At 38.9% G+C, this 288,358-nt stretch overlaps 7 protein-coding genes and 1 pseudogene across 12 annotated transcripts in view; all 8 read left to right on the forward strand.

Moving 5' to 3' along the window:
* Positions 1 to 7,758: 7,758 nt before the first annotated feature.
* LOC117292936 (voltage-dependent calcium channel gamma-5 subunit-like) lies at positions 7,759 to 18,187 on the forward strand. 2 transcript variants are annotated; one of them, XR_004519335.1, is made up of 7 exons: positions 7,759 to 8,398; positions 14,198 to 14,275; positions 14,805 to 14,885; positions 15,372 to 15,512; positions 16,294 to 16,379; positions 17,488 to 17,791; positions 17,909 to 18,187. XR_004519335.1 is itself a non-coding variant. In XM_033775111.1 (7 exons), exons 1-6 carry the CDS (start codon positions 8,200 to 8,202, stop codon positions 17,728 to 17,730), a joined length of 828 nt encoding a protein of 275 aa, XP_033631002.1. In that variant the 5' UTR covers positions 7,759 to 8,199; the 3' UTR covers positions 17,731 to 17,771; positions 17,909 to 18,187. The 2 variants fall into 2 exon arrangements, 1 of the variants encoding a protein (XP_033631002.1); XM_033775111.1 differs by having other exon boundaries at positions 17,488 to 17,771.
* A 7,473-nt stretch (positions 18,188 to 25,660) lies between these two features.
* On the forward strand, positions 25,661 to 41,154 carry LOC117293122 (annotated as a pseudogene).
* Positions 41,155 to 73,807: 32,653 nt separating this feature from the next.
* Positions 73,808 to 190,908, forward strand: LOC117292309 (fibrillin-2-like). Of its 2 annotated transcripts, XM_033774330.1 has the most exons (80): positions 73,808 to 74,056; positions 79,122 to 79,244; positions 80,570 to 80,917; positions 82,123 to 82,236; positions 83,236 to 83,349; positions 84,151 to 84,264; positions 84,707 to 84,820; positions 85,322 to 85,435; positions 86,360 to 86,473; positions 87,393 to 87,506; positions 88,622 to 88,735; positions 97,551 to 97,664; positions 98,769 to 98,882; positions 99,879 to 99,992; positions 101,858 to 101,971; positions 103,547 to 103,660; positions 104,825 to 104,938; positions 106,071 to 106,184; positions 108,065 to 108,178; positions 109,601 to 109,714; positions 110,882 to 110,995; positions 111,656 to 111,769; positions 126,296 to 126,409; positions 127,012 to 127,125; positions 127,814 to 127,927; positions 128,315 to 128,428; positions 129,388 to 129,501; positions 130,264 to 130,377; positions 131,376 to 131,489; positions 132,413 to 132,526; positions 133,678 to 133,791; positions 134,647 to 134,760; positions 135,013 to 135,126; positions 136,178 to 136,291; positions 137,800 to 137,913; positions 140,350 to 140,463; positions 143,952 to 144,065; positions 144,707 to 144,820; positions 145,231 to 145,344; positions 146,672 to 146,785; positions 147,667 to 147,777; positions 148,536 to 148,649; positions 149,746 to 149,859; positions 150,865 to 150,978; positions 151,512 to 151,581; positions 151,724 to 151,767; positions 152,488 to 152,601; positions 158,059 to 158,172; positions 159,220 to 159,333; positions 160,378 to 160,488; positions 160,783 to 160,896; positions 161,700 to 161,813; positions 162,590 to 162,703; positions 163,070 to 163,183; positions 164,007 to 164,120; positions 164,601 to 164,714; positions 165,606 to 165,719; positions 166,536 to 166,649; positions 167,397 to 167,510; positions 168,222 to 168,335; positions 169,531 to 169,644; positions 170,003 to 170,113; positions 170,683 to 170,796; positions 171,400 to 171,513; positions 172,676 to 172,789; positions 174,122 to 174,235; positions 175,598 to 175,711; positions 176,449 to 176,562; positions 177,863 to 177,973; positions 178,957 to 179,070; positions 180,194 to 180,307; positions 181,038 to 181,151; positions 181,941 to 182,054; positions 183,124 to 183,237; positions 184,715 to 184,828; positions 185,876 to 185,989; positions 187,727 to 187,840; positions 188,635 to 188,763; positions 189,484 to 189,682; positions 190,765 to 190,908. In XM_033774330.1, exons 1-80 carry the CDS (start codon positions 73,990 to 73,992, stop codon positions 190,823 to 190,825), a joined length of 9,237 nt encoding a protein of 3,078 aa, XP_033630221.1. In that variant the 5' UTR covers positions 73,808 to 73,989; the 3' UTR covers positions 190,826 to 190,908. The 2 variants fall into 2 exon arrangements, with proteins under 2 accessions (XP_033630221.1, XP_033630220.1); XM_033774329.1 differs by lacking the exon at positions 151,512 to 151,581 and having other exon boundaries at positions 151,654 to 151,767.
* Positions 190,909 to 209,940: 19,032 nt separating this feature from the next.
* LOC117292310 (cytochrome P450 1A1-like) lies at positions 209,941 to 212,171 on the forward strand. Its single transcript, XM_033774331.1, has one exon. It carries the CDS (start codon positions 210,213 to 210,215, stop codon positions 211,821 to 211,823), a length of 1,611 nt encoding a protein of 536 aa, XP_033630222.1. The 5' UTR covers positions 209,941 to 210,212; the 3' UTR covers positions 211,824 to 212,171.
* Positions 212,172 to 230,584: 18,413 nt separating this feature from the next.
* Positions 230,585 to 232,781, forward strand: LOC117292791 (cytochrome P450 1A1-like). Its single transcript, XM_033774950.1, has one exon. The coding sequence runs from the start codon at positions 231,037 to 231,039 to the stop codon at positions 232,498 to 232,500; it is 1,464 nt and encodes a 487-aa protein (XP_033630841.1). The 5' UTR covers positions 230,585 to 231,036; the 3' UTR covers positions 232,501 to 232,781.
* Positions 232,782 to 262,354: 29,573 nt separating this feature from the next.
* On the forward strand, positions 262,355 to 273,646 carry LOC117293079 (enoyl-CoA delta isomerase 1, mitochondrial-like). 2 transcript variants are annotated; one of them, XM_033775294.1, is made up of 8 exons: positions 262,355 to 262,680; positions 264,807 to 264,956; positions 267,705 to 267,832; positions 268,529 to 268,685; positions 269,649 to 269,747; positions 271,099 to 271,180; positions 272,080 to 272,196; positions 272,925 to 273,646. In XM_033775294.1, the coding sequence occupies exons 5-8, from the start codon at positions 269,703 to 269,705 to the stop codon at positions 273,095 to 273,097; spliced, it is 417 nt and encodes a 138-aa protein (XP_033631185.1). In that variant the 5' UTR covers positions 262,355 to 262,680; positions 264,807 to 264,956; positions 267,705 to 267,832; positions 268,529 to 268,685; positions 269,649 to 269,702; the 3' UTR covers positions 273,098 to 273,646. The 2 variants fall into 2 exon arrangements, with proteins under 2 accessions (XP_033631185.1, XP_033631183.1); XM_033775292.1 differs by having other exon boundaries at positions 268,529 to 268,675.
* A 1,784-nt stretch (positions 273,647 to 275,430) lies between these two features.
* LOC117292567 (enoyl-CoA delta isomerase 1, mitochondrial-like) lies at positions 275,431 to 284,322 on the forward strand. 2 transcript variants are annotated; one of them, XM_033774670.1, is made up of 8 exons: positions 275,431 to 275,522; positions 276,962 to 277,102; positions 277,537 to 277,664; positions 278,596 to 278,742; positions 279,848 to 279,946; positions 281,204 to 281,285; positions 282,021 to 282,137; positions 284,018 to 284,322. In XM_033774670.1, exons 1-8 carry the CDS (start codon positions 275,489 to 275,491, stop codon positions 284,182 to 284,184), a joined length of 915 nt encoding a protein of 304 aa, XP_033630561.1. In that variant the 5' UTR covers positions 275,431 to 275,488; the 3' UTR covers positions 284,185 to 284,322. The 2 variants fall into 2 exon arrangements, with proteins under 2 accessions (XP_033630561.1, XP_033630563.1); XM_033774672.1 differs by lacking the exon at positions 282,021 to 282,137.
* A 2,818-nt stretch (positions 284,323 to 287,140) lies between these two features.
* Positions 287,141 to 288,358, forward strand: part of LOC117292504 (enoyl-CoA delta isomerase 1, mitochondrial-like) — a 10,411-nt gene continuing 9,193 nt past the window's right edge. The window contains exon 1 of one of the 2 annotated variants that reach the window (XM_033774572.1): positions 287,141 to 287,584. In XM_033774572.1, coding sequence (XP_033630463.1) covers positions 287,572 to 287,584 — 13 coding nt within the window. In that variant the 5' untranslated portion in view covers positions 287,141 to 287,571. The remainder of the gene's footprint in view (positions 287,585 to 288,358) is intronic. The other variant, XM_033774569.1, reaches the window with a different exon arrangement.

Here is a 288,358-nt window from a genome sequence, read left to right on the forward strand (position 1 = left end):
ACGCACAGTCCTGCCTACTGCTTTTATATTGGGCCAGACTGCGTAACAAATACAGCTATATATTGGCTGCCAAGTATTCTTGAGAAAGATAACAAGAAAGTGGACTTGCTTTGCCAAATTTAAGCTACTTGTAAACAGTTTCATCGAGGAAGGAAACGACGTTCAACTCATTTGCCATGTTTTATCCTAATGGAGGAAGTCATCGTATGGTTTTAATAAATTAAAACACGAAATAGTCCACAATTCCAAGCCACATTCGTATCCCCCCCCCCCCCCTGTCTGTCCCTCGAAATAAAGTTGAAAAACTTTTGATAATTTTTGAGACGCTATTATCATCAAGATTCTATTTTTTTTTTATATTAAAGACACTGGACACTATTGATAATTGTCAAAGACCAGTCTTCGCAGTAGGTGTATCTCAACATAAGCATAAAATGACAAACCTGTGAAAGAAAAAGAAGTTGTGCAAGTTCAGGTGCTTGATTTTGAGCCCTCAAAGTCTAAATCTGAGGTCTCGAAATCAAATTCGTGGAAATGACTTCTTTCTCGAAAACTACGTCACTTCAGAGGGAGCCGTTTCTCATAATGTCTTGCACTATCAACCTTTTCCCATTACTCGTAATCAAGAAAGGTTTTATGCTAATAATTATTTTGAGTAATTACCAATAGTGTCCACTGCCTTTAATTCTTTATTTTTGTTGTTGTAATTTTTGTTATTTTTTAATATTTTGGTGAGATCTGGGCCCAGTGTTATAGAGCTGCTAAGCACACAAATTTGCTTAGCATGAAATAAAATCGATAAGAACAGGATTGCTCTGATAAAAACAGGATTAGCCTACCAACCAAATTTCCACGTGATTTTCAGGATGAGCAAACAGCAGCTGAATACCAGTAACAGGCAATATGCAACAAATGGAAATTTGGTTGGTAATCCTGTTTTTAACAAGGAAGAAATTTCATGCTCAGCAAGTTTGTGTGCCTAGCAGCTCTATGACATTGGGCCCTGGTTTCAAATCACATGACGTATACACAAATGGCTCGGGCCCAGTTTAGCTGAGAGTGTTGGCAATCTAATCGCGAACAAACACCAAAACAATATGCTTCAGTTTCCGACCATTACGGATCTAGTTGTCATTTTTTTTAAAACAAAACTGTCTAGAAGGGAAAACGATCCAAACTTCCTCAAGAATGGCACGATGGCTGGAACGACGTGGCCAAGTCAAACTACTTTGTGTAACACTAATGCCAACACATATTACGAATTATTACAAATCACTTCCTCATTCACGAGGCAACATTTTGCAATATACACCAAAATGTAGATTTGAGATCTACAGGAAGCATGGGTGGAGGGCGAGGGAGCACTGCTTGTTACCAAGTATGCTAACAATTTTGAGTATAAATACCAATAGTGTCCACGGCCTTTAAAGGATTCGGGTACTTTTTCAAAATGTCCACAGATTTACATTAAACTTACTGGTTTGAAGATAAAGATAGTGGAAAGCTTCCCTTCGAATATTACTAACTAACTAGTTTTTGAGAAATGAGTAAAACAATCACAAAATCATTTTGGCCTCATGAGACCAAAATTACTTTAGCATGTAAAATCCCCTTAACAGTTATGATATTATACCATAGCATAACTGGTTAATACGTTTTTACATGCTAAAACTGAGACGAAAATTACTGCTTTTACTCATTTTGTTTTAAACTACAGCACCCTAGTAAGTAATATTTTAAGGGAAGCTTTCTACTATCATTACCTTCAAACTGTGTAAATTTAATGTAAGTCTGTGGACATTGTTTTTTTTTTGTTAGAAAAAAATTACATATACCCTTTAAAGCCATTGGACCCTTTCAGTACAGATTTACAAATAACTTACAGGGTTTACAGAAGGTAGTGGTGAACGGCTTCCCTTGAAATATTATTCCATGAAATGCTTTACTTTTTGAGAAAACAGTAAAACAATATCAATTCTCGTTAGCGAGAATTACGGATTTATGACACATGTCATGACACGGCGAAACGCGCGGATACACGGGTGGGTTTCTCCGTTATTTTCTCCCGACTCCGATGACCGATTGAGCCTAACTTTTCACAGGTTTGTTATTTGATATAGAAGTTGTGATACACGAATTGTGGGCCTTGGACAATAGTGTTTACCGAAAGGGTCAAATGGCTTTAAAGGGTATATGTACTTTTTCCTATGCAGGGACATGCCAGGAGGATTCGGGTACAAACTCCGTCTCTCTAGCATTTTTAGTTCCAGAATGAATCAAGAGTATAGCCGAAGGTTTTTATAAGTCCGTTTTTTTTCAATCAATATATATATTTTCTCCAATGTTCATCACATGCCGTGTGTATTATGCATTAAAAGCCCTAAATTTTCTGGGGTGTGTCGGTTCCACTCCCTGGCCTCTAGCCTCGCTTTTAAAATCACCACAGCACTAAGTGTATTTATAACAAACAGTCCATTACACATACCTATTTTTGCATTAATAATGGAAGTCCAAGCATTTCCAAAATTCGAAAAGGCCCAAATTCTACTGCTCAAATTTTGAAGGCTTATTGTTCCGTTTCGTTGGCCAGTAGCTCTCTGAGATTGCAACGCAGAGCATCTACAATGCAAAACTTTCCCGGGCCTTCGGCGGGCCTGGACAATATGCCGTAAAAAAGGTAAAAAGGGCTCAGCGCCCTGCTTTATCGCAGGCTCCATCTTTAATAGACTTGACACCCACCTCCACCAACCCCACCCCCTCCAACCCAATTAAATGTCTTGTCTTTATCCGCCCTAGACGATGCTGGTAATGATAGTGATGAAACGCCATCTGAGCATTATGGTGCAGAAACAATATTGAATATTACGAAGCTACATCGAGTTGTTTTTTAAATTTTAGGTACAATAACCATGATAGCAAACAAAAGTGCACCATAGCTTGAAATAGGCATTCCATTCCAACATCTGGGGGGGGGGGGGGGGACGTCACCCATCAGACTCCCTAGATTGCAACAGAGAGCATCTACGGCCTAAAAAAAAAAAAAAAAAATTATAATTGACGCCCCTGCAGCCAAGTATTTATTTCAAGAAGTAGGGCCCTAGGGATTGCCTTTGTTTGAAATGGAAATCGCACAGTAAGAAAAGAAAACAATGTTTAAGCATCTATTAACTGGTCCCTATTTCACAGAGCATGCAGGCACTACAAAAATGTAATCACATACAATTATTGCTTAGCAAAAACAAATTATTTGCAAAGGTTACATTAAGTTTGCATGTTGTGGCTAGTGCCCGATTTTGCTTAGAAAAGAAATGTTTCAAGCGTTGTTTTCTCCTTAAGATTTGCTATGCGATTGGGCCCAGATCGGATCTCAGGTTCCAGATCCACCAAAATCGGGTGCGACATGAGGATTTTTACCCATATACTCAGATGTGTGTAACAATTCCTTGTCAACTCGGTACTTATCCGAGTTTTATGAAGAAAAAAAACCGAGGCGTGTTTAATACTCGGGTGAGATTCGAACCCACGACCTTTGCAATTCTAGAACAGTGTCATACCAACTAGACCACATTGCCCGATGGCTATGCTGTATAGAGTCAATTCGAATCCCATGTTTTAGCAGCGGGTACTGCAAACGATTTATTATGTTTCATTTGCATCGGGGATAAAGAATACTAATCATTTGGTTTTTACCCATAGGCCTATACACCGATGTGTGTTAGCACTCAGTACTCATTACTCATATTTATTATATTATCCTTCCACCGTGGTTAATCTCAAAACGAATTGGTGCCTTGCCAACCTATCATTAAAGCTGTGTGACATCTTAAAGTTTGTCCCGTTTTTACACAGAGAATCTGCGGGTACCACAACATCAGGGTCCACTGATTCCAATAACAAGTCAAGGAAATAGTTGACATTCCTAGTTCAATAAAGCATAACCATGTACATGTATACAAGAGGCGCTAGAATAATTAGGTCAGGCCGATATACGCCAGAGGATATTCCTCAATACCTTATACATTAGTAAATCAGTACTATCGAGAAACGATGTATAATACATATGAGCCGACTTGCCATTCTACAAATTAATTATCAGCATTTTTTCGACCGAAAGTTCCAGTCGATCACTAATACAACAACAAATGTGGATGATGTAAGTAGCAAAGAGCTTCGAGCGGGAGAGGCACAACAGCTTACAAAAAAAGGAAAACAGCAACGTTCTCTTTCTGCGGACCGTTGGAAATTCGGTTGGGACAACTGACACAAGCAAATCTGGTTGGATAACCATCCAACTTCATGTTTGATGCCTTGGACCGGTCACCACTAGGTTGGAATATGTTAAGGAGGTTCCAAAATGTACACAATTATAATCCCTAGCCCTGTCATGGGGGTCACAGTATAAACTAATTAAATTTGTTAAATTAAGATTACGTGCGTACAATTACACGCCCCTAAAAATTATTGCAATATCGATTGCACCTTTAAGTTATGCTGGAAGCCTGGTACAACATATACTTGTGGACAAGTCGTTAAATCGTCCCCACGCGTTGAGATAGTGCTCTCGCGAGATCACTGCTCTCGCGCGACGACTTGTCCACAAGTCTAGGTACAACAAGATCACTAGATGTTTAGGGAGGTTGACAACCTATACCTTCTGGTGCCCAGTCCAAGGTGTCAAGCATGATTTAAAGGGGCAGTACAATATTTCAATAATTCATAGTGCACTATTATACGTACGAATCCGATTTAAACTAATTTCAGTAAAACATACTTGAATCCCCATGACAAAGCTAGAGATAATAATTTGGTGAAGTTTGGAACCCCTCTGTAACATCTTCCGTTCTAGTGGTGACCGGTCCAAGGCGATACACATCATTTTAAACACCTACCTGAGCGGAATGTTTTCAACGGAAATGGTATTTTAACTTGTTTATAATGCACTTGTTCGGACGTCTTTTTGAGCACCACGGACTTGTTGGGGGCTCCCCGGAAGTTAATCATCGGTCTCAGCAATATCCAAGCCACACACAGGTACCAACATTTTTTCTCCAGCGTGCCAAGTGTAGGAGTTATGGTGCACAGCGAACTTTATATGCCGACCATTTCCGCCACATTTTTCCCTGCCATGAGGACAACCTTGCCCAAACTTGACCGAAAATAGCTCCCTCTATTGTCGGCTTGCATCGGCTAGGTCTAGGCCACAAAAATCAAACAAAGACATGAAGCCCTTGATTAGGGCTCTCCAGGGTGTATAGTATGTGCCAATCTAAAATGGTCTTAAGTATGAAAAGGGCCTCCGTGTGTTGTCATTTCCAAAGAAACTTACACTTTGGGCATCGTTGTCCCTTGGGGTGAGGGGTAGCTCTTTCGCCGCCCTCGTCGCGCAGACTTGTGCCACATACACAAAACAAACATGAAATGTAGCCCTCGAGTGGGGCTCTCCTTTAGTGTATAGTATGTGTGGATCGGGTGATTTCTTGAGGGTGATACATTTTTCATAAAGACACCGGGGAGGAATGCGATGCAAAACAAAATGGAATTGACAAAAAAAAACAAAAAAAAACGACACAACCATAAATTAATAAAATAAAGTAAATAAATAAACGAATAAAAATGCGGAGTAAAAAAAAACCTGGGAAAGGAATGTCTTGAAATGAAACACCATACCATTACTTGTCTTTGGGCATGTATTTTACTTGGCCAGGACAAACACAATTTATGTTTCTCTTCAAAAAAATAGTTGCCAATAAAATTATAGTCAAATTCTAAACAACAGAACTCACGTTCCTTGTTCCTACCCTCTTATACAAATCGGTGTGTAATGGGATGAAATTGCAGCCCCCCTCAGCGGCAAGTGAGACAAGGGTGTTTTTTGTTTCATTATTATCTCCCAAATTTGCTGACCAATTGAGCTCAAATTTTCATAGGTTTGTTATTTTATGCATATTGTACGGATTCAAAAAGTGAGAAGACTGGTCTTTGACAATAACCAATAGTGTTCAGTGTTTTTAACACAAAGTAAAAAGTGTTTTGAAATCAACTACAATGCAAAAGATTTAGCTGTGCACATTTAAAAACATTGGGAAAAAAAATAGATGGGCCCACTTACAAAACAATGAAAAGCGACCGGTATAAAAGTCTAAAATAAAAATTGGCATCGAACACATATACAACTTAGCAATTGTAATAAAGAGACAATTGTACAGTGAGATCTCGAATACATGTAGCAGCAGGGACATTTTCTTTGGTTCAAAACTAAGTGCACATAAATTTGTTTTTGGCTAGCCATTCCAACATCCCATTAATCACATCTACTATCGCCACCTTCGTCGCTAATACCTACTAGCAACCTCATCAGCATCTTTAATTCTCCCATGACAGGTATACATCATTTACGCTTCTTCTTAACGCTCCACTTGCTCCTAAGATTTAAAGGGATGTAGGCTGTTTTTTTTAAGATGAGTCAAGCTTCTCCGACGATCATGAACCATCCTTAAAGACATGGACACTATTAGTAATTGTCAAAAACCTATCTTCTCATTTGGTGTATCTCAACATTATGTTTGAAATAAAAAAAACCTGTGAAAGTTTGAGCTCAATTGGTTGTCGAAGTTGCGAGATAATAATGAAAGAACAAAAACACCCTTGTCACACGTATAGTTGCGTGCTTTCAGATGAGGTTTCGAAATCAAATTCGTGGAAAATTACTTCTTTCTCGAAAACTACGTCACCTCAGAGGGAGCCGTTTTTCACAATGTTTTACACTTTCAACAGCTCTCCGTCACACGTTACCAAGTAAGGTTTTATGCAAATAATTATTTTGAGTAATTACCAAAAGTGTCCACCATCTTTAAAGGCACTGGACACTATTGGTAACTACTCAAAATATATATCAGTACAAAAGCTTGCTTCGCTTTTAAACGAGCCATGGAGAGCTGTTGATATTGTTACATTGTGAGAAACGCCTCCCTCTGAAGTAACGTAGTTTTCAAGAAAGAGGTAATTTCTCACTCGAATATTAAAAAACTTTCGGCCTGAAATCTTTTTTTGTTATCTGCGCACACTAATTTGTGCAACAAGGGTGGTTTTTCTTTCACTATTTTCTTGCAACCTCGATGACCAATTGAGTCAAAAACAAGTCTGTGAAATGTTAACAGACTTGTTATAAAGTGCATGATATATTGGAATACACCTAGTGCAAATACTGGTCTTTGACAAACACCGAAGGTGGTCAGTGCATTTTAAGGTTGGAAAAAACCTGGTAACTTAATGGAAACAATGACGAAACAAAAGAATCAAATTATAAAAAAAATTGTTGCCATTTCACAAAAACTTACAATAAAATGAGCTGATGTTGTCTTTACTTTATAGGTATTTTGCGTCGATGAAACAGAGAATGAATGTACTTTTGCTGAAGACTTGCTCCTTTAAGATGGAAACACGTCCTCAAGACACGTGAGATGATAACAAAGTCTCTCGAGACCAGCTACCATCCCCAGTGAGTTGCATCCAGCGTGGCGTTGCATTATGGACGCTCTTATAGTTTATGTCACGTTGACTAGACTTTCACCAGTCTTTCAAGAGCTCACCTGTTCGAAGGATGAATGATCAGTGTATGTTTCCTTCCTCTGTGATCAATGCAACAGTCCCACTGGATTTAGAACAACCAGTTGTTGTTTCACCATTCTTAACATCAATTATCGCATAGGACACTGCTAACTCATCAAATATTCCCTGATTGTGTGGCGCCTGAAGTTTCTCTTCAGAGAGTTTGTAAATATGGCTCCTAGTAATCTCGCGGGAGTCTTTGCATGTCTGCTCCTCCTATTAAAAACAACGCTCTGGAACAGGAAGAGCGTAACTGGATCGTTCTGGCGTCTCAAGTTCATCACACCTTCATTCTGACATTCATGGGTTGATTCCTAGTTGTCACACAGTATCTCCGCATACTTGATCGTCCTTGCATGGGACTATATTATGCTGCACGCCTCACGTGTTGTGCAAGTAAAATTATTTCAAACTTCTAACTGATCACTGGGACAGCACAATCTTCAGGACACCTTCCATGCTAGCCCTAGCGGCCTTACACTTTCGTATAATACTACAGTGTATACAGCACAGAGGTAGTGTCCTATACAGAGCTAACCAACCAGCTAACTTTGTCAGGCATCTTCAGGGCCCAAAACTATATCAACAGAGATGCAAAACACCAGTCTATTACTCCTGACTATCTGGTCCGTGTTCGGAGCCTATCTCGGATTGCTATTGACGAGTGTCGGGACGTTCACAAATCAGTGGGTGTTCACGTCCGAGGAGCGACATCTGGATTTCCACAACGGAACTCTCCGAATTACCATGAATATGTACTCCGGGCTGTTGGAATCCTGCCGGATACGAGGTAAGTTCCTGCGGATTTTGTTGGTACCGATGTACGTAGGGCAGTTTTTATCAAGATAGAATTAAAGGCAGTGGACACTATTGATAATTACTCAAAAGAGTTATTAGCATAATACCTTAATGGAGAGCTGTTGATAGTATAAAACATTGTGAGAAACGGCTCCCTCTGAAGTAACGTAGTTTTTGAGAACGACGTAATATTCCAAGACTTGATTTCGAGACTTCAGATTTAGAATTTGAGGTCTCGAAATCAAGGGTGTTTTTTCTTTGATTATTATCTCGCAACTTCGACGACCAACTGAGCTCAAATTTTCACAGGTTTGTTATTTCATGCAGAGATACACCAAGTGAGAACACTGGTCTTCGACAATTATCAATAGTGTCCAGTGACTTTAAGAAAATTTGACCTAATTTATAAGTGGCCCCATTATATACAAATAAGTCTGCTTCATGCTGTTGAAGTCCAGGGTTAAAATCCCAACCAGTAATTTGTTTTTCCTGCAGGGCCATGAAAGAATTGATTACAGACCCTGCAAAACAATTTTTAATAAATATATAGAATTATGCAGATTTTGCTATTTGAGCTAAATTTAAGTTGGCCGTAATCTAAATACAAATCAGTCTGCTTTATGCTGCGGATAGAAGTTCGTGGTTCGAATCCCACACTGTGGACTGTATCCCCTCGAGATCAGGAATTCACCGACCATACACCACTTTTTGTAATTTTGCGTGTTTCTATGAAATAATAGTTCAGTTCAATCATTCTGTATTAAGAAACCAATCCACGACTTCAGGTTAAAAGTCTGAATGCGCTAGCAAAAATTATGGATTTAGGAGTTTGTATTCCATAACATTTTAAAAATTAATGCCCCGAATCTATTTGCATTCAGGTCAGAATTTACATTACATCTTTACAAAAGAGCCACCGAGCCTGGACTTCCTGCAGGCACGATTTGTACACAGCCTAAAGGAAGAAAACTGTCCGTTTTGCACTGTCCAATTTGTATCAACTTTTGATAGTATGATGCAAAGGGGCACATCTCAAAAGTTGTCAAGCTTTTACTTCATAACTCTTGGAATTTTTGTTGAAATTGTGACACAAAATGTCAACTTCCCCATTAAATCAGTGCAGTATCTTGCCTGCCAGACTAGCCAGCGAATGTACAAGGTCACACTTATTGTTAAAGGCAGTGGACACTATTGGTAATTGTCAAAAACTAGTCTTCACAGTTGGTGTATCTCCACATATGCATAAAATAACAAACCTGTGGAAATTTGAGCTCAATCGGTCGTCGAATTTGCGAGATAATATTGAAAGAAAAAACACCCTTGTCACACGAAGTTGTGTGCTTTCTGATGCTAAACTTGAGGTCTCGAAATCAAATTCGTGGAAAATTACTTCTTTCTCGAAAACTACGTCATTTCAGAGGGAGCTGTTTCTCACAATGTTTTATACCATCAACTTCTCCCCATTACTTGTCATCAAGAAAGGTTTTATGATGATAATTATTTTGAGTAACTACCAATAGTGTCCACTGCCTTTAACACATTAATACACGAGCTATAGTACCCACGGTTCTCCAGGAAGCCCATCCCCAACCCCGAGTCTGCCTGATTCGAAGCACCACTGGTTCCAAGCCTCTTCACCATTAAACTTTTAACAACTATATACAGCCTTGTTGAATCAATACTTGAACATATTTATTTATTTTGAAATTGCAATGGTTAACCACAATTTATCTGGTGTCGTTTTAAATTCTACATTGGTATCTGACTAGTTTATTTCAAACCCATAGAGCCTCTTGTTATTTAAATCCTTTTCTGTATATGCAAAAAAACAATGTTTAAAGGCAGTGGACACTATTGGTAATTGTCAAAGACTAGCCTTCACAGTTGGCGTATCTCAACATATGCATAAAATAACAAACGTGTTAAAATTTGAGCTCAATCGGTCATCGAACTTGCGAGATAACAATGAAAGAAAAAAAAAAACCTTGTCACACGAAGATGTGTGCGTTTAGATAGTTGATTTCGAGACCTCAAATTCTAAACTTGAGGTCTCGAAATCAAATTTGTGGAAAATTACCTCTTTCTTGAAAACTACGTCACTTCAGAGGGAGCTGTTTCTCACAATGTTTTATACCATCCATCTCTCCCCATTACTCGTAATCAAGAAAGGTTTTATGATAATAAATATTTTGAGTAATTACCGAAAGTGTCCACTGCCTTTAATGAAAGAAGGCATCAAATGCGAGTCATCTTGTGTTTGATATTCAACACACGGTGTCTGGTTGACATCAGGGGAAATCTCATCAATCGCTCACCGTGGAGCCACATTTATTATTTATGACGGACTTCGCGCTCCATACATTATGAGGGGTAAAATTTGAATAATTATTGGCCAGTTAGGATCGGCTGAAAGACTCAAAACCGCCGGCAGAGTGTGAGATATGAATGTGTTTTATTTCAATGGCTTTGCTATGCTATATTTATTATTATTAAAAAAAAATGTATATGAACTGTTTAGTTTCCTGCAAGAACATTATACTTTCAAGACAATAAAAACGGAGGAGTGAAACTTAGTTAAAATGAGCGCTAAACTTTTCAAGAAAACATAATGAGGCTTTATGTCATCAACAACTGCCTTGCAAGAAATGACTTGTAATTTTGTTTTATATGAAACAGATTGTAATTTGTTGTTGTGGTGTTGTTCCTTGATTGAGATTGTGTACTATTATATAATCACTGCATTCGTTTTAAAATTATGGAAAACAACTTACAAATGATAATTGTATTGTATTGTATTGTATTGTATTGTATTGTATTGTATTGTATTGTATTGTATTGTATTGTATTGTATTGTATTGTATTGTATTGTATTGTATTGTATTGTATTGTATTGTATTGTATTGTATTGTATTATGTTTTATTCCAAACTGGAACACACCCAATAACCCTGGGGAGGGTAACAATATAATAAAAACAAAATATATTGAATGAATAAGTCACACGGAAATGAATTTAACTTTAGAACAAAAACAATTAATCACACAGTTTGAGTCAAATGGATGACAAATCTTTGGTTCATTAAAGGCAGTGGACACTATTGGTAATTACTACTGAGTAGAAAGATGTTGTAAAAGTAGAATACAATGATCCACACAAACATGCCTCGAAATTGCACGGTTTTCCTTTTACATCGTCGACTAACACAATCGGCCGTTTATGGCCGACCATGTTAGTTCGCAAAGTAAAAGGAAAACCACGCAATTTCGAGGCACGTTTGTGTGGATCATTGTATTCTTATATAGGATTTGAGGCAGTCTCCTGACGATGACTAGAGCAAGCTAGTCGAAACGTTGAGACCAATTTCAGAACTGACTCCGCGGCAGTACAGTTAACTACGATCCTATAAGCTTAAGTAGTAGTCCAGTCTAATTTCTATACCATCCGCCCTGGTAATAGTTAAAAAAACAGGACAGTTCTTTTCAGAACTGAGAAGTCTCCCGAACCTCCGATTATCTACTCCACGGCAGTAGAATAAAGCAAGACAGTTCCCTAAGAACAACTCTACCTGGCAAGTAGATACACACATGGTGTTACCGCAAACCAAATATACATTGTATTCTTCTTTTAAAACATCTTCCTAACCGTATGCATTTTATAACAAACGGTTACAAACGCTTTTTATAGACGAACTCGTCTGATCCCATGCAACGTGTTCCTATAATAGTGATTAACACTCTATTATGTACCTGCAATTTCGGCCACAATTTGTTTATACGATGATACGGTAATTATTATGTCCTTCGATAGTAATTATCAACAGGAAAGCAGGAATTTAATATCATGCAAGAGTGATCTACTTTTGCTTACTCAATTAGTTCACGCTAATACGGTTGTCCAGTCCACTACAGCATAATCACTCTTAACTTATTAAAAACAATCTAAAGTGTGGCTTGAATAGTAATAATTGTGTTTCCCCCTGAAGGGGGGAATTTTTATTCGAACTTCTTCAATACAAAACTACACAGACTATTTGTAAAACCAACTACTTTTAGACCTATTTGTAAAGAAAAACATCAAAGAGGAAAACATGAACTTTTATGAATGGCATTAATTTGTTGGTTAGTACATAGCAATAAAAACGGCTACCATCTGATGGTGAATTTGTCTATAATTTTTTTTTTTTTTTTTTTTACAAAGGATTATTTTTCCCATTAAAAAAATATTATTATTTCAGTACTTACTTACAAGCATCTTTGTTGATTTAGTTTTCAGTGATTGTGTCGTGTGTCATTTTGAAGCCACCCCTTTTGTGATTTTGTAGCAGATTGCATAAACTAATTACAACCCTTTGCATTATTAATTGGAGACGCGCGTGATTGCACACACCACCGACAAGACTAGCAGGGCGGATCCGTAGACTAGCCTCTAGTCGGTTTAACATACTATTTAAAAAATAAACATGACAGCATCTATGTATTTTTCTTCGGGAACTCTCTACCACTTAAAGACACTGGACACTAGTTGGTAATTGTCAAAGACCGGTCTTCTCACTTGGTGTATCTCAACACATGCATGAAATAACAAACCTGTGAAAACTCAAACTCAATTGATCGTCGAAGTTGCGAGATAATAATAAAAGAAAAGAAGTTGGGTGATTGCAGATGCTTGATTTCGAGACCTCAAGTTCTAAATCTGAGGTCTCGAAATCAAATTCGTGGAAAATTACTTCCTTCTCGAAAATTATTTAACTTCAAAGGGAGCCGTTTCTCACAATGTTTTATATTATCAACCTCTCCCCATTACTCGTTACCAAGTAAGGGTTTAATGCTAATCATTATTTTGAGTAGTTACCAATAGTGTCCACTGCCTGTATAATTTTAAAGTAAATATGACAGCATCTATGTGTTTTTCTCCAGGAACTCTCTACCACTTAATGTTAGATCTTGTCTCTGCACCACAAATCTCAAATGACATCTCAAAACTTATCTTATGTCACAGGTTTTCAAGGACTAACTTTGTTCTGTCTGTTTTGTTATGTTTCTCTTTTGGGTTTTGTCACTGCGCCTTGAACACCCAGCAGGGTGGATATGTGCGCGTTACAAGTCTTATTATTATTATTATAAGCTCTAGGTGATTGACATGCATATCTTGAGTAAGATCAAGTAAGCTGCTTTGATATCAACGCCTCCATTTGGTATCTGTAGTAATTACTTGTGTACATCTACGTTGTATCAAATTCCAAACGATGTACTATGTACTATTGTGCCTATATAATAATTATAGCCTCAATTTGATTTGTCATAATTTATTAATGCTGAGTCAGTAAGAGTTTGAAAACAAACAATGTTGCGACAATTGTATGGTTGAAATGAACCGAGTAGTTTTGGCGAGTATCCGTTGACTTGCTGGTCGGCTATTTAAGTATTGACTGTAAAACATTACATGGTGCTATCAGAATTAGGTCGCATAACTCAAACAGCAATAAAGCAATTTAAACAGCAAAAAAACAAACTTAATCCAAAATTAATCTAATATCATCTATAGAATTGTTGTCTGTTGATGGATCCATCGATATGGAGAATGGTTTTAAAACAAATTGGATTAATTAGTTTGATAATATGAAAAGATGAATTATGATAGTCGATGTGTTGACTTTTAGGCCGGCCTGCTACTACAGGTTGACTGATTTGCGGATCGATGTTTTTTATTTTATTTTATTTATTTTATTTTATTTTATTTTATGTATATTGGTTGCGTGCTCGATTTTTTTTTTTTTTTTTTTTGTTTACAGTCACTTATATTTGGGACTCCAAGGATGCGTGGAAACAAATGGAAAATAACGCCACTCAAGAAGTCACACCAAGACCTGGTAGGCTGAACTAAACCAACTTCATTACAATTTTTAAAATACTTGTAAAAATGGAATTTTAACAAAATTAGCCCAGCATCTGAAATGGGACGTATACCTTTATTTTATTTTATTCTTTTACAGATATAGATATATATAAATCATAAAACTGACCTGTGAACAATGTTTTTGAGATTATACCTTCGGAAATTTAGAGTGGTTTTGGTCCAATAATTTGTATTTGGAAAATACAGAATCTGAATTATGTTTCTGACATTACATTACTTCAAAGTGAAATATTTCTCAAAATATGTCATTTTCTTTGAATTACAGTTTATCCTTCAATGAAGGTTGTAATAGCTCTTTTAAAAAGACTTCCTCACTAATTACGAGAACTGAATAAGCTTTTAGCAACAACTAGGCCTACTTCATCCGATGCAAGCAGTAGTTGCTACGAAAGCTTATGTAGTGTTTTATATCGTTAGTTAGTCTGTAAGAGCTGGCACTCCTTGTTTTATCACGGTTTTATGTAATTCGAATTCTCCTCCAGGCAGTCCAACCTGTGTGAAAATAAGAAATGTCCTTCCTGCACCCGGCTCGCCACCTAAGGACATTACGTCAGCGGCACTCTGTGAGTAAATGTGTACATATTAGTTTTGTTTTTTCATTTTATTTTTGTTATATATATTTTTTCGACAGAAGGTATTCTTCTACATTGTATTGTTTTGAAAATTGACTTGTTTCAGAGTATCTAGAAATCCTCTGACAGTTTCGTCTTCTCACATAAACTTTCAAAAAAGCTTTCAAGTTATAGAACAGTAATTTGAGAATGTGCTCGAATTGGAAGTGATGTTATTTTTTGCTTTTATCAATTTTACATTCTTTTGTTGCAGCGGCAGTCAGCATGGCGGGCTGATTTTGAAGTAATACATAACACAACTATAACATGGCACAGTTACATGTTCAGTTACATGTTTTGGTGTCTATTTTCTCAACTTGATATTAACTGTATATTTCCCAAACTGCATTGAGGTATATATTTAAGACGGTGCCTGGGCATGGTCTATTTGGTAATTCTTAATGAGCTAATTCTTTTCTTTTATTCTACTTCATGCAGCTAAGATTAACTCCGTTTGGCCATTCCCTGTCATCAGTTTCCTGCTACTCATCGTGTCTTCTGTACTCAGCACGCTAGGATTATGCATTCCAACCAAGAGGGCGTTTATGTTCTTCGCTGGTGTCGTGAGCATCATTGCAGGTGAGTGCACACAGTGTGACGAAGTTCGCACTTTGAAACGGTGGTGATTAACCTTGTGACTGATTATATTAGGCAGCGTCCATATTGTAGACTTGGTTCCAAGTCTTTCATGGTGGCTTTTAGTCGTCCTGATAGTCGCTAAAAATAGACGCAGTATAGCTAATAATGTGGGGGCGTATTTCGCCAGTGGCTGAGATGCAGAAGAATAACCGCGATCTTCGACTTGAAATCAAGTCTACGTCCATTGCGGCTTCGACTGTGGATATGTACCTAGAACAATGTAGAATTGTACATGGTTTTCACCAACATTGATGATGCAGTCAACAGCCACATCCAAGTCCCTGAATTAGGACGCAGCGTTTTGGAGAGCATTGGTGACAGTACAATAATGCTGGCCCCCGAGCCATTGACTGCCTGAATACAACGCAGAAGTGGCGCATGTTTCAAGCATAAATCCCTTTCATTTTAACTACTTGTTTTCTTTTTAACAACCTGCCTTGCCCACCATGCCTATGCAGTGTAAATTGTCAGTTAGTAACCATTACTTCTAATCGGGTAGTGGCAGAATACCTCGGGACCTTTTTTTGTCAAACCCTGTCGTAGGCACCGAGTCCTACCCGGGCAGTTTTTCCAATATTCAGAGCCAGGAGCCAGATACTATAAGCTGAGGTTTGGAAACTGAACTTTCTCAGTCAGGGTGGTGTGATGACTATGAAGTCAATGATTGATTCTTCACCAAGGGTTTGATGTTGATTGTCAATTGACTCTTTTTTTTGCTCAGGTTTATTTGGTTTAACTGGTATCGTATGCTACATCATCGCTGTTGGAGACGCAGTCATTGAGAAGCATCCTATTCTACCTGACAAGGTGTGTTTGTTTGTTTGTTTGTTTAGATGATCTTCCCATTAGGGGGAACTCGGCAAACTCCCAAAAGGGGATATAAACACCAAGCTGGCAACAGCCAGTCTCTCTCGACAATATTTATTCTAGTCATTGTGAAATCAGCGGTTAGCTGAGGGATTCGAACCCACAAACTTGTTATTGCAAGTTCTGCAGTCCAACCACTTGACCACCGTGACTGTGAATGTACGCCCCCCCCCAAAAAAAAAAGCACTGCCGCTCCATCCCCTCCAGCCCAGTCTCCAGCCCAGTCTCCACCCCATACTCTTCACCTTACTCTTCACCTTCTAAAATTCGTCAACCCCCACTGCAACACAGACTCTCCACCCGCATTATCCAGCCGCCATCCCCACACTCTCTATTCCTTGCACACACTCCCCCCTCCCAATCCAACCCCTCCAACTTGCACTCTCCATCCCCTCCCCCTCCCTACCCCAACGCTCTCCAATCCCTCCACTCTTCTCTATCCACCCAACACTCTTCCCATCACCCCACACTCTTCCCTCCCCACACTATCAATCTCCCCACACTATCAAGTTAACACACACTCTCTCACCCATGGTCTCTACCCCCTCCACCCCACACTCTCCACATACCCTCCACCCCACACTATTCACCCTGCAACCCAACACACTTCATGCCCAGCACCCCACACTATCCCTCTCAACACTATCAATCTCCAATCCAAGATAACACACACCCTCATCCCCTCAACCCAACACTCTCCAACCCCTCCACTTCAGATCCAGCCCATGGTCTCTACCACCTACACCCCACTCCCCAGACTAACAATCCAGACACTTCACACCTCTCACTTTTCCATCCCCTCAATCCCACACGCTTATAACCCCTTCACCCTTGCACTATCCTTGATAACAGCATAAACGAAAATCTTAAGTCGTTGAAATGCACGAGGAATAAGCATCTGTGTAGGCCTAAAATTGACTGTGCGAAGTTATCCCTCAAACGAATTTATGTATGGTCACAGCTTAAGTTCAGTCCATTACTTTTTCCATGAAATTTTCGAGGAAACTAAACTCATATTATTGTTAATAATAATTCATTCTCATTTCAGATATTCCAACATACTTACGGCTACTCGTTCTGTTTCTGCGCTCTGTCCTTCGTCATATCGGAGACAACGGGTGTTGCCAGCCTCTACCTTTTCATCAAACAGGAGACGTACGCCTTACGGAGCGAGAAGGAGCGATTACGGCACCGTCTAATGGTCTCTGGTTCCGGTACCTCCGTGGCTACGGGAAGCACCCAGGTTATACCCCTCAAACTGTCTGTCGAGCCCGCTGTTATAGAGCTGTAACCACCACACAATAATCAAATCGTCACGTCAGTCGTGGACAGGTATGGCACAACATGTCAAAGTAAGATTTCATTGTGTGACTTCTCATACCCCCACCCCCTTTGAATAAGTCTGAGCTCGAAAGAGGTACTTCCATTTTATAATGTAAACCATGTTGCGGACATATTGTTTCTCATAGGTTCGTAACTACATGGCCTTTCTGATGCTGTGAGCTGGAAAATCGGCACACCTTAGTCCCACTATCGTCTGCAAGAAAACGGCTCGACGAAATCTTAATAAGTTCTTGAACAGATTTTTTTGTTAGGCTGCAATATAATTATTAATACATAAACAAATCGAAACGGATTTACTGAAAAAAAAAAAAATTCTTCAAGATATTGAACTATTTGAATAACTAAGGGAATCAATGTGTGGTGAAGAGGTTTTCAACTAGTGGTTTAATCCCAACGATGCCTGGTTCTTGGATCATTTTACCGAGACGAAGTTTAGGTAAATTATAAAATGGTTAGGCCCTCGGCCCGATCGGGTAAACAACTCCTTATGGGGAATGCTGTGCGTATCGCGTGATGTGGCACATCTGTTGCTCTCGACCAATAGGAATGAAGAAGCTGTCTTATAAGCACTGGTGCAAGCTCGTGTGTCACGCCCATGATTTTAACACTTTTTACTGGTCATAAACAAAGGTTTATACACACCCACGTGACGCGTTCTCCACCAATAGGAATAGCGAAACTGTCTGGGGTATTATTTTATGAATGTGAGTTAAAATGTGAATGGCAATAATTGTCCAACGTGTGTGGTAAATAAACATATGGCAACATTTGTATAGCGTGTTCATATCGATGTGGTAGTATAGGGTTTTCGGTAAATCCGAAAAATTTGAAAATGCATTCGTCCAATAAAAAATGTTTTATAGTCGGAACACTTTTTCACAATTTTATCAAACGTGTTGTCCGTGGCCTTTAGGGTGTTGTCATAGTTGTTTGCAGAGTAGCAGGAAAAATAATCGATTGAGCATTATATACAGTAGGATTTAAAACCTGGCGTTGTGTATGGAAAACAAGTGTTTCAAAAAATAAATAAAAAGAGTGTCAAAGTATCTGGAATTTGTTTGATCTTTAAATGAGTGTTAACAAGACGCGCAGATCCGGACAATTTTCTTGTCGACGTTTCGATAAATATACCGCGTAAAATTACTGATCTTCATGGCCTGTGTCATCCAAAACACCACAAGTCAATAGCTCCCAGGTCAAAATGAGGAAATAGTTTATACTAGAGAACCGTTGTTTTGTCGAAGTCGTTGTCATTGGTCGTCGAAGTTGCGAGATAAAAATGAAACAAAAAAGACCCTTGTCAAACGAAATTGTGTGCTTTCAGACGTGTGAGGGCTCGAAATCAATTCAAATATTTTACTGAGAAATGACTTCTTCTCAAAAACTAAGTAACTTCAGAAGGAGCCTTTTCTCACAATCAATAGCTCTCTGTTGCTTGTTACCAAGTAAGTTTTTATGCTAACAATTATTTGAGTAATTACCAGTAGTGTCCAGTACCTTAAGTATTGTTACCTAGTTTGGGTAGATAGATACAGATACTTTAAGGTGAATGGAGCACTGTTTTAGTCCGAGTTGAAGGCCTAGTCTTCAGCTAGTCTTCAGCTAGTCTTTTCCCAAGTAATAAAATAACGTTTAATGTGATTCACTTTACCGCTATGTTTTGACAGTTATACAAAAAATTTAAAAAAAAACCTGCGAGGCACTATCGTTTCCAAATGTACTAAAGGCATATGTTTTTTATTGAGATGGTACCCTAACATATGGAAAGGTTAACGGTAACACCATGTAATGACTATCTCTAAATGAGTCGGGATGGTTGTGAAAAGAACCGTTGGTTTCAACTCGAAGTTTCGATCGGTATGCTCTGAACGTCTTCTGGAGAACGAAACAAGAAGACGATCAGAGCATACTGATCGAAACGTCGAGTTGGAACCAACGGTTCTTTTCAGAACCACCCCAACTCATTTAGAGATTATCATTACACGGTGTTACCGCAAACCTTTCCTTATCGTATCTCCACCGTGCAAAGTTTCAAAACCCGATTTACAACATGCCTTTCATGCTGCCGAAGTATTCCTTTGCATACAGTTGACTCAAAGTTGCCTGAAATAATGTCACCTAACACTTATGATTTATTATCCAGATTTGTTACAGGTAGCCCTCGTAAAAAATATAGATAGTCAACAACAAACATATGTTTTAATCATTCCTTGCACACATGGCGTTGTTTACTGTTGTTCAACTGGATAACGCTTTATGAGTCATAAACCTTTCAATATTAATATTTGATTATCGTAAAATATCGACCTGTACACTCAGCAGTGTTTCTTTTACGGGGAAGATGGGGTGTGGTTTCTACTAATCGCCCTTTAACCCGCCCCCTCCCTTAACCTAACCCACCCAGCCCAACCCATCCTTTATCGTCGGGAACCTGATTGGTTGCCACGCCCATGTGGCTCATTGTCATCACATTTTGCAATATCTAGCTGTGGTATTTATATGTTCAAGTAATTTAAGTTTATTTTTGTTGCTTCAATGCATTGTACCACTTGGTAATTGGCAAGTCTTCTCACGTAGTGTATCTCAACATATTGGCCTACATAAAATAACAAACCTGTACTCAAAATAATTGTTAGCATAAAAACTTTCTTGGTAACGAGCAATGGAGAGCTGTTGATAAAACATTGTGAGATATGGCTCCCTCTAAAGTATCGTAATTTTAGACAAAGAACTGAAGCCTTTTATTGTGCATCTGAAGAAAAAAATTCTTTCATTAATTTTTGGAAACTTCGATGACCAATTAAATTCAAATTTTCGCAGGTTTGTTATTTTATGCATTATGTTAGGATACACCAACTGTGAAGGCTAGTCTTTGGCAATAACCAAAGGCAGTGGACACTATTGGTAATTACTCAAAATAATTATTAGCACAAAACCTTACTTGGTAACGAGTAATGTGGAGAGGTTGATAGTATGAAACAATGTGGGAAACGGCTCCCTCTGAAGTGGAGTAGTTTTCGAGAAAGAAGTAATTTTCCACGAATTTGATTTCGAGACCTCAGATTTAGAACTTGAGGTCTCGAAATCAAGCATCTGAAAGCACACAGCTCTGTTTGACAAGGGTGTTTTTCCTTTCATTATTATCTCGGAACTTCGATGACCAATTTAGCTCAATGTTTCACAGGTTTAATATTGTATGCATATGTTGGTCTACAGCAAGTCATAGACTGGTCGTTGACAATTGCCAAACGTGTCCAATGCCTTCAAACACTTTTTTGCAAATTATGGTAAATAAAAGGTTATAAAATGAGGACTATACGAATGTGGGCATTATAACCTGCCCTTGATTTCTATTCTAAAGTTATATCATGTGTGCATCACCCGAGTCATTTCCAATCACCCTCTAATCAATGTAAACAACTATTAGCATATTGGTTTTAATCTGTCGATAACGGGCAATACAGCGGTCGGTGCATGGCCTCTCTATCGGAACGTTCGATATCAGCCAGGCAAAGGACGACGGACGAGAGGGTTCGCATCTCAATATGGCCAGATTAAAAATATATTGTGGTTTGTGTCGGTCAGTAGTTAGTTTATAGTAATCTGTATTATTCTTTGTATTACTTGTTTTCCACTTGATGTGGGGTTATGCTACTCCGTTTATTCAACAACAATAGCAGCAACAACAAAAACACACTACTCAGAGACTCCAATAAATACTGCTATTACTATTATTATTGGTTTATTAAAAACATTCAAACTTCGCAGCCAAAGGCTGAATTGAGTTTAAAATACAGAGTTTCATAAACAATAGATTGGCTTGTGCCAGTGACTAGAATGTATATAACACGCACAGTGAGTTATACAGGAAGATACAGAAATACACAAAATAATAACAAATATAGACGGTTTTATCGTCTTGTAGAACACCAATATAACGACGTAACTATGTTATTTTATGGCTATGATTTCAAACTAAACATATTATCCCTTTGCATAATTTCTTTTAATAGGATTCACCTTTTTTTTGCAGTCCTGACGAGCTGCATTCTTTGTGAAATATCGCGAACTATTAAACAAAAATATGATTATTATTATTCATCTTAAGTTTCTTGAGAACTAAGGCGGGATATAAATTATTTCACTTTTACCCGAAATAGTATAGTGTCATTAACTTATAAAAAAATACTTGAATCGATGTTATTTTAACTTCATTTTGTTTTATTTCAACTATTTGTTTGAATCATCGGTAACCGATAACAGTTAATTATGATATATAGGAAGTACAAACAATTGATCATTATGTATTAGGCCGATTAATTGTAATAATATCCACATTGTCAAATATGATGCACATTGCCTTGTGGTAGTATTATAACCCCATTCAGCGGGCCCCAATATATACAAAACTACCCCAACTCCTTACTAGGAGAATGTAGCACAGATTGTTTTAAATTTATCCTAATCAGTTTGTTAACTCAAGCACGCAAGTGTTCCGATCGAGATTCGAACCCACACTCCTGGTGACTTAGCCCCAAGATTTAAAAAAAGATCAAATTAATCAACATTTATTTCCATTCAAACACAATATACAAATACAAACAATAGAATTGTACAAGACTGACAACTGTATGGATGCATGGCCCGTTAGAGCAAAAGCTTGGAGGCTGGGACGCCAGATCAAATGACCTGCCGAACCGCTCGGCCACGAAACGCAAATATGAATTTTGAAAGCGTCCTTTTGTCAACAAACTTGACATCATCAGTAAAAGAACAAGTGGTGACAACTGTTTCTCGTAGCAAAGGGTTGAAAAAGCTGGCCCCAAAATCCATTTAAAATAAGCACACGAATGTGCACATAAGCCATGCCAAAGCAATCAGCCACTGGGCATCGTGACCGACGCATGCTTAAAAATCCTTAGGATTGTGCACCATCAGCAGGCAAAGGAGCACACGGTTTCTACTTTTTTGTTAAACAATGACAAAGCGTCACTCGTTTATTTTAGTGTTTTCTCAAGAAAAAAACTCCCACCTTACTATTGTTAATAATCTCCCACGGTGGATTTATAATAAATATTTAAAAAATGAATCTTCCAGAAAAACAGTCCATTATGGTAAATCAATCAACTTGAACAAAAAAAAGGGAAAAAAATGTATGAATTCTCAGAAAAAAATAGCCCCTAACTAATTGATTTTTTTACGGTGGCCTTATTGAAGGTTTAAAGTCCATCTCGGGCCCTGTTTGTGATAAACCCGAGTATCTGTTTTTTAAAGGGCAGATATTATATCGTCATCAGCACCATTATCACTAGCAGGACTTTGCTCTTGCCCTTCGCTAATAGCTTTAGCTCCGTGGTTATAATACACGCTGATATCCTGAAGGCGTTAAGCGTGTTAAATGCACCATTGTTTTTTGGAGAGTCGAGTTGCCGATGTGTGAACACCTAACACTATAACGGATCGTCTTTGCATCAAGTTAATACACACTCGACCTGGCGAATCATCTTGAAATTGTGTGGAACTTGGGTCATTCGAAGCAGGAAGCAGGTAATGATGAGTTTGAGTTCTAATATTCTGTATATGTAACACTATAATCTTGTATCTGGCATTCTACTATGAGCAAAGTGCCCGCAAACGTTATCATTTGAAAGAGTAGCAGAATTTCAGTCTGGTGTAAAGACCACCGTTGATGTTTGAAATGGAGATAGACCTAGATAGTTAAAGGCAGTGGACACTATTGGTAATTACTCAAAATAATTATCAGCATAAAACCCCACTTGGTAACGAGTTATGGGGAGAGGTTGATGGTATAATACAGTGTGAGAAACGGCTCTCTCTGAAGTGACGTAGGTTTGGAGAAAGAAGTAATTTTTTCCACGAATTTGATTTCGAGACCTCAAGTTTTGAGTTTTAGGTGTCCAAATCAAACATCTGAAAGCACACAACTTCGGGTGACAAGGGTGTCTTTTCTTTCATTCATACCTCGCAACTTGGACAAACAATTGAGCTCAAATTTTCACAGAATCGTTATTTTATGCATATGAGAAGACTGGTCTTTGACAATTACCAATTGTGTCCACTATCTTTAAAGATGTCGTTCATTTCTGATGGTTTTCATTGACTAGGTTTGTTGTTTGTTGGTATCTGGTTTTCAGTCCCTACCAAATTTCTCCATTTTCTCCATTTTTTGATTTTTCATTCCCACTAAAAAAGTAACATTTTGTTCGTCGTCGACTAATCCTGTCATCGGTGTTTATTGCGCTTTTGGATGGGTACTGAAAATGCAATAAAGTTGTAGAAGGATACAATATGGACAGGTTTGTCGTAACACCATGTAATGACTATCACTTATTGAGTTGGGATGGCTCTGAAAAGAACCGTTGGTTTCAACTCGACGTTTCGATCAGTATGCTCTGATCGTCTTCTGGAGAAAGCTGATCGAAACGCCAAATGAAACCAACGGTTCTTTTCAGAACCACCCCAACCCATCTAGAAGTAGTGTACTAAGGTGTTACCACAAACCTTTCTATATCGTATCTCCACCATGCACACATACAAACAAACAAAAATAAAGTTTTTGTCATGACTACCATACAATTGAAAACATAAATGTTACATCAAACTAAACACTGTGTATACTTTCATTTACCTCCCTTGTTTTCATTAATAAAAAACAAAGTACGGAACGCCCATAAACCATAATACGGTACGCCCTGATACCGCGCGATTAAGGCAATTTAAGCCTCCACATTATAACAGCACCAGATGATGGAAAAGTACCAGAGAGTAAAACCCTAATATCCTTATCATCAGATTATAAAACGTCGTTGTGAATTTGTTCACATGGTGCGTAGAGAGATACGGTCAGTGGTTATGACACCAAAGTTTGTTTGATATTCGACATCGGACATTTACATAGGTTTGTACAGCCAATGTCTACTTTGCTCATTTCGATATAGGACAGTAAACATTCACATAGTTTTTTTTACAGCCAATGTCTACTTTGCTATTTTGATATTGGACAGTGGACCATCACATAGGTTTGTACACCAATTTATACTTTGCTATTTCGATATTGGAGATTCACATAGGTTTTTACAGCCAATGTCTACTTTGCGAATTTGATATTGGACAGTGGGCATTCACAAAGGTTTGTACAGCAAATGTCTTATTTGCTTTCGCGATGTTGGACAGTCATGTATACTGTTGGACATAGAAAATAGTGAACAATCCTATGTGAATGTCTAATATAAAAATTAAAAAGTAGACATTCACTATTCAAACATACTTGAGTTTGCAATGTCCATTATCATTTTAACTTTACTATCATTCAGTGTTTGGAAGTTATTTAACAGAGACCGTAAAGTTGTGTGATAATTATCAGAACTTTATTGCAAAACTATGTATACTGTAATAATCTGACTTAAAAGGGACGGATAGGCTTAGTTATCACTCTTAAAATTAATGACAATGTGCAAACTTTAGATTAGAAGCCTACATCAGCTTTCGATCGTAGAAAGCATTTTGAGAATCATTTCACTTTGAAGTAATGTGGTAATGTAAAAAAAAAAAGAGTTTTTATGCCCCATAGATTTGAATCTGAGAAGCGTTATTGTCAGTAACGCCTCTCAGATTGTGGAGTCCGGATTTTCCGGATCTCAAAAACGCGTCCATCTTTTGAAATGAAATTGTCCTATGATTACGTCCATCTACTTTATATAGGATTCAAACAGTAACGGTTGAAACAAAACCAAGTATGTTTATATTTTGCTTTTGATGGGACAATGATATGATTTTTTTTCCAGCTTGGACTCGTAACAATCTGAGGATTTGGTGACTTTGATTCGAAAGGATAGTGTCTCATCTTGGGGTACACCATGGTTGGAGGATCACGGGGCAGTTTGCTACGAGTTGCGGTAGCGGCTACACTGCTGAGTCTAGCTTGGGCGTGGCAAGGTAAAATTTACAGCAATGTCACACACACAGAGGGAAATAAGGTTGGGCTGAGTCAATGGCTTTGGACACTATTGGTAATTACTCAAAATAATCATTACGGGCAATGGGGAGATGTTGATAGTATAAAACATTGTGAGAAACGGCTCCTTCTGAAGTAACATAGTTTTTGAGAAAGAAGTTCATTTCTCACTCAAATAATAAAAGACTTATAGCTAAATTTTGTGAAACAATTGCATTTTCAATGAAAGTATGTTAGCATCGAAAATTACACAAACACTGGAAAGGTGTACAACTAGTTTTGCAAAAAATGTTCCTGCTTACTATGGTAGCACACAACTGAACTTCAGAATGAGCACTAGTCATTACCATGAAAATATATACAAGCATTGAAAATTACACGAACACTGAAATAAGGTGACTGTTTAGCTGGTTTCATGACGCGAAATTAGGGTGATTGTTTAGATAACCTTTTGTGTTCTCAGTGATAAGAAAATATGCTTAGGGTATACATCAAAATGTACCCGGCCCATTAGATCAACATAACCGTTTAAGAGATTCAGAGGTTGTGTGTTTTACTCGAGGGTTTACACGATTTTCAAGGATCTAAAGTGCCATAAATTTGGGAGAACTTAAAATCAAATTGACCTTATAGCTACTTTAAAGGAGATGATTTTTTGCATTAAGCCTACTATGACCAACTTATAAACCACAAGGAAAAACTGACTGGTTAAATTGCAAAAGATTTTGGGGGAAAAACAAATAATGTTTACTAGAGTGGAGTTTGAATAATTGTGGCATTGTTTTGTCGACTAAATTATTAAAGGCAGTGGAAACTATTGGTAATTACTCAAAATAATTATTAGCACAAAACCTTTTTTGGTGACGAGTAATGGGGAGAGGTTGATGGTATAAAACATTGTGAGAAACGGCTCCCTCTGAAGTGCCATAGTTTTCGAGAAAGAAGTAAATTTCCACGAATTTGATTTCGAGACCTCAAGTTTAGAACTTGAGGTCTCGAAATCAACCATCTAAACGCACACAACTTCGTGTGATATAAGGGTGTTTTTTCTTTCATTCTTATCTCGCAAGTTCGACGACCGATTGAGCTCAAATTTTCACAGGTTTGTTATTTTATGCATATGTTGAGATACATCAACTGTTAAGGCTAGTCTTTGACAATTACCAATAGTGTCCACTGCATTTAAGGCAGAAGGGTGAGAGCAACGGTTCTGAGCGGGGGACCCCACCTCGACTGTCTATCACCCACCACTCTTCCCAGAACGGAAACCGAGTACAAACACAAAAGGGAAAACAGAAGTACTCCATAAAAAGAATTCTAAAAACTGGGTGCTCACAACGAAACTTGTGTTTTCAAATTAAATGGGAAGGATGCATTTTTGAGAATAATATGTGGTTTCAGCTGTGGCAAATGAAAAAGTCAGGCAGAGATTTGTGTGTGACAGTCTTAACGCGTTCTTGAAGGCAGTCGACACTGTTGGTAATTACTCAAAATAATTATTAGCATAAATCCTTACTTGGTGACGAGTAATGGGGAGAGGTTGATAGTATCAAACAATGTGAGTAACGGCTCCCTCTGAAGTAATGTGGTTTACGAAAAAGAAGTAAATTTCCACGAATTTGATTTTGAGATCTCAGATTTAGAATTTGATGTCTCGAAATCAACCATGTAAACGCACACAATTTCGTGTGACAAGGGTGTTTTTTCTTTCATTATTATCTCGCAAATTCAACAACCGATTGAGCTCAATTGTTCATAGGTTTGTTATTTTATGTTTACGTTGGGTTACACCAAGTGAGAAGACTGGTCTTTGACGATTACCAATAGTGTCCAGTGTCTTTAAATACCTGGGCCAAATTTTAATAAAGTCTACAAGCATAACAACTTGCTAACAACAACATACTTTATAATGATTTGTGTTTATTCGTAGTTATTGTACGCTCTATAAATATTATTTTTAATTTTTTATTAATTATACTCTTGCTCATCAAAAAGGCTTACCAGCCATGATACCGTACATTTACCATTGCTGTGACCGATACCCCACTCGTTTCATGCTTAGCAGAGGAATTTTTCAAGCAGATTTTTCTGTTAAAAGAGCTTCGATGAAGTTGGGCTGTTATTGGTGTATTCCCCAGTAGGTATTACCATTGCCAGAGTGAGGCTATGGAATCAGCAGGTCTCCGCTCTACAACTAATATTAGCGATTGGTGCAAAGGTCAGCCCAAAAAGATAACCGCCCTTTTGTTTTCTGAAGGCGTTTCGGGTTGAAAAGTTTGATATTGCTCAAAGGGAACGTCACCTTTGGTAAATACTCCAAATATTATAACAACTTACCTGTTAAAGACCACTGGAAAGCTGTTGATATTATAGAAATTATATATTTTGAAGTAGTTTTGGAAGAAAGGTAGATTTCCACTCAAAACAATTAAATCTGAGAAAGGCTTGAGGCATGAAGCCTTTCTCAGGCATCTGAAACACGCAATGTTTCTTCTTTCATTATTTTGTTTGCAGCCTTGATGACCAATGGAGCCCAAAATTTGTTTTGTATGCATATGTTATGGGTAACAAAGTGAGGTTACTGGTCTGTGGCGCCAACCAACTTTAGGTGTCCAGGGGTCGATTTCACAAAGTGTTAGGTTTAGAACTAGTCCTAGGAGATATACAAATTGCATGGATAGTCCTAAGTTAGGACGAGTAACTGATCCTATCTCGAGATAAGACTAGTCCTAACTCTTTGTGAAATCCACCCTAGTGCCTTTAAAGGCACTGGACACTTTTGGTAATTGTCGAAGACCAGTCTTCTTACTTGGTGTATCTCAACATATGCACAAAATAACAAGCCTGCCAAATTGTGAGCTTAATGTGTCGTCGAAGTTGCGATAGAATAATGGGAGAATAAACACCCTTGTCGCACAAATTGTGTGCTTTCAGATGCTTATTTCGAGACCTCATGTTCCAAATTTGAGGTCTCGAAATCAAATTCGTGGAAAATTACTTCTTTCTCGAAAAGTACTCCACATCAGAGGGAGCCGTTTCTCACAATGTTTTATATTACCAACTCTCCCCATTACTCATTACCAAGTAAGGTTTTCTGCTAATATTTTTTTTTATTTATTACCAATAGTGTCCACTGCCTTTAAGAGAGATATACGCGGTATCGGGCCGCGGTGCAACGGGTGTGTTTCGTTTCTGTGTAGGATAGCACAGGGGTAGTGCCGGGTCAAGTACAATTGAAGTTTCTAGGCTAGTTTGTTCAAGGCTAAGTTTTGATGGAGGTTCAAAACAAACGAATAATTAAAACTACTTACACTATTGGTAACTACTAAAAAATAATTATTAACCTTACTTGGTTACGAGGAATTGGGAGCTTTTGATAGTATAAAACATTGTGAGAAACGGCTCCCTCTGAAGTTACGTAGTTTTCGAGAAAGAAGTAATTTTCCATGAATTTGATTTCGAGACCTCAGATTTAGAATTTGAGGTCTCGAAATCAAGCATCTGAAAGCACTTAACTTCGTGTGACAAGGGTGTTTTTTCCATCATTATCTCGCAACTTCGACGACCAACTGAGCTCAATTGTTATTGTATGCATATGTTGACACCAAGTGAGTAGACTGGTCTGGTTACCGTTTGGTTTTTCGTCAATGCAATGCTTATTTTGTAGTCGACATTCTAAAGAAAGATACAATAAACGTTACGCTTGAAACTTTCAGCCGAGTGCAAGATGCAGTGTATAATCGCTGAGAAAAACAGCAATTATCTGCCATAATTTTTCAAACTGGTTATAGGGTATTTTAACTAGCACTCAGACACTTGCCAGTTTCAACTAGTTTCAAAACCGCATACACGTTTACTTTCCTAACAATAAACAAAATCGTGTTGTACTGTACATGTTTTTTCAAACGCTTAAAATCTAACGGTTTTCTTAAATTTGCTGTATTCTTCAGATTTCCCTTGCGGCGAACGCCCTGGTGCGGGTTTGTCAATACGCATCGTAGGGGGTAACGCTTCGAACGATGGTGACTGGCCGTGGATGTCCAAGACCTGGCGGAATGAACCTGGCACCGAAGGCAGCACCCCGCGTTGTGGAGCCTCGCTGATCCACCCAGAGTGGGTCTTAACCGCTGCGCATTGCATGTAAGAAACAACACCAGTATTGTTACTCTGATTCCACTGTCTTTTACGATGCTTTCCTGTATTTTACTTTGTTTGTCCATTTGCTGTATTTTAAAGAAATCTGTGGAGATTTTCTTATAAAACAATAGATCCCCACTTGTGTGCCGTCACACGCACAAATAGCGCCCCACTGAGGTTAAAGGAAGATTTATCAGATTTGCCGATAGTTGTGCGCGTTTGATATACGCATGAGTGTGCATGTTTCCATAAGCCATTTTAAGATGAAGGCCACAATATAGACCTCTATGATCATGCCACCATTGTTAGTCATGTTCACTGTATCCACTAACAGTGATGAACGCTGACATTCATTTTACAAAAAGACCAGAATAATTTTTCCTTCCAGTCTCGGTTTGAGAGAAAAATCAAGATGGCCGAACCATGTCTATTGTCGATTCTGTTAAGGTTGCACATGCATTTCAAGTGAGCAACAAGTAGGGCATAATTATTTATTTATTTATTTATTTATTTATTTATTTATTTATTTATTTATTTATTTATTTATTCATTTATTTATTTATTTATTTATTTACTTATTTATTTATTTATTTATTTATTTATTTCCATTATGAACTGCTTCCTTATTGATCCTATGGTAGTTGCCTAGGAACATTTACTTGATGTTCAAGCGTTCATAATATATTTGTAGTAATCTTTGTTGGTTGTTTGAATTTTCGGTTTTTGTACTAACAGCGAGGAAGAAATCGAGAAAGGAAGAACCAATCTGCCTGGTGCGTGTATTACCTAATTGAGTTTGTATATCTTATAAAACAGACAGAGGTAACCTCAGTGTGCCCAGGATATAATATGGTGTACTTTCTCCAAAAGTTTCTCAAATAAAAACTAAAATAGCACCACCCTTTTTTTCCACTTCTTATAGAAACGTCTTAAACGAACCCGAGCTCCACTTCTTCGTCTTCGGGACCAACACGACCGAAGTGGACAAGTTTCCCAACCACGTGCAGATTAGGGGTGTCTCAGAGGTATACATGCATCCAAACTGGACCACGTGGCGAACCGATACCACAGATTGGGACATCGTTGTAATGAAGCTCAAGGAACCAGTGCAGTTAAATGAATATATCCAGACGGTGTGTTTACCCAGGGGGGTAGACGACTCGCTGTTCCCACCGGGTACTGATGCTACGATCACGGGCTGGGGGACAACAGAAGAAGGGGGTAAGCAAAAATCAGTCGCGGTTTTGGTTATTGCATCATATGTTTGAAATTACAGTATAGGTGCACTTGTTAAATTCATTTAACTCCCGAAGTAATACATGCTACAAAGTCGAAACTATCGGGTTGTTAGATATTGGCAAGTTTTTGTTAATTGTGAAATGACATCATCATATGATTTTTTATGATTTTTGAAATTATGCACCTATAAAGTTATAAATTGCGAGTTGAACTTAGTATAACTTAAATAAAAAAAATTAAATACCAAATTCAGTTGAATATTTCGAAAATGTTATTAATGAAACAGCTATGCATTTGTGCACAAATGCAATCATGTCAAATTTTGTTTAGCTACATTCCTTGTGATGGATACCCATGTTTGTCAGTATGGACCATTTCAAAAAGAAAATTTTCACAGGAATGTGAGGGTTTTTTCCGTAGTGTTAAAAGGGTTTTATACACATACAATTAATGGGTTAGAATTCGATACCTAACTTGAATTATTGGCAAAGAATGGCGTCGCGATCCAGTCATTTATTTTTTTAATTAATGGTAGGAGCCAGATTTCCAGTTAATTTGATTGAAGTCAACATTAGCATCATTTCTGCGACCGACGGTGTGACATCAGGGCCCGATTTCATGGCTCTGTATACCGCCGAATTCCGCGCTTACGATCAAGATTCCCCACTTACATGCAAGCGCCGAATTTCTGCGCTAGCCTTGTAAGCGTAGAATGCCTAGTAACGTTGAGTACGCACGCGCAAAAGCCGAAATTCGCCGGTAACCCGTGCAATACGCTTGCCGTAAGCACATTATTCCCGACAATAAGCGCCGATTCTGTGCTTACGGAAAGCATAGTCATGAAATTGGGCGCTGATGTCAAGTTTCTTTGAAAATTGACCACGTAACAGAAAATGAGTACCACATGCAGTCCAAGGGGGATTCGAACCAACAGCTACTCCATAGACGCCAAGTTGAACTTATTACATATTGATGATATCTCCAACAGGTGCCCAGAATCCGGACCTGTATGAGGTTACCGTTCCTATCGTCAGTCAGGAATCCTGTCAGAAATCTTATGAAGATGAGGACATCACGGAGAGAATGATCTGTGCTGGAATCCCAGAGGGCGGTAAAGATTCATGTCAGGTAAGTTTGTTTTCATTAAAGGCACTGGACACCTTATTAATTAATGTATTCTCACTTGGTGTATCCCAACATACATAAAATAACAAACCTGTGAAAACTTGGGCTCAATTGGTCATATAAGTTGCAAGAAAATAATGAAGGAAAAACACCCTTATTGCACAACTTTGAAGTTGTGTGATTATAAATAGCCCGGGAAAATTTGAATCGGAAAAGTGTTATTGCCGGTAATGTTTTTTTTTCTTCAGATTGAGTAATCCCGTTAGGGAAAAATCTTGTTTAAAAGATGAAACTTAAAATAATAAGCGCACACAATAAGGCTGGCTCTAATACATCATGTTCAATGATGTGTTGCAGGATGATGGAATAATCTAAAGGGTAACCAATAGCCGCAACCAGCTTGACCTCGGGGACAGAGGTATACATAATCCATAGGATCTTTATAGAGGTCAAGCTTTATGCTGCATCAACTAGTTACCTTTTAGGCATCCACCCTTGACGATTTCCAACTTCACAATGTAAATTTGAAAAAAAAAAAAGTATGCAATCCGGGTGTCTCATTCAGTATTATGCAGGATTAAGAGACATACCAACACATCAATCGAATCTCAAAGTGTGAAATTTGTATTGTACAATTATGCAGGGAGACAGTGGTGGCCCAATGGTATCGGTGCACCCCGACACGGGAAACTGGTTCCAGACCGGCATTGTGAGCTGGGGTTACGGGTGTGCAAGAGCCGATTACCCCGGTGTGTATGCCCGAGTGTCGGCCTTCGAGGACTGGCTGACGCCCGTATTTGCCGGCGGAGAGCCCACAAGTAAGTTATAACCAGGTACCATGTTTTGCAAGTGTTTGTGCTTTCCGAAGCAGGGCCCAGACCAGGGCTCAATCTCATAGAGCTGCTTATAGCACAAACAAATTGCTTAGCATGAAATGTTTTCCTTTCTAAAAACAGGATTACCAACCAAATTTTCACGTGATTTTCAGGGTTTGCAAACAACATCTGAATACCAGTAACTAGCAATATGCATAAATTAAAAATTTGCTCAGTAATCCTGTTTTTAACAAGGAAGAAATTTCATGGCAAGCAAACTTTTGTACTTAGCAGTTCTATGAAATTGGGCCCAGGTGACAAAAGGTGGTGATTAAGCGCAGACGTCCATGTAAAATATCGCTCAGTGAAATGGGTGCCCTTTTTATGGGTCAAGTTGTTAAACTACCGTGTCTATAACCGAATATCAGCACCAACATTTGTAGTTAAAGATAAATGTTTTAAAATTGGTTTAATCTACTTCATGATAGCAGCATGTCTGTGGAGTCTTAGCCTGATGACGTCATCATGTGTCATGTGGTATTGCTTTAAAGATGCACTTTTCAAAGCTGAGAGTCTGCCAAACCAAAAGTTCGACTGAGCTGAAACTTGGCGTATGTGAGTCAATGACAATAACTTCTTGACCTCGAAATTACGTCATGATGACGCCATCATGTTGTTTTTGACAATGTTTGCAATTTTGATCGTTTATTATATATCTTGAAAAACAAAGCAAGGTTTTTCACACTAGGCTTTTACTCCCGGAAACCGTACAACTAGACTTAAAAGCAAACTTTAAATTTCTAGTTGTTTTTGTTTTGTTCTCTGTAAAGGGTATGGATACGGTAACAGTACATGTCTTCAGGATGAGTACACGTGCAAGGGTCTCTTGTGCGTCTCACACGCATCACGATGTGACCGAAGTCCGGATTGTTATTACCGACACGACGAAAAGGAATGCGGTAAGTCCAATATACTTAACACTCGGGGAGATTTTTTTTTTTTTAAGTTTGTTTTCTAACCTCAGCCGGAAAGACGCTTGGTGGCGCACTTTGTAATGAGTGATCTTCGTATTCATTTAATTTCCAAAGATCCCTGAAGCTGATCAAGTGTAAAACAGATCTGCTACTCCTTCACTTATTGAAATGTTTTAATTTCTTCGTGTATTCTTTGCTTTGTAATGTTTTTGGCTTCACTTGCCCTTTTGTTTGAGTCTTTTTTAATTGCACGTTTTGTATCGGTTTTTTTAATGGTTTGTAATTTTATTGTGTGCGTACAGTAGCACTTTTAACATAATGAAACTGAATTTGTTTTTGCCTACAGGATGCTTTGGTTTGAATGTTTTTACAATAAACATGATTTAATATAGGGTTTTTTCAGTAGATTCCAGTGAAAGTACAGCCAATTTAGATTTGCAAGCTTTCGAATTAAAGCGATTTTGCCAAACCAGTTGTTCCCGTGTTACAAATTAAGAGTTCATGCATTCAATTTCGTTTTGTGTCATTCGAATGTTTTTAGCAATTTGCCGAAATTGACCGCGAAAACCCATATTTGGTTTATTATATGATATGTCTTTGAAGTTGTCTCTTTTTATAACTCTTTATTTATAACTCTTTAATTCCATATATATTTGGTTTGCGGTAACACCATGTGTGTATCTACTTGCCAGGTAGAGTTGTTCTTAGGGAACTGTCTTGGAGTAGATAATCGGAGGGTCGGGAGACTTCTCAGTTCTGAAAAAGAACTGTCCTGTTTATTAACTATTACCAGGGCGGATGGTATAGAAATTAGACTGGACTACTACTTTAGCTTATAGGATCGTAATTAACTGTACTGCCGCGGATATATTGATACCTCACCATGCAATGCCTCAAATCCTATATCTTTAATTCCAGGAACTTATGCAAAGTATTTTGATCCCATACACTCGATGAAGCTGGTGTCATTCCAATCTACATTCACGGTCGACAGTGTTGAGGAGTGCGCCGAACACTGTCTCACCAGGGAGGACTTCAACTGTTTCGCCTTTGACGCAGAACAAGATGAGGAGAAATGGTCGTGTAGTCTTGCTGACGAGACGTTCCAGACCGATGCTACCGACACCCCAACCGAAGATCCTATCCATTACGAGGTCCTCAAACCGGCTGAATGTAAATATAGCATTTAGCTCATTCTCACTTCAGTGTAGGGATATTACCTTAAAGGATTTGGGTACATTTTGTAACACAAAACACAATGTACACAGATTTACATTAAAATCACGCCGTTTGAAGATAATGAAAGTAAAAAGCGTACCTGAAATATGAGTTGCTGAGGTGCTGTAGTTTTTGAGAAATTATTAAAAAAAAAATTCATGAAAATACGTTTTACATGCTAAATTAATTTTCGTCTCATGATCACTGAGGCGAAAATTATTATCGTGACATTGTTTTACTCATTTCTCAAAAACTACAGCACCTCAGCAAGTAATATTTTCATGGAAGCCTGCTACTATCATTATCTTCAAACTGTGTGAGTTTAATGTAAATCTGTGGACATTGTGTTTGTTTGTCTTACAAAAAGTACATAGACCCTTTAATGTTTCTGAAACAGTGTGTTATATCAAATTCTTATATTTTCAGTTACCACTTTACCTTTATGTCATAAATCATGGGTTTTTTTATGTAATGATCTTGAATGTAGGCCCATGATCTTCTTGTTTCCCTTTGACTTGATTATTTTTGGCCGCTTATTCTGTCACTAATCTGTTCGTTAAGGGAAGGTACACGTTTGGTAATTACTCAAAACAAATATTAACTTAAAAACTGACTCGGTAACTAGCATTGGACAGATGTTGAAAGTTTACAACATTGTGGCAAACGACTCCCTCTGAAGTAACGTAGTTTTAGAAAAAAAGATAATTTCTCACTAAAGTATTTAAAGATTTCTAGCTAGAAGTCTTTTATTCCTATCTGAAAGCACACAAAAACGTCCAACTAGGGTGTTTTTTCTTTCATCATTTTCTCCAAACTCCGATGACCAATTGAGCTCAAATTTTCACAGGTTTGTTATTTTATGCATATGTTGAGATACACCAAGTGAGAACACTGGTTTTTGACAATTACCAATAGTGTACCTTCCCTTTAAGTGTGAGTTGTACTACTCCAAACTAAATTATGTGTTATGTGTCAGTTGTAGCACACAATCTACAAATGGGTTTATACATGATACAGTACACAATATACTACAGATACAGTACACAACCTACAACTTGGTGTATGATACAGTACACAATATGATTGCATTGCCCTATAGAACATTATTCGAAGTGAATTTGAATTTACAATCACACGAGGAAAAGCTGAGTGAAATGGAAAAGCTAGAGATTTAGTAGTTGTAAAACAAACAAAAAATCCGTAAAATTTACGGCACTTTACCTGGCAGCTAGGGTGCCAGGTAAAGTGCCGTAAATTTCACGGTGGAAGTTTTGTAAAATTGTGCCTTGAAGGGGTATAGTTGGCAAAACTTCCACCGTGAAATTTGCGGCCCTTAACCTGGCACCTTAGCTGCTAGGCAAACCACCGTAAATTTTACGGATTTGTTTTACAGTGCGCCAACCCGCAGCTTAGATCATTGTCATTTGAGTTCCTGTTTCATGTTTTGTACAGACTTTGTGAAGGAGGCGACATTCGACCAGCAGCACAACTTCCTGGTGACACCACGCTGGATGCTGCAATCGCAGAGCGAGAGCAGCTGGTACATCTGGAACATCGAGCCGGCCTCCACCAGCGGCTTTAACGCCATCGAGCTCAACTTTGCCGGTATCCATCACGACCCCGACGAGTCTGTTGAGTGCTCGATGGCCGGCCACATGAACATGGTGATCATCAGGTCCGGGGTAGGGATCTCGAGTCCTGTGGTGGCTGCCTACTGCTTGAATGAGCTTCCCCCGATGGTCAGGGTACCGTCAGTCATGGCAAGGGTTGAGTTCTACACCACTAACTCGACTATGTACGGATTCGTTGCTGAATACACTACAGGTAAGATCATAATTGCCAGCTCGAAAATTGAAGTACAACAAAAACTATCTTTAGCAAACTGCTTACCCCCAAAATTGTTGATAATGGCATCAATGCCAAACATATTAAACCATAACAGAGTCTTTCTCGAAGGTCAATAATGACAACACAACACATTCACATTAACGGAAATAGAATTGTAGAGTATACTACACTTTGATTGTGGTGTGAAGGGCAACACGATACATTTGGTTCTCTAACCACACGGTGTTATTTGCATCCACAAGCTCTAACAACCTTTCGGAATGAACTATATGTATTAATGTTGACACTACATGTTGTTCGAATTATAACACCATCTCATCAAACAAAGACTGCTACCGTTACTCCTTGTATCCAAGAATTATACCAATCTGGAACTCACTCCCGCCGCAAGTTAAATCAGCCCCTGACGCTAATAATGTTAAGTCCCTCCTTGTTAGTATAAAATTTGAGTAGGAGCATGCATGCATGAGGGTCTGCACGGTTATAGCCCAGTGACGGCGGTTTGTGCAGTAAAGACAATACAAGACAAGACAAGACAAGACAAGACAAGACAAGATATATTAACTGTCATGTTTAGGCCTAGCGCTAGTACGTGATGGATTGACAACCCCTACCAACGTGTTCAGAGCAAGCTATGATATACCTTTATCACACTGTCACCATCTTGGTCATGTTCCTTGTTTCCAATAACAGTAATGAATGCTAACATTCATTGCGTATGGCACTAGACTATTATTTCGCCCAGCCTCAGTTTGGTTACAATGAGTTGGAATGGAGTAAAATCAAGATGACCACATCGTGATAAAGGTCTATCGGGCTACTCGGTAGTAACATATTTTCCCAATATTAATTTTGGTTTTTACCCATACACCCATGTGTGTAAAAATATCACAGTCATTTTCCTCGGGTGGGATTCGAACCACGACCCTTGCAATTCTAGAGCAGTGTCTTACCAACTAGACCACCGAGATTGCCCGGTAGCTATAGGCAGTTCGAATTCTATGTTTTGGCAACGGGTATACCGCATTGATATAAATTCATAATAGATATTAAATTTACACCGGGGATAAAGAATATTAATTTTGGTTAGTACCCATTTCTCACCCGAGTAACATGCCTGTGATATTTTTTCACAGGACTCGGGAAAGTACATAGTACACAGTGCTAACACACATCGGTGTATGGGTAAAAACAAAATTAATATTCTTTAAATCCGATGCAAATTTAACATCTGCTATAAATTTATTTTCATGTTCCCTACTTTCTACAGTTTGGTTCTGCGAGCAAACCCAAACCAGTTCCCAGGGCACCGTCTCCTCACCATCTTATCCTTCAAGCTACAAGGCAAACACTTACTGCACGACCCTAATACAAGCTCCTGAGGGGATCCCTGTCTACCTCAACGTTACTTCAATACTCCTGGAAGTGAGTCCCGAGGGCTCATGCTACGATAGCTTGTCAATCTACGATGGTCCGGACAGCAGTGCCCCTCGTCTCGTCAAATTCTGCACGGCCCAACCCGACACGTATTTCTACGATGTGACATCGGCATCAAACACTTTATTCATTGAGTTCCAATCTGATTACGTTGTACAGAGTACCGGATTTAGGGCAAACTACAAGTTTGTTACAGGTAAATAAACAAATAAAAAGATGATTGAAAATGTCCAGGGTCGCTGGCTCCAACTCTAGCATCATGTGTGTTTTCCCCAGCAGTAAGGTAATGAATATAAAGTAGTCACATTTCAGTTAGAGGGAGACACCAATAGTATTATAACACTAATGACAATGCAAACTCTTGCCAGCAGCTTTCGATAGTTTAAAGTAATTTCACTTCGAACTAATGTGGTTATGTACAAAAGATATCTGCTTTTTGCCCTTCAAATTTGAATCTTAGAAGCTGTACTGTCATAAACTCTTTTGAGACATTGTATTCTTTTGAGACTTTATACACATTGTATCGCTGTTCGTTTACCTGACATCAGTCTTTTATTATTGTACACATTGTTATTTGTTTTCTACTGTATGCTTTATTGTTATTGTCGACAAGAGAAATAATTGTCCATTGATTGATTGATTGATTGACTCATTGATTGATTGATTGATTAAGCGGTCGATTCATTCACTGATTAATTGATTGATTCATTGACTGATTGATCGTTTAGGCCTACATCTACTCTCTAAATGTAAAAGAGTGAAAAACACCACTCTTTACATTTCGAGTTGTCTCTCCATATTGCTCTTTAAAAAGAGTGGTTTTATTTCACTCTTTTAGAAGGGTTTTACTCCGGGACAGAGTGAAAAATCACTCAAAAAAATGCAAACTTCAATCTAAAAGAATGGAAGACCACCCGAAAAAAGAGTTGTCCCTCATATGGCACTTCAAAGAGTGCCTTTTCGCTCTTTTGCATTTAGAGAGTACATTTTTGTAAAGGATTAAACAAATCGAACTGTTCAAGAAACCCAAAGTATACTTTCCCCTTAACAGTTCTACCAGAAAATCAAGGTACCAATCACAATCTTGTTGTCTTGTTTCATTGACAGGTCCCACTGAGGTAGAAATGCTGAATGGTAGCCTGACTAACTTCAAATACGGCATGACAGTATTGGGTATCTTCTTCGCCTGCTTGACCGGTGTGTTAATAGTCGCCATTCTAAACATCGTAGCCAGGGAGAATGCTGAGATCGCCTTGATTAAAAAACTTAAACATAAACAGTCACTCGGTAAGCTTGCATTTTACTAATTTAACTGCAAAGATATATCTGCATTTTCCTTTTCAAAAATGTGTGTGTTGCTAAACTTAAAGGGACACGTTGCCTTGGATCGGGCGAGTTGGTCCATGAAAAGCGTTTGAAAATTGTTTGTTAAAAATTCATTGGTTGGAAAGATGTATTAAAAGTAGGATATAATGATCCACACAATAATGCTTCGAATTTGCGTGGTTTCCCTTATGTGAAATAACATTTTCGAAGCATATTTGTGTGGCTCATTATATTCTACTTTTTAAACACGTTTTTTATAACAAACGGTTTCAAACGATTTTCATAGACCAACTCGTCCAATCCAAGGCAACGTATCCTTTCAATTTCATCTTTTTGTAGACTAATAATGTTTCTTCTCTGCTTACGTTCCCTTAACACGGGATCTGGACCAACTTATTTCAGCTGCTGTTCAACATATTGTGTTAGCAATCGCTTTTGCTTAGCAGAAATTAGCTGGATACCAGGGCCAAGTTTCATAAAGCCTGCAAGCACAAGACCTGCCTAGCACAGGAAAATCTTGCTTTAATAGCAAAAAAAGGTTATACAGCCAACATTCCATAAAGTTTACACTGTTGCGACTGGTGCCCCACTCATTTTGTGCTTAACCGATAAAGTTGTCAAGCAGTATTTTCTGCTAAACAGCTTTATGAAATTGGGCCCTGTTACCTATGGTACATGTGGGTGACATGTTTTGGCTGGTACGGACCCGGAGTGTCACCCCCACAGGTTCTGCATAAAATGTCAGTTTTTGAATCGTCTTTCCAAAAAGTGTTTCCAAAGTTTACAAACATTATCTTAAATTCACTTTGTTTGTGTTTGTTTTGTGTTCGTAGCCAACTCAGTCGTCCACGTGGTCGTACCCAAAGTGGTCGATGACACATTAGACTACGACAAGCCGTCGACGAGTCGCGGGGACAGCGGAAGCGGAAGTTCACACGCCGCCTACGACCTGGAGGATGTAACCGAGTCCCCCAAGGGAAAAACCAACGAGGCTTTCGACTCTAAGGGAGAATAAAGTAAATACCACAAGTTACATAGCATCACGTAGACAATAATCCGACGTCCCATGCAGGAGCGTGGTTGCGTTTGGTTTCTTTGCCGCACAACATTCGTTGTCCACTGATGCAATGTTTTACAATATGACTTCGGATCCTCTTAAAGTTTGGATCCACTCGCTGGTTGCCAACATTATTACATGACTTTTTCAATGACGTCACTGTGGCTTGTCTTCTCAATTCAGCTAGTGATATAGGACGGAACACTTACAACAGCTTTCACAACAGTTCGTCACTAACACCATGAACGTTTGAAACATGGCTTCGGATCCTCTTACTGGTTGCCAACATATCACATGACTTTATCAATGGCGTCGCTTTGGCTTGCCTTCTAGTAGCTCTGTACAGCTAGTGCTACATGATGCGATACTTCCAAACATTTCCACAACAGTTCGTCACTAATATCGGATCTTTCTTCAACAGTTGTCCTTAAATGGCAACCAAGCAGTTTTACATGGCACTCAGCACAAACAACAGTTTCATTGTGAAAGGGGATAAAACCCAAAGCAAATCGAAAACTGCTTGGTGAACAATTCACCGTGAGCTTCCGGCCAGATGAGAGAGGCATGTTCTGGCTTACAACAAAATATTTAAACCTGAGTGAAAGACACGTGACCTCGGGCTTGTGATATTAGACATGTTGGATTGGTGGAGTGGCCATGACGTAGGATGTTAGAAGGTGTGACGTATATGGAGACACCACGTGGTTGTTGTGTACATAAAGCAAGTTATATTCAACTACCACTGTTGGCAAATTAAAAAGAACCCCAATGTTTACGTTTAGATGATTTGACTTATAGAAATAACAATTTATTTCATGAATGGAGAAGTATGTTTCAAATGTGGTTAACCTGTGATTTTCCTATTAATTACAATAATATTCTTTGTTTCTAATAACTATTATTTTTGCCAAACATTGACGTCAGAATCTCACATTATGTATATATTTTCTTATGAAGTTTCAGAGTTATAATATTTTACAAAAAATCTATTTCATTCTAAAGAAGTATTACAATCATTTGTTAGATTGGGGATTTAAACAAAATCAATCAACAGACTAAAGGCTACTGTTCAAACAGTGTAACATTTATATCAATGGTTCTGGAAGGAACTGATGTTGTGTTTACTCGACGTTTCATTTAGTGTACACATCGTCTTCAGAACCAACACATTTCGTTTGCAATTGCAATTGCGAAAAAATTCCCATCGTCCAGAATTTTAGATGTTATTGTTATTATTTGGGTTTTTTTTTTTGGGGGGGGGGTGAGGGGGGCTGTTTGGTTTTTCTAGTATCAAAATATCACAAAAGTATTTAAAGGGACGTCAATTCCGTTGAAACTGGAGAAATCACTTTCATAAAACGACGGGAAACTATTTCATTCTATTAAGAGTTCAAGTTGTGTGGCGTGTTATTAATTCGGCCAGGTCATTATTTGAATCCTATCTGTTTGTTCTGATCAGTTGTACACATGCCCAGCGTGTATGATAACACGTCCGAAGTCCATGTATTATGTATAAGCAAGCTTATGTACATATTTGTATGTATTATTGACTATAAAAATGTAAGATTGGCTTGGTGTTGGCGTAAGTTTGAACGACATGCATCATGCATAACCATTTTGTCTGTTTTTTTGCTCTCTCTTCTGCTTCTATTTGATTTTTATTGACGTATAAAGGACATTTATTATTTAGAAACGAAAATGAAATTTGGCAAGTTATGCCTTACTTTAAAGGCAGTGGACACTATTGGTAATTACTCAAAATAACTTGGTAACGGGTAATAGGGAGCTGTTGATGGTATAAAACATTGTGAGAAACGGCTCCCTCTGAAGTAACGTAGTTTTCGAGATAGAAGTAATTTTCCACGAATTTGATTTCGAGACCTCAGAATTAGCATTTGGGGTCCCGAAATCAAGCATCTGAAAGCACACAACTTCGTGTGACAATAATTGTGTTTTTTCTTCAATTATTATCTCGCAACGTCGATGACCAATTGAGCTCAAATTTTCACAGGTTTGTTATTTTATGCATATTATGTGAGAAGACTGGTCTTGGACAATTACTAAAGGTGTCCAGTGTCGTTAGCCTATAAATAAAGGTACTATTCTGGCACAAATAATTTTTAGTATCAGTTTTTTTATATCTATAATACGAAGTGAATCGGGTATGAAGTGTTCGACCATCTTGCTTCATACGAAAGCAATCTCAGGGAGACCAACACAAAGCAAACGCCAATTAATGTAAACTATACTAAAGGAAAGGTACACGTTTGGTAGTTACTCAAAACAAATATTAACTTAAAAACTGACTCAGAAAGAGGTAATTTCTCACTAAAATAATAAAAGACTTCCAGCTAGAAGTCTTTTATTCTTATCTGAAAGCACACAAATTCGTCCAACAAGGGTGTTTTTTCTTTCATCATTTCCTCGCAACTTCGATGACCAATTGAGCCCAAATTTTCACAGGCTTGTTATTTTATGGTTATGATGGGATACACTAAGTGAGGACAATGGTCTTTGACAATTGCCAAACTTGTACCTTCCCTTTATAAAATACTTGTTCAATGATGCGGCTTAGAGCTTTTAAAATACACTGCAAAATCTGGAGTGTTTAATGTACACACCAAGGGTGAAGTCACATTAGGGACTTTTCGTTTTCAACGACGGATGGTTCTGCGACGGTAAAGATGACATTTGGCGTCATCTGCGCATGCGTCGGCTTTGAGGACGGTCGTCCCTCAATTTCTACGACAGTACTTGGGATGTATCTTCGTTGTGCTAAAAACGACAACGTTTAGCTGAACAACCGTCGCAGAACCATCCGTCGCCGAAAACGAAAAGTCCCTATTATCCATACCTAGAACAACCAAAAATCAAACTTTACACCACAGCGTGTTAAAACAGCATTCATTTCTGCTAAATATAACTACAATATTTTGTCATTTTAACACCCTATGATGTTAATGATTCTTTGTGTTATTTATGTGGCAACAACCATGGTGTAATTATTTCACAATCTCCGGGGTTTTTTAGGGTTTTTTTTTTCAGTGTGAATAATATCAGTGTTGTTATACCACCTTATTCCATTCCAATCATAGCCTTCAGGTTGTTTCGAAAAGGGCCATTGTAACCAAAACGAGGCTGGGGGTAAACTAATCTAGCACCTGTGTATGTGTTCAAAGGTGGTGGACACTGGGGCCAAAACAAAGGTGGCTGCAGAATGTGGTGAATTTAATTTGTGTTTTGTTTAACAATATTGAGTAACTAAAGCATTCGGAACGGCTGAATATACTACGAAAATTGATATGTTTCGGGGAAAAACAAGTATTTAGTAAATTGTGATGTTATAATCTTATAAAAAGATATTTCTGATAACGTTGCATCCTATCCCTTATCTTTGGTCATTTCTTTATTCATTTCTTGATATTCTAACTAAGGCTGAGTCATCACATGTTGTATATAAACTATGTTATCACTCATTTGTAAAGTGTTTATGCAAAACAGAAGCGCATAATTAATTGCTGTGGTATTTTGAAGGATAAAAAAAACCCACCGTGTCCAGCTTTTTCGCACAAACGAAACATCGTCGTTATATATTGCAACAAGTGTCGTTGCAATGCAACATCATGTCGTTGTCTTGAATATTATGTCGTTGTATCGAAGCAGTATTTCGTTGTAACAATACGAAGCAACACGATTGCGTTCCAATCAGTATCTTCATGTAAAGTATTTGAAACATAACTGAATAACAAAATAAACTCAAAAAAAAATGTGAATGACTGTTATTTGTAGACTCAATTATTTATATGTTTTTTTGTCTCGTAAAAGTCCATCCAATAATGTGCACGTTGGGCTATTAGTGGTAGGAGATTATGTCATCGCGAGATTCTGTGGTGCCCCCCCCCCCCATACGGTGTACAACAGAAAAAGTATGTGTTTTTAAAGACATGGACACTATTGGTAATTGTGAAAGACTAGTCGTCTCACTTGGTGTATCTCAACATATGCTGAGGTCGATTGGTCGTCGGAGTTGCGAGATAACTATAAAAGAAGAAGAACAAAAATCTTGTTACACGAAGTTGTGTGCTTTTAGATGCTTGATTTCGAGGCCCTCAAATTCTAAACTTGAGGTCTCAAAATCAAATTCGTGGAAAATTACTTCTTTCTAAAAAACTACGTCACTTCAAAGGGAGCCGTTTCTCACAATGTTTTATACCATCAACCTCTTTTTCGTTGCCAAGAAAGGTTTTATGCTGATATTTATTTTGAGTAATTACCAATAGTGTCCACTGCCTTTAAGTATGGGAACATTGGGTACCATCGGCCCAGGAGGAAAAGTGCGGCTTCTTGAAAATCCATTTGACAATTTTTATGTTACATTCAACAATCGAAATCGCTTGGGACCAATATCCCCACCCTAAATTTTGTTTTTTAAATTGAATGACTTCATAAAAACAATCTATAAACTAAAGAACAAAATAATGGCTAAGGTGAATCAATTCTTCTTTTTTGTATTTCTTTTTTTTTATCAACACGTCCCAAACATTACTTCGTCTTTTTTTCAATGGTTTTCTTTGCATCTTTTATTTGGTATAGCTTCAGGAATGAAACAGATGATATGGGGCAGCAGGCTATTTCTTGTTCGAACATTTCGTCGACATTGAATATCGAATGGCCCCATTGTGAGATTTTTTTTATCCACGATCAGTGTGACTAACTTCTGGTACACCGACTTCTTTGCTCCGTGAATCCATCATGGGCCAGAATAGACTATTTCTGTCCAGGCAGTTTGGGATGCAAATACATAGCTTTTTTTTAAGTGACCAAGCAATTCACTGTGTACCGATGTCCAAGGAAAATCTCACGTCGACCCCCCCCCCCCTCCCAGGGATTTTGTTCCACATTATGGGACGTCCCAAACATCACTAGCAGTTGTTTTTTTTTCAATGGTTTTCCTAGCGTCTTTTATTTTGTGTAGCCTCAGGAATGAAATAGATTATCTGGGCCCGCAGGGTATTTCTTGTTAGAACATTTTCGTTGACATTGATTATCGAATGGCCCCTTTGAGTGTTTGTTTTATACACACGACCAGTGTGACTAATTGGTCATGAATCTCAGCGTGAATCCATCATGAGCCAAAAAGACACTGCAAAACCGAATCTTAACTATATTTTTAAGCGACCAAGCGAATCAAAGTGTGCGGGTGTCTTTCGAAAATCTGGTGTGGTCCCCCCCTCCCCCAGGGATTTTGTCCCTTACATAAATGGGAAATTGTCAACTTGTGCACTAAGGTTAGTTCATTAGAGGGCGCTATAAGTTGTACACAGTTCGTCGAATGGAGGGGGCCACAATATCTTGCCACACATGCATTATATCTGTTAATTTCCGTACAAAACGCATTCTTTACCGAGCTGACCAGGAGAGCTAAATCGGAGACAGAATCTCCTGCCACACCGGGCATCTAGTTTTCTTCCTCGACTGGCTTTTGACAGCCGCGTGGTGGCGCTTGTTTCCAAGATGGCAGCGGCGCGAAAGTTTAAACCCTATTCTGCAACCACATTCTGTCCAGGATTGTACAAGAATGAGTGAGTAGACCCTAAATTATTCAACATGTAAAACATTCAATAACAATTATTGTTACTATTTCTAACGATTTTTTTGGAGGGGTGGTTCTCCAATGTGGTTATTATCGGGTAGAGTTTGTTGTCAAGGCAAAGTTGCCCTCGTGCTAGTAGTTCACCACCTCGGTTGAGTTGTATGCTGTAGTGCTACTGCTATTGTCGTGCAATAATTATTAGTTAGTAGACTGTGTGAAACGTTTCACTGTAACAAGACCTGAGTGTCATGGGGAGATATTCAAAGTGACTCAGGGCGGCTGTCTAGCGAGAAAACCATGATGCATGTTTCTTTTACTTTAGGGTTTGTTGACAAAATTGTCATATAGAAAATGTAGGCCCTACCACGGACTGTTCTTTGAGTAGGCCTAGGGCGCCCTCCCCGGAGGTGAAAAGCAGGTTGTTTACTTGGCCGTGAGCATTGAATTTGATGTGCGCAAATTTATGCTGGGTTGTCATCATTTTTGACAACATTACCTAAATGCATGAGTATTTTGCCCTGTGGTTGTTGTTGTTGACTCTCAACTTTGACTTAAAATATTTCACTCGTTTGTGCTAGTAAGTGAAATTATTGTCACGTTGATGAAATCTGGCCAGTTTACTCACTATGGGTGTGACCATTATCACAACTCAAAAATCCAACAGTTAATTTCAAACGGTTGACATTCGGTGAGTCAAGCCAATATACACCTACAATTTGGTGGTAATTTAAATATTCAACCACATTGTATGATTGTGTTTTTTAATTAGTCATAGTTTGTGTAATGCAAATCCTTAAAAGGAGAAGAAAACAAACTTGCCCACCAAAAGATCTTGGTGGCAATTTTAATGCTCAACTACATTGTGTGATTGTGTTTTAAATTAGTCATAATTCTTGTGTTTTTAAAAATCTGAAACGGAGAAAAGTAAATAAGCCCACCCAAACCTGGTGGCAATTGTAATAATCAACCACATTGTGTGTGACTGTGTTTTAAATTAGTCATAGTTTGTGTGGGAGACAATAAGCCCACCAAAATATTCTGGTGTCATAATTATTTTTGACCCACCACATTGTGTGATTATGTTTTAAATTAGTCATAGTTCTTGTAAATAAAAGCCCCTAAAGGAGAAAGTGAGCCCACACAAAATAATCTGGTAGCAATTTTAAAGACCAATCACATATTTTTTTTTTTTTTTTTTTTATTAGTCATAGTTTGTGTAATTATTTTTCTTTATCAGAGAAAAGAAAATAAGCCCGCCATAACAACCTGGTTGTTGATTAATGAACAGTCACATTGTGACTGCATTAAAAACGGTGAAACTGCTCTGAAACTCATGGGGAAACAACTATTAAAACCCAATGAAATGCAACACTATTCGTCAATGTATGAAAGGCTGGTATCCCAGGGTTTTATAAACAGACCATTCAATGTGAACACTTTAAAGGCAATTTGAATAGCAGGAATGTAAAAACCCTTTGGCGATCGTCAAGCTTTGGTGGGGTAAAGTTCAATAATAATTATTTCAATAGCTATACTTTTGCCCTGACTGCTGTGCACATTTCCACATGAAACTGATTGCCGCTTAAAGACATTGGACACTATTGGTAATTGTCAAAGACCAGTCTTTTCATTTTGGTGTATCTCAACATATGCATAAAATAACAAACCTCTGAAAATTTGAGCTCAAGTGGTCGTCGAAGTTGCGAGTTAATAATGAAAGAAAAAAACACCCTTGTCACACGAAGTTGTGTGCTTTCAGATGCTCGATTTCGAGACTTCAAAATAATTCTAAATCTGAGGTCTCGAAATCAAATTCGTGGAAAATTACTTCTTTCTCAAAAACTACAATATTTCAGACGAAGCCATTTCTCACATTGTGTTATACTATCAACAGCTCCCCATTATTCGTCACCAAGTAAGGTTTTATGCTAATAATTATTTTGAGAAATTACCAATAGTGCCCACTGCCTTAAAGTATCCCAAAGAATAAATTGATGATTGCGAGACAGTTCACTGTGGTCCAGAGGTGAGTTATAAGACTGCGGGACCGACTTGCAATTAGAAGGACAAGCGGTCAATTCACCAAACTCTTCCTAACTTAGGATTAATCTGTGGAATTAGGACGAGTTAAACTCCGTTTTCATAGACGTTAGAACGCATAAAACCCATCCTAAGTTTAGGACGAGTTAAACTCCGTTTTCATAGACGTTAGAACGCATAAAACCCATCCTAAGTTTAGGACGAGTTAAACTCCGTTTTCATAGACGTTAGAACGCCTAAAACCCATCCTAAGTTTAGGACGAGTTTAACTCGTCCTATCTTCGAGATAGGAATGATTTTAGAGTTTCGTGAAGTCTTCTGCAGTGGAAACCTATACCAAGCTAACCGCTGGTTTCACAATGATTAAGAATAAGTATTGTCATCTAGAATGCCGAACCACTCAAAACCATAAACGTTAAACCAATGTTGTATGAGAGAGATTGGCTGTTGCCATCTTAGTGTTTATATCCCCTTGTGTGAGTTTGTTGAGATGAGAGTTGGGCTGACGGGAAGAACAGACAAACAAACAGAAACACAGCTTGGAGTAAGCAACACCCGAACTCTGATAATTTAAGTTCAGTTTTCATGATTTACCCGTGGGAGGAAAGCACACAATTGACACTGGTACCATGTGGTGGGAACCCCAAAATAGAACATTCAATCGGTTTTATTGTTTCCCTTTCATCAGATATGTAAGGGATTTGAGCATAATAAACGAAGTGGAAAGGTGACTTGCAATCAGGTCAATGGTTTGTTATATTATTGTTCTATCTACTTTCTCTGCCCTTGAAAAAATCAAACTCATTTTAAATTTAGTTGTTGATATTCTGTGAAAAGAATCGATGCATAAACGTAGCTGCGTGACCGGTACATTTATGAGGTGGAAAGTCAGTCTTGACATTCTGCCAAGAGATATTGTACAGCGGCTGTAATGTTAAAGGCACTGAACACTGTTGGCAAATTCTCAAATTTGTTAGAAGATCAACATACGTGGTAATCAGCAATGAAGAGCTGTTTGTAGTATAAAACATTGTGAGAACAGAGTCCCTCTGAAGTAACGTAGTTTTTGAAAAAGAGTCAACTTCTCACTGAAAATAGGGATTTGTTTCACTCATATATACACCAATGTGTGTTAGCACTGTATACTCAGTGCTTTCCCAGTACAATTAAAGCCGTTTTAACAGAAGTTCATATTATTAAAATAGAATGAACTTCTAACTTTACAACTTCCCTTGTACTTTCCTCACTTTTCCTAACAATCATTGAACCTTGACGCTACACAAGTCACTGTGCCGCTTTAGCGCGTCCAAAGTACGTCACCTTGGTAATATACTGAAAACAGCAACAATTGTTGATACGATCAATTGTGTTGCTATTCAAACTGTACTTCCTACTATTATTTTTTTCCAGTAAAGAATTGTAACTGTGATGATTTCCCCAAGCAGTAGTAATTGCTTTAAAGGCAGTGGAAACTATTGGTAATTGCCTTCACAGTTGGTGTATCTCAACATATATGCATAAAATAACAAACCTGTGAAAATTTGAGCTTAATCGGTCTTCGAACTTGCCAGATAACAATGTTATTTTATGCATATGTTGAGATGCACCAACTGTGAAGGCTATAGTCTTTGACAATTACCAATAGTGTCCACTGCCTTTAAAGTAGTTTAGAACTAATATTAGTCAGGATAACACACAAGGCAGTGGACACTATTGGTAATTACTCAAAATAATTATTAGCATAAAAACTTACTTGGTAACAAGCAATAGAGAGCTGTTGAAGGTATAACACGTTGTGAGAAACGGCTCCCTCTGAAGTAGCATGGTTATCGAGAAAGAAGTAATTTCCCAGTAAAATATTTGAATTTGATTTCCAGACCTCAGAATTAGATTTGGAGGTCACGAGATTAAGCATCTGAAAGCACACAAGGGTGTGACAAGGGTGTTTTTCTTTCATTATTATCTCGCAACTTCGACGGCCAAATTGAGTTCAATTTTTTACAGGTTTGTTATTTTGTGTACAAGTGGGAATACTGGTCAATTACCAAAGGTGTCCAGTGTCTTTTAAGTGCCCTATGAGATACACGAGTTTGCAGTAGAAAACAAACTTGGTGAAATTCTTTTATTGGGTATCCCTCATCACCCTTTAACAAATTGATCAACGCCCATGACTAGACCATGGAGTGAATAAAACATGTCCAAACAAATTACCAACAACTCCGCCTTTTTCTCTATTGATGGTTTCGTGTAAAAATTCCCACAAATCCCTTTCAGAGATTCACAAGGTTGGATACGGACGGGTAATTCCGTGTCCTCAGTTGGTCAAATGTTGACAAAGATATTATTCTCACAATGGAATACCGTCCAAGGTTGATAAACTCGGTATTATTGGAGCTATTGAATAAAAAGAAATACCCAAAAGGTGCGCAAAGAAAAATAAAGGATTGATAACTTCCGGAAATATGGTTAATTTCAAGCTAAAACCCTCACGGCATTTTAAACAAAATTGATATTAATATTATTTCCCAGTCAAAAAATATATATGTCTCCTTAGATATCCAACGCTAGATAGCATAAATGCACTCCTCGAATCATCATGGCTTATTTCGATTTGCAACATCGAAAACAACGAGTTTATAAAATGAGCGTGCTCGAAATTCCGAATATAATATAAACCGTTTTGTTTTTAGTTAAACGAGGGCCCAACTTCACAAGAGCAGCCTGCTCAAGCACAAAGAAGGAGCTTAGCATAGCAAAATTCTGCTTACCAGAATAAGCTAACAAGCCAATGGGAGACTTTAAAACGCTATGTGGCAGCATATTTACCAGGTAAATGTCCATTGTTAATGTAGTTCTGAGCATGCGCACACTACCGAGAACAATGGATTTTACCTGGTAAGTCTGCTGCCACCAAGCGTTCCAAAAGCCTCCCATTAACTACCATGTCACAATACAAATTGTGACTGGTTTCCTGCTCCTTCCTGCTCTGCAAACAAAAATCGTCATGCAATTTTTTCTGCTACCTATCAAATTGTGCCCTGGTAGCCTATTTGGGAAATTGAAAGTTGATTTAATGGGAAACTAGTGGTAGGCCTAGATAGAGAAATGGATTTGCTCTTGTAAAAAAAATCGTGATCAGTGAATAATTGTATACGCTACCTCTAGAAAACAGTGCCAATTAATGGTATACAGTCAAGGTTGGTTATTCTTCGAACTTTTGTTTCTTGAACAATTGCTCTTTAGTTCATGGCTTAAAGGATTTGGGCACCTTTTCAAAATGTCCATAGATTTACATTAAATTTACAGGGTTTGAAGATAATGATAGTGGAAATCTTCCCTTCAAATATTACTTACTAAGGTGCTGAGGTTTTCGAGAAATGAGTAACACAATGTCATGCAAATATGTTTGTAAATGATTCAAATTAGTTTCGTCTCATGAGACGAAAATTATTTTCATTACATTGTTTTACTCGTTTCACAAAAACTACAGCACCTCAGCTCGCAATATTTTCAGGGAAGCTTTCTACTATCATTATCTTCAAACTGTGTGTAAGTTTAGTGTAAATCTGTGTGGACATTGTGTTTTTTGTCCTACAAAAGTTACATAGCCCCTTTAACTAAAAAACAAAATAGTTTATAAGCAATATTAAAGACATTCCTCTAAACACACACATTTAGTTATTCATAAGCTTTGATGACGTAGAATTGATATGTTACACAAGAAGTGCTGACGTAATGAAATATTACACAAGTTGGTGGAACAATACAGTAAAGACAAGGTGAAATTGAACAATAATATCATGACAATGGGTTCGATCCCACAGTTTTGATGACGTAGATTTGGCATGTTACACAAAAAGAGGTTTAATGAAGTGTTACACAAGTTGGTGGATTGCAGGAAGTTGAACAAGGGGATATACTATGAGTGCGTTCGTTTAGCTTCCCTGTGTCGACCCCGCAGTGCTGGGGCCAATTTCATAGAGCTGCTTAAGCAAAAAATTTGCTTAATCACGAAAATAGCTCGCAATTGTTTTACACATGTTACTGGCCAAAATTTCATGCCATATACATTGCTTGTGACTGGTATTTAGCTGTTGTTTACTTAGCATAACAATTGAATGGAGCCTTGGCCGGTAATCTGATTTTACTAAGCAAGGATTTGTTTACCTTAAGCAAAAATTTGTGCTTAAGCAGCTCTATGAAATTGGGCCCTGCTCTGCGCGCACGTAGGCACCTGACGTGAAAACTTGTAACTTCATGTATGCTAAAAGCGTGAGATCTTAACGACACAATTTTCTGACGTTCACGGTCACACGTGGAACGTGCAGCTAAACCTCCCCAATGCATCCACTTATCCCTCAAGCGGATTTTTATTTGTGCGCTCTCTTACAAGATATATTAAAAAAAAAAAAAAATAAAAACATCGAGTACAATGTTATCAGTAATATTACGGCTAGGCCCCTCTTATCAATTAAATTAATACTATATGAAAGAACTAATCATAATTGACAAAGGTTTTTTCCCGAAAGTACGATTTAGCCTTGATTAATTAAAACAACTTCTCCACTGAAGTGCGATCTATAGTGCATAAGGGCTCCCATAGAATACATCCGGCATTTCCCACCCGCGGAATTTGACAGAACCCTGACTTGATGGTATGCAAAGCTACCCCTTGCAACTCAATGACGTCCAATTTGAAATTTTTTCATTCAAGAAGATGAAAGAACCATAGTGAAAAATACAAGGTTACGTCTTTAGTTCATACAATTCAACAGGGCAAAGGTATTTTTCTACGGCTTTAGAAAGCACTTGCTCCGTTGTGAAAGCCGAGACAAAACGTATTTGCTTCTATTGTTGGTTTTTTTAACAAGTTTTTCCTTTGCTGGACTGGGTCACAGTCACAAGGGTGTATATCGACTGATCGCCGATCCCTTGCAAACTTCATCGGAAACCTGCATTGAATTTATGCTTTTGACCCCTCTTGAATGCTCGTCACACTATGTGACCGTGCCACGCAGGCCTAGTTTCAAAGAGCTATTAAGCACACACACAAAAACCTAACTAAGAACATTATTTTGTTTTCCTTACACCGATGTGTGTAACCACTGTATACTCTTTCCCGAGTTCTTTGAACAGTCAAAATGTGCTTACCGGAACAAGATTACCAGCCAAAATAGCATTCCACATAATACCATTGTGATTGGTATCCCGCTGATTTTTGCTTGCGGAAGAAAGTTAAGCAGTATTTGCTGCTTGAGTAGCTGTAATTGGGCCCAGTAGTTGAATTATGCCCCCACTAAATAAACTCCCATAACATACAGTGCAAATATTTAAAAATAACACAAAAAATACTTAGAAGTCTCAGCTTTTTACAGCAGAGGAGTTATTTGTTATTATTTGTTGACTCTCGAACTTTGTCCTCTGCTCAATGGGAGACTTTTGTGACGCTTGGTGGCAGCAGACTTGCCAGGTAAAATCCATCGTTCTCGGTAAAATGCGCATGCTCAGAACTACGTGGAAATTTACCTGGTAAGTCTGCTGCCACCTAGCGTTCCAAAGTCTCCCATAATGTGGGGACGTTCAAAGGCCCGTCAAAACGGATAAACAAGCGTGTAATTTGACATAACTTATGTATTGTAGGGTCCGGTTAAGAGAACTGTTAAGTTTGTACTATTGGTTATTGTCAAAGGTCAGTCTTCTCACTTGGTGTATCTCAACCAATACATTAAATCAAACCTGTGAGAAATTGAGCTCAATTTGTCTTTGAAGTTGCGAGATATTAATAAAACGAAGTTGTGTGCTTTCTGTTGCTTGACTTCAACCTCAAAATCTAATTTTGAGGTCTTCAAATCAAATTCATTGGAAATTACTTCTTTCTCGAAAACTACGTTACTTCAGAGGGAAATGTTTTATACTATCAACCTCTCCCCATTACTCGTCACCAAGTATTTGTTTATGCTAATGATTACTTTGAGTAATTACCGATAGTGTCCAGTGCCTTTAAAGTTCATACTGCATTTTCAACCATCGCGCCCTTCATTTCTTCAAAGGAACTGTGTGTACAGTGTACGTACAGCTTTTACCTGATAATCTAGCCTTCTCTATCGGTCAATGACCATGCATCGTTGACCTCAACACGCCCTGAAAAAAAAATTAAAAGAATATTAGTATGAGCCTTGGCTTTATTCATTGTGCAACTTTGACCCACCCTCCAAAGAGCCTTGGTATATCCGAAGGCAGGTCTTCAGTCGAATCAATAACAGAGCCGGTGAAAACACCAAACAGTAAAACTGTTACAGTTTTAACTACACTCCCCTTTTCCGATTTTGGGTAAAGTTAAAGGAACACGTTGCCTTGGATCGGTCGAGTTGGTCTTTGAAAAGCGTTTGTAACCGTTTGTTATAAAATGCATATGGGTAGAAAGTTGTTGTAAAAGTAGAGTACAATGATCCACACAAACATGCCTCGAAATTGCACGGTTTTCTCTTTACCTCGTCGACTAACACGGTCGGCCATTTATGGAAGTCAAATTTGTGACTCCCGTAAATGGCCGGCCGTGTTAGTTTGCAAAGTAAAAGGAAAACCACGCAATTTTGAGGCAAATTTGTGTGGATCAATGTATTCTACTTTTTAAACCTCTTTCCAACCATATGCATTTTTATTAAAAAAAAAAACGGTTACAAACGCTTTTCGAAGACCAACTCGACCGATCCAAGGCAACGTATTCCTTTAAGCCCAAGATATAGAGGGTGAATCTTAAAGAAGTTTGCCGGGATTGGTGATTTTTTTTTTTTTAACAAACAAACAAAATGAGACTCAAAAATTCAGTAAAAAATATATTTAGCAAGCACTCTCTCTCTCTCCTGCTTACTAGAAAAAAAAAATTGATCATTCCTAAGAGTAGTATAATGTATATTTTAATCAAGGTACTCATTTTGCATGCAGATAACGTATTATCTGGTTGAACCTGCTACTACATAACAAAAATAATGATGTGTATACGGTATCCATTTAGTTTCAATAGGAGACTTTCCAACGCTAGGTGGCAGCAGACATACCGGGTAAATTTCCATTGTTTACGTATTTCTGAACATGCGCATAATTCTGAGAACAATGGATTTACCCGGTAAGTCTGCTGCCCTCTATCGTCCCAGAAAGTCTCCCATTGGTAAAGAAACTATTAATTCACCTATCGTATACATACAGCCCTATTCCATACTGTCTGATTAAAATTGTTGAAATGAGTGTTCAGTAGTTAGTGTTTCCTTTCCTTTAAATGTCTTCCTATATAACGTCTGTTTTTCATGCGTATGAGCGCAGCGAAGTTTATAACACAAACAGTTATTTTTTTTATAGCAAGCTCAAAGTTGAGTTTTTATTGTACCCTACATTGGTACATGCTTTATAGAACTGTAAAATATGTGCTTTTTTAATTCATGCGGGGAAAAATTCATTAGGGTACTAGTATGGGTAGAGAATGGACAAGAAAGTGTAGATTCGTGAATAGAATGTACAAGCAGAAGACATACATCGTAGTCACGAATCTACACTTTATAAGAGTCTACTCTCTTATAAACCATTTCCCCCAAAATTTTGTATTTTGGGTAGGATTCGAATACATACCCAAACATGTCTGTTAAGGAGAATGGACAAGAAAGTGTAGATTCGTGAATAGAATGTACAAGCAGAAGACATACATCGTAGTCACGAATCTACACTTTATAAGAGTCTACTCTCTTATAAACCATTTCCCCCAAAATTTTGTATTTTGGGTAGGATTCGAATACATACCCAAACATGTCTGTTAAGGAGAATGGACGAGAAAGTGTAGATTCGTGTATAGAATGTACAAGCTGGAGACAAGTACATTGTAGTCACGAATCTACACTTTATAAGAGTCTATTCTCTGATCAACCATTTCCCCCACTTGTCAAGCGACGTTTGGTCACACTTTTTAAATAACTACTTTGGGGAGTGAATCGAAACAAATGTGCTGAACGAACATTTCTAAGAAGGTCAGAGTGAACATTCCATGTGCAATAAACGGATTGCTTGTTCGGGGGTATAGGCTTACAACAAGCAACACTAACATTGCATGGCCAATAGTGCTTGCTGGAGGACATTTTTAAAAGAAAACTTTTATTTCAACAAATGGCACCCAACACTTACAATAAACCTAATCCCCATTCTAAATTACCCATTGCGGATTTCCAGGCCACTGGTTTGAATGTATTGAAGCCACTGATGGGTGAATGGGGATAGTTCACTCACACTACCCCCGTTGTGACTGTAATTAACACTTCACTTGGTCTACAGTTAGAACTCTTACGTTTAGTCTGATATTTCTTTCTTTCTGACCAAGGACTCGAGCTTGAGCTGGCGCCTCTAGATCAAAATACAAAATAGCAAAAGATCAAAAGGAAATATTTTGGGGTTTTTTTTGTGAATGGTGTCGACTACAAATAATGCCCAAAAAAAAGATGTCAACACTTTCATTAATACACGACTACCGGATACATTGATATCGATGTTGTTTTCGTTATATTTCTTGACAAGAAAGTCCAAATTCTATATCTGCCCGTACTTTAACACCAATGTATATAGGGACGCCACCCTACGAAAAGAGTAGACATTTTCAGAGCAACAAGTTTTCTGAGAAGTTTATTCTCTAAAATATTAATGTAAAAAAGTAAAAAAACACCACTCTTTACATTTCGAGTTGTCCCTAGCCTCAAATAGCTCTTTAAAAGAGTGGTGGTTATTTCACTCCTTTGGAGGAGTTTCCCTTCAGGACAGAGTTAAAAATCAATCAAAAAGATGCAAACTACAATCTAAAAGAGTGGAAGACCACTCGAAAGAGAGTTGTCCCTCATGTGGCACTTCAAAGAGTGCCTTTTCACTGTTTTGCTTTAAGAGAGTTAGTCAGTGAGAAGGCAAACCCATAGCATTTCAACATAATACACAATGTACCTTTACCAACACTGCCCAATAATTATTTGCTGCCCAATAATTATTATGGTTTGAAGTCAATTCTGCGGTATATTTTTGACAATAACCCCGGAACTCAGTATAATATGGAGACGCAGTAGAGAGAAGGCGAACCCATAACACTCTTGGAGTGGAGTCCACGAAGTGTTAAGACTAGTACTATCTCGAAATAGGACGCCCGGAACTCAGTATAATATGGAGACGCAGTAGGGAGAAGGCGAACCCATAACACTCTTGGAGTGGAGTCCATGAAGTGTTAAGACTAGTATACTATCTCGAAATAGGACGCCCGGAACTCAGTATAATATGGAGACGCAGTGGGGAGAAGGCGAACCCCTAACACTCTTGGAGTGGAGTCCACGAAGTGTTAAGACTAGTACTATTTCGAAACAGGACGAGTTGCTCGTCAGGACTAGCCTACGTTTTTAATAACTGAAGAGTCCTAACTTTTCCTTGTCTATAAGGAACCATTGGCGAATCTCTCTAACCAAAGAGTAAGGACGTCTAACCAGCTAACAAATGTACATGCAGCATAAAATAACAAAAAAACGGGAAAGGACAAATGTATACGATTTCACAAAACCACGGTGATTTGTGTTGTGACGCTGCCCTCCACTTATCCCCCCCCCCCCCGTACACAACGCTCATTTGCGGCATTTTATACACAATGATTTCTAGCAGGGTTGACGCTCGAAGCGCGGCATCCCGCTAGTAAGACGTAAAATAAGCAAAAAACGAGAACATTGAAGAAATAGAAATGAACCATTACAAATTTTAAAAACTTAAAAAAAAAATCTAAAAAAAAAACCGTGCGTTTTCACCACTAAAACACAATGGCCGTCACGCAGGCCGATTCTTTTCAAACAAAAATAACAAAAGATCTGACTTCGGAAGTCAAGTGACACGTCCCTGAATTGAAATCAACAGAAAGTATGTATTTTGTAATTATTTAACAAATTGTTACAAATATGCGAACGTATGAACTCTTGAAACATACACGTTTTTTTAGACTTTAAATGTTTATACTTTACTACCTGGCAAACAGGTTTCGTTTTTTTGTTTTTTTTTTGCTAGCAAAAAACAATTGTGTAATGTTCTTTTAAATGAATATTACAGAATTGGTAAGAAAACGTGTCTAAGATCACAGGTTTACGTAAACTTACACGGTCTATTGATGATGATGATACTAAAAAACATCCCTTGAAATAGTTCTGTCTGAAATGTCATATTATTCGCCCAGTGAGCATTTTATTCATGTTTGGTTTTTTTCGTTACCTAGAAGTCCGATCAATCTCAAACTTCTACATGTTTTCAGTTAATGTATGGTGGATTACATAAAGTGCTTAACACTCACTGACATGAACTGTTTTGTTAGCAAACAAATAATTCTGTAATGTTCCTTTAAGGAAAAGTTATGCGAAGAATGCTGGCTCGTTTTCTCGTTACCGGCAGGCTTACGAAGTATTGAACTTTTATACTTGTCTGGGGTTCTGTGTTTGAATTCAAGAATAAACAAACATATATTCACAAACTTTCTTGTCAACATTGGATGTTGTTGAGGAATTCTGTACATTGTGCTGGAGCAATGGAGTACATGATAGGTTTAACCGGGCCCTCAAGAAGTGGTATTTTCTTTAGTGGATACGCATGAAGTAATCTTGTCTACAAAATGTCAAGGGTCACTGGGGCTTATTACGCTGCGCGAGTAAACTGAGAAGCTGTGAAACTTTTTCAAAAGATTTGTCGGCTAGAAAGTGTGTAATACGTTGTGTACAAAACTTGTACGACTGTCTCCGTAATCATGCAGTGAATGTCCGCCCACACGTGTTGAAGTAGATTAACTCAAAGTTCATCAGCGGGGCTACTGCAGTGCTATTCGCTTATTCTCAATTATTATGACGAGATATTTAAGCTGAAATATGCAAACTGTTTATAGTAGACATTGTTGGTAATTGTCAAAGACCAGTCTGTTCACTTGATGTATCTCAACACATGCACAAAATAACAAACCTGTGAAAATTTGTGCTCAAACGGTCATCGAAGTTGCGAGATATTACTGAAAGAAAAAAAACCACCAAGGTCACACGAAGTTGTGTGCTTTCAGATGCCTGATTTGAGACCTTAAAATCTAATTCAGAGGTATCGAAATCAAATTCGTGGAAAATTACTTCTTTCTCGAAAACTACGTCATTTCAGAGGGAGCCGTTTCTCACGATGTTTTAAACCATCAACCTCTCCCCATTACTCAATACCAAGTAAGGTGTTATGCTAAAATTATTATTTTGAGTAATAACCAATAGTGTCTGTCCACTGCCTTTTAAAGGACACGGTAAATGTTATTTATCATTCCCAACCAGTACGTGACGCTTTACAAACGCCTATACGTAACCTTCACGCCAACTGAACGTATGGGTGTGTAAGGCCTATACTGATTTGTAAGGGTTACGTACGGGTTGAAGGGTACGTACGGATTGGGAACATTGACAATACGGGCCCTTCGGTTCTCCTTTAAAAAAATTAATCAAACAGTTTGAGCCGAGGCTGTGCTCCGTGGACATGGGTTCTGGCTGGCTGCCTACAAAAAGTGCCCTCGCTTGCTTGGTAGCCGCGTCCTTCGCAGTAGCCTTCAAACTGCAATTAAGGGCGATTACCCCCCCCCCCCCATTTATGTGACGTCAAAAGCTGACGCTGTATGGAATAAAGTACTGAGCATGTACCACTTCGTACCTATTGAAGACCAATGTAAAGTACCGTAAAGAGAAAAGTATTCATAAATACCTCAGACAGTTTCGCTATTCCTAGGTGGAGAGCGCGTCACGTGGTTGTGTATAAACCTTTGTTTATGACCGTAAAAAAGTGTTAATTCATGGGCGTGACACGCGACCTTGCACCTGTTCTTATTAGACAGTTTCTTCATTCCTATTGGTCGAGAGCAACGGCTGAAACAGTTGTACGATACGCGCGACGCGCACAGCATTTCCTTATAAGGAGTTGTTTACCCGAGGGCGGCGGAGGGCTTTACCATTTCATAGCTGGAGGGGTGTTGTGTTGAAAGAAATCACTTAACAATTATAATGTTTGCATTTATTTTACTTTTTGACCAAAAAGTGATGATGTTTTTGACCGAAAAGGTATTTATGGATGGGAATCAAAGTGTGTTGAATCGGTTTTCAACTAGTGGTTTAAACCCGCAGAGGCCTGGTTCTAGACTTCGTCTCGGTAAATTTTTTTACCATTGACGTAGATTCATATTGAATAAATTGAAAAGTATAAACCCCTGGGCAAAGTGTCTCGGAATTTTATAATCTGTATTTTGTCGGCTGAGAACACCTTTCAGTGTAACCTAAAAGCGGGGGAAAGTTCTAATCGTTTAAAAGGTCACCACTGCAACTATTGTAGCTATTTGTAAGCCAGCAATAGCTAAATAATAGCATGGCTGTCAAGACTTTTGCACAGTGAACCGGTCACAATGTCAAGTCTACTTTCCTCGAAAAGCTACACATACGGCACCCTGTGACGTCGGTTTCATGGACCGTAGCGTATCGTGACAAGCGGCACGGTGCCATGCCGTTAGGTCAGGCCCTGGTTTGGGTTTTACAGAGAGTTAAGACTAGTCTTATCTCGAGTCAGGACAACTTTATCTCGTCCTATTTTAGTAAATAAGTTTTTTCTGTGCTAACAGGCTTTGGTAGAAACGTTAGCAAATTCCTTCAGTGAAATTAAGGTCAATAATAAAATACGAGCTTGTCAACTTTTGGAAATCCCTTTTCCCTAATGTTTCCTCAATTTTCCATTCTTCCTCAAACGGCTTCTACTGTTTTTTTTTACACCTCTGGGGATCCGATTCGATTCAGGGAGCCTTGCATGTACATTGTAGTCTCAGTAACTATCCATGATGCGTGGGTTTTCCCCCTTTGGGATTTCTCCTTCCACATCAAAAAAAACATTTATCCATCTTTTATTGCAGTACATGTATTATTCATTAGACCTCCTGGTCGTAGTCCTACACTCTCAAACTCCCGAGTCAGAATTGACCGTGATTCCCAAGAGACCACGGGTTGACTCTGCGTCCGTATGAACCATTTGTGAGTCAATTTGACACATACTCGGGGTCATACTGACCCACAAGTTGATGAGGCCCCAATAGACACAGGGAAGTGGTTTAACATGGATGTTAACTCAGACTCTGCGTCAGTTTGACCCTATTCTGGGTAATTTTGACACATATATTCGGGTCATACTGACACAAAAGTGTATGAGGCCCCAATAGATCCCGGAATATGGTTTAAATATTGAATGTTATAACCCAGATTCTGAGTCAGCTTTACCCATTTCTTGGTCATTCCGAGTCACACTGACCCAGTAGTGGATCAGGCCTCACGAGACACGGATCCCGTCAATTATGACCAACATTTTTGAGTGATAATCGCTTTTGAAGGGTTCCATTTAATTCATTACCACAGGACGATATAACAGTGAACAAATTATTGCTGTACATTAATAGAGTGTAAACGCACTATCAGCCAATGGAGCATTATAAAGGGAAGGTAAACGTTTGGTAATTACTCAAAACAAATATTAACTTAAAAACTGACATGGTAACGAGCGATGGAGAGCTGTTGATAGTATAAAACATTGTGGGAAACGACTCCCTCTGAGGTAATGTAGTTTTTCAGAAAGAGGTGATTTCTCACTAAAATATTAAAAGACTTCTAGCTAGAAGTCTTTTATTCCTATCTGAAAGCACACACATTCGTCCAACAAGGGTGTTTTTCTGTCATTATTTTCTCGCAACTTCATGACCAATTGAGCCCAAATTTCCACAGGTTTGTTATTGTATGGTTATGTTGAGATACACCAAGTGAGAAGACTGGTCTTTGACAATTACCAAGAGTGCTCAGTGCAGCACTCTGTCAACACTACAAATGTTGGGCATTTTTGTATTGACATACATTTTGGTTTTGTTATCCTAACTTTTCAAATACTTTAGTTTCGAACTATAAAAACTCCAAGTAATTTACAGTATTGCAAATGAGCACATAGTTATGACTATGTAATTCAATACAAAATACCTTTTTGGAGCCGATCTTTCTAAAGTTCACCTCCTACTACTTCCATTAATGTACGCATGAATGCTTGAAAAATTTTCAATTTTAGTCACACCTAAAATCTAGGACATCATTCAGCAAGCTTCGGTTGTCAACCTTTTTCTCTTCTTAACAAGTTCCGTGCGTGGGAGGCCTTCACGGTGTTGTGGCACCGTGAAGTTAATCGCTTAAGGGAACCGCACCTTCCATAGATCGACGAAGAATGGTTATGGTTCGAAATAATGCGGTACTCCTACGACTTTTCATTGTGTGGATTATTATCTAGGGTAGTGGGATTGTGATGGGGAACTTAACAATAGAGGCAACATGGCGATAAATACACATCATACACCAGAGGAGGCCGTAGGCTCAAGTTAAACTAGCACATACCTCAATGCCATCTGTAAACATTTCCAATGCATTTATATTTTGATAATTTTGTTTCGTAAAAAAAAATGATATTGGAATAACAACCTTCCTCTGAAGTGACGTAGTTTTCGAGAAGGAAGTAATTTTCCACGATTTTGATTACGAGACCTCAGATCTAGAATTTGAGGTCTTGAAATCAAGCATCTGAAACCACACAACTTCGTGCGACAATGGTGTTTTTTTTCACAGGTTTGTTGGTTTATGCATAATGTTGATGTATGCACCAAGTGAGAAGACTGGTCTTTGCCAGTTTACAGTGCGGTTAAGGCAGCGTGTACATTTGGTGAAAACTCCACAAGTCGATGTTTATAAAAACTTACTTGGTAAAGAACTGCAGAACTGTTGATAGGCCGCTATAAAACCTTGGTTAATTTTTGTGTTTTTGTTTTTGTTTTTTACGATCCCCTTTTGAAGTTTTAGAGAAACCTACAAATTTTAATCCAAGAACGGCCTCGGGCATGAAGCCTTTCCCGGGCATCTCAAAGCACTCAATTCTATGCAACAATAATCCTTTGTTATTTTATTCCAACTTTGAGGACAAAATTGAGCCCAAATTTGCATAGGTTTTCTTTTGGATGAATTTCGAGATTACACCAAATGAAGATACTGGTCTTTGACGCAAAGCATATACTGGTCTTAAACAAAATCATACCCGCTTGTAAAATCACACTCCAGATTTTTATATCGGCAGCAATAATTATTTTATGTCAATTTCACGACTTTAAAGCAGTCGCACAACATCGGTAAACAGCATTGTCAAAGGCTCACACTTCGTGTATCACAACTTATACATAAAATAACAAACCTGTACAAATTTAGGCTCAATCGGCCATTGGAGTCGGGAGAAAATAACAGGAAAACCTCCCCTTGTTTCCGCACGTTTCGCCGTGTCATGACATAATAATAAAATAATAATAAAACACAGCATTTGTAAGGCGCACTTTCTCTGTAAACTTATTCAAAGGCGCCGGTCCAGGTCTTCAAAATAAATCCGTTATTCTCGATATCGAGAATTGATAATGTTGTTTTAATATTTTCTCAAAAAGTAAAGTATTTCATGGAATAATATTTCAAGGGAAGTCTTTCACCATTACCTTTTGTAAACACTGTAAGTTATTTGTAAATCTGTGAAATTTTGTTATGTTCAGAAAGTGTCCAATGGCTTTAACACGAACATTGACGTTAATGTACGCATACAGTTAACGACAACCCCCGGTATTACTTAAACGAGTGAACGAACACTTACAATAAACCCATTCAAAAACAGGCAGGAAAGGGATATACCATTCATTTTTTAGTTCCGGTTGGAGGTGGGATTCGAACTGGATTCCAATAGAGACAATCTTCTAGAGAAGTAACCGCCCATCCAAGCCAGAAGAATTATGATTATGACTCATACATTAAATGGCAAAATCTACGTAGTCGTAAAATTCATTTGTTGGCTTTGTTTTCGGTTGTGGTTTTCTCAAGAGCGCTTATGGACATGTTTTATTACTATGTGCTTTGCGCTTTACAAAAATTGTTGGTTATTATTATTATTAGTAACAAAAGGTTTCAAGTTATGATTTATGCTTTAACTGTTATCGTGAGCTTAGCCATCTTTAAAGGGAGTGCCAACCAGTGGGGTATCCCCTAAGGGTAGGGCTGAAGAAAATAATAAAAGAATGCTCGATATGTAATTAAACCACAAGGAAAACTGACTGATTATATCATAAACGTGGGTGTGATATCCGTTAAAGGCAGTGGACACTATTGGTAATTACTCAAAATAATTATTGGCATAAAACCTTACTTGGTAACGAGTAATAGGGAGCTGTTGATAGTATAACACACTGTGAGAAACAGCTCCCTCTGAAGTAACGCAGTTTTCGAGAAAGAAGTAATTTTCCACGAATTTGATTTCGAGACCTCAGAATTAGATTTTGAGGTCTCGAAATCGAGCATCTGAAAGCACACAACTTCGTATGACATGGGCGTTTTTTCTTTCATTATTATTTCGCAACTTCGACGACCAATTGAGCTCAGATTTTCACAGGTTTGTTGTTTAATGCATATGTTTAGATACACCAAGTGAGAAGACTGGTCGTTGGCAATATTACCAATAGTGTCCAGTGCCTCTAACGGTTGTATGGCTCCTGACTGTCACCCGAACAAAGATATTGACAAAAGGAGGACCACCAACATGGGGATATTTGGTTGGTATGAGCACTGTCACGTTAATCCCAAGGTCATTGGCTCAAATCCCACTTTAGCCCTTTCCCCCTGTTCAAACCCAAAAGATTTCCATTTAAACAATGATAACTTGGTAAATAACACTTGAAATGTACTCATGATTCTGTGGGCGTTTTATGTGTTAAAGGCAGTGGACACTATTGGTAATTGTCAAAGACTAGCCTTCACAGTTTGTGTATCTCAACATATGCATAAAATAACAAATAACAAAATTTGAGCTCAATCTGTCATCGAACTTGCGAGATAATAATGAAAGAAAAAACACCCTTGTCACACAAAGTTGTGTGCGTTTAGATGGTTGATTTCGAGACCTCAAGTTCTAAATCTGAGGTCTCGAAATCAAATTCGTGGAAAATTACTTCTATAGTTCGAAAACTATGGCACTTCAGAGGGAGCCGTTTCTCACAATGTTTTATACTATCAACCTCTCCCCATTGCTCGTCACGGTTTTATGCTAATAATTATTTTGAGTAATTACCAATAGTGTCCACTGCCTTTAAGTAAGTACATCTAAATTATGCTATTATAATCATCTTTAGAAGGTGTAAGTTTTGTCTCATTCTGTGGTCTTAGACGAGTTTACCAATTCTGAAATGTTCCTTTAAGCCAATTTGTAATGCTTCCCATAGAATTCACTTTGCGAAACTGGCATTTCAAAGGTGGACTTTTAATATAGCTTAGTCTTGGCCCTCTTTGTCAAGGGTGGTAAAATGTAAATTTGCATTCATATATTATTACTACTAGCATAGGGAACATGACAAAGATGGCGTCAGCATGACAGTAACAAACAACTAATAATAATAATAATAATAATTTATTTTTAATAAAGCGTCTTACATACTAAACAAATCTCAAAACGCTGTACAGTATATTACATTATAAACATTAAAGGCACCTGGAAATAGATTTTTTTCTTCTTCAGACATTAGAATATATGTTCCTGAACAATAAACTATTTTTTTGAGTAATTGTTTTTGACGATTTATATGTTTAACAAATTAAATAAAGTTGTGTGGGGGTGACTCCGCCTACCCCTTTTGTGACGTCAATCGAGGAAGACTTTGCCTCGATCGAACATCGAACACACGTACGTGCAAGACATTCAAGTCCTGGACGTGAATTTGTACGTTTGAAAAGGTTTTTTTCTTGCATTTTTCCGGCAATGTCAACCAGGTGTATTGCTGCTGGATGCAGCAAAACAACTAAAGATGGTGTCATTTTGCCAAGTTGTCCGGTCCCGACGTCTGTTCCAGCGCTGTGCGGCAAACACTTCGAGCCGTCGTGCTTCGAGAATCCGGAATACACTACACATTTTGACATGAAGAGAAAAGTTCTTTTCTTAAACATGACGCCATCCCAACAATTTTTCCAGCTAGTGGGGAAGTCGAAGAAGGTACCTGAAAGACGTAACGAACCTAAAGGAGCATTTGCCTAACGTGAACAAAATCAGGTATTGTTTCAACTTTGAGAGCATGTTTTTAGCTTGCGCCAAGCGTCACTATGCTGTGTTGGCACTGCATACGATTCATCGCGCCTCGATTGACGTCACGAACAGCGCCCTCTCGGGTCGGGCTTTTTTTCCAATTTGTAAATAACATGGAAACTAATTTATGTAAACCTTAGTTAGTTGTTTATTCATATCCACTCATCAAAACACATATTTTAGTGACAAAAGCTTTATTTTGACAAAATACCACTTCCAGGTGACTTTAAGCTAAAAAGCGTAAGCAAAATTTAGCAAACAACTCCAGGTAAAGGTATATTATAAACCTTTCCAATATGGTAGACAACCCACGCTGGTTGGGTTGGGCAGCTAAATGTTAGTACATTATATCGTGTTAAAGGCAGGACACTATTAGTAATCACTCAAAATAATTATTAGCACGAAACCTTACCTGGTAACGAGTAATGGGGAGAGGTTGATGGTATAAAACATTGTGAGAAACGGCTCCCTCCGAAGTGGAGTAGTTTACAAGAAAGAAGTAATTTTCAACTAATTTGATTTCGATACCTCAGATTTAGAACTTGAGGTCTCGAAATCAAGCGTATGAAAGCACACAACTCCGTGTCAAGGGGGACAAGGGTGTTTTTTTCTTTCATTATTATCTCGCAACTTCGTTGACTGATTGAGTTCAAATTTTCACAGGTTTGTTATATATAATGAGATACACCAAGTGAGAAGACTGGTCTTTGACAATAACCAATATTGTCCAGTGTCTTTTGCGATACACCAAGTGAGAAGACTGGTCTTTGACAATAACTAATATTGTCCAGTGTCTTTTGAGATACACCAAGTGAGAAGACTGGTCTTTGACAATAACAAATATTGTCCAGTGTCTTTAACAGATTGTCTCCACATTCAACATTTCTGCAAAAATTCAATTAACAATAACATACATCACATGTTTGGTTGCATCAACAACATACATGACATTTCATCTTTAAAAAGGGCAAGGCCATTTCCATTTTGCAAAGAACAATTCCATTGTAAAACCTTTAAGTTAATGGGAAACTTTTGAAATAACATCAAGGCCAAGACCTGGGGCAATATGGGCCATGGCCTGTTATAGGTCTGCAACAAATTCAACACTATTTCTGAATATTTGTGTAACATTATTACAGACTGTGGTCATCTGCTTTTGCTTTGTATTTATGGCTTTCCATAGTTCCCCAACCTCGGTTGGTACCAACTCGGGCTGTGACGTTGCGAGTAACTCGTCATAATGAACACAGTCATAATGCATAACCGTCACTGTTAAATCCCATTCATAATTATTAGGGGCGTCAATTTCACATTCCTACATGCCCCATTGCCTTTCAGAAATGACATTCAAATAATTATTTGCATATATCATTTTGGAGGTTGTTCTTTTGAAGTCATGACCCGAGTCGCTTGGGTGATACTCAAAACAATATTCCAAAAGGTACGTTCGTGTAAAAGGCTCTCACCTTTTTGAGAAAACTATTATTGTTGGTGTATGTTGTGTACACATTTAGTTCTACTTTACACGTGTTGTAACAGGATCGGTACTCTCTTGATGTAAAATAGTGGGAAAACTACCCGTTTTGTTTCCCGTGAAACTAATGCAAAGAGCCATATATAGAGCTATATGGCGGAGAACTTCTTTTAGAGTGAAAGACGAGTACTTTTAACTCGATTTGGGAATGAAGTTCGTTCCAATTCAACTCAAAAAGAGTGACACATTGTTGACTTTCACGCTAAAAGGAGCGAAACTTACACTACTCGGTCAAGAGAGTAAAATGTCCACTCTTGTAGTATGGATCGCAGGCACCATGTTTCATGTTAGTCTGAACGTTTACTGATTTTGAAGATCATGCCAGAACCATTTGTGGTGCCACTACTCGAGAAAACTGTTTGCAGCCGATTTCACGAAACGCTAGGATTAATCCTATCTCTGGGTGAGGGTTCATAGTTCCATGTTTTACAGCCGCACGCCTAACATAACCTTGGTGGTCATGACGAACTAGCCCCTTTAAAGCCATTATACACTTTCGGTACAGGCCAAAAATTAAAAGTCCACAGATTTACAAATAATTCACAGGGTTTACAGAAGGTAATGGTTAAAGACTTATCTTGAAATATTATTCCATGAAATGCTTTACTTTTTGAGAAAACATTAAAACAATTATCAATTATATCGACTACGAGAATTACGGATTTATAGTAAACACATGTCGGAACGTGCGAAAACAAGGGTGGATTTTCCCGACATTTTCTCCGGACTCCGATGACCGATTGAGCCTAAATTTTCACAGGTTTGTTATTTTATATATAAGTTGTGATACACGAAGTGTGGGCCTTGGACAATGCTGTTTACCGAAAGTGTTTACTGGCTTTAAATTATCACCAGTACGTTTTAAACTACTCGCCAATTCAAGTTTCCGTGATTGAACTCCTATGTAAAACATTCCTCCCTATCCACATGCCTTCTTCTTCTGTCTCTACTACTATCACCCTGTCTGACATCACCACTGTCTTGTTTCTTTTCAACTTTCTTCATTACTGACTTCCAGAAACTTTAATGTGTTAACTGCAACCGATTTCACGAAATGCTAGGATTAATCCTGTCTCGAGTTAGGACGAGAGACCCGTCCTTACTTAGGATGGGTTCAAGGCGTTCTTACGTCTATGGATACGGAACTTCACTCGTCCTAAGTCCTAAGATCAATCCTAAGTTAGGAAGAGTTAATAATAATAATGATAATAATAAGACTTGTAATGCGCACATATCCACCCTGCTGGGTGTTCAAAGCGCAGGTATCGACGGCGGGACATGTAACTGAACCAATAATGTTATTACTTGTTTTTTCCTCAAATGAAATAATAATGTAACATCGAATAACAATAAAATAAACGAAAAGTCCAGCCTTTGTTTTTTTTTTACTTCCCCCCCCCCGACTCTAAAATGCATTTTTGAAAGGTATTTCAAATTCACACAGTGTGGTTTTGTGTATTCTTGTTGCGAATCAGACCGAAATGTTTAAAAATAATATTGTAAAACAAAATCAAGCAATCAAATAAAAGGAAAGTCCAGCCAGCCTTTGTTTCTTTATTTTTCAACCGGACTCTATAAATGCATTTGGAAGGGCATTTCTAGTGTGCGGGTGGGGGCTTCATTTCTTCTTGCTGCTGATCGGACTGAACTGTTTTATTTGGCAGCAGTTTTGAATGGCCACCAAGATGTCAAGGACGTGGCACTGGATTCCGCCGAACTCTATGAATGAACCCCACACCCTTAAGGTACCATGAATGAGAAGTGCAGACGAACTATGCAAAGAAAAAAAAAGGGATTCAAGCTTTATTCAGATTTGAAAAGGAGTGTATAAAGCTTTATTCAGATTTTGGCTAAATGGACCTGGAGACCTTGCGAGCAACTCACAGCGAGTGGTTCCGCGCAGAGTTATACGCGTGAGTTCAAGACGTGTATCATGACTGCATTAGGTTGCGCCGTTTAGTGTGTAATGTTAGAATGTATACCTTTGGTTTTTGGAGCAGTTTTATTGTTGTAATCCTACATAAATGTACATAAAATCTTGAGTGCTTGCTTGCTTAAGAATCCGTAATCAGCATTTACGTTCTCAGAAAACGCTTGCCAACAACGTTTTTTAGATTCAAATGTGTGCACAAAATAATGGGTTTGTGTTATCATCTTGATTACTTTGCGGTGATTTATGTACTTGTTGTTAAAGACACTGGACACTATTGGTAATTGTCAAAGACCAGTCTTCTCACTTGGTGTATCTCAACATTCGTCGTCGAAGTTGCAAGATTATAACGAATAATAAAACACCCTTTTCACACGAAGTAGTGTGCTTTTAGATGGTTGATTTTGAGACCTCAAATTCTAAATCTGAGGTCTCGAAATCAAATTCGTGAAAAAATACTTCTTTCTCCAAAACTATAGACGTCACTTCAGAGGGAGCCGTTTTTCACAATGTTTTATACTATCAACCTCTCCCCATTATTCGTCACCAAGTAAGGTTTTATGTTATAACTATTTTGAGTAATTACCAATAGTGTCCCCTGCCGTTAAGTGGCCAACACATTCCAAACTTTTCCCCAAGTAATTAACCTTCGACATGGGTCATCAAAACGGGTACATGTCATAGAAAACTTAACCAAATGGTACTTCTTCCATAGCCAAGGTTGCGGACTCAGGAGTCAACGAAATTTTGATCAGTAGAATATGGAAATAATTTCTATTGTCCTTTCACCTCAAACCAGGTGTAGTGCGTGCATGATTTAACTCATATACATTCCCGCTGTATGTATGGATATTTTAGAATAATAAAGCATTTTCCACTACGTCTATTGTTCACAAAACTATTTTGGGGATTACATCCCATCCGGTAGAGTGCCCCCATTCATGTGATAAGACCTTCATACCGGCACGTTTGGTAGAACTACTGCGGTTTGAGGTAAACTTGAATTTTCAATGTACTCATGCGTTTCTTGCGGGTTACACACCCATGTTCTGACATCTACATTAGGGACTTTTCGTTTTCGACGACGGATGGTTCTGCGACGGTTGTTCAGCTAAACGTTGTCGTTTTCAGCACAACGAAGATTCATCCCAAGTACTGTCGTAGAAATTGAGGGACGACCGTCCTCAAAGCCGACGCATGCGCAGATGACGCCAAATGTCATCTTTACCGTCGCAGAACCATCCGTCGTCAAAAACGAAAAGTCCCTAATATTATGTTCCGACACCCGTATTGGATGCTCCTAAGCCCAAGCCTAACCTTTGCACACAGATCACGTGGACGGAATTATTTAACGTTATAAAGAGATTTATAATCAATTGGTTTCTTTAATGGATTATAATGAGTGAAAACATTACGTGACTAGATTAGATTAGATTAGATTAAAGTAAACTATAATGTAATCATCAACTAACTAAGATTTAGATTCGAGCATGGTGTTTATTAGTTCTGACCCGGCCCGACACGAAAGTATATCAGACTCAAATTTTTTGAAACAAAAAATGACATCTTTTGACATTACCACATAACTTCGAATTGAAACATTTCTCGAAAATGCTCTATATCGAAAGCTAATGTAGGCTTTTAATCAAAGCTTTGATTGCCATTAATTTTAAGAGTGATCGACCGTTTGCATTCCCTCAACCGAAATTAAGTATAAACTGATAATTTGAAACAAGAGCGGTGAGGATTCAATGTATAGTTCGGTTATACGGAACACCATAATTTATATCTAAACTTTGCCGTGAGACTTGTTCTTAAATTTTCAATTCAAATAAATTAATTTATGTTTACTATAGGTTTTCTCGGTCAATTTCGGCAAATGACCAGCCAATTTAACCACCAGCCTATTCTATTTCCCTCGAAATCGAATGCTACTGAAAAGGGTCATTCGAATTCGTTTTATGATTAGTCAAATGTAATGTTGCGTCATTCGATTTAACTAAATAATAATTCAATTTAGCAATTCATCAAAGCAGCATTCAAATTCGCAGACGCTTCTTGAGGCGTGTTTGTCACAAAAAAGAATGGCGATACGCTAAATTGAACAGAGCTACTGAGTTTGACTTGACTCAAAACGAATTTGAATGGCCGAATTCTGAATTTGAAACGCAGTAACAACTGGAGAGGCAAAACAGCTTTAATTCGCACGCATGAAAATGAAATTGGCTGCTCATTTGCCGAATTTGAACGAGAAAACCTATATTAAGTGCTATAGAGAACTTGATATTTATTTCCCTAGTCTCGCACTAGATTTCGGAATTCGTGAGGCTACTTTAGTTCTGAAAAACTGTCATGCTTATTAACGGTGTGCTTGAATGCAAAAGGTATGGAACTTGATCTTACATACTACTCTAGTGATGGTTAACCTCGAGTTTAAAAACCTACTTTATCCATTCACTCAAAAGATGAAAATCTTAACCCTCGCCAAATTCCTTTTGTCCTCTGGACGTTTATTATATCAAAATTTCTCTGTCATTCATAGTCCATTTTTTTTCCATAATGACGGAGTGATCATTTCTCCACCAGCGCCCACCGAGTGTCCTTCGGCGTGTAAAGCCGGGCATTGTTAATACAAGCGTCTCGGATTTTTTTCCGCGAGTGACAATAACAGATAATTTTTGCACGACGGCTCTCAAAAAATATTCTTACATAAACGAACAAAAATTGTTGAAGGATACTTCAGGAGTGACATAGTCTGACCGTAAACAAGTTTGTAAAAAAAGAACAAGTTTATATTAAACTAGATCAGTTGCCAGGGTATTTCCAATTTTAACCCCCGCCTTTATTTAGAGTTTTATGTTTTATCTTGTTGTATTATAATAGTACGTTCGTTTTATTTGAGCATTCCACGCCTCTGCGTTTTTTATATTGAAACCCCTTATTTGACAGGTCATTTTTAGAGAATAATCCAGAATACGGTTTACAACTTCCTATCCAATTTCATGCACAATCAGTCGTCTGTTTCTTTTCCCATTTTGTATAAAATATCTGTCATTTTCAGATATTGGGCATTCATACTATATAGAATTTACATAGAAAAAAAGGTGACAGAATGGAACTACTAAGTGGCATACAAGTTATTATAGCCAAAGGTACAACGGCCTAATTATTTTGTGACTTTCCTGTTACGGTTTATGATTTCTTGTCTTTTGTGTTCATTTACAAAATTGTCTTCTATCCAAAATGCTACTGATAAAAGGGGAGGACAACAAAATACCTCAAATGCACGATGCTTCGGGGTGAAATTTAAAGCCTAAAAGGGTGACCCTCAACTTCTTATTCCTTTTTTTTCTAAAGAACAAAAATCGATGAATACAAAATTGGCCCAGAACACGGGTGAACGGAGATTTTTTTCCCCCCGATTTCCATACCAAAGGGCCGTTCCTCGGTTCAATAATGTTATACAAAGAAGACTGGCACACCTTGTGGTGAAAGTTCCCCGATGAAAGTGGGCAGCCCTGGACTGATTGGTTAGGAGCAAGCCAACGGTTTGGTATCGGCCGGAAAGTTGGGATTTGTATTCTGTTACACCCCTGCACCCGCCACTCTGCCTTGCATATTCGTTTGGACGGGTGGTATCTTATCTGGTTGGCTCGGGATAGTTGATAAGGGCGAGGATATTTAGGATACTTTGTTGTCCGCCCGGCTCATAAAGTTTGCATCAACTGCTGCCGTCAAAATGATGCGACAAATCCTTCTTACCGCTTTGGTTGCACTGTACTGTGCTACCTCTGCCTATGCTCAGGGTAAGACTCATTTTTAATCTCTTTTTATATTATTTATTTCATCGAGATTTTTTATTTTTTTTATTTTAGATTTTATTGATAGTATTTTCTATTTTTATTTTATTTATTTTTTTTGGGGGAGGGGCGTTTTTTGTTTAGACTTTATTTTCAGATTGATAATAGGTACAACAAAAAAGGTGTTTGATGTGTTCATGTTAAATACAGTATCATATCAAGTAGTGATAAGTTTTCATTCATCACGTTGTGGTGTAAAAAGTATTGATGTGTGAACTTTTGAATTCAATGTGGGTTTTTTATCCGTAATGTCTGCAGTTTGGTGGATGTCAAAAGATTCGATCAAAGGAGAAAAGAAGTTACACCTGTGCTAACTTTATGAGTTTATGATTCATAGCGCAAAAACTTGATCTAACATAGCATGCGGATAAAGCAAATTTCAATTTATAAATTGTCATGTACAGATTTTTTACACAGTAGCTTGTTTGTAATTCATTACTTGTTTAATTATACATTTGATTTTTAGCATCACATTCGATGCATAATAGGGTCCCAAGCTCTACCGCGCGTATTAAACCGCACGCTCCCGCTTTCCCACACATTCCAATAAAATTTGTCTTTTGAAAAATAATTATCTAGAATTTGTTGGCCACACCATGGCCTGTTGCAAACGCATAAAAGCAATCCTCGGCACTCCTTCGTTTCAATACAACTATAGAATAATCCTCAAACTGTGTACCCATTGTTTGGGGTCATGGACGTAACCTTCCCCGTTTCTTTACAAAGCGCTAAGACGCTGATTATAATTTTGTTTTCCCCCGGGGCACGTGTGTGAAAAGTTTGACACTGTTAGTTAAAGTAGGCCAGTGATTGGCCCAAGCTCCTCCTACTTTTTAATTTGCATAAGAATGTAGACGATCTGATTGGTTCTGGTTGGCACGGAAGACCCCACGCGTTGAGGGCCCCCATGAAGCTCTCAGAGAAAGACAATGGGCCCTTTTCGAAACCACGGCTTCGTCGGCTTCAGACTCGGATCAGGCTAGCTTGGCCCCGCGGTTGTTTTGACATTATCGCACGTGCTTTGTGTCTGCGCTTATATCCAATAGTGTCCAGTGTATTTAAAGCAACACTTAAACTGTAGCTATCACTCTTGTTTTACTGCGACAGTTAATTTTGTGCTCCCCATTTTCTGGTATAAATCCAAGTCTCTTGTAATAAGGCGTTGCCCACCATTATTCATTCAACCACTATCACACACGGTATACGCCCACGGGTTGAGTTTGAACCATATTATTGTATGGCCTGTTTGAGGGAAGTTTGAACCATTATCACAAGTCTTTAGTCATCACCCGAAGAGTTTGCTTAACACGTGCCCTCGGGTTATTTATGACCTTTGACATCTCGTCTGTGAGTCTGAATTGCGGATAATAATCTTTGAAAAAAGTAAATCTATTCGTCTGAGAGACGGATTAATGCATTCACTAAACTAATGAAAGGACTCTACTGCATACACGCACGCACTAAGGGCAACAGACAAAAAGTTCACGAAACTTTCAGAATTATTTCGCAATTGTTTGGAGTTGGTTTTGTTATCTTAGTGATATTTTAATTTTGGTCTGCATTATGTGCAATATGCTGACGGGCGTAGAGAACCGTCAACGGCAATAACATTTATTTTATGCAAAAAGACTTATGTGATTTCAAGATTTAAAACGTTGGAACAAAGACAATTCGCGAGTACTGGGCTTCAAATTTAGTTATTTTGTTGGTGAATGCTGGTGTATAGTCCCAACCCCCTTATAAATACGGCAGATTTTTTTTCAAGACCCAAGCTTTGACACTTTTCCAACCAGCCAAACCAAGGTGAACAAAGATTGAGGAATTTTACCAAAAGTGTTTTCCTCATAAGTAAATTTTGTTTTAATTTATTTGCTTACACAATCAATAAAGATAGGGCCTATACTTTTAAGCATAATAAAATACGACGGTCATTCTGGGGTCATCGCTATATTTTAACAAGAAAAATCTTAAAAGGGTTGGGAGAAGCAAAATAGAACTTTGACAAGCAGCTTCTGCGGCCGCACGAGTTTGCAAACAAAGGCACTGCCCATTGGAATTAGTTCTCTTTGCGACGTGCACGTATGCCTACGTAGGTGTTCGCAGTCAGTGACATTTTAAAAACAACATGAAAGTACAAAACACCCGTTCTTGAACTTTAGTGCGCCTGGAACATTTGGGGCTGTCACGTGATATACTTTACATTCAATTTTTGATAACTTTGGCAGTAGACCACGGGACCTGCAATGACGTCACATATTATTGTTACAAAAGAACCACAAGAAAGCTTCCTTTGCGGGCATGCATTTGTTGTACACCCATAGAGCACGCACCCAGCTCAAAATGATTAAATCTGACTATGACAATATTGCTCCGTGAGATTTTCTATCGAACTTATAAAGCATGTCACATCTCTATAAGAAAGGCGGACAGGGAACGGCTAAATCACTCGTTTTGCAAACAAAGGTCACATGACCTTAGGTAAACAACATTGAGCTACATAGGTCTTTGGTTAACACGCACAATCAGTTTGGCAAACCTTTTGAAATTAAAATTGTAACAAAACGCACAGACGAAAGTGCCGTAATTTTTTGTTTATATTATTAGGCCCTCTTAAGGAAACAAAAGTTAAATCTAAGTCTGAAGTTACCCCTTGGTGGCGCTGTTTGCCCTCGTGCTAAACTTTATAGACCTTTTCGCAAATACCATTGCGCAAGCGCAAACTGTCGAATGAGGTGCATGCTGGTCTAGCTAGTACCCAAATTTGATAGTTAGGTAGACCAGCATGCACTTCATTCCACGTCTGTTGTGCGCGTACCGAGTATTTGCGATAAGGTCTACAACATAACAAAACCGAAGACGATAACTTCTCAAACAAGATTTCAGAAGAAAGAACTACACCGTAAACCTGTTCCGTCAGTGACCACGTACTTAAGCCAGTAGTCAGTACCTAACACTAGCTACGCAGACTGCAATGCCTCCATGCTGGCATTTTGTCCTCAATTCGTTAGTAAAAACTTCAATTTCAGCGTGCATTTTTGTACGTTCCATCCGAAAAGTACGGTTGCATACTGCGTAAAACATCACTGTGTGCACATGTCCTTAGCAATGCAGCCGCATTGATTCTACTGTTTAGTCACAATACATTCGGCATCTGCATGTCTCAAAAAAGCTGTACAGAACGCACATAGTCACTGTTAAATCCAAACAGGCCGAACCAAAAGAAGCGGGTGAAATTTCACAATAATAAGAACTTGTATTGTAATGTATGTCAATCAAAGCTTTATTTGTTTTGAAAGTTGTATCCTCCATCAAAATGACAAAGATCTATCTGGATGTTATAAAACAAATAATGCAAATATTTTTCATTTGTGAAATAGTGCGAATATTTTCATTCATTGAAAGATGGAGTGTTCAGGTCTGCCTGTCATGCTCGTTTTTTCTTCCTCCATTGTTAAGTAGTACATTCCATCTTTCAACTCATGAACATAATATTCGCACCATTGCACTCATAAACATTCATTGTCATTCAACTCTCTTTGGGCTTTGCAACAAGGAACAACAACAAAAGCGATTCCAGTAGGAGGACACTAGAGTGAAAACTTACTTTTCCTCATTGTATCAATAACTGTTGTACAAGACCGCTGAAACTTAAAGAGTAAATTCAAATTTCGCTCCAAGTATTCTTAGAATACGGAATACTTTTGCTTTAGAAGTTTAGGCTAGGTACTTTTGGTAGAACACAAACTACAATGTCCACAGATTTACATCTAACTGGTATCAATGTTTTCTGTGCTAAGACTGAGACAAACAAAATAATAACAAATAATAATATTAAAAATTTATATTGCGCCCCTTACATACAAAATGATCAGAGGCGCAGAACACATGTTAAAAAGCACAGAGTGGAAGAAAAAGAAAAAGAAAAAAGACTGGTCACCAGGCCAGTGCCCAAACAAATGAATGGGGATACGTCTGTCCCGCCAACAGAAAACTAATTAGTTAGTTATTACATGGGCCGCTGGCATCGGTAATGTTTCATGGCCTTTTCAGGAGACAGACGCCTCTAACCCTGTCTATGCTAAAATTCTAAACTAACTGGCAAGGTGACCATAGAAGAAGACATTAAAAAGCTAAAAAGCGCTTTTAAAAAGATAGGTTTTTATATTACATTTAAAAGAGATGAGTTTCTGTTCGCTACGTATGTGAAGCGGTAGCGCATTCCAAAGCTTAGGGGCTGCCACAGAAAAAGCCATATCACCAAATGTAGTCAACATTTTACCAGAAGGATAATCCAAGAAAATACCATTATTCCCTGACCTAAGTTTATAAGAAGATACTTTCCGGATGGAAACAAGACCCTGTATGTACTTAGGAGAAAGACCATGAAGAGCTTTAAATTTGTGTCATGGTTTCCTACTGTACTAATTTCTCAAAAACTACAGCACCTCAGCAAGTACATTTAAAGGAAACTCTCTACTATCTTCATCTTTAAACTTTGCAAGTTTAATGTAGTCTGTGTACATTGTGGTTTGTGTTACAAAAAGTACCCAAACCCTTCAATGAATAAAAATTGGTAAGAAACAAAAATCGTGAAGATCACATATTTACACGGTCTAATGATGATAGTAGAAAACATCCCCTGAAATATTTCTGTCTTTAAATGCCATTTTGATGAGAAATAAATATAGATAATTTTGCGTTTGGAGTTTACCGCTCAGTGAGCGGTTTTATTTATTTTTTGATTTGCGTCGATGAAATGCAAAATTTGTAATTGGTTTTTCACTATTCTCTCGTGACCCAGATGGCCGAACTTCTACAGGTTTGTCAGTTTATGTAAGATGGTGGATTACATAGAGTGCTTACACTGCCAGTTGTTAGCAACAACCAATCGACTGTTTTGTTAGCAACAACCAATTATGCAATGTTCCTTACACTTTTCTTGTATTTTCAATGTTCATAATACTGCTCTATTTATTTTTGTTTATTGTTATTAATTTTTCTTCTTTGACAGATTGTTCAACCAACCCGTGCCAGAATGGAGCAGAATGTCAGAATTCCGGCTCTGGCTACATCTGTCTGTGCCCCGACGCCGGTCCATTCTACTATCATGGACAGGACTGTGAATTGCCGTTATGTACGTAAAGATTCTTAAAGTATAGACTTTATAGACCTTTTCGCAAATACTCGGGTGCGCGCGTAAAGCTTGGATTTAGGTGCATTGTGGTCTAGGTGATCGAACTTGATCCATAGCTATCCCACTCATCCATTAGTTTGCGCTTGCGCATCAGTATTTGCGAAAAGGTATTATAAATGCACATGACGTCATTTAAGTAGGGCGCCCTCGTCTAGAGGTCAAAAGAAGGTCACCCATTGGTCCACACTGCGCGTGCATAGATGTTCGTTTGCCATTGTTGCATCATCGTTTGACCTCTAAGATGGCGACATTATGACGTCTATTATATAGGAATAGTGACGGTAGTAGCTCATATTGTAGATATTATTCATTGATCTGTATCGAAGCTACCCGGCAAAACATCCTAACTCTTTCAACCCCTGCTTTGTTTTTGCGCTTTGAACCTAAAATGCCACCCATTTGTGTTTTTTTTTTTTTTTTTTCAAAACTATTTGCATAGCCTTTTAAATAAATTTTCTCAAACATTTCTGATAAGCCAATCATGCATCTAAAGTAAACACTTGTATAAGTTATCACACAAGCGCGAATGGAATACGGAAAAATATATAGCGCTTCTGCGGCCGAGTTGGATATGGGACGCAGACATGCTATATTTTCCGTATTTCCATGAGCGTGCATGTGATACAGTATTTATCTTCAAGCAAACTTGGCGTGTGACCACAGAACACACAAGACGCAGGTAGTGATATTAACCGTGCAATATAGGTTTTTATCACCACTCCATTCTGCGAATCTGATTAGAGGATTAGCCTGTACATGAAGATAATTACTATTGTGATTTAGGGAATAACAGTGCTAGAACCCGGTCTTCACTGCGTGGTAATGACTGGGTTGGTGGCTGGCGCTGTTAACGGACCCAGCCGGAGGCGAGGTCCGTTAACAGCGCCAGCCACCAACCAAGGTCATTACCATGCAGTGAAGACCGGGTCCTAACACAGTTATTTCCATTAATAAATACCTTTTTTTGGCGAATTAAGCGGCTAAAATTGTCCAAATTTAGTGACTTTTCTCTTGTCGATACTTCCAGACATGTTCAGGGGCCATAATTGAGCTTTTTATGGTTCCCATCTCCTTCGTGCGTTAATCACATTACTGATCTTTGAGACCAGTGACTCTTTTAAATAATGGTGTGTTCAGCGCCTTCACTGGGGTCAAAGGAGTTAAGTTAATATTCTTTTTGAGTAATAACCAAACGTGTACCTTCTCTTTAAGATGTTATTTGTTCTCATGTAAAAAGAATGTTTATATGTGGTTTTTCTTTACAGTTCGTAACTGTGGTGGAACATTTACCGAATCCAGCGGTGTGATCGAATCCCCCAACTACCCCGGTCTCTACACCAATCGCGCTCTGTGCGCTTATTTTGTCAAAATTGCCAATGCCCAACAAATTACCTTTACCTTCAACTTCTTCGACACGGAAGAATTTAAGGACATCCTAGAAGGAACAGTCGGAGCTAATGCCGATGGTCCCTTTGAGATGAGTTGGGAGGGCAACCTAACAACGCTGGGTATGACCCCGCCGCCTTTCGATGTAACGACCGACCAGTACGTTTTCTTTTTCTCCACCGACAGAAACATCCTAATGAGAGGATTTCAAATAGAGTACTCGAGTGGTAAGTCAAACAGTCGACTGGAATACGGGAAAGCTCAATTTGGGCCACAAAAACTTAATAATAATAATTAACCATTAAACATGTCCCTAAGCGCTCTTGAGAAAAACACAACAGAAAACAAATATAAGATGTACTGGGTAACAAACAAAATGGATGAATTAAATGTTAAATAAATGTTTAAAGCAATTTTAAACTTAACAATGGAGTCAATGTTTTTTAGATGTTGAGGCAGTGTGAGCAAAGCTGCGTTCACCATAATGACTTGGTCATCACTGGTGAAATAACAAACAACTTTTTCTTATAAGAGCGAAGGAAGTGTGGAAGTATCCTACGCTTCTAGAGAGTGATTGTGTAAACATTAAATAGACCCTTCACATTAAATATGCTAATTATATTCCAGCTTGCGTACATCAGACGCGCAATCGCTTCTGCGTCACGCGCAGCTATTAGACGCATACAAAACAGCGCAATGTTTCCCATAATTTATTTTAATCACGATATATCGCCGACAATATATCGCGACATTCGATATAATCGCGATTAATTAAATTTGACATCATTTTTCAAATACCCAGTGAAAGTTGTAGAAGAGACAGTTATAGCATAAGAGATATATAGCGATATATCGATATTTCGATTAAAACCAAATCGATCCGATATCGAAATGGTTTCCAAATAAGTATCGCGACATTCGATAATATCGTGGTATTGCCCGAGCTTATCTGGGGCTGCAATCACTCTCTGCAAGTTGCGAGCCTGTGATCATGGTGATATCATGGTGTCATGGTCAAATCTGAATCTTTTTAGTGCACACAGGGGAAAACAATTTTCACTATTTTCTTGTAATCTGTGATGAAATAAATCAATTGAATTGAATTGAATTGAATTGAATTGATATGGTGCCAACTTCAAGCCCTTAAAACAGCCCTATGAAACCAGGGGCCATTTTCACAAAGAGCTGGTATCCTGCTAAAGAGCTGGTATCCTGCTCACTTCCTAAGGTCTTAACTGCAAATTAATCTCAGAGCTGAACTGCAAATCAATTGTAGCGGCTTAGTTAAGTGTGATATCACAATACACATCACTATGGCGATGTTGACAACTTTATCTTACGATGAATCTTAGAGAAATCCAGCCCATGCCTTTTTACATCCGTGCGTCATCCAGAGATGATACTGACTTATTTTTACATTTGTTGCACACAGACGGAGACGACTGTTCAAGCAATCCTTGCCAGAACCAGGGCACATGTACAGATCAGTTGAACGCCTACTTATGTTCCTGCGTTCCAGGTTTCACTGGCGTCAACTGTGAAACAGGTAAACTCTTTACTTCATAATAATAACAACAAAATGCATTTCTGTAGCGCCTAAAGGCTGGTTTATAGTCGGTCGCGCGATGGAAATTTTGACGCGTGACACAGTTTATAGTCATCGCTGGGGCCTAAAAACTGTATCTTTTTTTGATCGCGCGTCAAGATTTCCATCGCCCGACCATCGTGCGACCGACTATAAACCGACCTTAACACCTCCAGAAGAAAGTCTCTAAATGCTCAGAGGAACAAAAGAATAATTGTGTATACAATGAATTTAACAGATATGTTTTGAGAAGAGTCTTGAAACTTGAGATAGTGGTAGCTTGTTTAATGTGTCGAGGGAGATTGTTCCATAAATGAGGTGCAGCAAACTGAAAACTACATTGACCATATATTTTTTGGGGCAATGTTTGGGATAACAAGGGTGTCTTTGTTAGCAGGACGGAGGTTTCTAGTTGCAGTGTATGGACTGAGTAGATCTTTCAGGTATAAGTTGGTCGACTTTCACGACTGCCGTGAAACCTGTGTTCCTGGTTTGACTAGCTGCGTATTGTGCCACAGCACCTTGTAAACCATCACACATTGCTTCAAAAGAATAGGTCTCATACTTCAAATCGTAGCTCCACATACACGCACCTTGCAGGAAAAACTACTGTGTGCTTTGATATGCCCCTAGGGGTGTGATAAAGCGCTATATCTTCTTATCTTATCGTGTCCACACACTAGATGTTGTATTTCAGCCAGAACTGAACACAGTTCCTAGCAATATCATTGTACTACGCAAGGTCTTCAGTTCTGCATTCTTGCTCCAGTAGGGGGGATCTCAGGAGGTGATCCTTAGTTTGTGGCTCTGTCTTACATATGCACGTCACGTCTTCAGAGTCTAGGTATCCCCACTTCTTGAGAGACGACTCGCATCTTCCAGTTGATGTTCTAAGCGCTATTTAAGAACCGAGTATTAATATTATTATTATTATTATTAACAAACTCAACCTCCTTTCAGATATTAACGAGTGTGCCAGTGCTCCTTGTATTAATGGTGGTACCTGCCTTGATGAAATCAATCGATATACGTGCAACTGTCTTGCGGGATACACTGGAAGCAACTGTCAAATTAGTGAGTATAATTTTCATAACTTCTCAACTTTTGTGGTGTGTAGGCTCTTTGATTAGTTCCTCAGATTCTTTAATTTGTAAAGCACATTGGGGTCCATGGAAAGATACTAATGAGAATTTATAGAGTACTGATTGTTCAGGATCAAGACCAAAATGAGTACGTTAATTTTGTTTTTATGGAAGTGTCGTGGCCGAGCGGTTAAGAGCAACAACTTCAAACTCTGGTGTTTCTGATCAGCAGAGTGTAGGTTCCAATCCCCAGTCGTGACACTTGTGTCCCTGAGCAAGACACTTTCCCGTCGGATGGGATGTACAGAAAGACACTTTACCTTCGGTTGGGATGTAAAACCGTTGGTCCCATGTGTTGTGTAACGCATGTAAAAAAAAATAGTGCACTTATCGAAAAGAGAAGGGGTTCGCCCCGGTGTTCCTGGCTGAATTGGCAGCATATTGCGCCACAGCACCTCGTAAATCATTACATAGTGCTTAAGGATTAGGTCTTATATCTCAAACTTCGTCCACCTCCTTGCAGTAATAATACCTGGGGCTTTGTATCCTTTGGCAAAAGGCGCGTTATTAATACGGTTATTATTATTATTATTATTTCATTTTATCACAGCATGCAAAAGAAATATCTCATTTTCCTTTGTGCCGGTAACTCCTCGAGCTGGGCTAGGTCCCGTAGCCTTAGATCTCAAGGGTCTTTCTCAGGTCCTCGCTGTTCCCAAAAGCGCTGCCTTTATTATTATTATTATTATTATTATTGTTTAAACCAAAATGTTTTTGTCTCCACTTTGATCAGATATAAATGAGTGTGCCTCTACGCCCTGTTTGAATGGCGGTGTCTGTGTGGATGGTGTCAACCAGTATTTCTGCCAGTGTCTTGCCGGCTGGACTGGTCAAAGGTGTTCCATCAGTAAGTTTTACAGGCCTCCTTTCCCCCTGTTTAGATTTTTTACTTTGTTTAAAGACACTGTACACCATTGATAATAGTCAAATAACAGTCTTCTCACTTAATCTCAACGTATGCACAAAATAACCAACCTGTGAAAATTTGAACTCAATTGGTCGTCGAAGTTGCGAGATAAGTTGTGTGCTTTCAGATGCTTGATTTCGGGACCTCAAAATCTAATTCTGAGGTCTCAAAATCATATTCGTGGAAAATTACTTCTTTCACTTCTGAGGGAGCCGTTTCTCACAATGTTTTATACTGTCAACAGCTCTCCATTACTCAATACCATGTAAGGTTTTATGCTAATAACTATTTTAAGTAATTACCAAAGGTGTCCACTGCCTTTAAAGACAGGGTTTGATTTTAAACCGGCCTCTAAACGTCTCTTGTGTTTTTCTCTCTTTAGACATCGACGAGTGTGCGTCAACTCCATGTGAAAACGCAGGCACATGCGTAGATCTCACCAATGCGTTTATATGTACTTGTGTGCTTGGCTATGCCGGCGATCGATGCCAGATAAGTAAGTATACCCACGCCTTGATTTTTTCAGAGGTAAATAAGTTGTACAGAAACAGACAGAATGTTTTATGAAAATGGATTTATTTTGATGTCATTTGCGTTCGCATGAATCGTGATCAATAGTACAGCATTAAAAAAATTATTGATTTATTATTTTGTATTGGTGACTTTGATTTGATCGCGGAAAATTTGCATTTAGTCACGCTGATTTCAGACAGAAATATTTCTTTGGATGAATTCTACTGTCGTCAATAGACTGTGTAAGTTTTATATAAATCTTTGATCTTAGACAAAAGAATTTCTTACCAATTCTAGGGTCGATTTCACAAAGAGTTAGGACTAGTCCTAACTTATGACTGTAGTCCTTGGAGATACTGAAAACATATGGCTAGTCCTAAGTTAGGACGAGTTAGGACGAGTAACCTAACTCGAGTTTAGACTAGTCTTAACTCTTTGTGAAATCCACCCTGTAATGTTTTTTTTAACCCTTTCTTTGCTGCAGATATCAATGAATGTGGGAGTAGTCCCTGTCAAAATGGTGGACAGTGTGTTGATGGGATCAACGAGTACACTTGTAACTGTCTAGCAGGGTTCACAAGTCCAATTTGCGAAATAAGTAAGTGTTATATATTTTAATTTCAAGTGCAAGTCGCCAGACACTTAAGGCCGAATGGCCACTTCAAGGTGTGGGCTACAATTATTTTATTCCAGAGGGCATTGTCACCTACATGTACTCCTAGGGCTGAAACAGGGTTACCCCCTTTACCGTCCGTATGGATGTAGGCTTGGGTATCATCAGTCCGAAGCCTTGATAAGGGAATCAATGTGTGGTGAAGAGGTTTTCAACTAGTGGTTTTATCCCAACGAGGCCTGGTTCTTGATGTACCTTCCCTTTAAGGCCACTTCAAGGTGTGGGCTACAATTATTTTTTTCCCATAGGCCGTTGACGCCTACTCCTAGGGCTGAAACAGGGTTACCCCCTTCACAGTCCGTATGGATGTAGGCTTGGGTATCATCAGTCCGAAGCCTTGCCGGTAGGGCAGAAAGCACTACCTCCCCAATTTTACGTGGCAAAGGTCACGACCGGGATTCGAACCCACACTCTGCTGATCAAACACCAGGGCTTGAAACCGGTGCTCTTAACCGCTTGGCCACGACACGACACAAATGTCAGCCTTGATATGATTTAACACCCCTTTCAGACCAGAGGCACGCCAGAGTTGCGCCGAACCAAATAGATTAGAAAAGACGCTAGGTCGACCCGAATAAATTGGGCCAAAATGCTGGAACCGTCTTCCTAAATCTGTTCAATAAATATTCTGAGCTCTTTCGAATCTCATTTGAAAACTCGCCTACCCCTCGTTTGTATTATTGATAACTGCATTGTTCAAAAAAGAAAAACGGAAATTCCATCTTTTATATTCATTGTTATTGTTTGTGTAATTTGTTGTTTTGTACTTTTTATCGATTTTGTTTTTGCGTTTTTAAGTGCTTTTAATCATACTATTATTCTTCTTATAATACATTATTACACAAATAGATATTAACGAGTGTGCCAGCAACCCATGTTTAAACGGTGGCAACTGCGTTGATGGGGTTAACATGTTCTCCTGTTCGTGCCTAGCGGGGTACACTGGGGTCTTTTGCCAATTTGGTAAGTATTATTAATACAAATCAATTTAATTCATTTTTATTTGGTCCTACCATGGAGGAAAATTACAATTCGCAAAATAGTTACACACAACTATAATAGTAACTATAATGATAATAATTTATTGAACTTATATTGCGCTCTCTCCAGGACCAGCCTGTTTGAGAGCGCATAACAAAAACACAATACCAGTAAGAAAATTATGGAAACTAATCCATCTGAAATCAATCAAAATGTGTAAATTACAGCAAAAATCCATAAAAAGTTAACAGTTACTGTTAAAAGGCATAATAAAGTAAGAAACTCTGTAAAAACTTATCTGGTTTCCGACGTCCGTGAGCTCTGTACGTGTGTTGCTTTTTTTATGACAGACAGTTTTCGGATATGCATTCATGTGCGTAATATGCATCCACATGGGCTAAAATGGCATGATCGATCACCCCTGGGAACAAGGTTGTGGGCTAACCCGCACAAACAGATCCGAAAACAACAGGTTACAAACAGCTCCAGCTGGTCATTATCAACCGTTTAAACCCCCCCCATTATCAAATTGCCTCAGCCTGTAAGTTTAGTCCGATCTTGTATCTGCATATAATAATGATAATAATAAATACAACATTTATGGAGCGTTCAATACGGAAGTTTGTAAGCGCTGTAACCAGATTGACAAAGTAGATGGGTTTAAGCATTGATTTAAAAATGTCCAATGAAGGAGCTGCTTGAATGTGGATGGGTACATGTAGCTTCTTCCGTAGTAAATAAAATAATAACAAAGTGTTAAGAGCTATGACTGAAAAGGCGCGATCGCATTGGCTTGTCATGGTACAGGGTCCCAGGGAAAATTGGAAAAGCTGGAAATGAGCTGAAATAAGTTTATAATTGGTTTAATTAATTGTGTTTTTCCTTTGGCCCTGTCCAACAGAGATCAACGAGTGTAGCAGTTCACCTTGTCTGAATGGCGGCACCTGTAGGGATGAAGTCAATCGCTATGTGTGCTCTTGTCTCGCCGGATATACCGGAGTCAGATGTGAAATCAGTAAGTTTCAAATTCATCAGCACCAAAAGATTCCCATTTCCAGTTGCTTAACCTTGTTACATGTAGATGGTCTGCTGCCGATTTCATCAAACTCTTCCTAACTTAAGACTAATCTTAGGACTTAGGACGAGTCCCAACCCTGCACTGTAGCATGCAGACTTTAAGATTCATCCTAAGTTAGGACGAGTTACTCGTCCTAAGAGAGGTAGGATTAATCTTAGCGTTTCGTGAAATCGGCTGCAGGGCTTGCCTTTAACACTAGTCCGGCGTACATTGTCAAGTACAAACTGCTATGGGTTTTTCATTCATTCATTTCTTTTATTTTTACCACACACATAGAAAAGTGATATAATTTACATTATATTATAATGATTAAAGGCAGTAGACACTATTGGTAATTACTCCAAATAATTTTTTGCATAAAAACTTACTTGGTAACGAGTAATGGGGAGAAGTTGATGGTATAAAACATTGTGAGAAACGGCTCCCTCTGAAGTAACGTAGTTCTTGAGAAAGAATTTGATTTTGAGACCTCAGATTTAGAACTTGAGGTCTCAAAATCAAGCATCACAAAGCACACAACTTCGTGTGACAAGGGTGTTCTGGATAGGAAGAAACTATAATTAAATAGTAAACTTACGGGTACATCCATGTGTGAAGCTCTTTAGTCATGTTAGTGTGTGTGTGGGTTTGTATGCACATTTAAACCTGGGGCGTATAACAGAAGGGACGATAGGTCCACGGTTGCTATCACAAAGAAAAGCGTTATGGTCCTCGGTTGCTTTCACAAAGAGGGTCCACGATTGCAGGTGTTTACACACTTGTGTGTGTGCTCATGTCTACTATTGATAACCGAGGACTTACACAAACGGGATCCGGGAATAAAGTCACAGCTGGGACAGTTACTAGGTAGATTTTGTGTACAAAACCAATGGGGACGTCTGAAAAATAAACTATGTCCAAACAATGGGAGAACAAAGAGAAATCCTCGGTCTACACCATAAACAAACATGTGTGAGTGAATGCTCTGAGAACAGCCGGTTTAGTCTTGACGTTTTTTAACAGTATACTCTGCTCGTCTTAAGGAGAATTCTGATTTTTGTTTCCCCCCCCAGACATCAATGAGTGTGCTAGCAACCCATGCCAGAACGGTGGAGCCTGTGTTGATGGAGTGAATAGATTCGACTGTACTTGTCTTCCTGGTTGGGAGGGAACCTTCTGCGAACAAAGTGAGTACAATTTTTAAGCCTTAAAACAAAATTATTATTATTGTTATTTATTATTTTTTTTCCCCAAATTTATCTATAATCATTGCCATTAGACCTTTTGACAAAGTGAGTATATTTTCAGTCATCATTCTTAGCTTTAAAAAACAAATTATTCTACTATTTTTTATTTGTTTTTGTTCTCAATTTATTTTGTTCTCAATTTATTTATCATGCCTCCATCTTGTTGTTTTCCCATTCAAAAACAATTTTTCTTGAAACTGAGGCTGTATCCGAATAGATGGATTGCAATATGCGTCATCGACCGCCATCTTTGATGGGGATGTTGCAAAAGTGCATGAGAGTCAGGCGCAGCGCATACACGCTTGCATTTTTCATGTTTAAAATATATCAAAGATGGCGGGCAATGACGCGTATTGCAAACCATCTATTGGTGGTTGCAGCAATGGCTACGATCGTAGCTAAGGGTGTTGCTAAGAACACCCTATACCTCAACGCATGATGACATGAACATCTAGCCGTAGCCGTAGCTGTAGCCACCAATTCGAACCAGCCTGAGGCTTGGTGTTAAAAGTAGTCTGGCCCCTTATTTTTTTTAGTGAGAGTCAGTGTCCTTGCATAGGGAATACTAGACAAGGATGGTTTTCCAACATGTCTAAACATAGACCTTATCGCAAATACTCAGTACTCGCACAATACATGTGAAATGAGGTGCATGCTGGTCTAGCTAGCTATCAAATTTGATCACTAGCTAGACCAGCATGCACCTCATTTGACAGTTTGCGCTTGCGCAATGGTATTTGCTAATGGGTCTAAGATAAAGGTCTTCAATATAGACTGTTCTCAGTTGGTCTATTTATTGTTTGTTCGCTTCCCACAAAAACTTTTTTTGTTTTTCCCCCCAAACATTTTTTTACGTTTATCAAAACTTACTTTAGTTTAAAATATTGTTACAATCTCTTTGTGAATTTAAATAAAGTGATTTAGTCAACTTTATGTCCATTATACATGGGTGGGTTTTCCCCCTCTTAAACCGCAACCAGCCTTTAGCTTTTTGGTTTTATGTTAGTGTACATTTTCAGGTGAATAAACTTTGTTTCATAATCAAATTCCGTCAGCCTGTTAATTTAGGTTGATCTTGCATCTGTAATAGTAGAATTCATAACAACTTTTAGACACAAAATATTTGGAGGTACAATTCAACTGAGACTGAACGCACTCAAATGAGGGGACTGTGTGTCGTGTCGTTGAAATACATACAAGGAACTCGTTCAGAGAACTTGTGTTAATGGTGTTGGTTAAAGGGAACGTACACTGTTGGTGAATATTGGGAACAGAGTCCAATTTCATAAAGCTGTTAAGCCAAAAATACTGCTTAGTAGTTTTGTATGCTGAGCAAAAAGTTGGTGGGGCACCAGTCACAAAATGTAAACTTTATGTACTTTTGGCTGGTAAATAGTGTGCAAAAAAATATTTGTCTGTGCTTCTGTGCTAAGCAAGTTTTTAGGCTTCAGCCTTTTATTGTTTTTTTTTCTATCACTATTGATTTTTTTTAGAGATCTGAACAGAAAAAATATGAGTTTTATTGACACTTTTGCTCATGTTCATGATTTAAAGGTATTTTTGACTGGCAGGTTGCCACCGTCTCAGCAGTGTACATCTCTTTTGAATAATAAAGGAGACATTTACATGTAACGGTAGACTCATCGGTTTTCTTAAAAAGAGAGGTACAACAGTTGGTGAAGTTGTTAACATTATCCCAAAACAAATAGTTTTATCCAAAAATTTAGGAAGAAACTATAAATATAAGTATAATATGATTTGAGGCATTGTGGGGTACATGTATCAATATATATTTGATATAGAAAAGTTTGCGGTAACACCATGTAATAACAATCTCTAAATGAGTTGGGGTGGTTCTGAAAAGAACCGTCGGATTAACTCTATATTAAAATATATATTTGGTTTGTGGTAACAGTGTGTATCTACTTGCCAGGTAGAGTTTGTTTTTAGAGAACTGTCTTTCTTTATTCTATCTACGCAGAGTAGATTTATCGGATGTTCGAGAGACTTCTCAGTTCTGAAAAGAACTGTCCTGCTTTTTAACTACTACCTGGGCGGATGGTACATGTATAGAAAATTGGCTGGGACTACTGCTTTAGCTTGTAAGATCGTAATTTACTGTACTACCGTGGAGTCAATTCTTGAATTGGTCTCAATGTTTCGACTTGCTTGCACTAGTCATCGTCAGGAGACATTCTCAGTAGAATAAAGAAAGACAGTTTTTAAGAACAAACTCTACCTGGCCGTAGAAACACATATGGCGTTAACCACAAACCAAATATATTCAAATCAATAGTAAATTTGCGGGTACAACCATGTGTAAATCTCTTTTATGGGAGTGTTGGCTCTAAAAAGAGCAGTTGGGACCACACCGACTCTTTTCAGGTTTACACATGGTTTTTCCCGCAAATTTACTATTGATTTATAGTTTCTTCCTATTTATCCACACTATGCAAAGCTTCAAACAATACTCATCCAAACATTTGTTGACATGTCAAAGTTTGCTTTTTAAACAGATTTTAAACATATCAAAGTTTGTTGTGATACCTTCTTGTACCGTTCACGGCTAGCCAATGTTGTACCTTTTTCTCATCACTAATTTTAAGGTATTCATTTCATTTTCGATCGGCCCACAGTCCCTTCATTTACCGAGTGTTTATGAAACAGAAAGCAAGTTTTACTTTTGGACATTGGACACTCTTCAAGACTAAAGGCTGGTTGTCTCTTTTAACCAAGTAGATAGAAGTAAATGTAATAATAAATAATTAAATGCTGCCCTTTATTTGTTGAGTAGTAAGAGCAATCTACCCTTCTCTTATAACCTTGCGGTACCCGCTGCCAAAAAAAGGATTCAAACTGCCTCTAGCTACCGGGCAACCTTGGTAGTCTAGATGGTAAGACACTGCTCTAGAATTGCAAGGGTCATAGGTTCGAATCACTACCGAGTAACATGCCTGTTATATTTTTCACAGGACTCAGGAAAAGTACTGAGTATACAGTGCTACATGTATAACACACATCGGCATATGGTTAAAAAAATAATAATAATAATTCTCATTTTCATAAAACCCTGGTAAATCCTTCTTTAAGTTGCCCCGATGTCAGAAACCATCCATCAGCGAAAAAGGAAAAAGCCTTTTGGCCTGCAATTCTCATTTTTAAAATATATTCCTTAGGGATGTAGAGGGAGGCCATTGCCCCTGTTGCCCCTTGTTTCTGGCCTTGGTGCCCCTTCAAAGTTGTCAATAGACTTTAATATTGTCCAATAAAGGGGCCCTTTGCAAAATAAAAATAGACCTTGCCCCCTTTCACATATAAAATTCCAAGCCTAAAAATCAATGAAATATTTTGTCTAACGCTATGAAATCCTCTCTTTTGAACAACAGATGGAATTGGGTTCAGCAATATGACCAGTACATTATGCACCGGATTCAAATACTGAACCGCTAACACCCAACGTAGGTTTACTAGAATAGTCAGGTTCCCCCTCCCCTTTAGAGACTATAGTATCTTGGTCTAGATCCCTGTAGTAACACATGCAATGAATCAGGCACAGTTAACCTTTCAAAACTCTAAAACTCTAAACACTGTTTTTTAAAGCCATTATTGTGTTTTTTTTTTGGGGGGGGGTGAACAAAGACACAATGACTGGAAGGGGTTTGAGCCTTCAACCTCTGGATGAACCTGCCGGAACTCTACCATTTAAGCTAGCTTTAGCCCTAAGCTTTAGCACTAATGTTAGCAATCTCTCTATTTTGTTTTATTTGGGTTTGTTGCTTCACTTGTCAGAATTTAGTTTTCCCACGCCGTTAAAAGAATTACCTAAGGTCATATTGTTTCAGTTGAAGTGGTAGTGCCTCTGCTACTTCAGACTAAAAATTTCAGCGAACGCATGGAATTTCAATGATATTTTAAGCATCAATGTTGCATGAAATGAAGTTAAAATGACGAAGAATTCAAGAATCCCCTCATTTTTGGTCAGAAATTAGTTTGTCTTGTCACATAATTGCTCCTCTTCTACGGAGCCCAATGTATAAACTGACTTAAAAGCATTGTGTAATACAGGGATCATAGATAAGATTGGGGTTCATAGTATAAACATGGAGTTCTTCCTCCATGGTATAAATATTTTGTTAAGGAAATCCTTTTTAGCTCACTGAAAATACTTAAGTTATTAGCTGTTGCAAACAACTTACCAAACAAAGGGACCGATGGTATAAATGCAAAAAATAGTTAATGGCCTGACGTTTCGACCCTAGCAGAGTCTTTCTTGAAGGCTAAAAAAAAAAAAAAAAGTTTAGTTTGTGTTAGAAGCAGAAATATTTCCACTTTACTATTCCGAAGAGTTTTTTTTATTTATCTTGACCAGCTTTCAGTATTTAGATATAATAGATAAACAAAATTGTATTTTTTTTTTCGCAGGTGTTAAAATGCGTTCATTGCAAAGACATTGTTGAGAGATTTGCATGCATTGTACAATGAGCCGTTTTAGCCAACTTGAGTTAATTTAGACAGTTTGATGTAGGAATTACAGAAAATTACTCAAGGAGTCGAGGACTTGTTTATTATAATAAAAAAATTACTTCTTCAAAATAAAACGTTGTATGAAGTAGGTCTATATAAAATTACAAACTAACTAGCAAAAACACTTTTCAGAGATTTGTTCAGAGAATTTGATATTTGAATTATTTTTATTTATTTATTTTACCAATTTATACATATTTTGTATTTTTCTATTTTATTCTTGTTTTTGTGGGGTGGAAATTTAGCGCTTGTCTTTGACACAAATTAAGTTTAGATTAACTTCTTTTTAAACTAAATCTAAACAATTTAGTAAAATAATTAAGTCAGGTTAATTTTTTGAATAAAAATGTGTTTTGTACAGTGTAAATTACTGCACAAAAGATGTTTTTATCTGGCAAAAGGGAACACAACCATTAACAAATAAATTTAAATAGATCAGGATATTTTTTTTTTTTTTTTTAGTTTCGTCAAACCCGACTCCTATCGACCCAACCAACCCAAGTCCCCTTTTCTGCCTGTGTTCTGCTTTTCATTGTTCTCTTGATGATTCTGTTATCTCAAACCCTTGACCTCTCTCCTCATGCATATTCATTAAATTACTTCATGTTGTCCTGTCTTTGTCCACGAATGATTTTCTAACCTAACAAATGATCTTCTAACCTCTACTTATGTACTAACAATATCCCCATCTGGTGACAAATGTTGCCAAAATAAAAATGAAACCAGTATCACTTTTGCACATTTGACAAAGTAACACGTGAACTTGTTGTTCAAAGTTGCATTTCCATCTAAAAAGTATTCATAATAAATGGTAAACCTTTTTCCTCAAAAAGAGGTGATGTAAAGGCTATGCCATGTTTGTGTGGCAAGCTACATTTTGTTAGCCTAGTGCTATAAGGTCATTGATAACAATTTCATAATCATAAAGATCAAAAGACAATTATGTGAACAATTTGCGTCACTTTGAAAACAACAAATATTGTTTTACTTAATAAATAAATGTTTCATTTCCCAAAGCATCTTTTGAAGACTTTTTTTTAGCAATACAACCCTTTACTAGGTGCTCCAAATATGCAATAAGCAATTTGATGAAATCTTTACAAATTGCCTTGGCAGTGGACACTATTGGTAATTACTCAAAATAGTTATTAGCTCAACAACCTATTTGGCAACAAGTGATGGGGAGAGGTTGATAGTATAAAACATTGTGAAAAACGGCTACCTCAGAAGTAACGTAGTTTTCGAGAAAGAAGTAATTTTCCACGAATTTGATTTCGGACCTCGGGTTTAGAATTTGAGGTCTCGAAATCAAGCATCTGAAAGCACACAACTTCGTGTGACAAGAGTGTTTTTTCTTTCATAGTTATCTCGCAACTTCGATGACCAATTGAGCTCAAATGTTCACAGGTTTATTATTATGCGTATGTTGAGATACACCAAGTGAGAAGACTAGTCTTTGACAATTACCAATAGTGTCCAGTGTCTTTAATGGCTTTATAGTTCTGGGCAGACGATTGGTGTCTTGTACACATGTCTAATTTCAAACCAATCCCTTTTCAAGATGCTGATTTTGGGAGTTACACCTACTTATACAATTCAAACTGTCTTCAGTTCACTCCTGCACCCCTGAACAACCAAAATTTCAAATAAGTTTCACCATTAGCTCCCATTGTTAAACAAAATCCCTGCAACATTTTCATAATTCCTTCCCTCTTCATTCATATTAACTGATTTTTAGCCTTCATTTAACAGGAACATGTAATAATTTGTCTTTGTCTTTTGTCATTTCACCATATCATCATTATTGTTTTATTGATAACATGTACATTTATATCTCATTGTACATGATTTGAATATTATTTTGCATTTTTTAATACAATGTGCATTGATTGAATTTGCTTTGAAACATTTTCTGTGATAATATATTGAATATTTTTTGTTTATTATTTCTTTAGCCTATGACAGTAGCACAAGAAGAAATATATTTAAGTGACATTTTCTACCCACCACCCCCCCCCCCAAAAAAAAAAAGGAATACAAAAAATTGCAACTCTGCTTTGGTGACGCCATTTTGTTTCTCATCCTTTCGAACCAGTACTGTCAAAATGAGGCTGAAAGGGAAGCAGTCTGGTCCCTTGTGTACTAGGGGGTTATATACTAATTTCACTGATGAGTAGACAAGGAACTAGATTTAATAAGTATAATAATGGCACCTTTAAATGCCAGCAGCTAAAACATATTGTAGCCATGTCCTTCGTAGTTCAGCCTCCTAGCTACAAGAAAAGATAATGAACCTAAAAAAATAGTACTATTTTGATGTTATCAACCGGTAAATAAGCACACAACTTACGTTATACATCCCAAATGCGCTTGATAGGCCTTGTTTTTTATTATTATTATATTATTCATGAATATGCTTTTGCAATTCATTTTTTTTTTCAAGAAAAAATTGAAACAAAGCTCCAAAACCCACACTTTTCTTTTGTTATGAATTCAAAAAGTATTTGTGGGGGGAGGATTAAAACCATAGGGTGGTTTGGCAGAAATCATGAAGGTACGAAACAAACATAAACATGATTTACTTTTGCATCAGATATTATATATTTTAGAAATTCTGCGAACTAACTACATGTAACAACACTTCCTAACGAGACACTGAGAGTTTGTGAACAAACTCTCGCTGTTCGGTCTCCAGAAGTAAAAGCCTGGTGTGAAAAACAAAATTTGTAATAAATTATCAAAATTGCAAAAGTTGTCAAAACAACATGATAACCGCAATCATCATGACGTCATTTTGAGTTCAAGAAGTTAATATCATTGACTAACAATACACCAAGTTTCACCTCAGTCAAACTTTTGGTTTTGGCATACATACAGCTTTGAAAAGTGCACCCTTAAAGGGAAGGTACACGTTTGGTAATTACTCTTAACAAATATTAACTTAAAAACTGTCTTGGTAACGAGCATCGGAGAGCTGTTGATAAAATAATAAAAGACTTCTAGCTAGAAGTCTTTTAATCTTATCTGAAAGCACACAAATTCGTCCAACAAGGGTATTTTTTCTTTCATCATTTAAATACTGTGGTACGTTTTTTTAAACTCCTGGCTCCACCCCCCCCCCCCCCCCACCACCACGCACCTCCTTGATTGAGGAATGAAGTAATTTGGAATATTTTTTCTTGTTGTGCTACTGCAAACGCAGCCCATGGAGGAAGGATGTCTGACTTACAATCCATGATGCATTTATTTCTGATATTAATTTATGTTCCTCTTTCAAGTTGTATATATTATCTTAATTATGTATTCATTGTGTCTGTAATATGAATTTTACATTGTGTTCCTCACTAGTATGTATTGATCAAAATTTACATGTACGCTGATCATGATTTTGTGTTAAAATGTGAAGTTAATTTAACTGATGTCAGTCAAGTAATACAGGAACTACAACCTCTTTATGTTACATGGGCGAATTTTTTTGCGGAACAAAATTATTAATTTGTTTCTGAATTTTTTTTTTCTCTGAACAAAATGATTTGGTATTTGAGGCTAGTTCAAAAATGAAAGAAAGTACAAAGGTTTTGGCATGCCACGGACAAAGCAGAAAATACATGTAGCATGTGAAAAATGTGTACATGGTTGGTGGACATAAGACAATGTCAAGATCCCGACAATAATTCATTTTGTAGTTTTAAATTAATTACTGTTTGAAAAAAAGTTTGATTGATTCACTGAAATGAAAGCTAATGACACTCTTAAATCTATAAACAAAAAAATATTTAAAATTTAAATCTGAATTTTGGGATCGATCAGAAAAACAAGATTTGATCTTGTGTCTAAACTCAATATATTTGAAAACAGTGAAATTATCTAAACAATTTTCCAGTTTTTACTTTGGACTCCAATGAACAAAAGTTTAAACTTTTACAGATTTCATGTATATGTTGGGTCACATCATGTTTGATTGCTGGTTTTTGACAATTACCATGTGCTTTTAACAGGGTCTTGTCTATCCAACCCCACATGATATACTTTCTGTTCCTTTAATGATTTTGATGTGTTTTCTACCTTTTTACTTGTTCTTTTTGTATATATTACATTTGTATTTAATCCTTTGTTCTAACCATTCCAATTGATTGATACCAAGTTCCAGTTCCTATACAGCAGCCTGCTGTCGGATAGACTTAACAAAAATGTCTAACTTTCCGAGTGTTTTTAATTCCGTATTTACAAGATATCAACGAATGCCAAAGCAACCCTTGCCAGAATGGTGGCAATTGCCAGGACGGGATTAACCAATACACCTGTACGTGTCAGCCTGGCTGGACGGGGACAGTTTGTAGCATCAGTAAGTAGCAATTGAACCCATGTTAATTTGCGTGTTATGTTTTAATATTGCCTGTTTGTTTGTTTGTTTGTTTGTTTGTTTGTTTGTTTATTACTTTGTTTAGATGATCTTCCCATCAAGGGAACTCGGCAAACTCCCACACAAGGGATATAAACACCAAGCTGGCAATAACCAATCTCTCTCATACAAACATTGATTTAAACTGCTCTAGACCCATTTTCATACAGCTTCTTAAGCAGGAAAATCTTGCTTAAAGATTTTCTGCTAAGCAGAAGTGAGCAGGATACCAGTCACAAATTGCATTTGTGACAATGCCGTTTGGCTGGTAAGCATAATTTTGTTGTGCGTTGCTACTTTTTTTGTGCTGAAGCAGCTCTCCATGAAATTGGGCTTGAGTGTTTCTAATCAGCATAGCATCAAAGTGTCCTAATGGGTGGCACAGTTGGCTTGTGCGTAAAGCGCTAGCCTCTCACCAAGGTGACCCCGGTTCGATTCCCGGCCAGGGCCATACATGTATGTACATGTAGTTGAGTTGTGCATTGGTTCTCTGCTGTGCCACGAGGGTTTTCCAGACTATCCGGTTTTCCTCCCTCGGGAAAAATCAAACACTCTTCGATCTTGGCTGTGCTCCATGGTCATAAGGGGTTGATGTGGCTGTCAGCCAAAGGCGCCCTTGCATGCCAGCTTCTCAAACACGTTGTAGCCGCGTCCTTCGCAATTCAGCTCTTAGCTGCAAGTAATGATGATTAGCCCCCCAAATTGTTATTATTATTATTATTATTAAGTTCGGGTCCAAGTCGTGACAATTGTGTCCTTGAGCAAGATGCCACAGGGTTTCTTGTAAAACTAAGACATATCATGTAACATGCCCTAAACCAATGATTGGCAGAACTTTTGTAAAGGGTGTTATAACCTGGGTTAATAATGTCCGAAGCGCTTTGAGAAACCCTCGGGTTTGAAAAGCACTATATAAAAACTGGTTATTATTAATATTATTGTTATTATTATTATAAAACCTTGCAGCTAATGTCACACATGTTACATGTATATCAAATTCTATGCTTTATATTAACAAATGAATCAATGTACATTTGACTTGTGCAGATATCAATGAGTGTGCGTCCAACCCTTGTTTGAATGGCGGACAGTGTGCAGATCAGATCAATGGCTACATCTGTACTTGCTTACCGGGCTACAGCGGTAACCGCTGTCAGAATGGTAAGTTTTTTATTTTTTTTATTATTAAAAACCTTTGTCATTTTGTTTCCTTTTAGTTGTGTTTTGTTTCATGTTGTGGTTTACTTGGTTACAACCCCAATGTTCCCACAACTCTAGCCTTTTGTCAAGGCCTTCGTGGCTTTGGACAGCTTCGTAGAGCCGCGGTCCCAAGCGACTGGAACGGGAGACCACACACGCGATTGGCGAAGCCACGAGGGCCGTTTCCAGCTTATATTGCGGTTTTGTTGATTAAATATTCATAGAGTATGAAACGTGCATCAATGTATGCTGACCCGCTAACCCCCGTCGCTTCTGTTTGGTTTGGACTTTAGCCAACCTTTTGGGTAGCAAAAGTCAAGTTTGAAAGAACTCTCACAAACAAGTTGGAAAGGCCCTCATGGATTCGCCACTCGCGTGTCTTGTCTCCTGTTCCAGTCCGGGACCGCGACTCTATGAAGCTGTCCAAACCACGGAGGCCTTGCAAAAGACTACATTGTATGACAACTCTAGCTATGTTCCGACAACCCCTATGTTCCAACTCCCCTATGTTCGGACGTCCCTATATTAAGACAACCCTATGTTCAGACACCCCTATGTTCAGACATCTCTATGTTCAGACACCCAGACATCCCTATGTTCAGACACCCCTGTGTTCCAACTCCCCTGTGTTCCAACTCCCCTGTGTTCAGACATCCCTATGTTCATACACCCAGGCTACAAACTGTATGATCAGACACCCCTATGTTCAGACATCCCTATGTTCAGACACCCCTATGTTCAGACACCCCTATTTCAGACACCCCTATTTCAGACACCTCTGTTTCAGACACCCCTATTTCAGACTCGCCTATTTCAGACACCCCTATGGTACCCCATGTTCCAACACCCCTTTTGGGCAATACCTAGGCTTCTGTTTGTTCTAGTTGTATTTTGGTATTTCTGTAATGTTTTCGTAATTTTTTCAAGTATTTGAATATTGACGGTATTTGTTTTCAGATGACAATGAATGCCGAAGCCAGCCGTGTGCCAATGGTGGTACCTGTAACGACCTCACAAACCGATATACCTGTACTTGTGTGCCGGGCTACACTGGCACCAACTGTGAAATCAGTAAGTAGTAATAATAATAATAAAGATTGTAAAGCGCCTAATGCTAAACATCCATTGGCGGGACCATATTTCAAACCGGAACATACATGGCAATCTACCGCCACTATCCGAGACAGTAATGCAGAGACGTCTTCAGTTTGCTGGCCACTGTTTGCATACAGCTGATCAACCCTGGGTTGTGTATGATCAAATAGACCTTTATCACGGTGTGGCCATCTTGATTTTACGCCATTCCAACTCATTGTAACCAAACTGAGGTTGGACGAAATAATAGTCTGGTGCCATGCGCAATGAATGTTAGCATTCATTACTGTTATGGGAAACAAGGAACATGACCAAGGTGGTGACAGCGTGATAAAGGTCTATTAAGTTCACTGTTTGGAAGAGCGCTTACAAAGAGATAACAGGTGTGAGTTGTCAGATAAAAAATACGTTTTTGTTTTTAGCCCCTTTCTTTAATGGAGCTATCCCGTAGGCTGAAACTGCCTAGGTCACTCTGGTGTGGTTTGAACCCACTACCTCGGCCTTTCTACAGCAGATGTCGGAACCACTAGATCACCAAGCGTTGTTGGTGCCCTTGACTGCCCTATGCAATTAACTGCTTATCAATTCAGTTAGACAACCCATCAACGACAACGTAAACGCACTCACTCACTCACAAGGAAGTTTCCACATTTTTTGTGGCCAAGCTTGAAAGTTCTTGTAACTCCCATTCTTTTTTAATTCCGGGGTCATTAAACTTTCCCTTGAATCAGCATTCATAAATACCTCGCTAGACAGTTTCGCTTTTCCTATTGGTAGAGAGTGCGTCATGTTGGGGTGTGTAAATAAGGGAATCAATGTGTGGTGAAGAGGTTTTCAACTAGCATGACTATTGGTTTATTCCCAACGAGGCTTGGTTCTTGATAATTATCAAGAACCAGGCCTCGGCGGGTTTAAACCACTAATTGAAAGCTGATTCAACACACTTCGATTCCCATTCATAATTACCTTTTCGGTCAAAAACATCAACACTTTTTGGTCAAAAAGTAAAATAAATGCAAAAATTATAATCGTTCAATGATTTCTTTCAACACAACACCCCTCCAGCTATGAAATGGTAAAGCCCTCCGCCGCCCTCGGGTAAACAACTCCTTGAAGGGAATACTGTGCGCGTCGCGCGTATCGCGTGATGTGGCACAACTGTTTCAGCCATTGCTCTCGACCAATAGGAATGAAGAAACTAACTGTCTTATAAGAACAGGTGCAAGCTCGCATGTCACGCCCATGTTTCAACACTTTTTACTGTTCATAATCAAAGGTTTATACACACCCACGTGACGCGCTCTCCACCAATAGGAATAGCGAAACTGTCTGAGGTTTTTATGAATGGTTGATAATGACCGGCCGGAGCTGTTTATAACCGGTTGTTTTGGATACCTTTAGATGCATACTACGCGCATGAATGCATATCTGAAAACTGCCTCGGTCATAAAAATGCAATGCACGTACAGAGCTCAAGGACGTTGGAAAATGGATACATTTACAGAGTTTCATACTTTATTAAAACGCCTTTCAACTTATCGTGTCAGTCAACAGCTGCCACTCTGAACTATATATTATTATTAATGGACCCCCAAGCTTTCCCAACAAGTTTCAGACAGTCCAGAGATTGTATATTAATTCCAACAATTCACTGGTTAAAGCTTGACCAACAGCTTCAAATACCCCAACTGCCCCTATCATGCTAAAGCTATAGCATGCACAAGGACAAAATTTTGTCAGTAATTATACGTGACTATCCCTCCCCTTTACTGCAGGATTTTAATGGTATCTGCTCGATCCTCCGATATCCTTTCAAATCTTTGGACTATTTCTTTTTCCAGATATCAATGAATGCGCTGGTAACCCCTGTGAGAATGGTGGAACCTGTACTGATCTCATCAATGGATTCCGATGTGCCTGTTTGTCTGGGTGGACTGGAACCGTCTGTAGCATCAGTGAGTATACCTCTCATCTATCTATCTATCTTCCAATAAGTACATCCCTCCAGAGGAGTATTGACCCCTTGCACGTGTGTCACTCGCGGCGACTGATGCCACGCTCACCATGTTGGTGGGCAGTTAGGTTTACTTGTATTAACGCTGCGTCGCCTAAAATGCGCACTTCACTGCATAACGCACAGCATACTCAATAAGAGTTATATATGAAAACGCACAGTGAAAGTGCCCACCAGTATGGCGCGTTCAAGATTTTTCTGATGATGACGTCAGGTGAAATGGGTCAATAGTCGTACTTGGGTGCAAAAGTGCTTGGTCATGGGCATAAATATATTAAAAAAATGTGCTATAGACTGAGGTCAAGGTGCAAGTAAAAAGATGTCCGTGTGGTAGACTATCGGAGGGTGAGTGGGTTCAGGCGACTCAGGAAGACCTCCAGAGACTGAGCCTGAAACCACGGTGGCTGGTAGGGTGTTCCAGATACAGATGACACTTGGGAGGATACATGTGCATAGGGTAGGCCGGCTCAGTTGCAGTTGAGTTGCTTCACATGTAGTTTGCACTCCTGATGTGCTTTTTTACATGTTCACGGGAGAGGTTTATAGACCTTGTCACATCAGTAGGGCTTCCTCATCTAGAGGTAAAAAACGGCCGTTCATTGGCCAATCCTGGGCACTGCGCGTAAACATCTGTGCATTTTTAAAAAAAAAATTAATTTTTTTTTACTCACAACAAACAACGAACATACAAAAGAATAGAGAACAAAACATAAAAGTTATCAAGCAACCATAAATCTCCACTTTATGATAAACGATGCGTTGTATTTGAGCCAGTCACCATCTTTTTTTCAAGTTTGTAATTAAATTGAATTTTTTTTGCTCATCGTTTTACCTCTAAGATGGTGGCTGGATAACATCAACGCACAAGGTTTATTTAGCCCTGACCGAGTGGCTGTAATAGGCCAAAGAGAAATAAAATACCGTTATATATAAAATTATATAATATTGGATGGCTTTGAGGGAGATACAAGACTATATTGTCACAGCGAGTGCAATATATTCTTGTATCCCCCGAAAAAAAACACATCCAATATTATTAATATTATTTATATCAGGCTGAGGACTTGATCAAAGCACTACCTCCATGATCAAAGCAACACTATTTTGGCTCCAGATTTTCAAATTCAACTTCCTTATGGGTTTTTTCTGATACAACATCCAAGTTTCAAAACTCGTTGGAGTTCGTTGGAAGATTTTTTTTTTTTTCGTCAGGTAAACTCTCAGAATATGTACTGCTTTGTTCTTCAAAAGTTCTTCAAAATCCTCATCGGAAACCGAAGCGAATCTCGCGCCGCTTGTAGAAGCAGCCATTGTTGTTGATTATTATGTGCAGCTTCGTTCACTGGTAATCAACAGTGAGCGCGCGCTCTTGACTATATGCCCGGATGATCCACAAACTTTTACTGACACAATATTGCTGTCATCTGGGTACTTTTTACGAAAGCATTCAATACGCTGATATATTTTTTGCCTCTGGAAGCCTGATATAAATAATAACATTTTGTATTATCCCTAGATATCAACGAGTGTCAAAGTTCACCATGCTTCAATGGAGGCGTTTGTGTGGATGGCATCAACAGCTATACCTGTAATTGTCAAGCTGGTTGGACTGGTTCTCGCTGTCAAACCAGTAAGTCATTTCTTATTCAATGGGTGTCCACCTGTTTCTAAACCTTGAGAAAACACTCGCTGAGTAAAAACCCATGCGAATGACCAATGTCCAATATCAAAAAAGCAAAGAAAACTGTCGGTGTATGTACCCAAACCTAATGTAAATGACCAATGTCCAATATCAAACTAGCAGAGAAAACATTCGCTGTACAAGCCCATGTGAATGACCATCGTCCAATATTGGAATAGTATAGAGAATATTCTCTGTACAAACCTGTGTGAATGACCAATGTTCAATATCAAAATATCAAAGAAAATATTTGCTGTACACACCCATGTGAATTACAGTGTCCAATATCAAAACAGCAAAGAAATTATTCGCTGTACAAACCTATGTGAATATACAATATCTAGTATAAAAATAGCAAAGAAAACATTCGCTGTACAAACCTATTTGAATGTTCAATATCGAAATAGCAAAGAAAACATTCGCTGTACAAACCTATGTGCATTTTCAATGATATCTAGCACTTATTGTGAATCCTCCTTTCCAACCGTCACTTTCAGATATCAATGAAACCTATGTGAATATCCAATATCCAATATCAAAACAGCAAAGAAAACATTCTATGTACAAACCTATGTGAATGTCCAATGTGCAATAATGAAATAGCATAGAGAACATTCACTGTACAAACCTATGTGAATATCCAATATCCAATATCAAAACAGCAAAGAAAACATTCGCTGTACAAACATACATGTATGTGAATGAATAGTGTCCAATATCGCAAAAGCACAGAAAACATTCTATGTACAAACCTATGTTAATGTCCAATGTCCAATAATGAAATAGCATAGAGAACATTCGCTGTACAAACCTATGTGTATATCCAATATCCAATATCAAAGCAGCAAAGAAAACATTCGCTGTATAAACATACATGTATGTGAATGAATAGTGTCCAATATCGCAAAAGCACAGAAAACATTCTATGTACAAACCTATGTGAATGTCCAATGTCTAATAATGAAATAGCAAAGAGAACATTCACTGTACAAACCTATGTGAATGTCCATTATTGAAATAGCATAGAGAACATTCACTGTACAAACCTATGTGAATGTCCAATGATATCTAGCACTTATATTGTGAATCCTCCTCTCCCATCGTCACTTTCAGATATCAATGAATGTCAAAGCGGTCCCTGTCGCAATGGTGGAACCTGCAGTGATGAAATCAATGGCTATTCCTGCCGCTGTGCTCCCGGCTGGGAGGGTACCAACTGCCAGATTAGTAAGTCACTCCGTTATTATATTGTACTATGTATTATTAAAGGGTCTGCAGCCGATTTCGCGAAACGCTAGGATTAATCCTAACTCGAGTTAGGACGAGTAACCCGTCCTAACTTAGGATGGGTTCAATGCGTCCTACGGAACTGAACCCGTCCTAAGTCCTAAGATTAATCCGAAGTATAGGAAGAGTTTGGTGAAATAGACGGCTGGGTACTTTGTAGGACACAAAACACAATGTCCACAGATTAACATTAAACTCACACAGTTTGAAAATAAAGATGGTAGAAAGCTTCCTTTAAAAAAAATACTTTCTGAGGTGCTGTGGTTTTGAGAAATGAGCACAACAAAGAATGAATATGATTGCCTCTGTGCCCCATGGTCATTGCCTTTGTGCCCTTGAAATGCTCCAGTAGAAATTTACAATTTCCTCATAGTGTGCTTCTTACTGAGGAGAAAATGCTCTTGTGCCCTTCCCCTTTCAAAAACGAAGCATACAGGCCTGGGAATGTTAAAACAATTACGATACACAAGCATGCCCCTCTTATGGACGTTATAATATTTGACATCAAGTTTGTTCAGTGGGGTGTCGTGGGGTGACGTGGCCAAGTGGATAAGATTACCGAACTCAAGCTATGATGTTTATGTTCAGCCGAGTGTGGGTTCAAATCTCGGTTGTGACACTTGTGTCCCTATGAGCAAGACACTATAATTGCTTCTCTCCACCCAGGGGTTAATGGGTACCTGTGAGGGCAGAGATGGTTTTTGTGATTGGTTTAGCCGAGTAGCGCATATAATAGTCGCACAGGCTGTATACTCCCCAGGGAGCTGAGATGGTTTAAGGAATGATTTAAGGCCCAGTGACCAGGGGTAATAATGTTGGAAGTGCTTTGAGACGCTGAGAAGTGTGAAAAGCGATATATCAAAACTGGTTGTTATTATTATTATTAACATGTGAGAAAACCTGTTAAATAACTAAGGGTTGCACTAATAAAGATTTTTAGCAAATGGTTCGTTGCTAAATTCTGCTTAGTAGAAATATAATAATGTTGGAAGCGCTTTGAGAAGCCCTCGGGTGTGAAAAGCGCTATATAAAAACTGGTTATTATTATTAATCTTGTTTTGTATCTGTACAGATATCAACGAGTGCGCAAGCTCGCCTTGTCTGAACAGTGGAACATGTAGCGACAACATCAATGGCTACACTTGTTCTTGTGTACCTGGCTACGTTGGAACCAACTGCCAAACTGGTAAGAGAAACTCGCACACTAAAATTTGTTTTGTATTCTGTACGACCTTGTCAAATGAGGCAACTTGGAGGCAACCAACTGAAAAAGGAATTTTTTTTATCTGAAATGCAAGAAAACATTGGGAGTACAAATAAAAAATTATTTATTTTCAGGAATGATAAATATGAGCGGGTATGTGTGCAGGACATCAAGACAGTCTGAAAACTTCCATTATTGTGTTGTTTCGTCTTTAGGGCTTGTCTACATGTAGGTCACCAGACCCAAGCTCTGGGCCCAATCTCATGGAGCTGTTTAAGCAAGAAAATATTGCTTAAGCAAATAAATTCTTGCTTTGTAAAATCAGATTACCGGCCAAGACTCGACTCAATTGTTATGCGGAGTATTAACAACAGAACAGCTAAATGCCAGTCACAAGCAATGTAAATGGCATGACATTTGGCAAATATGTAACATGTGTAAAAATAAGCAAATCTATTTTGGTGCTTAAAGAAGCTCTATGATATCGGCCCCTGTAGTCAGCAGCAGAGTGTGGGTTTGAATCCTTGGCCCAATTTTATAGAGCTGCTTAAGCGAAAAAATCCTTGCTTAGTAAAATCAGATTACCGGCCAAGAGTCCACTCAAGTGTTATGCTAAGTAAACAACAGCTATGTGTAAATACCAGTCACAAGCAATGTATATGGCATAAAAATTTGGCAAGTAACATGTGTAAAATAAGCGAGCTGTTTTTGTGCTTAAGCAAATTTTTTGCTTAAGCAGCTCTATGAAATTAGCCCCTGGTCATGACACTTGTGCCCTTGAGCCATTTAATACCAATAACAAAGCTCTGAATACCTACAGGGGTTTGCAAAAACAGAACAAGGCACTTAACCATAATTGCTTCGTAAAAAGTTGGAAGGTAGTGCATTTTGCTCTACCAGCTAGCTATATAGGCTCCTAGTGGATGATACCCATGGCTACATCCTTACGGGTTGTGAAGGGGGTAACCCTGCTTCCAACCTCATTCCCAGGGGTGATCGATCTCGCCGCGCCATTTTTTCCCAGCATGCCTTGCTCGATCAGAACCCCTGGAAGTGTAACTCCAAAATATCCAAACATAAGGGATACTATAATTAGTCCTGTGGTTGATCCGTTCTGTGTTGGGCGTTAGTCGCACACATGCTGGATGCGCTGTGTGTAATAAAAGTCATAAATTTGCCTTGGCGTTCAGTGTTGCGTGACAAAAAAGTGAATACGTACATCTTTATACGCACGCGTTTCGGCGTATAGAGCTTTTTGGACGCACAGCGTTTCAAATTGTGCGCGTATATGATAGCCAATCAAAGACACGGATCAGAGTTTCCCTCCCAGGGGTTAGAGACGTACGCAGAGCAAGCGTGATACGGCGCGCTGCCCATGGTAGCGAGGTTGCCCTGTTTCAGACTTAGGGGTTGGTGGGGACAAGCTCCTGGTGACAGTTGATTTGGGTCAACAGCCCAAATCAGTTATACATGTATGTGTAGCCCTCATCCGTGGCCTTGTGATGTTAGGCCATATCTCATGTTTTGAACAAACAAAAAGTGAAAGCCTACATTAGGGTAAATGGCAAGAGGGGAACTATTGCTTCTTTAAAAAATAAATTCTCCATAAGAGGATCAGAGCATACTGATTGAAACGACGAGTTGAAACCAACGGTTCTTTACAGAACCACCCCAACACATTAGTCATTACATTGTGTTACCGCAAACCTTTCCATATCGGTTTTCCACCATGCAAAGTTTCAAATCCTACTTAAAAAAATAACTGTTACTTCTTTCTTTTTTTCTTTTTTTAAAGTCTACATGGTCACTCATCAAAGATTTCTGCTTCCTTCTGATTTGTGGTATTTGTTTCTTTCTCATAGACTTTAACGAGTGCCAGAGCTCACCTTGTCGTTTCGGCGCTACCTGTAATGACTTGCTCAACCAGTACACCTGTACATGTGCACCAGGTTACACAGGTACCAACTGTGAAATCGGTAAGTGACACTTAAGGGTTAACTCCGGGGTTGAGGGAAACTTTGAGGGGAACGACGCACTGATGTGATGTGACCTGGCCTTGCGGTTAAGAGCACCGGTTTCAAGCTCTGGTGTTTCTGATCAGCAGCGTGTGGGTTTGAGTCCCTTTCAGTTTAATGTTTTAGTTTTGCTGTGATGTACATGTAAGTGTGATGTAATACCTTAGTCTTAAGGAGGGAATCAAACCCATGACCTTTGCATTGCTAGAGTAGATGTCTGACCACAAGGCCACCAAGCATCGGTGTTAGGGTGAAAACAAACTGTTCTTTATCCCGTTGCAAAACATATACATCTATGTGACCCACTCTGTGAAAATGAGTCGGATGTCGCCCAATGCATTATTGAGTATAGATGGTTTAATGGCGAAAATAGTTTTAAAAGCCTTTTTAATTTTTTTTAATTTTAAGATTTATATTTGCATGGTAAACCTTTAGAACACTCATTTTTAGGCAAACAAGCTATGAATACAACAACTTTTTTATCATACTTCAGTCTAATTTGTATCCTTTTGCACAAAATGGTAGTTTAAAACATCACTTTACTTGTAATTTGTTTTTAACAAAAAATTGATACACTTGCTAATTTCAAATGGGAGTAACTCAGCAACGCGATACACCCAAAAGCTTAGACATACATGTATACTAAATAACTGCTGCTGGTGTGTTCTTTCCAGCCATGCATATAACTCAATTTTTTAAATTGTTAACATCTGACTCATTCTCACAGAGTGGGTCACATATTATTAAAGGAACACGTTGCCTTGGATCATACGAGTTGGTCTATAAAAAGCATTTGAAATCGTTTGTTATGAAATGCATATGGTTAGAAAGATGTTTTAAAAGTAGAATATAATGATCCACACAAGTATCACTCAAAATTACACGGCTTTCATTTTACGTCGCAAACTAACACGGTCGGCCATTTATGGGAGTCAAAAATTTGACTCCCATAAATGGCCGACCGTGTTAGTCGACGAGGTAAAAAGAAAACCACGCCATTTCAAGGTGTATTTGTGTAGATCATTGTATTCTACTTAAATTACAACATCTTTCTAACCATATCGATTTTACGTATAACAAATGGTTAAAGAACACTTTTCAAAGACCAACTCGACCGATCCAAGGCAACGTGTTCCTTTAAATTCTCCTGAAGACGATCAGAGCATACTGATCAGAGCTTACTAAAACGTTGAGTTGTCAACCACCGGTTCTTTTCAGAACCAACACTACTCAAAAGAGATTTTTCCCATGGTGTATTACCGCAAACCTCGCCTATTTATATTGAGGATAATTTTGTTTGTGTTGCGAGTCCCAACTCAAATTGCTGTGATTGTCTTTAATCATTGGCTAATAAAAACTCTGTTCTATTCCATTCTTTTCTAGATATTGATGAATGTTCCAGCAATCCGTGCCAGAACGGTGGGTTCTGTTTGAATCAAATCAACCAGTACACCTGTAACTGCCCCGCTGGATACGAAGGAACCAACTGTGAAATCAGTAAGAAACCCTCCTTGATTTTACCACTGAATATTTAAACATCTAGTTCTGTAAAGGCACTGGACACTGTTAGTAATTACTCAAAATAATTGTTAGCATAAAAGCTCACTTTGTAACAAGCAATGGAGAGCTGTTGTTCGTATAGTAACGTAGTTTTTGAGAAAGAGGTAATTTCTCACTCAAATAATAAAATACTTCAGCTGAAGCCTTTTTCCGAAAAGCTCACAAAGTAATGCAACAAGGATGTTTTTCTTGAATTTTTCTCTTGCAAATTCGATGACAAGTTTAAGGCAATTCATTCACAGCTTTAAGGAATGACATTAATGTCATTGGTGGCACGGTTGGCTTGTGCGTAAAGCGCTCGCCTCTCACCAAGGTGACCCCGGTTCGACTCCCGGTCGGGGCCATAATGTGAGTTGAGTTGTGCGTTGGTTCTCTGCTGTGCCACGAGGGAAAAAAATCAAACACTTTCGATCTTGGCTGTGCTCCGTGGTCATAATGGGTTGATGTGGCTGGCAGCTGAATGTGCCCTTGCATGCCTGCTTCTCGAACACGTTGTAGCCGCGTCCTTCGCAATTCAGCTCTAGCTGCGAGTAAGGACGAGATTAGCCCCCCCAAATTATTATATTAATAATAATGGCCCACTGTGAGTTCAGAGATGGTTCTTCAGACTGTTGTAACTTTAATATTGCACTGCATACTTGGCAGCAAAGGCTTTAAACTCACTAGGGGGCTGAGATAGTTAAAGAGGAAAATGAGTTAAGGCCAAGTCACACTGCAGCGATAACAACAACGACGCAAAGAGAACGCGTTCTATTGGTTGAGGTGCTCCACGCAGAATACGCCCATGCTTATCGAATAATAATAATAATATCAAAGTCTTATATAGTGCAATACGCTGAGTACATACAAACTCAGTATTATTCAACCAATCGAGGGCGTGCATATTTGTCGTCCTCGTTTTTGTTCTCGGTATCGGGGTCTGTGTGACCGAGCCTTTAAGAGGCCCAGCGACTAGGTTAAACAATAGTGGAGGGCTTTGACCATCACTGTGTCCTGGATTCGAGTACTATATATGAATCTACTATTATTTATTCACTTTACTTTTATCTAATGTCAAATAATAAGTTATAACCATTAAAACTGTTGATTTCTTTACTCTTTTAGATATCAACGAATGTTCAAGCAACCCTTGTCAGAACTCAGGAACATGTGGGGACCAAATTAACCGCTTTGTGTGTACCTGCGTGCCCGGATACGAAGGCGTCTTCTGCGAAATTAGTAAGTGTTTCATATTATTTTACAGACAAAATCTTTTGTTTTTTTATTCCAAACCCTTGCATGGGTCGAATACAAATTACTTAAAATAATTGTTGGCATAAAAACTGACATGGGAACAAGCAACGGAAAGCTTTTGATAGTATAAAACGTTGTGAGAAACGACTCCTTCTGAAGTGACGTACATTGTAGTTTTTGAGAAAGAGGTAATTTCTCACTTGAGCAATATAAGGCTTCAGGCCTGAAACCTTTTATTATGCATCTGAAAGCACACAAACTTTTGCAACAAGGTTTTTTTTTTTTTTCCATTATTCTCTTGCAACTTTGAATTTGATGACCAAATTGTCACTGGTTCTTGTTATTTTGTGCATATGTTGGGACACACCAAGTGAGAATACTGGTCTTTGACAATTACCAAACGTGTACAATAGTACCTTTATCACACATCGGTGTAAAGGCCGGTTTATAGTCGGTCGCCGATGGTCGCGCGATGGAAATCTTGACTAGCTATCTTAAAAAACACAGTTTATTGTCATTTTTTATGATGGCACGTCAAGATTTCCATCAAGCGACCATCGCGTGACCAACTATACCTCGGCCTTAAAGGGTAAAAACAACTAAGATAAAGCATGTCTTTGTTGTGTGTTTTTCCCCCCTTCACAGACATTAATGAGTGTAACAGCTTCCCCTGTCGCAACGGAGGACAGTGCGCCGACGGCATCAACCTCTTCACTTGCAACTGTGCTGCTGGATGGACCGGCACTTTCTGCGAAATCAGTAAAGACTTTCGTTCCATTGTGATCAACCCTCTCTCAGATCTAACCATTAATCCCCCCCCCCAAAAAAAAAATAATCCTAACAAGTTTTTCCTCCAAGTTTTTTTCCCTGGCAAAATAAAAGGCAAAAGGTGACTTCAGAACAGGCCGTCCGACAGCGGTTACTCGAAAGTACTCGAGCGCAGGTGTCGTAAGTAGACGTGACCTAGGTCGCCACCGGCGTCCAAAGGTCACGGATACCTCACAGGCAGGTCATTTTGTTCCCAACCGGATAAAATGATCTGCCTGATCGGTTAAATATACATACCCGTTGAATGTTTTCATGGTGCCATGGTGTTGGGATAAGAAACTAACAACTCTTGATTTTCGTGCTTCTTTCTTTCTGTTTCCCTCTTTTTTTTCCTCTTTTTTTTTGTAAATTATTTTCGTTTCTTTTCTTTTCTTCTCTCCCTTCCCATCCCCATCCACCCAAATATCCATTAAGTTAGGGCGTAAATATATTTTTACGTTTAGGCATAGCTGTAGGGATTATCTTCAGAGTCATGTTCCCAAACCCTTAAAACTAAGCAAATAAAAACACCTGCAAATGGCGTCCAAAAAGTCAGGAATGAAAGTCAACCTTTTATAATGTTTCGACCCTTTTTGTCTTTGTTTATGAAAGGAAAATTATTGCAATTTTCAAGCCTAAAAAAAGGTACTTTCAAAATATCTGTAAAAAAAATAAAATCAAAAATTTAAAGAACGGTTTTCCTGACATTTTGGGCGCACACACCACGAAAAAACCAGGGGAAGTTCTCTGACGCCCTTTGACCTTTTATGCCTCCTACTTCCTGTTTACACAAAAAATACAACAAATCGCTCATACCAATATCCAAATGGATAGAAAGGCTGATGCCAAAATCTTGTCTTGGTCTTTTCAAAAACGACTTCACGTTGAACTAGAAAAAAAGCAAAGCTTTGAAATGCTTTTCTGGAGGCATAAAATCAGAAAATGGTATCCGTCGGACCTTGTTCCTCCGTGTTTGATTCACCAGTGTGTTTTGCGGGAGGTGTGAAATTGGTTGACCCCAATTTCACACCTGCTCCTGTTGTATTCCCCTTTGCCAGATATCAACGAGTGTGCAAGTAACCCTTGCCAGAACAGCGGTACTTGCTTGGATCGTGTCAATAGCTACGTGTGCCTGTGCTTGGCTGGATATACCGGAAACATGTGTCAGACAAGTGAGTACGCTCAACAGGCTTTGTTCTTAATCTTTTTGTTAAGTTGCCCACCTGCGGTCGATTTCACGAACTGCTAGGATTAATCCTCTCTGGAGTTAGGACGAGTAACTGATCCTAACTTACAATTGGTTTAATGAGTCCCACTGCTATAGATACAGAATTTAATTCGTCCAAACGCCCTAAGATGAGTTAAGAACAGTTTGGTGAAATAATGGCATGGCCCAATTTCGTAAAGCCTGTAAGCACAATTGTCTAAGCCCAGAAAAAAGCTGCTTAGCAGAAACAGGCTATCAGCCAATATTCCATAAGGTTATACTGTTGCCACTGGTGCATCATTAATTGCTTTCTGCTGTATCCGTCAGGCTTCTGATGGATGATACCCAAGCCTACATCCGTATAGACTGTAAAGGTAAAGGGGAGTAACCCTGTTTCAGCCCCAGGAGTAGGTGGCAACAGCCCCTGGAAAAATAGTTGATTGTAGCCCATACCTTCAAATGGCTTTCAGGCCTTGTGTGTCTAGCAACTTGTATATATATAAAAAATATATTCTACTACTGCGGAGTAAATTTTTGGAATGTTCATACTAACAGAGATTTGACCATTTCTACTTGTTCAGATATCAATGAATGTAGCAGTAATCCCTGCCGTAATGGAGGGAACTGTGTGGACGGGATTAACGAGTATGTCTGTAACTGTCCACAAGACTACACCGGCGTCCATTGTGAAACCAGTAAGTATTGTTCTTGTTCTAAATGATATTAGAGAGTGTTTGTTTTCGATGATGGATGGTTCTGCGACGGTAATGATGGCATTTGGCTTTGAGGACGGTCGTCCCTCAATTGCTACGTACGACAGTACTTAGAATGAATCTGCGTTGTGCTGAAAACGACAACGCTTGGCTGACAACTACGAATACCGCTCGCAGAATCATCTGTTTTTAACAATGAAAACTCTAATATGGACCCCTTGCTTAACGCACATGGTCACGCGCATTTTTGTTATGTACCAAGAGCAGCTGTCGTCCAATGATCTGCCTCCTTGTGCCTCAGTGAGGGGAATTTTTGAGATTGTTGCCACAAACAACAAAGCAAACACCGTTCACATTAAAGGCAGTTAAAACCTCAATTTTTATTTTTGGGCCACGACTTGCGTCTTCTGCTTGTGAGGAAAATTATCCGGGATGGTGAATTTTTTTTTTTAATGAGCGCTTTCAAATGGTTTTTGAATGCTTTTTGAAGCCTTAATTGCCCAACCCAAGGCAACGTGTCCAAGGCAAAGGGCTTTTTAGTAGATGTCAGTTTTGCATCTGGGATAAAATAAAGAATACAATTTGTTGTTGCCCTTGCCCTTGACACCGATGTGTATTAAGCTCTGTATACTTGGTTCTTTTTTTACAGCCTCTCATCTATTCTTCATTTTCTCTTTTCACTCCAGATCTGAATGCGTGCAGAAGTTCCCCATGTCAGAATGGCGGACGCTGTGAGAACCGCGGCTCAGATTATGTATGCCTCTGCACAACGGCGTACACAGGGACAAACTGTCAATACGGTAGATTCTTCAAACATGGTTTGGTTTTCACCCCTCAGTTAAGATCCAGAGACTTTATCAGGGTTTCTTGAGGATCCTTCAAAAGTTTTAAGTCTTAACTATCCAAATTTAAAAGGCTTTAAATTTAAAGGATTTGGGTACTCCTTGTAGGACACAAAACACAATGTCCACAGATTTACACTAAACTTACACAGTTTGAAGATAATGACAGTGGAAAGCTTCCCTTAAAGTTAGTGGACACTATATTGGTAATTATGTAAAATAATTATTAGCATATCACCTTACTTGGTAACAAAAAATTGGGAGAGGTTTGATAGTATAAAACATTATAAGAAAGGGCACCCTCTGTGATGTAGTTTTCGAGAAAGAAGTATTTAACACGAATTTGATTTTGAGACCTCATCTTTACAATTTTCTCGAAATCAAGCATCTGAAAGCGCACAACTCGTGTGGCAAGGGTGTTTTTTCTTTCATTATTATCTCGCAAGTTCAGAATTAGATTTTGCGGTATCTAAATCAGCATCGGAAAGCACACAGCTTCGTGTGACAAGGGTGTTTTTTCTTTCATTATTATCTCGCAAGTTCGATGACCGATTGAGCTCAAATTTTCATAGGTTTGTTATTTTATGCATATGTTGAGATACACCAGTGAGAAGACTGGTCTTTGACAATTACCAATAGTGTCCACTGTCTTTAAAATATTACTTACTGTGGTGCTGTAGTTAAATTATTTTGTAAAACGTACTAACCAGTCATAATACGTTTTACATGAGTAAGTTGACACGAAAATTATTTCTCTACATTGTTTTACTAATTTCCTAAAAAAAACTACAGCACCTCACCTTTTAAAATGAAATGTTCACATGTCAGCTTTATTTTACTTATCTATATTTACGTAGGATCAAAACAATCGAACAGTTCAAAAAACCAAAGGTTTACTCGGCTTATAGCTGAGTTTTCAGATTTAAGTTTCCTACATAAACTAAAACATAAAATGGACACAAATTTCTTTGGAAAAAAAAAAACCCCAATCAAATCTAATTATTTTAGTTATGAGATTTTTGAACAGTAAACCCCTATACATCATTCCCTCGTTTACGATTTCATAGTTTGTGGACATGAAACAAAATATTAACTCTTTTTTTATCACTGAAATAGAAATTAACAGCTGCTCCAGTGTTCCATGCCAGAACGGAGGTTCATGCCTGGACAGCTTGACTGGCTACACGTGTACATGCAGAGCAGGGTACACTGGTATCAACTGTGAAACTGGTGAGTTTCATTGATTTTATTCCATTTCATTTTACTACTAATAATAATAATAATAGTGGCTTCTTATATAGCGTTCAGGTCCGTCACGCAGTGACGCTCATGGCGCTTCAACATTATTACCCCTGGTCACATGGCCTTAAATCATTCCTTAAACCATCTCAGCTTCCTTGTGGGGAGTATGCAGCCTGTGCCGCCAAATATGTAGCGCAATCAAGGCTTATCAATCACAAGAGCCAATTCTGCCCTCACAGGTACCCATTAGCCTCGTGGGTGGAGAGAACCAATTATAGCAAAGTGTCTTGCTCAGGGACACAATTGATTCTATTAGTTTTGGTAATTTGGTTTTAGTCATTCTATTGGTTTTGGTTTTACATATACACCAATGTGTGTTAGCACTGTTTACTCAGTACTTTCCCGAGCTCTGTGAAAATAAATCACAGGCACATTACTTGAGTTGGATTCGAACCAACGTCCTTTGCATCTAGAGCAGTGTCTTACCAACTAGACTACCGAGATTGCCCGGTAACTAGAGGCAGTTTGAATCCTATGTTTTGGCAGCGGGTGTGGCAGCGATTCAATAGATGGAAATTTGCATCGTGATAAAGAATATTCATTTTGGTTTTTACCCATATACATGTACACCGATGTAATTGAGGTTCAGAATATTTCTTTGTTCAACCCTAAATTATTGAAAATTTACAAGTCAGTTTCCGCTGTGGTTTGTTGCTTATAGTTATCACACTACAGTGTATGGTTAAACCATGGTATTGGTTTTTGTATTCACAATCTTCCATTGAGATGTATTTGTTGTTGCTTTTTAGTGACATACTGCGATCTGGAAGGAACTTGGTACAATGAGGTCGGTGATAAGATCACACTGACCCAGACTGGCTCTGGTATGCTGCTTGGCGATTACATCAGAGCATCGGAGAGGCTCATTGGTTATATGGGTGAGTCATGTTTCACGAAATCTACTCACTTCAGCCGACTTCAGCCGAGGGTCAAGCTTGATAGCAATATTAACCCTCCTACTGTGCGACATTATAAGTTATCACACAACACGAGTGGAATGCAGAAAAATATAGCGCTTCTGCGTCTCATAGCTAACGAGGCAGAAGGCCGAGTTGAATATGGGACGAAGACGCGCTATATTTTCCGTGTTTCCATGAGTGCGCGTGTGATAACATTTTTATCTTCAAGCAAACTTGGCGTGTGACATAGAACACACAAGACACAGGTAGTGATAATTAGCCATGCAATATAGGTTTTTATCGCCACTCCATTCTGCAAATCTGATTGGAGGATTAGCGCGTACTTGAAGATAATATGTGGTAAATGCATCTGGACAGTACACAGTCAACCCTCCTACCTGTCTGACCATTCAACCTTATCCCTATGGGTTGTGCAGGATAAATGCACTATACCAGCCTGCAACATGACCTGTGTGGAATGCACCTTGACAGTACACAGTCAACCCTCCTACCTGTCTGACCGTTCAACCTACTCCCGATGGGTTTTGAAGGATAAATGTACTATGCCAGCCTGCAACATGACCTGTGTGGAATGCACCTTGACAGTACACAGCCAACCCTCCTACCGTTTGACCATTTAATATCACCCCCATAGTTTTTTAGTGATACAGTACATGTAGTTGCATTATGATCTACAACATGATTAGTTTCCAACATGATTAGTTTCCTACTAAAGTTACCATGAACAACATCTCTGCTTTTGTTCATTTAAAAGTAAATTTTCTTTTCCGCGTTCTGTTTTCCACCCAGCCCCCACTGTCCTAGTCGGCTACGCCAACCGTAACGAGGATTTCCCTGCGTTCGGCTTCACCATCGTCCGCGAGAACGGTCAGATGGCCAGCAGCTGGACCGGTCAGTGCCACTGGTGCGGTACCTCCGAGGTTCTCTGGACCTCTTGGATTCAGTCCAACCAGGTCAACACCTGCGGTTTGATGAGGGATGCTAGCGAGTAAGTAGACCCATTAGAGATTAACCTGGGGTGCGTTTTGGCGACCCCAACCCCAGAAACATGTTTCAGCTTTGGTAATTGGTTGAGCGTTTTCGCGTGTTTGGTGGAATCGCGACTGTTACTCGACCAAACGGTAAGCGACTTGTTTGCTCGTTTAGGCTTGGTTTCAAGATGGCTCTAAAAACTAGCGGAAAATTTCAGTGGAATTCAATTTGAAAATGAATTATTGACGTCAACCACAAACGTGTTTGAGCTTTGGCCATGGGGGAATTTTTGGGACGGAAGGTGGCAGCAGACTTGCCAGATAATTTGTTCTCAGTAATGTGTGCATGCTCAGAACTACCCAAACAATGGAAATTTACCTGGTAAGTCTGCTGCCATCTAGCAAAGCAAAGTCTTCCATTGGTGGAGCGTTTTTACCTGTTTGGTTGAACCGCAGCGACGCGACCAAACTGTAACTCGTCGGCTTGATTAGGCTTGGTTTAAAGATGGCTCTTAAAACTAGCAGAAAATGGTAATGGTATTCTTTTTAAAAACTAAATATCTTGAAGCATAACAATGATGTTGATCAAATTCCAAAGACCAAGTTCCATTACTTGTAAAAAATAATGTTGGTTGTATATTTTAAGAACAAGGGGTTCAAGAGATGTAACTATGTCATGAACTGTTTTTGTTATCGACCTGGTTTCGGTCAATGAATTTTACGCCAGAAATTGTTTCTGGTCTTGGTCGCCAAAACACATCCCTGATTGGATGTAGGTGGTGGGTTAGGGACTAAAAGGTGGTTTTCTTTGCTGTTTGACCTCCTGGGGGTGAAACAACCGATGTGAGCTCCTGTTGTGTGATGAGGAACGCAAAGTTGGTAAGTGAACATGAGGGAATGCCTGATTAAGAAGGAGAGTTGGAGAAGGTGGCACTGGAGGTGGTTTGTTTCGTATGACCTCCCTGGGTTCCAAGCAGGGCCCAATTTCATGGCTCTGCTTACCGTAAGCATAGAATCGGTGCTTATGGAAGCAGGGAATTCAGTGCTTACGGCAAGCGTATTTCACGGGTTAGCAGCAAAGTTTGGCCTCTGCGCGTGGGTGTTCCACGTTACTAGGCATTTTACGCTTACAAGGCTAGCGCAGAAATTTGACGGGGAATCGTGATCGTAAGCGCAGAATTTGGTGGTAAGCAGAGCCATGAAATTGGGCCCAGATCAACAGCTACATGTATACTATAATCTGGGCCCAGCTTCATGGCTCTGCTTAAAGTACAATGTAAGCAAACAATTGATGCTTACAAAAGCAGGAGATTCCGCGCTTCGTCTAACGTATTTTTGCTTGTGCGCTTGCAGAATCTGCGGTGCTATGCATGCCTTGCTTACACAGCTAGCGCAGAAATTTGTTGCTGGTACATTAAGTTGGGAATGTTGATCGTAAGTGGTAAGCAGAGCCATATGAGAGGTGGATTACAAATGCTCCTCGAAATGTTCCTGTAAAGGAAGCGCTGAGAGTCTAATGTAACTCCTGGTGCTATTCTGGTGTTCGCGCGCTTGCGGCAATCAATGCCAAGTTTAATCCAATTCAAGAGAAGCGCCATTTCAAACATTTGGTCAAGGAATTTTCATCGCTAAAGTCGGCCTCAGGTCAGGGTTAGGGTTAGGGTGCAACAAACCGTCGGCAATGTGTAGACAAAATATGCTCAGGTCACAGATCGTGTGCCTGCGATTGGTACCAGGCCCTCGAGATCACGTTGTACAAGTTGAAATTGTTGTACTCTTGCGATTGTTATTATTTTCGAGTGGCGACTGTTTCAGATTGTCTTAAAGTCATCGCAGTTATGCTCAAGTCGTAAATAATCGCCGACTGAAAAGTTCCCGATGGTCAGTGTGATCCTGAAAAGTGAGTCGCCGACTGTTTTTTTGTTGACGCAAGGTCGACCTGAGCCCGGCTTAACACCGTTATAAACTATTTAAAGGGAGAAATGTGAAACCTTTGTATGCGTCAGAGCAATTATACCAGCCATCGATTTCACCAAACTCTCCCTTACTTAGGATTAATCTTGAGAGTTAGGACGAGTTAAGTTTCGTATCCATAGACGTTAGGCTACATTGAACCCATCCTAAGTTAGTACGGGTTACTCATCCTAGCTCGAGTGACAGGATTAGTCCTAGCTTTTCGTGAAATCGGCTGCAGTACAGGTAGAAGTGTCCATTGGGCGTCAACGGCTACCTTTTGTTGTTATCTCTTCCCTACAGGATGGGCCAGGACCGCTGGACCAGGTACGAGCAAGACCTTGCCCCCTGCCGCCTCAACTAAAAAGCCCCGCCCCTTGTGGTATCCAGCTTATATGCACTATTACAGTTTGCTGTCATATAATATAAATACGCTAATTTTAAGAAATATTTTCTTTTATATTCCGAGTGGACTGGAGATGTGACAGTTCAAAAAATTAAATTCAACTCTTAGAATTGGCGTCGGTAGATGATGCAGCAAATTTGTGGTGGGGTGGATGTCTCATTTCTCAGGAAATTTCAACTTAAAGTTGGGACACATCTTTAAATTTGTTGGAAGCGAGATAATAATACATAGCTTTGTTCACAAAAATCAATATTACCATAAAGTTACATATGACTAAAGGCATTGCATGCACTTTTAGTAAAAGCAATTTTTTCAAAAGTATTTTTATAGTAACTAGTTTTTTTTCTAAGTAGTTAATTTGAATTTTCCTTCAACAGCTTTACCACAAAGCAAGAGTGGCATATAAATGTAGTGTTTAATTTTGAGAGCTAAACTCTTTTTTACATCAGATACCAAAAAAGATCTGAACAAAAAGACAAAGATGCGTAAGTACGTTGCAAAGTGTGTTTCCTTTTTTCTTTTTGCTATGATTAAAATGTTTTAAAGAAACTGAGGAGTTTACTTTAATAACCCTAAAGATAGACATTTCTACCTTTCTATTTTAGCATTTTTAAATATATTTTTGTCGGTGCACAATTTGAAAGCAACGCTTTTAAGGGCTCAAATACTTTATTTCTTCTGCATTTTAGTTAAATAACTTGAAAGCTGGTATTATAACCGTTGAAGTTTTCACCCATCATCAGAATTTTTTTTATTTTGTATTTGTCTTAAACAAAAGGGTATAATATAATCATAAAGAAATAACCACAAAAGAGTAGTTATTTTACTTCATGTAGAAGTAGGCTTTTAGAGAAAGAAATTTAAGTTTTAGAAAAAAAGGCAAACCTGGCAACTTGTAGAAATAGCTTTTCAAACTTAAACGTCCCACCGATATTTCGTTCAGCAGTTGGTAGACATTCCTTACTCTATCTGGTTCATGGATATCACATTCCTTCTTCGTCTCGACAGATAAATTCTTTCCTATGTTCATTAGATAAAAACGGTGTATTTACTAGCAGGTATGGTTACATTGTAGAGCTACTCCAAAAAAATAAATAAAGACTATAACTTGGCGGGTGTTTTACTTTTCTGTGTGAGAGGTCTTATTTCTGTGTTTGTGTTCAGAAAGTTTTGCGTTGTCTAACGTCGCAGTGTAACGATGGAACTGGAACGTCGCACCGTGCTTTTATAAGGGAGATGGCGGGTCTGCTGAAGCGCCATTGGCATGTACAATCTAATACAAAAAATCCATCCCCTAGGGACATAGCAAAAGCGTTCAGCTATGTTTATTTAGCACCTTCTAATAACTTGCAGGCAAACCCCTTCTTTTAGCGATGTGTAACTGGTTTTTTTTTTCCCCTACATTACGAGGACTCATGGCTTAGTTTTCCATCCGGAGGACGCAGCAGCTAAAGTTATGTATCTTGCTCGAGTAAATAAAATTTGCCACAACCCGTACCTTCACTCCGGTGATCATAAACACCAAAGCTTGATAAGAGTCCGGTGCTCTAAACTCCTCGACCACCAAATGCCACAATGTGTCATTTGTATTTTAAGAGACGCAAAGTAGACAAATTTACTCAAGTGCAACAATCGGCCCGACTGGGATTTGAACCCGCAACCTGAAAACGCAAGCTGAGTGCTCAGCCTCGACACTCGACTTCGTACTAGCGGCTTAACCAACCTTCGATTGCCGGTCAACGCAATTCCACGAATCTTGTCACCAGATTGTTTCCAAACATCTCATTTATCCGTTATCTTATATTTTCCCACGTCGTTGTTTTCTTTTTAAAAGACCCTTTTAACTCATTCTTGAAATGAGTGGAAAATTACGCTTTGTTGTCATCTCATTCCTTTTCCAGTTTTTCAAACCAACTTTCTTTCTCCAACACAACCTTTTGTTAAAACTTGTCACTCAGCATTTTAACTCTTTGTGTGAGGTTTCTAGAAATCAACAAATGCGCTCAGTGTTTTCTTAAACCTCATTCATTCATTCATTCATTCATTCATTCAAACTTATATTTATTCCCGTACTTCATGAAAATAATTTTTTTGAAGGAGTAACCAATAAACAAAGCTATTCAATGAGGCTGGGAAAAAAAATCAAGTACGGAGGCATCATCTGGAAGCCAAGGCTTATGTAGGGATGCCTGGGTACAGACAACAAATGGGACAAGAACGAACAGACAGACAATTAAAACAAAGACAGACATGATGAAGACAACAATAATGAGAATACTGATTGCGCAATAATAATAATACCAATGATAACAATAAATAGTAAGAAATCGAGCAGTTGGCATCTTTCCAGCTTTTCTTTAAAAAGCATGATGCAGACTTCTTGTTCTTTGTTAAGTGGATCTCTCCAATTAGTCCACTTCGAAGCATAGCAGATTAGGAATCAGATTAGCATAGTTGTTTCTTTCCCTGCCTTTCACCTCTATGGACCCCGGTTCGAATCCCACCTCAGACCAGGCCCTCGGATTGGGTTCTCAATCCCTACCCGATTGTGTGGGTTTTCCAAAGCTGGGGTTTTCCCAAGTCTAAAACTTAACAACTCTTCTTCAGGGATGAGATTGTTCATACTTTTGGCTGAATTCAGACTTTTTATGTCGGCCTGGTGACGAAAATCGGACAATATTTTTGTCCACGAATAAAGAAATCCTGCTCATTGGTCTACTTCTCTGGTGCTTTGGATACTGTTTCCAAAAGCTCCTTGGAATCTATAACCCCAGGGGTTACCAAACAGTAGATATGGCATCATTTCAACATATCTTTGACTTTGTTTCCAAGTTTCAGACTTTTCTGTTAGTTATGACTCTCACCCCTGTCTTCTTTTCTTTTTATTCATCCTGTCATTTGCACCACTTCATTTTTGTTTAAAAACTTTTTTGTTTACATTCTTGTAGTTCCAAATGAGAAAGACTCTCATTGTAGGACGGCTTTCATATGATGTTTCATTGGAGAAGCCAAATGTGCTTACATTTTTCACTCCATATCTACTGATGAGAGCCTAAATACAATTGTAGTCATCTCTCCTTTAGAGCCAGAGCCACCTATAGATTATGTTTAAAAAAACACAACATTTTAGGGGGGTGAGATGACAGATCTTAAAAAACATGACGGAAAAATGATTTGACTTTGAATATGTTTTAAACATGTACTCTAGAATAAGTGTGCCAAATCCTATTTCCTCACAATTTTATCAGAATATAATATTTTTGTGTGCTGCTCAAGTCAATTTTGTCAGTTCAATTCCTTTTCCTTAAAAGTTATTTAGTATTTACCCGTCAGTTTTCTTTGTGGTGTAAGACTTGATAAAGAAATGAAGTTCTTACACGAAGTATACCAAAAACAAACTCTACTTTTGTGCAAAACAATTGGACAAAAAGATAACTTCAGCTTTCATCTGTTTCATGAAACCTGTTTAAAGTGAAATGATTACAGAAATTTATCATATCTGTTGAGCAATAATCTTTCGCTAAAAAAATTAAAGTGGCAGGTGTTTTGGAGGACATTTTGTGAGCGAGATGAGGCGTTACGTTTAAACAGCTGTTGCAGTTGTTGCTGCTAAGAAGATCGACTCGGTGAGTAAGTGAGAATTGACTTTGTATAAAATGTTTAATCATTTCAAATTATATCATTTATTAATTTTGAAGAATTTAAAATTACTTATTTTATTTTTCTGTTGATTAGGCTTATCAATTGTATGGATGAACTGGTCCCTCTGAATTCCTCCCGATTGCCATCCCTTTATTTCCCTCTTGTTCTATTTCCGCTTCAACTTTTATTTATTACCGTATTTTATTTTGCTTTTTCTTTTCTACTCTGTTTCTTTTGTCCAATCCTTACAGTTTATCTCTACCCTCTATAGTCCCGACACCCCAAAATCACACCCCCTGCCCCACCCCAACCTCAAACCTTGCCTTATGATACCACCCACTCGACCCCTCCCCCAGTTTTACTTCGGTGAGTGGATGTGACTCAACAAACTTAATCGGCTGTGTGGTCAATTTCTCAAAAAAGCAAACGACTATATACGTATAATAGCTTGTTATTAATCGTGTATCTTGCACCTTTCTAATATAACATTGTCTTAATCTTGGCAAGCTGTAAAAAAAAAAAATGCAATGTGGCTGCTCTCTGTTGGTCAGCTTTTTTGTTTGTTTGTTTTGTTTGTTTACAGAAGCACTTTGTATGGTTTGCTGCAAATCTAAAGCAGGCTTGTTTTCTTCCTGATATTGTCTTGACGATATGTGTTGGTGGAACCATTATTGTGTTGTGACTGTTTTGCCCCCGTCCTTGGTCTGAAGGGAACCTCATGTAAGTTCAGAAAACTGTTAGGGTGATAACTTGTTGATGTGACATTAAAAACAAATGGGTATGTGTATGGCATGAATTAGTGGCTGGGGTTAAGGCTGTTTTCCGAATTGGTAGCTACAGCTTTTGCTACAGGTGGATCTCAAGCCATGCGTGTAGGACATCCTCAGCAACAGCCGCAGCGGTAGCCGAAACCATTGAATCAAACATGACCTAAGATTCACCCGTAAGATCAGCTGTTAATATAGTCATGTTTTTTGTAGTGGGACGTTACACTTTGTTTGGCAATTAAAATTGAAACACTTCTCTAGATCAATCTTGGCTCTTTGTGAAATCACGCTTGGACAATACAAAGTCACTGTGGTAATAATGACGACTCGTTTAAATGATGAATTGAAACAGAAAGCTTTGTGAAATTTTGCCCTGGTAAAACCTAACCCAACTAATTAATGCCAACCTTGATGCAATGTTCTTTACAACAAAAAGTCAACATCAACTATAAACCATAATAACTCATTCCCAAACAAATTGCTTAAAGACAGTGGACACTATTGGTAATTGTCGAAGACCAGTCTTCTCACTTGGTGTATCTCAACATATGCATAAAATAACATACATGTACCTGTGAAAATTTGAGTTAATCGGTCGTCGGAGTTGCGAGATAATAATGAAAGAAAAAACACCCTTGTCACACGGAGTTGTGTGCTTTCTGAGGTCTCGAAATCAAATTCGTGGAAAATTACTTCTTCCTCGAAAACTACGTCACTTCAGAGGGAGCTCTTTCTCACAATGTTTTGTATGATCAACCTCTCTCCATTACTTGAATCAAGAAATGTTTTATGTTGATAATTATTTTGAGTAATTACCAATAGTTTCCACTGGCTTTAAACCAAAATATCTAAGGCAAGCTGTGTTTGGCCCTTGATAAATGATATCATTGTCAAAATCTTACAAAGTTATTGGAAGATGAAACTCCTCTTTATTTCCTGGGCAGTGTGTAAGGATAAGAAGCAAACAAGGAGCTGGTAAATATTTATTTACTTATTATCTTAGAGTTCATTCAAGCTGCTTGCTTTGTCAATCAAAGGTCACAGGTCGAGGGGTTGACCTTTGACTTGATTAAAAGTTACCTTTTTCTGCTCAAGCTATTATTGCTCAGGCTGTCTTCTTCCAAGATGAAAGTCTGTTAAAATCAGACACTTTTTTTTTCTTCCCACAGAAATTTATCTTGAGAGATATTTCAGTTTGAAATAAATTCACCTCTTTGAAAACAATATAATGGCTATTTGACCAATCCAAGATTCCAGTTGTCAATGAACAATTTAACAAAGAACAATTTTACTGAATCTGACCTGGTATTTATTTGTTCTTGACCATTTCAAGATTCCGGTCGACTTCAAAAATACAAATCTAACTGAGTCTGAACTTTAAAACTTTTTCTTGAACAATCCAAGATTTTATTGGCTTAAAGATATATACGCTACTCAACTCCATCCAAACTTGTATTTATTGTTTTTTTTTCACCATTCCAAGATTCAAATTGCCTCAAAAACCAAGATTTAATTTAATCTGAACTTGTATTTATTTGTTCTTGACCATTCCAAGATTTAATAAATGTTCACTTTTAATCAGGGATAATAAAGAATATTCAGTTGGGTGTCACCCATATACACCGGTTAATATGTAAGCAATCTCGAGTTCTGTGAAAACAAATATCACAGACATATTACTCGGGTGGGATTTGAACCCACGATTCCAAGATTCTCATACGCTCTAACTGATCCAAAACGTGTTTTTCTTATCAGACATTAATGACTGTGCCGGCAACCCATGTCTGAACGGTGGTACATGCAGAGATGGTTTTAACTCCTTCACTTGTAGCTGTGTGTTGGGATACACCGGTAACACGTGTCAGTTCAGTAAGTCTGTCTTTCCATATTCTATAACTTTTTTTTGTCTTTTCTTTTTCATAACAAACAAATAAGGGAATAAATATGTGCTTGGTCGGTTTTAAACACTCTGTTTAATACCGGTTGCCGTCTGGATGCGACAATTACCGATAAACAGACTGTTTAATACATGCCAAGCACATATTTATTTCCATTCATAAATACCGGTAAAAAAACATCAACACTTATGTGTTAAAAAAATTATAATCATTCAATGATTTTTTTCAACGAAACACCCCTCCATAACTGCAGCTGTTAAATGGGAAGGCCCTTTGGTAAAAACTCCTTATAACATGTATTTGGAGATTGGCGTGCGCGTCGTGTGTATCACGTGATGTTGCACAGGTGTTCAGCCGTTGCTCTCGACCAATAGGAATAAACAAACTGTCACATAAGCACAGGTGCCACTTGCGTGTCTTGCCCATGTTTAAACACTTCTGGCTGTGGTTATATCATCCGTTTAAACACCCCCACGTGATGTCCTCTCAACTAATCAAAATACAGAAACTATCTGGGGTATTTAAGAATAGTTTTTTAAAGTTGCATTTCTGTTTCTTCTCTTTTTATTTTAGATATTGATGATTGTGCTTCAAATCGTTGCCAGAATGGAGGCACATGTAGGGATGGTATCAACTCATTTACTTGTAGCTGTACTGCGGGGTGGACTGGTAACACGTGTCAATTCAGTAAGTACACATGGAAATATGACAGTTTAAAATGTTCTATTTTTGTGAAAATTACTAAACCACCAGAACTTGAGTTCAATGCTCTAAAATAAGAATAATAATAATTACCGCATTTATAACGCACCTTTTGCCAAAGGATACAAAGCGCCAGGTATTTTTACTGCAAGGTGAGTGGGACAAAGTTTTAGATACATGTATGAGACCCAATACTTAGCACCATGTAATGGTTTACAAGGTGATGTGGCGTAATATGCTGCCAATCCAGCCAGGAACACCGGGGCGAACGCCTACTCTTTTCGATAAAGTGCACTGTGTTCTTTTACATGTGTTTACACAGCACATGGGACCAACGGCTTTATGTCCCATTCGAAGAACGAAGCAATGGTTAAGTGTCATGGCTGGGGATTCGAACGCACACTCTGCTGATCAGAAACACCAAAGTTTGAATTCAGTGCTCTTAATCGCTTGGCCAAGACACTCCCAAATGCCAAAACCGCTCTGCCCGTGCATCACTAAGTCTGAGACTTTCAAAACTTAGCATACCTGTTATGAAATCAATAATAAGAGTTTTGAGACACACAGACAAAACACTAAGTAAATATAACAAAGAATTGAGACACATTTGACGAAACAAAATAAGAACATTTTAAAAATGAATAAACTGTTGAATCGTTTTTTTTGTTTGTAGATATTGATGATTGTGCCGGCAATCCTTGTCAAAACGGAGGGACATGCAGAGATGGTATCAACCAATTCACTTGTAGCTGTGTAGCCGGATACACTGGGAATACGTGTCAATTCAGTAAGTGTTCTATCTAATTGAACTATATGTTGAATTTAGGGGTTAAACAAAGAACTGAGTAGAGTGGGATTTGAACAAACGACCTCCGGATTAACGTGCCGGCGATCTACCATTTGAGCTATCTAGCCCTATGTTGGCAGTGTCCCTATACATGTATTACTACATGTTGTGACACAGTGTGAGGGATTTATACAGTAACTTAAAGTGAACCAAATTACAGGCAACTATTTCAGTTAATATCTTAGGTTATAAGAATAAAACAAGTTATTTGTGGCCTTCAGGCTTTGTGTGTCTGGCGAATTGCATTCAAAAAAAAATTACAAATATAAAAAAATGAAACAATACAAATTGTTTAAAAGTCGTTCCTCTTTGCATTTTTTATTTTAGATATTGACGATTGTGCTTCGAACCGTTGTCTCAATGGTGGCACATGCAGAGATGGTATCAACTCATTCACTTGTAGTTGTGTATTGGGTTACACTGGTAACACGTGTCAATTCAGTAAGTACTAAGCAGTCATTAAAGACACTGGACACTATTGGTAATTGTCAAAGACTAGTCTTCACAGTTGGGGTATCTCAACAAGTGCATAAAATAATAAACCTGTGGAAATTTGAGCTCAATCGGTCATCGAAGTTGCGAAATATTAATGAAAGAAAAAAAAACACCCTTGTCACACGAAGTTGTGTGCGTTTAGATGGTTGATTTTGAGACCTCAAATTCTAAATCTGAGGTCTCAAAATTAAATTCGTGGAAAATTACTTCTTTCTCGAAAACTAAGGCACTTCAGAGGGAGCCGTTTCTCACAATGTTTTATACTATCAACCTCTCCCCATTACTTGTTACCAAGTAAGGTTTTATGCTAATAATTATTTTGAGTAAATACCAATAGTGTCCACTGCCTTTAATACATAACAGTGAAAACCATTCAATCCTTTGAAGACATTTTGCTCATTCTTTTACTATATACTGCATGCCTCAATAACCAACGACTCCCAAAGCATTTGTCATGGTGTCATCTCGTGCTTTTGCTGTGGTGCCCTTTACGACGTTCCAATACAAATTTGCAATTTTCCTTGTGGAAGTGCCCTCACCGGAGGGAAAATTCTGTGCCCCCTTCAAGAACGATTTGCCTTGGATCGGGCACTTTGGGTTTTACAACGCATTTGTAAAGAAATTAATACGGTTGGATAGATGTTTTGAAGAATAGAAAATCATGTTTTACACAAATATCTCTCAAATTGTTTGGTTTTCTTTTTCTTTGGGAACTTATCACGGTCCGCCAGTTTGTAGAATCTCATTTTGACTCTTAGGAGGATTTTTTTTATTTTTTTATTTATTGTTTATCTGGATGTCCTCCATTTACAGTTGAGAATGGAAATACTTTGGGATAGAAATATGACCAAGAAATATTGAAACCTCAAAATGTTTTCAACTCATTTGTTTTGTTCCTTTTTCAGATATCAATGATTGCGCCGGCAACCCTTGTGTCAATGGTGGGACATGCAGAGATGGAATTAACTCTTTTACTTGCAATTGTTTAGCGGGCTACACTGGAAATACATGTCAATTTAGTAAGTCTTTTCATACTTTATTTTGCTACGTATTTACTGCCTAGGCGTAGGAAGCTCCAAAGTTGAATGTAGGAGTCCTATATTGATAAATACTGGATGATTCCGCCGGCACTCAACAGTGACGCTTCACATTGTTAAAACAGACATGATATTTAGTAGATGTTAAATTTGCATCGGGTCATTTAGTAGATGTTAAATTTGCATCGGGTCATTTAGTAGATGTTAAATTTGCATCGGGTCATTTAGTAGATGTTAAATTTGCATCGGGTCATTTAGTAGATGTTAAATTTGCATCGGGTCATTTAGTAGATGTTAAATTTGCATCGGGTCATTTAGTAGATGTTAAATTTGCATCGGGTCATTTAGTAGATGTTAAATTTGCATCGGGTCATTTAGTAGATGTTAAATTTGCATCGGGCCATAAAGAGTATTAATTTTCGTTTTTACCCATGTACACCAATGTGTCACCAGGCAACCTTGGTGGTACAGTTGGTAACATACTGCTTTAGAATTGCAAGGGTCGTGGGTTCGAATCGATTAACTTGCCTCTGATGTTTTTTCAATGGACTCGGGTAAATACAGTGCTAACACACATTGATGTATGGGTAAAAACCCAAAATTAATATTCTTTATCCCGATGCAATGTTGACATCTATTATATTTGTAGATTACTATAAAATCACTGTTTTGTAAAACAATCACTGTGAATTACTTACAGGATCCAAGGATTCTAAAGTCTAAAGTTTTTGTTTCTGTCACCAGACATAGATGACTGTGCTGTGAATCGTTGCCAGAATGGAGGCACATGTAGGGATGGTATCAACTCATTTACTTGTAGTTGTACTGCGGGGTGGACTGGTAACACGTGTCAATTCAGTAAGTACACTGATCAACTGTAGGGCTTGAATTTGGAGGGAAATCTATGAGACCACAGGGTTTGTGGCTTAAAATATTTACTTGTGGCCTTAAGCAAGACACTTAACCATTGCTTTTTCCTTTGGATGGGACGTAACGCCAATGATCCCATGTGTTGTGTAACGCATGTAAAAGAACCCAGTGCACTTATCGAAAAAAGAAGGGGTTCGCCCCGATGTTCCTGGCTGTGGCTGCTGTATGCGCAGCAGCACCTTGTAAACCCCTTATAAGGGGCTAAATAATTGGGTCTCAGAATTCATCACTGCAATAACATATCTTTCTGAAAATTTGTATATACTCAGCGCCTTGAGTACCTTGTTTGTTACATACTTCGATATTGTTATTATTAATGTGGCTCAAAATATTTTCTGGACCAGAATTCTATTTACAATAATAATTGTATTGTATCAAATTTTATAAAAATAATTTATAATACAAAATAATAATATAATAAAATAATAAAATAATAAAAATAATTTATAATACAACAAAGAAGAACAGGTTAATAATAATAACTAGTTCTTGTATTTCAAAATAACATCAATGCGCTTTTTAAGACCAGAATCAAACTAAGAAAAAAACAACCTGAACCAATTAAACATGCCTTTAAGTTAATTCTTTTTATCTTCCAGTATGCACTAATCCACCAGTCAGATGCTCGAACTGAAGAGTGGTATATGAACTTAAAACCTTCTTCCAGTTTTTTTTTTATTGCACAGTGCGTGTTGTGAATGTCAATGCGTCACGCTCCGCATACTGCATACAGACAGTGCAAAACTTACATTCAAAAATTTGTGTGCATGCATGCTGTTTGACGCGAAATAACATTCAGAAATTTGTTACAAGACACTTTTTTGGGGGGGGGGGCAAAGACAAAATTTGGCAGATCTATTTAATGTATCCAACTCATTTTGTGCATTTTAGCGATCTCATTTGGTGGTGTTTATTAATTCCTTCAGATATTGACGATTGTGCCGGCAATCCTTGTCAAAACGGAGGGACATGCAGAGATGGCATCAACCAATTCACTTGTAGCTGTGTAGCGGGATGGACTGGGAATACGTGTCAATTCAGTAAGTTGTTTTCCTAAATTTAACCCTTTTTTTGTAAAAGGTAGAATGTACAAAATGTAGATCATCTGACATAAACATTACAAACATATCTTAGTATTACAAATATTAGGAAGTGCAACTTATTTACTCTGACAGTTTAACAAAACAATTATATTAAAGTCCAGTATTGAAATTTTCAGCATATTCTATTTATAAAATAATAAACCTATGAAAACCTATGAAAATTTTGGCTCAATTGGTCATCGAATTTGCAAGAGAATATAATGAACGAAAAACAGCCTTGTTGCATTACTTTGGGTGCTTTCAGCTGTGTAACAAAAGGCTTTAGCTGAAGTGTTTTGTTATATGAGTGAGAAATTACCTCTTTCTTAAAAACTAAGTTACTTTATAGAGAGCCGTTTCTCACAATGTTTTATACTATCAACAGCACTCCATTGCTCCACACCAATTAAGTAGGTTTTTATGCTAACAATTATTTTCAGTAATTCCCAATAGTGTCCATGCCTTTAAAGACAGTGGACACTATTGGTAATTGTCAAAGACCAGTCTTTTCACTTGGTGTATATCAACATATGCATAGAATAACAAAGCTGTGAAAATTTGAGCTTGATTGGTCGTCAAAGTTGCGAGATGACCATGCAAGAAAAAAACACCCTTGTCACACGAAGTTGTGTGCTTTAAGATGCTTGATTTCGAGACCTCAAATTCTAAACTTGAGGTCTTGAAATCAAATACGTGGAAAATTCTCGAAAACTATGGCACTTCAGAGGGAGCCGTTTCTCACAATGTTTTATACTATCAACCTCTCCCCATTACTCGTTACCAAGTGAGGTTTTATGCTGATAATTGTTTTGAGTAATTCCCAATAGTGTCCAGTGCCTTTAAGCAGTGACTGACTTTGATTTTGTCTTTCTAACTTCTAGATATTGATGATTGTGCAACTAATCCATGCTTCAACGGAGGGACATGCCGTGATGGGATCAACTCATTCACCTGCACCTGCCTAGCTGGCTATACAGGCAACAGGTGTCAAATCAGTGAGTCCTTAGATTTCTTTTCAGTTTGATACGTCCTATAATCACAAAAACCAAAACTCTTATTCTCAAAGGGAAGGGTTACTGGTTCTTACTGGATGTGTCGATTAGCTTCTCTGGGTTGACCCCGGTCTGCCCCCGGTACGTTCGAATAGTTTTGATGTCATTCAAGGGGCTCAGATGGGTCAGCCCCAAGTGCCCTGCTTGTGGAGTGGGTCACTTTGGGGCTGGCTCCAGGTGCATGACGTCACTACGAGAGCGGTGAGTGACTGTTCGATTAGCTCTTGTCAGGGGCTCATCCGAGCGAACACCGCGGGGGTCGACCCAGGGAAGCTAATCGAATGCACGCATCGTCTACAAGGCCTAATTTCATAAAGCTGTGTCGCAGAAAATACTGTTGAACGTGTTATTTGCTAAGCATTATTTTCCTGTGCTTAACAAGTTTTTGTGCTAATGGGCTTTATGAAACTGGGCCCTGGTTTCCTCAGGCTTGTCAGCTCCAGTGATTAAGTTCACTTATGAGGCATCCTTTTGGTTTCATTACCATTTGAATATCCTTCGGTACAATGACGTGCTTGATTACAAGTTAAATTTGAATTTCTCAGACTTCTTGTATACGGCCCCAGAATCTGGAACCAACTTCCATAATACATCAGAGATACCATCTCACTGCATACATTCAAGACACTCCTGAAAGCTCACCTGTTTCAGGAGGTGTACATGTATCATCAATAACGTTTCTCATGTTTGTGCCCATACATCAGCGCCTTAGAGCAAGTTTTTGATTTTGGCGCTTTATAAACTTCTTTTTATTGATTGATTGATAATCAAGACTGTTGCTACTGTATGTCACATGATTCGGGGCAAGCTTTTGCGTAGTTACATAAGAGACGGTGGACACCCATACAGGATTCTGAATGGATGTGTATGGCTCAATGGTACCAGGGTTTGCTCATCTGGAGGTTGCTATGCAAAGGCTTGCCAAGAACCATTTGACATAGCAACTGGCAGCTGTCTCTTAGTCAGAGGAATTGAAATGTATACATGTATGTCAACGGTACATTGCGACTCATTGTACCAGACAGTGTTCAAATCTAACTCAAAAATGGCTTATTGATGTGGCATTTTTTGTTTTGCTTCTTTTGTACATGTAGATATTGATGAATGTGCAGGCAATCCTTGCCAGAATGGGGGTATCTGCACTGATGGAATTAACTCCTACACTTGTTCCTGTGTGGCCGGTTACATAGGAGATAGGTGTCAATTCAGTAAGTTTCAGTGGAGCTTCCAGATTCTAAATTCAATAAAGTAAAGTCAGATGTCTGAAGAAAAATACCTGCAAATTTCTTCTTTTTTTGGGGGGGGGGGGTTTCTCCAGAAGACAATCGGAGCATGCTGATCGAATCGTCGAACTGAAACCAACAGTTCTTTTCAGAACCACCCCAACTCATTTAGAGATTATCATTACATGGTGTTACTGCAAACTGTACTATATCTTATTTCTACCATGCAAAGTTTCAAATACTACTGATAAGTAGTTCGTTTATAGCACATTTTACAATTCCCAAATCAATGCACTTTACATACACTGTACATGTATAGTGCCCTGGTCGTTGAGCCAATAATCTTTCTCAGCTCCCTGGTGAGTATACAGCCCAAGCTAGCTTGAGTTTAGGAACTGTGTGATTTCTTAAATGGGTAGGTTATGAATGGATTTCATTTAACTCAAAGAATCGACCCGGGGTTGGATAGGTCTCAAAAGGGAACTTGGATTTTTTCTTTCTTTTTTAAACGGACTTTTTCGGGTGGAGGACACAACATTTGTTTAGAAACAGACAGCTCAAAACAGTAATAAATAATAATTTATTTTTACTACACAAAAGAAAATCTCAAAACGCTGTACAGAAAATGTTTACATATTATAAAGATTAAGCTAAAGAAAGATAAAAATACAGAAAGATTACATTGTACAATCAGACCAACAAAAGCACAAACATTGAGATAAAACAACAACACAACTATGAGATACACAAACACGAGAACCATTGCATCAATGAGTGTTTTACAAATCATGCTAGTGGTAAAATTTGAATGTATTTTGTGATTGTCTTTCTCTGAAACAGACTTTGATGAGTGTGGTAGCAACCCATGTTTGAATGGCGGCACGTGTAGAGATGGAGTCAACTCATTCTTCTGTAACTGCGTTACCGGGTTCAACGGTGAACGCTGTCAGTTCAGTAAGTAACTTATTTACTTGGGGTGTCGTGGGCGGATAAGAGCACCAAACTCATGCTCTGGTGTTTTTACGGTCAGCAGAGTGTGGGTTCGAGTCCCAGTTGTGATGTACTTGTGTCCCTGAGTAAGACACTTAATCACAGGTTTGTTATTTTATGCATATGTTGAGATACACCAACTGTGAAGGCTAGTCTTTGACAATTACCAATAGTGTCCAGTGTCTTTAAGTAACACAAGTTTTCTGGTCTCCTCAGATATTGATGATTGTGCTGGTGGTCCGTGTCGTAATGGAGGTACCTGCAACGATGGCATCAACACATATACTTGTACTTGTCAAGCGGGGTACAATGGAGACCAATGCCAATTCAGTACGTATTACTTCAACTACATGTACATTCATAATCCTTGATTCATGTACTTTCCTTTTGTTCTTTAATAACCCTTTACAGTGAATGTCCTTTAGAAATAACATGTTAAAACAGAAAATGTTGTTTTGTGTTAAGAAATTGTATACCATGTCCGGATATGACCTTTACTTTGACGTCTTTATGTGACCAGCCGTCGATTTTACCAAACTCTTCCTAACTTAGGATTAATCTTAGTACTTAGGACGAGTAAAGTTCCATATTCAAATACGTAGGACGCATTGAACCCATCCTAAGTTAGGACGGGTTACTCATCCTAACTCGAGTTAGGATTCATCCTAGCGTTTCATGAAATCGGCTGCAGTACTGTAGGTCAAACCTTGCGGCCATTTGGGACCGCTCTTGGCGTTTTGATACAAGCCGCTTGTGGCCGCTCTATGGTCTCTTGTGAGGGTTAACATACTGGTGCTCTTCCGACTGAGCTCTGTACATGTAACTTTATGTTGGCGATCTCCCTAGCTTGTCAATATGTTTGTTCGGATATAGAGATATCATATTCATTGATCGAATTCTCTTGAAAACTTCTTTCAATATAATATTATATTGATATCTGAAACAAAAAGTCGCATCCCCTTAAGGTGATCCCCTAGCTGCCGTTTCCCAGGTTGTATCGTAATTTGGTTGTGATCCCTGGCTACACGGCAGGTTACGGTTGTATGGCTTCTGACTGGCACCCCCGAACAAAGATATTGACAAAATAGGGACACCGCCAATATAGGGCTAGATAGCTCAGTTGGTAGAGCGCCGGCACGTTAATCCGGAGGTCGTTGGTTCGAATCCCACTCTAGTCAATTCTTTGTTCAACCCCAAAAACCGAAAACTTCTTTCCTGAAAATTTATAATTCCAGGGGCTTCCAAAAGTTGAAGTGCCATAATTTCAAAACAGCTTCTAAGATATTTATTTAGTCCTTATCAACTGAGGCTCTCAGTCTAGTCTATGCTACTTTGATTCTTTTTGTGAATGATTTTAATATGAATTTTTCTCTTGTTTCAGATATTAATGAATGTAGCAGTAATCCATGCTTGAATGGCGGGCAGTGTTCTGACCGAATCAACTCCTATGTCTGTTCATGCGCTCCAGGCTTTCTTGGCAACAACTGTGGCACGGGTAAGCTTCAACCCAATTAACAAAATGGTAGAAGGTTAGATCCAAATTGATTTAGAAGTTATCAAATATGTATTCTGTTTTTAGAATATAGGGGTAGTGGGCTCGAATCCCACCAGTGTAGCCAGTAGATTCCATGCATGGTTGGAAAGATGTTGTCAAAGTAGAATACAATAATCCACACATGCATGCCTCGAAATTGCAGGGTTTTCCTTTTTACCTCATCAACTAACACGGTCGGCCATTTATGAAAGTCAATTTTGTGCCTCCCATAAATGGCCGACCATGTAAGTTCGCAAAGTAAAAGGAAAACCAAAAATCGACCAAATTTGTGTGGACTATTGTATTCTACTTTTACAACATCTTTCCAGCCATTGCATTTTATAACAAACGGTTAAAAATACTTTTAATAGACCAACTTGTCCGATCCAAGGCAACGTGTTCCTTGAAGGGGGCGTTTTCATCCAGAGACTTACACACATAAATATTCCAATTATTCGCGTCTCTATAATAAACAGTACAGTTTTCAGACATTTCCCTAAAAAGAAATCAGGACTCCTTCTTTATTGATTTTTTTCTAGGATTTAAATAATCAGTTGTACAACACTGACTGTTGCCTATCCTTCAAAGAGGGAAAACAATAATCAGACTTAGGAAAGTTGAGAAAATGCCTAAAATACCCTAGGAGAAACACAGTCAATATACATGATAGTTAAGGAAATACCCAAACCATCCTAAAAATTGAGTCACTTACCAAGGTATAAATGGCGGCATTCCGGGGAGCCTAGGAGGCGTTGGTGGCATCCTAGGGGGCATCCGAGGTGGCATCGGACCCCTCATCTGACCGGGCATTTGTCCAGGCATCTGGCCGGGCATGGGACTCGGAAATCAAAAGTGTTCATTGCACATTGTTGTATGTTTATTGCACAAGTTCTTAAACTACTGTTTAAAACTGGCAGGACTGTGGCCATTTGATAAAGGCCCGAGTCGAAGGCAAAAACCCTACTCTTTTATTCCCATTCATAAATGCCTTTTTGGTTAAAAGGCGCACTAAAGTAAGAAACTCTGTAAAACTTATTCGTTATACGTGTGTTGCATTTTTATGACTGAGACAGTTTTCGGATATGCATTTGTGCGCGTAGTATTGATCTAAACATATCCGAAAACAACTGGTTATAGTAAACAGCTTCAGCTGGTCATTATCAACCGTTTAAACACCCCCACGTGACGCACTCTCCACCAGTAGGAATAGCAAAAGTGAGGTTTTTATGAGTGCCGATTTAATGACAAGCCGTCGATTTCACAAAGAGTTAGGGCTGTCTTATCTCAGGTTAGGACAAGTTACTCGTCCTAACTTAGGATTAATCTTATGGTCTGCATGCTACAGTGCAGGGTTGGGACTCGTCCTAAGTCCTAAGATTAATCTTAAGTTAGGAAGAGTTTTGTGAAATCGACGGAAGGAAGTCTTTTGTGTTTTTTTATTTTATTTTGTTGTTACTGTCTGTTTGCAGATATTGATGAGTGTGGAAGTGATCCGTGCTTGAGCGGAGGAACATGTACGGACATGGTAAACGGCTACTTCTGCTCTTGTGTACCAGGCTACGCAGGGAACCAGTGTCAACAAAGTGAGTACTAATTCATCACTGTTGAGAAACTTTATCCAGTAACCTGGTAACTGCTGTCTCTAAGAGGGTAGAGAATTTGAAATTCATACATACAAAAAAGGTAGTTTAAGACACTGGACATACTATTGGTTATTGTCAAAGACCAGTCTTCTATTTGGTGTATCTCAACATATGCATAAAATAACAAACCTGTGAATTGAGCTCTATTGGTCGTTGAAGTTCTGCGATAATAATGAAAGAAAGAAACACCCTTTTCACACGAAGTTGTGTGCTGTCATATGCTTGATTTTGAGACCTCAAATTCTAAATCTGAGATCTCGAAATCAAATTTGTGGAAAATTACTTCTTTCTAAAAAACTACATTACTTTAGAGGGAGCAGTTTCTCACTGTGTTTTGTACTATCAACAGCTCCCCACTACTCGTTACCAAGTAAGGTTTTGTGCTAATAATTACTTTGAGTAATTACCAATAGTGTCCACTGCCTTTAATGGCTTGACGTTTTGACCTCAGCAGAGTTTAGACAGCCTTTGAGAAGGCTAGTTCATAGGACCCAATGGCTCTGGTGTTGTTAGCAGCAGAGTGTGGGTTCGATACGCGGTTCATAGGACCCAACGGCTCTGGTGTTGTCAGCAGCAGAGTGTGGGTTCGATACGCGGTTCATAGGACCCAACGGCTCTGGTGTTGTCAGCAGCAGAGTGTGGGTTCGATACGCGGTTCATAGGACCCAACGGCTCTAGTGTTGTCAGCAGCAGAGTGTGGGTTCGATACGCGGTTCATAGGACCCAACGGCTCTGGTGTTGTCAGCAGCAGAGTGTGGGTTCGATACGCGGTTCATAGGACCCAACGGCTCTGGTGTTGTCAGCAGCAGAGTGTGGGTTCGATACGCGGTTCATAGGACCCAACGGCTCTGGTGTTGTTAGCAGCAGAGTGTGGGTTCGATACGCGGTTCATAGGACCCAACGGCTCTAGTGTTGTCAGCAGCAGAGTGTGGGTTCGATACGCGGTTCATAGGACCCAACGGCTCTAGTGTTGTCAGCAGCAGAGTGTGGGTTCGATACGCGGTTCATAGGACCCAACGGCTCTGGTGTTGTTAGCAGCAGAGTGTGGGTTCGATACGCGGTTCATAGGACCCAACGGCTCTGGTGTTGTCAGCAGCAGAGTGTGGGTTCGATACGCGGTTCATAGGACCCAACGGCTCTAGTGTTGTCAGCAGCAGAGTGTGGGTTCGATACGCGGTTCATAGGACCCAACGGCTCTGGTGTTGTCAGCAGCAGAGTGTGGGTTCGATACGCGGTTCATAGGACCCAACGGCTCTGGTGTTGTCAGCAGCAGAGTGTGGGTTCGATACGCGGTTCATAGGACCCAACGGCTCTGGTGTTGTTAGCAGCAGAGTGTGGGTTCGATACGCGGTTCATAGGACCCAACGGCTCTGGTGTTGTCAGCAGCAGAGTGTGGGTTCGATACGCGGTTCATAGGACCCAACGGCTCTAGTGTTGTCAGCAGCAGAGTGTGGGTTCGATACGCGGTTCATAGGACCCAACGGCTCTGGTGTTGTTAGCAGCAGAGTGTGGGTTCGATACGCGGTTCATAGGACCCAACGGCTCTGGTGTTGTCAGCAGCAGAGTGTGGGTTCGATACGCGGTACATAGGACCCAACGGCTCTGGTGTTGTCAGCAGCAGAGTGTGGGTTTGATACGCGGTTCATAGGACCCAACGGCTCTGGTGTTGTCATCAGCAGAGTGTGGGTTCGATACGCAGTTCATAGGACCCAACGGCTCTAGTGTTGTCGGCAGCAGAGTGTGGGTTTGATACCCGGTCATGGTACTTGTGCTCTTGAGCAAGACACTAAACCGTAATTGCCTTAATAAAGGCTGGGAAGGCAGAGTGGATGATGTACCTACATGTATAGCTACATCCTTATGGACTAAGAAGGGCGTAACCCTGTTTCAGTCCCAGGAGTAGACGCCATTGTGCCCATGGTGGTAGTTGATTTGGGTCAACAGCCCAAATCAGTAAAGTGTAACCCTCACCTTGGAAGTGGCTGACTGTATCCTTGGCTCAATTTCATAGAGCTGCTTAAGCACAAAATTTTGCTTAAGCAAAAAACTCTTTGCTTAGTAAAATCAGATTACCGGCCAAGACTCCACTCAATTGTTATGCTAAGTAAACAGCAGCTAAAAACTAGTCATAAGCAATGTATATGGCATGACATTTTGGCCAGTAACATGTGTAAAATAAGCGAGCTATTTTCGTGATTAAGCAAATTTTTGGCTTAAGCAGCTCTATGAAATTGGCCCCTTGTGATAATGTTAGGCGATCTCTCATCAAAAACAATTATACAAGTTTAAAAAGAAGCTGACACTTCTAATTTAATTTCCCCGCATCCTGTTTATTTCTTCAACATTTCCCATGTTGTTTTTATTTGTGATACTCAGACATCAACGAGTGTGCCAGTAGACCTTGCCGCAACGGTGGCAACTGCGAGGATGGAATCAACTCTTATATCTGCCAATGTCAAGCAGGATGGACTGGGACGGACTGCTCAATAAGTAAAGTTCTTTTTTTCTTCTTCTTTCTGTTGTTATTGTTGTTGTTATTGTGAAGTTGTTTATTTGAAGAAAATACTTTTAACAAAATGTTTCCTCTATGAGTATGAGTGGGCACCAGTCGCACACTTATGTAAATGTTTAAAGGAAGTTGGCTGGTAACCTGTTCTGCTAAGCAATATTTTCCTGTGCTTAGCAGGGTTTTTTGTGCCGGTACTTTTTCTGATTACACTTGACATGGGAGCAGGCATTCCACCGCACAAACAGTTTGGTATTGTGATACCATCTGGTTTTGGATTTTGCTAGAGTGAGGAAGGATCCCTGTCAATCACACAAAAATGTCTTTCTCCTGAAGACAATCAGAGCATATTGATCGAAACCTTGAGTTGGGTCCGACCACCGGTTCTTTTCAGAACCAACAACACTCGAAAGAGGTTTCACATGGTGCTTACCGCAAACCTCACCTAACAAAAAGGTCTGTTCAAAACCAAGGCATTGTATCAGAGAGCTTGGTATGATTTTTGGGCCGCCCAGCGATGTTGCTGAGAGAAACAGAAAATTTTCCTTCATCATTGTCAGCTACGAGTGAGTTATACTGTTATGTAAGTACTAAGATATACTTAATTAGTAAGTTTTAAATAGTTTGGTATATCTTTAATATATCTTTTTTATAATTATCCCTTAATAGTAGTTTGGTGTAGGTTTGATATAACTTTTTTTTATTTAGAAAAAACTATCACACAGCAACTTTTTCTTAGGTTAATTATTTCTTGTTAATGTGATGTAACGGAAAGGGAAATACTTGGAATTTTACTATGTCTTCCAAAAACACAAATTTTGTGCCGATACTTAAACAAGCTCTATTGATCTATTTAACATTAAACATGATCTTTGATTTCTAAACTCCATTTAAATACATGTACACAATGTAACTCTAAGAAATTTTCCTTGTGTCAGTAGTTACTTGACTTAAAATGGGGCTGTGTTCCCAGGTCAAAATTCCAGTTGAACCTAGTTAACTGGGGTCAACTGGTTCAACTGGAAAGTGACCAAACTCGTCCATTTTCCATATTAACCAACTGGTTTGGACTAGGTTTAACTGTGTTCAACTAGGTTGAAATTATAAACTAGTTGGTTTCTGTCCATTTTCCATATTAAACCAACTGGTTTTAACTGTGTTTATAACTAGTTTAATCAACTGATTTCAACTAGTTCCAGTTAAACCCAGTTTAACTAGGTTCAACTGGAATTTCGACCTTGGTTATCAAGATCAGAGTAGGCCTGTGCCTTCACATTGACTCATGAACTAGCACTCATACTGTACGCAAGCTCTTCCTCTGTATCTATGAAAAGCGTGTGTACACCAGTGGGTGAGAATTCATAACTCCATGTACAGCCAGCACACCCAAAGGCCTAACATGTACTTTGGTCGTGACGACCTTGCCCCTTTAAATTATCACCAGTACGTTTTAAGCTTCAAGCTTCCGTGATTGAACTCCTATGTAAAACATTCCTCCCTCTACCCACACCCCTTCCTTCTTCTGTCTCTACTACTATCACCCTCTCTGACATCACCACTGTCTTGTTTCTTTTCAAGTTTCTTCATATACTGACTTGTGATCTGGCTACACTACATGTAGCTCCTGCATATACATGTACATGTACAGGTTTTTTTGTTGTTAAGTGGTGTACAGTTGGTACAAGCATTTGTCCTTGAGTGTGTTTTGGCGACACCAACCAGAAACATTGGTCATCGGTTAAGCGTTTTCATGTGTTTGGTTGAGCGCAACTTGTACCGAAGCAACTTGTATGAAATGCCAAAAGCAGCCGCATAGCCAAAAGATGTTACAGTTCCTACTTCCACTCAAAAACCAAAACTTCAATATGACCCGAGTTGACATTTTGTAATGCTTCCCGTTTAAACCTGTGTTATTAAAAACGGAACCACTTTTCTGTATCTTGTCATTTTCGCTGGATAATAATTATGTCAACAATATTATTCATAGCAAGGACATTAGGAGATGATTGTACACAATTGATACTCTCTAAAAGAGTTATAAAGGAACAGTTACAAGTTCAGCCATTCAAATTTTATACTTGTTGATGACCGAGAACTATCAATTTATTTATGGTATGTTTTTGTCTATATTTCTTAACCCCTCAAATCACAGGTCGATGTTTTTTTTTAGAGGAACGTTACAGAATTGGTCCGACAGAAACAAAGTCATGAAGATCACAGATTTACATCAAACTTACACGGTCTAATGATGATGATAGTAGAAAACATCCCTTGAAATTATGTATTTCTGTCTGAAATGTCATATTTGATGAGAAATAAACAGTCTAATTTTGCGTTTACAGTCTACCGCTTAGTAAGCGTTTTGTTCATTTATTTTTTGCATTGATGTCATGCAAAATGTGCAATCGATTTTCACTATTCTCTCGTGGCCCAGATGGCCGATCGATCTCAAACTTCTACAGGTTTGTCAGTTTATGTATATGGTGGATTACATAAAATACTTGCACTGCCAGCAAATGTTTCGTTGGCAAAACCAATTCTGTAATGTTCCTTTAAATTTAGATTTTTGACGAAGCTCCTTTGAAATGCCTTCTATCATTATTTTATTTTTTTGCTGAATTGTATTGTACTGTCTTGCACGTCTTGAAACCAAATTACCTAACACCTGTCTGTTTTGTTTTTGTTCATGTTTGACACTACTACCCAGGCGGGTTATTCCTTATGCACTTGTTTTATGTTATAGTCCAGGGGCAGCTTTCACGAAGAGCTATAAGATTGAACTTTAACTGTGTATCAATCTTAATTGCCAAGCAAAGTTTAATGTCACAATATACTAACCACTGTGGCATTATTGACAACTCAACTTAATACCAAGCATAATATTCTTCCCCTTTAAGTCTGATTCTGACTTTTTGACCCTCAGAAAAATTGGGAAAGTTGTTCTTAAATAGCCTGAGAAAGGCGAATGGTCGGGCGATGAATATCTTGAGGCGCGATCAAAAAAGATAAGGACAGTCCTCCTTTAAAGACACTGGACACTATTGGTAATTGTCAAAAACCAGTATTCTCACTTGCTGTATCTCAACATATGCATAAAATAGCAAACCTGTGAAAATTTGAGCTTGATTGGTCATCAAAGATGCAAGATAATAATGGAAGAAGAAGATAATTTCAGATGCTTCAAAGTCTGATTCTGAAGTCTAAAAATCAAATTCGTCGAAAACTTTGTCACTTCAGAGGGAGCCGTTTCGCACAGTGTTTTATACTACTAACAGCTCCCCATTACTCATTACTAAGTAAGGTTTTATGCTAACAATTATTTTGAGTAACTACCAACAGTGTCCACTGACTTTAATGGAAAAAAAAGAGAAAATCTTGAACTCATATCCTCCAATTTTGTTCCTATAGATCTCGTCTCTGGAGCCTTTACCAGATGTAAGAATATCATTTTATGATTTGGTTTGTTTTTCAGATATTGATGAGTGTAGCAGCAATCCTTGTCAGAATGGAGGACAATGTCGGGATGAGATCAACGGATTCGTCTGTGACTGTACTCCTGGCTACAGGGGACTGGTCTGTGAAATCAGTAAGGGCTAGAAATATTGATTTTTGGTTTTATTTTAAGCAGTTCATTGTTATTTCTTAAAGATGGATTGGGTGTCACAAGGGCCCCAAACTGCATTTCTGTTTTGTTTTATTTGTTGGGCACTCGGGGGGGAAAGTACTGAGTATACAGTGTGTAGTACACATGTATAGCGCTGGCTATTGGGTGAGTCCTGGGTCCTGGGGTCGATTTCACAAAGAGTTAGTTCTAGTCCTAACTTAGGACTAGTCTTAGGAGATATACAAATTGCATGGATAGTCCTAAAGTTAGGACGAGTAACTGGTCCTAACTCAAGATAAGACTTGTCCTAACTCTTTGTGAAATCCACTCCTGGCTACATAAAGGTGTAGAGGACATACATGTACGTCTTACATGTTTAGCAGCTGACTCAAGATTGCTTGCACAGACCAGCCACCAGCACGCTTGGGTGACTTAACTCTACATTGTACGTCAATCGTTCTTTATAATGTAGCGTTTACTACATCACTACAAGTGCTATCGATGTACAGAGTAAAAACCCACAATACTATTCTTTATCCCCGATGCAAGTTAAACATCTGTTGAATTACATGTTATTCATGGTATGAAATAAATTACTTGATTTGTTGTGTTGTTTTTGCTAGATAACAATGAGTGTGCCAGCAGCCCTTGCCAGAATGGAGGCACATGTACCGATCAGATTAATGGTTACTCCTGCTCATGCTCAGCAGGTTTCACTGGCGTTACGTGTAGCATTGGTAAGCAGCAACCATTTCAGACATTAAAGGGACTTTACTGCTAACAAAACAGTTGCTTGCAGTCTAAGCACTTTATGTAAACCCATTGTATTCATAAGCTGACAGACCTATAGATTATTGAGATCGATCGACCATCGGGGTCGCGAGAAAATACTGAAAAACCGACCTGACACGATTTAACAAAAATATAAACAAAACAGCGCTCACTGAGCGATAAAGTCCAAACGGGAAAATTAGTGACACTTCAGACAGAAATGTTTCAAGGGATGTTTTCTACTATCATCATCATTAGATCGTGTAAATCTGTGATCTTATACAAGTTGTTTTCTTACCACTTCTGAAATGTTCCTTTAAGTGATCCTTTTGTCACATGTGCTTACAATTTCTTGATGTTTTTTTTTATTTTACAGACATTGATGAGTGTGGTAGCAATCCGTGTTTGAATAGTGGACAGTGTATTGACCTAGTCAATCGCTATAGCTGTGTCTGTATTGCTGGATACACTGGTGATCGCTGTGAAATTAGTGAGTACTCAGCCTCTCTCTGTTTTACAGATATTTCCATGGTAAATGTTCCACCAGTCTATGCAACCTTGTTCCTCCTGTCAGGGTGTTTGAGCGCGGACCAGGCTTTCTGCTTGTTCTCATCCTTATACTGTGGCTGTGCCGAGATGTAGAACAAAGAGCTACTCCAGTAGCTTTTTCCCTCGTACTGCATCTCTTTGGAACTCCTTGCCTGGTGCATGTTTACCTTCATTCTATGATCTGCCATCTTTTAAGAGGAATATCAATTTCTACCTTCAGCTCCACTGAGTTTCTGCATTTCTATGTTTTCTTCCCTGTAGCCCTTTGCCTAGAGTGGCTTTTAGCCTTGTTTTGGGCAAACTTGCATTCAAAAAAATGTTTAGTTTCAATCTTTGCAAAAGTCTCATTTTCTCAATGTTTTCATTTACATTGTTCATTTCATTTATCAATCCTGGTTGTGCAGCCATTGACTCCGAAAAAACCATACTTAATCACTATAGTAACAACGAACCCCACAGAGAGAAGACAATGAAGGAAGTTTCAGTTTTCAGATATTGAAGGAAAACCCCAGTGAATTATTCTAGGGAAACCCACACAGTCAGGTAGGGACTGTAAACCCAATCCACATATTGCCACCAGTGGGAGTTGAATCAAGGTTTAACTAATGGAAGGCAAGGAAAGATTACTCACAGATAATATGGACACACACAACCGTTGTGGTGCCACCTTGGCTAGTTTTGTCATGTGGGGTGGGCTTGCTTAACCCTGTCCAATGGTCTTTTCATGACCACCATGCACATTTTGGCCCAGGGCTTTCCTTGGGTTCCTTGTTGCAAATTGGCAGGGCACTCTTCTTCAACCAATCTGGGCCCAATTTCATGGCTCTGCTTATTGTGCGGAAGCAGGGAATTCTGTGCTTTCGGCAAGCGTATTTCACGGGTTAGCGACGAATTTTGGCTTCTGCATGTGCACACTCCATGTACTAGGCATTCTACGCTTACAAGGCTAGCGCAGAAATTCGGCGCTTGCACGTTTATGTAAGCTGGGAATCGTGATTAAAAGCGCAGAAATCGGTGGTGGTAAGCAGAGCCATGAAATTGGGCCCAGGGGCAGTTAACGTGAAACAACAGGGTCGTCACACTGCATTTGTGTGGGACCCTCACTTCGGTTCAACTTCCAACCAAGTCAACACCCTCTTGTGATTGTTTGTGTCCGCAGACAATAACACCAATCTGACCGCCTTGTTTGGGGGGATCAAGATTGGGCTGCTGTCTATCGGACATTTGAAAATTGCCAACGATTTGTTTTTTCCTTCTTCTTTTTATAGACGTCAATGAGTGTCAGAGTAGCCCATGTTTCAACCAAGGCAGTTGTGTCGATGGTATTAATTCCTACACCTGTAACTGTGTCGAAGGTTACACAGGACCCCGCTGCGAGATCAGTAAGAATTATCAATTTTCATATTTTATCAATTTCTTTTAATTTCTTTTAAAAAAGAAGGTTTTCAGAGCTCACCCGCTAACAAACTTAGAACACTTACATGTATAGGCACTGGACACTATTGGTAATTACTCAAAATAATTGTTACCTTAAAAACTTACTTGGTAATAAGCAATGGAGAGCTGTTGATAGTATAAAACATTGTAAGAAACGGCTCCCTCTGAAGTAACACAGTTTTTGAGACAGAAGTCATTTTCCACGAATTCGATTTCGAGACCTCAGATTTAAATTTTGTGGTCTCGAAATCAAGCATCTGAGAGCACACAATTTCGTGTGACAAGGTTGTTTTTTCTTTCATTATTATCTCGCAACTTCGACGACCAATTGAGCTCAAATTTTCACAGGTTTGTTTTATGCATATATGTTGAGATACACCAAGTGATAAGACTGGTCTTTGACAATTACCAATAGCGTCCTGTGTCTTTAAACATGATTGTACCAACACCATTCTCATATAACACTGCTGCACTTTAAACAGCAGTTCAGCATTACTCTGAAGATGAGCACACTACTGTTCGAAACATTGAAGTCTTGGCCAACATTTATCCCAAAAAAAATTTACACATTACTGTACGATTGGCTGTGTAGATTTTGTTCTTTAAGAACTTGCCGAGAAGTAGATTTCAGAACTTGGGAGACCACTTAGTTCTGAAAAACTTATTTACTACTACCTGGGCTGAAGGTAGGGAAATGGCCGTGGCTACAACTTTTGCCTAGTGGATTAAGGGGACTTCTTGTCATTGATAAATCGACAAATACAAACAGTTTTATTTTATATTTTTGGGATGGTCATTGTATCTTTTTGTTATTTTTCTCCTTTAGATATTGATGATTGTGCTGGTAACCCTTGCCTCAATGGTGTGTGCTCTGATCTAGTCAATGGCTATGAATGTGCCTGTTTTGCTGGATACCAGGGAGTCAACTGTCAGATAAGTAAGTGCATTTATGTCAACAATAACTACAAATGTACTTTTTTTTGGAACTTCACGCTATTGTTTGGTGTTTTAATTGCAACATTGGGGTGTTTCGACTGAGCGGATAAGAGCATCAAACTCAAGCTCTGGTGATTCTGTTCAGTAGAGTGTGGGTTCGAATCCTGGTCGTGACACTTGTGTCCCTGAGCAAGTTGAAGATAGGAGTGTTGGGCTGAGACGGGCATGATAAAGTTTAGGAGGACTAGGGGATACGTTGGGATGAGATGGTTGGTATCCAGGGGAGGGTGGTGGTATCTGTTGAAGTGTAGACTCTAGTTAGGTTTGGTGGGTGAAGTTTAAAGAGATATTTGCTTAACTATAATTGCTTCTCTCCACTCGGGGGTAAATGGGTACCTAAATGAGGGCAGAGATGGTTCTTGTAAATGATTTAGCTTACATGTAGTACATGTAGCCCATTTAAAGTTGTGTACATGTAATGTACATCCCAGAGAGCTGAGATGGTTTCAGGAATGAACATGGCCCAGTGACCAGGGGTAATAATGTTTGAAGCGCTTTGAGGCACTGAGAGGTGTGAAAAGCGTTATATAAAAACTGGTTATTATTATTAGTAACATATGATATAACCTGTTAAATAGTTTAGGGTTGAACTAAGAAAGATTTTTAGCAAATGGTTCGTTGCTAAATTCTGCTTAGTAGAAATATTTGCTTTTTTTCTTAAAGTGCTCTAAGAAAAGTCAACTTATCTATTTTTTTCAGACATTAACGAATGTTCAAGCTTTCCCTGCCAGTTTGGAGGAACCTGCGTTGATGGTATCAATGGATATGCATGTAACTGTGTGGCAGGATACACAGGTTTAAACTGTGAAATAGGTAAGAACTAATTAATAAGGGAATAAAAGGGTAGCAACGAATTCTTTTCGGCTCAGGCCTATTACTTGGCCAACAACCCTGCAAGGTTTTAAATGATAGTTTAAGAACAAGTCACTACTCTTTTATTCCCATTCATAAATGCTTCTTTTATTAAAAGGCGTTATAAAGTAAGAAACTCTGTCAAACTTATCCGTTTTCCGACGTCCTTGAGCTCTGTATGCGTATTGCATTTTTATGACTGTATGAGACAGTTTTGGGACATGGATTCGTAGGCGTAGTATGCATTTAAACGTATACGAAAACAACTCGTTAGAAACAGCTCCAGCTGGTCATTATCAACCGTTTAAACACCCCCACGTAACGCGCTCTCCACCAATAGGAATAGCGAAACTGTCTGAGGTATTTATGAATGGAGAGTAAATAATGGGTTTTTAAGGGAATCAGTACAGAAGTATAAGGGAAAAAACTTGTTGCCTGCTTTTAACCGCTACCTGGGCGGAAGGTAGAAAATTGGCCTGGACTACTACTTTTCCTTTAGTGGATCGAGGGGACTTCTCGTTATTAACATCACTCCCGCAGAATGAGTGCTGACAGGGCTCGAAATAAACACTGGACCACAGGCTCGTGGCCAGTGATTTTAGCATCATACCAGTAATCTTACGACAGGAAAAGTCCGGCGGTCTTTTGATTTTGAATAATATTACCTCACTAATTTTGATTACGGTCCTGTGACAAATTCACAGTAAAAGTTTTGGGCTACAAGCCCTTCATTGAGAGCAACTTTAAATAAAAATATGAATAGTAAACTTGCGGGTACAACCATGTGTACAATCTCTTTTGATGGAGTGCTGGCTCTGAAAAGAGCCGGTTTGGTCTTGCCGTTTCGAACAGTATACTCGGCTCGTCTTCAGGAGAAACTCATCACTCACACAAAGATATTCTCACATGGTTGCACCCGCAAGTTTACTATTCATGTTTTTGCTCTTATTGTCCACACCATGCAAAGCTTCAAACACCATTTAAGCCCTTCATTGTTGTGGATTTTTTTCCCCAAATTCAAGCTCTGTCTGACTACTTTGTTTGTCCTGACACACAGATATAAATGAGTGTGCTAGCAGCCCTTGTCGGTTTGGCTCTACCTGTTTTGATCAAATCAACTCCTACAGTTGTCTCTGCACAGCAGGCTATACCGGAGTTAACTGCCAATTCGGTAAGTTGTTTTATTACTTTGTTCATGGACCTTTTAAACATTCGTCCAGCCGTCGATTTCACTAAACTCTTCCTTACTTAGAATTAGTCTTAGGGCTTATAACAAGTTAAGTTTTGTATACATTTGCATTGAACCCATCCTAAATTAGGACGAGTTAAAGACAGTGGACACTATTGGTAATTGTCAAAGACCAGTCTTCTCCACTTGGTGTATCTCAGCATATGCATAAAATAACAAACCTGTGAAAATTTGAGCTTGATTGGTCGTCGGAGTTGCGAGATAACTATGAAAGAAGAAAAACACCCTTGTCACACGGAGTTGTGTGCTTTCCGATGCTTAATTTCGAGACCTCAAATTCTAAACTTGAGGTCTCTAAATCAAATTCGTGGAAAATTACAATACTTCAGAGGGAGCCGTTTTTCGCAATGTTTTATACTATCAACCTCTCCCCATTACTTGTTACCAAGTAAGGTTTTATGCTAATAATTTTTTCGAGAAATGACCAAACGTGTCCACTGCCTTTAATACTCATCCTAACTCGAGATAGGACAAATCGTATCGTTTCGTGAAATCGGCCGCAGGACAACCAGCGGATATTCATTCATTCATTTATTCATTTCACAGGTAGAAATGCAAAGTACAAAAAAAAGAATGATAAAAGAAAGGAAAAAATAAAGTAGTACTCCTGATGAATTTAAAAGAAAAAAGTAAATTTAAAACCTGACAATTTTAAAAGGACACTATAATGGACATTAATAGAACATGGCTGACAGTATAAAAAATATGCGAACAAATTAAAACTACATGTACCATGTATAAAAGCTCAAATGCGCATTTTAAAATACAAACTTGGTAAAAGACGGATTCTGGTAGTTTACAATTTAAAAAAAAACTATGAATATTGAGAATAAAAGTACCGTCTGGGACAAAGTTGTTTACATGCAGTAAATTCACAAATTTTTGGTTTGATCTGTTCTGTAAATGATTTTTTGTTGTTGTTTACAGATATTGATGAGTGTGCTAGTTCTCCATGTCTTAATGGAGGTAGATGCTCAGATCGTATCAACTCCTATCTGTGCCAATGTTCGGGCGGTTATTCTGGAGTCAACTGTGAAATCGGTAAGATTGGTAGTTCCCGATAAATTACATCTTTACAGACAACTTGTGTTTCGGCTTTGACTGGAAAGCTCTATTAAAGGAACATTACATAATTGGTTTTTGCTAACAAAACAGTTGCTGGCAGTGTATGTAATGTACCACATACATGTACATAAACTGACAATCGGCCGTCTTGGTCACGAGAGAAAAGTGAAAAACCGATTACAAAGTTTGCATTGCATCGATGCCAAAATAAAAATGAGTAAAACGCTCACTGAGCGATACACTCCAAACGCGAAGTTAGATTATTTATTTCTCATCAAATATGTTAAAGACACTGGACACTACTGGTAATTGTCAAAGACCAGTCTTGTCACTTGGTGTATCTCACTTGGTGGATTTGCTAGATATCAATGAGTGTAGCAGTAACCCGCATCTGAATGGAGCGACATGTAATGACCAAGTCAATGGATTCACGTGCGTTTTTAGATTTAGATTTGACTAGATCTGATTTGATCTGATCTGATTTGATTTGATTTGATTTGATTTGCTAGATATCAATGAGTGTAGCAGTAACCCATGTCTGAATGGAGCGACATGTAATGACCAAGTCAATGGATTCACATGCGTTTTTAGATTTAGATTTGAATAGATCTGCTTTGATCTGATCTGATTTGATTTGATTTGACTTGCTAGATATCAACGAGTGTAGCAGTAACCCATGTCTGAATGGAGCGACATGTAATGACCAAGTCAATGGATTCACATGCGTTTGTGCTGCAGGCTACCGGGGAACCTTCTGCGGTATCGGTAAGTAGTTCTGAGAAAATGTAATTTGCCATTAGCCATTGCAAACTGCTTACCAGCCAAAAGGACCTATTTGGTATAAATGCAAAAATTAATTAACGACTTGACAATTCAACCATAGCAGAGTCTTTCTCAAAGGTCTTCTGTCGATGACTAGAGCAAGCTAGTTGAAACGTTGAGACCAATTTAAGAACTGACTCCGCAGTAGTACAGTTAATCACGATCTTATAAGCTAAAGTAGTAGTCCCAGCCTACATGTATTTTCTATACCATCCGCCCAGGTTGTGCCGTATCGGCACACAAGTGGCGCGTATCAGCCTGATGCACTAGCGTGTTCATGGGGACAACCCAGGTAGGCTATAGACCCTTATCCCGGTGCAGCCATCTTGAATTTCTCCCATTGATATCAATGTTCCTAAACCGAGGCTAGACAAACAAAATAGTTTGGTTCCTAATTGCAAGATGATAGTTAGCATGCATTATTGTCATTCGATGTGAGGAACATGACCAAGATGGAGGCAGCATGATAAAGGGTGTAGGGAAACTCAGGCCGTGTCCGAAACGGCGACTTCGGCTAGAGCTACGGCTAGATCGCGCGCGTCTGCCTATTCTTCAACACTGGTAGACGCGCTGATCTAGACGTAGCTGTAGCCGAAGTCGTCGTTTCGGACACGGCCAAAGATTCAATCCCAACGCTATAAATGTTGGGATTTTCAATTGCAGATATCAATGAGTGTGGCAGTAATCCTTGCCGTAACGGAGGTGGATGCACGGACCTCATCAACAGATTCACCTGCCAGTGCCAGGCTGGCTTCAATGGCATCCTTTGTGAAATTGGTAAGATCTGACTTTTTTAATCTTGTATTTTCTTATTCATACCATGGTTTCATTTACCGATCTATAAGTGACTATCAATTCAGGCCTGGAATTTCATATTTAAAGAAGGGCAAGGCCATTTTTCATTTTGAAAAGAGCAAAAGTTGATGTGACTTTATACCTTATTATTGAAAGTTATTTGATGTTTGTTGGGGGTGTTTGTTTGTTTGTTTGTTTGTTTGTTTGTTTGTTTGTTTGTTTGTTTGTTTGTTTGTTTGTTTGTTTGTTTGTTTGTTTGTTTGTTTGTTTGTTTGTAGTTGTGTGTTTTTTCAGCCAGATTTGTTTAGATGATGTGCCCCTTTTTCCACTAGTGTTTCTTTCATGTTGCAGGAGGACTCTGTTATGTTGCATTACTTTGCCAAGTTCTTGTCTCTATGTGTTTTTCTGGCAACTACTACTTGAAGAGATTTGATAATAATTAAGGTCTTAACTGGCAGTTAAAAACTTTGCTGGGTCGCGGCCATGTTATAAAACACCTCACTGTGTGATAATGGACCTTGCCACCTCATTAAGAAACTTTCTCTTGGCTCAGTCCATTAGTGCACTGCTGCGACTATGCAAGGTTTTAAATACCCGTTTTAAAACCGAGTCAACACTCTTTATGAAACATTTCGGTATCCGACGGCCACTTTTTCGCTCATTGTTACAAAAAGCAATATCTCCCTCAGATCACCTGAATAAATGAGATGCTATTTTTATTCACAAAGGATGAAAAAGTAGTTTATTTGATTATAGAATTTTTACCTTTGTCCCTTTTCATAAATACGTTTCCATTAAAAACAACCCTTTGAAAGTTGCAAACAAATCTGACTAAAATTAATAGCCTCTTGAACTTTTCAACCAATGAGCTTTTCATATTGAGACTAAATTTTATTTATTTGTTCTTCTAGTAATTACCGTTTCCATAATGTTTCTTTACTTCAGTCGCTCTAAATGAAGGCCTGCTTTGTATAAATCCTGTGCAAATTTACCAACCACAAGCAGCTCATTGCAATTAACACTCCTGTGTGGAGAGAAGCAGTTAACGGTGAAATATTCCACTCAAGTACCAACCACTGTGATAATGGCTGCAGCTAGACTGCAGTTAAGGACATGCTACAGCATGTTGTTTACATGCACATCCCCCACACTAAAATTCTACTGTCAAATTTACACAAAGTACAGGGATTGCGCAAGGATTGTCGCCCCCACCCACTTTCAGCATCTCGAGGTTGAGCGTGTGTGGTGCGTATCAGGGCCGATTTCAAAGAGCTTGCTTAAGCAGAAAAATAATGCCAAAGTATTCTCTGCTGAGCAAAAATAAGCAGGATTTCATAGAGCTGCTTAAGCAAAAAATATTGCTTATAAATATTGTCTTGTCTTCTACGCACATGTAACAGGCATGAGAATCTTCCGGTTCAAACCGGAATTCTGGTTTTTTTCCTTTCAAAATTGTGGTCTCCGAGTTCGATGTGAATTTGCTATAAAATTCAGGGGGGTAGGTTTTTGGGGGTATACATTTGGATTTCTCTAATCCCTCTTCTCTAGTCAGACAATGTCAGTTTACCTTTGTAATTGTTATTATCGCGGATCCCCACACGTCGTTCATGAAATACCGGCACCTAAACAATAAATTGCCGTCCAGCAGCTGGCCCAATTTACGGCTTGTTGTCTTCCTGGCATCGCGCATGCATGCAGCAGCAGCGACAGATGTATAAACTTGCCTCATTCCTTGCTTCGTTTATAGTGGTACGGTTCAATAATGTTTTCGTGTAATGCGCTTGCTGCTGCAGCAAAGATAACACGTGTGGAGACTTTTGAAAGTCTACTGAAAAAACAATGCACGTGTTTGCACCATGTGTACTGTGTACTGTGTACTGTATACGTGCAGGTTTGCACACGAACCAATGAGCGGCGCGGCACGAATCTGAGATCGCCGGCAGGCCATGGTAAACTGGTACCTGTTATTGCCTCACAACCAGCGAAAGATATATTGGGAACCAGCAAACACACTGTACTTAGCTTGTTGTACTTAGCTACTTCTTTTTGCTTAAGCAGCTGTTTGAAATTTTTGACCGGGGCCAAATTTCTTAAAGGTGCTTTGAGCAGAAAATACTGCTTCGTAATATTCTGCTTAGCAGAAATGAGCAGCATACCACTCACAAGTTGTACATGTGGCATGGTAGTTTAGCTGGTTACATCATTAGTCTGGCAAGCATACTTTGTTTGCATAAGCAGCTCTATGAAGTTTTGCCCTGGATTGTAGGCGAGTTGGCATAACAAGATTTGTGTTGGTATTTTTTGTGGCAAACAGAAAAACAGTGTTGTAGCATACCATTAACAAATGCTGCTTAAAAGAATGTGTTAATTGAGTGTTGTATTTGAAGATTGTCGAACCCTGTTGCTGTTCTCTGTCTTCCACACCACACCCTTCCCCTATCATAGTTTTAGCTGTATTCATAACCTTTATTGTCAATACAGGAGTCTATTTTTTCCTTGATGTTTTATTTTAAATGTAAATGTGATTGACTTCCTTATGAAAACTGGATGAATTTAGCCATTCGTCAAAAAATTGTGTGCTTGCATAAAGTTTTCCCAAAGACTTTGCTGTACTACGACGTATAGGAACGTGCTTCAGCATGTTCTTCATTTTTACAAAACGTCTTTGTTGTGAATTGTTATTTTTTTTATGTTGCCGTCTATTTTTACTCTTTGAAAAAGAAGTGTGTTCAAAATACAGATAGAGAGTTGCTTAAATACATCATGGAGGTAGTCTACCTCCATGAAACATTGACTCTTCGGGAGTGCATGATACGGATCCAGCAGTGTAAGTTATCGATCACTGGAGAGATTTATCAGATTCGATGAGAATAAGCCAGTAAATTGACGTAAGTTTATTCCATTCAAGTAAAATAATATTTTTAAAGTTCATTTCAATTGAGGGTCAACATTTATTCTATACGACTCTTCTCAAAATATAGCATAATATTGCATAGCTAAGTGAAATGATAAGCACAGAAGATAGATGAGAGAGAGTTAATATATGTAGACCAAAATAAAAAAGGGTATGAGGCGGTCAGTTTAAGCCAAGGCTTGTAGAAGACAGCTAGACAGACAAACTTCAAATGTGGAGACAAAACAAACGGGTAACAAAAAACCGACTGGGTTTCAAAAATTGTATTTTGTCATGTCAGATGCTGTTGATATAATATTTTAGTGGTACAAACACTCGTAGATCAGTGAGGGTAAGTGGATTTGAAAGCAACCAAGTTAGTGATGACTTTAGTTGAAAGAGATCTTTAGTGTTTAGGGAATTATGGTACCGCTTTCCTTAACTTTTACATTATTTCTATGAGCTTTAAGTAATACTTTAGTTAGCTTAGTAGGCTTAAAGTAAGTTACCCTCCCTCCCTACCTCACCCAACCTTCTTCTGTTTTTAATTCTCTTAATCTCTTTAATCCTTTCTATATTCTTTTCCTTCATGATGTTGATCATTCTCTGCTGTTGTTTGACCTAATATTAACAATGTATGTCTTTGTTTGCCAATGGTTTGCAGAAGTGTACACACCTTTCTATTGCTTTTTAGACAAATGATTTTTGGGGTTGAACAAAGAATTGACTAGAGTGGGATTCGAACCAACGACCTCCGAATTAACGTGCCCCGAACAAAGATATTGACAAAAAAAGGGACACCGCCATTATAGGGCTAGATAGCTCAGTTTCAAAGAACAAAACGATTTGACTTGACTCAACAAACTCATCAAGTTGGGTATCCAGCTTTGCTGGATACTGACTCGAAAGTTGCAACAATGGAGAAAGGGGCCATGCATACAAGTGACAGGGCTCAAATGTGTGGGAGAAATTCACAAGGTCTTGCAGCTCGTAATTTTAACTGGACTAGAATTGTTTTCACAAAACCAGAATCAATTTGACATCACAGTTTTAAAACAAAAAAAAACCTTTATGTAGTTATGGTTGTTTTAAAAACAACAATTGTGGTCAAGGTGAGGGGGTTTTTGTTATGTAAGAGAAAATTAATCTCATTTGTCTCTGTGGTAAGTAGACTTTGATACTGAAAATATTCAAAAAGATATTTATCAGAATTTGATTTTAATATAAAATAAAACAATTTTGATTGAGATATTGAATTTGAACACACAAGACCTCCTAACACTAAAACCACTGGCCTCGATCCTACGATCAAATTCAAGCTCTTGCATATTGTGTGGTATTTGCCTGAAGATTTTCACCAACGTTTTGTTTGTGTAAAATGTGAAAGGCAAGTGTGGAAACTATACTCCAAACTCTACTTGAATTCTCCTGAAGACGAGCAGAGTACACTGTTCGAAACGTCGAGACCAAACCGTCTCTTCTCAGAGCCACCACTCCCTCAAAAGAGTTTTAACCCATGGTTGTACCCGCAAGTTCACTATCAATATTTATATATAGTTGCTCTTATACTCGAATCATTCAAAATGTGGTTGTGACCATTTTTAACCTCAACCTGTCTTGTCAATCATTTGTTTGTTTTGTTTTTAACACAATCATCCCCAACATATAAACCCATTGTTGTGTTTGTCGTCCGCACATAAAATGTCTTTAATTGTCCATCTTACCACACAGGTTTTGTCCACATTTTGTTGATGGTGCAGTCGTCATTTTTTGCCTTTTTGTTTTAGCCAGTGGTGGGAAAACATGGATGCCTGAAATTTAATCCTCCATGTTTTATTTATCTTTATTAAATTCCCCAAAATGTCATTTTTTTTTATCATGCCACATTGTTTTATTTGTGGAATACACCGATCCATTAGGCTCCGCCCATGGCGCACGTGTGAGCAAGAACACGTGGGCTTCTCCAATGTCATTCTGCACAACTCTGCCGCGCGCCAAGCATACGCGGGGTTGTGCAGTGGGTTGTGATTGGTCAATACCCAATGGCATGAATGGGGCAGACCTTAATTGATCGGTCTATTGCTGCTGGTTGGTCTACCCTTTTTTGAAGTCAATTTATTTGAATGCACTGTAAATCGTTTTGATTCACTCTTGTTCAAGGGCCACAATTCTTTCTTTTTTTAAATCTTTGTTTTAAAAACCAGATTCATTTAAAATGAACTGTATAAACCAATCTTTGTTTTGTACACATAGTTCAGCTTATAAGTTTTGCTGCAGTTTCTGTATTTTTATACACCATTCCTTATTAAACAAAAAAATGCCAAACCGGACAATTTTTACAAGTAACTCGAGGCAACCTTACAGCACTATTTAAAAAGAACGCATTTTTGTGACACTTGATGCATTTTCCTGCCTTTAACCCTTTCATGCACCATTTATTTAGGTAATAAACTTATTATATATGAGTTGTTTACCCATTTTTTTGCAAATGCTTATAATCAGTCTCTAACCGGCAGCTTTGTTGTCTTTCTATCACCTCTGAACAGATATTGATGAATGTTCCAGCAATCCTTGCCAAAATGGAGGTGTCTGTACAGACCAAGTAGCCAGGTACACGTGTAACTGCCAACCAGGCTGGGAGGGTGTCAACTGTGAAATCAGTGAGTAGTATATTTTTTTTTTTCATTATTACTGTTATTATTTTATTGTTTATTTATCTATTTCATTATAATAATTATATTGACCCTTCAACTGTGAAATCAGTGATTGATATAATAAGAATATTTATTTATTCATTATTAAGCCCAGTTCATACATGTACTTCCTGCGAATGCAATACAAATTCGCAATGAATAATTCGCAACGAATAATTCGCAACGAATAATTCGCAGCAGTTGAATTTTCTGATTGTGCTCAACTCTCCTGCGAATATCGCAGCCAAAAAAAAGAGTCAAATTCGCATCGCATTCGCACTCGCCGGAAATATGAACAGGGCTTTATTATTTTTATAGTTTTTCTATTTAATAATATAGACTCTGATAGAGAACAATTCCAAAGAATGATCATTGCTCTTCAAACATGGTAACCGCTCGTCACTGGACAATTTATTTCATTCCTTTACCTGTGGTTGAGTATGCCAATCTAATCACACCAACGCATGCCGTACAGTCCGCACCTGTATTGCTTAAATTGCAAGTAAAACTGATTTTGGCTGCGCTCAATTTGTTCACACATAAACTTTCACTGAAGCCAAATAACTGAAACAAATGCTGTTTTTATATGGGTCGGCACACTCGGTCCCTACAAAAGGAAAATAACGTTATCAAAAAACTAACTTTTTCCATTTTTTTTGCACTGCTTCATCCTCATCCTACGTCCTTAGACGGAATAGTAGAAGCAGCTTTGATGAAATGGTGCCAGGTTGCTTTATCCCTCATGAGTTGTTGGGTCTCGTTTAGATTGAGATTTGTGTCTTTGGTTATTGTGTCTGGGTAGCAAATTTTCCTGGATGTCCGCCAGAGGGACGCTGCTTACCAGACGTCAATGGGTGTTCAATTTCTATGGAGCTTCGAAGTTAATTGCGACTGTATAGGTTCAAAGACTCGCCCAAAGCTAGTTCTGCTGGGAATAGTATTATCCTTTATACTTATTGACGATCTTTTTCGTTGATTGTATTTCTAAGTGGTCTATCTATCTTTGATTCCTAGATATCGACGAGTGTGCCAGTCAGCCGTGTATCAACAACGCCGGGTGTACTGATCTCATCAATGGCTATTCCTGTTCCTGCGTCTCTGGCTTCAATGGTGTCCGTTGTCAATTCAGTAAGTCCCTCATCTGGGCCCAATGCGCCTTTTTTTTTTTACCTAGTGACAGTTATTAAAGACTGGGACACATTACCACCACAGACATCATATCCATTCTGGACATTAAGACCTTTAAAGGACCCGTTAGAATTCTTCAGACTGTAGAGACAGTTGCTATGCCATGTGAATCGGAAAGCTTCTGTGTAGTTATGTAAGAAACAGTGGACACCCATACACAATTCTGAATGGATGTGTATGGCTCAATGGTACCAGGGTTTGCTCATCTGGAGGTTGCTATACAAAGGCTTGCCCCGAACCATTTGCCACTGAAACTGGTTGAAGTGTGAGGAGGTCAAATGTATTTGGGTTGAACAAAGACAAATTGACTAGAGCGGGATTCGAATCAACCTCCGGTTGAAAGTGCGCCCCGCTCTGTCAACTGAGCTATCCAGCTCTATGTATGTTGGCGGTATTCCTTTTCAACTGTAAGCAGTATCTTGTGTCTATTATTTGCAAGTCATTGTACAAAACTTTAATAATAATAATAATAATAATAATATCAAAGTCTTATATAGCGCACGTATCTACCAAACAAGGTACTCAAGGCGCTGAGTATATACAAACTTTCAGAAAGAAAGGTTAATGCCGTGATGAATTTTGAGACCCAATTATTTAGCACCTTATAAGGATTTACAGTGTGCGACGGCGCATACAGCAGCTACAGCCAAGAACAGCGGGGAAAACCCCTTCTCTTTTCGATAAGTGCACTGGGCTCTCTCACATGCGTTCACAACACATAGGACCAATGGCTTTACGTCCCATCCGAAGGACGAAGCAATGGTTTTAGTGTCTTGCTTAAGGACACAAGAGTCCTGGCTTGGGATTCGAACCCACACTCTGCTGATCAGAAACACCAGACACTTCCACTTTGTGATTATCTAACTTGCAAATTGCTTGTTTGAACACAAACTTAATTTTGATTCAAAACAGTACATGTCAGCTATGAATGCCGGGCTGGGTTTCATAAAACCACTAATGGTCTGATTTTGTTTCCCTTGACAGATATCAACGAGTGTGACAGTAACCCCTGCGTAAACGGCGTCTGCGACGACGGAATAAGCGCATTCACCTGTGCCTGTTTCCCTGGTTATACTGGTACCGTGTGCGACATCAGTAAGTAATCAGGGTAGTGATTTCTCTGTTTTTTACCCGTAGTTCCAGGGTTTCTTTCCCCCAAAAAAGAATTGATACATTGTAGCTCTTCAAGTAGATTTAACTTGGAGTACAAGTAAGAGGGGTTCGCATTCGTAAAGCTTGCTTCTTAAATCCCCTTCACGTATTTGTTTATTCTTATCTACTTGTTAAGGTACTATAAAGAATATACCTCCGCTTCTTATTTTTTTGCATTGATGTGGAAATAAAATAATTGAATGAATGATAACAATATTATGATTGATTTGTTTATAGATATTGATGAGTGTAGCAGCAACCCTTGTGCCAATGGAGGCGTCTGTAATGACGGAATCAATTCCTTCACATGTACATGTGCTGCTGGGTTTATCGGAGTGCTCTGTGAAGTCAGTAAGTATACAAAATTCAGCGGCCAGACTTAGCACCAGAAATCGCACTCAGGAATCCCATCACACCCATTCTTAAGGATTTACATTGGCTACCAATACGGGCTAGAATTGATTTTTAAAATTTTGGTTCTGACTTAGTATCAATGTATCCATGGTAATGCCCCTGTTTATCTTCAAAGCTTAAAGGGTGTATGTACTTTTTGTTGGACAAAAAACACAATGTCCACAGATTTACACTAAACTTACACAGTTTGAAGATAATGATAGTAGAAAGCTTCCCTGAAAATATTACGTGCTGAGGTGCTGTAGTTTTTGGGTAATGAGTAAAACAGTGTCATGAAAATAATTTTCCTCTTATGAGACCAAAATTATTTTAAGCATTTACAAACGTATTTTCATTACATTGTTTTACTCATTTCTCAAAAACTACAGCACCTCAGTAAGTAATATTTGAAGGGAAGCTTTCCACTGTCATTATCTTTAAACCCTGTAAACAACCAGAAATCTGCGATCTTCAAATAAATCCCTGCTGACTCCCCCTGTTATCAAAACCAAGTCGTACAGTTCCCGCTCTTTCCAATATGCAGCAGTTCAGTTATGGAATGTTCAGTCTTCCAGAGGTTGTCACACAGGCTGAGACATCTGAACAATTCAAAACCGAGTTAAAAAACATCTGTTCTCTTTGTACAATTGTTGATTTGCTTTTACAGCGCATGACCTCGCAGTGATATGCGCTATATAAGAATGGTTTATTATTATTAGTATTGTGTTAATGCTTCTTTTCTAAACTTGCTTTCAATTCAGACGTGAATGAGTGTGGCAGTAACCCGTGTCTGAACGGAGCAACCTGCATCGATGGAATCAACTCATACCAATGTAACTGCAATGTCGGATTTACTGGCACCAACTGTGAAATAGGTACGCTGTGCTGAAAATCAGTTCCATTTATTAGAAATTCACTTCCGCCGATGTTTTTTTGGTAGTTGTGTTCAATTAAAATAGACTTAACCATTAAAGACACTGGACACTATTGGTAATAGACCCTTCCCATGAAATATGTAAATTGCACATGCGCGTGCGCACTAACGTTTTGGTTGGCAAAATGAGGTAACATCGCGCTGTGTTTTGTACACGGCTAATGGGTGCGTGACGCAGACACGATTGCGCGTTTGCCAACCAACAGGGTCTGTAGGCATGCGTGAATGTGATTAGCATATTTCATGGGAAGGGTCCATTGTCAAAGACCAGTCTTCTCACTTTGTGTATCTCAACATATGCACAAAATAACAAACCTGTGAAAATTGGAACTCAATTGGTCGTCAAAGTTGCGAGATAATAATGGGGAAAAACAGCTTTGTTGCACAAATTTGTGTTCTTTCATACATTATGCCTTGAAAAAGGCTTCAGGCCTGAAGTCTTTTATTATTTGAGTGAGAAAACTACATTATATAAGAGGGAGCCATTTCTCACACTGTTTTTATACTATCAACAGCTCTCTATTGCTTGTTACCTAGTAGGTTTTTATGCTAACCAATAGTGTCCAGTGCGGTAACCCTTGCCGATCGTAAGAACTGTTTATCAATGTTGCTGATGTTGGTAGCCGAGAGCGACAAATTAATACCCTTATAGGGCGCTAACCAATAGACTGAGTAATCAATACTTTAGAAATAAAACATTTTATTCTTGATTTATAGATATCGATGAATGTGCCAGCAACCCATGCGCCAACGGTGGTGTCTGCCAGGACTTTGTCAACCTCTTCCGCTGCATTTGTGCAGCTGGATATGTGGGAGATTTCTGCCAGACAAGTAAGTGTGGATGTCCAGTTGTGCCCACCCCCCCTTCCCTCTCTTCCCCCTCATCCACCCTTCCAGTTTTCTTGCCCTCCCCTTTTCCGTTCAAAGAAACATAACAGCCAGTTATAGCTAGTTCCCAAATGATGAAATTGGAAATTTACGGCCAATTTGGAACACACAGCCATGCGTTTGGCGCAAGAACGACGTGCAGCACGCGCAGATTTCACAAAACTTGTTGCCTTATTGGTTAGTAAACAGCATGGCTGCATTGATAAACTGGGCGCTTGACGCGGCTGGAAACCAAAAATCAAATCACTTAGTTTTGTGAATTTCTCTAACTGTTTTTTTTGTTTTTCATTTGCTATTTTCTCTCGGCAGATTTCAATGAGTGTGGAAGTAGCCCCTGCTTTAACGGAGCCACATGCGTAGACAATGTCAATTCCTACTCTTGTACCTGCGTACCAGGCTTCACTGGTTCCCGTTGTGAAGAAGGTTTGCAAGTTAATCTACTTTATTGAAGGAATTTTCTCAAGAATAAAAGAGTGATCACAATGGCTGTTTAAGGTCACTCTCATCTAAAAAATAATTATTTTTTAAAACATTTGTTTAGCAGGAATGCTTTTTAACTTGTTTATATTGGTGTTTGTTTATCATTTGATTGTATTTTTGATGAATTGACACGCCTGAATTTGTCATAATTGTCAATAAAAAAAATAATGCCCAAACCTCAAGGTTTTGAAAACCAAGCTTCACTTCCGCCATTGGCATGGTTGGCGGCATGCCTCAAAATGACAACACTTTGGCGTCATTAGTTACCTACATGTAGGTTGTGTTGTTATACAAAATGGAGCTCCCACATATGCCGTAACATAAGTGATGACGTAACAGGGTTTTTTGCAAATCTTTCAGAAAAGCATAGGATAAGGGTATTAAAAAAAATGTTTTTCCTTACAATTAGAGTCTGTTTAATCACAGTCAAACTCAAATTCTATGTTGATTATAAACTTTTCAAATGAATTTCAGCAGATCACTTGTTGTAAGTTTCGTTCAAGCTGGTCCTGGATTACTGCTGCTTTCCTTTTAATGGTTTTTATTTGTTGGTCATCACCCTTGTGTTTTTCGATGGTTGTAAAATAAATTGTGTCTCTGTGTAGTTTGCATTGTTAGGCCTAGCTTTTTATATACTTTTTACAATTTTTATTGATTTTACAAATATATCTCTAAGTGTTTTTTGTTGTAAGAATGCATGCTGAAAAACAAATTTTCATGTTTTATGGATGCTTACAATGTTTGAATTGATGTTGATTTGTTTCAGATATCAATGAGTGTTTCAGTCGGCCATGTCAGAATGGAGGAGTGTGTATAGATGAGGTTAATTCCTACCAGTGCGTCTGCCCTCTAGGATTTATGGGAGTCAACTGCCAGACAAGTATGTCATGAGTTTTATTTTCTCATGGATGTGATTTCTCCGTTTTTAACCTGAAATCCGTGGTTTTTTTTTAAACCCCAGCCAAAATATGTGTATATCAGTATAGACCACAAGGGAAACTGACTGGGTAAATTTTGAAATGGTTTTTGGGGTTAAACAAAGAATTGAAACAAAAAGTCGCATCCCTTTAAGGTGATCCCCTAGCTGCCGCTTCCCAGGTTGTATCGTAATTTGGGTGTGATCCCTGGCTAAACGGCAGTTAACGGTTGTATGGCCTCTGACTGGCACCCCCGAACAAAGATATTGACAAAATAGGGACACCGCCAATATAGGGCTAGATAGCTCAGTTGGTAGAGCGCCGGCACGTTAATCCGGAGGTCGTTGGTTTGAATCCCACTCTAGTCAATTCTTTGTTCAACCCCAAAAATCATCTATATAAGAAGCCACTAATATTATTATTATTTTGATTGTGTTTGCCAGATACCAATGAGTGTTCCAGTGGGCCCTGTGCCAACGGTGCTACATGCTTCGATGAGATTAATGGTTACCGGTGTGCATGTGTAGCAGGATGGACCAGTGCCAACTGTGATCTTGGTAAGTCCTAAAGCCGCTATAATTAAGGCCCAACGAAAAGTTGCAAATGTGCATTGATATGTTAAGCCTGGTTCATACATGTACATCCTGCGATTGCGAATGCAATTGTATTTTGACGTCACAAAGCTGTTTTTTCGCCCCAGCAAATGTTTCCCAGGAGTATTAGCACAAGTTAACTTTGGCCAACTTTTTGTTGCGAATTTGTGGCGTCAAAATTTGTTTCTACATTTGTGTACTTCGCATTCGCAGGATATATGAACCAGGCTTAACATTGGCTGTAAATTATTGTCTACACAAACATGTCAGCGCTCTGTGTATAAAAGAACAAATGAACTGTGAGTAATGAATCATATTTTTCAGTGTCACAAGTTTTTTTAAGTTTGCCGGGGTAACCGTGGGGTTAAAAAAAGTTCTGGGGCCTCCCCAGGGCTGTACTCACCGGGGATAAGAGGTACAATGTGCTTTTCTCCAGAAGACGATCAGAGCATATGATCAAAACTTCGGTGTTTCCGCAATTCTTTCTATATCGTATTTCCATCAAGCAAAGTTTCAAATCCTACAGATACAGTGGGTTCATACGATTCACTTCCCCGGGTTGACCCACCCCGGGTTGACCCGGGCGGTACTCACTCGGGTGAGCCCCTGACAAGAGCTATTCGAACGACCACTCACCCTCTCGTGGTGGCGTCATGCACCTTGGGCCAGCCCCCAAGTGACCCACTCCACAAGCAGGGCACTTGGGGCTGGCCCAAAGAGCCCCTGGAATGACATCAAAGCTATTTGAATGTACCGGGGTCGACCTGTCGACCCAGGGATGCTAATCGAACTCACCCAGTGTGAGAAGGCAATATGTTAATTTTTTTTCATTTTTTTCTTTTCTTGTTCCTGTAGACATCAACGAGTGTGCCAGCAATCCTTGCCGTAACGGTGCAACGTGTAACAACCTGGTCAATGCCTACTCTTGTTTCTGCCGTCCTGGATACACCGGAAACAACTGTGAAATTGGTGAGTTTGTGAAAATAAGTTTTCAGAGAAGGTCGTGTCTTGTTTTTTCGTTTAATCTCTGGATCAAGGTGAACATTAAATAAAGTCAAATCGGTAATTTAGTGACTTTAAGCCACTTGATGGTATCCTCATCGAGACCTCTGAGTCCCTGCTCGCCCTTTGTTGTTCTGAAGTCACGGCAGTCATGAATGATGTGGCTGATGGGCTGTGGCCTGCCACACGGACACACATTTGAGTTGGTAAGCTCCAATGCTACGGAGGAACAAGGCATCAAGGCCCCTGCAGCCAGTTCTAAGGCGATTGAGTTGGACCATGGAGTTGGACCCAGGCCGTGTGTGTGCTTCATTGGGAAAAAATAATTCAAGCAAAAGAACGACAAAATGATTCAGACACAAAGGAGGCTGTTTATAAGTCAGGGACTGGACGTTGCTAATAATACCCCCCATCACACCGACTTTGCTCTCACTGTGTTCTGGAGAATGTAGTGTTGTTGTATAGGACGATCTGAATGTGCGCGGCGAGGAGGGAGCGAGCAGGGATCACGATAGTTGAGTGATATAGTATTCCTGGTTTGATTAGCAGCATATTGTGCCACAGCACCTTGTAAACTATTACATGATGCTATGGAAAAGGAGTAGGTCTCATAATTCAAAACGTAGTCCTAAATACCATGCAGGAAAACCCTGTGTGCTAAAGCGCCTTGTGTGTCACTGAGTGACGGGTATAAGCGCCGTGTAAGAAACCCCTATTATTATTTATATTATGTGAGTTTAATACAGTTTGCCGTCTGTCTCTCTCTCTCTCTTCTCTATTAAGATATTGATGAATGTTCAAGCAGTCCATGTTTGAATGGCGGACGTTGTCGTGATAGCATTAATGCCTACAGCTGCTCCTGCCCCGATGGCTACACCGGTACCAACTGTGCAACTGGTAAGGACCAGGATGTATTTACTCATATAAATAACTGCAAGGGTAGATGTTGATATTTTGTATGAAAAAGCCTTTCGAGCGCTAGGGTTGGCCATTATACAATCGTTGCACGCTGTGACGGGGTCCATGGCGTTTTGTACACTCGAGGGGGAAAATGGAACCCAAGGCGAAGCCGAGGGTGCCATTTTCCCTCGAGGGTGTACAAAACCCATGGACCCCAGTCACAGCGTGCAACAATTGTTTTGTTATACCTTTGCTAAGCAAATTTGTGTACTTAGCAGCTCTATGAAATTGGGCCCTAGTCTGTCTCCACTAGCTTTACTATAAAATGGCCATTTGGTAATCCCTCTTAAAACTTATGGTTAGAAGCCTTCAGCAGCTTTCGATCTATATAAAGCATTTTGAGAAACATTTAAAAAAGGACAAATTGTTTTTATGCGCGGAAATTTGAATCTGAGAAGCGTCAAATTGTCTTTACTTCTTTTGGATTATTCTTCATTCAGGCACCTGTTTTGGTTTTTTTGCGATATCTCAAAAACACAACAAACTTTTTGAGATGAAATTTCAACATGTTAGTTTTCTTTTATACACCTACTCTTAGATAGGATTAAAACAACCGAACGGTTCCAAAAACCAAATGTATGCTTCGCCTTGAAAAAAAATTACATTATGACATAATCAAGTGCCCTCTAGAATGTATTAATTTGCAGAACTGATTCCTTAAAATTATTTTCATATTTTCTGCAGAAATAAATGAATGTGCCAGCAACCCGTGTCAAAACAGTGCCACATGTAGGAATGGCATCAACTTCTACTCATGTAACTGTCTGCCAGGCTACGATGGAGTCAACTGTGAAAATGGTAAGAGGTTATTATTGTTGGTGTTTTTTGGTTTTTTTGGTTTTTTCATTTATTCATTCAAACTTATATTTGTTTCCATACTTCATGAAAACAGAGTACAATTTTTTTTTTTTTTTTTAGGAATAACCAATAAACAAAGCTATGTTTGTTTGTTTTTCTTTTTTTATGTTTTCAAGAGCCAAATACTTAAAGAAATGGGGATTATACCATTATAATAACGCCCCAGATCGCAGAGTAGGACTTTTAAAACCAAAGATGAATGTTTATAATTGGGCTTCATGCTCGCAAGGTTTCTATCCCGCATGCTCTCGCATGCTTTGCGCTCAGAGTTCAGGTTTTTTTTTTCAACAGCCTATCCCTGGTAGTTAAACATGCTAAAGAGGCAGTTTAGTAGTGACTCTAGCTACGGCTGTAACACCGAGGCTTCGGAACTCCCTCCCGGAAACTGTGAAACTGTGAAACTCTCCAAATCACTCAACAAGAACAGTTTAAAAACTCATCTTCATAGAGAAGCTTTTTGTGTGAAGTTTATTTTCTTAATTTGTTTTGCTACTTTCATTGCTTAATAGTTGTTCTTTTGTAGAGAAGCGCCATGAGCGTCGCTTGCGGCGGATACCGGCGCTTTAAAAGTGTCCATTATTATTATTATTATTAACAACAAAGTGTTGAAGTTATAGAGACTCATCTACACATTTTCCTTTTATCCTTCAGATATCAATGAGTGTTCAAGTCGTCCATGCCGCAACGGAGCTCAGTGCACGGACCTTGTCAATGGGTTCACCTGTACATGCGCTGCTGGATGGACTGGAACCACCTGCACAGACAGTAAGAAAAAGCTAACTATGTATAAACCATAGAGCTATAAATATTGACTAGAGCGCTAACACCCCGTTATACACGCCCTAAGGTTTTGAAGCCGTGTGGGCGCATCCATGTTTATGTACAAACCAATACAAACGCTTGAAATTTTGTACGGCAGTTGTACGGCTATTTGCATGTGCCATTTGCTATTTTTTTATGTGCCATCGAAGCAAAAATGCAGTAAATGTGAACGCACAATCTGCTGATCAGTGCACAAACTGCGAGCGGCATGTCCGTCATGATTAAAAGGCGCATTTCCTTTTATAGTACGGCAATCAAGTCGAAGTTACGGTTTTCGTAGTGCGGATGTACGCGAGTGGACAGTTGCGTACGTAAGCGCACACGCCGAATGTAAAATAATCGCGGCAATCTACTGTCCGAGCTGGTCAAATGTTGCTAAATTTTGAAAACATGCTAAAATTAAGCGCAGGACCAACCCAAGTTTAGTGTGGGTTGGACTGAATTTAGGGGGCTGGTTGGACTGGAACCACCTGCACAGAGAGTAAGAAAAGCTAACCTCTAAGAACAAACTCTACCTGGCAAGTACGTAGATACACACACGGTGTTACCGCAAACCCAATAAATATGTAAACCTCCTCCCATGTAAAGTAATTGGGGCAATGCAAACTAAGATTCTACCAGTAAAGAGTTCAGGCTTAAAGGAACGCGTTGCCTTGGATCGGTCAAGTTGGTCTTTGAAGAGCGTTCTGTAACCGTTTGTTATAAAATGCATATGGGTAGAAAGATGTAAAAGTAGAATACAATGATCCACACAAACATGCCTCGAAATTGCACGGTTTTCCTTTTAAGTCGTCGCCTAACACGATCGGCCATTTATGGGAGTCAAATTTTTGACTCCCATAAATGGCCGACCGTACTAGTTCGCAAAGTAAAAAGAAATCCACGCAATTTTGAGTGACACTTGTGTGGATCATTATATTCTACTTTTAGAACATCTTTCTAACCATATGCATTACATAACAAACTGTTTCAAACGCTTTTTATAGACCAACTCGACTGGTCCAAGGCAACGTGTTCCTTCAATGAAACTGGGCGCTGGTCTGGCCGAGAATAAAACGCCTTTTAAACGACGAGAGCACATAGTGAGGTTTGTAGATACTTTGCGATGTTATAACGATCTGTTGGGATGTTTTTTTAGATATCAATGAGTGCGGCAGCAACCCTTGTCAGAACAGCGGTAACTGCCTGGACCAGATCAATCGCTACATCTGCACCTGTAGAGAAGGCTTCTCAGGAATCAACTGCGAAATCAGTAAGTCTATCTTATTAAACAATTTATGTGATGTCACTCTGTTGATGAAAGTGTAGATTAATTTTACGAATGTACACTTAACTGTAGATTCGTCAATGCTAAATTGTATGGACATTTCTTGTCTGAGGGCAAACATCTCTTTTTGAATTTGAAATGTTGGCATCTCTGAGTGTGATATAACTTTTATAGCCATAACCTGCTTAAACTGAAATATGAAGTATTTTAAACAAACAGACTTGCGCACACGTAAAACTAAACATGGTTGGGACCAACTTGGTCCCGGATGTTCAAATATGCGCAAGTCCTGCACGGTATAAAGGCTGCATCTAATCTTCCACCTGTTTTTTTTCCTTGTTAGATATTGATGAATGTGAGAACAGACCGTGTGTGTTTGGACAATGTACTGATCTAATCAATGGATTCAGCTGCCAGTGTACACCAGGATATACCGGAACCGTCTGCGACACAAGTAAGTTACGGCCAATTCAGACAGGTGCTCCAGTGTCGCGCTGAACCTAGTTATGAATTAAGTACATGAAAAGTTGGATGTCTGAAACAGTTAGGAGCGACTGGATGCGCTAGAAGTTGAAAGGTCAACTTTTGCAGTCATTCGGAACGACTCTGGAGCGCCTTGGCATCAGACGTCGATCTTTTCATGAGATGGACCTAATGTAAATGTTATGTTAAGCTCGCCTGTATAAAACCAAAATTTTATTGGCTCGACCCAGAGTTCAGACTTGGAACTTGTCATGAGCCGCATCTAATGTTAATGTTATGTTAAAGATTGCCTGTCTGAAACCAAAGTTTAATTGGCTCGACCCAGAGTCGCTCTTAATCTGTTTGGTTTGGTGAGACTCTGGAGCGCCTGTCTGGACCAGGTGTTACTCTCACATAGGTTTGAACTGCCTCGAGCTGCTGAGTAATCTTGGAGATTTTAAAACCATTTAGAGAACTTGTGACTGTGACACAAGTAATTTACTCTAAAAGATTTTAAAATTAAAGATTAAAAATATTTGTTGATGATTTGTTGAATTTTAGATATCCAGGAATGTTTCAGTTCACCTTGTGAGAATGAAGGGCGATGTATCGATGGAGTCAACAGCTACTCATGCCAGTGCCGAGCCGGATTTACCGGAGAGAGATGTGAAACTGGTGAGTAGCATTTACTCATTTTGAGTCGTCGCCCTCTCCCAAGTACTGAAGATCGAGTATGTAGGGTGTCATGGACGAGTGGTTATCAAAAGCATCAAATTCAAGTTCTGGGGATTAAGTCATCGAGAGTGGGTTCGAATCCCTGTCGGAACCTTTTGTGTCCTTGAGCAAGATACTTTACTGTCATTGCTTCCCAGGGGTATAAATGGGTACCTGCGAGGGTAGAGGTTGATATTGTGTTAAAAAGGTTTTAGACACAACACAACAGCAGCCCAGGGTTGTATACTCCCCAGGGAGCTGAGAAAGATTAAAGGGATGTTATTTACCCAATGACCTGCAGTCGAGTTCACCAAACTCCTCCTTCCTAAGGATTCATCTTAGGACTTAGGACGAGTTAAACAGATGAAGACGTTAATATGCATTGAATCCATCCTAAGTTAAGATGAGTTTCTCGTCCTATTAAACTCAAGATACATGTAGGATTAAATCTAGCGTTTCATGAAATCGGCTGCAGAGCACATTGAGACGGTTATTGTGGAATGCGCTATATAAGAATTTGTTAATGATATTATTATTTTCCTTGTCTTCTGTCATCTCCAACAGACATCAATGAATGTGCTAGCTCCCCTTGTCGCAACGGAGGCCAATGTGCTGACCTTGTCAACCAATTCCAATGTACCTGCCTGGCCGGATTCTACGGAATCTTCTGTGAAACCAGTAAGTTTCGAAAACTCAAGCATGATAATTGTCTCGCTATACTTTTTTTTCTAAGGGTCCGATTTACCTCTTATCTGGCAATTTTTTGGTGGTCTAGTGGTAAGATATCTATATAGCCTCTGGGGTGTTGTGGCCGAGCGGATAAGAGCACCGAATTCAAGCTCTATTTTCTGTCCAGAGTGTGGGTTTAAATCCCGCTCATGACACTTGTGTCTCTGAGCAAGACACTTAACTATAATTGCTTCTCTCCACCCAGCGGTAAATGGGTACCTGTGAGGGCAGAGATGGTTCTTATGATTGATTTAGCCGAGTAGCGTGCATTTGTTGCACAAGGCATTATACTCCCTAGGGAGCTGAGAGGGTTTAAGGAATGATCGAAGGCCCAGTGACCAGGGGTAATAATGTTAAAGCGCCATGAGCGTCACTGCGTGACGGACCTGAGCGCGATATAAGAAGCCATTATTATGAGTTTGAGATCGATTGTCCATCTGGGTCACAACAACAAAAATATGGAAACACCCAATTACACATTTTGCATGACATTGATTAAGAATATTATTGTTCATAAACCACTCACTGAGCAATAAACTCCAACCAGGTAGCTACTTTTATTTCACATCAAATATGACATTGCAGAAAAAAAAATTCAAGAGATGTTTTCTACTATCTGTGATCTCAAACTAGTTCCTTAAACTTAACTGCCGCGTAGTTTTCTGTTTTTTTTTTATAAAGGCAGTGGACACTATTGGTAATTACTCAAAATAATTATTAGCATAAACTCTTACTTGGTGACGAGTAATGGGAAGAGGTTGGTAGTAAACATTGTGAGAAACGGCTCCCTCTGAAGTGACATAGTTTTCGAGAAAGAAGTAATTTTCCACGAATTTGATTTCGAGACCTCAGATTTAGAACTTGAGGTCTTGAAGTCAACCATCAACTTCGTGTGACAAGGGTGTTTTTTCTTTCATTATTATCTCACAAGTTCGACAACCAATTGAGCTCAAATTTTCACAGGTTTGTTATTTTATGCATATGTTGAGATACACCAAGTGAGAAGACTGGTCTTTGACAATTACCAATAGTGTCCAGTGTCTTTTAATAAACACTTAGTCTGTTGTTTGTCTTTAACATTATTTTGAACTCCACTTCTCTCTTCTTATAGATAACAATGAGTGTCGTAGCAACCCGTGTAGGAATGGAGCGACATGTAACGACGCTGTTAATGGATACACATGTACCTGTGCTGCAGGTTTCACTGGCACCAACTGTGAAGCTGGTAAGTGCAGAATGGCTACAACTATGCTTGGAATTTCTTCTGGGTGTCTTGTGAAATCTTAAGAACTTGTGCTTCTTAAGAAATTGTGCTTTTGTTTGTTAATTTTTATAACCTTAGTACTTTGTATGCTTTTATAGGGGGTACATGTACAGTGTAAAGCCCGGTTCATACTTCATGCGAATGCGAATGCGAAGCGAATGTTGACGTCACAAATTCGCAACGAATAATTCGCAAGAACTCTGCTCTACTCACTTGCGAATATCGCTGCCAAAGGATGGTCGTGACGTCAAATTCACGTCAAATTCGCTTCGCATTCGCAGGAAGTATGAACCGGGCTTTAGTCACAAAAGAAGTTGGCCAGGACTGGTGATTAAAAAAAAAAAATGAAGGTTCAGTAAAACATATATTTAACAAGCACTCTCTCCTGCTTATTGGAAAAAAAAGAATGATAGAAATCGATCATTGCACCTGTACAGGAAAGCCAACAAGAAGGAACTTGTTTATTGAAGCAAGTGCCGTGACCACTTTTTGTGGATACCAGCACTATAGTAGACGTCATTATTATTAATAGTTATTATTAGTATGAAACATAAACTAGTGAAAAAGCTGACTGACCGGTGAAATTACAAGCTAACTGGTTCTGCTGGCCAGTCACTAAAAGAAATTAGGGCGAACCCTGGTCCTTGGCCAGGTCTCTCACGATAACATTAATAATAATAACAACTGCATTTATAAGGCACCTAACACCTCCAAAAGAGAGTCTCCAAGCGCTCAGATGAACAAAAACAAATTACATATACAATGAACTGAACAGAAATGGTTTGAGAAGAGTCTTGAAACTTGAGATAGTGGTAGCTTGTTTAATGTGTCGAGGGAGATTGTTCCATAAATGAGGTGCAGCAAACTGAAAACTACATTGACCATATATTTTGGGGGCAATGTTCGGGATAACAAGGGTGTCTTTATTAGTTTTGGTTTTTACCCATACACCGATGTGTGTTAGCACTGTATACTCAGTACTTTCCCGAGTCCTGTGAAAAAAATATCACAGGCATGTTACTCGGGTGGGATTCGAACCCACGACCCTTGCAATTCTAGAGCAGTGTCTTACCAACTAGACTACCGAGGTTGCCCGGCAGCTAGAGGCAGTTCGAATCCTATGTTTTGGCAGCGGGTACCGCAACGATATAATAGATGTTAAATTTGCATCGGGGATAACAAAGGGTGTCTTTGTTAGCAGAACGGAGGTTTCTAGTTGCAATGTATGGACTGAGTTGATTTAGATTTCTCTTCCGTGCTGTAATTCTGTATCTCTTTGTCTTTTCTTCATAGAAATTGATGAGTGTGCGTCTTCACCCTGTCTTAACTTTGGCAACTGCGTGGATCTGATCAACAGATACGCCTGTGATTGTGCCGCAGGATACGAGGGAACCAACTGTGAAACCAGTGAGTTGATTTAATGGACGAACCTTAATGTCCTTTGGTTGTCTGGCCCCACAAAATAGCCTGCATGCCCCTTCAATATAATTAAACTAGTTTAGGTTTTTATTTTGTTTTTTTAGAGTGACCATTGTGGGGTATTCTCTTCCGAATTTCAAGCTTAAAAAATCCAGAATGTTGTGATTCTGAATAGAATGAAGAAACAAATTTACTCCTCACTTCTTCATTATTTGCAATAAATAGTTAATAATGGGTTGATGTTTCAACTATAGCATTTCTCAAAGACTTAAATGCAGTGGACACTATTGGTAATTACTCAAAATATTTATTAGCATAAAACCGTTCTTGATTACAAGTAATGGGCAGAGGTTGATAGTAAAAAACATTGTGAGAAACAGCTCCCTCTGAAGTGATGTAGTTTTCGAGAAAGAAGTAATTTTCCTCAAATTTGATTTCAAGACCTCAGATTTAGAATTTGAGGTCTCGAAATCAAGCATCTGAAAGCACACAACGGTGTTTTTTCTTAAATTGTTATTTTGCACTTTCAACGACCAATTGAGCTAAAATTTTCACAGGTTTGTTATTTTATGCATATGTTGAGATACACCAAGTGAGAAGACTGGTCTTTGACAATTACCAATAGTGTCCAGTGTCTTTCTTTGCTATAGTGTTTGTTTGCATTCATTATTTGGTTGTTAAGCAGTTTGCAACAGCTAATTCAATTTTCTTCATAACCCGCAAACTCATAGTTTTTTTCTAACTTATTCAATTCAATTTACATTTATTATTTCCATACTGTTTAAACTTAACACAGCATTACAGAATGCATTTACAATGTAATAACAGACAAGAGTAGTTAAAAGGAATGAACAGTACTTTAAAGGGAAGGTACACGTTTGGTAATTACTCAAAACAAATATTAATTTAAAAACTGACTTGGTAACGAGCATTGGAGAGGTGTTGATAGTGTAAAACATTGTGGGAAACGACTCCCTCTGAAGTAATGTAGTTTTTGAGAAAGAGGTAATTTCTCACTCAAAAAATAAAAGAACTCTCTAGCTAGAAGTCTTTTATTCTTATCTGAAAGCACACAAATTCGTCCAACAAGGGTATTTTTTCTTTCATCGTTGTCTCGCAACTTGGATGACCAATTGAGCCCAAATTTTCACAGGCTTGTTATTTTATGCTTATGATGGGATACATGTACACCAAGTGAGAAGACTGGTCTTTGACAGTTACCAAACGTGTACCTTCCCTTTAAATGTTTGTTAATATTTGTATATATTGAGTTTGTGGTATTTGTTTTTTGAGCATGTTTTTTTAGCATTCTCTTGATAAACTGGTGGACTTTTCTTTTCTTTTTATCAGATATTGATGAGTGCAATAGCAACCCCTGCTTTAATAGCGGAGTGTGCCTCGATGCTGTCAATTTCTTCACCTGTAATTGCAGAGCTGGATACACCGGCAATCGTTGTCAAACAGGTAAATTATCCAGATATTTATATTACTATTGGGTGGCATGGTTGGCGTGTGCGTAAAGCGCTCGCCTCTCACCAAGGTGACCCCGGTTCGATTCCCGGCCGGGCCATATGTGAGTTGAGTTGTGCATTGGTTCTCTGCTTTGCCACGAGGGCTTTCCAGAACATCAGGTTTTCCTCCCTCGGGAAAAATCAAACACTTTCGATCTTGGCTGTGTTCCGTGGTCATAATAGGTTGATGTGGCTGGCAGCCAAAGGCGCCCTTGCATGCCTGCTTCTCGAACACGTTGTATCCGCGTCCTTCGCAATTCAGCTCTTAGCTGCGAGTAAGGATGATTAGCCCCCCAAATTATTATTATTATTATAAATCAAGTTTTTGTTCACTGATCCACAGTAAGCGGTTTCGGTTAAAGGACATTACAGATATGGATTTTGCTAACAAAACAGTTACTGGCAGTGTAAGCGCTTGATGAGATCGATTGGCCGTCTGGGTCACAAGAAAACAGCAAAAAAACTGATTACACATTTTGCATGACACTGATTCATAAAGTTGTTTGCTACCGGGCAATCTTGGTGGTCAAGTTGGTATGACACTGCTTTAGGACTGCAAGGGTCGTGGGTTCGAATCCCGCCCAGGTCATATGCCTGTGATTCTTTTCACTCATCTGTGTGTATGGGTCAAACTAAAATGAATAAAAGTTTCAATGTCACGGATTGGCATGTTTTCTTTCCTTTTTTTAGATATCAATGAGTGTGCCAGCCTCCCTTGCCAGAACGGAGGAGTGTGTACAGATCTTGTTAATTCCTACCGCTGTACCTGTCTGGACGGCTTTACTGGTACCAACTGTGAAACAAGTAAGTCATGTATAAGGTCTAGTCAATGTCACCTTAACCCTGTGTTACCCCACCCCTATCAGATGTTTACGAGTGCCATAATGACAATAATAACACTAATTTATACCGCGCTTAAAGCCATTGGACACTTTCGGTAAACAGGATTGTCCAAGGCCCACACTTCGTGTATCACAACTTATATATAAAATAACAAACCTGTGAAAATTTAGGCTCAATCGGTCATCGGAGTCGGGAGAAAATAACGGGAAAACCCACCCTTGTTTCTGCATGTTTCGCCATGTCATGACATGTGTTTAAAATAAATCCGTAATTCTCGATATCAAAAATTGATATTGTTTTAATGTTTTCTCAAAAAGTAAAGCATTTCAAGGAATAATATTTCAAGAGAAGTCTTTCACCATTACCTTCTGTAAACCCTGTAAGTTACATGTATCTGTGAACTTTTAATTTGTTTTCTGTTCCAAAAGTGTCCATTGGCTTGAATACTACATTTCTAAGCGCATGGTGCTGGTGTCCTGGTGAAGACTATAGTAAACCAGGGCAACAGCACCAAAATAAAGAACAATTTACATGTATAAACAAAATAAGCAAACAAAAGCAGAAATAAACATGAGAAATAAACACAATTAACAGAAAATAACAAGCTGCAGAAAGGGGTACTGCAACGTGCAGTCCATTTGGGATAACTTGGAGAAAAATCCCCCCAAATCATGTTTTTAATTGGTTTTGTTAATTACTATGTTTTAACATGTACACTGTGAAACCGCTGTAAACAGATTTCTGTACACAAGCCTGTACAAAAGTTTGTTTAAACTGGAGATTCCGAGGCCACGTTTTGATAAAGACTACATGTATATAATTCCTGTCTGAAAGGCAATGGACACTATTGGTAATTGTCAAAGACTAGCCTTCACAGTTGGTGTATTTAACATATAAATGCATAAAATAATAAACCTGTGAAAGTTTGAGCTCAATCGGTCATCGAACTTCCGAGATAATAATGAAAGAAAGAAACACCCTTGTCTCATGAAGTTGTGTGCGTTTAAATGGTTGATTTCGAGACCTCAAGTTCTAAATCTGAGGTCTCAAAATAAAATTTGTGGAAAATTACTTCTTTCTCGAAAACTATGGCACTTCAGAGGGGGCCATTTCACACAATGTTTTGCACCATCAACCTCTCCCCATTACTAGTCACCAAGAAAGGTTTTATGCTAATAATTATTTTGAGTAATTACCAATAGTGTCCACTGCCTTTAAAACACTTCTCATTTATCCTCTGATTCTTGTCTGTTCTATTTAGACACCAATGAGTGTAACAGTGGACCATGTGTGAACGGTGCCTGCCGGGATGAAGTGGGCGGCTATACATGTGACTGCTTCCTCGGATACACCGGAATCAACTGTGAAACTGGTGAGTTCTCAATTTATACATGTACTTCTCAGTTGTTTGTTTGTTTCTCGTCGTGGAAGTGTCGTGGCCTAGCAATTAAAGAGCACCGAATTCAAACTCTGGTGTTTCTGATCAGCAGAGTGTGGGTTCGAATCCCGAGCCGTGACATTGTAACAAGAAACTTAAACATTGCTTCGTCCTTCGGATGGGACATAAAGCTGTTGGTCCCATGTGTTGTGTAACGCATGTGAAAGAACCCTGTACACTTATCGAAAAGAGAAGGGGTTCGAGGGGAGCATCAATTGATGGCCCTCTAGACACATTCCTCTCGTTGCAGTCCACAATCCCGGCACAAGGTGAACACATAGGTGGTTTGTGGTCTGCCTCGGGAACAGTGACCTTGAGTAGGGGCCCATAGCACAAGCCTGCTCACTGCCAGCTCAGTATGTCTGAGACAGTGACCTGCTATAATATTAATAATAATAATATAGGTATTTATATAGCGCCTTTAGCACAGATCAAAGCGCTGAACAATAAATAAAACAAGAACAAGAAAGAAAGATAAACAAAACAGCAAAGGATTAATGACGAGGCTGACTGAAGAAATAGGTTTTGATTTTTGATTTTTTTTAAATGGCAGTAGAAGATGATTCCCTGATGAGTTTAGGTAACTTGTTCCATTCCTTGGCTCAGCCAGATAAAAAGACTTGGAGCCGGCAGATCGAGAAGGCCTGTGCCCACAGAGAAGGGATTTATCAGAGGAGGAACGCAGACCTTCTCTGCCAGGTGTATAAGAAGACATTAGATCAGAAAGATAATTTGGAGCAAGACCCTGGGAGCATTTATAGACATAAAGAAGCAGCAAATCTCAGCTTTCTTGTCCTAATCTTGGTGCTAACTCTCAGTAGTCCACCGTAGAGCTCCTGGTTTGTGACATGCCATTCCCAATGTATCTGTTTTATACATGTTAATATATATTTCTTTTCTTGACTGTTTTTCACCAGATATCAACGACTGCGCCATTAACCCATGCCGCTTTGGAGGTACCTGTACCGATATGCTAAATGGTTACTCCTGCCAGTGTGTCCCTGGATTCACCGGAGAGAATTGTGAAACCAGTAAGAACATCTTTCATTTTCAAACTTTATGGCCTTGCCTGGAAGTCAGTTCCTAGAAACCTCGGTGAAATACACGGCATCCCCCTCTTTCAGCAGCAACTGAAGACAAACCTGTTCACACTTGCATTCCCTATCACTTGAGAATTCCCTCTTTTCCATCTTGACCGGCGCCTTTGAATGTTTTTACACCAGATTAAAGGCACTGGACACCTTTGGTAGACCAGTCAACTCACTTTGTGCATCCCAACATATGCATAAAATAACAAACCTGTGAAAATGTGAACCCAATTGCAAGATAACAACACCCTAGTCACACGAAGGTGTGTGCTTTCTGATGCTTGATTTCGAGACCTCAAATTCTAAATCTGAGGTCTTGAAATCAAATTCGTGGATAACTACTTCTTTCTCAAAACCTACGTTACTTCAGAGGGAGCTGTTTCTCACAATAATTTTCTACTACCAACAGCTCTCCATTACTCACTACCGAAATCAAATTGTGGGAAAATTATTTCTTTCTCTTGGTATTACAATTGTCGTGCCAGCTCTCTACAAACTACATGTAAGCTATCTAGCCCTGACGTTGGCGATCTCCCTATTTTGTCAAAATCTTCATTTAGGGTGCCAGTAAGAAGCCATTCAACCTCAAGCAAATCAAAAATGAGAAGACAGCTTGAAAAAATACTATATTTTCCTTATTTGTTATAGTTCCCCAATTTGAATGTGTAAGCCTACTCACTGCTTTATATTTGCGAAGGTCATGGTTTCGAATCCCATTCAAGTAAAAATTCATGTGATTTTTTTTTCACATGAAAGTACTGAGTATACAAGTGCCTACACACTATGGGTGCGTTCGTTTAGCTGGTACGTTTGAATAGCTTTGACGGGGCTCACCCGGGGTCAGCCCCCAGTGCCCTGCTTGTGGAGTGGGTCACTTTGGGGTGACCTGAGGTGCATGCCGTCACCGCGAGAGGACGAGTGTGATCGTTCGTTTAGCTCATGACAGGGGCTTACCCGAGTGAGCACCGCGGGGTAGACCCGGGGAAGCTAAACGAACGCACCCATTAGTATAAGGGTGAAACCAAAGTTGATAGACCTATTTCTCTTTTCTTTCTTTTTTTCACAGATATTGATGAGTGTGCGAGTCAGCCTTGCCTGAATAGAGGACAGTGTATTGATGGTATCAATTTGTTTACCTGCATCTGTCCCCAAGGGTTTGAAGGACTCAACTGTGAAATCAGTAAGATCATTTTCAAATTCACAAATAATTTTCAATCAAATTTTCCAGAATGTTTTTTTCTCAGTTTTTGGTGTGGTTTTGTTTGTTTCAATTGATTCACAAATAATTTTCAGTCAAATTTTTCAGAATTTGGTTCAATTTTTGTGTGCGGTTTTATGGTTTCAAATGGTGTTCTTAAGACATTTTATCTGTGGGGACTTGGTAAATTAGCCAAAGTTTAAAATATATTGAGAATTTTGTGAAGTTGTTTTTTTTGTCCAAAATAAAAAAAAAATTCTGCCATGCCGATATGGTAAACATTTTGGATTTGGGGTCAAAAATTGCTAGGTGACTTTTTGGTTTCAAATGATGCAGAACGGAATATTATAGACATGTTATCAGTGCGGACTGGGTCAATTAGCCAAAGTTTGAGACATTTTAGTGTGAATTTCTTTGGTATTACCGTAAACTACATGTAGATTCTACGGCATGCAATGCCTCAAAAACTTACAAAAAATTTGTATTTCAATAGACGATGTGACCTCTGACGTCACTCCAAAACCAGCTAGAAAGTACACGCAATCTTACCATGACTACGCGTCTTTTTGACCGGCGAAACATGATGTGTACTAGTGTTTTGTCAACGGAGGGCGGTCTGGATGTAAACATAGGTCACATCGTCTATATCTCTATGATTTTATGATTAAAAGAGTTTCCTTTTGGTATGTTATTTTCTTTTGTTATCGTACAGATGTCAACGAGTGTCAGAGCAACCCATGTATAAACTCAGGAACATGCATCGATGGCACCAACGAATACACCTGCTCTTGTGTTGGAGGCTTCACTGGATCCGTATGTGAAATCAGTAAGTGTGTTCTAACAGGATTTATCTTCCAGTACGCACGTATCCTCCAATCAGGGCCCAATTTCATAAAGCACACAAATTTGCTTAGCATGAATCTTCTTCCTTAATAAAAACAGGATTACCAACCAAATTTCCACGTGATTTTCAGGATAGGCAAACAGCAGCTGAAAACCAGTAACAAGCGACATGGTACAAATTAAAATTTGGTTGGTAGTCTTGTTTTTATCAAGGAAGAAATTTCATGCTTATCAAAGTTTGTGCTTACAGGTTTTATGAAATTGGGCCCAGTGCTATAGTAAGCCATGAATTACATTCTAAACTTTGCGCATGTATGCTTATCGTCATGAAATAACGCTCTGAAATTTTAAACATTGCATGTGTGACTCTTGTCATGAAGTTGCTTATTGAAGTTGTTGTTTAAGTTTGTTTATTTATTTTTTTTTTTTTTACGAGGTTGACTTAATAAGGCTGGAAGATAAACTATAACACACACGCTCGTGGAATATGGAAAAATATAGCCTTGTTGGATATAGGATGCAGAAGCGCTATTCGACATCGTTGGATAAAGGATGCAGAAGCGCTAGTCGACATCGTTGGATAAAGGATGCAGAAGCGCTAGTCGACCATGTTGGGCATGGAATGCAGGCGCGCAATATTTTGTTGCCGTATTCCCAGCACATTACACATGATGGTGGAATCCGAACCCACGATCTTTGCAATTCTAGAGCAGTGTGATGTCGAAAAATATTGTCAACTGAAAATATTGTTTGATTTTGATTTCCTTTCCAGACATCAATGAGTGTGAGAGCTCTCCATGTCGCAACGGTGGCAACTGCCAAGATCAGATCAACGCCTACCAGTGTCAATGTGCCCCCGGCTGGGGCGGAACCAACTGCCACATCAGTGAGTAGATATACAGATTTATGTTTGTGTGTTAATGGTTTATTTTATTTTATTTGAAAAAAAAGAAAAAAAAAAAGGTTGACACGATTCAAATTGACAAAGTTTTTGCAAAGTTAAGAAAGTAGAAATTAACAATAAACAGGTTAAATCAACAACACACAAAAGCATAGTTTCAAACTCGCAGGTAAAACAAGTTTTAAAACATGATTTAAAAAATGGAAATAATATTATGTGTATAATGTTTTAAAGATACATGTAGTTATTGTCCACACCATGCAAAGCTTCAAATACCACTTAATTTCCTGGATTAGTTGAAAACATTTCAAAGATTTGGTACTTTTTGTAGGACACAAAACGAAAACGTCCACAGCTTCACATAAAACTTACACGGTTTATAGATTATGCTGATAAGAAAGCCTCCCTGAAATATTACCTGCTGAAGTGCTGTAGTTTTTTGAGAAATAATTAAAACAATCTCTCATAAATAATATTTGTCTCAGTGAGATGAAAATAACTCTAGCGAGTTCAATGGATGGACCAAACTCTCCTGAAAAAGCTTGCTCTATGATTTTCACTTGTTCAATCTCAAACTTCTACAGGTTTGTCAGCTAATGTATATATAGACTATGTGACCTGTGACATCACACGTTTACAAAAGAGCCACAGAGCACCTGCATGCACGATTTGTACACAGCTCTATGGAAGAAAACATAAAATCTTATATTTAACGGAGATTGCACTGTCTAATTCTTATCAACTTTTGCTATGGTGAAAGGGGGCACATCTCAAAAATTGTCCAGCTTTTACTTTCATAATTCTTGGATTTATGTGGAAATTATGACACAAAGTGTCAACTTTCACATAGGACCTGTGCAATACTCAAAGAATGTACAAGGTCACACTTATTGTAAACAAAGTTCACATGGTCTATATATAGACCGTGCTCACATTGCCAGCAACTGTTTTGTTAGCTATAACCAATTCTGTAATGTTTCTTTATGGTATGAAACTATAAAAAAAAAGGCATAATTAAAACTTCTACTTTGTTTGATTTATTTCACCCCTTTAGACATTGATGAATGTTTGAGTCAACCATGTCGCAACGACGGACGGTGCCTGGACCAAGTGAATGGCTACACATGTAGATGCGCTGCAGGCTTCACTGGAACAAACTGTGAAACTGGTAAGTTCTTTGTTCATATTATTATTTTTTTCTGAAGAAGGCGATCAGATTGTATATTTTCTCAGATATTTAATTAACCAAAATCTATTTCATTTTAACACCAGTTCATATTTATTTTGAAAAAGATTAAAGATGGTTTTTAAGATATTTGGCCCCAATCATTAAAAAATAGATTTTTATGAGTGAATGGTATTTCAAAGAGTATTACCCACTCTAACGAAAAAAAAGTTTAACTTTTACTTTTAATGGTCAGGAACCATGAACAAATTTAAAACATTTCTTATAAAACACATAAGAATTGGCCACGTGATTTTGAGCACTTTATTTCACTGCTACTAATAATTGGCGGACTTTTTCGAGCAATGGCTCACGTGAAAGCTTATAACTTTCTCAACCCCCATCAAAATACCTATTGAATTTTAAATCAAAATTTTGGAGTCAAATCGGGCAACAATCTGACATAGCATCTTTAATCGATTGCCTTATTCTACAACAGTAAAGTAACAAGAAAAATACTAAAATTTCAACACTTTGGCTTTCTAAAAAATTGTGATTAGTTATCCAGAAAAGACTATCGAAACCACAGCTTGTAGGGGTCACCCATTGTAATCGATAAAATAATCCTTTTTTTTTTTCAAGGAATAAATTACATGCCTTCATTCCATGTCATCAATTGTGATCCGTTACCGGTCGTTAAAATGCAACTTTAGAATGGTCAAAGTGTTGTCTTAATGTCTATAAATAAAATAACAATAATAACAATAACAACAATAGCGTCTTCTATAGAAGTTTTAATTTTCTTTGTAATAGCGCCCTGAGCACTTTGTGGATACGTGCGCTTTATAAAACTTCGTTATTATTATTATATAAGTTATCATTATTATTATAGTATATATATAGTATATATATACATGTATATAGTATATAGCGCGTCTGCGTCCCATATCCAGCTTGGCCTTCGGCCTCATTGGATATGGGACGCAGACATGCTATATTTTCCGTATTTCCATGAGCGTGCATGTGATACAGTATTTATCTTCAAGCAAACTTGGCGCGTGACCATAGAACACACCAGACGCATGGTAGTGATATTAGCAGTGCAATATAGGTTTTTATCACCACTCCATTCTGCGAATGTGATTGGAGGATTAGCGCGTACTTGAAGATAATTATTATTATAGCGCCTGTATCCACAAAAAGTGCACATAGACTAGCTACAATAAGAAAGTTCCCTCTTGATTGTCCTCCAGCGGTGCAAAGATCCAGAAAATTTTAAAATCCAATGTCTATGGAATGTTACTGGGTTTCTTTTTGAGAAAGATGAGTCTTCAGGGTTGTTGTGAAAGTGTCTATTGTCTGGATGGCTCTGATGAAATGAAATGTTTGTTATTATTTGTTTGTCTTCAGAAATGAAATGTTTGTTATTATTTGTTTGTCTTCAGAAATGAAATGTTTGTTATTATTTATTTGTCTTCAGATATCAACGAATGTGAGAGCCAGCCATGCAGGAACGGAGGCCAATGTGTAGACATGGTTAACGCCTATGAGTGCCAGTGCCCCACGAACTACGAAGGAATAAACTGTGAAATCTGTAAGTGTTTTATTATGATATCAATATAAACCACGAGGGAAACTGACTGGGTGAATTTTGAAATGATTTTTGGGGTTGAACAAAGAGTTGACTAGAGTGGGATTCGAACCAAAAACCTCCGGATTAACGTGCCGGCGCTCTACCAACTGAGCTATCTAGCCCTATATTGGCGGTGTCCCTATTTTGTCAATATCTTTGTTCGGGGTGCCAGTCAGAAGCCATACAACTGTTAAGTGCCGTGTAGCCAGTTTTATTATGATTGAGTCAAAAATAAATTGACCAAGGTTTATGATTTAAAAACATCAAAAGAACTATAGGATTTGAGGCATTGCATGGTGAGGTATCAATGTATATTTGGTTTGCGGTAACACCATGTGTGTATCTACTTGCCAGGTAGAGTTTGTTCTTAGAGAACTGTCTTGCATTTATTCTACTACCGCGGAGTAGATAATATGGGGTTCGGGAGACTTCTCAGTTCTGAAAACAAAAGAATTACACTCAAAATCCCAGTGAAGCACACACTAAACAAGCATTCTTTACTGATACAAGGAATACTATACTACATGTGTATCATATTAACACCATGCAAAGTTTCAAAACCTACTCATTTATAGAGTAGAGTGTCATGGCCGAGTGGTTAAGAGCATTGAATTCAAGTTCTGGTGCTGAGTCACCAGAGTGTGGGTTCGAATCCCGGTCGTGACACTTGTGTCCTTGAGCAAGATACTTTACTATAATTGCTTCTCTTCACCCAGGGGTATAAATGGGTACCTGCGAGGGTAGAGGTTGATATTGTGAATGAAAAGCCTTTGGAGCGATATAAACTGTTGCCCAGGTTGTATACTCCCAAGGGAGCTGAGAAACATTTAAAAAAAGGATGTTATTGGCCATTACCAGGGCACTAATGTAAAGCGCATTGATACGGTTATTGTGAAATGCGCTATAAAAGAATTGTTATTATTATTATTATTTAATTTTGTTGGTGTGATACCAGAAATAAACTGCATTACTTTTGATTGACACACTGTTTGTTACTCTCCCTGGTAGCTCTTGACGCATGCATGAGTGGACCTTGCCAGAACGGTGGACGCTGTGAGAACCGCGGTGCTGACTTCATCTGTTTCTGCTCGGCAGGATATACCGGAACCACTTGCCTATACGGTGAGTACTGATTATTGACGGACGTACTGATGTGGCCCTTTACGAAACCACGGCTTCTGCTCCTGAAATTCAGCTCAGGCTGGCCTGGCGCTCGCAGTTGTTTTGACAACTGCGCAGCCGAATCCAAAGCCGAAGCCGTGGATTCGTAAAGGGCCATTGAGAAGTACTGGCATAGACCCTTTCCCTTCAACCCACAAACTATTAGAACTACTGATTAAAGGCAGTGGACACTATTGGTAGTTACTCAAAATAATTATTACCATAGAACCTTACTTGGTAACGAGTAATTGGGAGCTGTTGATGGTATACAACATTGTGAGAAACGGCTCTCTCTGAAGTAGTGTAGACTTCAAGAAAGAAATAATTTTCCCACGAATTTGATTTCGAGACCTCAGATTTAGAATTTGAGGTCTCGAAATCAAGCATCTGAAAGCACACAACTTCTTGTGTCAAGGGTGTTTTTCCTTTCATTATTATCTCGCAACTTTGACGCACAATTGAGCTCAAGTTTTCACAGGTTTGTTATATTATGCATATGTTGAGATACACCGAGTGAAAAGACTGATCTTTGACAATAACCAATAGTGTCCGGGTCTTTTTAACATTAATTGTTATTATACACCCAAGCAGATCCTTGCCATTTGATTGGAGGATTGTCCGTCACGTGATAGCAAATAAAAGTGCCATTGCACGCTGAGTCACTCACCGTGCTTTTTCGTTCCATCCGAAAAGTACCATTGCACGCTGCAGCGTGCAATAGTACTTTTCGGATGGAACGAAAAAGCTGAGAAAACACATATCACTGCGTGCGCGTGTCTTTGGTAACGCAGCAGTGTTACTGCAAGGTAGTAAAATTACTTAACATTCGGCTTCTACAATTAAAAATTGTAGGCCTACGTTTTGTTTGTTTTGAAAGTTGTATATTTTAATCAAATTGACAAAGATCTACTTGGATGTTATATAAAACAAATAATGTTCCATTCAACTCGGCTCCGCCTCGTTGAATAGAACATTCCATCTTTCAACTCATGAACATATTCGCACCATTGCACTCATAAACATTCATTATGTGTATATTATTATAGGCTACCGGCCAATTTCAGCAAAAACTCATAATGAGACTTGTAATGCTCACACATAACCCTGCTGGGTGTTCAAAGCGCAGTGGAACCAAAAACAAAACGAAAGAAAACAGGCACTTCAAAATTAGTCCTTGAAAACCTGTGACACAAGATAAGTTTTGAGAGAAGATTTGAATTTTGTGGTCAAAGACAAGATCTAAGGTTAAAGGCGTACACGTTTGGTAATTATCAAAGACCATTGTTCTCACTTGGTGTAGAAGCATAAAATAACAAGCCTGTGAAAATTTGGGCTCAATTGGTCATCGAAGTTGCGAGAAAATGACGAAAGAATAAACACCCTTGTTGGACGAATTTGTGTGCTTTCAGTTAAAAATAAAAACATTTCTGGCCAGAAGTCTTTGATTATTTTAGTGAGAAATTACCTCTTTCTCAAAAACTACGTTACTTCAGAGGGAGTCGTTTCCCACAATGTTTTATACTATCATCAGCTCTCCAACGCTCGTTACCAAGTCAGTTTTTTTAAGTTAATATTTGTTTTGAGTAATTACCAAACGTGTACCTTCCCTTTAAGTGGTAGAGAGTTCTAGATGCATGGCGCAACCAAAGAAAAAGACTTGTCATTGTTTACATTTTTTGTATTGCTTTTACCTTGTAGAAATCAATGAGTGTTCCAGCCTGCCATGTCAGAATGGTGGTGTATGCATAGATGGTGTTGTTGGCTACACATGTAACTGCTTCGATGGCTACACTGGACTCAACTGCGAGACAGGTACTAATGAAAAATAATAATAACAATGTTAACATTTGTATAGCGCTTTCCACTGGCGCTGCAAAGAGCTTTAACATTGTCTGAAAAGATTTGTTTTTTAACTGAGGCTTGAATGAGCTGATCGAGGATGAGTCACGGATGTTTAGAGGGAGCTTGTTCCAGCAAGTTGGTGCAGCTACTGAGAATGCTCTTTCACCACCAACCCAGTGCACTGATCGTAAAGAGAAGGGGTTCGCCCCGGTGCTCCTGGTTTGATTGGCTGCATATTGCGCCACTGCACATTCGTAAAGAGAAGAGGTTCGCCCCGGTGTTCCTGGTTTGGTTGGCAGCATATTGCGCCTAGAAGAGGGTGACTAGAAGAGGGAAATACATGTAGGTCCTCCTTCTGGTCACTCACAGGCCCGAGGTGGAATAGACGTACAATAGTTACTGAGTTATGCCAGTCAATATGTGTTTTATAACACACCTCAGTCTTAAATGTGATAAGAACAGAAATCTGGAGAAGAAAGGAAGTTTTGTAGCTGCTGTTCACGGTTCAAGTCAAGAGAGGGCGCTGTAAACCAGGCACTATTTTCAAAGACAAGTCGCCCACTCGAGTACTATTCCCTGCAAAACACGCGCACGTGTTCACAGACTATTTTAGTTCATCCTACGTGACCTTGTTTCAGCCAACCAGAATACAGAACATGCAAGAGGTGTGTTAAAATACTATTTCTTATTACTAGTCTACAGGACCTTGTTGACACTCATAATACTAACGTAATAATGATTCTGGTTTTTCTTACTGTGTGTAGTGACCATCTGTGACCTCCAAGGTACCTGGTATAATGACATCGGTGACACCGTCACTCTGACTAGGACTGCATCTGGAATGCTGCTCGGTGAATTCAGATCCAAGGACGAAAGGGATCGTGGATATATGGGTAAGACCAGTATTCTCATTTGGTGTATCCAAACATTATACAATTGTTGCACGCTGTGACGGGGTCCATGGCGTTTTGTACACCCGAGGGGGAAAATGGCACCCGAGGCGAAGCCGAGGGGAGTCATTTTCCCTCGAGGGTGTACAAAACGCCATGGACCCCAGTCACAGCGTGCAACAATTGTTTTGTTATACCTTGGTAACATTATAATTCCTCTTCTCAAGTTCTGTTGTCATCCTCAAACATTATGAATATTACATACATGTAGTTTAAAACAAGTTTTCACTGTTCCCTCGAACCTGCGGTTGTTTCGTACTACATGTAAGCGCTGGAAATCGAATGGTGGGAACGATCAAGTTGGTGTACACCGGTTAACATCACTCATGTTACCTGCCGTGGCGGAAGCCATGGTACATGTGTATTTGTTGCACGGCACGTGATTGGTTCTCGACCAATCAAACTTCACAATTTGTTACCTACATGTACGTATAACAAATGCATTTAACATAACAAATCTGTGAGCAATTTGGGCTCAATTGGTCATCGATGTTGCAAGGAAAAAATTTATTTGCTAGTTTCCAAAGCCGCTTATCGGCCGTTAATACATCCCCACATGATCGGGTGATGACCAATAAGAGACTAGAAACTGTCCAAGGTATTTATTATTAATATTATTTTTTTATTATATTATATTCTGTTTGATGGATCATTGTTTTGTAGTTCCCACCATCCTGGTTGGCTATGCTGCACTAAGCGTCAACTTCCCCGCCTTTGGGTTCACTGTCATTCGGAATAATGGCCAGATGGCAATCAGCTGGACCGGTCAGTGTCAGTGGTGCGTGGACGCTGAGGTTCTCATGACCAACTGGGTTGAGATGGATATGGTCAACACGTGTCAACTAGCCAAGCATGCCACAAGGTAAATAAAAAACTTTTACTTTTGCAAGAAGGTATTGAAACAATCAAAGGCATGTTACTCGGGTGGGATTCGAACCCACGACCCTTGCGATTCTAGAGCAGTGTCATACCAACTAGACTACCGAGACTGCCCGGTAGCTAGAGGCAGTTTGAATCCTATGTTTTGTCAGCGGGTACCGCAACGATATAAGAGATGTCAAATTTGCATCGGGGATAAAGAATATTAATTTTGGTTTTTACCCATACACCAATGTGTGCTAACACTGTATACTCAGTACTTTCCCGAGTCCTGTGAAAAAAATCACAGGCATATATTACTTGGGTGGGATTCGAACCCACGACCCTTGCGATTCTAGAGCAGTGTCTTACCAACTAGACTACCGAGGTTGCCCCGTAGCTAGTGGCAGTTCGAATCCTATGTTTTCATTTAGGTAACAGCTGGTCTGGCCTAATTTTATTTATAATTTTGATGGGCTTAAATTGGGAATTATTGTCTAAGTCTTGTTTTCTTAAGGCTATTCATTATGCTGTTAAGCGCTTTTAGGAATGTTGTATTCATATCTTTTTCAAAAGACATTTCAGTGACATTCACTAGCCATTGGAATTTGTTCTGTTTTTTTGCACTGCTGGAGAACAACCAAGGGGGAATATTTTTATTTGAGCAAGCGCCATGAGCACTTTTTGTGGATACCGGTGCTATAGAAGACGTCATTATTATTATTATTATTATTATATTGCACTATATAAATACTGTTTTATTATTACTAATATTATTACCGCAACGACCAAATAGCTGTTAAATTTGCATGGGAGATACAGAATATTAATTTTGTTTTTACCCATACACCGATGTGTGTTGGCACTGTATACTCAGTACTTTCCCGAGTTCTGTGAAAAAGAATCACAGGCATATTATATATTACTCGTGTGAGATTCGAACCCACGACCCTTGCAATTCTAGAGTAGTGTCATACCAACTAGACTACCGAGGTTGCCCGGCAGCTAGAGTCAGTATGTGTATATATGTGTCACAATAAAACAATAATACTATGACTATTGTTTTTTATTTGTTTCTATTTTCAGAACTGGTCATGACAACTGGACCAGATATGAGCAGCAGCTCCAACCCTGCCGTCTCAACTAAATAGCGCCCTCTCTATGCCAATAAATTTAAGGGTTCCACTTTCTACTTTGGTTAGACTAGCTGTGATTTTTTTTAATACTAACTAATAATAATACCCTTGGCAGTTAAAACAATGTACAAATCATTTTTTCACATCAAAAAATATGTAATGTAAAATAACAAATTGTTGATTTGGAGATGGTGAAAGAAATTTGGACATTTTTTTTGTAACGGTAGCTAATAGTAGTTTTGGATCTTCCACTCTTAATAGTAAAGGTTTGTAGGGTAATGAATATCCTTTAAAAGGTTATGGCTGGATCGAGGTTGTGTCAAAGGTCATAGCTCATTATGCACAAAAGTCATCAAGAATAATTGAATGTTATCGTGACTCAGTTCAACAATGAAAGATTAAACCTTGCAGTAAGAATGACTATTTCTCAAGATGATTCCAATCAGTAACTTCCAATGATCAATAAGTAGGAATTGTATACTCTTTTAGATTATTTAAATGTAGTAGGTCAAAGGTCAACTTCCAGAGATAGAGTTCTATTATGACTAATGACAGGTATTTTATCAGATTAGTTATGAAAAAAATTGTTTTTTTATCTGTTCAATTTTCACCAGATGGCAATAGACAGGTTCAGGAATAAAAGTTTTCATTTTTGAAATACTTTTATGTAAGTTTAAGTACCGTGTATCAAAATTTTTTAATTCTCACAGGGTAAGTGATGGTATCGGACTTTAAAATGTGCTTTTAATTGTGCACAATAAGATTTCACGGCTTATCTTTACTGATTGTATACTTAAGTGCTATTCACACAACACGATTTTACTGGGTCCCTTGCTTAATTTTTGCATGGTTGTAAAATGTAGCAATGTTTGACAAGATTTTGCAAGAGAACTTGGACAGTCCTTTCACATGATGTGCATTTTGTAAAATTTAGCAACCATGCTACAATTAAGCAAGAGACCCTTGCTAAGTTGCTCTTTTGTGAAAGGGGCTAAACTGAATCCATCATAAACAAACACCTATATATAGACCTGTATCATGCTACAATTATCTTGGTCATGTTCCCTGTATCTAATAACATAAATCAATACTTATACTCAATGTACAAAAAGAAACCAGACTATTTTTCCTTTTTTTATGTCAATGTCTGCCCCACCGATTTTGGTAACAGCTATAGAATTTTTTTCAAATCCTAACGTCTAGGATGATTTTAGATTTGCTTATTTTTAACCAGGGCCCAATTTCATGAAGCTGCTTTAGAACCAAAAGTAAGCACAGCAAAATCATGTTTACCAGATTATGGGTACCAGCTTAACTGCTAGGTTGAATGTACAATTTGTTACTGTTATCCTGCTCAATTCTGCTCAGCAGACAGTCGTTAATAGTCTGCTCGAAGCACCTCTATGAAATTTGTCCCTGTGGTCCTAAGACGTGGAAAAATTTAGGTGTTTAGATTTAAAGCTGGTAGTGGTATGCATTCCTAGTTCTCTCTTAATATCTACGTAAAGGCCTCATTTATTTGGATTTTTTGTTTTGGCTGGAACATTTGTTGTATGACCCAGATTTGCGAATAATAAACGTATCTTTATAAATTATACATGAATTTATTTATTTGTTTATTTGGTTCATTTATTAATTTCACAGGTAAAAATGAAAATGTAAATAAAAACTTTTAGAATGATAGTGAAAACATAATCATATGTATAGGAGAGAAGACAAACAAATTAGCACCCTGATGGATTTTAAAAAAAGGTAAACTAAACTACCATCAAATTATTCTCCTGATTCCACAATTTGAGAACAGACAAAATCAAAAGACATTATGGACATCACATGGCAAACAGTGTAAAAAATAAAAGGGCATTCTAAAATACAAACTTGGTGTAAGAAAGATTCTGGTAATTTACAATGTAAAACAAAATATAGACGGAGTGATTTATGTTTGTTTTGAATCTTTAATGGTGGGCCAAATTTCATAAAAGCCTGATAAGCACAAAAACTTACTAAGCACATAATTTTATTGCTTAGCAGAAACAGGTTACCAGCCAACATTACATTACATTTGCATTGCTGTGGCTGGTGTCTCACTCATTTGAATGATAGCCTACCAAGCAGTATTTTTAATTAACTTAATGAAATTGGGCCCTGTGTTTCAAAGTAAAACGATAACCCAAAGTTTAAAGGCAGTGGACACTATTGGTAATTACTCAAAATAATTATTAGCATAAAACCTCAGGCCCCTTACTTGGTAACGAGTAAAGGGAAGAGTAATGGGAGGTTTCAACAAACTGTTGATTGCACCAGGGAATTTAGCAAACAATGGCGGCGACCTGTGATGACAGGAACCAAAATGAATTCATTATTTTGACTGTAATTGAGACGTAGAACAAATTCAGGTGTCAACTTTTGTAAGTGATTTAATTCGGCATTGGAGGCGAAAAATAAAATAGCCGAAATATAGGCGTTGTTTAAGGTAGACAAAAAGGAATCACAGGTGTTTCACGCAGGGTCAAACCACCAGTAAAACACCGGTGTGTGTGTAGCACTTATAATCGGTATTCCCGAGAGCCCGCTAAACACAAATCACAAGACATTCCGTTCCGTGCGACCACGTGTGTGGAATGTCGTACATGCAAGGAATGCATTGTAAGCAGTTGCATATAAACAAAACAACGTGTTCTTGCTGTTTGTTTGTGTCAAAATGGCTTTGTGTCTTGTGTACCGTGGGTTAGTAAAATCATGGAGGGAGAAATCATGGAACTATTCGAAATAAAATAATATAGTATCTAATTTACCTGATTGATATATCCCTTTTTGTAAAAATGAGTGAAAAAGTGGTGGCGCCATGCGGAAAGTTATCCGCATTGCCTACCAACTTTTCGTCTCTTTACCTGGATTTATATGGATGCAGGGACGCTTATTTGCCACTCTTGACTGGAAAACTGTTACATTAGTCATAGATATGGGCTGTATTTCAATGGTGGATGTGGTGGTCAGACCGTCGAGATTTGGACTGGGAGCGCTAACGCCTTTGGAGCAATTTCGCCATGGGAGAAGCCCAATTGTAAACTCATTATGGACGCCGAAAAAGAGGTAATTTGTCACAATTTTATGATATAATGTATCTAATTTACCTAAATGAGATATCCCTTTTTGTAAAAATGAGTGAACACGTGGTGGCCCCATACGGAAAGTTATATATTTTTTGGTTCACTTGTGTCGTCCGTTACGTGTTTTAGTGGGGTCAGGTTGGCTCATCAGTCATACCCGGTCATTTTATGGTCAAATTCCTAAACCTATCTCCAGTGGTTTCTGTCCTTGCCTCTCACCTCCGTAGACCCCCGTTATATCCCGAAGAAGAAGAAACAGATATTGAAATTAAAAATATGGGGCCGCCAACTTAATGGCAAGCTTGGTTGGTGTAGAGCTTCGGCACATCATTGGGGTCGCATAATATTATTCAACCTGTCAATTCTATAAGTCATTTTTTCTTTGCTCTTGCCTAAATAGAGATGTATTCAATTGCCCTAAACACAAACAAAAAATAGACGAGTTGCGTCTGAATTTAGAATTTATAGTTTGATATTACAGGCCTGCATTCTTCGTTTTTGAAAGGGCAAGAGCGCCTAGGCATTTTCTCCTTGGTAAATGGCAGGCACCTTATACGAGGAAATTGAAAATATCTGTTGGAGCATTTCAAGGGCAATGACCGAGGGCATGGAGGCAATCGCCTTCGTTGCCTCCGTGAAGTAATATGCGTAATATTATTTGCTAAGATATAATTTCCTTCAGTATGGACCTCGTGTTTACTGTCTTAAAAGGAAGTACGGTCCCGTGCTAAATTAATTCAATGTAATCGATAATCGTTTTCGCTCTAAAACCCACCGCTCAATCAACTTGCACCCAATGTATTAGCAAGAATTCCCACACAACTCGACATGCCCTATATTTTACCCACTCCATTTTGTCAGATCTTTGACTTGTTTATGTGAAAGGGAGCTTTGTTTTACATTAGGCCTATAAAGATGCAGGTGGACGTTTTTTTGAGAAACGTCTGTGGTTCTGGACATTTTATTCTCCTGATTCTAACGACATGTAATTGTCATGTTGACGAGCCTCGACTTCAAGTTGTAACTATTTCGTGCCGCTCCGAATTTTCCTACATTAAGAGCAAAAGCGCGCCCTCTCTTGTTCGCTGGAATCGTATTAAATGTATTCGAAGACAACACGTATTTTTGGAATCAGGCCAGGTCATCAAACGTATCAAAAAAACTGATTATGCATCATGAACCATTCCCACATTGAGCAATTTATACAGTCATGACAAATTGCCACAAGTACCTCACCCCGTGTCCTGCCTTTGTGCTACCACAAGAGGGCCGGCACCCCCTATTCAGATGCAATTTCCGGACCTGGGGGGTTCGCCACGGCCAAGTTCAAATCGGTGACCGATATTAATCGTGCTTGTTTGCAATACAAGGAAGCGGGTTCAATGAAACTTTGTGTGTACTCGACTGTGTCTGGCTGCAAGGAATTTTCAAAAAAAAAAACAAGAAAGGCATCTATTCTTACAGGTGGAGGGGATTGAGGATCGGAAATGGTCGTTTCAGTGGTGTTGCCAAAACGTTCACTTTCATGCTCTTTGAAATGCTCAATAAATTCAGGGCCAATTTCATAGAGCTGCTAAAGCACAAATTTTGCTTAAGCCTTGCTTTATAGTAAGCTCAGATTACCGGCCAAGACTCCACTCAATTGTTATGCTAAGTGAACAACAGCTAAATACAGTCACAAGCAATGTATATGGCATGACATTTTGGCCAGTAACATGTTATAAAATAAGCAAGCTGTTTTCGTGCTTAAGCAATTTTTTTGGCTTAAGCAGCTCTAAGAAATTGGCCCCTGGTCTGATACCTCACGGAGCCACCGCATGCAATTGCCTCCATACCCCCTGGCTTATTATGCCTTGATGCAATTGAAATGCTCCATTATAAATTTACAATTTCCTCGTAGGAGAAAATGCCTTGGTGCCCTTGCCCATGTGCTTGTTAAAGTACTGTTGTGGGACACTTTATAATTATAGTTAATACCAAAAACAGTTCGTGCCAACCTAGCTCAAAATGAGACACTAAGGTTTATCTTATTGCAGCTGTTTTTATTGGACAAAACTTAATTGTAGAGCCTCAAAATAACCACTTCTCAACTTTGTACCAATGTCGTGCTCGTTAAAGGGAAGGTACACGTTTGGTAATTACTCAAAACAAATATTAACTTAAAAACTGACTTGGTAACGAGCATTGGAGAGCTGTTGGTAGTATAAAACATTGTGAGAAACTGCTCCCTCTGAAGTAGCATAGATTTTGAAATAGAGGTAATTTCTAAAATACTAAAAGACTTCTATAGCTCGAAGTCCTTTATTCCTATCTGAAAGCACAAAAATTCGTCAAACGGGTGTTTTTTTCTTTCATCATTTTCTCCCAACTCCGATGACTAATTGAGCTCAAACTTTCACAGGTTTGTTGTTTTACGCATATGTTGAGATACACTAAGTGAGAAGACTGGTCTTTGACAATTACCAAAAATGGTTTTATTAGTACCCTTTGATTGTTTTAAACATTGAGAAATAATGATTACACATAATTTTGTATACAATAAAACTAACCGTGAAAATATAATTTAGAAAAGGGGGTTGCGTTTTTGAGATATCGCCAAAAATCCTGAGCAATTTTATTATGTCCACCATTAGAAAAATCTGCATTTGGAAACATAATCTGAGAAACGTTACTGTCAGTGACGCTTCTCAGTTGGGGCATGGAAACTGATAGTTTTCCCATAACCACAAGACTTGGAATTAAACAAAATTCTCAAAATGCTTTATATAGATCGAAAGCTGCTGTAGGCATCTAACCATAAGTGTTTATAAAGCCATTAGTTTTAAGAGGGATTACCAAATCGTATACATTCCCTCTATAAGCAAAGTTTGTGCTAAGCGGAAATGAGCAGATTACCACTCTCATCGTAGTTTGGCTGGTAAACCTTCAAGGCAGTGGACACTACTATTGGTAATTACTCCCAAAGAAATTCATCATAAAACCTTTCTTGGTTACGAGTAATGGGGAGAGGTTGATAGTATCAAACAATGTGAGAAACAGCTCCCTCTGAAGTGACGTAGTTTTTGAGACAGAAGTCATTTTCCATAAATTTGATTTCGAGACCTCAAGTTTAGAATTTGAGGTCTCGAAATCAAGCATCTGAAAGCACACAACTTCGTGTGACAAGTGTGTTTTTGTTTCATTCTTATCTCGCAACTTCGATGACCAAGTGAGAAGACTGGTATTTGACAATTACCAAGGTGTCCAGTGTCTCAAATCTGGCAGGTATAATTTTACTGTGCTTAGCTACTTTTTGTGTTTATTATTGGGCCCTGAAAAAAAAAAGATTAAATAATTTTGTACTGAGAAACTGTTTAGCCTACTAGTACTACAGCCGTATGTGCAAACGGGAACCACTCGAACTTTTTACAAAACCACACGGTCGGAGGACAATTACAGCGGAAAGGCTTTTATGTTGCGCTTGCGACTACAATCTTAAAGGCACTGGACACCTTTGGGAATTACCAAAGGCCGGTATTCTCACTTGGTATATCCAAACATATGCATAAACTACTGACAGACCTGTGAACATTTGGGCTCAATTGGTCATCGAATTTGCAAGAAAATAATGAAAGAAAAACACCCCCTGTTGCATTACTTTGTGTACTTTTAGAATGCATAATAGAAGGCTTCAGCTGAGATCTTTTATTATTTTGAGTGAGAAATTACCTCTTTCTCAAAAACTACATTACTCATATAGAGCCGTTTCTCACAACGTTGTATATAACTATCCACAGCTCTTTGTTGCTCGTTACAAAGTAATTTGTTATGCTAAACATGATTTTGAGTAAATACCAACAGTGCCCAGTACCTTTAAGACGGTTCAACCCGGGTCCCTCCCAAGCAAGAAGCAGACGAGCGGTAGTTCATCAAAAAAGGGGGTCACAGTCCTTTGCTCTCGCTGGACCCCTTAGTAACTTGACGAATTATCAAAGTCAAGGCAACCACGTATAGTAAACAGGCAGCCAGGTGCATTTGCACACGTGCGATGGTGCAGGTTGACTGGAAGGCTATCCAGATACAGTTCGGGGCTTGTTTTTGCTGATAATGTGAAAATAGTTGTCTGTTGCCAGGTACAGGAAGAATAATTTAAATACATGACAGATTGAAAATGTTTCAGAGTCCGTAGCTATAGTGTCGTGTCACTTTTAATACAAAACCACAACAAGCATCAACTTACAGATTTCTGCATATCGGGGCTTCTTGAAGTATTATATTTTGAGCTTTTGGTGTGCTAACGGGAACCATTGTCAGAATTGTCAACTTGGACTTGTACTGACATCTAAAGTTCGCTTGTTTTAAAGGATTTGGTTACTTTTTGTAACACAAAACACAATGTCCACAGATTTACATTAAACTTACACCGTTTGAAGATAATGATAGTAGAAAGCTTACTTTAAAATATTAGTTTCTGAGGTGCTGTAGTTTTTGAGAAAGGAGTAAAACAATGTCATGAAAATGCGTTTTGACATGCTAAAATAATTTTCGTCTCATGATCACTGAGACGAAAACTATTTTCATGATAATGTTTTACTCATTTCTCAAAAACTATAGCACCTCAACGAGTACTATTTTCAGGGAAACTTTCTACTATCACTATATACAAACTGTAAGTTTAGTGTAAATCTTTTGGCCTTTGTTTTTTTTCTACAAAACCAAAAAAATCGTCTAAATTATATTTTTGAACAGAAGATATCGTTTGGTAATCAATCTTAAATAAGGCAATCAGATGTCACTTGGTATTAAGTACACTGGCGGCTTTCCACAGTATTTTGCGAACTGTTTCACGTCGAAGTAAAGTGGTTATGGAAAATGTAATCAGTTTTTATTCATTACAAAATCGTCTTCCTGCGTGGACATAACCTCTCCGGATTTTCGGCGACATTTCAAAAACCATTCCACCTTTTGAGTTAAAATGCTCACACTCTCACATGTATAGTTTTATCGTTTATACCACCCCTTACCAATATTCTGCCTTTTCATTGGTTTAGAGCGCGTCACATGATATGTCTTAGTTTTACTAGACGACGGCCGTGTGATAGTGCATCGGTTTGCCGTGCGCTAGTCCGAAGACTATCACACGGCGTGCAGTACCCAGACGTCCGTTGCCCGTACGAGGATGATAAATTAATTAATAGTCTGTAACCATTTCGGGTACATGATACTACATGCAGCACAGTAAAAGTTTTCGCAATCTGTATTCGCGTCGTCAGTGGATTGTAGCATTCAGGTCTGCAACTCATAAGTACAGTATCTAGAAATGTTTGGGGTGTTAAAAAACAAATATTGACTGCTTTTACTCGTGCTATGGTTAAAACTATCACTCCCTCGGTGATCCCCGTAGCGTTCTATTTTCCCTCGGCTTCGCCTCAGGAAAATAGAACGCTCCGGGGATCACCTCCGGGAGTCATAGTTTTAACCATAGCACTCGAAGCAGTCAATATTTGTATAATATATCTACATATGTTACATGCATCAAAACAACCGAGGTATCATACGTTGCCTTTTAAAATCATTCTTGCTCGTTAGACGGACCATAATATAAATAAAAAAAACCTTGTTGAATGTTTGTAAAAGTTTTGTATGCTCAGGTTGGACAATAAGGGTTCTACATCAAAGCTTCCCGAAACACTAATAAACAAAAACTTAATTCCGGCTATTGTTGATGTTTTCCTACCCCTATGTGTATACACCAAACCGGCTTCTATTACCGAACATCAAAGTTACGGATGTAGCAAAGACGACCACGCGCTGAATCACCTAGGATCAGGGGCAGGGTAAAAAAGGGTCAAAATACGACAGGTATGAGTAACAAACAAAAGCAACAACATTGACATTATACTCGAGAAGAAAAAACAATCCCGCCAGCGAACAATCCCCCTTTGCGTGCCAAGACTACAAAGTGTAGTAGTCAGCCCTATGCACGCAACCTGGACAACCTTGCAAGGTCTCCCCATCGACCCATAGTCAGGTTGTGCTCTCGAGGCGTTGAATCGTGTAATACATCCGCGATTTTTTTTTTTTTACCTCTCTCTCTGCCGGGCCCGTGTATACGCTGCAGTGCGATCCGCGACCATGGGCCGGGCATTGCCCCCAAGTGCCCGGGACTACGTGTGGCAAGCACCCATCGCGTGACGTGCCCATACGGTTGGCCTACTTCTATAACTCCCTCATTGGATTCGCTAACTTTGTTCTCCAGCAGAGCTATAATTGACTCCCCCTCTTTATTGCGTTACTATAGCTAAGCTCGTTTGGTCAAGTTCAATAGGGTGCGTGTAAACTTGTCATTGCCTCAGCACGCATTGACAAGAGACAGAGTCATCGTCGCCGATAGGAAGTTTCTAGTAGCGTGTGTGTGGGTGGTTTTTTTTTTCGGAAACCAAAGAAACACGCAAACTTTGTCGCTACTTTTACTGTATAGAATGTATGATTCTAGGAAGTGTTGATGTAGTCATGTGGAATGTGCACCCATTTAAAAACTGCTGATTTCTGAGCCCATTTTCAAAGAGCTGCTTAAGCACAAAGGTAGCTAAGCACAACCAAATTATGCTTATTGGACTAAGTTTACCAGTCAAAACATCATGTCGTAATGTACAATTTGGGACTGGTATCCTGCAAAGCAAAACATTTTTGAAAAATATTTTCTGTCTAAGCAGTTCTACGAAATTGGACACAGGCCTGTGTTTTGAAGAGCAAGGGCACCAAGGCATTTTCTCATTTGTAAAGGGCACCCTTTATGATGAGGAAATCATGGAGACAATGGCCTTCGTTGTTGCCCCCCTTGACATTAGGCCTGTGCTTGAAATATACAAATCCATGTTCCACTCTCGTATTTTTCCTGTGGTGCTTTCTTTTTACGGGAAGTTATTTCCGGAAAGTGATCTCAATTTGCAAGATTTTACGAGAGAAAATTTCATTCAGGGTTTCCATTATTGACACACGTGCAGACATACATTGTGATACCTTCCAGGAACATCTTTTGTATAATACCCCGCCCCATTTTCTTTTTCTCTCGAAATATATTTGTGTGCCGTGATGTGTTTATCTTTGTGATTGGAACCCGAAAGTATAGAGGGGGCGGAGACGGAAGTTTGAAAAGGGTCAACTGGGGGGGGGGGGAGAAAATGGCTGCACAAAACTGAGTTATTTCTATAGAGCCAAAACAATGTGAGAAACGGCCCCCTCTGAGGTAACGTAGGTTTTCACTCAAACAATCAAAGGCTTCAACTGAAGCCATTTATTATGCATCTGAAAGCAACACAACTGTGCAACAAGGGTGTTATTTCATTTACTATTATCTCGCAACTTCGATGACCAATAAAGCCAAAATTTGCACAGGTTTGTTACCTTATGTAGATCCTGTGATGCACCAAGTGAGCATACTGGTTTTACGTGTCCAGTGCATTTAAGATTGGCTAAGTAAAAGACGAGTTTCTCTTTTGTATTTTGAATATGTTAAAGTGGTGAACCACTTTCCTCAACCCCCCCCCCCCCCCCACCTTCATATCCCTCTCAGATCACCCTAAGATCTCAGATCCCACTCAGAAAATTCCCCTCAGCTTCCTCTATAAAGTAACAAAGTTTCATCTTAAAGACACTTGACACCTTTGGTGATTGTCAAAGCAGTCTTCTCACTTGGTGTATCTCAACATATGCACAAAGTAACAAACCTGTGGAGATTTGAGCTCAATGGTCGTCGAAGTTGCGAGATGACAATGAAAGAAAAAACACTCTTGTCAAACGAAATTGTGTGCTTTCAGATGCTAGATTTCAAGACCTTAAAATCTTATTCTGAGGTCTCAAAATTAAATTCGTGGAAAATTACTTCTTTCTCGAAAACTACATTTCTTCAGAGTGAGCCGTTACTCACAATGTTTTATACCATCAACAGCTCTCCATTACTCGCTACCGAGTAAGTTTTTTTGCTCGAAATTATTTTGAGTATGAGTCGAGCAAACTATACAATACGAACCAAAGTGTCCACCTGTCACTACGAGTTCAAACACCCATTGGTACTGACCAATTGTTACCAGCGCGGATAGGCTAGTTTGCTACAAATAAATTTTCTTTCAAAAACTACTTTCGTTGCAAAAGGGAAAGAATAGAATTTGGCTGCAAACCCACCCATGTGATACCCGATGCATAAAGTGGTTATTCAATAGAAATTGTTTAGTTTTTTATGTCTTGCTGAAAAGAAGGGTGTCCCGATTTTTTTTCCTATTTCAGAAACTTCGCAAATAATTGGCGTTAACACGATGAGGAGTCCAATGGACATTGAAAGAAGTTTTTCATCTGAAGTTGGGGTTACACGAATTTACTGAATCGAAAGGACAAGGTGAGCTTTTGTTGTTTACAGCCAGCAAACTTTTGTGGTTTCTGCAATTTTATATTTAACAAATAACCGGTGATTTATTACAAAATACTGACGCGAACAAAGGGTTATTGTGTTTTTGTCAGAGACGGTTGATGGTTTGATGGTTGCTAGGTCCATGTTTTGGATTAAAAGAATCGAGGGTAGCTTAAAATGGGGTGGGTGGGTTGCGTAAAGTGGTATTCTGCTCCGAGCTATGATGTGTGTAAAATAGGGACATTTAGTAACTATTTCGTAAATTATTCGTAAACCAGTTATTCGTTTATTCATTTGACGTCATCATCACAATCAAAATGGTTCCAAAATAGTAGAGACTGAACGTAATGAATTACAATGGAATCATAAACTGGTAGTGACCTTAAAGGATTCCCACTAATAATAAGAAAATACGTAGAGAGAGGTATATGTTGAAGAACCCATATTAATATTGACATATATATGGACATCAAAAATGTAATTAAACATTAGTGTTTTGAGGAAATTATTTGAACAGATCAGAAACAACCTAACCACTTTAAATTTGTCTTAAACATTAGGACATTATTCTCACACGTTGCGCCTGAGCGTATTGCACCGCTTTTGCGTGTGTTGGACTTAAAGGCACTGGGAACGTTTTGGTATTAATTTTTTGTCATAGACCAGTTTGCTCACTTAGTGTATCTCAAGATGAATAGAATAACAACCATGTGAAAACTTGGGCTCAATTGTTCATAAGACATAAGACATAAGAAAACTTGTGTTAAAACTTACTCAATTGGTTATCGAATTTGCAAGAGAATAATTAAAAGAAAACACCCTTGTTGCATTACTTTGTGTGCTTTCAGACGCATAGTAAAAGGCTTCAGCTGAAGTATTTTGTTATTTAAATGAGAAATTACCTCGCTCTCGAAATCCACATTACTTCAAAGGGGTTTGTTTATCATATATACTATGAACAGCTCTCCATTGCTCGTTACCAAGTACGTTTTTATGCGAACAATTATTTTGAGTAGTTACCAATAGTGTGCCTTTAACCTCCCATTCAAGGAACTCTGTAAATTCACCAGGGATTATATTGTTTCCGTCTCAACGAAACGAGAGTCGTTCGGGTTCACCGCAAGGTTGTCTTGAAAGTTAAAGGCAGTGGACACTATTGGTAATTACTCAAAATAATGTCGAGCATAAAAACTTTCTTAGTAACGAGTAATGGGAGAGGTTGATAGTATAAAACATTGTGAGAAACGACTCACTCTCAAGTAACGTAGTTTTCAAGAAAGATGTAATTTTTGAGACCTCAAGTTTAGAATTTGAGGTCTCGATATCAAGTATCTGAAAGCACACAACTTCGTGTGACAAGGGTGTTTTTTTCTGTCATTGTTATCTCGCAACTTCGATGACCGATTGAGCTCAATTTTTCACAGGTTTGTTATTTTATGCATATGCTGACATACAGCAAATGAGAAGAGTGGTCTTTGACAATTACCAATAGTGTTCACTGTCTTTAACTCCTGAGGTTGGCCTACGTGAGGCACGTGCTTTGGTTGACTTTGACAGCCCCTTTCTTGACAATGACAGCTCTTTTTGGAGTTGACGTTTTTTTTTCAGCCCTCAATCATCTCATTAATTAACAGGTTCACTTTATTGAAAAATCACTTTCTTACAACCAAATGACGAGTTGATTGTTTAAAGAGGAACATGCCAAATACAACGTAAAAACATTAAAACGATGGTAAAAAGATACACTCGTTAATAAGTGGCTAAATTACAAGCGCGTCAAACATTTAAAACGCTTTATAACCTTAAATTTCGTTCAAAACTACAGACCCTTTAAGTACAAGACTGTCTTAAACCGCTATAAGCCTTTTTCTTTAAATGTCTACATACAAAATGTAAGAAAGTGTACACCTCAAATGTCCTGTGAGTTTGTAAATTGAAACTGTATTACACGCATGAACACTTTGTGAGAGTGTGAGACGATTTCATCGTTTGTTCACAGGGGAAAGCAAAAAAATCACAGATTTGCCTTTCTACATTTCAACAAAAGAATACCACTTGGAAAAGATCAAAGTTAGATTTGTTGGACAACAAAAGGCTATTGTTGTGTTATCGCTCGACGTTACTGTCCCATCTGTACTTTCTTGTGATATTTGTTGTCCTGGCGCATACCGGAACACAAAGCTATACAAAAGACATATCAATAACAACCCAAAGCAAAGGAAACTTTCTCAAGCAACAATTTTGTTCCCACAATTGCTGACCATTCTTTCATCTTGTGCTGATAATAGGTTGAAAGAAAACCTTCTATCCGATGTCAGGGGAAATTATGGCATCATATAACAAACAAACAGTCGGTGTTTTTCATTCTTGGGAAAGTTCGGGTGTTTTGGCAACCAACAAAGGGGGAAGAAAAATGGTCAAACAATGCCACAGAGGATAAAAGGGTGCACATAATGAATATTAAGCCACAAAAGACTTGATGTGGATAGTGTTTTCCTATTGTTAGTCTAACCTTGCCATAACAAACACTCAACAGAATAATTGTGGGGAAAATTTATAAAAAATCGACAGGCTTATCGCATTGGTATAAAGGCGTACGTACAATACAAACAGATGTATAAATTGTACTGACTGTGTGATTTGTAGTGTGGTGATCATGTATTGATTGGGTAGGCCTACAGGATCCAATGTGTGGTTTAAATGAGTGAAATTGTTCTTCGAGAACCGAACCTCGTCAAAGCTGTCCCAAAGTCCCTTTCCATTATAGCAGCCATTTTGTTTTTCTATATAAAAGTTAAGCTAGTGGACACTATTGGTAATTACTCAAAATAATTGTTATCATAAAACCTTTCTTGACTACGAGTAATGGGGAGAGGTTGATAGTACAAATCATTGTGAGAAACAGCTCCCTCTGAAATAATGTAGTTTTCGAGAAAGAAGTAATTTTCCACGAATTTGATTTCGAGACCCCAGATTTAGAATTTGAGGTCTCGAAATCAAGCATCTGAAAGCACCCAACTTCGTGTGACAAGGGTGCACAATGGTGTTTTTTCTTTCATTAATATCTCGCAACTTCGATGACCGATTGAGCTCAAATTTTTAAAGGTTTGTTATTTTATGCATATGTTGAGATACACCAACTGTGAAGACTAGTCTTTGACAATTACCAATAGTGTCTAGCGTCTTTAAAGGCTTTCTCCAGAAGACGATCAGAGCACACTGATCGAAACGTCGAGTTGAAACCTACGGTTCTTTTCAGAGCCATCCCAAATCATTTGGAGCTTTTCATTATACAAGTTGCTACCGCAAACGTTATCGTATTTTCCACCATGCAAAGTTTCAAATCATACTTTAGAGTTAATGAAACAAATGCGATGCTGCATGGGGAGGGTATAGCATGGTCCCTTGACGATAATTGTGCATAATTTCCGCCATTGAACATAGGGTACAAGACAAAGATGGCGGCAGCCATGTGAACGTTAGGTCTTGTTGTTAATGAGAGTTTTGTAATGTGTGGTCCACAAGTTTGTGTGGTTGTGGTTTTTTGTAATGAAACTATAACTAAACTCATGGGGATAAACTTAAATATTGTTAGTGTTCAGATAAAAGCAAATTGAAATATTTGTTTTTGTAATTGTCGAGCAAACAAAGATGTTTTAAACGGAATACATTTCTGTTTAACTCGGAAAATCTAAACACAAAGAAGTCCTTAATCAAGTGACTCTGCCAATGCTGTTGTTTGGTTTGTCTTTTTGCTGTAATTTGTATGTTAATTTAAGACGCTGTGCTTTTTTCGTAAAAAGTGCCATTGATTATTGATCGAATGCATATCTTGAAGACTCTCATAAAGGGAACTCGTTTGTTAGTTTGTTAATCTGTTATGATGAATTAAAGGAAACTTGTGCTTACTTAAAGGTGTACATTTGGTAATCACTTATAAAATACCATTCTTCCCCCATCCCCTTAAACTTGAATCTGCGAAACAATACCGTCAGATACGTAAAGTATCCCAGATTGTGTATCCAAGTTGCATATTTTCTTCCTGCGTGGAGATATCCCTCTCCTTCAAAAACGCTACCACCTTTTGAAATAATTTTTTTCTTCTTAAAGACACTGGACACTATTGGTAATTGTCACAGACCAGTCTTCTCACTCGCTGTATCTCAACATATACATAAAATAACAAACCTGTGAAAATTTCAGCTCAATCGGTCGTCGAAGTTGCGAGATAATAATGAAAGAAAAAACACCCTTGTCCCACGAAGTTGTGTGCGTTTAGATGGTTGATTTCGAGACCTCAAGTTCTAAACCTGAGGTCTCGAAATCAAATTCGTGGAAAATTACTTCTTTGTCGAAAACTACGTTACTTCAGAGGGAGCCGTTTCTCACAATGTTTTATACTATCAACCTCTCCCCATTACTCATTACCAAGTAAGTTTTTATGCTAAAAATTATTTTGAGTAATTACCAATAGTGTCCACTGCCTTAAGTAGATATAGTTTTATTGTGTTGGCATTTTATACCCTACATTACATACAACACACACACATGTATAATGATTAAAACAATCGAAAACGGTTCCAAATCCAAAGGTATCGGCTACTTTGCCTGCATGAACCCCACCCCGGAAATAATTTTGATCAATTATAAAAACTAAAACCTGATAAAGTTTTCTAACAGGTGCTATTTTACAGTTTCGAGTGAATAAAAGAAAACCACATTGTTCAGGACGGGGGCTTTTTTTCTGTATAATAAAGCACAATCAAGTATTGTATAAAAATGGAAATAACTTCATCATAGCATAGTAACCTGAGCGTAACCAAGCAAAACAGCGACGGTATTCCAACTATTCAGGGAACAACAAATTTATCTTATTGTATAAAGTTATACAGTTATTTGACCAAACGCATTTTACTTACAAGAGCGTTTCTTCGTAACAAATAAAATAATAATGTCATAGTTGACTTGATGTTAGTTAGTAACGCCGCGATGTTTTGTAGTGAAAGGCATCCACCCACCGTCTTGCATCACAGGGCAGGAACCAGGTATGAAATGATGACGGGCTGACTTCCGAATCGCCAACAACTTTTTAATTTTTTGTTGTTGATAACATTTGCATAAAGAAGAAAAACATGTGTTTGTTATTGACCCCTGTGGGCCTTTGGTCACGGCCTGCTAACGACGGTATTGGATTGGCCGTGACATATATAAAAATCCCGTGGTGCAATCCACCCGTCTCCCTCCTCTGATGACAAAGGGACGATGGTTATAGTCATCAACAATTGAAAAGTGGTAGGAAGTGGGACTAAACTGCTACGCAGAAGCGTCCAATATAAAATCTACAGAAGGAGACCGTGCTTGTACATAGTTATGCATCACAGCGCTTTTGCTACACCGAAAAAGGGACCAGCATAGCCATCAACAATTGAAAAGCTGTGGGAATCGGGACTAAACTGTAAACCAGAAGTTTTCTATATCAAATCTGCTTAGCAAAAAAGAAAACCATACTCGTACAGTAGTCCACAACACTATATATGGCTACACCGACAACAGAAATGTATAGCATAGCCATAACATATTGAAGAGTTGTATGAAGTGGTATTAAAGTGCTATAAGCAGAAGCTTCCAATACAAAATCTGCTAAGCACAAATTAGTCTCGTACAGTAGTCATCACAACAATATGGCTAAATGTGTTTCTACTTGATAGTAGTTAGGCTTTCTTGGGCTAGGACAGATGCCCCATATATACGTGATTCTCCGTTTTTTGTGATATACTTTATTCAACAATTGAAAAGTTGTAGGAAGTGGGACTAAACTGCTAAGCACTAAGCAGAAGCTTCCAGTACCAAATCTGCTAAGCACAGATGGAAACCATTCTCGTAAAGTAGTCAGCACAACATTATGGCTAAATGTCTTTCTACTTAGTAGGTTTTCTAAAAGCCCTTTCACAAACGAGAGCAATTTAGCAATTTAGCAAGGATCCATTGCTAAATTATAGCATGGTTGTCAAATTTTATATTGTACTTCTCGTGTGAAAGGGCAACAATAATTGTGTCCACTGTCCAAGTTCTCTTGCAAAATCTTGCTACATTTTACAACCATGTTAAAGTTTAGCAAGGGACCCCAGTTACATTAATGTCGTGTGAATAGCACTTAAGGCTAGCAGAAATGTGCCCCATATACGTGACTCTATATTTCTGGTGATTTACTTGCAACCAAATTGAATTAATACATTGACCGGGGTTAGGTGATTGCGGTATGGGGTAACAAGTGGTTAACCAATCACAGTGGGGTTTATCTTCCCACCACCAATCAGAGGTCATCCAGGGTTTCGTGTGAACTTTTTGGTTATCTTAAAGGGGTGTTTGTAGGGAACGATTTCGCCCAGCCAAGGTTACCAGCCAAGCTACATTTATGACTTTATCCTTCTCATTTCTGATTAGCAGAAAATGGTAGGCTATATCGGTTTGCTTTATAGTAGGGCCCATGTTTTTAGAATATGGGTGTCGTTATCTTCGTCACATACTTAACTCAATAAAAATGTCCACGTAAAATAATACATACATAAATCAGGCTGGATTTAGTCTGTGAAATCAGGTAGAACTAGATCGGGCTTTTAAATGCCCTTATAAATCCGATTAAGTATACATAAATCTGTACAGTGCACTTGCACTGTCCATGAACTGTTTTGCCCTTGCATCATTATCTCTGTGTAAATAATGTAATAGCACTAGACGAAATACTTTTGACCCCGTCCCCGCCCCATCCCCGCCCCCAAATTATGCCCACACCACCACTGTGAAATTATTTACAAAATATGGATAGAGTGCAATGTTTTTCTTCTTTTTTAGCGCAACGAAGTACTGTTCTGCATTCCAGCGTACACATATAGACGTAGTGGTTAAAGATGCTACGTCAGATTTTTGGCCCCAAACATTAAAAAATAGATTTTTTTTTTTGAGTGAATAGTATTTTAAAGAGTATCACCCGCTCTAACGAAAAAAAAGTATAACTTTTACTTTTAATGGTCAGGAACCATGACACAAAGTTTAAACGTTTCTTATAAAACACATGAGAATTGGTCACGTGACATATTGTCGAGATCCCGACAAACTTATTTTGAGCACTTTATTTCACTGCTACTAATAATTGGCGGACTTTTTCGAGAAATGGCTCAAATGAAAGCTTGTAACTTTCTCGACCCCCATCAAAATACCTATTGCCAAAAAAGTTTGGGTCAAATCGGCCAAAAATCTGACATAGCATCTTTAACTCGCATTGTCAGATTGTCAGTTTTACGGAAGACAAGTTTCTTCGAGGAAAGTGACAACATGATTTTCATATGCGCATGACACTCGATATATTTACCACATCCATCCGAGCCCAAAATTGCGTGAAGAATGCAAACTATTGCGTGTCGTAAACTGGTATAATCATAGCTTAGTTGGATTACACCAGATAATAAGCTTGTGATAAAGTGACAGTGATGATATTTATGTCATTGCTCCACACGATGTCGTGCTAAGCGACTTTCCTCCGTTCACACGTAAGGGAGGCATATGACAATAGCTGGTCTTGAAAACTTCGCACGCAACGTTGACAATTGCCCTTGTTCCGGTGTTGCATATAGCGTGCCTAGCTCCATGGGCTAATCACGGCATTGCTCTACATGCCTCTACATAGCGTGCGTGGATCTTCAATGTGTAGGGGTCAAAGCACTGAGTGATGGAGTGTGTTGGATCAATAGAGATTGTAAATACTATATAAAGGGCTCGGTTGATCACTGGTTTTTTTCATAACTGACTTGGGACTGGAGTTGCAACTTATATACCAGATCAGTCAATCGGTCACTATATTTGAAATTTTCTACTTTTGAGTTTTTGAAGAAAAGCGATTCAGAGATGTTGCTTGCTACCGGACAGGCAGCTATGGCACGCCTTGTGCCACAGTTTCATACTTCTATCAACTCGGCGACGATCATCCTCACAATTCTCATCCTCATCATTCTGATCATGGAGGAGTGTAGACGTCTCGTCATCCGTCGTGGGGCCCCCAAGGGTGTCAGCAAGGCGCTCCCCGGCCCGTGGGGTGTGCCTGTACTCGGTAACATCCTCCAGCTTGGTTCCGCTCCCCACGAGACCTTTATGAAGATGGCTGACAAGTACGGAGACGTGTTCCAGATCCACATCGGCAGTCGACCCGTGGTGGTGCTGAACGGTTACGACACCATCCGACAGGCGCTGGTCAAGCAAGGCGTCGACTTCGCCGGCCGGCCTGACCTGACGTCCACCCGGTGTATGAACACCATCCTCGGTAGCACTCTGGCCTTCACGAGTTACAGCGAGGGATGGAAGATGCACCGTAAGATCACCGAGTCGTCCGTACGGCACTTCACCTCGGGCAGGCAGCTCAGCTCAGTAGGGGCACGCATCAGCAAAGAAGCACAAGCTCTGATCGATGTATGGACTGTCCACTTCAACAAAGACAATAAGGGTAAAGACACTAAGAATGGACCCTTTGACATACTGAAGCTATCTGTGAGTAACGTCATGTACTCGTACATGTTCAGCAAGAGCCACTCACTGGACGATCAGAAACTTCTGGACTTTGTTGCGATGAGTGACAATTTCTCCAAAGCCATCGGCACGGGCAACCCGGCGGATTTCATGCCTTGGATGAAGCCCTTCTCCAAGAAGATTTTCGACAACTTCGAGAAGATGATGTACGACTACAAGAGTTGGTTCGGCGCGGACATTACAAAGCACACCAAGGAGTACAAATCCGAGTCCGAGTCGAACATTCTGGATTATCTGATCACCATGAATCGCCGGATGGACCCCGAGGACAAGGAGCGTCTCCACCTCACAGAGGAGACGATCGTAAACACCGTGTACGACGTCTTTGGAGCTGGATTTGAGACGGTATCCGCACTCCTCCAGTGGACTATCGCGATCATGATCATGTACCCAGACGTCCAACGCGAGATACAGAAGGAACTTGATGAAGTAGTCGGGAGAGACCGTGTTCCTTGTGCGTCGGATCGCAAGCAGTTGCCAATCACCGAGTCCTGCTTGCTCGAGATCATCCGGATCTCATCCGTGGTTCCGATGACCATCCCCCACAGCACCACCAGAGACACGGAACTTAACGGTTACTTCATTCCAAAGGACACGGTGGTATTCGTTAACCTTCACTCGTTGAACTACGACAAGAAGACATGGGACAATCCGGGCGAGTTTCGCCCCCGTCGGTTCCTCCGTGAAGACGGCACCTCACTCGACCCTACCAAGACCATCTCCGTGATGCCGTTCGGGGCGGGTAAGCGCCGATGTATCGGGTCTGAACTGGCTCGATTAGAGTTCTTTCTGTATTCCTCTACCCTCTTGCAACAATGTACATTCGAAGCTAATGGGGATAAACCATCATTGAAGTCAAGCCCTGGTCTGGTGCAGAAACCAAGCCCATTCAGCATGACCGTAAGCAAACGGGAACTAAACATCCCAACACCTTGAGACAAAAATATGAACTATCAAAACAGAGTACTGGGGTTGTAATTGTATAATTCAATCTTGAATGTATATGCACTTTGTGTACTAATTGATGAAGTTGCACTGACCGTTATACGCAGTGGATAAGTTTGAAGAATTAAGACGGGTTTGTAAATGGTCTTTCGTTGAAGACTTTCTGATCGATGTTGTACATTGATTTGATTAACTGATTGACTGATCAACTATTATTAATTATTATTATGATTGATTTAGCAACAATTGTCTACAGTTTTTCTTCGTTTGAAAGTTCAAAACAAGAAGAAAAGGTATATGAAAAGGCATGTATGCTTCGTTTTTTAAATGTCAAGGGCACCAAGGCATTTTCTCCTTGGTAAAGGGCACCCTATGAGGAAATTGTTAATTTCTACTGGAGTATTTCAAGGGCACCAAGGCAATGACCAGGGGCAACGGAGGCAATCACCTTCGTTGTCTCCGTGAAGGGTCGGGTCAGAAAGCTATATTTGGTGCAAGTTGTTTGATTATTCAGCAAACTAATAAGTGCACTGACATGGGTCAGTCAATCTGTACTTGAAAATACATCAATTGATAAATCTATATTGTTTGCCATTTTTTACAAATTATGGATATATATAGATTATGCACGTTGATAGTACAATACAAATACATGCAGCTTCACAAATACATTCAGCTACGGAGTTCGCTTTTACTGTTAACTGCACATCAATTGATAAATCTATATTGTTTGCCATTTTTTACAAATAATGGATATATATAGATTATGCACGTTGATAGTACAATACAAATACATGCAGCTTCACAAATGCATTCAGCTACGGAGTTCGCTTTTACTGTTAACTGTACACTACCGTCTAACAAAAGGACAGGTTTATATTAAAGTCGGAACACGTTCAGATTAAATGGTACTGGAATACATGAACTTTGTAGTTTCAAATCCTACTTATGAACTTTGTAATATCGAGTGAGCTTTCAGTATAAAAACCGATCGGTTTTGACATGTTTTGGTTATTTGAGATGCTTTACACTGAAGATGTTTTCACTTTGTTTTCTTAAAAGTTTTTGGGCCTCGTTTTGAAATGGTTAGATCCTCGGTATCGTTACCATAGGTTGATTTAATTTTGAATGTTTTAAAGTATGTGCATTCTTGCAGCATCAATCGATTTTTTTAAAACTATTTTAAGACGGCGTGTAAAAAAAAAAAAAACACACACCCATCCGTTAATTAATGGGGCGCTTAGTCTGGTCGTCTTCACGCATAATACTGAGTTATTTACTGCTACTCCGGAAATTATTAAAATCCATGGGCGGACTGCATATACGTGTTGCTTGGTCTGAGCCTAAACCGTATGTTTTATAATCAACTGTGGAGCATTTAAACGGCATCAAGGCAATGACCAGGGGCATGGAGGCGATCGCCTTCGTTGCCTCCGTGGTGTGTCAGGCATGCTTATTAGACATTGAAGTTTCTCACCCATGATATATAATAGCATTCAATACGATGTTTCGATACCAAAAAGAAAACTTGTCAACCCATTTCTCAAGTATTGTCACAAATTTTCCACAGCAGAATCTGACAAAAGTAACACAGATAAAGTGAACGAAAATTATAATTATTTATTTCAATATCAGCATTCTATGTTCCGGTAATTACGAGTGTTTTATATATTATTGTATTCAAAATGTGTATATTTCTGATAAAGCTTTAGAGCCTAATCATGTATATAATGTAACCCAAGCCAAAAAGCCGAACTAATTCAAGTGCTGATTGGTCATTGTTCATGAAACCTTGAAGGGCATTTAATTTATGAATATTTTGTCAAGATAAAACTATGCACAGTAAACACGTTTGTTAAATATTAATAAACATAAACAGTCTACAAATATTGGATAGTGTCTTTGTGTATGTTATTCCTGTAAATTATAGCCACAATTGTACTTTTGTTCGACTTTTGTTGCAATACTTCAAACTTGTTTTTCAGATCACATCCGTCGAAACGTAGAGTTCTACACATGACCAGCTCTTAAAAACAAAAAACAAAAAACAAAAAACGCATTTTAGAGATGTGTTACTGCTAAAAGTACTAAATATTATTGTATGTCCTCCAAGCCAAGTTTCAAATCTTGTCTCATGATGTTACCAAAAAACCTTAGAATAACAGATTATATAGGTCACTCGAAAAAAATTTAAAGGAACACGATGCCTTGGACCGGTCGAGTTGGTTCGTTTGAAACCGTTTGATATAAAATGGTTAGTAGATAGATAATTTAAAAGTAGAATATAATTATGAAACACAAACATGCCTCGAAATTGCACGATTTTCCTTTTACGTCGCGAAGAAACACGGTCGGCCATTTTGTGGATTCAAAAAGTTGACTCCGTGTTAGTTCGCGACGTAAAAGGAAAACCGTGCAACTTCGAGGCATGTTTATGTTGATCATTAAATTTTACTTTTAAGTTATCTATCTAACCATTTTTTCAAACGCTTTAAAAGACCAACTCGACAGGATCCAAGATCCGTATCCGAAGACGTAGGACGCATTGAACCCATCCTAAATCTCGTCCTTACTCGAGATAATCCTATAGCGATTCGTGAAATCGGCTGCAGCTCTTTTAAAGGAAGTGGACACTATTGGTAATTACTCAAAATAATTATTAGCATAAAACCTTACTTAGTAAAGAGTAATGGGGAGAGGTTGATAGTATAAAACATTGTGAGAAATGGCTCCCTCTGAAGTAATGTAGTTTTCTAGAAAGAGGTAATTTTCCACGAATTTCATTTCGAGACCTCAGATTTAGAATTTGAAGTCTCGAAATCAAGCGTCTGAAAGCACACAACTTCGTGTGACAGGGGTGTTTTTTTTTCTTCATTATTATCTCGCAATTTTGACGACCAATTAAGCTCAAATTTTCACAGGTTCGTTATTTTATGCATATGTTGAGATACACCAAGTGAGAAGACTAGTCTTTGACAACTTCCAATAGTGTCAAGTGTCTTTAAAAACAACAAAAAAACACAGAAAGAAATATGTGTTACTGCTAACCGTACTACGAATTGTACAATCAAAGTTACAAATTATATCTCATGGTGTTACCACAATTCTTAGAAAAGTGGATTTTATAGGTCACTCGAAAAAAAAAACTAATATTGAGAGGGCGTCAAAAAATGCAGCAATCACAGGAGGTATATACATCAGTATATGTTATCATACCACATAAAAAGAAAGCTGGAGAATGGTTTGATGGGTATATTTTGATGATCATCGAAAAAACAAATGGAGTATTTTAATCTGGAAACCAACTTGAATAATGTTTTGGAACTGTACCAATTGACACGAGCAATATGTCCCCACCTGAAATTCTGTCCCGTATGATAAATTTTTGTTTGAAACTTTTTTTTATCCCGCTCAAGTTTTCAAGGCAAGAAAGATTAGCGCATAACAGTGTTTAAATATGAAGACCTATAATTTCATCATTTATTTATGCTTAGTTCAATCGAGTTTCAGACAGTGTTTTTTGTGTGTTTCTGTGTGTGTGTAGCGTTCATATTTGAGGAGGGGATAGTTTAGCGATTCGTGAAATCGGCTGCAGCTCTTTTAAAGGTAGTGGACACTATTGGTAATTACTCAAAATAATTATTAGCATAAAACTTTACTTAGTAAAGAGTAATGGGGAGAGGTTGATAGTATAAAACATTGTTTTCTAGAAAGAGGTAATTTTCCACGAATTTCATTTCGAGACCTCAGATTTAGAATTTGAAGTCTCGCAATCAAGCGTCTGAAAGCACACAACTTCGTGTGACAGGGGTGTTTTTTTTTTCTTCATTATTATCTCGCAATTTTGACGACCAATTAAGCTCAAATTTTCACAGGTTCGTTATTTTATACATATGTTGAGATACACCAAGTGAGAAGACTAGTCTTTGACAACTTCCAATAGTGTCAAGTGTCTTTAAAAACAACAAAAAAACACAGAAAGAAAGATGTGTTACTGCTAGCCGTACTACGAATTGTACAATCAAAGTTACAAATTATATCTCATGGTGTTACCACAATTCTTAGAAAAGTGGATTTTATAGGTCACTCGAAAAAAAATACTAATATTGAGAGGGCGTCAAAAAAATGCAGCAATCACAGGAGGTATATACATCAGTATATGTTATCATACCACATAAAAAGAAAGCTGGAGAATGGTTTGATGGGTATATTTTGATGATCATCGAAAAAACAAATGGAGTATTTTAATCTGGAAACCAACTTGAATAATGTTTTGGAACTGTACCAATTGACACGAGCAATATGTCCCCACCTGAAATTCTGTCCCGTATGATAAATTTTTGTTTGAAACTTTTTTTTATCCCGCTCAAGTTTTCAAGGCAAGAAAGATTAGCGCATAACAGTGTTTAAATATGAAGACCTATAATTTCATCATTTATTTATGCTTAGTTCAATCGAGTTTCAGACAGTGTTTTTTGTGTGTTTCTGTGTGTGTGTAGCGTTCATATTTTGGGAGGGGATAGTTTAAATCGATTCACTCATTTCATAAAGGGTTTTTTTTTTTCAATGAAGTTTCCGTAAAATTTTAAACCTTGCTATAAATTTGGCAAGGGACCCTTGCTAAATTGATCTCGTGTGAAAAGGTTCCAGGTCGTGGATGTGTACCGCCCAAGTTCAAACCACTTTTCGTATGCCCCAATTAATGCCACCCTTGCGTGCGTTATCATCGCTGTAATGCGATAACGGGAAAAGTGTCTCAAAACATCACCAGGGCCCAATTTCATAGAGCTGCCTAAACATAATTTATTGCTTAACAATTTTCTGCTTAGCAGAAATGAGCACGATACCAGTCACACATTGTACATAGGACATGGTAGTTTGGCTGGTGACCTTTTTTCTGGTAAGCAAAATGTTGTTGTGCTAAGCTTGAAATTCGGCCCCGAGCTTTGGATATCGTCCCCTCCTCTGATAAGATAACCCAGCCCGTCCTGTCGAGCCGATTTCTCCGCCAGGTGAACTCAGCTAGGGTGCCGAGAGTGGACTTCGGAATCGGAACCCATCCCGCCGTACAGTCAATGACACTCACGAGCAAAAAAATCACTGTTCTTTCAATTATGCGACAAGACTTGTCTATTTACACGGGCGGCAGCAGTCACGCAAACCCAGGCGAAACGGGGTTTCTTGTTTACCCGACGGCCGATGTATGTTTGGATTGGGGAAATTTCCGGATTGATTATGTTGTCGTATACGTTTGCTGTGAAGGTTTTTTTTTTTTTAATCTGTGCACAAGTTTTTTTCTAAGGTTGAAGTTTTTTGAGGATCTGTGTGGTCCGTGGAAGTTTTTTCCATGGATGATTTTGTCACGTACTGGTTTTAATGTTTTGTTTTGTTGTGACTAGTGTCTACTTGACAAGTCTATTTGCCCGATTTTGCACATAGTTAGTAAAGTTAGTATAATACACTGTTGTGTATTTTTAAAACCACATTGCTAATCATTTTTGTTAATATTTTTATCCTGTGTTTTAATGTTTTTCTTGGCTGTACAGCGCTTTGAAACAGTGTTAAAGCGCTTTATAAAATAATGCTTTTAAGTTAAGTTAAGTTAAGTTATAGTACTGTGGCCATAAATAACGTGCACTTACAAGTTTCAATTTTTTGACAAAGTTTTAAATTTTCCATCGCGACACTCCCGTTCAACTTGTTTACTAGAGAGTTTTTTCAAATCTCATAAAAGTTCAATACATCCAATAGCCGTCCGGTATGATGGAGGGGTGGTCGATTTGCCAGAGTCGCCCGACCCGACGTCTGTTTCGGGTGCAAGGGTTTGTATTTGTATTTGTAACAGGCCCGCCGTTTCGCACGGAAGGACCAGCATCGCGTGCTGGCCTGCCTGGGTCTAGCCACGCTTTTGAACCGGGACCAGCCTTTTAGTGTTATCGCCCATTGTACCCTTCTCACGCAAACCTAAATCTTACCCTATTGTTATCCGGCTTTTATCGAGTCCTTTGTCAAAAGAAGAATGAATGAGAGAAAAAACGCTGATAAAAATTGTTACCTGTTTTATGGACACAATCAATATCGCGTGCTACACGACAAGGTCTTTTGCCGAAAGGTTTTTTTTCTTCTTTTCTTTTTTTTTGGAACGATGTTTTTTTTTCCAGAAACATTTTTTATTACACACGCGATGAAATAAAAAGCTGTAGCTGATTACGTCACCAGTGGGATTGGATATTTCAATAGGTCATCTTGATAGGTGATGTGATGGTCACCTAGAAATGTTTAGTTTTGTTGCACATACCGAAACAAACAAAATTGTGTACGTTTGGTCATTAGAATCCACTGTTTTTAAAGGCACTGGCCACGTTTGGTATAATATGTCAAATACCAGTGTTCTCACTTGGTGTATCCCATCATATGCATAAAATAACAAGCCTGTGAAAATTTGGGCTCAATTGGTCATCAAAGTTGCGAGAAAATTACGAAAGAAGAAACACCCTTGTTGGACGAATTTGTGTGCTTTCAGATAGGAATAAAAGACTTATAGTAAGATTAATTTAGTGAGAAATTACCTCTTTTCTAAAAAAAAACTACGTTACTTCAGAGGGAGTCGTTTCCCACGATATGTTATACTATCAACAGCTCTCCAATGCTCGTTACCAAGTCAGTTTTTAAGTTAATATTTGTTTTAAATAACTACCAAACGTGTACCTTCCCTTTAAATCATTTCTAATTGTAGAATATACACCATGAAATTCATTTCAAATTTTCAATTGTGTTCAGTGCCTTTAAGCATAAAATTTTGCTTAACATGTTTTTGCTAACCACAGCTAGCTAAGCAGGATAATACTACATTAAGTACATTATACAATAGTAGTTTAGATAACAACCCTATTCTGGTAAGGACATGTTTTGTTGTGCTTACCAACTTTGTATGCTTTAGCAGCTGTATGAAATTTGGCATCGGTCATTTGGTACTCTAATTGAGACATAGTATAAGACCTAAGTTTACCCCAAAAATTGCAACATCTTCAAGTCAAGGGAGGGCGGTAGACACATTACGACCGGCTGAATTGCATTTCTTCTTGATTGAAGCCAACTTTATTGATTGTAGTTCAGTCACTGAACTACTTAAGTAGTTGGGGGACTTGATAAATTGTCAATAAATACTTTGTTGACAAAACGACTCAAGAATACTTTATCACATTACACAACTTGGTATCGGCGTTCTGATTGCGAGCGGCGGGGTGGGGAAGGGGGAAGTACCTACCCATAGATACGGGAGGGGCAAGATGTCAACATGATTTCATAGTTACTCCCCTTAAGCGTACCATGATTATCCATTCCAAATTATCAAGTTTTTGTAATTTCCTAAATAATGTTCTGTTAATTTTCCTTTTTGTTATCAATCTCAATATGTATTTATGGCTGCATAGCAAACAAATTTTTTTCAAAACAGTTTAATTACAAACAATCATTGCTTTGTGTTTTTTTTGCTGTATGCACTATACCTTTCACCGTACCTGGAAAAGCTACTTGGCACCCGTTCCTCATAATACAATTACAATTCGATACATCGATGTCTCCACTGTTGAAATTCCGATAATAATTATTGTTTCCCTTTTTTGCAATGCCAGTGTTGATAAAAAAAGGTCTTTCACAAAGACCTGACCTCGCTTTTAACCAGAGAGCGGGGGCGAGTGGGAAGTCAGTTGAGTGCCAAAATATTTACAGTGGGACCACTGAAAAGTTTCCAAGTTTATTTGTATTAATGCTGTAATTATTTGCCTTTTTGCGCATTGTTCACTACTAAAATTCATTGTGTCCAACTTCATATTCGGGTCTTTTCGAAACCACGGATGTTCCGGGTCAGGTTACGTATTATAGTAGGCCTACATTTGGAAACGTACTGTCATTATTTTGGTAGGGGGCTTCGAATAGACGGATGAGCCTGAAGCCGTAGTTTCAAAAACATGTGAAGGTGGATGCTGCATGTATCGACTTTGGCAGGGCACAGTTTCATAAAAGCTTTGGTGAGCAACACATTGACAAGCACATATTTGCACAAATAGAAAAAAGAATCAAAAAGCTCAGCAGAAATGGGTCATCATGACCTTTACACTGCTCGTCATTGGTCCCCTGATACTTATTCGCTTAGCAGATATTTTTCTAAGCAAAATTTTCTGTTATTAATGCTTTGTTTGAAATTTGCCGGCCTGCTTTTTTTTGTCAACACCGATAAAAGCCCATGAACACGGCATTGTTCCCCTTCTCACGCATACCCAGCCTTCTAGCTTAGGTTCTACTTTTATCTATTGTTATCAACCTTGCTCATTTTAAGGCCTCATTTACCAACAAATCTGATCAAATGGAACCCCCCATGAAATAAAAAATATAAAAAATGAAGGGACAAAAATTCCCGCAAAATAAAAAAGATAACAAAAACACACGTGTGGGCTTTGCGTACCTTGAGATCGCGTGCAAGCAAAATTGATACGGGAAGATTAAGTCAACACGACGGTCGAGATTATCAAGTACGGACCGGGTAGATCTGGCGGACTCTGGAGTTTGTGGAGATAATAATATGTTCAATGACTCAATTCTTTTGACTATTGACCGAGCCTGGTTTATCAGGGTGTAGAGTTGCTTCCGGTCAGAGAACATCTTCGTTTATTAATAGATATGATTGACTTTGTAGTCGGGAGGGGGGGTTGTCTGTCGTTGAAAGATTTTCAATTATATAACGTCCGAACTCGAACCGGAACTTTAACTTTCCTGTTCAAATATAACCACTATTGTTGGCTTGGTTTATGAATCTGAGGTTTAATTGTGTGTCTTTGTTTAATGATCGTGTTTCAGTTCAACAATGATAAGGTTTTACTTCAAACTCTCCCTTCCAACTTCGTACTTATCAACACTCACCCCTCCCAAAGCCCCAAACGGCACCGTGCCGGAAGACACCCTTAAGTGTCGCTCACACAGACCCCCGAATCAAGCGATTCTGAACAGGCTCTGCGTGCAAACGTTAACCCAGATACTGTCATAACCCACTCAAAAATCCAGAACCTTTTGTGCCAAGATAACCAAATTTCACAGATTGTATTGTCTACTATCATACCACCCACCCCAAACCCATCCAAAATGCCCTATATTTGCTGAATGACTTGTGGGGGACGACGACGTGCATTTTGGCCCCATGCGTGTCTGTTTGAGGTAGGGTCACGGCCCTTCTTTAATATGAAAATCTCGTTCTGAATATTTGAGAAAGTGTGTGGAAATCGTTTGATCCATTTGGCTTTTGATACATTGTTCGAAACATAGCCATAACAAGTTTTTGTAAGCCCTTGGATCTCCAAAAACTGGCATGCATTTCGTTGCCGAAATGCTCTTTGAAGGTTCACTGTCTTTCGGGGTCGGTAGACCTTTCTGTTCAGCATTAAATCAATCTGAAAGCGTCTCCAAATAATCCATCACAATCATCAAAACATGGTCCACCCTCTTGCATTGAGATTCATGCAACCCATTCACTTTAAAGGAGAAGAGGAAGGGGCGGACACATCCAGGAGGTCACAATCCGGCTATTTCGGTAGCCATTATAACACCCATGCCCGCCAGGGACATTTTGGCCAGTAACACAAGAGCAGCCTGTCACTGGGTACCCAAATCTGTATCCTCTAAAAACACCTTCGCCGATTGTTCAGGAAACACAAATTCCTCCCAAGAATGAGGCAAGTAGATGGAGGCACCTAATCTTTTATGCCACCCCTTGTGCAGGCTCCTTTTCAACCCCTCTTAAAAAGAAAATCGGAATCCCAACACAAAAACTGACAGAAGCTGTGATTCTTTTTTTTTAAGTCCGAAGCGATAAAATGGCTGACTTTGTTGTTTAGGGCCGTGCTGACAGTATAGTGACAATGCACAGCATTCTAAGACTGGCTTTGTCCCTTTATAAACCCGATGTGTTTACTGGGGGACTTCCTAAGGCTTCCTACTCTCGGAGATTCGAATTCCAACGATTCCAGAATTGCACTTTAAAGCTTGTAGGACTGGTTTACTTTTGGAAATCCACAGCTCTTGCTGATGTAAAAACAAAACTTGGGGGGGGGGGGTCTAACATAAGTGCAGAGAATTCTTTCTGACGATGTCATTTTAACTTTCAACAACCTTGTGCTCCTTTGAAATTTACATAAATAAATATAGGAAAACCAAAATAACATTACTTAAACCATGGACGTAGAAGTTCCATGCCTAAACCCATTGTACTTCTTCATAAAATTTTATTTTGATTTCAAAAGGTGTATTTTTTTTTTTTACATAGGCCTTTTGCCGAAAATCCGGATTGGCTTATATCCACGCATGATTTCGTAAAAGAAACGTCGGAAACGTTTCTCATCGATTCAAATTGGGGGGGGGGGGGAATAAAAACGTTAGTGGATGATATAATTAATGAATTGGCGTCCATGTTTGATCGAAGAATATTATTTTTTCACCAAATACGCTACCACAATAACAATCATTTTGTTTTTCTATTTCTCTAAAACCCACTATGACATCTCTTCCGTGGTTTAATCTCGTGATGAAGTTGATCATCACAAAAAGGGGCGAGTGCCCACAAGAATAGAGTGTCCGGCAAAACACCGTCATACCGCAACCACGCGCAGTTTTGCCCACCGGAAAATGACACCCAGATACCCGGGGAGCGCTCGGCGACTAACCGCATGCATTTTTTTCCCCCGTACATAAAAATTGCCATTCTCAAAAAACATGATTATTTTTATTTAGCATTCCCTCTTTTGAATCGATTTAGAAGAGGACCAAAGAATTTTCATTAAAAAGCACTACTTCAGTGGCAATTTTTATGTTAAGCACAGAAACAAAATATTGTTGGCTGCATTGCTGACGAAACGACTACCCCCCGTCATCGGACTACAGTGCTTTTCACACGACGGCAGTTTTAAGAGTAGTCCCTTGCTTAATTTTAGCAGGGTTGTAAATGAAGCAATTGTTTGACTAGGTTTTACAAGAGCCCTTGGAAGATACAACTGTTGTCCTTTCACACGATGTACATTTCGTAAAATTGCACAACCATGCTAAAATTTAGCAAGGGACCCTTGCTAAATGGCTCTCGTGTGAAAACGACTAAACGCAAGGACACATTGGCAGTGTATGTGGATAAACAACCCTCTATCTTTCCCATTCATCGGACCCGCTAATACCTATGCATAGTGTTTGAGAAGTATTGTGTTTATTCCGGGACCTTTATTTATCCACGGTTTTGTCCGTAGCTTTCAAACGCCCCTAGCTATGCATTCCATCCTTACGTTGACAACCATAGAGAAAGCGAACAATCAAAAGAGAAGTTTTTGAAGAAAAAACAAATGCAGAAAAATCCGGTTTTCCCTTTGAAGCAAACGAGAATATTTCAAGGAGAATGTGACGAGCATGTCAATCCTTGTACTTTTTAGGCTTACTTTTTGAAGTTGATAAGGACGGTTTTAGCTGGACCCTTATTTTTAGAGTACTAATTAATTAGGTGGCAATGAAGTGAAGCCTTATATACATGTTTCGAGAAATACACACTTGCCAAAATGTACGTCAGAAACATTTATTTCGGATTGGAAGAAACTATAAATAAATAGTTAACCTGAGGGTATAACCTAAATATCTGTTGTGCCTTCAGGAGAAAGACTCTCTGCACATCATGCGAAGCTTTAAAGACACTGGATACTATTGGTAATTGTCAAAGACCAGTCTTCTCACTTGGTGTATCTCAACATATGCATGAAAGAACAAACAATGTTTGAGCTCGATTGGTCGTCGAAATTGCAAGATAACGATGAAAGAAAAAACACCATTGTCACACAAAGTTGTGTGCATTCAGATGCTTGATTTCGAGACCTGAAATTCTAAACTTGAGTTCTCGAAGTCAAATTCGTGGAAAGTAATTTGTTGTCTCGAAAACTACGCCACTTCAGAGGGAGCCGTTTATACTATCAACCTCTTCCCATTACTTGTTATCAAGTAGGGTTTATGCTGATAATTATTTCGAGTAATTACCAATAGTGTCCACTGCCTTTAAACAACTATATTTCGGATATTTTATTTTTCGCCTCCAATGCCGAATTAAATCTCTTACAAAAGTTGACACCTGAAGTTGTTCTACGTCTCAATTACAGTCAAAATAATGAATTCGTTTGGGTTCCTGTCCTCACAGGTCGCCGCCATTGTTTGCTAAATTCCCTGGTGCAATCAACAGTTTGTTGAAAATTCGTAGGCACGCCCTTCCTCGTCATAGTTGATCAGTTTTGATGTACATTTGATTTGACAAGCTCTGGTCGCAATTTCATAAAGCTGTTAAGCAGACAATTTCTGCTTAGCAAACTTAAACAAGAAATTGACGAGGTACCAGTCGCAGCAATGGTGACCGTATGGTATTCTGGATGGTAACCTATTTTTGTGGTAAGCAAGTTGTGTTGTTACAGTCTTGTGGACCCTGTCGATTGTAAATTGAGTCATCATGTTTCTTAAACACTATAAAGCGCAGCCACAATCACAGGGTACATGTTACGAACAACAGTTTGAAAACCAATGCTGTAAAAGTTTTCTAAATGTTCGATTTATTTATCAATCAATTAGCCAGCGCTGTGTGAAGGAAGATTATAAATTGTTTCAGGCCTAATACTTCACAGTGGCAAGGAAGGCGATTGCCTTGAAATGCTCCAGTAGAATTTTACAATATTTCCTCATAGGGTGCCCTTCATTTACCAAGGAGAAAAATGCCTTGGCGCTCTTGCCATTTCAAAAATGAAGCATACAGGCCTGGGGTGGATTTCACAAAGGTAGTCCTATAACTTAGGACTAGTCCTAGGCAATGCTAAGAGATAGGACTAGTCCTAAGTTAGGACTACCTTTGTGAAATCCACCCCTGTACTGTCAAGTGCAAGATGTACAGAGAGTAACTCAATATTTACTTGTTGCTCATTTTGTGTCTTAAAAAACGGTATTCATTGAGGCGTCACTTAACATTTTCATATTTAGGAAGTGGGGACTAAATAATTATTGGGAAGTATGCGTGATTTACATTGATTGCATAAACATTAGCGCCCGAACTTTCTTCAAAGGTCAACAAACTGTCTGTTAGCTGTCACCATCACGATGGGGGCGCTATTCATCAAGATCGCTACTTTGGACTTGAGCTTCGCCAATGAGCACAGTGTTACAAAAATCTCTGTTGTTGTTGTTCAGCTTAGAAATGATAATTGAGTATTTCTAATTGTATAAGTCCTTGGAGACGAGCATTTGTATTTATTTAGAATTTGTGTTAAAAATTATCATGTAATTCACAATAACATCTCTGTTCCTAAAAAAGCTTAATACATCATAATTTAATATTAATCTGAATGACATAGTTTTTAGGAGGCGAGTCTCGCACTGTATGGCCTTTCTCCAGTTTAATTAAAGCTAAGCTCTTTTTCAAGACAGTGGACACTATTGGTAATTGTCAAAGACCAGTCTTATCACTTGGTGTATCTCAACATATGCATACAATAACAAACCTGTGAAAATTTGAGCTCAATTGGTCTTCCAATTTCAGGTGCTTGATTTCGAGACCTCAAATTCTAAACTTGAGATATCGAAATCAAATTCGTGGACAATTACTTCTTTCTTGAAAACTACATCACTTTAGGGAGCCGTTTCTCACAATGTTATATACTATCAACAACTCTCCATTACTCGTTTACCAAGAAAGGTTTTCTGCTAACAATTATTTTGAGTAATTACCAAAAGTGTAGGTGAGTCTTGTATGGCCTCCCTCTGGTAAATTTAAGTTTACGAAAAAAAACTCAATGGTGCGCAATAACTTATCTCTTCTTGAACGTTTATATAGAAGTCATATATCCAGCATTTTTTAATTGTATGTAATTAGTCTTTGATGGTGATCCTTTTTATAGGCGACTGTTTGTATTAGGTGGGTGGATGGGGGGGGGGGGGGTAGTCGCCCCTTGCGTGTGAGTGGATGACCATTGCGTGTCAAACCATAAACAAATTATCTCCCACCTCGAACTGATAGGACCGTCCAACCTCCGCTTCGCATAATAATGTTTCATCCCGTCGCCCGATTCAATGTAATTATAGATTCACACTGGCCAGGGGAAGTGCCGATAACACACGAACACAAGATTACTAAACTGTTGCTGCTTTGCTTTAAAGGCACTGTCTTATCTTGAGTTAGGACGAGTTACTTTTCCTCACTAAATAGGACTATATTGCCTTAAGTTTTTAAATAAGGGAATAAAAGGGTAGCGACGAGTTCTTAAACTGCTGTTTAAAACTGGCAGGGTCGGGGCCATGCAATAAAGGCCCGACCCGAAGGCGATGGCCTTTATCGCACGGCAACGATACTGCACGGTTTTAAACGGCAGTTTAAGAACGAGTCACTTCTCTTTTAATCCCATTCATAAATGCATGTTTATAGTTAAAGAAAAAGCGCAATAAAGTATAAAACTGTGTAAAACTTAATCAGTTTCCGACGTCCTTCAGCTCTATACGTGTGATGCATATTTATGCCTGAGAGACAGTTTTCGGATATGCATCGTGTGCGTGTAGTATGCATCTAAACGTACCCGAAATCAACCGGTTATAAATGTCCTATGGGACTAGTAATAAGGGAATCAATGTGTGGTTAAGAGGTTTTCAACTAGTGGTTTAATCCCAACGAGGCCTGGTTCTTGATAATTTTACCGAGACGAAGTCGAGGTAAATTATCAAGAACCAGGCCTCGGCGGGTTTAAACCACTAGTTGAAAACCGATTCAACACAGTTTGATTCCCATTCATAAATACCTTTTCGGTCAAAAAACATCAACACTTTTGGTCAAAAAGTAAAATAAATGCAAAAATTATAATTGTTCAATGATTTCTTTCAACACAACACCCCTCCAGCTATGAAATGGTAAGGCCCTCCGCCGCTCTCGGGTAAACAACTCCTTATTAGGGAATGCTGTCATGGGCGTCGCGCGTATCGCGTGATGTCGCGGCCGTTGCTCTCGACCGATAGGAATGAAGAAACTGTCTTAAAAGCACAGGTGCAAGCTCGCGTGTCACGCCCCATGTTTCAACAGTTTTTACCGGTCATAAACAAAGGTTTATACACACCCACGTGACGCGCTCTCCACCAATAGGAATAGCGAAACTGTCCGAGGTATTTATGAAATCAACCCCAGGACACATTGGATTAATATTGTCAAAGACCAATATTCTCACTTGGTGTATCCCAACATATTATGTATACAATAGGCATAACAAACCTGTGAACAATTCGTCGTGTGCCCGGCAAAAGGACGTAAGGGAAAGTTCCCGGCAGAAGGACGTAAGCAATTTATGTTAAAATTTGTGTTTCAAGAATTATGAGCGGGAAAGTTTGGTAAATTTGTTGCCATGCAAAAGTCATTCTAGAAAGGTTAAATTCTGCATGGGGAATAGGGAAACATGTCTTCAGGGTAATTCTAGCAAAAGAACAAACAAAAATGACATATTTTTCATGTCAGGAGCCATTTTGTTGCTTACGTCCTTTTGTTACTGGGACGAACTACTTTATGTTCCCGGCAAAAGGGCGTAAGGCCTTACGCCCTTTTGCCGGGCACACGACGAATTGAGCTCTATTGGTCATCCCTTGTTGCATTACTTTGTGTGCTTTCAGATACATACAAATGAACGGCTTCAGCTGAAGTCGTTTATTATTTGAGTAAGAATTTACCTATATAAGTAACGAATATACCTTATTTCAGAGGGAGCCGTTTCTCACAATGTTTCATACTACCAACAGCTCACCATTGCTCGTTGCAAAGTATAAGTTTGATGCTAACATGATTATTTTGAGTAATTACCAATAAGTGTCCAGCCGTCGATTTCACTCTTCCTATACTTAAGATTAATCTTAGGACTTAGGACGAGTCCCAACCCTGCACTGTAGCATGCAGACATTAAGATTAATCCTAAGTCAGGACGAGTTACTCGTCCTTACTCGAGATGGGATCAATCCTAGCGTTTCATGAAATCGGCTGAAGTGCCTTTAACCCAACAGTTTCCCGTCCTATATTACTGAACTCAAAGCAGCTTATTCTTGGTGTGTTCTTTATTGAGCTGGATTATCTCGCACGCGATGATGTAAACCCGTGAAATAAATCCGGACCTTTATACACTTCAACAGTAGTTATTGATGAGGGCATAGGGTTACGACCCAGGGGGCAGGGAGGGGGGCAACTGTCATCCCAAATCCGGGCAAAACCGTTGGGGAGGGCTTTGGGCACAACAAGGAGGAAAAAGTTTTGACAAGAGAGAGCAAAACAACAACTTGTTATCCCGCTTAGAATGTAGTCTTCGTGGTTTTATCTGTGTACACTTTTCGGGCAGACATAGGCCTAGCCCTCTACGTCCAATTTAAAGGCACTGAACAATATTGGTAATTGTCAAACACTAGTCTTCTCACTTGGTGTATCTCATTATATACATAAAATAACAAACCGGTGAAAATTTGAGCTCAATCGGTCGTCGAAATTGCGAGATAATAATGAAAGAAAAAAACACCCTTGTCACACGAAGTTGTGTGCTTTCAGATGCTTGATTGGGAGACCTCAAATTCTAGTCTGAGGTCTCGAAATCAAACTCGTGGAAAATTACATCTTTCTCGAAAACTACACTGCTTTAGAGGGAGCCGTTTCTCACAATGTTTTATACTATCAACAGCTCCCCATTACTCGTTACCAAGTACGGTTTTATGCTAATAATTATTTTGAGTGATTACCAATAGTGTCCATTGCCTTTGGAACGAAAGAATCTATTTAAAGACCATTAGATAGAAGTTATAATTACACTTTCAAAATCTTTGGCTCAGAGTTTTGTGTTCGTTGTTTAATCATCGAGATGTCTGTTTTCTGAATCAAATGTTCATCAAAGGATAACTTTATGTGGAACACTCCAGCCTCAACAACAAAATTAAATAATGTATATTGCGGTTAAGGTTTGAAAAAGGGGTTTAAAAAAACTTCAACATTTGGGAACGTCGGGGCAATTCGGTCAACGAATAAGAACAAGTTATTGAGAAAAACAATAATAATAATATGTGTTTCAAATTTACACATAAAATACAAAACAGGTTTTTGGATAGTCATTGTAGCTTTAAGGTGGCCATTGGCAATCAGTGTGTTCTTTCTTTATTTATATTTATATTATTTACCATTCACTCCATTGATCTTTAAGTCGCATCATTTTAATTATCATGTCGCCGAGTTGTCTAAAGGCACACATCTCTGATTTTCAAATCCAACCCTAACCATGTTTACCCTTTTGTTTATTTGATGTTTTTTCCATTGGCGTCTTGGCCTTTGATTAGGAGAACCATGGAGCATTTCTTCCTCTATGGGAGAACCATCTGTTCTTTTCAACATCAAAAACCACCAAAATGTCAAATAAATTTCAACCAAGATGTATTACTTGATCTACAGCTAAATGACTGGGGGCAGCAGTCACTTGTCTTTTGGTTCCTTTTTACAGCAGCAATTATACCTGGTCGACATTGCCGGGAAAATGCAAGAAAAAAAACCTTTTTTTTTTTAAAGTACAAACTCACGACTAGGACTTTCATGTACTTGCATGTACGTGTGTTCGATGTTCGATCGAGGCAAAGTCTGCCTCGATTGACGTCACAAAAGGGGTACTAGGCGGAGTCACCCCCAAACAACTTTATCTATTTTTAAACATATAAATCGTTACAAACGATTACTCAAAAAAATATTTTATTGTTTCATAAACATATATACTCTAATGTTTGAAGGAAAAAAAGTTATATTTCAAGGTGACTTTTAGTTCACGCGTTCACTCATTTAGTTCACGCATTGTCCTTTTTGTATTGTGTAATGTGTATTCATATTTATTTTACTTGAATATGAATAATGACAGGTAGACACTTTTAGAAGAAGAACATTACTAAAGGAACGTTGCCCATCAATTTAACATAACCAAAAGCACTTCGAGCACTTTGGAGTCCTTGCCAACAATCTGAATCCTGATTATTTCTCGATCACACAAATCCTTCGCCGCATACTTCATTTATCCAAACTATTTTAAGCATGTATAAGCTGTCATAACCTCGTATCCAATGACACCGTCGTCTTACATACCCCCTTGTCACAAGGGATTCTAGGGCAGCGGGGGTCGATAGTTAAACAAGACCCTCTCAGACATGCATTAGTTAGGAATGATATCAATTTTTATTACCTCCAATAACTTGTCACGATCACTGATTCATTACATACTGTAGGGACAGTCCTTTAGGGGAACCTATACAGGCCTGTGGCGGTATAGGAGGAAAGAGTGATAAGTATCACAGGCGGTTTATGTCAGAACTTGAGACGGGTTGGTGGAAGTTGATCCGATGGATCACCAATACAAGAAAGTTGGTGACTGCGTGATCACTATAATCGGCTATCTACGCCATGCCACTCAGTGAAGTTGACTTGTGGAACGATTGCACCGCCCATTTTTGATATGAATCTGATCGAAGGCCTGAGTGTGCATGGGGGGGGGTGCTGTAGTAGTGACGTTGTAGGAACTATATTAACCAATTAGATAGCAGGATTACCTACCCCTCCAACCCCATCCGTGTTTATGTAACAGGATTTTCCGATGGGTGCTTTTCCCCCATGCTATAAAACAAAAAATAAATACGTGCGTGTGAGTGAGCCAGCTGCGAGACGTTTTTCTTCTCACAATGGATCGCTACATTAAGAGTGCCCAGGCGAGAAAGGGATGAGAACAGTGCTAAGGAACTGATGAAGAGGGAGCCCCCGACAAAGGGAAGTGAACAATCCGTGGATCAATAACCCAAGGGGAGAGTGTGAGGGTTGGATAGTAGTGTGGCCGGTCCAAAGACTTTGGGAATCCTTCAGTTCACCGTCCGCTCACACAGAGATGGTGTATTAAACACTGCTTGCATCGATCCGCAACAACCACCACCAACCACATCGCGTGACAGATCCGGACAGAACACACAAAAGACTAAAGCATCACAAACCCTTATGATCTTTTGGCGTTTGTGTACATGAAGACTAATAACACCGACCTTGCAGACAAGGTAAACTCATCGAGTAGTTTCTAGAAGCTGGAGAATCTACACACAGTGCATAGTAAACTAACCATCGAGTGACGAGATGTCCACCACCACCAATAACAACACGGAGAAAAGCAAATCGTTACCGGGGCCTCGTGGCCTGCCGTTACTCGGAAACATCCTGGACCTCGGCGGGGAGGCACTCCACGTCAACCTGAGTCAGTTGGCACAGAAGTACGGCGATGTGTACCAGATACGAATCGGCAGTCGTCCGGTCGTCGTTCTCAATGGCATGGAGACGATCAGGCAAGCGCTGGTCAAGCAATCCACAGACTTTGCTGGCCGGCCGGACTTCATGTCCTCCCAGGTGATGAAGGAGATCAACGGCGGGAGCATGACGTTCTCGGACTATAGCCCCGGCTGGAAACTCCACCGTAAGATCGGCGAGACGGCGCTTCGGCACTTCACCTCCGGTCAGCAGTCCAGTTCAGTACAGGATAAAGTTTTACTTGAAGTCCAGGAACTAATTGAAACGTGGACTAATAACAACAAGGGAAGTACAGTTGTCGATCCATCCCTCATGTTAAAACTGTCCGTCAGTAACATCATGTGTTCGTACATCTTCAGCAGACGACACAAACTGGACGATGCTCGATTGAGAGATTTTGCCGCCATGAGCGACGATTTTGGTGCTGCTGCCTCCAGCGGGAACACCATGGACTTCATGCCGTGGCTGAAATACTTGCCAACCAAAACCATGCAGAACTTCAGACGACTCCTGCAGAACTTTAAGGACTGGTTCGGCGGGTACATGCAGCAACATCTGGAGAACTACCAGGAGAACTCCGAGAAGGACATCATGGATTATTTGATCACCATGGGGAACAAGATTGACCCTGTGGAGTTGGAGCAGTTACACCTCACCCGTGAAATGCTGCAGACGACGGTGTATGATTTATTCGGTGCGGGGTTCGACACCGTGTCTGCGGTCTTAACGTGGGCCTTGCTCTTGATGATTTTACACCCGGACATCCAGAGGGATATACAGGAGGAGATTGATGCAGTCATTGGAGTGGATAGGTTACCCCAGCTCAGCGACCGGGGCAAGCTTCCTCTTACCGAGGCCTGCCTGCACGAGGTTCTCCGTTACTCTAGCGTGGTCCCCTTCACCATCCCCCACACCACCACCAGAGACACCCACCTCAATGGATACCCCATCCCTAAAGACACGGTCATCTTCGTGAACCTCTATTCCATCAACCAAGACCCCACGGTGTGGCAGAACCCGGAGGAGTTTAACCCGAGGAGGTTTCTCACCGCGGACGGGGGTAGCGTCGACCCGGAGAGGACGGCCAGTGTGATGCCGTTCGGGGCCGGTCGGCGACGGTGCCTCGGCTCGGAGCTCGGACGGGTGGAGATGTTCCTGTACTTTACCACGCTCATGCAGAAATGCTCGCTGGAGATTTCTAACGGGGACAGACCGAGCACGAAGAGTAGTAATGGACTGACGCAGCGTCCACTGCCGTACCAGATGAGGATCAAACTGCGGAAACACGATGCGTAGCCTTAGTGTTCGACACTTTCTCGTGCTGGAAACTTCACTGTGTTCGATACATTCTTGTGGTCGACACTTACTTGTGCTTGACACTTCCTTGTGTTAGACACTTCTAAGAAATCTTGAAAGAAACATTTCCACCTGAAATACATACTCAGTATCGTTTCAAGACCTACACAGTTGATTCGGTGGCATGAAATCAACAGAACATCACTGTATATAATAGATGTTAAATTTGCATCGGGGATAAAGAATATTAATTTTGGTTTTTACCCATTAACCGATGTGTGTTAGCGCTGCATACTCAGTACTTTCCCGAGTCCTGTGAAAAAATATCTTGGGATTCGAACCCACGACCCTTGCAATTAATTCTAGAGCAGTGTCTTACCAACTTAACAACCGAGGTTGCCCGGTAGCTAGAGGCAGTTCGAATCTTATTTTTGGCAGCGGGTACCGCAACGATATATAATAGATGTTAAATTTGCATCGGGGATTAAAAAAAAGGGTCGTGGGTTCGAACCCCACCCGAGTAACATGCCTGTGATGGGTAAAAACAAAATTGAATATAGAACATCACTGTGTTTTGATATTGTCACTGAAACTTATATAGGCCTACCACTCAATTTGATGCAGTTTAAAAATCACAGATTTAATTCAATATTCAATTCAATTTAATACAACATTTGTATTTTGATATTGCCCTCACATGATAAAATCATAATTGGTGTTTCATATTATTAGCAGTGACAGTTATAAATAGTATAGCCTGTATTATAAACAAGTCAGATGGGCAAAACGTAACATTGGGTGAAACCTTGGCTTTTGTACCCTGATGTATTTATGTTGTATTTGTTTCTTCTTCCCAAACCAATTCTGTACAATTCCTTCAAGCTGTGAGACTCTTCTGGTGAAGATCACATCCGCATCTTGACGAAACGTTGAGTTGTTAAACGACCCTTGTTGTTTTAGAACCAACATAAATGCAGAGTTTCATTGTTCAGTATCAATTAAAATAATCTGCTAAAGTAACAATTTGTATACTGAAAACCCTGCTTAAAGACAGTAAACACTATTAGCAATTGTCAAAGACCAGTCTTCTCACTTGGTGTATCTCAGCATTTACATTAAATAACAAACCTGTGAACATTTAAGCTCAATCGGTCGTCGAAGTTGTGAAATAATAATGAAAGAAAAAACACCCTTGTCACACGAGACCTCAAATTCTAAATCTGAGGTCTCGACATCAAATTCGTGGCAAATTACTTCTTTCTCAAAAACTATGTTACTTCAGAGGGAACCATTTCTCACAGTGTTTTATACTTATCAACCTCTCCCCATTACTCGTTACCAAGTGAGGTTTTATGCTCATAATTTTTGTTGAGTAATAGTGTCCACTGCTTTAAGCACACACGAAAAGGTAGCCAAGCATAACAAAACTAGCTAAGCACAACAAAATTATGCTTACCAGATTATGGTTTCAAGCCAAAATGTCACATGTCGATTTATGACTGGTATCCTGCTCTTTTCTGCTGGGGAAAACATTGTGTAGCAAAAATGAATGTTCTGCGCATAGCTCTATGAAATCTGGCGCAGGTAGAAATCTGTTTTCAATTCCGAAATCTCTTGATTTCGTACGTTTTAGTATGACACAACTTATCTAGGTATTTGTTCGGGCGGGGGTGGGGTGGGCCCTGCTTCTGATTTCAGGGTTTTAGATATGCATTTAGAACAGCATGTATTGTGCTATTGAGATGTTCCTCTTTTTTTTAAAGGCTTTGGACACTATTGGTAGTTACTCAAAATAATTATTAGCATAAAACCTTTCTTGATTACGAGTAATGTTGAGAGGTTGATAGTATAAAACATTGTGAGAAACGGCTCCCTCTGAAGTGACGTAGTTTTCGAGAAAGAAGTAATTTTCCACGAATTTGATTTCGAGACCTCGGAAGAGTTTGAGGTCTCGAAATCAAGCATCTGATCTGAAAGCACACAACTTAGTGTGACAATGGAGTTTGTTCTTTCATTGTTATCTCGCAACTTCGACGACCGATTGAGCTCAATTTTTCACAGGTTTGTTATTTTATGCATAATCTTGAGATACATCAAGTGAGAAGACTGGTCTTTGACAATTACTAACAGTGTCCAGTGTCTTTAAGTGCATTGGGCGTTGCTGTGAAAATGTGCCTTCCCTCCAAGGCAATAGAGATAAATTTATCTGAAATGTGTAAAGTGTGCACACAAACTATCATCTTGTAAATAACCAATTGAAGAAGTATTTGTAATGTATCATAAATGTATAGCTGTATCAAAGGTGGATATAATATAAATGAGGAGTTTCACACAAAATATGAAATAATTTATAATCGTGTATATAATTGTATCATACGTTTATAATCTTTTTATTTAATCAAACTATTTTACTGACTCGTGATATTTATAAATTGAATTTTGCCAAGTTTGCTCAAAACGTAGCAATCTCTGTTGATATAGAAAAGTTTGCGGTAACACCATGTAATAACAATCTCTCAATGAGTTGGGGTGGTTCTGAAAAGAACCGTTGGATTAACTCGACGTTTCGATCAGTATGCTCTGATCGTCTTCTGGAGAAGACGATCAGAAGATCGTCAGAGCAGAGCATACTGATCGAAACGTCGAGTTAATCCAACGGTTCTTTTCAGAACCACCCCAACTCATTTAGAGATTGTTATTACATGGTGTTACCGCAAACTTTTCTATATCTTACTTCCACCATGCAAAGTTTCAAATCCTACCTAATCTCTGTTGAGGTGTTACTACTTTAAATCCAAATGTCAACGACAAAAACAAATGTCAGCATAAAATAAAGGAATAAACAGATTAATAATCTGCTTAGTCAAAATGCGAATTTATTTATCAAACGGTATTCATAAAGTGCGGGATGTATTATGATTTATCGAAAACAACTAAAGTTTGCTGACTGCAATTTTTCATATCAGTATGAAACATCATGTTCTAATCTTCCAGAGAGAACTCTCTGTCTGAAAAACTGTCATAGACCCCAACCATTTTATCACTACATATTTCGTTTGCATTATTTCATTACACAAACAAAAGTTAACAAATTATTTATTTGTTAAAATATGAACATGCAAACGTTACCATTTTAATTTGTTCTCTTAAAGGCACTGGCCACTGTTGGTAATTACTCAAAATAATTATTAGCATTTAAAACTTTACTTGGTAACGAGTAAAGGAGAGCTGTTGGTAGTAACAACATTGTGAGAAACGGCTCCCTATGAAGTGCTAGTTTTCGAGAAGTAATTTTCCACGAAATTGATTTCGAGACCTTAAGTTTAGAATTTGAGGTCTCGAAATCAAGCATTTAAAATCACACAACTTCATGTGACAAGGGTCTGTTTTTTCTTTCATTTATCTCGCAACTCCCACGACCAATCGAGCCCAAATTTTCACAGGGTTGTTATTTTATGCATATGTTGAGATACACCAAGTGAGAAGACTGGTCTTTGACAATTACCAATAGTGTCCACTGCCTTTAAACAACGGCTGAATATGAGTAACAAGCAATATGCAACAAATGGAAATTTGGTTGGTAATCCTGTTTTTACCAAGGAAGAAATTTCATGCTAAGCAAATATTTGTGCTAAGCAGCTCTATGAAATTGGGGCCTGGTCAATACCTCCGTACCCTTCAAAAGGCACAGTGTAAATTTATAATTTCCTCACAGGGTGCCCCATTTACTAAGGAAAATATATCTTGGTGTCCTTGCACTTTCAAAAAAGAAAAAAGAAGCACACATGCCTGACATAGTTACCGTTAGGAACCAACAAAATAACCTCCCTCTACAGGTTTCCTTTACAATCCAGTACAGTCGGATTGAAGAAGGGTTACTGTGTGACCATTGTAACAACCATACAGGTTTAGCCATCCCCTTTTCATAAACTCACAATCAGGACAGAAAAAATTATCAAGAAATGTCTCTTCCTTTACAATGCCTTTCACTAGTTAGTTTATTGTGGTGTGGTGACGACCTTTTAAGGAGCCCCGTTTGGAGACCCCTCGGGGCGAGAGAGGGGGGGGGGGGGATGTTTTATGTGCAAATGGGCGGAGAAAGAGGGGAGTGTCAAAAATGGGGGTTGAAAAGATGAATGAGGGAACGTCACATTGTCAACAAGTAAGCAGACGGCTGTTTGATGATTATGGGTTTGAGTACCCCCCCCCCCCCACCACCAATTTAACATTATTTTTAAATGTGGGTGGCTTCCACTCTCTCTTTTAAAAGGCTGTGGACGCAATTATTGGTACTTATTCAAAATAATTATTAGCATAAAACCTTACTTTGTAAAGAGTAATGGGGAGAGGTTGATAGTATAAAACAATGTGAGAAACGGCTCCCTCTGAAGTGACGTAGTTTTCAAGAAAGAGGTAATTTTCCACTAATTTGATTTCGAAACCTCAAATTTAGAATTCGAGGTCTCGAAATCACGCATCTGAAAGCACACAACTTTATGTGACAAGGGTGTTTTTTCTTTCATTATTATATCACAACTTATTATCTCGCAACTTCGACGACCAATCGAGGTCAAGTTTTCACAGGTTTGTTGGTTTATGCATATGTTGAGATACACCAAGTGAGAAGACTGGTCTTTGACAATTACCAATTGTTCCCACTGTCTTTAAGGGCACATGACACTATTGGTGAAAACCCAAAGTATTGGCAGAAAAACTTATTTGGTAGTCCTCCATAATCGAGCAACGGAGAGCTGTTGATTGTATAACACATTGCGAAAAACGGCCGCCCTCTGAAGTAACGTTAGTAATGTCTAACTCAAATATTTGAATCTGAAAGCAAACACATTTTTGTGGAACAAGTGTGTTTTTCTTTCATTATTTTTTTTGCAAATTGTATGACCAATTGAGCCCAAACTTTCATAGGTTTGTTATTTTTTACATGTTGGGATACACAAAGTTAATACTGGTGTTTGATAATAACCAAACGCGTCCAGTGCCCTTAATGAAACATGGGTATAGTAAGATATAATTGATACACCACACCACCCCCAACACCAATTGTAAAATTTCTTTTTGTTCACAATTTAACTGGGGTCCCTTGCTTAGTTTTAGCACGGAGTTCTATCTCCATGGTTTTAGCAAGTCTGTAAGTTTAGTGTTGCAATGTTCGACAAGATTTTGCAAGAGAACTTGAACAGTAGAAACAAATTGTTGTCCTTTCACATGAGGTACAATTTGTTAAAATTTACAAGCATGCTACAATTTAGCAAGGGACCCTCTCGTGTGAAAGGGGCTTTATTTTCAGAAGGTTCTGTGACCCTGTAACGATGACGAGATTCTTTAGGGTCACTTATGTTGGCAAGTTATTAGACGTCGCTCACACGCGATGTTTGTTGACCCTGTCCGGACAGTCCGGGTTGACCAGTTAATTAGCATAACAAAGATCGTCATAGATTGTTTACACGTGACGTCATTTGATGTCAAACTGGAGCTCGCATGAATAGTGGTTAAACTGTAGGTATTTTTTTAAAGATGAGAAGCTTTATATTATGGTTTTGAAGAAACTGGACACTATTGGTAATTGTCAAAGACTAGTCTGCACAGTTGGTTTATCTCATCTCAACATATATGCATAAATAACAAATCTGTGAAAAATCACTTGACCCTCGAAGTTGCGAGATAATAATGAAAGAAAAAACCCTTGTCTTTCGAAGTTGTGTGCTTTCAGATGCTAGATTTCGAGACCTCAAATTCTAAATGTGAGGTCTCGACATCAAATTCGTGAAAATTGCTTCTTTCTCGAAAACTACGTTACTTCATAGGGAGCCGTTTCTCTCAATGTTTCATACTATCAACCTCTCAACATTACTCGTTATCAAGAAAGGTTTTATGCTAATAACTATTTTGAGTAGTTACCATTAGTTTTTGTCAAATCCAAAACAAGCAAGTTTTTGAGCATAGAGGTAGATAGTGAATGTATAATAGACCTTTGGTTTGTGGACATTTGATTGTTTTAATCCAGACCTATAATACACCCAATTACCAAAATTTACCCCAAAATACCCCTTCCTTTAAAGCAATCGCACAACATCGACAAAAAGTATTGTCCACAGGCCCACACTTCGTGTATCACAACTATTATATAGAATAACAAACCTGTGAAAAGTAAGGCTCAATCGGTCATTTGAGTCGGGAGAAAATAACGGGAAAACCCACACGTTTCCGCACGTTTCGGCGTGTCATGACATGTGTTTAAAATAAATCCGTTATTCTCGATATGGAGAAATGATAACTGTTTTTAATGTTTTCTAGAAAAGTAAAGCATTTCATGGAATAATGTAAACCCTGTAAGTTATTTGATAATCTGTGAACTTTTAATTTTTGTTCTGTCCAGAAAGTGTCCAATGGCTTTAAAAGTATTCCACATCCGATACTACTCATTTGTGAAATCTTATCCGTCCCCCCCCCCATCCCACCCAAACAACCAGAGTTATTTTGTAAACTCCCCTTTCCATGGAACGCGATAAGGTTTCTCCAAGTACGTCGGATCCTGCCCGTGGGAAAAGATGTCTGAACTGTTTCACAACGGTTTCATTCGAATTGTATTTCGGTTTGTTTATTGCGTATGTTTTATATCTCAACGTGTTTCAAGATGAAATATATCTGTTTGTTATAAAACAATGATATCAAATTTACGGCTAACGGGCCCCCGGGGCCAAGAGGGGAGCTGAAACAATTTGTTTGGAATGTTTAGACTAATCTTTTCGAATTGGCAAAAGGACCAGCTGGTTCTCGAACTGTATTTATTTGTTAAAGTGTGTGGTTGGGGAGGGGTTGGGCTGATAAATGGGATTGTAAAAATGTATCTTATAAGAAACATTAGGGTTGACTTTGTATACCTAACGCTTCCACAATGTCCTATGGGCAAAACTGCACCAGGATATGGTCTTCAGTTGCCGTTGTCATTGGTTATCTTTAAGCCCATGACCAAATCATGCTTCAAAAGAGGTCCAATATATACCCTTTTAAAAATTATATTCGATTGTTTTAAAGCAAGAAATAGAACTGGGGATGAATGGGAACTACTGGGGACCAACTTTAGGGACCAACGTGGGAGTCACTGGGGAACCTGGGACGGACCCACTGACACCTACTTAGGTACCGCATTGGGGGACCAACTAGGGACCCACTGGGGACCTATACTGAGAAGCTCTGGGGACCAAGGGACCCACATTGGACCCACTGGGGACCTACTGGGATGGACCTACTGAAAGCCTACTGGGGACCAACTGGGAACGCACTGGGGACCAACTAGGGACCCACTGGGTACCTATACTGAGAAGCTCTGGGGACCAACTAGGAACCCACATTGGACCCACTGGGGACCTACTGGGATGGACCTACTAAACCTACTGGGGACCAATTGGGAACGCACTGGGGACTAACTAGGGACCCACTGGGTACCTATTCTGAGAAGCTCTGGGGACCAACTATAGGGACCCACATTGGACCCACACGGGACCTACTGGGATGGACCTACGTGAAACCTACTGGGGACCAACTGGGAACGCACTGGGGACCAACTAGGACCCACTGGGTACCTATGCTGAGAAGCTCTGGGGACCCACATTGGACCCACATGGGACCTACTGGGATGGACCTACGTGAAACCTACTGGGGACCAACTGGGAACGCACTGGGGACCAACTAAGACCCACTGGGTACCTATGCTGAGAAGCTCTGGGGACCAATTCATAGGTACCCATTTGGAACCCACTGGAAACATATTGGGGACCAAGGGCCTACTGTGAACCCACTGGGGACCTACTGTGAACCCACTGGGGGCCTACTGGGGACCCCCTGGGGACGTTTACTGGAATCCAACTGTTGGAATATTGTTGGTAGAATCATGGAGGCGTTGTCTTCCTCCTTGGTAGAATGGAGCTGAACAAACTCTCGTACTTTAACGACGGTGTTCCTAAACACGCGCGGGACATGCATTGTCTAGGGTCTACAAGACTTTCCCGGGTACGTCCGGTTCACACAAGACATGCAACTCTGGGCGAGTTATCACAAAAGTACACTGACCCCGAGTAGTTTCAGAAACAAACATGAAGTATAGTAGTGTCAAGAGGATATCGCTGCTAAGCTATCTATGTATGACGTCACTGCCTCCCGAATTGATACGGCGATGCAACTGGTGCCCTTCTCATTGTTTACATTTGCTAAGTAGTGTTTTCTGCTAAACAGTTAGAATTGTGCTCAAATTCCACATTTTTGCCAATCACAGCAAAGTCTTGCTTAGTATCAGGAACATGTTTTAGTTGCCAGCTGTACATGGTATACAATTTACATTACGGTTGCCACTGGTGCCGCACTCAAGTCTTGCTTTGCAAAGAAATTTGTTAAGCAAATTTTACGGCTAATCAGCTTTATGGCATTGGTTCCAAGACTTTTTAGCCTTTGGTAAGCGCGCTTCTAAAGCGAAATAAGTTGGTTTTGCCGTTCACCTTTCACTCTATTATTTGACCGAATGCCCAAAAAGGTTCACCAATCCTGTTGAGTCTGCTTAGCAGAGAAGTTTGCTAAGCAGCATTTTAGGCCAATCAGCTTTATGATATTGGGCCAAAACTTTGAGCGTGCTGGAGTTTTAAACTGAACTAGTTTGTTTTGCCTTTCACCGTTCACACTCTTGACCGAGAGCCAAAGGGTTCACGGATACTGCCGAGTCATCATGCCACCCCACCCCGGCCTTTCGTGACCATACACGGCATCGACCCCTGCCTCTAGACACGGCATAAATAACCATGGCGTGTAGTAAAGGATCTCGTCTTAGCACGATTGGAATTAAAGGATTAAGTTCTTTCCGTACTGAGTGGAGTGACAAACGTATTCTTTTTGGTTTTTTTATTCACCGAGTGCCCAAATGGTTGGAGGTTAAAATGGTTTAATTTGCCTGTATTTTGAAGAGTTTACGGGGCAGGTTTAGATGTATTGGAGAAACTATTAATTTTGTTGTTGTTGATATTATTAGTTTCATTACTGTTTTAAAGTTGGTGCAGATATAAGTCGTCTAAAAAATCTTGGTATAATATGGTATGACACTACAACTTTAACTTAAAAGGAAAATCTACATTAGCCGAAGTACTGTTGTATCATGGTTTTGTTCGTGTTTATTTGTTTGATAATGAGATTTGAGTGTTTCGAACCTTTTTGACGTAGAAATACAGACATTGTTGGGATAGAGGTTGAAATAATAGCTCACTCCATTGCTGTCTTGGTTATGTTCGATATCAGTAAGATCGGAAGATAGTCATGCGCCTTCCCGCCCCCCCCCCCACCCCATCTCGTGATGACTAATCCGCTCGGAGGATTCCCTTCTTTCACGGGGAAGGGGAGGTGTAGCGTGCCAAGCCCTGCGGGGTGTGCGTGCCACGTTAAGGGGTAGCCCATCCGATGACTTCCTCCCATCCAGCCCAGGGGTCGGAAATTGTTCATAACCGCGACAAGGTTGAACATCAATGGAGATCTTGTAATCACTCACAACGTTGAAACAAATGTTTGACCCCCCCCCCCTGAGGTGGCATTGTTTTTTAATTTTTCTATACCTATACTACGCCTGAGCTCTTTTCACTTTCTAATTAAAATACTGTGTGCTTCGTTTTTGAAAGGGCAAGGGCACTAAGGCATTTGATCCTTGGTGATGGTGAAAGGCATCCTATTAGGAAATTGTAATTTTCTACTGTAGCATTGAAGGGCATCAAGGCAATGACAAGAGGGCATGGATGCCTCCGTGAAGCCCTGCCAATATAACAGCTTTACACTTTATACACGGCCCGAGTCGTTTAACACGGTCCCTGTGGTATTATATTCAATTCTCTCTCGTGGTGTCAATTTTAACACCTCGTTTTTTGCAGGGAACGTACGTTGTTCAAGTTTGTATGGGGAAGTTCCTTTAAGGAAGAGGAGAAGCGCAAACCCCAAATTTTGCTAGCCTAAGCCACCTGCGAAAATCCCACTGAGAAAAATGGACCATCTTTTCTCGGCTGCTGGCTCCCCTTGATAGCAGAATCTTTGAGCTTATAAAGCCCAATCCTTAAAACTTGACAAAGAACACAACCTTCGTTTCGAAAGCGGACATTAACTATTAAAGGAACACGTTGCCTTGCATCGGTCGAGTTGGTCTTTGAAAATCGTTTGTAACTGTTTGTTATAAAATGTATATGATTAGAAAGATATTTTAAAAGTAGAATATAATGATCCACACAGGTAGCACTCGAAATTGCACGGTTTTCCTTGTCACTCGTCGACTACCACGGTTGGCCATTTTTATGGGAGTCAAATTTTTGACTCCAATAAATGGCCAACCGTGTTAGTTCGCAAAGTAAAAGTAAAACGACGTATTTGCGAGGAAAATTTGTGTGGATCATTGTATTTTACTTTTAAAACATCTTTCTAAACATAATTTTATAACAAACGGTTACAAACGCTTTTCAAAGACCAACTCGATCGATCCAAGGCAACGTGTTCCTTTAAGCTCCAGGGGGTATAGATAAATTTTTTTAGTAATCTTTTATACGATAGAGCAAGGAGTTTCTCTATATGTTTATACCAACCTTCATATTTATCTCGCTATTAATGGAACCTGTCACTCAAATGTTTTAAATTTGGGTTTGAGTAAAATGAAACCTCCAGAGAGCTTACGAGCGAATTTGTTTTTCCTTGAAATGTATGCCTGTTTAATGTCAACAATGATTCATGCACGATTTGTTTATCACTGTAAGTTGTTGAACATTCTTTTTAATCACGCTAGTCTTTCGTCGGTTGACCTTAAAGGCAGTGGACACTATTGGTAATTACTCAAAATAATTATTAGCATAAAACTTAACTTGGTAACGAGTAATTGGAGAGGTTGATAGTATAAAACATTGTGAGAAAAGGCTCCCTCTGAAGTGCCATAGTTTTCGAGAAAGAAGTAATTTTCCACGAATTTGATTTCGATCGAGACCTCAGATTTAGAATTTGAGGTCTCGAAATCAACAATCTATTAAATGCACACAACTTCGTGTGACAAGGGTGTTTTTCTACCATTATTATCTCGCAACTTTGAGGACCAATTGAGATCAAAGTTTCACAGGTTTGTTATTTTGTGCATATGTTGAGATACACAAAGTGAGAAGACTGGTCTTTGACAATTACCAATAGTGTCCAGTATCTTTATATCCATTTGGAATGTTACCTTGTCTGTTGTATGTCACGGAGGTATAACTAAATTTACGATTCGTCACCGGACGCTAGAGGGCGTGCGGTATTAATTTGCAATCCGTCACCTTTTTGACACCACTGATGCTACATCAAAAGTAAATTCCTATCCTATTATACCTGATGAAATTGATAGAATGTGTGAGACGCGTGTAAAAACTGGGGTTTGCTTAATTATTGTTTTTCTTTATTGTGGGCCAAACAATATGATATAAATTTCAGAGCCATAATCTTTGTTAAAGGCAGTGGACACTATTGGTAATTACTCAAACCTTACTTGGTAACAAGAAATGGGGAGAGTTTGATATTATAAAACATTGTGAGAAACTGCTCCTTACTTGGTAACAAGAAATGGGGAGAGTTTGATAGTATAAAACATTGTGAGAAACTGCTCCCTCTGAAGTGACGTAGTTTTCGAGAAAGAAATGATTTTCAACGAATTTGATTTCGAGACCTCAGATTTAGAATTTGAGGTCTCGAAATCAAGCATCTGAAAGCACACAACTCCGTGTGACAAGGGTGTTTTTTCTTTCATTATTATCTCCCAACTTTGATGACTGATTATGCTCAAATTTTCACAGGTTTGTTATTTCATGCATATGTTGAGATACACCAAGTGAAAAGACTGGCCTTGGACAATTGCCAATAGTGTCCACTGTCTTTAAACATAAGTGTGTGTGAAGAAAAAACAAATCGCGCAAACATATTAAAGAAGTCAATATGGTATGGACCAATTTGGACCCGGTAGTATGCGGGACTTGCACAGTCTAATTTGCAGGTCACCGAAATGATTTGCCGCTCATATGGGGTCAAACTGACGATGAATCTGAGTCAATATCAAAACATGTAATGAGCAGTTTTCCGAGTCAGAGTATAGGTCAGGCCCCCTCTGACCCGTAATCTTGGTTATTTCTGACCGAATGTGTGTTTAGAGAGCATTCGGTAATAGCAAATAATTTGACCTTTGGACACTATTGGTATATACTCAAAATGATTATTAGCATAAAACCTTACTTGGTAACGAGTATAATTATGGGGAGTTGTTGATAGTATAAAACATTGTGAGAAACGGGTCCCTCTGAAGTAACTTAGTTTTCGAGAAAGAGTAATTTTCCACGATTTTGATTTCGAGACTTCAGCATCTGAAAGCACACAAGTTCGTGTGACAAGGGTGTTTTTTCTTTATAGTTATCTCGCAACTTGGACAACCAATTGAGCTCAAATTTTCACAGGTTTGTTATTTTATGCATAATGTTGAGATACACCGAGTAGAGAAGACTGTTCTTTGACAGTTACCAATCCCGAAACGGATCGAGTATTATCTGCAACTATACATAGTCTACATTTCTCCCTTGGAATGTCTCTTTTCCTCCATCGGGTTATACACTCAGACGTCCTGTCATAAGTACTTCATCGATGAAACTAATTCCATTTCTATTTTAATGTCCTCTCTGAACCAGAGAAAAAAGTACGACGGCGGCGGAATTATCTGAGCGTGCAAAGAGATTCACTACGCCGTCATAAACACACACAGTCACCCATGAACATGACGGTACCGTGTGGCATTTTGCATTTTGACAAAATTTATTAAACCTACACAATAATTGGGTGGTCTTACCCGTCAACGGGTGGTCCCATGAGAGGTTACCTACTCGGTACAAAGCACGTTCCGATACTTGGTAATTTAAAGGCAAGGCGGGCTTTTGGTTACTCTACATTGTTAAAATACACTAGACACTATTGGTAATTGTCTATAAGACCAGCCTTCTCACTTGGTGTGTCTCAATATATGCATAACATAACAAACCTGTGAAAATTTGAGCTCAGTCGTCGAAGTTGCGAGATAATATTGAAATAAAAAACACCATTGTCACACGAAGTTGTGTGCTTTCAGATGCTTGATTTTGAGACCTCAAATTCTAAATCTGAGGTCTTGAAATCAAATTCGTGAAAAATAACTTCTTTCTCGAAAACTACATTACTTTAGAGGGACCCGTTTCTTACAATGTTTTATATTATCAATAACTCCCCTTTACTCGTTACCAAGTAAGGTTTTATGCTTATAATTATTTTGAGTAATTATCAATAGCGTCCACTGCCTTTAAGAAAGAGATTTGACCTTATGAATTGTAAGAAGTTACTCTACAAATCTTCAAGATATTTTTAACATTTTGCAAGTCACTTTTATAACACATGGCCCATTTCTCGGTGATTTGAGATAGTTAGTGAAGCATGCCATCATGTCCACTGAAGATTCTTTGACAAAAATAATTCTCACCTGCAAGCAATTCGTTGGCCTACGACTTTTCAAAAATGTTGTAATAAATTGCTTTGCCGAAACAAATTGACAGAGATGTTTTGAAGGGAAAAACAATTTTTGAAATGTCCCTGCTAAATTCCTGGCACGTGACGCGTGAGATAATTTATCGCTCTGTGGGGAAAAAAAGCAAATGGTAACAAATAACTATAACGTTTCTGACCTTTAACCTTTGTGCTGTATTAAAAAAAACCGACAATTTGATGGCGATTGACATGTTGTGTTAGATGCACTTACACTATTGGTAACTACTCATTACAATTATTAGCGTAACAACTTACTTGGTAACGAGTAGTGGGGGGGCGGTTGATAGTATGAAACATTGTGAGAAACGGCTCCCTCTGAATGTTAACTTAGTTTTTGAGAAAGAGGTAATTTCTCACTGAAATATTAAAATACTTCCGCTCCGGGGATCACCGAGGGAGTCATAGTTTAAACCATTGCACGAGTAAAAGCAGTCAATATTTGTTTTTTAACACCCCAAACATTTCTAAATACTGTACAGACTTTACAGACCTGAATGCTACAATCCACGGACGACGCGAATACAGATTGCGAAAACTTTTACTGTGCTCTGCATGCAGTGTCATGTAATCCGAAATGATTACAGACTATTAATTTATCATCCTCGTACACGCAACGGACGTCTGGTTACTGCAGTGCTAGTCTTTCGGACTAGCGCACGGCAAACCGATGCGCTATCACTCGGCCGTCGTCTAGCAAAACTAAGACATATCATGTGACGCGCTCTAAACCAATGAAAAAGGCAGAATATTGGTAAGGGGTGTTATAGCAATGTTTCACCTTGTTCTGTGTATCATTACTATCAGTGCTAGCAATCGGTGTATAATAGGTCAAGCCAAAATGAATATTCTTTATCCCGATGCAAGTTTAAAGACACTGGACACTTTTGGTAACTGTCAACGACATAGTCTTCACAGTTGATGTTATATACAATAACAAACCTGCGAAAATTGGAGCTCACTCAGTCGTCGAAGTTGCGAGATATTAATGAAAGAAGAAAAACCTTTGTCACACCATGGTCACACGAAGTTGTGTGCTTTCAGATGCTTGATTTCGAGACTTCAAATTCTAAATTTGAGGTCTCGAAATCAAATTCGTGGAACTTCTTTCTCGAAAACTACGTCACTTCAGATGGATCTGTTTCTCACAGTGTTTTATACTATCAACCTCTCACCATTACTCATAATCAAGTAAGGTTTTATGATGATAATTATTTTGAGTAGTTACCAATAGTGTCCACTGCCTTTAAATCTTGAGTAATCTTTGTCATAATCTTACAAAAAACAATGAGCTGATTCAGTTCGGGGATGTTTTCATTCTAGACATCCCGGTTTGTCTTGGCATTGTTCTCCTGAGAATAATACGGTTGACATTGAAGTATCATAATTGACATTCACGCAATGCCCCGAGGCTAAGCACAACCGTGACCAAAAAAGAACCCATCGACTAGGGTAAACTGGGGCTGCTAAACGCGAACCACATGTCGGCGAAATCACAGCGGACTTGCAGAGCCAACTCGACAGTTTTACATGGCACGCGATCTTCCTAAGGGCGACTGCCGTCGCAAAAATAAGTTTACTTTTGTAGCAGTGCACAGCCATAGTACAAAAAGACACCAGGGTCCAATTTCATAAAGCCTGAAAGCACACCAACTTGATAAGCACAGGAAAATGTTGCTAAACAGAAATAGGTTAAATGATGACAATGAAAATGACCTTTTCATTTGAAATGACCTGGCCCGTAAACGAAGGTAGATGCTATGACCATGGTATTGACATTGTCAATGATTAATGACAATGACAACGATCCGTTAAAAGCCACAATGGCACTTGCTGTACGCACCCCAACCATGCCCCAACTTACCCGTACGGGGCCCACTAGCCAATGTTTGTTGGGTAGTAGTGAGACAAAAATGAGTTGTGAGCTTAAAGGCAGTGGACACTATTGGTAATTACTCAAAATATTTATTAGCATAAAACCTTACTTGGTAACGAGTAACGGGGAGAGGTTGGTAGTATTAAACATTGTGAGAAATGGATCCCTCTGAAGTGCCATGGTTTTCGAGAAAGAAGTAATTTTCCATGAATTTGATTTCGAGACCTCAGATTTAGAACTTGAGGTCTCAAAATCAACCATCTAAACGCACACAACTTCGTGTGACAAGGGTGTTTTTTTCTTTCATTATTATCTCGCAAGTTCGATGACCGATTGAGCTCAAATGTTCACAGGTTTGTTATTTTATGCATATGTTGAGATACACAAACTGTGAAGGCTAGTCTTTGACAATTACCAATAGTGTCCACTGCCTTTAAGAGGGAGTGTCTTTGCGGCGTCCTTTACACAGTGGAACAATGTTCCCCACAAGAAATACATTTGTTCTTACTTGGACCTCACAAGGGAATTTCTTTTAAAAAGGAAATAATAGAACACCAAAAGCAGAACCCCACATCCGGATCCATATAGTAGTGTTTGCGAGTTGTGTTTAGGTTAACACTAGTTAAAAAATCACAAAAGTTACTTAACATTACATTATTGAATCAAATTTGAAATTAGTTTTAGTAGGTCACCAGAGATGAACAACCAGGTGGAACCAAAAGTGTTATGAGATTTTTTTTATGAATAAGCCGGTCTCCAAAATACCCCAGATGTCACCCACATCAATCATCCACTCAATCAATCATTGGAAATCATCGGCTATTAGATCAAATAATAGGCCTACATCTTATCACTCACTCACGCTTTTTGGGGGGTATCGCGTTCAAAGCATAAGAAAATGTGGTAACAATTTCTGGCACAACATGAGTGTTTTGTATTACAAAGACACTCCGAGAGCGGTTCGTTGAAGAGCGGGCGTTCGGGGTTATTCCTGGTGGGTCTGGCCGGTTGATTACGACCAGGTAGCGGTACAAGCCCCAACGGTATCGCGTGCTCAATGTTCACCACTAGCGTGACACTACAAGCGGTGGAGAGGAAACCTGACAAGAATTAGTTCACTGTCTAGAACTTCACCTAGCAGTAAGATGGTCAGCCATAACATTTTAACAAGCCTGCGGTATTGTGTGCAGAACTTATCAACAAAGTCTTGGTTATGTTTTTGAAGGGTGAGACCTTTTTTCTTTTTTTCGAGAGAGAGGAAACCTGAAAATAACTATCCCACTGTGGAGCTTGCAGTAGGATTGTCAGCCATAATGGGAAGACCTTTCTATAGTTTAATGTATGTTATGACGACATAAATAAATACTGTAATCTGTTGTCCGTATGCCCTATACTTAAAATATGAAACAATGGGAGACATTTGAACGCTAGGTAGCAGCAGACTTGCCAGGTAAATTCACATTGTTAACATCGTTCTGAGCATGCTCACATTCAAAGAACAATGGATTTTACCTGGTAAGTCTGCTGCCACCAAGAGTCCCAAAGGTCTCCCGTTGTTTATCTTCTGTTTAAATAATTAGTTTTTTGTTTGTTTGTTTGTTTGCTTATTTCTTTCTTTGTTACTATTAAAGACACTGGACACTATTGGTAATTGTCAAAGACCAGTCTTCTCACTTGGTGTATCTCAACATATGCATAAAATAACAAACCTGTGAAAATTTGAGCTCCATTGGAGGCGAAGTTGCGAGATAATAATGAAAGAAAAAACACCCTTGTCACACGAAGTTGTGTGCTTTCAGATGCTTGATTTCGAGACCTCAAGTTTAAAATCTGAGGTCTCGAAATCAAATTCGTTGAAAATCACTTCTTTCTCGAAAACTACTCCACTTCTTAGGGAGCCGTTTCTCACAATGTCTTATACTACCAACTTCTCCCCATTACTTGTTACCAAGTAAGGTTTTATGTTAACAATTATTTTGAGTAATTACCAATAGTGTCCACTGCCTTTAACTCGGAGTGCTTGATTTGTCTCGGTCAGCCTTAGTTTTTCCTTCGTTCACAAAAAAAACTGTCAAGGTCTCATTGATAAAAGTCCTAATAAATGATAATTACTCTTGATGGAAACAGGAAGTGTTCTCGTAAAAAGTAAGCTCCGCATGCCAAGTCAGTTTGTTTATGGCGGGAAAGTTTGGGCGGGAAAAAGGGGGGATTGCACGCGATTTATAAATAGATGTTGTCTGTTAGTCATCTATGATCTCTCATGGGCTCCTATATTTTTATGTGGGGAAAAAAAATCGGGTTGGATTCAATTAAATTAGTAACGTTGATCTTAGGATCTAGATAAGCAAATTACAGCGGATTGTGGGGATTACTGATCTAGAATATGTAAGCCGTGGGGACGGCTGGCTTTGGGGAGGGAGTCTGTCAAGGTTGCCCACTTTTCGGACTCGGATACAAGACCCACATATTGAGAGGGAAAAGTGTCATTCTTGACCCAAAATGTTTCTTGTCTTACATATACCGTTTTCGAAAACTTGTGATGTTGTAGGAAAATTGTTCGCCTTACCCGGAAAGAAACGTGCAACGATGATAGGCAGGGCCTATCATTTTGAGGGTAAAAATTGAACGGTAGCCTATATATTTATAAAGTTGAGAAATTAAGAAGATATAAGTTAAACGTTTTTAAATGATGAAAAGTTTCAGAACAGCGTTCGTACAAAAAAAAATTGTGTCAGCGCAAATAAAGTTTTGTTAAAACCTGTTTTTCTTCTTTGTTTTGCAAATGGTCATTTTAAAGAACTATAATGAACAAGTTTCCCACTCGTGGAGAACTGCAGTTTTTTTTTAATCCGATTTTAAACATACATTGAACACAAAACGGACATTGTCTTCACAACTAACCGAAACCATTAAAGAAATTTGGGAATGAAAGTTTTATGATAGAACTTAAGTCAACTTACTTTGACTCACTGACTGTTTTAACGATCATTATTCTTATTTTGTCTTTCTATTCCTAACAGAAAAATCGATTGCCATAATTTATACTTTATGGTTCCAGCCCCGGTCCTATATCCCCGGGGAAGCTGCTCCTGTTCTGACACCGTCGCTCTATAAACTGAAGGGTGAGTTTTATATCTGTCGTTCTTTTATTTCTATTTCTTGATTAAATGCGCACAAAAATAACCACATCTGCTGGCTAACATTTCTATGTCCAAGTTTTGGCCATGAACAAATTCGCCAATGATAAGTGGAATAGTACGTTAAAAAACTGAATATGACTTGTTAAATATTGTGTACGAAAAAAACTCAGCATAAAGTGAATGTGTTGCATTTATGTACACATTGATGCACGTTGTCTGCATGCTTGCTTTATCCTTATAACTTCTCCCAATGCACCATCCTTTACACCAGCCGAAATCCTAAATCTTTTGCTTGGCTTCATCAGCCATAAGCCGGTGCCTCAGCCAAAGATCTCAGCCACTCCCCTCCAACAAGACCATGACAGTTTGAACCCATCCACGCCCCCTCCACCCCCATCTTAATAGACACCCACCCCTAACGATCCATCACAGTATGCACCCATCAAGTTTAGTTAATGATAATGACATTGAAATGGGAAGCGGGCCCTTCGTGACTGCTGAATTCTTGGGCTCGTCTGATGGGACCGCATAGGAAATGATCCTATGATGATTCTAACGCACTTTCAATGAACATTAGAGAGGTTTGGCTGCACGCTCTGCGTGAACGTGAACGTGATGAACATCAGTTGTGTCGTTAAAATCGCACGTTTCAGCATGCGTGAAGTTACTATTTTTCACGTCAGGTGCGTACGTGAGCGCAGACGTCATACGTGAGCATGCAATAAGCCCAAAGTGGCGACGTCACCCAGAACCAACACAATTTGTTGACGTTCGCGTTCACGTATTGCTCGCGTAACGTACAGCTAAACCTCGCTATTACAGAATTGTTTTTTGCTAACAAAAGAATTTTTGGAAGTCTAAGCACTTTATGTAAACCACCATATACATAAATTGACAAACCTGTAGAAGTTCGAGATCGATCGGCCATCTAGGTCACAAGAAATTGTGAAAAATCGATTACACATTTTGCATGACATTTACATGATAAACTTCAAACGGGAAATTAGTTTTTATTTATTTCTCATCAAATATGACATATTATAAGGACGAAATATTTCAAGGGATGTTTTCTACAATCATCATCATTACACCGATGAGTTGTATGTAAATCTGTGAGTAGACGAGTTTTTGTTTTCTTGGCAATTCTGTAATGTTCCTTTAAAATCAAACGAATTACACTCATGCTCGTAACACTTCCTTAGTCGATCATTCGTCATAATTCCACGATGGTTCATTCCTCTAATTGAATCGGTGTTACTTTCCCCCACCCCTTCTTAGCTTAGAAGAATGTCCATTCCACTCGCAAAATAACTATCAAAGGAAAAGAAAACTATAGGCAAAGTGTTACCTTAGATTTTGGAGCCGTTCGATTGGTATAATCCCAATGACTGACGTACATTGTGGGGCATGACCACTACTATTTTATATTTTTTACAAAACCGCATTACTTCAATGCTGAGGTCTCGAAGTCAATTCAAATATTTTAGTGAGAAGTTACTTCTTTCTCAAAAACTACTATACTTCAGAGGGAGCCGTTTCTCACAATTTTTTAACCATCAACAGCTTTCTAAATAATAAAAAAAAACATCAAACCTTGCCGTTTTCGAGCATTTAAAAAAAAAGCCACGCGTGGTTTTTGTCGTTTCTTTGTTGTATTTTGCTTGTTATCACCATGGTTACTGTTGTTTTGTTGTCATTGTTACGTTTGTTTAAAGCTTGTAAAACTGAACCACTTTGGTGACCCCTGACCCGGTCACGAACTCCCCTTCCCAAGTCGCCTTTACCGCCCTATACGCATAAAATGCATTACGGTCTGGCACGCGATCACTCCATCAATCTATTAACACGTCATTTGTAAAAATCCAAAACACAAAATAGCCGTCTGGGGGCCAGCACGCAAAATATTCTACAGTGCAACCTTGCTTCCAAGGATGTGCAATTTCTCGGCCCCCTTCCTGTAATGGTAAGGGGGACGATGCGATACGCTGCCTATGAGAACGACACCGACTAGACGTCGCGACGTCTAGTGCGTGTGATTTATTAACAGGCAAGTCGTGATGTCTGGTCACACTTATCACCAATCAGAGAAGGGGTGGGAGACGATGAACCTGTCTTTCATTCCACTTAAAAAGATAATTGAGCTGCTTGTGCGTGACAATGGGAGATTAATGAGTGTGCTTAGGATTAATTAGTTGACAAAAAGGCTACTCTACAGACTGGTGACGGAGTTTGACGTTTTGGTGGCCTTTTTATTGGGCATATCCCATGTATAGATGACACAGGGCTCAGTTGTTGCCTGCTCGCGTGCTCGCGTGTTAATATCTAATAAGTAAAGACAAAGGGGTGGATTAAGCCTGGTTAGATGCCTTGACACTGGATGGAATGTATAAAGAGTTGGGTGAATCTTGAGATGAAGTATAAATCCCTTGTCCCTGATCCAAGGCCTAGATACTAATCCCTACCAAGTCAATTAATCGACTTCACTTCCGGGGTACCATTCCCCAAGGACCCCATGCCCCGCCCCCCCCAACCTCCGACAACGATGATTTAGTTTGGAGCGCCCTCTCTTTGCTTCATTAAGTTAGGGAGGGTAGTGCTTTCTGTTGTACCAGCCAGGCTTCTGATGGATGATACCCAAGCCTATAATTCGTACGGGCTGTAAAGGGGGTAACCCTGTTTCAGTCCCTAATTCAGTTTCAGTAGGTGGAAACGGCCCATGGACAAACAATTGTAGCCCACACCTTTAAGTGTCCTTCAGGCCTTGTGTGTCTGACATCTTGCATAACAAAAATAATAAATAAACACCATAGCCCAATTTTATAAAGCCTGCACAAAAACTTAGCAAGCACAGAAAAGTAATGCTTAACAGAAAAAGGTGACAAGAAAAAAATATATTCAGTTTACAATGTTATGCCCCCACTCAATTTAAGCTAAGCAAAGAAACTCGTCAGCGGTTTTCTGCTGCTTAACAACTTTGTGAAATTGCACGATCTGCAAATTGGGCCCAGTTGACTATGTTAGCTGATACTCCGATGTTGAAACTAAGTAAGACAATGAAGTGACGTATTGTAATGTGTTTTGATATAAATTGTCATGGAACATGCCCCTTCTGCACTGATTTCAGCAGTGACCTCCACCCCCCCCCCCCACACACACCCAAACTTGGTTCGTTTTTCACCGTGGTTATCGTATTTGTGTTCAACTCCTGTACAAAATATAATATCGTAGTCGATACTGCGCAAGTGTCTACCAACAAGGTACTCAAGGCGCTTAGTACATATATTCTTATAGAAAGATATGTCTTGAAAGTTATGAATTCTGAGACCCAAATATGTAGCACCTTAAAAGGGTTTACATGGTGCTACGGCGCATTCTGCAGCCACAGCCAGGAACACCGGGCGAGCCCCTTCTCTTTTCAATAAGTGCACTGTGTTCTTTTAAGTGCATTACACAACACACGTGACCAACGGCTTTACGTCCCATCCGAAGGACAAAGCAATAGCCACTTGTCTCGCTCAGTAACACAAGTGTCACGGCTGGGACCCGAACTCAGATCGTGTGCTAACGACCTATTGTAATCACTCATCGCTTATAGGCTACAAAACTACGGCCCAATAGATCGCTTATAATTCCAGGATTGTTGTATCATCACGCGATTTTATTGCTTCCGATGCCTAGACACTTGCAAGAGCTGTCAATTTGATGAGTGAATGGGATATTACAGCGTCGTTCCCACGGTCAGCGCGCTTCATCGAACCCCTCTCATTGCGAAAAGGGCATTGATGCACACAATGGCGCGGCGAGGTGGTGATCAATACACCCATATAAACGAGGTTGTGTTTCACCCTCTCCGTGTGTGTCTTGCTATGTCTAGAGAACCCTAGGATTGCCTGATGTAGTGAGTCACGACTCTATTTAAGGGTACAATAAGTACACTTTCTGAAACAAGGTTGTCACAATCCTATGACCCTGGTTAAGATCTGATTATAGGCGCCATACAACACGCACATCCTTGCACATCCTTGCAAGCTAGACTGTTTGAAATCCCTACACCACACGCAAGGCCGAGACTAGACTTGTTTCAAGTCTCGTTCACGTGCGAGAGGTCCCTCGCATATCGCGCTGACTAATCAAACAAGCCCCTTACCGTCAAAATGTAGCTATTCATGCTGGTCCAGAGAATATCAGGAAACTGCAGGATCGCAAGTTCCTATCCCGCAGTCCGGCACAGGTTTGGGAGTTTTCTTAAGTAGGCGATGGGACTAAAATAATAAAAGGACTCTCATCTCATGGGATTGGGACTTGAGTCAAAACTAGCAAGGCCGAGACGCGAACCCCGGCTTGGAGCCATGAAGTAGTTTCTTGGGTTTTTTTCCCCCGCCCTTTTTTCTCGTCTGCAGCAGAAGTGCAAATGTTGATTAATTAATGTTGATTGTGATGACACGCTGACATGTGTGAAACGGAAACTCAAACAGTGACACGGTCTAATTAAAGGGAAGGTACACGTTTGGTAATTACTCAAAACAAATATTAACTTAAAAACTGACTTGGTATAACGAACATTGGGGAGCTGTTGATAGTATAAAACCTTGTGAGAAACGACTCCCTCTGAAGTAACGTAGTTTTTGAGAAAGACGTAATTTCTCACTAAAATAATAAAAGACTTCTAGCTAGAAGTCTTTTTATTCATATCTGAAAGCACACAAATTCGTCCAACAAGGGTGTTTTTTCTTTCATCATCGTCTCGCAACTCCGATGACCAACTGAGCTCAAATTTTCACAGGCTTGTTATTGTATGGTTATGATGGGATACGCCAAGTGATGACACTGGTCTTTGACAATTACCAAACGTGTACCTTCCCTTTAAGTCATTGGGATCATTATGGTTTGCACGATACACTGCAATACTGGGGTGTTAACAAATTAACACCATGGGTGGTGCCTAAATATTTAGATACCAGACGGGAATAAAATCATAGTTTACAACATGGAGCATGTTAGGCAGTGGACACTATTGGTAATTACTCAACATAATTATTATCCCTCTGAAGTGACGTAGTTTTCGAGAAAGAAGTAATTTTACACGTATTTTATTTCGAAACCTTACAATTCGTATTTGAGGTCTCGAAATCAAGCATCTGAAAGCACACAACTTCGTGTGTCAAGGGTGTTTTTTCTTCCATTATTATCTCGCAGCTTCGACAACTAATTGAGCTCTAATTTTCACAGATTTGTTATTTTATGCATATGTTGAGATACACCAAGTATTAAAAGAAGACTTGTCTTTGACAATATTACCAATATTGTCTACAGTGTCTTTAAACAACACTGATATAATTTGTGATTATAGGGGCCTACTTTTGTTTTGTTTTCTCGAACAAACAGTTCGAATGAATGTGTAACTCTTCCAGCATACCAATAACAAACAAATCCTAGTTCGTGAAGTGTGCTGAACTGAAGTTACCTAAAGTGATTATTGTTTCAACCTCTTGCAGTACTTTCTCAAAAATGTTGGTTTGGATCCAATAAGTGGATTAATTTGACTGTCGTCTGCGCACCATGATCTTTGTATATGTTTGAACTTGGGTAACAATGTTCCAATAGTTCCTTGTGTGACACTCAATCACTCCACATTAATGTAGTCTTCTATTCCGAAACAAAAACAATATGTTTTAGAATTTAAAGGGGACGTATGGCATGGATACAAGTTTACCTATTCGTGCCGTCGTGCATGCTGTCCCTGAACCCGATAATTCTACTCTGCGGTAAATAAAGCATGACAGTTCTCTAAGAACAAACTCTACCTGGCAAGTAAATACACACATGGTGTTACCGCAAACCATCTCATTGAACTCAACTCTGTGAACCTGGGTATGAACTTGGGCTTGTTAAATTGTTCCAGTCCCATATGGAAAGTTACTTATATCCATTACCTTTTATATAAAGGGTATCATTTGGTAGTTACTCCGAATTATAACGACCATCAAAGTGCATCTGTTGATATTGAAGAACATTCTTAATAAGCGATTGCTTTCTAAAGAATGTGATTTGACTTTTAAGGGATTCAAGAACGTTTTAATATGTGAAAAGGGTCTGCACGAAGCATTTATCGTACTGCGTATAGACCATGTGAACTTTGTTTACAATAAGTGTGACCATGTACATTCGTTGGCTAGTCTGGCAGGCAAGATACTGCACTGGTCAGATGGGAAAGTTGACATTTTGTGTCATAATTTCCACATAAATCCGAGAGTTAAAGTAAAAGCTGACAAGTTTCGAGATGTGCCCCTTTCATCATATCAAACATTGATATGAATTAGACAGTGCACTCTCCATAAAATATAAGTAAGATTTGATGTTTGCTTCCATTGAGCTGTGTACAAATTGTGCCTGCAGGAAGTCCAGACTAGGTGGCTCTTTTGTAAATATGTGATGTCACAGGTCACATCGTCTTTATTCCAGATATAGAATTGTTTACTGAATGGACATAACCACGCCATTTGTTTGCTTAATATCAAAAAACGATACCACCTTTTGAAATGAATTTTTTACAAGTAATAATTCCATTGTACTTTTTATAGGCCTATATCAATGTGAACATGATTTTAAAAAATAGCAGTGGACACTATTGGTAATTACTCAAAATAACTACCATCATAAAATCATTCTTAATTACGAGTAATGGGGAGAGGTTTGTAGTATAAAACATTGTGAGAAACAGCTCCCTCTGAAGTAATGTAGTTTTCGAGAAAGAAGTAATTTTCCACGAATTTGCTTTCGAGACCTCAAATTTTGAATTTTAAGTCTCGAAATCAAGCATTTGAAAGCACACAACTTAGTGTGACAAGGGTGTTTTTTCTTTCATTATTTTATATCGCAACTTCGATGACCATTGAGCTCAAATTTCCACAGGATTGTTATTTTATGCATATGTTGAGAAACACCAACTGAGAAGACCTGTCTTTGACAATAATTTACCAATAGTGTCCAGTGTCTTAAAAAAAAAAACGATTCCAACAACCAAAGGTGCATACTTTGCCTTTAACCATAAGACCAACATACACATCTGTTGAAATACACTTTTTAATGAGCAGCAAAGGACAAGCTTGACTCCTTGCGATTAAACTCTCCCCTAATCCCATCGGACTCTCAATCTGTCCTGACGTTCAGTATTACGATAACTAGAACCACCAGGTGTAGGTCGTTTGGGGAACACCTGGTCTGGGATGATGGGATTTTCGTTAAGTGTCGTCCCATGTGAACCAGTGCAAGGACAATACCACTGAAAAACGTGTGAGACGTGCAAGATAGAAAAACCATGATCCACCCTACCCTACCCCCCCCCCCAAAAAAAAAAAAAAAAAAACTTTCAACTTTGATGACCCATGCATAAAGTATGAAATTTTGAAGTTTCATGACTGTTTACATTTTAAATTTTTAAAGACGCTGGACACTATTGGTTATTGTCAAAGACCAGTTTTCTCCCTTGGACAAAAGATCAGTTTTCTCTCTCAACATATGCATAAAATAACAAACCCGTGAACACTTGAACTCAATTGGTCGTCGAAGTTGCGAGATAATAATGAAAGAAAAAACACCATTGTCACACAAAGTTGTGTGCTTTCAGATACTTGATTTCTGGACCTCAAAATTCTAAATCTGAGGTCTCGAAATCAAATTCATAATTTTCTCTTTCTCGAAAACTACGTTACTTCAGAGGGAGCCGTTTCTCACAATGTTTTAAACTACTAACCTCTCCCGGTCCCCATTACTCGTTACCACGTAAGGTTTTATGATAATAATTATTTTGAGTAATTACCAATAGTGTCCACTGCCTTTAACAGCTTTATGAAATTGGCACAGGGCAAACGAAATAGAGTTGCGCACTAGGCAAACGCACAAACGCTTATGGCCCTTTTCGAAACCACGGCTTCGGCTTTGGATTCGGCTTGAGGCTCCGTTCTCTTGTCTGTAACCCTGAGCGCGAATACGCAAAGAACGCGCAATTGTCAACAACCGGCGGGGCCAAGCTAGCGGGGCCAAGCTAGCCATGAGCCGAATCCAAAGCTAAATCCAGTCGTTTCGAAAAGGATCTATGCGTCACGCCACCATCAGCCCCATAGAATGGGCCTTGCTCAAACCCCGGATGTGCTCCATCTCCGGCTTGGGCTTCGTGCGCTGCGTATACGCAGGAAGAAAAATCCGTAATTGGAAAACACAATGTGAGAAACGTTTATGACAGTAACTTTTCTCAGATTGTAATTTTCATAGGATAAAAACCGATCTATTTTCTATCACCACATTACTTCGAAGTAAAATGTTTCTTAAAATGTTGTGTACTGTCGAAAGCTGCTGTACCTTTAGAGTAAGATTTTGTTGCCATTGATTTTCGGAGTGATAACCAAACGTGTACCTTCCCTTTAAGCTGGTTATTGGATTTGCAGGCTGTAGATTGAGCATCGCTAACTTGGTAATCATCGAGATGGGTTACACCTTGACACGCGTGTAATTTCTGGTATTCTTGGCTGATTGGTTGTGAAAATATAGCCAAGTTGCCAGTTGTTAGAAAGACGACCTTGCTGAAGGAAATGAGGCCAACACGTTCGCACTTTCTTCTTATTCCTCGACTACTTCTCCTCAGCAGCCTGGGAAACGTGTCAACAGTATAGGGTCCAATTGATGGTTTCGGAGGTTGTTGGTGTTGTTGTTGTTGTTGTTGTTGTTGTTGTTGTTGTTGTTGTTGTTGTTGTTGTTGTTGTTGTTGTTGTTGTTGTTGTTGTTGTTGTTGTTGTTGTTGTTGTTGTTGTTGTTGTTGTTGTTGTTGTTGTTGTTGTTGTTGTTGTTGTTGTTGTTGTTGTTGTTGTTGTTGTTGTTGTTGTTGTTGTTGTTGTTTTGGGGGTTTTCTGATAACACTTTTTTTTTTTTTTTGGGGGGGGGGGCTATTTTATTTTTTTTTGGGGGGGGGTAGGGGGCTCATTTCAAATTCATATTAGGTTTATGCATGATACTTCTATTTATTTTCTGGTAATTAATAATGAAACCAAGAATGCCTTGCTCGCAAGCAAAGCAAATCACAAGGTTGTCGGTTCGATCCAACGCAAGCCGACCGCTGATTTCACAATGTTATATTGCATTGAGTTACTGGATTACAATTTGTTGATATGTGGCTGTTGTCAGCTTGGTGTTTATATCCCCTGTGTAGTTTGCCAAATTCCCTTCACGGGAAGATCATCTATAAAAAACGAACACCAAATACCCCAACAATAATAACCGAATGTTGAGTCCGGTTCTTTTAAACATGTGGGGGTCCGGGGAGGGGGTAAACAATTCCACATACATCGAGTACCAATAATGTGACAATGAGACACGGTTAATTAAGATTGAAACCAATGTACACGACAGAAGAATATGGAAATGGGAAAGTGATGATACGTGTTTCAAACTTTCTTTTGACACAATCATAATAATTTCTTTCATCGCACCAAGAAATGTTCTCAGTCCCGTAAGATGTCATAAAGGATACCAAATGTTTTTTTTTTCCATCTGCAAAACCGATGAAGGTAATGATGATAAACTACAACTGGCTTCAGATTCCCCCAGGTGCACCTTGACCTCTGACCCGGGGTCAGGAGAGCCGTTTAAAGGTACCCTGGGGAACTCCAGCCAAATAATATTGTTGCCCAACTCAATCAGCAGCTTCAAACGCAGGCCTTAATTTAAAGGGAGAGTATAGACCAAGTGAACTTTGTTTACAATAAATGTGATCAATTGTACATTCTTTGGCTAGTCTGGCAGGCAATATACTGCACTGGTCATATTATTATGGGAAAGTTGACATTTCGTGCCATAATTTCCACATAAATCCAAGAGTTCTGAAAGTAACAGCTGGACAGGTTTTGAGATGTGCCCCCTTTCATCATATCAAAAGTTGATAAGAATTAGACAGTGCAATCTCCATAAAATATTAAATTTTGTTTTCTTCCATTGAGCTGTGTACAAATCGTGCCTGCAGGAAGTTCAGGCTCTGTGGCTCTTGTATAAACGTCATGTGATGTCACAGGTCACATCGTCTATACATTTTGTTTTTAACCATTTTGATTATTTTGATTCATATGCCATAAAAAAAACAATAACCTGTGAAAATTTGAATTTTTAAAAGGTCGCATTTTTGAGATAATATCACCGAAAATCCGGAGCGATGTCCACGCAGGAAGAAAAGCCCGAAATTTGATAACAATCTGAGAAACGTTACTGTTAGTAACACTTCACAGATAACGAGTTATGGGGGATACACCATATAATTTTAATGTGTCCATAACCACGTTACTTCAAAATAAAAATAAAAAACCTCAAAATACTTTATACTGTCGAAAGCTGACGTAGGCCCCTCTTTATCATGGTGCAGCCATCTTGAATTTCTCCCTTGATATCAATGTTACCAAACTGAGGCTGGAAGAACAACAGAGTCTGGTTCCTATTTGCTAAAAGATTGTTAGCATTCGTTATTGCTACTCGGTACGAGGAACACGACCACGATGGAGGCAGCACGACAAAGGTATATTCTAAGTTAAGTTTTTGTTACAACTTATTATAAAAGTCATTACCGTTCTACCTTCCCTAGGGCTGGAAACGTACATCTGTTTAGTTTTCAGTTTTTGTGGAAGATTAATTTAATACAAATCACAGTTGTCAATAAAAAAAAACATCCTATACCCAATCTACTTACACAATTATGTGGTCACGTTTCAATCAATCTATGAATCAAAAGTCGTGTGTGAAGCACCAAATCGAAAGTTTGCTCAGGCTCTTTATACGGTCGGGCATCGCGATGAGGAGACACACTGTTTTATAGTTGAATGGTTGAAGCCTGCTTGAACAGGAGAGCTTATTAATTGTTGGAGTGCAAACAAGGCGAAACAAATCGGGTTGTTTCGTGTTAGTGAAAGTGAAATTCCAGAGCATCATGATGTTTTGATATACGCTTATGATCTCGTTCTTAGTTTTTCTTCATAGTCCTACTTAACACTGGTTTATCGTGTTGAATTTCTTTTGTTTCGACGATTGGGTTGGGATGGTTTAAATATCCTCACCTAATTTTTAATTCAGTATTTTCCTTGGTCCTATGATCGAAGAACGTTCAAAACAGGCTTGTTTGTGCAAGTACGTACACTGATTAGCTAGGGGGCAAAGTTTGAACTGTTTGCCAACTTAAAAGTTAGCAAAGTTGGCAAACAGATAACTACAGAGGGCGCTCTTCTGAATTTATGTAAACACCGTCAGAAACATGTTTCCGTCCGAAAACATCGTTCCGTCAGAAACATCGTGTCTAATCTGCTTGTGATCTGGCTTTATCGGGACAAAGACGACTAAACAGGCAAATATGCCAGTGTAGCTAAAGCCCTTCATATCGTCGGTAAGCAGAACGCCCAGACGACTGTCAACTGCATCAACTTCCGGGAGCTTGTTACTTGTTGTGTGACACTGTCTGATTTATCATGGCGGCTACGCGACCATTCGTGAGCGTGGCTGTTATGTTGCAGTGTTTTGGCAAACACACTTCAGGTACCTATTTGATTGCTGAGCTCTTGTTGTATTATGTAATTAAAACTTTACGTATCCTACCACCACGTTTTCTTCACTCATTTTGTATCATACTTACCAAACAAAAGGATATCCCACTCACTTGGGTGGCCAACTCTCTCAGCCTCATTTTAAGTAAATGATATTAAATAACAAATGAAAAAGAGGTGGCACTGTGGCAGGTACGGACATCCCGCATGACTGGTATAAAAGTAGTAGTATTATAAGACAAGGGAGTGCAGTGGTAGTGCATGGACAGTTTTGGTTAGTAAAATAAATTACAGTTACACAGGTGTACTCTAGTCCGAGTAACTGGACCCAACAACCTTCTTGATATTTGGACCTTTCCACTTTTAGTTTTAAAGAAGATTTGTTGTTGGTTCCAGATTCCAGTTACCTTTCTAAACATAAATGTAACTGAGTGTTGGTGAGACTGATAGCATGGTGAGAGTATTGAACAGATTATGGTCAGGTTAATTCTAGAAACTATAAGGCTCCTATAGTATTTAGAAGTAGGTTCAGGTTAATTCTAGAAACTATAAGGCTCCTATAGTATTTAGAAGTAGGTTCAGGTTAATTCTAGAAACTATAAGGCTCCTATAGTATTTAGAAGTAGGTTCAGGTTAATTCTAGAAACTATAAGGCTCCTATAGTATTTAGAAGTAGGTTCAGGTTAATTCTAGAAACTATAAGGCTCCTATAGTATTTAGAAGTAGGTTCAGGTTAATTCTAGAAACTATAAGGCTCCTATAGTATTTAGAAGTAGGTTCAGGTTAATTCTAGAAACTATAAGGCTCCTATAGTATTTAGAAGTAGGTTCAGGTTAATTCTAGAAACTATAAGGCTCCTATAGTATTTAGAAGTAGGTTCAGGTTAATTCTAGAAACTATAAGGCTCCTATAGTATTTAGAAGTAGGTTCTGGTTAATTCTAGAAACTATAAGGCTCCTATAGTATTTAGAAGTAGGTTCTGATTAATTCTAGAAACTATAAGGCTCCTATAGTAGGTTCAGGTTAATTCTAGAAACTATAAGGCTCCTATAGTATTTAGAAGTAGGTTCAGGTTAATTCTAGAAACTATAAGGCTCCTATAGTATTTAGAAGTAGGTTCAGGTTAATTCTAGAAACTATAAGGCTCCTATAGTATTTAGAAGTAGGTTCTGGTTAATTCTAGAAACTATAAGGCTCCTATAGTATTTAGAAGTAGGTTCAGGTTAATTCTAGAAACTATAAGGCTCCTATAGTATTTAGAAGTAGGTTCAGGTTAATTCTAGAAACTATAAGGCTCCTATAGTATTTAGAAGTAGGTTCAGGTTAACTCTAGAAACTATAAGGCTCCTATAGTATTTAGAAGTAGGTTCTGGTTAATTCTAGAAACTATAAGGCTCCTATAGTATTTAGAAGTAGGTTCTGGTTAATTCTAGAAACTATAAGGCTCCTATAGTAGGTTCAGGTTAATTCTAGAAACTATAAGGCTCCTATAGTATTTAGAAGTAGGTTCAGGTTAATTCTAGAAACTATAAGGCTCCTATAGTATTTAGAAGTAGGTTCAGGTTAATTCTAGAAACTATAAGGCATCTATAGTATTTAGAAGTAGGTTCAGGTTAATTCTAGAAACTATAAGGCTCCTATAGTATTTAGAAGTAGGTTCAGGTTAATTCTAGAAACTATAAGGCTCCTATAGTATTTAGAAGTAGGTTCAGGTTAATTCTAGAAACTATAAGGCTCCTATAGTATTTAGAAGTAGGTTCAGGTTAATTCTAGAAACTATAAGGCTCCTATAGTATTTAGAAGTAGGTTCAGGTTAATTCTAGAAACTATAAGGCTCCTATAGTATTTAGAAGTAGTTTCAAGTGATGTGAAATTTTAGCCATGATGATGTACCTATCTTAAAAAACAATGAAAACATTTGATAGCTAGACATGATATAGTACAGTCAGCACTCAAGCAGGTTAATGCTTAAAACTGTTGGACCAGTGGTCAATGGGATAATTTGAGCCATCTCCTCCCTTAACCCCCTCCCCCCTCCCACCAAAAACCCTACAAAGTCGCCCCCACTCATCACACTATACTTTATTTGACAATCTACAACCGCTTCACTTTAAATAGTTTCAGGCCATGGAAGCTTCTCAAGAGGACTTGGTGTTCGACTGCAGAGAACAAGGATTGGAACTAGAGCTCTCTTATTATCCCAGCACCAACGTCATTATGGCAAGATTGGAAACTACATCCATGTAGAAAGAGACAGTGAAAATAAGGGTATGGAATCTCAGGTTTCTTTTGTTTTATTTAAAGGCAGTAGACACTGTTGGTAATCGTCAAAGACTAGCCTTCACAGTTGGTGTATCTCAACAGTTGCATAAAATAACAAGCCTGTGAAAATTTGAGCTCAATCAGTCATCGAAGTGGCGAGATAATAATGAAAGAAAAATAACCCTTGTCACACGAAGTTGTGTGCGTTTAGATGGTCGATTTCGAGACCTCATTTCTAAATCTGAGGTCTCGAAATCAAATTCGTGGAAAATTACTTCTTTCTTGAAAACTATGGCACTTCAGAGGGAGCCGTTTCTCACAATGTTTTATACCATCAACCTCTCCCCATTACTCGTCACCAAGAAAGGTTTTATGCCAATAACTATTTTGAGTAATTACCAATAGTGTCCACTGCCTTTAATAGATTTTTTAATATAATATCAAAGTCTTATCTAGCGCACGTATCTCCCAAACAAGGTACTCAAGGCACTGAGTATAAACAAACTTTTATAAAGATAGGTTATTGTAGGGATGAATTCTGAGAACCAATTATGTACATTGTAGCACCTTATAAGGGTTTACAAGGTGCTATGGTACGGCGCATACAGCAGCCACAGCCAGGAACACCGGGGCGAACCCCTTCTCTTTTTGATAAGTGTGTTGGGTTCTTTTACATGCATTGCACAACACATAGGACCAATGGCTTTACGCCCCATTCGAAGCAATGGTTAAGTGTCCTGCTTGATTACACAAGTGTCACGGCTGGGGATTCGAACCCATACTCTGCTGATCAGAAACACCATAGTTTGAATTTGGTGCTCTTAACCGCTCGGCCATGACACATCCATATGTAGCCCGTTTTTTTGCAGTTTTCAAAATAATTTGTTTTCAGGGGTGCCAGTCAGAAGCCATTCAACCTGTAACTGCCATGGGAATGTTGGTTAGCAAATAAGTTTCTTACATTGTGGAAGTGTCGTGGCCGAGAAGTTAAGAGCACCGATTTCAAACTCTGGTGTTTCTGATCAGCAGTGTGTGGGTTTGTCCCATGTGTTGTGTAACGCATGTAAAAGAACCCAGTGCACTTTTCGGTGTTCCTGGCTGTGGCTGCTGTATGCGCTGTAGCACCTTGTAAACCCTTATAAGGTGCTAAATAATTGGGTCTCAAAATTCATCACTGCAATTACCTATCATTCTGAAAGTTTGTATATACTCAGCACCTTGAGTACCTTGTTTGGTAGATACGTGCGCTATATAAGACTTTGATATTATTATTATTATTATTATTATTATTTCATTTTATCACAGCATGCAAAAGAAAGATCTCATTTTCCTTTGTGCCGGTAACTCCTCGAGCCGGGCTACGTCCCGTAGCCTTAGATCTCAAGGGTCTTTCTCAGGATCCTCGCTGTTCCCAAAAGCGTTGCCTTTTGTAATAGATCTACCCTCACATTTGTCCCTATTTCATCTAGATGTTTCCCCAGTGCTTTGGGAATGGTGCCAAGTGCTCCAACCACCACGGGGACTACTTTTACCTTTACCTGCCAAATCTTACGAAGTTCCCTGGCCAGGTCCTGGTACTTCTCGATCTTTTCCATCTCCTTCGAAGCTACCCTTATATCACCTGGCACCGCTATGTCAATGAGATGACACATCTTCTTCGTCTTATCTAATAGCACAACATCCGGACGCCTATGTTGTATAACATGATCGGTCTGAATGTTAAAGTCCCATAGGATCTTGACCTGGTCGTTCTCTACAACTTTCTCCGGAACATGGTCGTACCATTTCGCAAGTACTTTGACACCATACTTCTTACACAGATCCCAGTGAATCACCTTGGCCAGCTTGTCATGTCTTCCTTTGTACTCCGTCTGGGCCATCTTACTGCATTCGCTAATAATATGAAATACAGTCTCCTCTGCTTTATTGCACATTCTACACATAGGAGAGACGTTTGCTTTCTCTATCCTTGCCTTCATTACATTTGTCCTTAGAGACTGGTCTTGCGCCGCAGTAATCAAGCCCTCTGTTTCCTTCTTTAGTTCTCCACTCTTTAACCAATTCCATGACTTGCTGCTGGCCACTTCCTCAGTACACCTCAAGAACCGGCCATGAAGTGGTTTGTTCCTCCAATCCTGATGTCTTTCCTCCTTCCTTTCCCTCTTGTACTCTTTCGGCCCAACTTCGTCTGCCCTCGTGTACCTTTGTGCAACTTTCAACAAGCTCTCCTCGGTCCTCCTGACATGACAATGCAAGCTTCTGCGCTCGATGTTAACACTGTCCGCCACGCTAAGCAACCCCCTTCCGCCCTCTGACCTCGGAAGATAGAGTCTACTAACATTTGACCGCGGGTGTAGCATGCCATGCATGGTCATTAGTTTTCTTGTCCTCCTGTCAGTGACATCTAGATCTTCCTTAGTCCACTCGACAATACCCGCACTGTACCTCATCAAAGACACGGCCCATGTGTTAATCGCCTTAATCATGTTCCCCCCGTTTAGTTTAGACTTCAAACATTTCTTTACACGCCTGATGTATTCTGCCTTCAGCCTTACCTTTGATTCCTTGTGAAGGACATGGTCCGATTCATTATTATTATTAATTATTATTATTATTATTATTATTATTATTATTATTATTATTATTATTATTATTATTATTATTATTATTATTATTATTATTATTATTATTATTAAGAAAATCTTGTGGCTTTGCGAAGTACTTACTTAATTTCTCTCTTTGTTTTCTAATAAGAGTTTGCGTTGGTAGAGATGAGACGACAACCAGTGAATGGTATGAACACAGAATTCATGGTAGAGCTGGAAGAGACTCTGAAGATACTGCAGAATGATAACAGTTAAAGAGGCGTCATTCTGTCATCAGTAAGTTGAATATTTTACTCTTGAAATAAACCACTCTCTTTTAAAGCCATTGGACACTTTCGGAACAGAAAAAAAAAATACTCCACTTCAGAGGGAGCCGTTTCTCACAATGTTTTATACTACCAACCTCTCCCCATTACTCGTTACCAAGTAAGGTTTTATGCTAATAATTATTTTGAGTAATTACCAGTAGTGTCCACTTCCTTTTATAAAGCCATTGGACACTTTCGGAACAGAAAAAAATTAAAAGTTCACAGATTTACAAATAACTTACAGGGTTTACAGAAGGTAATGGTGACAGACTTCTCTTGAAATATTCCATGAAATGCTTTACTTTTTGAGAAAACATTAAAACAATCAATTCTCGATATCGATAATTACGGATTTATTTTAAACATATGTCATGACACGGCGAAACGTGCGGAAACAAGGGTGGGTTTTCCCGTTATTTTCTCCCGACTCCGATGACTGATTGAGCCTAAATTTTCACAGGTTTGTTATTTTAAGTTGTGATACACGAAGTGTGGGCCTTTGACAATACTGTTTACCGAATGTGTCCAATGGCTTTAAATGAGCCTCTGAATTTGTTATTTGTGGCTGGTTGTGGCCGGCGGTTAAGAGTACCGGATTTAAACCGCTATAATAAGAACTTAGAACAAGAAATATTATTTCTCATCCAATCTTTTCTTACTCCAGGGAAATCCAGATGTTTTCAGCGCAGGTTTAGACATTCCAAACCTCTACCAGAAATCATCCGACCACATGAGCGATCTCTGGAAGTCAGTTATAGGCTTCTGGACAAGATTCTATGGCACCAGGATGGTCACCATCGCTGCTATAAATGTGATAAAAGGTTTGTTTTCAAATGCAAGAAACAGTAAATGGCAGGACATTAAAGACACTTGACACCTTTAGTAACTGTCAAAGACCAGTCTTTTCACTTGGTGTATCTCAACATATGCACAAAATAACAAACCTGTGAAAATTTGAACTCAATTGGTCGTCGAAGTTGCGAGATAATAATGAAAGAAAAAACACCCTTGTCACACAAAGTTGTGTGCTTTCAGATGCGTGATTTCGGGACCTCAAAATCTAATTCTGATGTCTCGAAATCAAATTCAGGGAAAACAACGTTACTTCAGAGGGAGCCGTATCTCACAATGTTTTGTACTATCAACAGCTCTCCTTTGCATGTTACCAATGATAACAATTACCAATAGTGTCCACTGCCTTTAATCAACAAATCAATCATCAATAATGAGAACTTTTAGAGCAAAACTTTTACTTGACCAGAGAATTTGTTACAAGATCGAAATCAAAATGAGAAGAACACTACCTACTCAGTTTCACATTCGAGCTGGCTTGGGAACAAGCATAAAGAGAAGATCTATCTCATTTGTGTTATTGGTAGTACTTCATTACTCAACAGAATTGAAAGATATTTGTATTTATCAGTTGAACTAAAACAATACAGTGAGGCGTATTGTTCAAAAACTTAATACCGCCGGACCTGTACGGTCATAAGTTTAGTCAGACCCGATGCTAAAATAATTGGCCTCGCGCCTGTGGTCGATTGTCAATTCAGAGCCATGGGGACGCCCATAGAAAGTAGTAGTCCTAACCAATTTGCTATACCTTACGCCCAGGTAGAAGTTAAAAAGCAGGACAGTTCCTTTCAGAACTGAGAAGTCTCCCAAATAATCTGATAAATCTAATACGCTGTAGTAGAACAAGACAGTTCTCTAAAAAACCTCATCATGCAATGCCTCAAATCCCATATGTGTTAATACTAGTATTATTTGATTAAACTTCACAGGGCCATGCTCCTGCAGGAGGATGTCTGATTGCATTGTCATGCGACTACCGTATCATGGCACAGGGCAACTACAACATTGGATTCAGCGCTGTCAAACTTGTAAGAATAATTTACAATAATAATACCCAGTTTTTATAAAGTGCCTTTCACACCGGAAGGGCGTCTCAAAGCGTTTCCAACATTTAGTACCCCTTGTCACTGGGCCACTTCATTCCTTAGAGGCAGTGGACACTATTGGTAATTACTCAAATAATTATTAGCATAAAACCTTTCTTGGTGACGAGTAATGGGGAGAGGTTGATGGTATAAAACATTGTGCGAAACGGCTCCCTCTGAAGTGCCATAGTTTTCGAGAAAGAAGCAATTTTCCATGAATTTGATTTTGAGACCTCAAATTTAGAACCTGAGGTCTCAAAATCAACCATCTAAACGCACACAACTTCATGTAACTAGGGTGTTTTTTTCTTTTATTATTATCTCGCAAGTTCGATGATCGATTGAGCTCAAATATTCACAGGTATGTTGTTTTATGCATATGTTGAAAAACACCAACTGTGAAGACTAGTCTTTGACACTTACCAATAGTGTCCACTGCCTTTAAACCATCTCAGCTCCCTGGGGAGTACACAGCCTGTGCTGCCATTCTTGTAGTGCACTAAGCTAAATCAATCACAAGAACCATCTCTGCCCTCACAGGTACCTATTTACCACTGGGTGGAGAGAAGCAATTATAAAGTGTCTTACTCAGGGAAACAAGTGTCACGACTGGGATTCAAACCCACACTCTGCTGAACAGAAACATCAGAGCTTTAGTTCGAGTTCGGTGCTCTTATCTGCCCGGCCTCAACACCCTATGTCATGTACCACAAACGTGATTCGATCAAGCTAAAATGAGTCGTCAAAAAAAATAAGTATTTGTCAGAAATATAATTTTGGAATAATATGCCAAAACAGGTCTATGATATGCTAAAACAAGTGTCACAACCAGGATTTGAACCCACACTCTGCTGAACAGAAGCACCAGAGCTTGAGTGAGTGATCTTATCAACTCTGCCACGACACCCTTCTTATAACTGGGTATTAAGCTTCTCCATTTAGGAAATGGAAGAGTGGCGGCAGGGTCTTAAACTGTCGTTTAATACCGGCAGGGTTGTGGTCGTGCAATAAAGGACAAGATTGAAGGCGGGTACCTTAATTGACGACCAGGACCCTGCAAGATTTTAAACGGCAGTTTAAAGAGAGGCACTAGACACTATTGGCAATTACTCATTTTTTTTAATTAGCATAAAAACTTACTTGGTTACAAGCAATGGAGAGCTGTTGATAGTATACACATAATGAATGTTTATGAGTGCAATGGTGCAAATATGTTCATGAGTTGATAGATGGAATGTTCTATTCAACGCGGCGGAAACATAAATTCAAGTTGCTTTTTTTTTTTAACTTGAAGGGTATGTATGTGCCATACTGGGTGCATGAATTGATGAGTAGAAGTTGTGGACGAAGAACAACAGAAAAGAGTTTGCAGATGGGTAAGTGCAAAATAATTATTAATATTTCTTCTACAGATCAAATTGCTAAGCTTAAATTAAGTAGGATTTGAAACTTTGCATGGTGGAAATAAGAATCTATTGACCCATTTCACCTGACGTCATCACCCGAATAATCTTGGCTGCGCCATTTTGGTGGTCAATGTCAACGTGTGTTATTCAGTAAAGTGCGCATTTTAGGCGACGCGGCGTTTACACGTAAACCTATTGACCACCAACATGGTGAGCGTGGCATCAGTTGCTGCGTGTGACGTGCGTGCAAGGGGTCAATGAACTAACATTTGAAAGATTGTTTTCCTGCTCAATTTGGACCAAACTTTTATCCATTTCCACATCGTCCTGGATGCTGTCAGGAACATTTAAGTCGAAGCAAGTGAAGCCAAATTCTACTTCTGCAGCGACATTTTGTGCCCCACTTAATTTTTGCTTAGCAAAGACATTTGTCAAGCAGTATTCTCTACTTAAAGGCACTGTACACTATTGGTAATCACTGTTAGCATAAAAACTTCCTTGGTAATGATCAATGGAGAGCTATTGATAGTATTAAACATTGTGAGAAAGCCTCCCTCTGAAGTAACGTAGTTTTTGAAAAGGAAGTTATTTTCCACTAAAAAATTTGATTTTGAGACCTCAGAATTAGATTTTGAGGTCTCGAAATCAAGCATTTGAAAGCACACAACTTCGTGTGACAAGGGTGTTTTTTTCTTCCGTTATTATCTCGCAACTTCGCAACCAATTGAGTTCAAATTTTCACAGGTTGGTTATTTTGTGCATATGTTGAGATACACCAAGTTAGAAGACTAATCTTCAGTGTCCAGTGCCTTTAACAGCTTTACGATATTTGACCCTTTTTATAACAAACCTCATACTTCTTCCTATAGGTTTATTATATAAGCCCGATGAAGCTTTGAGAATTGGCCTGATTGATGAAGTGGTTCACCCATCTGAATTACTCAATGCTGCTCGGAAACAGATGTCCAATTGGCTCCAAGTTCCAGGTAACTAAATAATAATAGTAATAATAACAACAAATTCTTATAGCGCATCTCACAATAAGCGTCTCAACGCACTTTACACTAGTCCCCTGGTCATTGGGCCAATAGCATCCCTTTATTCTTTCTCAGCTCCATGGGGAGTATACAACGGGACCTCAAAATCTAATTCTGAGGTCTCAAAATAAAATTCAAATATTTTAGAGGAAAATAACTTCTTTCTCGAAAACTATGTTACTTCAGAGGGAGCCGTTTCTCACAATGTTTTATACTATCAACAGCTCTCCATTACCAAGTAAGTTTTTATGCTAAGAATTATTTCCAGTGCCTTTAATGCGCTACATATATAGCAGCACAGGCTGTATACTCCCCAGGGAGCTGAGATGTTTAACATGTTTTAAGGAATGAATTAAATGGCCCAGTGACCAGCCGTCGTTTTCACCAAACTCTTCCTAACTTAGGATTAATCGTAGGACTTAGGACGAGTCCCAGTCTTGCACTGTAGCATGTAAAACTTAAGATAAATCCTAAGTTAGGACGAGTTACTCGTCCTAACGAGAGATAAGACGAGTCCTAACTCTTTGTGAAATTGCCCCCTGGGGTATTAATTGTGGAAGTGCTTTGAGATGCCCTTCGGGTGTGAAAAAAACGCTTCATAAAAATTGGTTGCTACTTCCTCTTTCCCCACCTGTCACTTTCATGTTCTTTCATTCTGTCTCTCTCCTAACCGATAGATCATGCCAGAATGATGACTAAGGAAATGATGAGGGCGCCTCTACTTGAGAGAATTCACTCGGGACAGGACAGAGAAATTGCAAGAATGACAGATTACCTGAGATCAGACACTGTCCAAAGGTCTATCGGAGCATACATTGAGAAGTTAAAAAACAAAAAATTAGATACTTGACCGGAATGGAAATTATACAAACTATTTTATTTAACTCTTGAAATGCTTTTTGGTTTGCGATAAGACCATTATAATATGTCAGCACTGTATACTCAGTACCAAAATCATTATTCTTTATCCCTGTTGCAAATTTAAAACCTCTTATAAGACCATGATTGTTACATCGATTGATATGATGTATAACTACATTATGTTCTTTTGAGAACTTGTTGCGCTGTTTATTCTACTGCAGCGGAGTAGACTTTTCAGAATTCAGGAGACTTCTCAGTTCTAAAAAGAGCTGTTCTGCTTGTACACTACTGCCTAGGCAGAAGGTAGAGAATTAGCCGGGACTACTACTTTTGCTTAGTGGATCGAGGGGCAGCTCGTTATTAACTTCACTGCCGCAGTGTGATCTTTATTTGTCTCTCTTGTAATGGTGATTGTAATGCCAGTTAGCCACTTGACACCAGCCAGCAAGATTGGTTCTAGGGTAATCCCAGGTCAAAATTCCAGTTGAACCCAGTTAACTGGGGTCAACTGGTTCAACTGGATAGTGACCAAACTCGTCCATTTTCCATATTAACCAACTGGTTTGGACTAGGTTTAACTGTGTTCAACTAGGTCTAAATTATAAACCAGTTGGTGTCTGTCCATTTTCCATATTAAACCCACTGGTTTTAACTGTATTTAACTAGTTTATCAACTGGTTGATCAACTAGTTCCAGTTAAACACAGTTTAACTAGGTTCAACTAGAATTTTGACCTGGGATGTGAAGACATTGTATCAGAACAGTGAATTTCCTGGTGAAAGTTATGCCCCAAGACTCGTAGACATGCCCCTTACCGGAAGAAAATTTCTGTGCCCCTACAAGAGCAGAATGGCGATGTATGCAAGGGGGTTTATTGACTGTCTTTTGGCGATGTATGCAAGGGGGTTTATTGACTGTCTTTTGGTCTGTGGTTTGCTCTTATATTATCTGTCCTTCTTGAATTTGATGTATGCAAGGGGGTTTATTGACTGTCTTTTGGTCTGTGGTTTGCTCTTATATTATCTGTCCTTCTTGAATTTATTTCACCACGTGTGGTGCTTGGAGTTCTTGTTATTTTTCCCCCTGCTTTCGGAGTCAAGTTTACAGAGTTTACAGCTTAATATGAGATGTTTAAAAGTTGACACACCCAACCCTCCTGGGGTCATTTTATCAACAATGGTGATTGAAAATCAACTGTCACACTTTGTACGACATTTGGGACAAGTTAACTACAAGCTGCCTACCCCAAGTTGAACTTCACATTTATTAACCTATGGATGTGATTGATTATTTTTAATACTGAAATAAACTGTATTACTCCTTATGCCCAAATATCGTGTCTTTATGTTTTCATATGAGACTTTAGGGGGGATTTTCTCCTTCTTGATATCTCCCCAGTTCGGAATGACTTTGTTTTGTCACAGTTTGCAGTGAACCCCCCCCCCCCCAACACCCCAAGACAATCCAGGGAGCAGAAAAGAGACCAGGGTAAAATATGGCCATGGGGGATTGGACCAAAGGGCATGCATCATTGTTCAGGGGGACTTCTAACATTTTTTTCTGAAACACCCCTCTTGTTAAAACTCTTGGTATCCCTATTACCAGTTAGAGCAAAATCTGAGGTAGATAAATAAACATTGTTGGTGTGGAAGTGATTAAAAAGAAATGATGGTATATAAAAGTTATTTTATTTTGGTTCAATAAATGGGAGCAATGGGGCAGTGTATTTAAGCCACTGACAGGATGTAGTTAAAAGTGGAACCAAAATGTAACATTATTTCAAACCCACCTCTAATATTTTTCCCCTTACGTTGTTGAATTTTATGGATTTTTTTTTGTAAATTTCTATAGCTTTTAGAGAAGACTTGTCCCGACATTGATGCAGGTCTCAAAAAAATATATGTATTTAAATCCCAACCTCACTGGTGTTTTGTTTAAAAGAAATTAAAAAACAGTGCCGCTTATTTACAATTGACCTTGGAATTTATTCATGTTGCGGCTTAGTTACAACTGACCTGGGGATTTATTCAAGGTTGCTGCTTGTTTGCAACTGACCTGGGAATTTATTCAAGGACCCGAGTAGGAATTGTAAAATCTTCCTCCATGGTTAAATGAGCCAAAATCTTTCTTTTTTTAATTATGACAAAATACCAAGTAATACGTGTTTGTAATTGTTACATATTTTCTCTTTGACTGTTTTCGTATAGTTTTAAGTTGTTTGATCGTGTAAAGAGCAACAACAGACGCGCGTTTTCAAGATTATCCAGAGAGCCAACGAAATTGTCTCACGAGAGGGCGCTGTAATATTTTTACCGTAAACTTCGTCCGCTCAACCTAAAACTGCAAACTTTACGAAAGTTACGGCAAAGTCAACTCAGCGATGGAGGCATTAAGGAAAATTGGCCAGACGGGTGGTGAGTAAACTAATACTATTAGTTGATGGCTTGTATGTTTTAAGGTTATCGAACTCGAAATTCGTTCAGAACTCGGGCTGTTTGGATAACAAGCAAGGAGAATAGTTGGGAGAATAGAAGTTGGGAGAATAGAAATTAGTAGAATTGTCCAATATCCGGACAATAGAAAATAGCTGTCGTACGTGGTTAGCGCACGTATTACGTAAGGTTATGATTATGATGATTATGAATGGGTATGATAAGATGACTACACCAACAATACCATGGAGGAATAATTACTATAGCCATGATGGAGCTGAGATAGCCTGTAGAATAAATAGGGCCAATCCACTTCGTATGCTTGCCCTTGGCCTTGTCAAGCCTTGTTATAATGTTAAATAATAGCCCTAAAATTAAATTATTGTGTGGTAGGCCTAAAGCAATTATTGGGAAAAGTTTCCGTATGGCGCCACCACTTTTTCATTCGATATGAAATAATATAGTATCTAATTTACCTCAATGGGATATCCCTTTTTCTAAAAATGAGTGAAAAGTGGTGGCGCCATACGGAAAGTTATCCAATTATTGGTTTCTCCGATTGTGAACTTGAAAATCATTAAAACAAAATAATGAACAATTTGGAGGAGAACAAATATTATTACTATAAATTGTCGGAATATTAATTTTTGTAAATGACCATTGATGCCAGATCTTCTTTCTTACTTAGTTTTTGTTAGACGTATCACCTAGTTATTAAAGTTCAAGCAAGTCGTGGGTTACATAATAACAAAGTTTGAAGGCAATTTTGAAGCTATTTTGTTGGTACACTTGTGGCTCATCATCATATCGCATCACAATTTTCTGCTGGGGTAGTAGTGTAGTATCCTGGTGTCTTATGCATGGGTTTTCAATTTATCATAATCAAAAGCTACAAAAAAAAGATATATTTTTTTCATCAGTGAGATGATTAAAAAAAAAAAAAGTATTATTGTGAACAATTTTCCCGCTAACCTTTCTTTTAACAAGACATGAACTTGCACTTCATCAAGTCCGAGACAATTTGATCTTACATTGTGAGAGATCGTTGCCATTTACACAGTGGTAATGCATGCATGACGTTGACGCATTGTCATATGTTTCCGGTACTTTCATTGGTTGACATTTTAAGGGGCATTTAGAACTCTTGTAATAGTATGGCATGAAAAATGAATACATTTTTTTGTTCATTAATTTTATAAAAATTAAATTTTTGTATAAAGACAATAGGCATATGGCTGCTTGATTAGAATCCTGAGATATCACAGGGCATGACAGTACAACCCCCCCCCTCCCCACAACACTAGGATAACATAAAGAGATGGTTTTAAAAGTCTTCACACTTATTTCACCTGTACTTTAATTCGCCTATGTGCTAATGTACAACTTTGAACACGATTACACGTTTGTTTTTCTCTAACAAGGCTGTCTGGTGTCCAGAGCCCTCAGTGCATCTCTACACAGGAGACAGACTGGTGCTGTACCCCTCTTATTGTTACAACAGAAACGCTACTATGCAGACCCAGGGAGCTACGTTCAGGTTGTGAGAGACACTGTTTATGAAGGTACTAAAATATTGATAAAGTACTGTCAAACAAAAGAAGGATTATTATTTATTATTCATGGTTTATTTATTAAAACACTGCAATACAGCGGCTAAAAAGCCGAAATGCACAGTTTACAAAAAAGTCATTGAAAAACATTACTATTATATAGAAGAAAAAAAATATTAATGTATAAACTTAAAAAGAGCACAAAAAAAATTTGATAAGATTAGAAATCCAACCATCGCTCACTTAGAAAAACCAATATAATTGTCATTAAAGTTACAGCAATGATTAACAAATGCTTTCAGAAATGTTATGAGAACAGAACATAAACAAAGGTTTATACACACCCACGTGGTGCGCTCTCCACCCATAGGAGTAGCGAAACTGTCCGAGGTATTTATGAATTCAATATTAAATCGTTAATTGTCTAATTGTCTTTATGTGCACAGATATCGCAGTTGTAAAAATGAATCGTAAACCTGTGAATGGTTTAAACAAAGACTTCCTGACTGAGTTGAACATCACTCTAGAGAAATTGGAGAACAATGCCAGCTACCGAGGGGTCATTCTTACATCTGTGAGTTTAAATTAAACAGCTTTTCACATTTTTAAGAATCAACAATTTGTTTTCATACCTGCCCCACGGTTAGGGAAGGCATCAAAGGGTATACTAAAGACAGCAAAAAAAAGTAAGCAGCTGTTGTAAAAGCACCTATAATTTTAAAATTGTTGCTTGTATTCTAAAAATGAAATTACCAGGAGCCGGACAACTTAATTATGGTAATTTTAACACCTGGTTTGTAACAATCGGTTGAGTATTGTTGTCGCGGTATGTGCTTACATGTGAAAAGTGCCCATTTCCATTGTTGCAGTAATTCCTATTGACAAGAGCAGCTTTTCAAACGTCCCGCTATTAGGAGAGATCATTGACGTCAATATTAGTTACTGCAACAATGGAAATGGGCACTTTTCACCTGTTAGCACATACTGCGACAACAATACTCAATTTGAATGAAATTGTCTGTCTCCTGGTATTTTTGTTTTTAGAATACGAGTAACAATTTTAAAACAGCTGCATTACTTTTTTTGCTGTCTTTATTTCTGGGTCTGTTGTCCTTCCGTGTGTACGTGTATGTGTGCAATTATTGAGCATAACTAAAGAAGGACTTGGCATATCAACTCCATACTTGGTGTTGGGGTTCCCCCAGACGCCTGTCACTTTTTGGAGCCCTTGGCAAAATTTCAAGATCATTATGGCTGAAAGAAAATGAATGTTGACTGGGTGATAACTAAGCCTGGGTGACTAGTGCGACTGTTGAGTTCTTTGCTTAGTGTGAAAGTCGCAACTATTTGAGGCACGACTAGTCGAGTAGTCAATTTCACAATCGCCCAGGTGATACATGTAGCTCAATTATTTTACACTTGGGTTTAAAATTGCTTCCAGAATTTGCCTATCACTCGAATATCTAGGTGGTCTTATGACATAAACCATTTATTCTGATTTTTAGGCCAATCCTGGTGTTTTCTCTGCCGGCTTGGACATCACCGAGATGTATCAGAAGTCACCAGAGTACACCAGTGCCTTCTGGAGGTCTCTACAAGACTTCTGGATGAGGCTCTATTCAACAAACTTAGCGACCGTTGCAGCAATCAATGTAAGAGTCTTTTATAGTTTTGGGCATTTCCATGACCTTGAGCACATAATAAAACTCACATTGTCAAAGTTGTCCATTTAATGGCAGTGGACACTATTGGTAATTACTCAAAATAATTATCATCATAAAACCTCATTTGGTAACGACTAATGGGGAGAGGTTGATAGTATGAAACATTGTGAGAAACGGCTCCCTCCGAAGTGCAAAGTTTTCAAGAAAGAAGTAATTTTCCACGAATTTGATTTTGAGACCTCAAGTTTAGAATTTGAGGTCTCGAAATCAAGCATCCGGAAGCACACAACTTCGTGTGACAAGGGTGTTTTTTCTTCCATAGTTGTCTCGCAACTCCGACGACCAATCAAGCTCAAATTTTCACAAGTTTGTTATTTTATGCATATGTTGAGTATACACTAAGTGAGAAGACTGGTCTTTGACAATTACCAATAGTGTCCAGTGTCTTTAAACATGCAGTAAGTCTAATAGTTAGTCTACAATTCCTGTTTTTAGCTGAACTTTTATAATTCTTAATTGTTTGCAATATAGGTGCAACTGAGCTCTTTTCATTACACCAACTTTCCTGGATGAGCTGTCTTCAATTTTAAATTGATTATATCAGTATTTTAATATTGTGCTGTTTGGTGCTGTATATAAATGTTCCTATATTATGTACTTTGTGGAAATTTTTTTTTTCCTACTCTTTTTGATTTTTGGGGGGTAAAGTTTGAACGCGGTTATTTCAGCTACTCTTTTGTAGTTGCTTACCTTGTGTTTTTAGTATGAACAAAACAGAATAAAGTATGAACAGTTCTAAAACAAAACTGAAGATCTATTTCATTTTATTTCCCAGACATTTTTACTGAAAACATTGGAGTGTAAAAATCAACAAAATTGGCCATATCTGGGCACAATGGTCATTATCAAAGACAAATGAAAGATCTTAAAGGGTTATCTTTAATAAAAATCGTTAACATTATCTGTGTTTGTTATTTACAAATCTTGTAATTTGTCTAGGAGTCGTTCTTGTCAACTTGGGGGGAAAAAAATATTTGTTGGGAGCACCTTTTACTCATCTGGATTTTTATCAACTGTTTTTTTTCTTCCCCAGGGCCATTCTCCTGCCGGTGGTTGTCTGATGGCCTTAAGCTGTGACTACAGGGTCATGGCTCAGGGTAAATTCACCATTGGACTCAATGAAGTACAACTGGTGAGCATTTCTGCTTAGCAAGTTTTCTCTAAGCAGCTCTATGGTATCAGGAATCTATTGTTAGGCCACAAACTATTATTTGAATATGTTGTTTAATTGTCACATAATTAAGATTTTTCGAAGCCTAGCCGGTACAGCACTACCTCCCCAATTTTATGTAGCAAGTGTCACGACCGGGATCCGAACCCACACACTGCTGATCAAACACCAGTGCTTGAATCCGGTGCTCTTAACCGCTCGGCCATGACACTGCCACACTGGTAATGAAATGGGGAACTTTTGGCAACGGACTAAAGCCTGGTTCGTACTTCCTGTGTATGCTTCGTGCGATGCGAATTTCATTGCGTCACAGAAGGAAATGGAGCGCGTACAGATTGTTGCGTCCCCAAAATTCGCATCACATACGAATTCGCAGGAAGTATGAACCGGGCTTTACCAGTTAACTCTACCGGTCTTGCTAATGTGTGCATGCTCAGAACTACCACTCAAACCGATGAAAACCAAACTGAGGCAGTTCATTGCTCTGCTTACCGTACACACAAGGAATCGGCGCTTACAGAAGCAGGGAATTCTTTGCTTCTGTGTAGCATGTTTCACAGGTTAGTGGTGAATTTTGGCTTGTGGGTGCTCCTACTCCACGTTATTAGGCATTCGTCGCTCACACAGCTAGCGCAGACATTTGGTGCTGGCACTTAAGCAAGCTGAGAATGGCGATCGTAAGCGCAGAATTTGGCGATAAGCAGAGCCTCGAAGTTTGTTCCTTTCCAGTAGAGTGAAAATCATTCAGGAATGCTTTTTCACATGGTGTGCAGGACTAGTATACACATGTTGACTGGCAATTAGGTAACTAGTGTACGTCTATTCCCCCGAGGGACTTTGAATGACCAGAGGGAAGTAGGTCCCTCTTCTGGTCACTCACAGGCCTGAGGGGGAATAGACGTACACTAGTTACCAAATTATGCCAGTCAATATGTGCTTTATAACACAGCTCGGTCGTAAATGTGAAATGAAAACAGAAAACTGGAAAAGAAAGGAAGTTTTGTAGTTGCTGTTCATGGTTTAAGTCAAGAGAGGGCGCTATAACCAGGCACAATTTTTAAAGAGTAGTGCCCGTGCGGGAACTAGTTCCCGCAAAACACGCGCACGCAATCACTAGACTATATTAGTTCATTCCATGTCACCGTGTTTCAGCCAACCAGAATACAGAATAAGCAGGAGGTGTGTTATAAACTCATGCTAAACTTTGTCTTTATCCAGGGTATTGTGGCTCCATTCTGGTTTCAAGAACTAATGATCAGAACATGTGGAGAGAGGGAAACAGAGAAGGCTTTGCAACTTGGTAAGTACAAAAGGGTGGTTTTCTCACACTCCACGTATCTGTATCCCGCCTCCTGATCTATGGAGACATACCTTTCTCTAACATTGCACCACGTCTATGGAATTCATTGTCGCTTGACCTCAGAACAAATCCTTCAATCTTCATAGGACAGCTCAAACTCATCTCTGCAAATGAGCATTTTATATCCTGGACTTTTCACTTTGACTTAGCCAACTGGCGCCCTTGAATACAATACAATACAATACAACTAAATCTCTTTATAAAGCGCCTTATCATCAAGATCGTAGCGCTGGAAAGAGCAAGACCAATGGAACTACAAAATACAACAAATTACATCTGATACAAATGAGTTTTGAGAGATTTTTTGAACAATGGCAAAGAGTTACAATTTCTGATGCAGACTGGGAGGTTGTTCTGAATAGCAGATACTGTGCGCTTTATAAGTGTTGTTTGTTGTTGTTATTATTATTATTTAGTTCTATATACTGTCACCTGACCATATCCTTTCACTAGCTTTCATTGAGTTGTTATCTGCTGCCCCCTAGTGTCGCATTATGTCATAGTCTAGTCTACTTCCATGGTCTAATCTTTTTCATCACTCTGTAGGTACGTTGTACAGTCCAGAGGAGGCTTTGAAGGTCGGCGTGGTAGCTCGTTTCTATCTGCTGCCCCCTAGTGTCACAAAATGTCATAGTCTACTTCCAGGGTCTAAAAACTTCTTTTGTCACTCTTTAGGTACGTTGTACAGTCCAGAGGAGGCATTGAAGGTCGGCGTGGTGGATGAAATCGTCCCGTTGGAGGATGTAACATCTGTGGCTCGGGAACGTCTTATCAAGTGGCTTCAGATACCAGGTAGGTGCTGTAAAGGCCGGGTTAAAGTCCGTTGCGCGATGGCCGCGCGATAGAAATCTTGACGCAGCGATCATACAAAACACGGGTTATATGCCTCAGCGATGTCTTTGAACTGTGTTTTTTAGGATCGCGGGTCATGATTTCCATCGTGCGACCATCGCGCGACCGACTAATAAACCGACCTTTAATCTCTCCTGAGCTCAATTTGATTGAGCACTGCGGCTATTCCCAGGTGAGCCCCTGGAATGTCGTTAAAGCTATTCGAACAAACTGGGGGCAGGACCAGGGTTGACCCGGAAGAGCTAATCAAACGCTCCCAATATTATACTCTGTGCCTTTTATTTAATGGGCATAAAGGGCTGAATATCTTGTAGAAAAAGTAGATTGTTCACCTTTTGCAGTCCTTGACTTGCAGAGGTGTCCTTGTTCTTAAATTGTGTTCTTCATTTCTGGTAACCTCTTCCATTTTCTAAAATGTTTTTAAATTTTTCTACCAGGTACGTTTTTACTTGCTTTATTTTGAGCAAGATATTTTGCAATGCTGTATCACTTAATTATCCTTTGCATATCTTGAATTAGCTTGTCACAACAATAACGGTCTTAATCAATTTGGCTGATACACACGTCATCCAATGTGGAGTGGTTAGTAAGAATGATTTGATTGTTTTACGTGTCATATTTTGCTTGAATGCTTTTAACTTTTCTTTCTTGTTCTCTGTGTTCATTGTATTTTCTTGTGTGGAATCAGGTACCTATAGGCTACTGTACTATTTGACTGCATTAATCATTTTGCTTTCTATGTTCGTTTTTGGGTTGTTTGCTAATTTAATCCCCAGCCGTGACACTTGTGTCCTTAAGCAAGACACTTACCCATTGCTTCGTCATTCGGATGGGACGTATAGCCGTTGGTCCCATGTGTTGTGTAAACGCATGTAAAAGAACCCAGTGCACTTTTCAAAAAAAAAGAAGGGGTTTGCCCCTGGCATTCCTAGCTGGATTGGCAGTGTATTGTGCCACAGCACCTTGTAAACCATTACATGGTGCTAAGAATTAGGTCTTATATCTCAAACTTCGTCCACCTCCTTGCATTAATAATACCTGGCGCTTTGTATCCTTTTGCAAAAGGCGCGTTATAAATACGGTTATTATTATTAGTATTATTACTAATTAGGCCTAGTGTTCTAAAACATACTACTTGTGTTAGTTTTTTGTTTATTTTAAGTTATAAGTGAAAGAATTTTAGAAGGACAACATTTCTTTGTTTCTTCAAATTTTCTTGTATAATTATTTCTTCTTCTATATTTCTAGATATGATTATAAGGCTTTTTTGCTTGCTCGATATTGAGCAAGACATTTTACAATGCTTTATCCCTTAATTATCCCATAATGCTTTATTCCTTAATTATCACTTGCATATGAAGGAGTGGAGTGGGTTATTAAGAATGATTTTATTGTTTTACTTGTAATGCTTGAATGCTTTACCCTTTTTTGCTTTTGCTCTGAAAAGATAATATTTTGTTGTGTATCTAAATTAAGGCTCTAGGCTAATATATAATTTGACTGCATTAATCATTTTACTTTTGATGAACCTGTTCCAATTGTTTGCTCATTAGGCCTAGTGTTAGCTATTAAACATTACTACTTGTTTTTTTTTTCTTTTGTGACGTTTTCTGATTTAAGGTTATAAATGAAAGTATTTTAGAACTGTTAAAAGTTAGTTTATTTCTTCACAATTTCTTATACAGTTTCTTTCACATCTCTTGTGTTGTTTAGGTTAAACTAAAGATTTTTACTTTATTTCTTCAACATTGTTTTTATAATTTCACTCACATCTCTATTTGTGATTTTCAAGTTTTTTGTTTCGATATTATTACGTTTAGATCATGCGAGGGTCCTCTCTAAACAGATGGGCAGACACCAACTACGTGAGAAGCTCCATTCCAAACAGGAGGAGGATATCGCTTTCTTTACAAACTTCATCACAAAAGATGCGATTCAGAAGTCCATCGGAAGGTACCTGGAGGGCCTGAAGAACAGAAAGAAGTAAGCTACATGGATAGTGGGGACGTTGGCATTTTGGGACTTTTTCTGGAACATTTAAGTCAAAGCAAGACTTAAAGGCAGTGGACACTATTGGTAATTATTCATAATAAATTTTCGCAAAAAAAACTCAATTGGTAATGAGTAATGGGGAGAGGTTGATAGTATATAACATTGTGAGAAACGGCTCCCTCTGAAGTTACGTAGTTTTCGAGGAGAAGTAATTTTCCACGAATTTGATTTTGAGACCTCAGATTTAGATTTTGAGGTCTCGAAATCAACCATCTGAAAGCACACAACTTTGTGTGACAAGGGTGTTCTTTCTTTCATTATTATCTCGCAACTTCAACGACCAATTGAGCTCAAATTTTCACAGGTTTGTTATTTTGTGCATATGTTGAGATGCAACAAGTGAAAAGACTGGTCTTTGACAATTACCAATAGTGCCCAGTGTCTTTAAGCTCCTTGAGCAGTTTTGAAGTTGAGGTGTATGGAAATTAAGTGCATGATGGATCTTTCGCTTAGCAGGGTGACAAATAAACAAGACAGTTTTTGTTGAGAAGAGACAAAACGTTTGACACAAGGCTGTTTGTGTGTATTTGTACTTCTACTAAGATTTTGGATCAGGGCCAGGACCTGGCTGGGTGTAGTTCAAAGATTAAAAGCACCGAAGGCGCAAGATGGGCTTGTGTGCCTGTTCAGCAAGCAGATGTTTTGCTGCTCCTTGATATATCTACATGTATGCATCAATAGAGTTGCTTACTGAAATGGCCCTCGGTGCCCATTTCACAATCAGCCCAAAACCATCTTGAGCCTGCAGTCTAGTGATCATCATTTTTGTGTACTAGACGTCCAGACGTCAAACGTCAAGTGACTTGTGTTGGGTATGCCTTGAAATGTGTAGAAAAACCCCTGTGGTTGGATTTAATCAACAAAAATTATTCAAACAAAATGGATAAATCTATCAATTTACTGTCAATCTATCAATTTACTGTAAATATTAAATTACATATTAGCTGTGTTATTTTCACTTAAAAGAAAACACATTCATTGTAACAGGAGTCTCTGATTGAACCTAATAAAACCAAATGTTTTATTTCCTATTTATTTATTACTGTGAGATGCCTGTTGAATTTAAGGACTGATAATTGTAAGGATGATCATCTGATAGCTAATAATAATAAGGCTTGTAATGCCTACATATCCACCCTGCTGGGTGTTCAAGGCACAGCAAAAACCAACAACAAACAAAACAAAGAAAAACGAAGAAAAACAGACACAACAAAATTAGTCCTTGAAAACCTGTGACATGAGATAAGTTTTGAGAAGATGTTTGAATGTTGTGGTACAAAGACAAGATCTAAGATTAAGTGGCAGAGCGTTCTAAATGCGTGACGCAGCTGAAGAAAAAAAACATGTCACCCCATGAGTGTCGAGACTTGGGTTCAATCAGGAGAAGCATGGAACTTGATCGAAGATTCCTTGATTGAGTGTAAACTTGAAGAAGTTCAGAAATATAGTGGGGAGCCTTGTCATTAAGTGCTTTGTGGACAATGAGCATCAACTTGAAGATGTTTCATTGAGAGATAGGGAGCCAGTGTAGTTGTTTCAGAATGGGGGTGATATAGAACAGGATTTCCTAGACGGTGTCGCAATGTGGGCAGCGGTATTTTGGAGGCGTTGTTGGGAAGACTGTAGAGAAGAGCATTGCCGCTGTCAAGGCGAGACGAGAATTAACAATGCATGAACGACCTTTTCAGTGGTCATAATGAGCAAACACACACAGAGCAATTGGCTGTATAACCCAGGCATGATATTTGTCCTTTTTCTTCTGATTCAGGTTTTTTTTTGCCCTTGGAAAATCAGACAAACTGTGATTAAAAAAACTAAAGCCTACACCATGTGTACACGTACATGTAGGTCAGCTCTTGTACTTGATAACAAATATTGTCTATTTTTTTTTCCAGGGAACAAATGTCATGCCTAATAATCATTTTAAAATAATAATAACTTAAGTTCTTACATTATAGTGTTTTATTTATCTTTGGTTGTCTCAAAGGGCTTATTATGTCTAGGGACATTTCAGGGACATAAAGTTATGAGACTTAGTGTTGTAACCAGTAGGGGATGGGGCCGCTTGCCCAGAGCGCTTGCCCTTCTCTTGAGTGCAGCAACAGACCACCCCCTCCCCCCCCCCCCAACAAATGTCTAGTTACACCACCGATATCATCTGCATTGTTAATAATTACTGTACAAACACCTGGTGCGGGTATCCAGTACAGATTATAATAATATGTACTTTATATACTTTATTTCCACCCAGTCAATACATAATAGAAGGTGATTAAGTGGTGGGTGTCTCCAGAAAGCAAAGCTTGTTGGAGTAGAGGCCCATATAATAATAATAAAAAATCTTATAAAGCGCTGGTATCTAGAAAACTATTCACTGCGCTAAAATATGACCACGGGGCGGTGAGTGGACTATAAGTCAGGTGAGTCGGTGCGCGCCCTGTCGGTGAGTTGGCCGCGGTGTGCGTGAAAAGGGAACGAGAAACGTCTTGCACCAAGACTAGGTCATGGGCAGCCTATAGCCCTACCTAGAAGTTGATGTGGGTCATACTATACAGAAGTAATCATTATTATACACGTCAATTGTATTTAAACAAATATATGTTTCTGTGTTCCGTACTCCAGACTTCCCCCACTCACTGAATGTAATACTATCACTGTCCTTGAACTTCTCTCTTGAAGGGGTGCAGCAAAGTTTTCCTCTGGTAAGGGGCCGGGGCACTATGATTATGAGGACATTTGTAATGAAATCGTGCAAAGTGCAACGCAGCAATGGCTGTGTGTGCCATGGGTAACTTTTATAGGTTTGTACTATGATATACTCCGACCATGAAAGAAATCAATTCTCAGATCTGAGATCTAAACTTGGACTAACGAGTTGAAAAGAGACTACACCCTTTCCAGTCACTTAACACAACAACCCCTGACTAGCGAAACACAATAGATCTATAGTCGTCATAACTTGCGGTTTCAGTTCAGTGCTTTTTGTAAGAGAAATACACCATTTTTACCAGTCAGTGTTATGCATGGGGAAACCAAACTAAACGGAGATCCTTCAATACAATTCGCTATACACACAGCTTCACTCTAGTTCATTTTCCTTGGGGTTTTCAATGTTATTTTGAGGCGCATACTGTGCGTGGGAAGAACCGAACTTTCGACAGAACAGGTGTAAGTAGGTCAACACTAGTAGTACCACACCCATGTGATTGAGAGTGTAATGTGATAAAAGCAGGGGGCGGGGCTTTACTTTCAAGTGGGAACTACTGTTCGAGATACACCCCCTGTTTGTAGAATATCGACTGGCTTAAGATTGACTTGCGGAATGTCAAAGACTGGTACGTACATTTCAAGTATACAACATTACATTATTTATGTAAACTATTAGGCCTATAAGTGTATTGTTATTTTTTAGTTATTTTTCATAATACCATTTTTAGGAGTGCATTATTCAACATCATAATTTAAGCCAAAGTTATTTGTCAGGTAAATACAGGTATTGTACTGTTGGGTGTATCTGAAACACACATGCATGCAAACAAACTGTGATAATATTTAGCCTACGTCATATAGGCCTACACGTACGGATTAAAAAGTTATTTGTACAATAAATTGTGGCCATTGTGTAGCACTATTACTTATAGCCAAGGCCTAAAAGTGCTTCATGTTCTATCACGTAATAACGACGAGTGGAAAGCTTAACTTGCTTTTAAAAAATTAATTGACGCTGGGTCGCAAAAGTACGTTGCAACGTGGAGTGTTGACAATAGACACTTCTATGTTCCCGACACCCATAGTGTATTTTACCTTAAACTCTAACCCCAAGCCCCAACTTTTGCGTGTAAATCAAGAGGGGTTCTCGGAACATGGGGTTTTCTGAACAAGGGTGTCTGGTAGAGCATTCATCGCAGACGGGTGGGTTATTGGGTTTATGTGTGAAGTGCGGGTCAAATATCCATGGAGCCTATCGAAGAAAGGTAACATTGGGAAGTCACAGGGGGGGGGGGGTAAACAAATTGTCCTACACTTATGGCCACTTAAAATAAGTTCCCGGTGCTTGCATGTTTTTTTTTAAACAAGCCATTGTCAGCGCTCCTGCCGAGTGTTATAGT

The sequence above is a fragment of the Asterias rubens genome, chromosome 7 (genome assembly GCF_902459465.1).
Source record: "Asterias rubens chromosome 7, eAstRub1.3, whole genome shotgun sequence".
Classification (NCBI taxonomy): domain Eukaryota; kingdom Metazoa; phylum Echinodermata; class Asteroidea; order Forcipulatida; family Asteriidae; genus Asterias; species Asterias rubens.

What these genes read in the sequence shown, in the direction of transcription:
- LOC117293079 (XM_033775292.1), top strand. Translation starts at nt 268,595, where the DNA reads ATGAGCGATCTCTGGAAGTCAGTTATAGGCTTCTGGACAAGATTCTAT. An exon ending in TCACCATCGCTGCTATAAAT is followed by an intron (nt 268,676 to 269,648) that starts GTGATAAAAGGT and finishes TAAACTTCACAG; the next exon opens with GGCCATGCTCCTGCAGGAGG. An exon ending in AGAAAAGAGTTTGCAGATGG is followed by an intron (nt 271,181 to 272,079) that starts GTAAGTGCAAAA and finishes TTCTTCCTATAG; the next exon opens with GTTTATTATATAAGCCCGAT.
- LOC117292567 (XM_033774670.1), top strand. Translation starts at nt 275,489, where the DNA reads ATGGAGGCATTAAGGAAAATTGGCCAGACGGGTG. An exon ending in GAAAATTGGCCAGACGGGTG is followed by an intron (nt 275,523 to 276,961) that starts GTGAGTAAACTA and finishes TTCTCTAACAAG; the next exon opens with GCTGTCTGGTGTCCAGAGCC. An exon ending in AGAGAAGGCTTTGCAACTTG is followed by an intron (nt 281,286 to 282,020) that starts GTAAGTACAAAA and finishes GTCACTCTTTAG; the next exon opens with GTACGTTGTACAGTCCAGAG.
- LOC117292791 (XM_033774950.1), top strand. Translation starts at nt 231,037, where the DNA reads ATGTCCACCACCACCAATAACAACACGGAGAAAAGCAAATCGTTACCG.
- LOC117292309 (XM_033774330.1), top strand. Translation starts at nt 73,990, where the DNA reads ATGATGCGACAAATCCTTCTTACCGCTTTGGTTGCACTGTACTGTGCT. An exon ending in TGGTAACACGTGTCAATTCA is followed by an intron (nt 128,429 to 129,387) that starts GTAAGTACTAAG and finishes TTCCTTTTTCAG; the next exon opens with ATATCAATGATTGCGCCGGC. An exon ending in CGGAACCACTTGCCTATACG is followed by an intron (nt 185,990 to 187,726) that starts GTGAGTACTGAT and finishes TTTACCTTGTAG; the next exon opens with AAATCAATGAGTGTTCCAGC.
- LOC117292936 (XM_033775111.1), top strand. Translation starts at nt 8,200, where the DNA reads ATGCAAAACACCAGTCTATTACTCCTGACTATCTGGTCCGTGTTCGGA. An exon ending in TGTCGTGAGCATCATTGCAG is followed by an intron (nt 15,513 to 16,293) that starts GTGAGTGCACAC and finishes TTTTTTGCTCAG; the next exon opens with GTTTATTTGGTTTAACTGGT. An exon ending in ATCCTATTCTACCTGACAAG is followed by an intron (nt 16,380 to 17,487) that starts GTGTGTTTGTTT and finishes TTCTCATTTCAG; the next exon opens with ATATTCCAACATACTTACGG.
- LOC117292310 (XM_033774331.1), top strand. Translation starts at nt 210,213, where the DNA reads ATGTTGCTTGCTACCGGACAGGCAGCTATGGCACGCCTTGTGCCACAG.